This window comes from Embiotoca jacksoni, unplaced genomic scaffold (assembly GCF_022577435.1).
Source record: "Embiotoca jacksoni isolate LCO1_2020_lvr unplaced genomic scaffold, fEmbJac1.0.p SCAF_4, whole genome shotgun sequence".
Taxonomy (NCBI): domain Eukaryota; kingdom Metazoa; phylum Chordata; class Actinopteri; family Embiotocidae; genus Embiotoca; species Embiotoca jacksoni.
The window spans coordinates 13,727,745-14,003,620 of NW_027185392.1; the positions used below are offsets into that span (position 1 = coordinate 13,727,745).

At 39.5% G+C, this 275,876-nt stretch overlaps 4 protein-coding genes across 9 annotated transcripts; 2 read left to right on the plus strand and 2 right to left on the minus strand.

Moving 5' to 3' along the window:
- Positions 1 to 531: 531 nt before the first annotated feature.
- On the minus strand, positions 532 to 21,088 carry rnf150a (ring finger protein 150a). Its single transcript, XM_069167421.1, has 7 exons — positions 20,427 to 21,088; positions 11,232 to 11,482; positions 10,342 to 10,413; positions 10,049 to 10,131; positions 8,588 to 8,684; positions 8,207 to 8,417; positions 532 to 3,979 (listed from the first exon to the last, which is right to left on the minus strand). The coding sequence occupies exons 1-7, from the start codon at positions 20,878 to 20,880 to the stop codon at positions 3,846 to 3,848; spliced, it is 1,302 nt and encodes a 433-aa protein (XP_069023522.1). The 5' UTR covers positions 20,881 to 21,088; the 3' UTR covers positions 532 to 3,845.
- A 1,110-nt stretch (positions 21,089 to 22,198) lies between these two features.
- znf330 (zinc finger protein 330) lies at positions 22,199 to 28,987 on the plus strand. Of its 2 annotated transcripts, XM_069167867.1 has the most exons (10): positions 22,199 to 22,273; positions 22,661 to 22,818; positions 23,522 to 23,541; positions 23,643 to 23,713; positions 24,523 to 24,599; positions 25,398 to 25,524; positions 25,629 to 25,733; positions 25,878 to 25,924; positions 27,448 to 27,565; positions 28,376 to 28,987. In XM_069167867.1, the coding sequence occupies exons 2-10, from the start codon at positions 22,699 to 22,701 to the stop codon at positions 28,657 to 28,659; spliced, it is 969 nt and encodes a 322-aa protein (XP_069023968.1). In that variant the 5' UTR covers positions 22,199 to 22,273; positions 22,661 to 22,698; the 3' UTR covers positions 28,660 to 28,987. The 2 variants fall into 2 exon arrangements, with proteins under 2 accessions (XP_069023968.1, XP_069023970.1); XM_069167869.1 differs by lacking the exons at positions 22,199 to 22,273; positions 22,661 to 22,818 and adding an exon at positions 22,825 to 23,058.
- Positions 28,988 to 40,068: 11,081 nt separating this feature from the next.
- il15 (interleukin 15) lies at positions 40,069 to 45,851 on the plus strand. The gene is made up of 6 exons (XM_069167285.1): positions 40,069 to 40,296; positions 42,140 to 42,222; positions 42,725 to 42,812; positions 43,002 to 43,046; positions 44,823 to 44,954; positions 45,102 to 45,851. Exons 1-6 carry the CDS (start codon positions 40,228 to 40,230, stop codon positions 45,213 to 45,215), a joined length of 531 nt encoding a protein of 176 aa, XP_069023386.1. The 5' UTR covers positions 40,069 to 40,227; the 3' UTR covers positions 45,216 to 45,851.
- Positions 45,852 to 50,872: 5,021 nt separating this feature from the next.
- inpp4b (inositol polyphosphate-4-phosphatase type II B) lies at positions 50,873 to 188,607 on the minus strand. Of its 5 annotated transcripts, none has more exons than XM_069167184.1 (23): positions 188,276 to 188,606; positions 182,214 to 182,258; positions 169,736 to 169,854; positions 162,834 to 162,950; positions 139,277 to 139,356; positions 114,339 to 114,450; positions 109,506 to 109,575; positions 105,834 to 105,981; positions 100,485 to 100,615; positions 91,384 to 91,488; positions 91,117 to 91,170; positions 88,544 to 88,652; positions 77,956 to 78,139; positions 68,921 to 69,247; positions 68,030 to 68,168; positions 64,382 to 64,554; positions 62,908 to 63,031; positions 62,324 to 62,450; positions 60,468 to 60,608; positions 60,061 to 60,158; positions 59,614 to 59,726; positions 58,090 to 58,244; positions 50,873 to 52,066 (listed from the first exon to the last, which is right to left on the minus strand). In XM_069167184.1, exons 1-23 carry the CDS (start codon positions 188,358 to 188,360, stop codon positions 51,934 to 51,936), a joined length of 2,889 nt encoding a protein of 962 aa, XP_069023285.1. In that variant the 5' UTR covers positions 188,361 to 188,606; the 3' UTR covers positions 50,873 to 51,933. The 5 variants fall into 5 exon arrangements, with proteins under 5 accessions (XP_069023285.1, XP_069023288.1, XP_069023284.1 ...); XM_069167183.1 differs by lacking the exon at positions 50,873 to 52,066 and adding an exon at positions 54,606 to 55,016 and having other exon boundaries at positions 188,276 to 188,605; XM_069167187.1 differs by lacking the exon at positions 91,117 to 91,170 and having other exon boundaries at positions 188,276 to 188,605.
- Between the last annotated feature and the right edge of the window lie 87,269 nt (positions 188,608 to 275,876).

Genomic DNA, 275,876 nt, shown 5'->3' on the forward strand with positions numbered 1-275,876 from the left:
TACCTGTGAATTCTCAAACGATCATGCAACCATTTTCCATTTTGTCACAGATGTCTCTTGCAGTATTGATGGTCAGGATAGTAATTTAGTCTACATGCAGGATGTTCATACAACTGATGGTGGAAATGGTTTGGTCTGTCACTAGAGGTTGACTTTATTCCAGTTCTCCTGCCTTTAGACACTCTATAGATAAAATTAGTTGTACTGAAATGGTAATGTTCATTACTAATGTCCCTAATGTAGGACAACATGACTTGTATTGAGTGTATGCAAAAAAAAAAACAGGTTTGTAAAAGTTGGAAAAACCTGATTGAAATTTATTATAACAGCTGAATTGAACTGAAATATCCTCTTACTTTTTGTTTCTCTTACATACTTATTAGAATATATTGTCATTGACTACCATGTATACACATCATCCACCATTCATTGAATGTACTAAGTTATTTAATGTTTTAAAGTTGTTCTATATGAATTTTAAGATATTTTTTGTGTTCAATCTTTTAGGTGCGTTTTGAAACAGATGAAAAATTGTCTTTTAGGCTAACTTGTTTATTTCTGTTGATCAATGCATATTGTCCTGTCAATTTAATACAATCAAACAAGGAAAAGTACAAATAACACATAACAACAACACGGTTTCCATTAATAAATGAATAATGAATTCATATTTACTTAATGGAGCTCCATTTTTATTATTGTTTATATACATATATATATATATACATATATATATATATGTGTGTGTTCATATTTTCCCAAAGATTAGCAGCAATAAAAAATAAAAAATAAAAAAATCCAAAAAGCTTGTTGGAAATGATTAATAAAATACAGACACATACAATATTGTTCAGAAATGTTGCAGGTAGAATTAGGGACACCAGTTTGGTTTTCTTCATGAACACACTAAATGAAGTTGAGCATGAAGTACACTCAGGTCTTTTGTGTTTTCAATTTTGTATCTAAGAGATAGTTTATTTATTTTTTATTTTTATTGAAACAATGTAAACAGACAAAACTGAGAAACCATAATCACATAATCTGAGTTCCTTCGTAAAAGGACAAACTGTTTCTGCGAAATGTGAGATGAAAAATAAGAAAATGAAAATGGACATTTCCATAATGCCACCACACATTTCAGTCATGCTGAAATTGTATGTCGTAATAAATATAAAGTGAGGTCATGTAAATAGCTTTCTCCCATGTATAGGCAGTATATCACAGTGAAACACTGTTCTCACAACCAGAACATTTGAACGTTTTACTGTATGGACGATTGTCATTTATATGTCTCCATCCATCAAGCTGTGACAGCCAAAGACATTCGGCTGTCGCCAGATCTCGGTAAACAAAGCGTTTACAGAGATAAAAAGAGACAACGTGCCCCTCCTAATACTAACACCTTCTGAAACACAAAAATGTTTGCAAGTACACTTAATGACTGACCGAAACAAAGAGGGGGTGTAAACGTGTGTGTTATATAAGAGAGCCCTAGGTGGCTGCAGGACTTCATGGAAACAATGACTGGAAGAGAAAACCACCAGTTAAATCCCGCTGGCTCCCTCAACTGAGTCAGTGGGTGTGTGTGCTTCATCAGTGTGCAAGTCTGCAGGAATGTGACAGGAGACAGACCCAATAGATTCTGATGATCGTACTACAGGAGACATTACTTTAAAAAGCAATTAGTAAGTGATAAAAACAAGGACAATAAGCATAAATAAATAATAAAACAATAAAAGAAACAAGTAGAACAAGGAATACCACCACAAACTGTAATGTGCATCAACAGAATCATCACTGGATGCTACGGATGTCCATGTTAAGTTGGCTACATGTTGTTGTTTTTTTAAACAGTCATTAAAATGTCTTTTAAATGATGACATCAGAGATGTAAGGGAGAGTGGAAAAACCAAGATGCCAACTTTTGAGTAGGAAACAGAAACAAGTGAACGCAACAGAACAAATTTCACTCTTTTAGCTCTATTTTTGGTCTCTACCAACTTCTGGGGGAAATTTCTCCCTCTCGCCGCTGTGTCTGTCTTTTGTTTGGTCCTGACAGGGCAGTTTAGAGTGAGTTACAGATTTCTTGTTGAAAACAAATGATGCTAGTAAAGAAAGTAAAGATAAATTACTGGCTGTTTTATTTAATCTGTGAACCCTCATCTTAAATATCAATAAAGCTGATCACACTGCCGTTGTCGTTAACCTCTATTTTTATGGTTAAGCAAAAAAAAATAAATCATAAAATATTTAGTTCAGTTTTTTGACCATAGAAACAAACAAAACAAATGATTATAAGAATAATGAGGATAAAGTTTGGATGTATCTAAACAGAGCAGGTGATCACAGAGTCGTAGGGGACCAAATGTTGGTTTAACCATCTGAATCTGTCAAACACATTCCTTTGCGCTTGTGGGCTATGATGCATTTTGGTTGTTTGCATTTTAGTGTGTAGATCTTTGCTCAACAAGAAAACACTCGGGCACATCCTTGCCATTTTCCAAAATAAGGTAGCTTCGTGCAGTTGTGCTCCACAAACATGTAAACATTGTCATGCTGTAATCTTTTCATGCCATAAAAAAACATGCTTGGGGCATCAAATTCTTCAAATGAAACCCTAGCAATGTATAGTTCCCTCCTTTTTCACCACACACAGTCCTTCTGCAACAGACATATGTCATTCCTCATCTCATTTCTTAGGTCATCATGAAAATATTTTACTGCCGTTGCAGCCTGACAGCCGAGGGAATCGGTGCTCAGGAAAAATAACAACGTTTGAAATACAACAGATGGGCTTGGCACTAAGATTTGTTGACATATTAATATTGGCGGGTTTGACAAGTGTAGGTTTGTGTAGAGATATGCACACGATGCCAGAAGTTGGTAGTGGCAGCTGCTATGTATTTAGCAGCAGTGTGAACATGAACATTTCCCTCCTTACAGGCAGGGAGTGATCTCTTACTTCATGTGCTGTGATAACGTGTTGTTATAAGTAGCAGCAGTTTCAGTAGGGCAGTGGGTGACATCACTTCAAACTGCTCATGACAAGCTACGATTGTCGAATGTGAGGACAGACATATCTACCTTATGTTTGGTTATTTCCTCTCCACAACAGGAATATTTAGTTGAAGTTAAAAGTTAAGATCCACAAAATAGTAACAGAAACAATTACACTTAGAAATTCAGAATTTACAACATAATGTGTGCTTACATATTCCAACTCCTTAACGTCACGTTTGTTCAAGGGAACTCGAAACGTACGCAAGTCTGAAGTTGAAAAATTGCTGGTGGGAGTTCATACCAACTGTTAGGACTCAGGGGAAATATACTCCCTGTATGTGCTATGCATTTATCCATCACATCAGTAACACTGGGTTTGTTGGCAGTGATCTCATACCAAGAAGTCAAACAATCAGCACACATTTTATGTTAATTAAATATGCAATCTGGTGTTAGGAGGACCTGCTGTTCCGTTGTCCACACTGTGTCCAGCAGCAGGTTTGGTTTGACACACTGACGACAAACAAGTGTTGCCTTCTCCATACCGTAAAGGGCTCCAACGTGTATTTCAGATGCTAGGTTTAAAGATGTGAAAACATTACGTGGACAAAAACTGGGCCACCATGATGTGAGAGCTGAAAATGAGCAAGCAACGTGACCACAGAAGCAGGGACGAGTCCTTTTTTTCAGTCAGTGAAGAAACAACCGGATGTTTTGTGCTGCTATTGGTTGTATTGCTCATTTGCCCATCTGCTGTGAGGTCACTTCCTCTGAATTAGCCAAAGACATGGCTAATCTCCGGGAGTCCTATGATCACTAAGACCTGCTCTCGTACTCCATCTTTCTCAGCTCTGATTGGTTCTGGATTTGGCCTCGTCACATTCCCGATGCCTGGATGGGTTTACTTCAGACACGCTCACCTCCATGCCGAGGATAATTGAAGTGTCTGAATCGCTGCTGAGCGGAAGATGATGCTCACCTGAGGGGTGAGAAAGATAGTAATTCATTACTTGACAGCTCACTGTGACTACAGTTTCTCCACTGACTCTGAACAAGAGAAATATTCTGCAGTTAAGCCCTTTAAACAATGTCTAATTGTTAATGCCAGTGTCACTTACACCTGCAATAACTGACTTTCTGGCCTCTTGCAGGCGGAAGAAACAAGTTTTGAATACATTAACATATCACTTTTTGAAATGCAATAAAAAAAAAATATATATAGTTAAATAAAAACATTGTTAATAATTCAAGTTGTATTTTGGAAGTGACTTCAATATTCAGTCTCTTTTAGCTCTGTTGTGAGGATGATGAAATCCATGGCTCTGTAGATCCACTACGTTCACCAGCTCGTCACTAATTGGGTCTGCCGTTTGGTACTCAGCAGGTAGTGCATTTTTAAAGCTTTTTGAACAGAAACCAGCTGCCTGCTGTGGATGAAAACAACTCTGTGAGAACAGTGCATCAGCCAAAACAGTAAAGTTGCAGCAAAACAAGGAGGCGAAGCTCAGTATTAAGCTTCATAAATGTTTAGAGGAGCTACAGATTTGAGTGATTATTCTCTTTAGTTTCGTCATTTTGAACAACTCCCCTCAAATTGTCACATTGTTCCCACAATTCCATTTCATTTGTTGTTTTTATTTTATTTTTAAAGAAAGTGCATTGCAAAATGTTTAGACTCTTGAAATGTCATCAGGGATGCATCTGTTCAGTTTAAAAAATTACTCTGCAGCATGAAAACTACTCCAAACATAAAGCCAGAGTCATAAAGATGCATCTTTAGCCAAAAGAAGAACAAGGAGTCCCGATCTCAACATCCTGGAGTCAGTTTGGGATTACATGAGAAGACAAGTAACTGAGACAGATTGAAGTAGAACTGAGGAAAGTTCTCCAAGATGCTCTGAACAACCTACCTTCCAAGTACCTTGAAAAACTGTCTGGAAGTCTGCAATTGTGCCTATTAATGTCATTTTAAAGGCAAATGCTGCGGCCACCAAATATTGATTTGATTGAGAGGTTTTTTTTTTCTGTTAGCTGCACATTGAATGTTTTTTAAATAATGTCATGAACAGTTTTTACCTTAATATACATACAATAAGGCAGAGTATTGATGATTTAAAGGAAACATTCACATTTAATTTGATAAAACAGTCACATGCCCATGCAGGTATACACTATATTGAAAGAGAGTGGTTGGCTGCTGTACTTATTCCCACTGACTATGAAGCTACTACACAGTAGATAATAAAATATACAGTGTTTTATATTTTCATTGTTGCTAAGTAATTAATTTGTGTTGCATCTGGCCGGAGGAGACTACACCTCAATAACAAAGTCTGGGAAAACCAAACAACAAATTCCGTGCCTTAAAAAGGATAATATCCACTTAACCGAAGGTGTCTGTGTGGCTCAGTGCATATGTGGTGGTCAAACAGCATCTGTGTCAGGTATGCTAAAGTGAAAACATTGACTGGATTAGTAAAGATCACTCAGGCTCTTATTTCATTTTTTTGCACACTTACTATGTCAAGTATTATTAAGTGCAATGGTTGCATGCCTTTTAAGAAAATTTTTCTCAAACTGTGTTAATTTCTGTATAGAAAATGATTGTTATTCACCTGTCTCCCTTTGGTGTGTTTCCAATCTACATGGTTTTAATGCCTTTCTCGCTTTATACTTCAAAAACCCACAACCGTTTTATAAAAGGAGACATATTACAAGGAAGATTTTACTCTTGACTAAGGTGTTTAAATTATACGAAGCAGACATGGTTGACAAAACATAATACAAACCAATTTGTTTTGACCATAACTGACACCTTCAAACGGCTTCTTTTTTAAAAAAAAAAAAAGTTTTTACATTAAACAAAGGCAGTTTTAGGATTTTGTCCCTCAACTCTTATACTATAAAGAGAACTTTCCTCAGCAAACAAATGATTAAAGCAAGTAATAACTCGTTCAGTGTACATATGGGCATGTGAGGATGTTATTAAGATAGAGGCTAGCAAAAACAAAAGGTAACATACAGACAAAAAGTCCTAAATTACAGCCATTAAGCTCTTTTTTACACTCAATAAATGACTGAGTCTGGAAGGAATGAACACTCATTGTGTGGAGCAGGCTAAAGACTCAACAGCACTTCATCGCTGCCAGCCCACAGCAGCAGAACTCTTGACAGATCGAATTGTTAATCTTGTGCTAACTGCCTGTCAGTGGCATCGTCTCTGCTCACTGGGGCTGCGACACATGACAAATGGTCTCTAATTTAACCCTAATTTACTTTCTGATTAGTCTCAGAAAGCATCATGGTTGTGGTGAGCCAATCGACTGCTTGTCAAGCACACACAAGTAAATCTAAGTCTCTGGTCCACGAGCGTGTGTTCAGTTAGCTGAATAAACACTACAGATATTTTTCTTAGCTCCTTCAAGTAGTAGCAACAAAGAAATGAATCCATTTCTGTGCTCTTGGAAGCAGATATCCAAATGATATCGCAAAAACTGTCAGGTGTTTCTATTACTTGGTCCACCCAATTTATATCAATGAGGGCAAGCCAACTAATATAAGCACCTCCCTGTGTAATGCAAGAGAACAAAAAGTTACATCCTTCAAAATTATTATACAACAGTTTATTCTAAAAGAGTTTCAACTAGCATGAACATTATAAATTCATGGGAGGATTTATTGCTACATATTGTATCATGTGGGAAAAATCTGAAACACTGATATACTTTACATCAAATAATTTTAGTGGAATCTAACTGATGAATAGAAATCTCTTCCCAGTTTATTCGTCCTTCTAACAACAACAGTTTAAGTGTTAGAAACACGTGACTTTACTTTTAAAACCCTTTTAAAACTACATCCCTGTTTGGGGAAATGTTTTGGCTTCAGAGGATAAATGGCCCCCAAAAAAAGAAGTTTAAGAGCATGTGCATGCCCTCACACGCATAAACACACACTATAAAGAGCTGATAGCTTGCAGGTGTTGAACAGTTGTTACGGAAAGCTACAGCCCTTAGCAGAAGGTGCCAAAATGTAAAATGAGATTTTGTGGCTGCAGACCTGCTTCAGGCCTCAGAATAAAACCCCTAAACTTGGACTGACAAAGCTAAACACCCACTGTTGGGAAGTCAAATCCTCTCAACTGATAACTTTGCTTGGATAAGTGCGAATTAACTTTCAAGTTTAAAATCTGTTCTCACAACCCAGTGGTGAAGGAAGTAAAATACAAATCCTACAGTGTAAAAATACTCCGTTAAAAGACAAGTCTGACAGCTGACGGTTAATTATTATGAGATCAAGTCTTTGTTTTCTGGTGAAATACTCAACAATTTTACCTCTATAAGCCTTATAAAGTTATTTCAATTCTCAAGAAAGTAGTTTTTTAAAGTAGTGTAAATATAAAATAGGAAACTAGAAGTGCACTTGGTTAGCGCAGACATAATATGCAAATCTGCAGCTGCGACCACTGAATATGTCTGTATATATTTACAAATGTGGCAATGTTACAATGGTAGAGATTATGGTTCTTCCCTATGAAACCACTGTGCCCGAGAGCTGCACATTGGTGTACTGGAAAATTATGAATCCTGGTGGGCCGCTGCATCAATCAGTCAATAAACTGTCAAAAATGCGTTTTTACTATCCCTGTCTGTGTACCTGTCATTCAGGGTACATGCATGCTGAAGGTTGTCCAGTTTCAATGGAAAAGTCCAGGGCTCCATACGGAGCGCTTGCTGTATTAAGTTTGAGGAAGTATTTTGTGTATCCCAGAGGATTACTGGTACCTGTGTATATAGATTGTGATATGGATTCATCTATATATATCACCTATTTTTGTCACTATTGAACTGTACTGCCCTCTACTGGATTATATAATGTATTGTATTTAGTAGGCCAAAACCCACGATCTCGTGATGTTAATAAAAGGGAAAAAGAATTAGTGGATCTGCCCCATAAATTGGATCTTGTCTAAAATGTAATGGGTTCTTTCTTCCGCTACACCCTTCCACCAAGTTTCATAAAAATGGAGTCACTAGTTTTTCTGAATTACTGCTAACAAACAGACAAACAAACCCAATTGAAAACAGCCTTCTTGCCGGGAGGTAAAAATGGAAATACTGAAGTAATGTACAATTACACTACTTAAGTAAGTATTTAAGCTGAATGCTGTTAGTATATTAATTACACCTTAAAAGTCTGTACATACTGCTGGCGATGATGTGGCTGTCCCCTGCCTGTGACGCTCTCTCTGCATCAGAATGGAGCTGCTGCGGTTCTATCGTTCTTCCTGCCGGATCCAACACGACTGAGCTCTCATTGAATGTGACTTCACTCGCCCCGCTGATGGGGTTGGTGGGTGGACCCCCGACAGACATCTCATAGTCTGAAGGAACCTCATCTGAGCAGTCTGCGTTGAGCTGGAACAAATGAAAGACATGTTTGGAGCTCCTCTAATGTATCCTAGTGTCTTCATGACATTTTTAAGTTGTAGTTTATACAAGTAGTTTGATTAGCCTTAGTTGTATTATATTTTTTATTTTTATATATGTGTGAATGAGACAAAAATGACAATTCAAAAGGAACTTACTGGGATTCCCAGGGCTTTGAGGATGTTCATTTTGCACATTGGACACGTTCGGTGGTCTTGAAGCCACGGGTCTACACAGTGCTTATGGAAGACATGTCTGACCAAACAACATGACACAACACAAATACACATGTTAAAATCAAATGGCTGCTAAAATGTGGTGCACAGTGAAAATTGAGGATACTGGTCCTATGGTGCACGTGTGTACTTTATGTAAACAAGAAATAGAAACACGTAGGGCCTGATTTGCTAAATGTTTGCGTGTGTAAAATCCCGCGCAAACTCCACACAACACGCAAAAAAATATCCAAGCAGATCTACTGACGACGTGCAGTGAGGATTGCGTCTTTCAAATGTGCAATTTAACACACGTTGTCCATTTTGCGTGTTTGCCTGCATGCACATGTAATATTGGGCGTTTCTGCTTGAAGGTGCAAAATACTGAGGAAACGTGCAAATAGAACAATTTAGCACCCGCAACGATATTTATTAAACCTGAAAGTAGAAACAGGAGAAGTGATTGCGTGTTTATTTTAGTACGACTGAAAGCAACGTATTAATCAGATGCGCAAATCTGGAGAGACGACTGCTCTTATTGTGGTGAGAAGGAGACGCAGAGAAACTAAAGAATACGTAGAGAACGAGGTTTTACACCTGTGGAAACATTTCTGAGATGACACAGGAAAAGATTATTCAGACATATCGTCTGTCCAGCGATGACATTTCTGAGTTATTGAATGAACTGAATGATGATTGACAGCCAACAACAAGGAGGAGCCACGAAATACCAGCAATGTCAAAACTATTTACGACTCAGCGTTTTCCTGCCTCTGAGTCATGTCAGCGTATCGCTGCTTGGATGTCCCACCAGTCCCGTTATTCAGGTGTGCTGTCACAGGTCCTTAATGTGTCCCGCAGAATTCACAGGTAGCTTCATGAGGTTCACGAGCACTCGAGAGGCACTGAATGAAACTAATTCACCCGCTCATCACAGAAAGATCTGGACCTGCTGATCAGTTTGTTAGAGGATCTCATCCACCGTCCCTCCTCTTGTATTTGCCGACGTTTTATTATTAAGGCTTTTTTTTCGCCTTTTTGTTTTCGCCACAGTATTTACTTTCTTGCTAATAATCTCCTATATAGCGTTTTGTTCTTATTATATTTATATATTTTTTTTATTTCAATGGGATCAGATTTCCTTTTCCTTTTGTGGTCGCTCTGTTTTCCACTGCTGGAATCATTTTAACACACGCAAACCCCTCATTTAAACACAGCGATTTGCACCTAATTTCAATGATGCAATTACTCTTAGTAAATCACCCGCAAAACGGGTGCAAAAACAATTGCAAGCTTTTGGAAGGAACACGCGATTTAGTCCCCTTTATTTGAGATCTTAGTAAACCAGGCCCCAAATGTTTAAGTTTCAGTCTGTTCAACAACGATTAGGCACACAAACCTTACCTGCATGGTAATATCCTCACAACATCATTAGGCTTATACCCTTCAATGCAAACTGCACAGTTGTCAAAGTCAGACTCAGTTTCCTTAAACATAAACGAGACGGACACAAACATGGCAGACAAATGAATTCTCAAATAAATCTGTACATCAAAAAAAAAAAAGTAAGGAATCATTTAACTGATATAATTCAGATGTGGATAAACATGTTTTTGTAAATGTTTTACTCTGTACAAGTAAATATTCTTGTAATTTATGTGAAATGTATTATTTGCAGTGCGGTGAACTACAGTTACCTTGTCTCCTTTCTTAATGGTGCGTACTTGAAGCTTACTGATGGCCTTTTTGGCAGCATCTCCGAGACGCCTCTGTAGATATATTTAAAAAAAAGTCTTACTTTATTAGTGACATGGTGGGTAGGTTGTTTTTAGCCTGTGTTGGCTTGAAATGATTAAAAGTTGAAAAAATGTCTACTTTTTTAGGTGACGTTTTTCAAGATCAAGCAGTATGTACAAATTTGAATTCATGTTCAGCTCTTAAAGGTTTGGAAAATGCCGCCATCCAACACAGGGGCAAAATGTGCCTGAAAATGTTTTGTTTTGTTTTTTTTACTTTTAAGATATAGATTTCTTCAAAACAAACAAACAAACTGACAAAATGCTCACTCCACGTGTTTCAGACTCGATTTTCCAGTTTCTCTGCATAAAACAGTGAGATGTATTTTTTTTTTTAATGTTTTTTTTTTTATAATAGTGTTCAAACACCATCAATCTTTAACTGTTCGGAGTCCGTTTTAACTTACTGGACTGCCTGGGAAATAAATTAAAACCAGGTTTGTTCAATATGGCTGAAATCAACATAATTGAAGGTGAAAATACAAACAGTGGTTATTGCGGCAACAGCTCCTGTCACTACAGGCATGGTGATGTATCGCCATTACAGATGTCAGAGGAGTCCATTCATTATAAATAGATGGTGAAACCATGTATTTGCTCTGTTGGCTCAGAGGGCCATGAAGCTGATGGTTCACTGCGCTGCCACGTTTCTGTTTAGTCAGCTGGTTCTTACAGCTATCATATGGAAAAATTCACGGGCCGGTGTCAAACGTGAGACCAGAGAACTGCTGCAGTCAGATTCCCTTTTGGACAGAAGTACACCAGCTCCAACAAAGTGCGCACAGCCGTACCTGGTTGCGATCTCGTGCATTAGCGTAGCGGAACCTCTGGATGTAGTAGAAGACGAGCCAGGCGAGGGAGATGATCATGAGAACGATGAAGGAGATGGAGACAAACACTACCGACGTTCTGCTCACGTACTTCTGCAGGTTGCGGGTTCCTATAGTGATGTGCAACAGGACCACGATGTGTTGCTCCAGCAGGGCCACGATCTCTCGACCTTTAGGCTCTGTGATCATGATGGCCACAACATCGCCTGTATCTGCACAAAACATCAAACACCGGAAGTAACAGTTTAGACATTCAGGAGGTGAATTAATGCTGCAGCCCCACACTGAGGATATGGCCGTCACACAGGACTGGGTCTGGATTTTCTACACCCTAAAGTGTTTTATATATTAATATGTATTAAATTAAATTAAGACATTATAATAAAATACGATGAATTTCTCTTCTGCCATACTTATAGCTTCACAATTTGGAGAATGCTTTAAAGCAGCATTTAATTAGATATAATTTATAGAAAATGTACCTGAACTGTTATAGAAATGAGTAAAACAAACGTACAAAACCAATAATACATAATTGTTTTTTGATAAAGTAAGAGCAGCTATGATTTGTTGATTAATTAATTGACGCTTGACACAAAATGAATGACCTAATAAACTATTTTGATTAACAAACAATTGTTTTGTTCATTTTGTAAATGCCAAACATTTGCTTTTAAAATGAGCGTTTGATGCTTTTCTTTGTATGATACTGAGATATACTGAATGGGTTTTGGGACTATTTGGAAAAAATAGACATTTAAAGACATCATCTCAGACTCTGAGGTATTTTAACAGGCCTTTTTTTAAATTAGTTTAATCATCTTTAAAGAAATAAATGATTCAACTAATTAAAAATTAGTTGAAACTGCTAATTGTACAAATTGTGCAAAGATAATTGTACACCTAACAATATAAAAACATTAAGAATGAATAAAAAAAAAACTAAATACTAAAAAAAGAGAAAACAATCAGATGTTTAAGGTAACTATATGAGCACAATCCAGCAAAACAATACTAAGCCAATAAATTCTGGAAAAAAATAAATAAAAATCCAAATACATATATCCCATACACACAATAGACTACAACTTAGGCCAGTTTAAGAAATCTACATTTTACAAAGTAAGTAAACACACATCCAACATTACACCCAGGTATTTATAATAAAAATGCTGTATTGTTGAGGAGGTGTTCAAACCAACTCTATTGTAGACTAATGAAGAATCTTGGGCCGGTTTCTGGGAGTTTAGATAGGACAGATCAACCAAAGCCTCACTCTCAGAGTCAGGAGCTTCCCGCCAGCAACCATCTGTTGGTTTGATTGTCGAGTAAAACGAAGGATTTAAAAAAAAAATTATTTCAGAGTCACCAGCCACCTTTCTTACCCCTGCACCTGAAAAATGCCCCACAGGAACACTGTGTTTACAGTGGAGGATTCCTGTGGGAATTATTATTTGCCAACACTGTGCTTCAGACTCCTGATGTGACAGTTAAGCTTTTGCACCTCCAGAGCTGCTCTTAATACAACTGCAATCACTGTGGCTGTAACCTTTGAAGGAATTAAACTTATTTCTAAACTGAAACACATTCACGTTGTGATACAAACTCACTGATGTAAGATATGATTATACCAATCGCGCCAAGCTCAAGACAGTATGGAAGTCTTAGTCTTTCTGATCCAACACAATTCGATCAAATTATGTTGCGATACTCAAATTATCTGCCAAAAGTGTCATGGGGTTTGGTTGTCAGAGATTTTAAGTTATATCAAATATCTCCATTTTGAACATGCTCTGGTCACAGTTTTTCAATGACCAAATTAAAATGATCCTGATCAAACTTTTTTTCTTCATGTGATGTCAAACAAATATTAATAAATTGTGACCATATTTTTAAGGCCCTGAAAATCTGTTGTCTCAATCAGCTTCTTGTTATGAGTGATGCAGCTGACATGACCACAGAATAATTTTCTATAGTTTGAAGTGTTTTGGTGAAGTTACATACAAAATGTCTGTCCGTTTATTTTTTTTTAGTTTGATGTGGGCAGGGCTGAGTTTTAAATAAGGCGATCGTTTCCTTATGTTCCCAGCAGTATTAATCAAATCTATTAAAAAACAAACACACGAGTCTGATGAAGCTGAGTTTTTGCACATTAAGGGTTTACCTTAAACAATTATACTTTCCTTCAAAGTATAACTCTACTGTTTCTTATTGAATTATGAATATTTTAAAAATGAGCAACAATAATGAATACTAGCTTTTAAATAAAGGTTTTAGGAACTTTAAACTGTCAAACAGTGACATTTTTATTGCTCTCTGCAGCATTATTCTGGCTTTACTCTGTCAAATGTTGTATGCGTTGAGGGAATTGACACATGGGGCAGAAAGCCTTAATAACTCAATAGTTTCTAGATACAATAAGGAAATAACAAGGCTCTTCTCTCACAGCCTGCACAGCTGAAGGTTGCTGATTCTAGGAGGGGTTTCACCAGATTGAACACTGTTACATCATATTCCTGCTGCTGCTTGTTTACGGCTGTTGCTGCCTGGGATCGAGGAGGCTCCCAGTGCTGGTTCACTCCCTCTATCAGTCATAATAAGCAAGGGCTTTATTCAACCTGCCATCATATAAAGATACACGAAAACCCCAAAGCAATGCACCGAGCTATTTTAACTTAACAGACTCAGTGATTCTGTCACAGAGGTACTGATGCTGATAGAAAACATTGTTTTGTGTTAAAGGATTCGAATCCAACAGATATGCAACATTTCCAGTGTGTAGTTATAATGCATTATTACTGCCCTACTCATTAATCCCTTTATGTAACAGGTCTGTTGTAAACTCTGCGAGCTGCTACACTTTATTGTCCTAAACAGTTGTATTTTCATGTTTATGCAAAGATCAGCACAAACAATATAAGAGTTTATAGATTAGAAATAAAAGAAATTAACAGGTTTAAATTCTTCAAGAAACAGACAAAAAGAAAATTCCTTGCATTACAATGGGGACTTCGCACCATTCGGTGCTCGGGACCTAAAAATGAAAAATAGTATTTTAAATACATCAATTAGTGGTAGCAGTGTATGGTCGAAATTAGTCAAATACTCATCCAGCTGGCAGTACCTACACTGTTAACACAAACATAGATCCATATATCAGGAGGCTTCTCCATCAAAAGGAGTTTATGATGGTTAGAGCTTCTAAAGCAAACACTGCTTCAAGCTATGACAGAGACAACAAAGCCTGTGTTTGGACAGCAAACAGATGGTAACACGCTGATGAACACTCCTGTCTACTCAGACTCCACGGCCAGACTTGTTTCTTCAGGCCAGTTTTTGCATACGGCTTTCTTACCAACATAAAAATATTAATAAGCTGAGCATTTGTTCAATTACATTTTTAGAGTTAATGAAATTAATGTTTTGAAATAGGTTAACTAAGCAATAAATTACAGATGTTCCCCAATAATACCAGTTAATTCTCAAGACTCCCTGACAATGTGAATGTATGAATGTTCACTCTTTTGTAAAGCACTCCTGGCCTCCTCATTTATGGTTTTAGTAAGCATGACCAGATGGTACAGGGGGAAATCACTGTGATGCAACTAATACCTTTGTAAACAGAAGAGAAAACCACAGCACCTCATGTCAAAAAGGTAAATGACTTTTAAGAATAGAACTGTTCAAACTCTGCTAGGCTTAAAAGACCCGTGTATGGACAGCTTGATCTTCTTAGCCAACAGAAATAAGGAAAAGGCATATTAAGGCATGTAAGATTTCCCTAAGCCTTGACTCTTATCTCCTTCTCTTCACTGACGCAGTCAGAGCCGACAAAAATAGCTGCTCCTAAAACAGGAGTTCGGAGACTGAGGCTGAACTTGTGAAAAGATCTGTGCTTTGAGACCCACTCTGCCAAAATGTGGAAGCAAGCAGGGATAAATACTGAATGGTGTTAAATTAGTGGCCACCAGTCTGGTCAGGCTGTGCATTTAATTTTTTTTAAAGGATCTCCTGCACAGTGGATAACACTAAGGCACAGATTAACACAGAATTAACTGTTTACTTACTTTATTAACAACCCTGTAGTGAAGTAAGCCGGACTGTTACACAAAGTAGCAAACGCTGCAACTTATTCATGCAAATATGAAGGAATGGGAATATTTGAATAAAGGAATAGCTTAACATTGTGGTAAATATACTTCTTCACTTTCTTGCCAAGAGTAAGATTGATATCACTCATATGTCTGTAAGGAAAAGCCAATAAGCTTACCTTTGTACAAACAGAAGACAGAAAACAGGAAATAAAATCTGTTGAAGCACACAAATTAACATGTTTTATCTCCTTTGATTAATACAGAAACTGAAGAGAAAAAAACCTGATAATATACGACATTTACAGCAACCACATTTTGTTCTAAGAAATATAAAAATATGCTAGAAATATAAATATAAGAAACTATACTATGCAGACATGACAAAATAGGGTGGCATATTGTCACAGTAACACAACACATTTGAGGGCTCGGGAGTGTTTGAGGAGGCATGCTACCAGAAAAGTGATGAGAAGATCTGACATAAGCGCAGTCTGAGACATCTGAACATGAGCCAACAAGCAAAACTAAAAGGGCTAGCGACTTAATGGACAGGTTTTGGCTGCTTGTGGACGACGGATATTTATCACTATCCAAGGTATTTTGCCTTCTCAAGATCATGTATGATCTGACTCTCTTTGCCCTACTAAAGATGAAAAAAGACCTGCTTAAAGTTGGTGTGAAGCTCAAGATGGCCAATTAATTCAAACCAAAGCTTCTGTGTACATACTGTAAATATGTATACTGTATTAGATTAAGCTCAGAATGACAAAGAAGTTTCTTTAATGGGGTGCTGTGGTGATGAAATGTTTTGGAACCATTACTATCGAGAAAAGAAGAGAAACCTCCAGGTTCTTTTCCAGAAGTGAGAAATCCCCAAATTATGGTACAAGCCTTCTTAACTGTTGACTGATGTTACCAATTCTCAGCAAATGAAAGTCAAACCATGTTCAATGACAACCACAGCATATAATCTTTACTACACATACATCACAAACAAACAAGTTAGTCAATTGAAAACCCCTCCTTCAAACCAGATTTAAACTAACAACCGTGAATTGCAGGGGATATTCAAAATGGAACTGACTATAAAAGCATCATATAACTTGCACCTGAATAAAACCAACTACTTACTAAGTGTAGTTACAAATAGGGCTGTAGAAGATTTTAATACAACTAAGTAAATGCTGCAGGTGCATCGGAGTCATTGAAACTCAGAGAACATATAGAGGATGTTTAATGTCCAAATAAGGAAAGGTTCCCTCATCAGACGTGCAGGCAGACCTGTAGGCTAAGTGAAAACTGCAACACCTCAGCTGTCATAACTTCAGCTCTCTATTTCCTGGTGCTGAGTTGTTGCCTCGTGACCAGCGGAGACTCCGTAAAGCTGCTACTCTACGGCCAAGAAGGAGTCCACAACATAACGCAAACCCTCCCCATAAAAATAAAACACCTCAGTTGTAGTATGGATTAAACAAACAAACAAAGGATGCTGGTGGGCATTGTTGTTTTTACCCCCAGGCAGAGCGACGTTAGCTGTTTCTCTGTTTCCAGTCTTTATGAGAAGCAACTCTAATTGGCTGGTGGCTTCAGCCACATGTTTGGCATCTAACTTGCTGCAAGAAAGTGAACGAAAGGCTAGGCAAGTTTATTTGTATAGCACAGTTATTAACAGATGTATTTTAGAAATGTTCAACTGTTATATACAACTCATCTTTAATATTACATGATTATTTAAGTGATACAGGTACAGAGTATGAGCATTGACAGAAAAGGTCTTTAAAATAAGACCGGTATGATAATGTGGAATAAATCCACATCCAGTGTTGAGACAGGTCGAGCTTGGGAAGGAAGAGTTAAATTAAGACATGCCATGAGAGGTTTCTGGCAACTGTAGATTTTACAGCCCAGCTGTGTTGGCTCTGGACAAGGAAGTGCTCTATTCTTTGTTTGGCAGCCTCACATTCAGTCGACACATTAAGACCTGTCTCTTTGTCATAGTACTCTCCTTTACCTACCTCCTCTATACCAGTTTTGTCACTGCACCTCTCCTGGCTGCTTTTTCTGTCTCTTAAAGTGTCTTGGTTTATATTTATGTCATGGCTGGAAGCGGGGCAAGTCTTAAAAATAGGCTGGAGCCTCTATATTTTGCTGCAGGTAAACCAGGGCTGTGCATCGGAGTATATAAAACTCAAATAAGAGAGGACAAATAGAGGATGTTTAATGTCCAAATACTGAAGATCCCCTCTACAGACATGCAGGCAGACCTATTGCTCAAGTAAAAAGAGCATTATCTGAAAACGCTGTTGGACCAAACAGTTGACTGTTGACACATCCAGCAAACATGACACAGCACCAACATTCAGCTGAAGTCATGTTGATGACAAACTGATGAATGCAAGTATGAATATACATTCAACAGTCTGGTGATCACAGTCTCTAAGAACTGCACTTTTCACATTATCCATAAATTGTTGATGTAAAAATGTCAGATACTGCAGCTTTAAGTATCAACTGTTTGAAAACAGAAAGGGTGTGGATGTTTGAACTTATAAGAAGCGTTTTAATGCTGCTACTGTTCCAGGTGGTTCAACCCACTCACCCATCGAGGCCAGTTCGTGACTTCAGACTCTCACACTTACTCTCATAGCAGGTGATTATTTCTATTCACCATCCAACACGAGGCATGACAGAATACTATAAAAAGTTTATAGGAGGTTAAAATTTTATTTGAGTTTTCGGGCCAGTTGCTGAATTTGAGAAAAACCTTGAGAACTTGTGTTGTTGTCTGGAACAGGAGTGTTAGTCAGGTCAGCTGCACCTTTATGAAAATTAGCAACAAGAGCACACTTCCAATGGAAATTCAGTTCAAGTGGAAAAGAAGGTTCGGCTTATGTCAAGGTCATTAATGTTTACTCTTACAGGTCATAAATATCAACAGTTAAAAGCATACTTCAAAATATACTGCTTAGCAAGTTTAAAAGAAACATGTTTATTCCAACTCTAAAAAATGTAACCGTTATTATTGACACTGTATGAAACTATTAAGGTACAGTATAGATGTATACAACAGTCAGCTCTGTGGAGAAACAACCAAATCTAAGAGCTACTGGATTGCAATATGAAAATGGAGGCCACTACAAATCACAGCAGCCTCAATGTCTGAGAACCTGTGATGAAGAGCCAATGAACCAAAAACTAGTTATCTAACATGGAACTAATATAAAACTCCCTGAAGGTTTGAGCAAAGTGGTTATTCTTAACATCTTTCAGTGGAATCGGGTACAGTAAATCATACATCCTTATTTCTTAATAACCCCAACAATTCATCTGAAGGATGAAGGTAAACAAAGCCACGCTCTATTTTGTTTCTTAAGATAACACTTCTAGATGTGGCATGTATTGTGACACGCAGGTGGCAATCAAATTACCCTGCTAGGTGCAATTCAAACAGCCTTGTTCAGTTTTCTGTATATCAGCCTGCACTGCCTCTGGCAAACAACTAGGAAATGTGACTCTTCTTAGAAGAACCTTATAGTTTAGATGTTTTCAGGACATTGTGCATGAATCCTGTCAAAGTGTGTGTTTTTTATACAGTGTTTATTTACACATTTCAGCCCTGGAGTGTATGTTTTCGCTTAGTATTGACTGCTGAAAGTCTAAAGATGGGCTGGATGTTTTTCAGTGTTTACTTGAGGAGCCGTTTAACTTTCAGCCCGTGTTTGTCTGCAAATCTTTAAATCACATGTGATTCAAAAGGCTCATCTCTTCATACAGAAATTAATGTTTGTAGAGAGAACGTGTTCAGCTATGTAGGGGAGACTCTAGTTTTCAAACGGACGATGCTTTTTGGAGCAGATTATGACAAACACATCCCTGTTTGTTTATATTATTATGAGTTCGGATTTTACTTGGCAAAATGATGTATCGAATAGCCATTACCCTTGTAACAGTCAATTACAATACTTATCCCCTTCGATCATTGAAGTAATATATGCTTATCTTCTTCGCCTGTGATTAAGATTCAGTGGAGTTTGTTTTTTTTAGGCAACTGCATCTGGACATCTTCAGGATTGCAGGTAAAACCCTACCAGTAGATACTAAATACATGGTTAGGCCGCCATTAAATGAAAGTTAAATGTTTGATTTATTTATCCGTTACTAAGAAAATCATCAGGTGCATTGATCTGCATGATGTTAAAAATATTCTTTTCAACTGTATTTGCTTCAGGTCATTTGCAGTGATTTTTAATCTTGTTTACTTTTTTGTTGTTGTCTTATATTAAAAAAAAAAATACGTTAGACAAGATTCTTGTAGGGCTGCTGGTGTGTAGACGTTATGTAACTGTTCAATTCAATTTAATTTTGTTTATATAGCGACAAATTGCAACTAAAGTGATCTCAGGGCACTCAACAGAGTAAAGTCCTTACAGCAGAACTTTACAACACTATAAAGCAATTGTATTGAACAATTCAATACCTCCCACATGAGCGGCAGCTTGAAGGAAAAACCACCTCTCAACAGGAAGAAAACTGTGATTTCTTTCACTGAAACAAAACACTTGTTATAGTAATGCCTTTTATATGTCGTCCAAAGTAAGGCATCCAAAACAGTATTGTGTTTATGTGTGCCTCAACTTTGGCATCACACTGAGTGACATCAAATACATCTCAACCTAGTGGCTTATTCTTACACAGATTACAGGTTGCACCTACAGTCACACTTCAGCAAAGATCTACGACCCACCAGTTACCAAGTTCAGCAGATCTATTTAGTGTAAATGAGACCATCTGCATGGGGAGCCAGTACATTGATTGTAAGACCAAGATAATATATTGACAATAGATTTACACTGATGAAGAGGAGCTCTGGGACTTCAGCAGGGAGGATGAAAACCATTAATCTTGGCCAGAGATGCCAAACACTTAATTAGTGGCGTGCAGGCAACACTAAGACGATGCCTGCTCTGCTTGCAGGAGTTCACACAGCGAGTAAACTTTTTATCACGACAATGTCAGGACAGGAGGACTCTGCGTTTGAAGTTGACAGGTGGTGACAGCTTACCAGGATGGGGCATTGTGATGGTGTCGTTGGCGCTGCTGGAGCCCACGTTGTAGATGACCACTGCAGAAGCGTTGAGGTTTGCCACGTTGTGGATTTTCTCTCTGAATGTACAATTGCCTGCAGCCACCAACGCCACCCAGGCGGTGTTTTGGGGGATAGGAGGAAACCTGACGTTTGGGTCGCACGCCTGCCTGTCCTGCAGGAGAGCCGGGACCAGCACCAGACCTCTGGCTTCCCTCTTGGGCGAGTGCTCACCGTACCGCCCGCACTCGGTTTTCTCCGTCTTGACCTCCGAAGTGACGGGGTCCAGATAGGTGATGTTGACGAAAGCTGTGTACCACTCCTCCTTCTCTGCAACCGTGAAGTCCAAGCACAGCAAGTGGACGAAGCAAAACGACAGCAGCCACGTCGAGAGAGCCAGACTGCGGCACGCTCGGATGAGGGACGGGGCCATTGTGCAGCTGCTTCGTGATGAATGGATGACAAGCTCCGGGTGTCCTCCTCACTAGGAAGCTCGCATCACGTCCCTCTGCTGAAAGGAGGTGCTGCTTAAATGTGCAATACTCACACAACAGCCAGGACCAAGTACCAGCCCTCATAGACTAAGAGTCTGAGAGTTTGTGTGCTACGTGCAGGAGTCACTGTGCACCACCACCTGCAGGAGGAAACGCCGTGTTGTTGTTCATCGTCAGCTGTTTGACGTCCTTGCTTCGGATTGGTTCGCTGCTCATTAGCACGTGACCTGGGCGTGGAGGAGGTGCCGCTGACGCCCGATGTCACGTGGAGAAACTCAACGAGATCACAAATAATTAGTGATAACATTTTAGGAAATCGATAAAAGCAAAGAATAGATACTTAACACTTTATTCATTTGAACTCAGGCTACAACTGATAATAATAGTAATAATAATAATAGTAATAATAATAATAATAGTAATAATAATAATAATACATTTTAATACATTAAAACGCATTTACATTTAATAGCCTACATTTAATTCAATGATCGCAGGCTAGATCTTATATTTTAACTGAGGCCTTAAAATACGAATACAATTTTCATTTACCTTGCCAATTCATGTTTTTCTACCTTTTAATAATGAATAAATGCTAGGATTTTAAAATGAAGTTGGAACAAACAAACAAACAAAAGGTGTGTGTGCAATTCGTATGTACATGTGTTCATTTATTATATACTGTGTTAAAGATTGTAAAAATCACATTTAAAACTGTTAAAACAGGTTGATGTGGATATTAATGATAATACGATGTATGCATAGCTGAACTCAGGGCTGTCTTCCTTACTGTGTTAGTACGTTTTGTTTTGTTCGTTATTTTATGCCTGCACAGTGATCTGTCAGTAGCAGCAAAAAAGACAACTTCCCTATAGATTGAGTTTCAACAACTAATTCAACAACAAATTGAATTTTTAATAAAGGAAACAAAATCTCAGCAAAGTAAGCAGTCCTTAACAAGTCCTTCTCCAGATTACTAATAATATGCTAGTGACTTGGTGTACAAATTTTTGATTTGCCATATTGTGAGCTTGCACCAAGTATCCAGCCTGCTGAACAAGTTGTGGTGTTATTGTATAGGCCTATATTACTGGCCGACACAAACGAGTAAACAGAGCAAAACTGATGTGTATTATTACTGAACTATAAACAAATCAACGATCTGTTTATACGGTTTATAAAGTCAGTTGAACCCACATCTGAAACGTAAATTGTAACGATTCTGGGGAGACGCGATTTAAGCATTTGCGGAACAAATAAGCTTTGCAGTGTGTTTCCTGCGAACACATTACCGGGACGGACCCAGCATCAGTCGCCGTGCAGATCATTTTGGTAAAAAAAAAAAAAATCATATTTGTACAGTTTATTTGACAATTGTGTGTCACATATAGTAACAGCGGCGAAGCCGTAAGACAGTCTGAACATTTTATACAACCGGCTCAGCTGGCGTTCAAGGTTAAGAGTTTAATTCTGTCAGCTTGTGTATCTGTCGCTGTCTGTAGCTGCTAACCAGCGTGACCAAGAAACCGTGCAAACTTTTTCAGTCGCGGGTGTTTTGTCCTCTTAAAGCGTCACCTGCGTCAGCGACCTGCTGTGCTAATTATACTCCGCGTGTATCTGTTAAACGACAGAAGAGAAATGGAGAAAAAAAAAAAAAGTAGCTCGAAGCTTCTTTGCTCTGAGATGAACTAGCAGCGCAGCTTGTGCTCCGTGTTGCAGGAGAGCGGACCCGCTGTTCGCCGCGTGGAGGAGCCGACATGCCCAAGAAGAAAACCGGCGCCCGGAAAAAGGCCGAGAGCCGCAAAGAGCGAGAAAAACAGAGCCGGGCCAACCGGGAACATGTTGACGTGGCCAAGCATCCCTGCAACTTCAACATGGTGTGGAAGCTAATGCGGCTGGTTTGAACTACTTTATGTCCAGTTTAATAATCAGGGACAGCCGATAAACGCGAGGCGATCGTCAGATGATTAGTGGGAGAGGAAAGACAAAAATAAATAAACGAAGTTCTGATGGACAAATCTGTTTTCAGTTTTTTGGACTTTTTCCCCTCTAATCTTACATTTTTGGTGAGATATTGGATCATTTGAACTTTAATTGAAATGAAACCACGTGATAAGGTTAGAGGAATTTTTTTTTTTTTTTTTTTTAAATCCCAATTTAGTACAGCTGTTATGAACCTTTAAACATCTGAAATGTGACCCTGACTCCACTGTACTTGTTTGGAAGACGGCAGGACACAAGCAAAGTTGGAAACCACATGTTTCATCTTTAACAATGTGTTTTATTTTAAAAGCTTGTTATATTATCCACTGTGTCAAATCTTCATCTGAATAGTAACTAAAGTTGTCAAATACATGTCGTAAAATTGAAATGACAAGATTTCCCTCTGAAATGTGGAGGAGTGGAAGTATAGATTAGGATAAAGCAACACAAACCTGTGCTGACAGTAGTTGAGTAAATGAATGTGTTGGTTTCCACCGCTGAAAAATACAACAGTAATGCCTAATCAAATAGTATGTTTCTTACGTTGTTTCTTTATTGTGTTTTTTTTTTTTTTTTTTTTTTTTTTTTTTATTATAGGAATGTGACAAATGTCAGAGGTAAGTAAAAAACAAAAACAAAAAAAAGTCTTCTCCAACACACGTTCAGGTGCAGGTAGATGATTACTGGTTTAATGGCTTCTGATTTTGTCACCCGCTAGAAAACAGAAGAACAGAGCTTTCTGCTACTTCTGCAACTCGGTGCAAAAGCTGCCTGTCTGCGCTCAGTGTGGTGAGTAGCCTGCACTGAAATGTGTTGTGTTTACCTGTATGTTATTTGATGAACTATATCTGACTATTGTTATGAATTCCTCAGTGATCAGTTTGAAACCGTTTTGACGGCAGCCCTCCCCCTTAAGCCCATTCATTCTTAGTCCAGACAAAAATCGCTAACAGGCTGTAAATATACAGCACTCACTTTTCAGAAAAGTTGACTTCATCACAGCTGGCAACTGTTCTTTTGAAAAATGTTACACAAACACAAGTAAAACACGTTTTGTCTTAGTATTTATAGCAGAAGGATTGTTACAGTTAGCCTGGTGTTATCATACCTAAATTCACTGTGTGAATATACGGGTATGGCCACGCTCCTCAGGGAATCATTTCCAGGCGTTGCGTCCTGCTCGACTTCGGGTTTATTTTGAAACAACTGTAGCAGCCCTTAAGCATTCATTATGTGCCGAAACTCTCCCACCGCTGCAACTGCATTTAGAAAAAAAATGCTTGACTTCAATTTCATTACATTTAACCACCGACACTGCTTCCTGATTGGTCTGCCCTTCAGAGTGGCTGAACGAATGTAATGCGAACAGGGTTTTCACTCTATAATAACATCATAAATCAGTGGATTGTCCCTTTAAAGTCACTCTTTGAATTAGAAATCTTTTGCGCCCCTCAGAGGCAGTATTCAGAAGTTCATCCCAATCACTGTATGTGCTGTAAAGTCCTTTAAAAGATGTTATAATTACACACGCAGTGGAATTAGAATAGACTTTTAACACTTTATTAATATGTGAAATGTTAAATTTTTTATTTTATCAGGTAAAACAAAGTGCATGAAGTCATCAGATTGTGTCATCAAGCATCCGGGCGTCCACAGCACAGGAATGGCCATGGTGGTGAGTTTAATGCACCAGTTGGAACTGACACACTCGCATCAAAAAAATACATTCACTGATGGAGACATGTCGGCAATTTATGAGGACAAACACTGTTACATATAGTGTTTGTATTTAGATGGACAGATACTTTATTTGTCCCCGTGGGTAAACACACACACACACACACACACACACACACACATATCTTGCACCAAAGATGGATGAAAGGCCAGACAAGCTGGACATCCTGCTTCATTTATGGACACTTTTGGTTTGAAAACTTAATAGCTTGGATTTGTGTTTGGTAAATAAAGGGGAACAATATCGCTGCAATTATCCTACAGGTTTGTGCAGTTGTACAGCATGCAGTGACCAACCATTAAAGTTATAAAACTGTGCAAGTGGTATGTGAAAACACCAACACTGCTGAAATTGTAAAGTCTGTGCTGGTGTCGGGCACTATTTTTTTTAAATATTTTTTATCATTAGAGAGTTTTTAGCCTTTATTACTCTCTGTGAATCTTTGTGCAAGTGTTGCAGTGTTGTACAGTCAGATTACATAATGACTATCAGTTTGTGGAAGTAACATACAGTTGAAGTAGTATATGACGATGCTAAAGGTAGTGCACCAGATAAGGATATATACTAAGTGGTTCGAGGTCCATTTGGTGCTCAGTGCTCAGTTCGTGCATTTTGCTTTCATTCTTCAGCATCAACAACAACAAAAAATACCTACAAGCTTTTAAATGCATCAATATTCATACAGAATTATGTTTTTCTAAATATTGTCCTTTTAATTCTGTACTTCAACTCAAGGGGGCAGTGTGCGACTTCTGTGAAGCATGGGTGTGCCATGGAAGGAAATGTCTGAGCACTCATGCCTGTGTATGTCCCCTGACGGATGCAGACTGCATTGAGTGTGATCGCAGTGTCTGGGATCATGGTGAGACCCCTTGCCCTCCCTGTTTGATTTAGATTCACCTGGTCACCTCAGTCTGACTCTAAAAAAAAAAAAATCGCCACCGACTATTTTAACTTTCTGAACAGGAGGGCGAATCTTCCGCTGTTCCTTCTGCCAAAACTTCTTGTGTGAGGATGATCAGTTTGAGCACCAGGCGAGCTGCCAGGTTCTTCAGGCGGAAACATACAAATGTGAGTTACTCAGTTTCCCTTTCCAAGTGAAGTGTATCTTATCCATTCTAAACAATAATGTCCAGTGGCTATGGGTGCAGCAAAGTGAAATTAAATGTTTACAATTTGTTTGGCATGTTTCCACATTGTTGTTTGTATATATAGGTGTTTCCTGTAACAGGCTGGGACAGCATTCCTGCCTGCGCTGTAAGGTGAGGGAACATTCATCTCCTCAGAAAACACACTGCAGCAACCTGAGTCAAAAGATTTTCTTGCATGTTTATCTGCTCTATAACAGGCACCAGGCATTATTATGTAAAACTACACCCATCTTATCAGCTCACATCACAAATTGTTTCCACAACACCAATGAAGAACGACTCACAGCTCCTGACTGATAAGACAGAGTACAATTATATCTGTGGGCTTTGGTTTCAGTTTACTCCAGCACAGGAAATATTCCTTGTTTATAGGACTCGTTTACTTGAAAGGGAAGTTTAAAAGGCAGCGGTGAGACAGCGCTCCAATCAGAGTAAGCTGGACTTGCTGAAACTGCTACCAGAAGATTATTTTGTCCTTTTTATTTCCTCCATTAGTGGAGGTGCTCAGCTGCACATTTGTTATATGATCTCTGAGCTGTTAAAAATATATTGGTTATGTCATTGGTATGTAAAAGTTACTATAAGGTAAAGTATTCACACTGCACATTTAACGAAGGGCAAAAGTGGCTGAATTTGGCAGATTATGGGAGCATTTGTAGGGAAAGCAATTTTTCTGATATAACACATTCTTTTACACAAAGTCTGTATTGACCTCAAACTTTATATGGTTATGAAAATCAAAAACAAGACATCCTCTGTTTATGTCAGTAATTGATTTGCATTTTATGACATCTTCTCTGAGGAAAACTTATGTAAATCTAATGACATGCTTCAGTAGTCTGAGTAGGATGAATAAAGTTGCTGTCTTCTGGTGTCCTGGCAACCAGCTTACATGTGACAAACAGGAAGTGTCCCTCTGGACATAACTCAGAAAGGAAATGGCTAAAGTCCCAAATACACATTCACTTAATCAGTTGAATCTTGAGTGTGCTGTTGATACACAGTATTCTCCCACAATGCATTTGAATAGAATTGTACAAAAAAAAGTGTTAAATCTTTGGAAAACAGGTCTTTTTGTGAGGTTTAATGTGCAAGTATTCTGATAGTTTGCATACTAACCATACTGTTATAGTATAGTAGTTGGTACAAACTGTGTAGCATTCATATGCTGAACAGATTTGAGACGCAGCTATTGTCAGGTTAAACACAAAGAGGCAATTTTGTACTAAAAATACTGTACCTTTGGAAATGTTCAAATGTTTGAAAACGTTTTCCAGTGACTCACTGAGGCTCCATAAAAATTAAACCGCATCGTCTGATTGACCATATTTACATGAGTGCTGCTGCTGTGGCCGTTCAACCTTTAAAAGAAAACAGTTGGGTTGTCTTTACCCTCGACATGAAAGGGGAAACAGTAATGATTAGAAGAGCTTCATCAGGTGGAGAAAAGACAGTTGGCAGGTGAGGGAGGAGAAAAGGAAGATGAAGAAGTGTATTTGATATGGATAAGAGCCTTACTTGTCTAAACAGGCCTGAACAGTCACTGGATTACATTCTTATGTTTCAAAGCACAGCTCAAACTGTTTGTCAAGGTCATACTTGTGCTGCAACGTTTCTCACTTGTGTCCTCGCAGGCCTGTTACTGTGATGATCACGCCAAGAGTAAAGTCTTCAAACAGGAGAAGGGCAAAGCTCCACCGTGTCCCAAGTGTGGCCACGAGACGCAGGAGACCAAAGACCTCAGCATGTCCAGTGAGTTCCTCTCAATCCTCTTATCAGACAGACTTTGTTCCCGTAAAGCTGCCGTTTCGAGGAAGTTAGAGCAGCCTCGACTCCCCTGCTGAATGTTTTTGAAAATGAAAGAGAAAGCGTGTGAACTCTTGGAAACTCCTGAGAAATTAACTTTCATTTCCTGTAAAAAAAAATATCTCCGAAGGAAACAGTTTGTCCTTTCGGATACAACTATGTTCAAAAATGTTTTGTCATTTGACATCCGCTCACAATCTATTTAGAAGTAGACCCTGTTTGTCTACTTCTGTTAAAACACTGCAATTAAACCAGAGTGTGTGGGGATGTAACTTACTTTACACCAGTTAATCATTGACTTTGGAAGAAGTAGTTTAACAGTTATTGATGCAAAGAAAAGTGTGCTAAATCACAGACCTGTTGGTCACATGATAACACTGATATTCACCAGAGGGTGAGACACAGTTTAAGATAAATAAAAAAGAAGAAAGAGTGCTCCGTGAGTGTGACTTTTGAGCTCTTTATGAGTAACTGCACACTCACAGAGCACTCACTCATAAAGAGCTCAAAAGTCTTTACATTTGTAATATTTGATGTTGTTTATGCTTTTACTGAAAAAAAAAAAAAAAAAAATCTTAAGATTACACACATGAAAGTATCATTTAAAAGCCTCCTCAGCATTGGTTCAAATATTCAGAGTATCAAAAATCTCATCATCCAGATCAGAGGTATGTGGTCTTCTTAACCTCAGTTGTATTCTGTTTAACTTTATAACAAGTACTTGAACAGAACTTCACACCTGTGTGTCCCCCGCAGCTCGCACCCTGAAGTTCGGCCGCCAGGCTGGCACCGATGACTACGACGACTACGACGACGGAGCGTCGGGCTACGACGCATACTGGAAGAACCTAGCGTCAGGAGGGGGAGACCAACGAGACAACTACGGAGAGGACGACGACGACGAGGAAGACGAGGATGAGGAAGATGAGGACGAAGAGGAAGATGAGGAGGAGGAGGAGGAGGAGGAAGAAGAAGAGGGAGAAGAGAAAACAGCTTCTGAGTCGATGGCGGGTCTTAAATTGGACGGGACTGCTGCCTAAACCGGGACAGATTCCGAAGAAGAGCCTCCGCAGGTGGAGTCCTGTGAATCCAAATATCCCTCAGTGTATGGTCACATGTTACACTTCAGGAAGTAATAGGGACACACATGGAAAATTTAAAATACTCCTCGGGAAAGTCAGACTGGGTATTAATAATAGTGCCAACATTTTAATGAACTCTCTGCATTGTTACTTTACACTGGCTCACTCTGAGGGATATAATTATGCTTTTCAGGGACGAGAACAATAAAATAATTGTTTCAAAAATAGTTTCAATTTAAATCAAGAATTGACTGTCTAAAATAAATAAATAACGATGTGAATCTGACTTCATCTGGTGCTTGCTTCCTGAAAAAAATGCATTACTGATCCCGAATTCAAATATGTAAGGGAAGTGAAACAGCTTTAACACTTGAATAAAAACACAAAACGTCTGCTCTGATTTTACAAAAAATGATATTGATATTAGGTTGATCAGCATAATATGGAGAGGTTTTTACAACCAACTCAAAGTTAATAACAGAAAAACACTTGTTTTTGTGGAGTACAGTCTCCAAAATCTGCCCTTCTATTTTTCATTTGTCATAGCAGGACTTTGAAAAAAAAGTTTTTAAAGTTGACAGATAAAACCCAGAGAAGAGCATTGTTTTACATTTATGACCAGGGCCACTGACCTTTGACCTCTTCTTGTTACACACAGACGCATGTTGACCGGCCCAGATTGAGTCGCATCACAATGATCCCGAAACACTCACACACACTGTCACACGTGACACTTTAATGCTGGGGACACGCTGCAGTTGGTATCAAAACTGACCAGTTGTTTTCTCCTCCTGTTGTCAGGGTTTGGATTCAGGTACTCACAGGTATCATTTTAACTAGAGCCTGACTGATAATGTCTTTTTGGGGGGGGATGATGCTGATATATTAAGTAGTAAAACAAATTCTGACATTGTTACAGTGGGTACGGAAAGTATTCAGACCCCTTTAAATTTTTCACTCTTTGTTTCATTGCAGCCTTTTGCTAAAATCAAAAAAGTTCATTTTATTTCTCATTAATGTACACTCAGCACCCCATCTTGACAGAAAAAAACAGAAATGTAGAAATTTGTGCAAATTTATTAAAAAAGAAAAACTGAAATATCACATGGTCATAAGTATTCAGACCCTTTGCTGTGACACTCATATTTAACTCACATGCTGTCCATTTCTTCTGATCCTCCTTGAGATGGTTCTACTCCTTCATTGGAGTCCAACTGTGTTTAATTAAACTGATTGGACTTGATTAGGAAAGGCACACACCTGTCTATATAAGACCTTACAGCTCACAGTGCATGTCAGAGCAAATGAGAATCATGAGGTCGAAGGAACTGTCCAAGGAGCTCAGAGACAGAATTGTGGCAAGGCACAGATCTGGCCATGGTTACAAAATAATTTCTGCAGCATTCAAGGTTCCTAAGAGCACAGTGGCCTCCATAATCCTTAAATGGAAGAAGTTTGGGACGACCAGAACTCTTCCTAGACCTGGCCGTCCAGCCAAACTGAGCAATCGTGGGAGAAGAGCCTTGGTGAGAGAGGTAAAGAAGAACCCAAAGATCACTGTGGCTGAGCTCCAGAGATGCAGTAGGGAGATGGGAGAAAGTTCCACAAAGTCAACTATCACTGCAGCCCTCCACCAGTCGGGGCTTTATGGCAGAGTGGCCCGACGGAAGCCTCTCCTCAGTGCAAGACATATGAAAGCCCGCATAGAGTTTGCCAAAAAACACATGAAGGACTCCCAGACTATGAGAAATAAGATTCTCTGGTCTGATGAGACCAAGATTGAACTTTTTGGCGTTAATTCTAAGCGGTATGTGTGGAGAAAACCAGGCACTGCTCATCACCTGCCCAATACAATCCCAACAGTGAAACGTGGTGACAGCATCATGCTATGGTTTTTTTTTTCAGCTGCAGAGACAGGACGACTGGTTGCAATTGAAGGAAAGATGAATGCGGCCAAGTACAGAGATATCCTGGAAGAAAACCTCTTCCAGAGTGCTCTGGACCTCAGACTGGGCCGAAGGTTCACCTTCCAACAAGACAATGACCCTAAGCACACAGCTAAAATAACAAAGGAGTGACTTCGGAACAACTCTGTGACCATTCTTGACTGGCCCAGCCAGAGCCCTGACCTAAACCCAATTGAACATCTCTGGAGAGACCTGAAAATGGCTGTCCACCAACGTTCACCATCCAACCTGACGGAACTGGAGAGGATCTGCAAGGAAGAATGGCAGAGGATCCCCAAATCCAGGTGTGAAAAGCTTGTCGCATCATTCCCAAGAAGACTCATGGCTGTACTAGCTCAAAAGGGCGCTTCTACTCAATACTGAGCAAAGGGTCTGAATACTTATGACCATGTGATATTTCAGTTTTTCTTTTTTAATAAATTTGCACAAATTTCTACATTTGTTTTTTTCTGTCAAGATGGGGTGCTGAGTGTACATTAATGAGAAATAAAATGAACTTTTTTGATTTTAGCAAATGGCTGCAATGAAACAAAGAGTGAAAAATTTAAAGGGGTCTGAATACTTTCCGTACCCACTGTATATCGGAAAATATTCTTTATACACATTCTCTGTATACAGTTCATATAAACTCACTTTTTGTTATAATCCCTCAACTGTGGTTATCAAACATGAAGATATGTAATGGATGCGGGACATTTTACAGTTGAGTGCCCACACCGATATAAGTGAACTGAAACAGTAAACTTACTGGGACTTTAATAATTATAAATACGATTTAATAAAACAAAACACAAATAGAACAATTTCTAATTCACCACAACTTTTTATGTATTATGTTTTGCAAAAAAATGTTTTTCCTATTGCTCAACATATAAGCTAATACTGCAATATTAGTATATATATATTATATATATTTATATATTTATATGGTTATGTATATATATATATATATATATATATATAAGTGTGGCCCAACATAACACCATGAGGTCAACTGTCAAAATCAATTTATGTTTTCTTAATCAGTCTGAGGAATTTTCCAAAATTGATTCAGAAAGTGCATTTTTTTAACTGCCGATTATATAATACACTGTTTAAAAGTTGTCACCTTTAGCTCGTCTTCTGTGATCGTTTGTTTTTAACAGAACGCAGCTTGAGTCAAATTAACTTCTCTTGTTTTCCTTTTTCTTTTTGACTTTTATTGTGTCCATCCAGTTCTCAAAAAGGTTTTTCATTACACTGTGCAACTGAGTGCTGGACCACCAAAATAACTGCTCCATCTTCCAATGTTGGGCAAGCTACTTGAAAGCGAAAATAAACTACTAATTGCAAGTTAACTCTGCTAATCATTTAGCAGACAAATAGTTTTCTTGGTTCTCCCTTTGCCCTAATGCCAGCATGTCTTTTTCCTTTGAAACTTTTGAAAATAAAGCAACCTAACTGAACTGGTCTAAATGATGGGTCAATAATATTTATTTTGAATAAAACTTGCTTGGAACATTTCAATAAAGACAAATATTGATACATTAAATGGGCTATGACTAAAAATCTTTTAAGTGCACAAGATGGGAAGGTGATATATATATATATACCGATCACAATCGCTTAAGCTTTCGTCTTGGCCAAAATTATATTTCATACGAGTGATGTTTCATGGATTCTTTTGAAGACTGAACCTGTCTGTGCATCAAAGGGACTGCCAAGAAATCCTACATGGGCCCTAAACCAAAGCTTCTAGTTCTTGATGTTTTGCCCCTGGTGCCCTGTCGAAAGTTACCCCACTGATCCATTGCTCTCCCTTACTGCCAACATCACTGCAACGACACGTTCCTGTAGATACATGCTGCACAACATCAGGAGAATACGTCCTCTTCTCACCCAGAAGGCGGCGCAGGTTCTGGTCCAGGTTCTGGTCCAGGTTCTGGTCCAGGATCTGGTCATCTCACGTCTGGACTACTGTAACTCCCTCCTAGCAGGTCTACCTGTTAGTGCCGTCCGACCTTTGCAGCTCATCCAGAATGCCGCAGCTCAACTGGTCTTTAACCTCCCTGTACTGTTCTCTCTATGTGTTTTACTTCTGAAGTGTTAACATAGATAAACAGCCAGCCAAACTCCTTTTCAAGAGCCAGGAATGCGAGCGTGCTTGCTCCTTTTAATGTCTTCATACAAATTAAATCATCTTGACAACGTTGAATCAGATTGAAAAGCCATTGCTTTCTGAGGAATACAGACGAAGGATTAATGTGGATTAGACGTGGGATGCCACACAGCTGCGATCATGCTCTCTGCAGTTTACAGCTCTCAACTTCCTACTTCCTGTTTCTCACTTCCTGCTTCATTGCAGGCGTCAAAATAAAAGCACCACATCCATTTAAGCATGAAACAATAAAAACACATCTCAAAAGTTAACTTAAACATTTCTTCAACATTTAAGGATATTGAGCATGGAACACCCCCCATCTGGCATTTAAATATACCACTTAAGCTTTAATTGTCCTGACCTGACTCCTGACTGTCCTTTGGCAGGAGCAAGACAACATCAGAGATGGGCCTTAAGAATGTCTTTACTTTGCCCTGTGATGTCATCCTGACTTCGATTTTGCGGACCTTCCCATCACTGCTCGGGTGGGTGGAAGTGACCAGTCCCATTGGCAACTCATTGCGAGGAGATTGGCTCTGTTTCAGTAGCACAATATCTCCAACCTGCAGGTTCCGAGATGCTGTGCATCACTCGCGCCTCGGCTGAAGGGTGTGGAGATATTCATTTCTCCATCGGGTCCAAAACTCGTTGGCTAGTGCTTGCACTTGTCTCCGCTGACACTTGAAGAGGTTCTTTTCCTCGAAACTGCCAGCTTGAGCGGTCAGACCTGGTTTTTGAGTTAGAAGCATAGCAGGAGTCAGTAGTACTGGTGAAGATGGATCAGACAAGACAGGGACTAATGGTCTCGCATTGATGATGGCCGAAACCTCTGCCATCAAAGTACAAAGCACTTCATGAGTCAGGGAAGTACGCTTGGTTTGCAGCAACAGGTAGTTGAGAATTCTCCGGGTGACACCAATCATACGTTCCCACATGCCACCCATGTGAGATGCGTGTGGGGGATTGAACTCCCAATGTGCAACCGTTCTCTTGAAGGTACTTTAGCACATTGGTTTGACTTGGATCTTCTTGTCCCATGCCCAGTTCACAACTGGCTCCAACAAAGTTCGTACCTCTATTGGACCTCAGTTGCTTCGCTGGCCCTCTAACAGCAAAAAAACCTTCGCAGGGCATTGATGCAACTGGATGAGTCCATGGACTCTATCACTTCCACATGCACAGCTCTGGTACTCATGCATGTAAAAAGGATAGCCCACCGTTTGCTCTGAGCTGCACCACCTCTGGTGCGTCTGGTGGTCACATTCCAGGGACCAAAAATGTCCAGTCCCACGTATGTGAATGGTGGGGATGAGCTTAGACGTTCTGGGGGGAGGTCTGCCATCTTTTGGACCTCAATCTTTCCTCTCAGTTTGCGGCAGGTGACGCAATGATGAAGGACTGAACTGATCAGCCTCTTGCCAGCAACAACCCGTAGGCCAGCAGCCCTGACCGCCCCTTCAGTGAATTGTCGGCCCTGATGTGCCACCTTTGTGTGGTAGTGACTCACCAGTAGTTTTGGGAGTATGATTGGATTTCTCACCTCAGAATCGATCGGTGCATGTCTCAGACGTCCTCCAGTCCGCAAGAGACCATCACACATGAAAGGATCAAGATCCAGGATTGCACTTGATCTTGAGACTGCTCTATTCTCTTGTAGTGCAACATACTCCTCTGGATAAGCTTCCTTTTGGACAGAGTTGAGTATAACCAGCTTTGCTTTTGCCAACTCTTCTTGAGTACGTGGTTTGTTGCACTGATGCCTTCTTTTGCATGCGTCCGTTAAGTCCGACTTGTGTGAACGAGTTTGATGGATGAAGAAGGAAACTGCTCTCAGCAAAGAGTCCCAAGTGGAGAAGCGTTGGAACCTTTCTGTGGTGAGTTTACCTTCTCTTATGTGAGTAGCAAGGGTGGTCAGTTGAGGTGTCACATCTATATCTGTTTCAGGATCCACCATCTCGAAAGACTCATCTTTCAGCAGAAGTGGTTTGTGACGGAAGTCTGGTCCTGTAAACCACATTGTGTTGATGAGCCGTGATGCAGGCATAGACCTGGTGGCCAGATCAGCTGGATTTTGATCTGTTGGCACATGGTGCCACTGTTTAGGAGAAGTTGTCCGGCGTATACGGTGAACACTTTTGTGTACGTATACAAAGAAATGCTTTGAGTCATTGTGGATGTATCCGAGGACAACTTTGCTGTCACAATAAAACTTCACCGCATCTGGCTTGTGGTCAAGCTCGTCGAGGATCAGTTCAGCCATTTCGACAGCCAGCACAGCTCCACAAAGTTCAAGGCGAGGGATGGTCGGTTCTGGTTGAGGGGCTAGCTTGACTTTTCCAAGCACGAAGCTGACTTTACTCTGCCCATCTGTGGTGACAACCCTCAAATAAGCCACTGCACCTATTGCCCAGTTTGAGGCATCAGAGAAGAGACATAGCTCAGTGTATTTGGCACTGGCGAGGGACTGTTGTATGTATGAGCGGGGAAGATGCAGGTTACTCAAATCATGCAGTGATTTTTTTCCCATGTTTTCCAGCTATTCAACTTGTCTGCTGGAAGTTCAGTGTCCCAGTCGTACACGTCAGCAGAAAGTGCTCTGAGCAGTGCTCGTCCTCTGATTGTCACTGGTGTAGCAAAGCCCAATGGGTCGAAGAAGCTATTGACGGTGGATAGCACTCCCCGGCGGGTGAACGGCTTGTCACTAACTGCTACTCTAAATGTAAAAGTGTCAGAGTCTATGTTCCAGCACAAACCAAGGCTTCTTTGAACAGGCAGAGTTTCTTCACCAAGCCCCAAGTCTTTTAGGCCTGCAGCCAGCTCTTCAGGAGAGAAAGCTTGTATCACTGCAACATTGTTTGAAGCGATTTTGTGCAGTTTACGATTGGATTTTGCAAGTGATGCTTGAGTGTGCTTCAGCAAATCAATGGCCTCCGCCTCAGTCGGGAGGAAGATCAACCCATCGTCTACATAAAAGTGCCTGTCAACGAAGTGGCGTGAGTCAGATCCATACTTTCGTTCACCCTCTTGGGCAGCTCTTCGTAGGCCATATATCGCCACTGCAGGTGAAGGGCTGTTCCCGAAGACGTGGACTCGCAACTGGTACTCAGTTACCTCCTTTGTTACGTCATTATCATTGTGCCAGAGGAATCGCAAGTAGTTTCTGTGGTCTTCTCTCACAAAGAAGCCATAGAACATTTGTTGGATGTCAGTGCAACAAATTCCTTTCTGAACCGCAGCAGTACTCCGAGGAGAGAGTTGTTTAAGTCTGGGCCAGAGAGCAGGACACTGTTGAGAGAGATGCCACGCTCTTGTGCACTTGAGTCAAACACAACCCGAATCTGGCCCGGCTTTTGGGGGTGGTACACACCAAAGATTGGTAAGTACCAGCATTCTGCATATTCAGGGAGAGGATGTGCTTCCTCTGCATGTCCATTTTCAAAGAGCTTTGCCATAAAGGCAACAAACTGTTCTTTCATTTCAGGCTTTTTGTTCAGTGTGCGTTGCAGGGAGTGAAGGCGGGAAAGGGCTTGAGCACGGTTATTTGGAAGGCATGCTCTGGGTGACTTGAATGGCAGGGGAGCAACCCAGCTGTTTTGCTCATCTCTGTGAAACTCTTCCTGCATAGTTTTCAGGAATGTCTCATCTTCAAAGGTCAAGGCAGGTTTGTTATCATTTTCTGTATTAATAAACACGCCTAATCCAAGTTAGTCTTCAGCGGGCAGGCTCTGCTCCCCGCCGTAGCTTGGTTTTTCTTTGACACGGAGTCAGAAAAGATGGCCGTCTATTCTGCAGGACATTAATTTTGAAGACAGCTACCGTGGGCTTGTGCACACTTTCAATGCAAACTTCACCTACTATCACCCACCCTAAATCCAAACGCTGGGCGAAGGGTGCGTCGTGGGGCCCGTTGATTTGTTGTCTAACCTTGTGAACACGAATAAGGTCTCTTCCCAATAACATGAGGATCTGTGCTTCAGAATCAAGCTGGGGAATGTGTGGCGCCACCAATTTCAAGTGAGCATGGAAAAGAGCAACCTCTGGTGTGGGGATTTCTGATCTGATGCTCATGATCTTGTTACATTCAATAAGTGGCGGTAAGTCAAAACACACTTCTCCGTTCGTTGCCTCTACCTGGAAACCGACTGCTTTCCTTCCAACCATTTCAGTGGTTCCAGCACAAGTTCTCATCAGGTACGGAGAAAGTCCACCTTGAATACCAAAAAGCTGGAAAAGCTCAGATCTGGCCAGTGAACGATTGCTCTGGTCGTCAAGGATGGCATACTTCTTGACTGAGTGCTCTCGTTGTCCTTTTGGAAAAACACGTACCAAACTTATCTTTGCGCAAGATCGTGCATGAAGACCCTCTTCGCAGACCTCGGTGCACTTTGACGTCACTTCTGGAGGGTCGCTGCTTCGCTGCTCGATGTCCGACTCTGACTTGTGACCAAATACTTATTTTACCGAGGAATTTACCAATTAATTCATTAAAAATCCTACAATGTGATTTCCTGGATTCTTTCCCCCATTCTGTCTCTCATAGTTGAAGTGTACCTATGATGAAAATTACAGGCGTCTCTCATCTTTTTAAGTGGGAGAACTTGCACAATTGGTGGCTGACTAAATACTTTTTTGCCCCACTGTAGCAGCCTTCGTACCATCTTGCCTGGTTATCAGTCTTTCACTGTAGTAATGAGTGCGGCTGCTCTCTGTTAAGACAAAGCTCGGATCATTTCTGGCCTTGGCTTGACTGTGTACAAAGTCAGTAAAGAAAGAGAATGGTGGAAAGCAAACACTATAGCGTTCTTTGTAGCTCGAACCAGCAGGAAGCCATTTTTCTTGTAGCTTGGGAGGCAACTTTTCTACAATTGGTTTAATGCCACGGGGTGTGTCAAGGTAACTAAGACCAGGTAAGTAACCATCCTCTTTGGCAGAAAGGAGCTCCATGAATAAATCACTAAGTTCTCTTAGTTTGATATTTTCCTTTGACGTGAGACGAGGAAAGCTGTCTAGCCGCTTAAATAGTGCATTCTCGATCACTTCAGGGTTACGTAGCACTCTTGAAGTCTTGTCCAACACAACTGAAGTGCGGCTTGTGGGTTGATAACGTGGATGGCTCAAATTCTTTTAATGTGTTCAGAAGATTCTTTTCCAAGCCATTTTACCAACAGATCTAACTCTTCACTGGCTGTTAGCTCTAAGCCTTGAGTAGCATTGAAAAAGGATGACTGCCATGCTCTGAAGCTCTCGGGGCGATCATCGAATTTACTGAGCCCTGTGGTTACTAACTCTCTGCGGGCCAGATATTTGGAAAAGTCTATCATGTTAGCAGCTGGAGTAATAGTAGAGTCGTGCGTGTTGTTCTTTGGAAAATGGGCTGGATGACTCACGTGCCTGAATGATGAGGAGTCCTGCCCCTGATTGGTCTTGTTGGAGGAGAGAGGGTGTGAGATGGGATGCTCTGGCAAGTGTCTCTGGTATCCTGATGCTGTCAAGTACTCAGTCCGCTGAGTGTGCCTTGGCATTGTGGGCGAAACGTTATGGTTGTATGCAGGATTTAATTCAGCCGCTTTCTGTTTCACTGATGGCAATGACACTTCAACGTGGAGAGGAAGTGATGTATCAGGAGGTGTGGTAGGGTCGAAGTCCTCCTGAGCCTGATGTTGTAGATACGCCTCTGTTTGCTGTCTGATTGTATGTGGTGAAATGCCGCCCCGAGCACTTTACATATCCTCACGTGCTCTTCCTGCAGCAGCCTCTAAAACGTCTGCCTCTGCATTCGCAGCAGCAGCTGCTTTTTCAAGTTCCAGTGCTTCTAAGTCAAAATCTAATTTGGCTCTTTGTATTTTCAGTTCCAGGTCTTTTTGTGAAAATGCGACTCTGGTGCGTGCAGCTTCAGCTGCGGCTCTCGCTTGAGCAGCAGCGCTGGCCACTGAACTCTTAGAAGAGGATCTTGACACAGATGACCCTCTTTCATCCTTTTCTGATGACTGGTCTTCCATAATTTCCACTGATGAATCCCTCTGATAGTCTGGCTTTTCACTGTACTGTTCTCTCTATGTGTTTTACTTCTGAAGTGTTAACATAGATAAACAGCCAGCCAAACTCCTTTTCAAGAGCCAGGAATGCGAGCGTGCTTGCTCCTTTTAATGTCTTCATACAAATTAAATCATCTTGACAATGTTGAATCAGATTGAAAAGCCATTGCTTTCTGAGGAATACAGACGAAGGATTAATGTTGATTAGACATGGGATGCCACACAGCTGCGATCATGCTCTCTGCAGTTTACAGCTCTCAACTTCTTACTTCCTGTTTCTCACTTCCTGCTTCATTACAGGTGTCAAAATAAAAGCACCACACCCATTTAAGCATGAAACAATAAAAACACATCTCAAAAGTTAACTTAAACATTTCTTCAGCATATTGAGGGCAGAACACTCCCTAAATTCACTCACACTACTCTGCTCCTCCTCCGCTCCCTTCACTGGTTACCAGCAGCTGCCCACATCCGTTTCAAAACATTGGTACTTGCATACCGTGCTGTGAACAGATCGGGTCCAGTCTACATCCAGGACATGGTCCAACCTTACATTCCAGCCTGTTTACATCTGCTTCTACCAATCAGCTTGTTGCTCCCTCACTGCGAGTTAAACACTCTACAAAATTATGACTGTTTGCTGTCCTGGCTCCTAAATGGTGGAATGAGCTCCCCAATGACATCAGGACAGCGGAAACTCTGTCGCAGCAAACTAAAAACACACTTCTTCAGACTTTACCTTGAACAGTAGAACTTTAGTAGCGCTTAAAATGACACTTACTGATAGAACTTTGTAGTTTGGCTTTCTTGAAGAAATTGTATTTTCTTGATTCTTGTTGTTCTGGGTTTTGTACCCTCATGGTTGAAATGCACTTATTGTAAGTCGCTTTGGATAAAAGCCTCAGCTAAATGAAATGTAATGTAATGGTCCTCAGTTCCCTAGTGTTTTGTAGAATTCTTCCCAAGAAACCAGTCCTGCAATCTGTCCATTTAAACACATTGTGTGGTTGGAAAATAAGCACTAGTTACAGTGGGGGAAAAAAGATCTCCAAAAACGGTTAAGTTTTCTTCTGCTGAGGAGTTTTTTGTGATGATTGATTGCGTCAGTGCACCTTGTAGGGAGCCTCTGGAAGACTCGGTGCCATTGATCATCTCAGTAGCTGCCCATACTGGTGGTTCACCAAGTGACTAAGCAGAAGGAGGCGTGAACATGACGCGAGCAGGGCGTGATCTCTGGGCAATCGTGTCCGCACTTACGTTCAACACAAGTGGATCAATACAGACCATTGAGACAATCCAGCTTCAGTATTACACATGAAATGCTAAAATGTGATCTTGGCCAGTTGCTCCGCTGGGGAGGAGAGCAACCGCTGCCGCTGCGTAGATGACAGACTTCATGACCTCGTTCCTGGTGATCCTCTTCAATCTCACATGCCACGGGGATCAGCGAGCGGTAAGCAGCTTTTAAGTGGATGAGGCAGAGTTACAACGTGTTGTCAATTTACAGCCTAGGTTAGGGGCTTGCAGGCGGAAAACAAGTCGCGTTTTCATTGCGAGTGTGCCAAAGTTCAGAGGCAGATAACATGGTGCGCTGACCGGAGGTGTGTCAACATGGTTATGCACTTGGGTTTCAGTTTGCTGTCTGCTAACTATGTGTGCCATCAAGGTTATTTGGTGAAAACAAACTCCGGTATCTAATTTAGTTTCACTTTCAGTTAGCACAGTGTCTGCGTTCAACGAACCCCCCCCCCCCCGTCTCTAAACAAGAGCTCCTGTGTATCCAACACCGATGAGTAAAATCTGGACTACTGTTGTTAGAATATATAGAAGGCATGCACTGATCCTCAGGCATTTACAAGCTGCTGCTTTTAAGTTCATCGTCGATGTGGAGACAATCCCCAGACATGACAATAATCATTCTTGTGCATTGACATCAACGTTTTGCTGGGTCATTCACAGCTGTTTTGAACGTCTAATCATGCAGCTGTACAACATAAGCATTATAACCTGACTGTTATCATGTTCAGCTGATTATGCACATGTGATGGGTGTCCAGAAATATAATGCTTTCACTGCATTAGTCTGAGGGGCATTTGCAGCAGAGCAGTGGAGGGTTAGGTTGGATTCAGACGAGCTGCAGCGCTGATGTCCTCCCTGCTGAATAGGCAGTTGTGTCACTCTTTTGCTGCTGTTGCTGCTCCAAGTGCTGTATGCCACAGGTTGATGTGATCCAAGTACTCTAACATCAATATTTAGCTTAAAAGAGAAAGTTGCTGGTTAAAGAGGATGATACATGTTGTTTGGGCCAAACCAGATAAACAATCTTTGGAGGTGGAAGGAGCTTCTTCTTTTAATTGCTATATGGGGTCACTGTGGCTGGAGACGAGTACAAATCAAGTCATCAGCAGATGTGAGTGTCACAATTGTTCATGATTACAATTTAGAAAACAATTTTCCACCTAAAACTACTGCTAAAGTAAGACCATGTCTCACACTTGCTGATGCACAGAAACAGATTCATCTCCTCTTCTCTTGTTTTGACCACGTTATGGCTCAGAGACAATAAGGGAAGTACATGAGAGGGATTCACAAAAAGCTTATCTAACAAATGTATGAAAATGTTGCTGCTATCAAAGCATGCTACCAGGTTGACTAAAATTACAACAAATAAACTATACATATAATGAATAAACTCCAGACATGATGTCACGTTTTGATAGATTTAAAGACAGAGATGGAGTCTCAGCATCCATTTGTAGCACAACTAGCCACAACTTCAGTGTGTGTCCCTCCAATGAAAACAGTCTATGAATGCTGTGTAAAGAGTTGTTGGCACAATTCACAAAGGTGAAAACTTGAACTGTTGTTTCCTTTAGATAACACAGAGCTAAGCTTTCTGCACGCAACACCACAAACTCTTCCCAGCACCCGTCTCGCCTACTCTCGCTTACGTTTCCACCGTTGTCTTTCTTCAACACCTCAGCTCTTTTTAGATTTTAGAGTGCGACTTCAGTCTCAGGTTAGGAATCATCTCCATAATGTTGTTGACAATTATATTAACAACAATTTTAGTGGCAGATGCCCCAAAGTTTTACATTGCAGCCGGTATCGTTGCTGCCAGTTGAAGCGCTCTTGCTAAATATATTACCAGTTTTTTATTAGTCAATAAGGCCCAAAATGATATCAAAATATGGTCCAAGTTAATACATTAATAAGTTTCTCTTTAACAGTCTCATTAAAGGTCCATGCTGTAATATGAAGGCTGATAAATCGACATTTCCTTGTGTAATTTCTAGAAAGGAGCCCAGATCCAGCCGACCTTTTCTCTGTGCCGAGAGAGCCACAAAACTCAGGTGTGGCTTTGTTTCTTAGTTCTGAGGTAGGCATACAGTGTGCTACTTATTTCAAGTTGAATATTGGTAACCAGATTTAAAAGTGACTAAATCATTCTATAATATAAACAAAGCTGGAAAAACACACCACCCAAATACAACAGTCAAGTCATAGAAAAGGTTTGGACCACAAACAACATTTTTTTTTTATAGTTATGTTAAAAGGAAAATGTGTAAAGCAGTTTATAAGATCAATTTGAAATCAAGTCAATCAAGCAAAAAGTCTGTGTTCATACTGGGAAAGGTTCCTCAGACAGTGTAATTTTATATCCACAGATTAGCTGCATAACTTTGAAGGTTGTACTACTAAAAATACAGACAAACATACTGACTGTTGAGTATAGTATAATATCTCTCAGCTGAGTAGGTAGTCATAGTAACAATGGGTCAATCCAATACATCGTAGTTATTGTCCACTTTTACAGCCACTTTTTATAGAACTTAAACAAAATGAATATTTATTATCATTGTTTCTCCATCCTCCTACAGCCTCTTGAGTACGTCTACGTGTGCTATGCCTGAAACCGCAGATCTACAGAGTTGTGTGACGATGCTGGTAAACTCAAGTGATGTGAAGGTATCAAGTAAAATTACATTTTGATTTATCTTTTATTTACAAAAGACAATTGTTCCATTCTTTTTTTGCTCACTTTTCTGTACTGCATCCTTAAAACATGCATGTTGGATAGTTTTTTTTTTGTCTTTTTCTTTTTAAATTATTCCACCACATTAAAACTAATTTAACGTTGTTTTTGCTCCTATTTAGAAATCTGATGCTATGCTGTATGCTCCGTCAAATAATGACATTGAAGTAAGTACAAATTCAGCTTTAATTTTAGTTTGGGAGAAAGATAAAAAAAAAAAAAAAGTGTGACAAGCTACAAGGAAACTTAGGGTTTGAAGAATTAACAAAATAATTTGTTGTTTTTTACTTGCATTGGATGTGGAAGGAGATGTTGGTTTGGTGGAGGAGGGCAGAGGGCTGAGGTGAGCTAGTGGCCGGTAGAGACGAAGGCTGGCTGTGAGCGAGGTTGGAAGGAGGATGGTTGACAGCAGACAAAGCTGGGCAGAGCAGAGAGATTAGCAGGCAATCAGGCAGTATTGCTTTCACCAGGAGACAAGGATTAGTAAACAGCAACATGGAGCACAAAGTTAGAATTAATGTTTCCAAGCAGCAAAGAATGAAACTAGCACACTGGATGAAAGAACAACCTGGTGGTGAATGGGTGAAGAACCGGGGCTGATACACTGCAGGGCTGATGAGATAATAAAAAAAAAACATGCACCTCAGGTCAGGTTACCTGGCGCCGCGCTAGTGGCAGCCTGTTGCAGCAGCTCCCCTGAGAGCCCCCCTGCTGTAGCGAAGAAATTTCCCCTCGGGGATTAATAGAGTACTATAAAATAAAAATTAAAAAAAATAATGGGTCGCAGATGGAGCCAGGGAGTGTGAGAAGAGTGCCACGCATACAACACACACACACGCATGCACGCATGTTAATGGCCAAATCCTGGAGGTCTCATTGAATCTCCGCTGTTCTCTAAAAACTGTTCAAACATAATTAAGCCACAACGTAGCTTCATCCCAGTAAACACAGCAGTGTTATTCATCTTGAGTTAATCCCACAAACACATGCCAGTGGTACCCCGACCCAATTGTTCTCTTTCACCAGCATATGAGGGTGCATCAATCATTTCTGAGACTGGTCCTGTTGCACAGTACCGTGAAGTGCACAGACCACAGAGAAGCTGTAACCTCTGTGAGTAAATACTCCAAGTTTTGTCACTTGATCAAAATCAGCGCTTGAGTTACAAATAGTTTTGTTAGCAGTGCTCCAGCAGTGCAATGTTGTACACACTTGAAACTTGAACAGAGAACGCACATCAAAGTTTGTAACAAATTATTGGGCAACAGAAAGAAGTCACAGGGAGCCGAATCCAGTGAGTAGGGGTGGTGGGGCACATTGTAATGTTGCAGAACCAAAGAGCCATCACGCCATAGTTTGGGTTGATTGCACTGATCGTTTTCATTCAGTCACCTGAGACCATTACAGTTGAACTTGGTGTAGACAGTCTGACACTGGGGGACGAATTCATGGTGCACAAACCCGTGATGGTCAAAGAAAACCCACCTGGTTGCTCCTAACCTATTCAGTATTGGACAGTGACGGTCTTCCCACTTTGGAAATGCAAATGTCCCTCAAAACACCTCTCCAGGCTCATTGCTTCATTGCTCTAGGCCTCCTGAAGCATTTTAAGGGTCTCCGATGCAGATTTCCAGAGTTTGACTCAAAATCTAATGTGCGCCCTGTGGTCATGATCACGTGTAACTCGGGTGCTGATTTTGATCAAGCGAAGAAATTTGTAACTCTTTAAGATCCAATTAGTTTTTTTTTTATCGAATGTAAAAACCTTGCCAACCTTTTGAATTTATTCTGCTGTACTAGTTGATAAAATGCATACATTTGTTATCAAGTTTCAGCTTTTTAGTTATCAATACCTGCATAATGAGGGATTTGTCCTCTGTACCTGTTCATTAACTAAATCTGTAACTTTATGTGTCCAAAATGAGGATTTCTTTTTCTCCTAGGAAAACTGCATAAATATGTTGCTTAAATGTTACATGTTGGAGTTGATGATGGTCATCAATGAGTTGGATATCAAGGGTAACCCAGCACAATGCATCTTTCATTTCAATGAAGCACTGCATCCTGAAGTAAATGTAAGTGTGACATTTTCAATTGTACCTTTCATTCTCACATTGCCACAGAGCTGGAGCTAACAAACCCATCATAACATTACACACAAAACCTTTGTTGTTTTATTAATGTTTAAACATTGGTTTAATTGTATCTCCTTTAAACTTCAGGTTGACTGTCCACCATGTGAAGCATACTCTCTTAATAATATTACAATATTCCTGGATAGACTAAATTACCTTTTGGAAAAAATGAACGTCTTGCAGTATCTTCCTAAAACATAATAAGATGTAAATACTCTAAGCTACAAATGTGTATTTGTGTAAATTTGTAAAGAATTGCGTGCTTTTTGTATATAGATTACACTGTAACTGTAAGAACCAGTGCCACACACCATGCCGTCCTGAAGGATGAATTAATTGTTTTTTCTATATAATAGAACGACTGCATTAATGTGAATGTACAGCAGGATTACATTCATTGTTTGTTTTTAACTTGGCCTCACGATCTGTTGCAAAATTGTACTGAATATACAGAATGTATGTCATTAAGCTAAACACTACCTAATGTAACACCTATTCAACTGTATGCGCCTCATGACCTGCTCATTCCAGTAAATAATACTTTACCTGTAGAGTCTTTTATTTGAATTCTTGTACCTATGATTGTATTATTTGTGGAGTGTCTTTTGTAAATGAGCAAAAGTTATGTTTATGCACATTGTTCAGACTAAAAGCAGCCCCTCTTTAAGATAACAAAGTGTTAGCGTTGGTGTCGCCTCAGGAACTGATGAGGCATACGAAAGACTTGCATACAGTGGTGTGAAAAAGTGTTTGCCCCCTTCCTGATTTCCAATTTTTTTGCATGTCTGTCACACTTAAATGTTTCAGATCATCAAACAAATTTAAATATTAGTCAAAGATAACACAAGTAAACACACACACACACACACAAAAAAAATGCAGTTTTTAAATGAAGGTTTTTATTATTAAGGGAGAAAAAAAAATCCAAACCCACATGGCCCTGTGTGAAAAAGTGTTTGTCCCCTCCTGTTAAAACATAACTTAACTGTTGTTTATCACACCTGAGTTCAATTTCTCTAGCCACACCCAGGCCTGATTACTGCCACACCTGTTCTCAATCAAGAAATCACTTAAATAGGACCTGCCTGACAAAGTGAAGTAGACCAAAAGATCCTCAAAAGATAGACATCGTGCCGAGATCCAAAGAAATTCAGGAACAAAGGAGAAAGAAAGTAATTGAGATTTATCAGTCTGGAAAAGGTTATAAAGCCTAAAGTTTTTAAAGCTTTGGGACTCCAGAGAACCACAGTGAGAGCCATTATCCACAAATGGAGAAAACATGGAACAGTGGTGAACCTTCCCAGGAGTGGCCGGCTGACCAAAATTACCCCAAGAGCGCAGCGACGACTCATCCGAGAGGTCACAAAAGACCCCACAACAACATCCAAAGAACTGCAGGCCTCACTTGCTTCAGTTAAGGTCAGTGTTCATGACTCCACCATAAGAAAGAGACTCGGCAAAAATGGCCCGCATGGCAGAGTTCCAAGACGAAAACCACCGCTGAGCAAAAAGAACATTAAGGCTCGTCTCATTTTTGCCAGAAAACATCTTGATGATGTCCCAAGACTTTTGGGAAAATACTCTGTGGACTGACGAGACAAAAGCTGAACTTTTTGAAAAATGTGTGTCCCATTACATTTGGCGTAAAAGTAACACCGCATTTCAGAAAAAGAACATCATACCAACAGTAAAATATGGTGGTGGTAGTGTGATGGTCTGGGGCTGTTTTGCTGCTTCAGGACCTGGAAGACTTGCTGTGATAAATGGAACCATGAATTCTACTGTCTACCAAACAAACCTGAAGGAGAATGTCCGGCCATCTGTTCGTGACCTCAAGCTGAAGCCAACTTGGGTTCTGCAGCAGGACAATGATCCAAAACACACCAGCAAGTCCACCTCTGAATGGCTGAAGAAAAACAAAATGAAGACTTTGGAGTGGCTTAGTCAAAGTCCTGACCTGAATCCTGTTGAGATGCTGTGGCATGACCTTAAAAAGGTGATTCGTGCTGGAAAACCCTCCAATGTGGCTGAATTACAACAACTCTGCAAAGATGAGTGGGCCAAAATTCCTCCACAGCGCTGTAAAAGACTCATTGCAAGTTATCGCAAACGCTTGATTGCAGTTGTTGCTGCTAAGGGTGGCCCAACCAGTTATTAGGTTTAGGGGGCAAACACTTTTTCACACAGGGCCATGTGGGTTTGGATTTTTTTTTCTCCCTTAATAATAAAAACCTTCATTTAAAAACTACATTTTATGTTTATTTGTGTTATCTTTGACTAATATTTAAATTTGTTTGATGATCTGAAACATGTAAGTGTAACAAACATGCAAAAAAATAAGAAATCAGGAAGGGGGCAAACTGGTTTATAATACTCTGAGGTGGGATTTTATTCTTTTGGATTTTGTCTGATTATGAAGTAAAAATTTTAAATACAGTGTTTATTTTACTAATCAAATGGCTTTAACAGGGATTCAGACCAGAAACAGATAATTAATATACTGTACACACATTATCTAAAGACTGGTTTGCTCACACGCTGCACTTTTTTTTTTGCTGCTTGAGCTACGAAAACTAAGTGGAAATGTGTAAAGTGCATTTATTTTACAAGTAAAACAAGTTTGGCAAAACAGACTTTTTGATTTTCTGAACACTTTTTGTCTGAAAGTTGCATTTCCTCTGACCCATCTAGAACGGCTAAGTTTTATTATGATCATGTTTAAGTGTTGTGTAGGAGGCTGCTGCATACTGAGAAGTGACAGTCCTCAGGCACAAGTCTGTACATTAGCATTAGGAAGGAAAACTAGAGGAGCTGGTTCAGCACCGCTGCGGAGGCAGACTGTATCTGTGATCAGGACTGCAGCCTTGGGATGACACAGCCGTCTCTGTGAGAGAACCCATGGCTGTGCTGTTTTTGCTACGATGATCGCTGTGACACATTTCTTTTTAATGGGTGGAACATTGACTACACCCAGCAGTGGTTTTTTTCTGGCTGAGCATTGTATTGACCCTACTATAGAGAGATAGTTACTTTATTAATCCCACAAGGGTACATTTTTTCACTGAACTCTTGTGGTATTCCAGTGACACATCTGTCATAGAGGGACTGCTGGTTCAAATTGTAACAGCCGGACATCCCCATAGCACTAAATATTCAACCAGAAATATGAGAGAAGTTCAAGTAATAACCATATCCAAAGACAGCTTTGGCCAACGCACAGGCAGAGCAGATGCAGCTATCCGTACGACCAGCTGTCGCTTTTAATCCTGTGTTTTTTTTCTTGAAGTGCTTCTTGTCGACCTTATTCAATAAAATACGTTGGCTTGTGATTTTCCACACAGGGCTAAAGTTAGTCTGAATGCAACCTCACTGCATTGAGGATGGTCATCCTCAAGTAATCCACTTGTAAAAAGGTGCTCCACATCGCAACTACAGATCAAAACTCCCCTAAGTATCTTTATATATAAAAAGTTGCAAATTATTTTGCTCTTCAACTGTAAAGATTTCATTAAGATTTAGGAGAATGTAGTTTAACCGTTTTCTGCTGAACGAGAGAGAAACCGAATGTGGGTACAAGTGGTAAGGAGGGTCCAGGAAATCTAAAGATGGTTATGGTTTCCTTGAACTTCATGACAGACAATCAGTATTTGATTGAAGTGTCAACATCCATTTATTAATGCTGTTTGAGCTCTTCATTGTAAAGCTGTGCTATCAGAGTGGAACTTGGAATATGTTTATGTCTCTTTTCAACGGCTGTTGGGTTGCAATTAGATAACCATTGTTCAGAAGGAAATAGAGCCAATGCATGGCTCACAGCCAACAGTCACTAATGCATCAAATAAAGATAACATAGTCGCAGGTCTTGGATTAGGCCTGGGTTTCAAATTTGGCAATTGGAGTTGCCAAAATCTAAAACATAGATAAGACCTGAAACTGACATGTTTTTTGTGTTTTTTGACACACATTTGACATTAATTCTGTAGTTGCCAGGAGAAAAATTAATCAGTGATGGGAAACACATGGGAACAGACATCTTGCTGCCTCCGTGAATTCTTTCAGCACGAACGAACAACAACCAGCCAAAGTACAGTTTCCAAAGGATTTACTCAAACACAAACAATGTATCAATGACTGTGTGCTCTGCTGCCGAGCATCTGAGAATATGTCACACGTATGTGTCATACATCAGGTCTGCAGCCAGCCTGCTGCTCAGTCTCTCCAGGAGTGCAAGCCCTCTGGTGTCCTGAGACTTGGTTTTTAAAGAGGAAGAGAGGAACAATCAGGGATTCGATTCAGCTGGGCTAATTAAAGTTGCTGTAAAGCAAATTCCAAGATTTGCTTCTCTCAGTACATTATATACGTGTGAAATAAGTCGCTGAAAGCATGTGCAAAGTTTGAAAACTTTGTCGCACTGAAATGTGGAGTTAGACCGTTAAACAGTTTCTCATCCGTCTTCAGCTCAGGTTTTTTTTAGGTGGGGCTAAAAGCTAGCCTATCTACGTCACAAGGCTACCGCACAGACGGTTTAGATATCTCTTTCATATATTTATTTTTGATACCCTTTGTATAAGATATTATTTGTCCTCTTAGATAAGCTTTTAGCATCTCTGGATATCTGTGTGCACTTTTGTGAAATGGCCCGATGAGGTCCATGCCAATCTGCTCAAATGAGACCTCCATTAACAGCAGAGGGCGCAAAGGTGCCCTCGGAATGGCCGGATGGTTTTCCAATTGACACTCCGGGCAGGATGCAGACCAACGGCGCACATCCCCCCAGATACCCGGCCAATAAAATCGGGTTATTATCTGGTACAGTGTTTTTTCATACCCCATGTGGCCATGTGTACGGGACACAGGATCTGTGCTGAAATAAAGTTAATCTCTCCCTGATCTTTTACCATTAAGAATCCCTGACCTATTTCAATAAATTACTCAACACCACACTACACATACACAAATCACAAGTTGCCTCACACATTCCATTGTAATTACATTTCTCATTCCTTTCCTGCCTTCATGTATATCTGTATTATATTTCCATCACAAATTGGCATCAGGAACACACCTTTGTGATGGAAATCGTGGAGATGAGGTGGAGAAAGTAGAGGAGACCGATTTGGGTGTGATGTTTATTGGTCAATCGAGGAGAGAGGCCACAACGTGTGGCAATGCCGGGTTGCTACACCTCTCTGTCTGGACTCAACTATAGGAACACCTTGTGTCCTTGGCTGAATACCGTGAGACCGAGAGTCAGACATGCTCAACATGTAGCAGGAACAGTTAGTTCCTGGGGTCAGGGTGTTCCTTATGTCAGGACTATCCATCCATCCATCCATCCATCCATCCATTATCTATACCCACTTTATCCTGAACAGGGTCAGGGAAGGGCTGGAGCCTATCCCAGCTCACTTAGGGCGAAGGCAGGGTTCACCCTGGACAGGTCGCCAGCCTAACACAGGGCCAACACAGAGACAGACCAGAAACAAAGACCATTCACGCTCTCATTCACACCTAAGGGCAATTTGTAGAACCATCAATTAACCTGAGAGGCACGTTATTGGATGGTTGGAGGAAGCTGGAGTACCTGGAGAGAACCCAGGGAGAACATGCAAACTCCACACAGAACGGCCCAGGCCCGGATTCAAACCTGGAACCTTTTTGCTGTGAGGCGACCATGCTAGCCACTCTACCACTGTGCCGCCATGTTTGGACTAAACAATAGAATTTTCTTGACAATATATATGCTTTGTCTCATATTATAATTTTTTTTCTTGTCTGTTATGTTATATTGCATAGACAAATAATGTTCAATTACATGTACACCTGTAAAAAAACGCATGCAAATCATTACACATATATCTCTATACAATCAATACAAAAATGAAATCATTCTTTAATTTGAAATGGGCATTTGTAAATGTCAAATGTATCACACAACTAATCTTTTCAAACATGCATAGAAGTCCAAGGTATCAACCCCCAGAATATACAACTACTTTAGAGTTAAAAAAAATAAATAATTAATTTGTTTCCAATGATCAAGCTGCACTTAATTTGGTCTCACTGGGCTGTATCAATAGAGATATACAAACATGATAGAACATTTGGTTTGAAACACAAGTAGATGGAAAGTTAAGGGAAAAACAATGATGGGAAGGTTTAGACCTGAACATGTGATATTATAAAAATAAACAGATCTCATTCTTGAGAACAATAGAAGTGCATAAAGTCATCTACACAAGGTCAGGCTTTGAGTGTTGCACTTCTTGTAAAACTTAGAACATTAAAACCCTCCTATTTTGCATTTCATTGTGGAGAGGAGTATTTATTCCACAAAAATCACTGGAGCATGGTCGTCCACTCCTGAACATGGGAACTGTAACTAACAAAAAAAAGTTTAGAGATCCACTTTGTTTTTTTCATCGCCACATAACCAGCAAACAATCCCAACCGGTGAGTATTTTAATCACACAAACACTCACTTTAAAAACAATCTGCAGAAGAGAAATTCCTCACGCATACAAACAAAGGCAGTATAAACTGCTTGAGGTGTTGAAAGACTCATTAACATAAACTGCACACACAGATTGTCTACATCTTTGGCTTGCACTCACAGATGAACAGTTTATTGCTGCTTAAACCATTAAAAAAAAAGCAGGAAAATGCATTTCTTTTACAAGTAACATGTATAATTCAGCTTGGGATTGAATAAGCCCCTTTTTCTTTAGGCTTATGCATGTACACCTCTCCCATACCAGAGCAAACAAAAACAAACAGCAACAACAAAAAAAACATCCAGTAGGTGTTTTCATTCTGAACAATACAACATTTTATATCCTCACTATTATTTATAACCTTTGATATATTTACTACTGGGACAACACTGAGAGAGTACTTTGACAGTATGTGGCTCACGTCCTCATGAGTCAACTTTGCCATAAGTCCCCTCCGGAGGTCGGTAGCACTTGGGGAAGGCCATCAGCTGCAACATGTTGAAGGCATATTTCCTGCATCTAATATTCTTTTGAACGTTCTCAATCCGACATCCTTCTCTGATGATCAAAATAAAGAGGGTGAGGAGGAATGAGGAAAGAAAAGAAAAGAGAACAAACAAAAGTAAACATGAGTGAGATCTAAAAATCATGTTTGTAATGAGAATGACAAATGCAGGCCTGTAAAGGAAGCTTCTCACTAATTTGTGTCATTGAATTTGGTTAATCAATGTGCAACCTGTTTGCATTTTTCTTTTAAAAAAAAAAGAAAGAATAAGCAGCAAAATATATAATGTATACATATTAAACAACTGGAAAGAGCTGAAAGATGCAAGCTGCAGAAGGCCCGTTCAAACCTGAGACAGCTGGAGCAGTTTGCTCTGGAAGAGTGAACCAAATGACCTGTTGACAGGTGCGCAAGTCTCACTGAGAGCTACACAAGTCGTCTGTTTGCAGGTATTCCCTCTAAAGTGCTTCATGTTGCTGTTGTCGTTATTATTTAACAATTAAAAAATATTCTGTTGAATCAAAAATCTGAAGCAAAGTCTGATTTGTATTAAATATGGGATAAACAAGGATGGAGGCTGACCACTTTCCTCAGTTTCAAGTTTTTTCAGAGAAAATGGTGTGCTTTTCCCATTTTCCTGAAACAGTACCAACAAATTATTTCACAACTGTAAAAACCATCAGGAGGATTACAATGGAAACCCATTATGAACCATATTATTGCTGCCAAGATGGTGTGGAATAATGCAGTCACTATGAATATATTTCCAGTCCCATCTCACACAAAGACAGCATTGTCTGCTGTACAATAAATACTTTTGGGCAAGACACTAAATGTCAGTGAAGTTTTAGTTTGAATGTCTTACATAAAACTATCCCTGGATTAACACGTTACTTTAAATACTTTAAATCCAGGTTTTCAAATTGAGCTCAAAGGAAATAATGAAAGAAGTCGCTACAAAGATTATGCAAGGTTCACCATTGGGAGAGAAATGAAAACATCTTTTTTAAATTGTATTTTTCATATTGTGATCTGAATGAAGTAAAAGAAAAAGTGAGCAGTGGAGTACAATTTTTTTTTTTTTTTTAAAAAGGGATCTGATGGGATTCTGTTGCACAACATCTTATAACTTTGTGAGTATTTCATAACATCCTACATGACCATACTCGTACTGTACTCAAAGGTTTTTCTTCACATTGGAATCCACCATTGAGAAAATCTTACCATGAGGGCCATGTAGTTGTTTGATAATTCTTTCATTTTTTTTTCTAACAACAGAATATGCTGTGATGATGATCACAGGATTATATCACAAACTCCTAAAAAGCTACATAATGGAGTTCGGATGTTTGGTGTGGTTTATAATTAAGTTTGAACTGTTGACATATAGCTAAACAGGAAGGGGCTCACTCAGCAGGGAGTCTTACAATCCTGATAAGTTTAGAAAAAGGCTGTTTCAAATTGTGACCTCATACCCACGATGAGCACAGAAGAGCACTGCTCACTGCTACATAATATCATTACAACTGACTTTTTACACATGTAATGTTACAGCAAGGCAGTGAGGAGCTACACCGGGCTATTCTTAACAATGTGTGACTACATGTGCTGACATAGAAGCAAGTTAACTCAGTATTAGGACAGAAATATCTGTGTATCAAAGCAAGTGTTAAAGAGTTGTCAGTAGCAGAAAAGGAAACTCATGCAAACGGACGAAACACAAGCAAGAACAGAAATGCTTCAAATAAATAAAGAAACCCAACTAAATTGACAAATGTGTAAATTAAAAGATATTTACGCTCCACTACAAATACAGAAACACTATCAATCTTACACAGCAGACATTTCCAGACATTTTGTTGAAGTTGGCTACCTGCCAGTGATGTTGAAAAATGAACTCCAACCTGTTTATCTGTTCAGTGTACCGGTACCTTTGAAACTTCTTTTGTGTATGAAAAACATACGTCGCTCCCTTTTGTATTAACTCTCTCTCTCTAAAAAACAAGGTTTTGATTCATCAGATTTTAAATGTAACTTCTGTTACTACTTTAAATACCATATCGTCCGTTTCCTTTAAAGATAATAGTTTTAATATTCTATAGTTTTGTATTATGCTATAAAAAGACCAAAACCAACAATAACTTGATCCCAATAAGAATATCGACACCTTATTTTTGACACAGTAATGAAAAACTATTAAAAACACTTCAATTATTCTGGGTGAAATGTTCCCACATCGCCATGAATGTAGCCGCTATGATGTATTTTAAAGTGAATCCCACACATACCGTTCTCATTAATGCTAACAGTAATGAATGAATTTGTGGCAATGTGATAAAGAGAGCGTAGGGAAATTGGACCGTATTGATACATGGACCTGTGCAGTGTTGTTGTTCGAAGTGAGATAAACACAGAAAAACATCAGGCTTGATCTTTAAGCTATACATTAACATAATCATAGTTTTTGTTTATATTGTTTATACGTTTGGATTTCAGTGAGTCTAAACTTTATGTTTGTATTAGTTTTGAAGTCTTGATCTTGTCAGATAATATGGACTAACTTACCAAAAAAACAACAACTAGTAAATCTGGGGAGAGTAAATGTTTAATAGCTGATTTTGTTACCTAATACCATCTGATGGAAATCAATTTTCCTTGTCCTCCACTACTGCAGAGCGATTAATGCCCCACAGCCTGAGGTCGATAATAAACCACTTGCACTAATTACCCTTACACAAAAAGCCCGTTAGCTCATAATACCCCCACTAATAAAAGAATAATCAGCAAACAGAAAAAAAGCAGTGCGTAGAGATGGCATTGTCAGCACTTTATTGATATTTTGCAAGCAGAAAAACAAGACTTAAAATGAGCCACACAACCAGTAAGTGGGAGCTAACAAGCAGCAGGGCAATGGGATAAAAGTGTCGCGACGCTGGCTTGTTCTCTGTCACGGTGCCAGCCTCGGGATCCTCCCACTGCCCAATGTCTCCCTGGGTCAGCCGACTGCAGGGGTGCCCATCAGAGTGAAACAGAGCGAACAGAGACAGATCAAAACACTGCGATGTTAGTACAATATAGATGCTGTCTAAGTGGATTTCCTAGCACAGATTGACGGCTTGAGAGTCATCACAGGCTCAAACCAGAACGCCCACTTAGACACAGACGGCGGCCACAGATGGAGCAAGAATATGAGAAACGTGCACACCAACAACTGCACTGTCAGCCACAGAATTAAATGATTGGAGAGTGGAGGAAGGAGACATGCAGTTTTTAATGCAAGTTTAATGATAAAAGCATTACCTGGAATTTGTATTCACTACATCTAATCCAGCTGACATGCGTTCACTGAAGTCCAGAGTGAAAGAATTGTGTTACAGCTTAAGTTAAACAGGTTTTTGTAGGATTCGAGACTTCTGTGTTGACTTTATTTGGGATCAGCTTTTCACCACATTAACACCTTGTTTATAACCGATTTAATTCAACGTCTGCAAGTTGAAAATATCTTAATCAAAGCCCGCCTCTACATTAGATAATCAGCACCTTTGGACAAGTACAGACATTTGTTCATTTTACTGTCAGAGACCAGAGGTCCATGTGGGAAACTCATGACAATATATGACCTCTTCAGCCATTGTAGGTAATGAAACTACACAAAAATGCGTCATGGGAAGAACATACATGAAATACCTGACACTACTGACAAGAAGACTCAACGACAGACCAGCTAGATATGTAAATACAAAATGTGGCTACGCAATAAACTTCACGTCTTGTACAATAAAACACAACTGTTAAGTTCACACCCAGTGATTTATTGTATTGACAATATCACTGTTGGGTACATAAATACCTAAGTATATTATAACATTACAACCAACTGACCCAGCATGTCTAATCACCAACATAAAAGTTCCCCACATTTTTACGAATAAATAAACCAATTCTGTCACAGAATTAGTCAAGCTGATTTTCAACATTGTTGTAAAACCTTTACTGACTCACCAGGTTTATAAATGATTTACTAAAGTGATGATGTTCGGTAATGCTGACACTTTCAACCTGATGAACCCAAACAAAAGCAGTGTTCATTATAATAAATGCACTGATTTTAGTGGTGACACTTGACCAAATATAAATAGTAATGTTAATTAATTTAAATCAGTGCCAATATGTTACTAAAATTACGGTAAAAGGATGTCCAACATGACATTGTTTTGTTTGACACACAAACATTAATGTATCAAGATTTTCCTTCATTTTCTAAAGCTGACCAATTTTTGGGATCTCCTCCTTTTACTTCCATTTTAACACAAAATTATCAATAAATAATTTGTATCAAAACATCGTCAAGTACAAAAGTTTGGTTTCAGATGCACGGCCTTTGTTAATTTAGAACCAAATAACTAGTGTTTCAAGAATTGAATGACAACACAGACGGTCAAAGGGGATTACGTCATTGACCTTGAAGGACATCACAGCGAATCACTGGAGTGTCCTGTAACAACTAAAATACAGCGTCCTCTTTATGTGTTCAGATCTCCATCACTGATTGACAGCCTGTATATTTACTTATTATGCCAATATAAGCTAAGCAGACCAGAAGAGTTCTCTATAGAGATCTTACAGGCAGAGCAGTGAGTTCTACTGTGATTGTTTTTCTTTTCATGGCTTTTTTACATTGAACATTAAACATGAGCAGGTTTGAGAAGAGTCATCAGGATTTGTTTTTGCACAAACGACACGTGAGTTAATGCCCATCACATCAGTCGAATTAACTGCATTATTCTGTTGTGCTACTTAATAAAAAACAAGTTATTATTCAGTAGGACTTGTGGTTTGCTTATTCAATTACCAAGCTTAATTTACACTAATTTGTGACCCTGATCAGTTGTACAATTTGTTGAATCATTGATTTGTGGCCAGTAGTTTTGAACCTCATTGATTGTATTTGTGTCTCACTTCTCTTACTCACAACACAGCTGCAATGCATGGGCCTGTACGGCCTCTATATGCCTGCCACAGGCATTTCAGGCATGCACCTCACCAGCATCCTTACAAAATGTCTAAAGTTACACCTTATCAGATTTAAGCAGATGTTTACCCTACTGGCAAACATGGACATTAAAGGCAGCAGCGTCCCTGCAGCAGCGATAGGAACATGCATGGTTGCCTTTAAATGTGAGGGATGGTGTTGGTGGTGGAGGAAGCACATGATGATGTTTACGCAGGCACATCTAATGATGATAGGCTACGAGGGGAAGGTGCAGACAAAATATCTTTGATGTGTGATGGATGCTGTGGGTGCAGGTTATTACTTTAACCAGAGGTTCGTAATAACAAGTCTATTCAGGAGAATATAAGGGAGAACATGCAAACTCCGCACAGAAAGGCCCAGGACCGGATTTGAACCCAGAACCCTTTTTGCTGTGAGGCGACAATGCTAGCCACTGCACCACCGTGCCGCCTGACTTCAGTGCAGGAGACCGCTGTTCGCTTCACTTTTTTAAATCAGCCTTTTTTGTGGACATGATAACATTGCATAACTTTAACATACAACACTTTTGATGTGATTATTTGAACCCAAACCATTATCTTTCCCTAACCCTAATCAAGTGGGGTTTTTTTGCTTAAGGGGCGCTAATATAGGAAACACTCCAGTGGGTCGTATTCGAGGGTAGGAACAAACAAACTGTATGAGGATTTCTTAGAAATTCCTCTAAAATCATATGAAACATCCAACCATGTCTCTCCAGAATTAACATCCTGGTTACACTAAATAAGTCACAGATCCCACTGTCAATTAATGTCACCAAAACCAGGACATTGTCCCTGGAAAGACTGCTAAAGTTTTTAATGTTTTTCATTATTGTGAGCGCCGTTAGATCGTGGTGATGGCAGAAGTCTCAAATGACTGAGATTTTATCAGAGCAAAAAAAAGTTATCTGAATGGCTACATATTGGAGGTCAAAGCAGAACAACATGTCAATATGACATTTTAAGTGCAGTACGTTAAGACTGGCTGGAATAATAACTTGCACCCGTGATAGTTTGATGCCATCTTTAATTTCTATCTTACCTCCGCATGCAGTCCAGAGCTCGAGTGAAGAAGTCCTTGCTGAGCTGGTGTTCATCACGTAGGAGGGCACACTGCTCTAATGTGACAGACATGGATGTTCGGTCTTTGGCACTTTTACAGCTGGTAAATCTGATGCCATTTAACCTTCGGCAGATCTGGAGGGAAGTGGAGAAAAAAACATTAATCATTAATGTGAAATGTTCCTTTTTTTGATCATTTAGTGATTCAACTTTTAAAGAGCCTTGTTATACACGTGCGTTTTATTCTAACAGACTTTAAATCAGATGAAACTATAAAAAAGGAAATTACACATTTGTTGAAATAAAATTTATATATTTTGTGATATACAGTGATATAACACCTAAACAACAGGTACCTGCTATGCAATTATATTATAACATGTAGCTTAGATTTGTGTTTCCCCCAACTTATTACATTTATTGAAAAAAATGCTGCTGCTGATGTCTTTAAATAAAGATCCTGTTAATTTGATCAAGTATAGAAAGGCCATGTGACATGTATTCTAATGTCACTCAGTCTGTCAAACACTTTGAGCCAGACAAAAATATCTCAACAGGTACGAGACAGATTATCATGGTTATTTGTAGTTCCTTGAGGATGAATCCTATTTACTTTGGTGATCGGAGTTAAATGTTTCCACCAATATTGAAAGAAATGTCTCCATTATAACACATTAAATAAAAAATTAAAAAAACATGTACACATCATATCCATGTAAAGGGGACATAATATATATGATTTACAGTGCAAAAACCTCTTTTTTAACTGTTTATCTCACACCCTAAGATAAGCTTGTTACCTTTTAAAATGATTTCCCCTTTGTTCTAATTTATTAATTGAATTTAATGTATTCATAATCTTATTTTTTTTAAATCAGACTAACAGAAGAAGTCAGTGTGGATGGTCTCTGTGCAAATGGATGTTGAATCTTAAGTTGTGTATCTCATACAGGCCCAGTTAGCTAATTAAATACATTCATACAGATTTCAGCTGTGTGAGGGGAAAAAAAAACTTACTGAACAACCTCAGAGACAAAGGCTACGTAACTGATGACTGTTTGTGGGCATGCACAAACAACACTATCCTTTTTTACACAAAAAACATGATATGTCCCCTTTAACATCAGCACAGAGGTGACAGGCACGACTGCAGACTCTTTTTCTTGTTAGAACATATTCGCACAGTGACTTCTGTTAATCACAAGGTCTGTAAGAACATGTATAACAATTCACTGACAGGTACTGAATATAACAAGATAATAAAGATCAGCATGTATTGTCTTTCAAAGTCAACTCATGCTCAGACAGTTGCTTTTTGTTTGGCTCAGTGCTCCCATTAAAGCCCATGAAATATTAATATGCCACAAACATAACATTAAAACACATCAAGTGTTGCGAGATCATAGTTACCTTTGTTATGCAAGATGGAACATTTTGTCATACGGTTGAGAGGAAACAATCTTCCTTGACGAGGACAGAGAGTTACAATAAAAACATCACTCACCGTTCCAGCAATCCACAGTATCTCCACATTCTTCCTCTTCTTTGTGACGACATTCTGTCCCAAGTTTTCAAGTAATTCCTTTATGTCAGTCTGTGTGTGAAAACACGGTAGACCTGTTTGTAGAAAAATATGAACACATTGCCAGCTCAGATGGGAATGAAGTTTATGTTGGATTAATGTCAACAGAAAAAAAGAAAACAGAATTCACCTCATATTTTTTACATTATTAAATTCACACTCTTTTCGTCAAAAATACTACAATTATATATTAAAACTTCTGATGTAATTCTGATAGTCAATACATGTAATGCTTTACCCACATCTTTGTAACTACACTTTGGTACAGCGGTGAGAGAAGGAACATAAGTCGGAGTATTTCTAACAGATTTACAAAGAAGAAGAGTATTTGTCCCTGGTCAAAGAAATTTTAGAAAATTGTGCACTTACATTCTAGTGGCACCTTTTCACTTAACGATTTGTAATAGGCCTCTAATGTCTCAAAGTTCTTCTGGTTTATTCTTTCTTGTAGGGAGATATCTCCAAACCTGAGAGGATAAATACGGGCAGTTATGGAGAACAATCATCAATATGCTTAATGTCTTTCCTCACCTGTTCACAATCTTTCATGTGATGTAACTGCAATGCACATCAGTAAATGCTGCATTCAGAAAATAAAAAACATGATTTTACATGGACTGTTTTTGCTTTTTAAGAAAACTCAAAACAATAATCTGTTATCAGATACTAATTAAAGACCGAATTGCCTCCGGGCAACATGCTCACAGAAAGAGCAATTGCCTTTAAGAGCAGCTGAGTGTAAGTTCTTCAGAGTGAACAAAGAATGTTTGCAGTACCTCTCTGCTATAGTTTGTTGTTCATTGATGCCCACGTTAAACAGCACCGGGAATACTCGTAGAGGCTTGCCCTCCTTGATCTCCTCTGGCAAGGTCTGGAAAACCAATTGTGGTAATGGCACTTCTACAATGAAGTGGTCTCTGAATGCAAGCAGAGAAAATAATGCATTAGAAGGTGAAAGAGAAAAAGCAATTAAAAAGAAATTTGATATATTTTACTGGGCTGCAGAATATGATATGTTTGGGAAGTTGTATAATCTGACACCTAAACCAGGCCGGAGCAAAGTGTGAAAAGAGAAACTGATGGTGTGCGTGCATGAGAGAAAGAGAGCGTGTTAAACAGACTGCCTGATGTGAAGGTTCAATGCACCAGTAACTGGTTCAAGTAAAGTTGAGGGAAATGTCCGACAAATAAACTATTGCTTTACTGCATGTCCAAACAGCTGTAATAAGTAAGTGAACAATTTCTGAACAAACGAGGGAAAATTATCAAGTCCAAAAGTCAGAGCTTCTTCCTCATGACAGTACAGCTGTGGCACATGGTGCACATTCACATACTATTTTGAACATTGAAGGTGGTTTGTGTTTGGGTCAAATTCCAGACATGGAGAGGTTTCAGTAAAAAGATTCTTGTCAAAGAGGAAATGGCTGCAGCTCTGCCCACTTGTAATTACAGAAGGTATTTGTTACACTTTACAGTAAAACTTGAGTGTACAGTCACAGATTTTGTAGAGAATAAACAGTGCACGACTACATTTATTCAGCTGTGTCTATTTACATTGCTGCTGTTATTAGTTAAACTAAACAAAAAATTATACTGGAGTGAAATTGGCAACACTTTATTTTATGGGTCCTGTAATTTGTTGATAGTTTACACTTAAGTTATTTGAGAAGAACTGTGTCATTTAGCAGTAATTATAGTGACAATATCCTGACACCCTTTACAGAGAAAGTACCCACTGCTTTAACCTTCCTGTTATCTTCAGTCAATTGGGGGGAATTAAATGACAAATAAATAAGACATTTATTTTCAAAATGATTTTGAAAACGGGTCACGAAAGACCCGAGGATAACAGGAAGGTTAAGAGAGTCACATTGACAGGTGTGTCACATTAAAACAACTTGCCCTCACTTTTTTTTATTGGGTTAAATGTCGGTGTTTTCTTATGTGCAGGAGTCTTTGTTTTTTCACAGTAAGAAAGAACTAGGAATGTACACAGGTTAACATAGTTAGATTGAATTTTAAAATGGAATTTGACTAAAACACGGTCACTTTCATACAAAGTTATGCTCCCAGTTATATGGAATAATTGAAATCATACCAACTGAACATTGTCATAATTAATACCAAATTACATTGCTATTCTCTAAGGGGTTTTCAAAGAAAGTGCAGGCATTTTAAAGGAAACTGTAAAAATTAAATAAATCAATAAGAAACAAAACCTATAGTACCCATAAAATAAAGACACTCTCAAATCTCAAAACTTTAAAGGTGAAGATTTACTAAACAAGTCCAGACAACAGTCAATAGACAGTTGTCTGGACTTGATTCTCAGAATGTACTCAACTGCGACTGCTATTAGTGGTTGAGTTAGGTTAGGTAGTTACTTTATTAATCCCCAAGGGGACATTTTTTTTCGCTACAGCAGCATACAATGAAAAGCAATAAAATAACAGTACAGAAATATAAAATATAAAATGCACAGTATATACAGTACAGTATATATATATATATTTTATATATAAACAACCAAGAAACACAGACAACCAGTGCAACAGGTTGTAGTAATTAACTGTCTTTAGGGGATGCCATCATCACATAAAGACACAGACTAGAGAGAGGGATGAAGTCTCACCGTCGGCCACACACTAAAGGCTGGAGGTCACTGAAGTCGTCTGTCTTGGCCTCTGTGATCTTAAACACGACTCTCTGTAAGTCTGAGATTCCAACCTCCATGTCCTCCAGCATCCCAATCTCTTCATCTTAAACAGTTAGACAAAACAACAGGATTTACATATCACTTGTCACATTTGATCTTTTTAGTTCCTACACTCAAAATAGGGCAAGGTCTTGCTGTAGCAATCCAGCATGAATGAGAATTTGATCACGATGCTGCAAGTAACTAGAACAGGTCTACTCATATGTTACAAGTGCCTCCTTAAGTTCAGTCACTAGTGCCTGTATTTGTCTGATAAACCGCTCAAAACGCTGTGCGTATCCTTCACCCGGTCCCTGTTGTATAAAATATAAAATGGTAAAAGTTGTTTGGTCAAAAACACTACACCGACTCAACACCTTGATACACGTTGTTACTTGTTAAGGCCTGATCACTCATTCTAGCCAGGTTCACCAAAACCAAACAAGTGTATTTGAGTTTTTTCTTTTAGGAAGCAAACTAAAATCAAAAGCAGCATTGAGTCGAGGTTGTGATTTACTCACTGTAGGTGCTGAGCAGGCTCTCAAACTGGGCCACCAAGCCAACTAGGTGGAGCTGCCTCAGGAAGCCTTTGTCTTGCATTCCTGCATACATCCTCATAACGAAACCGCAGGCCAAGGCTGCCAGCTGTAAAAATGGGGACAGAAACACACACATGCACAATTGAGACCTGTGTCTTGTAAATTGCAAACAGCATGCACATGAATTCGGAAGCTACGCAGTCACAGAGTCTGAAATAATTCGGTTCCAAGTGTGCGATTCTGTGCTAAGCTATGTTTACAACAATACAATATATGTATTCCATATTATATTTCTTATATGCAATCTCGTATTAATCAACTATTAATCCTCAGGCTATGCAAAAAAATTTCCCCTCGGGGATTAATAAAGTATATACCTACCTACCTACCTACCTACCTACCTACCCAACAGGCTGTTTCTGCTGAGGTCAGCGATCCTGTTGGGGTCAGCATGCTGATGCGCATAATAACAAGGCCACAGGCCGTTACCGGGTGGTAACGGTTGATGGCATGACCACTAGTTTGATCTTTTGTCTTTCTTATCTCTTCCAAGTCATAAAACAGGAACAAGTTACTGACCTGAACAAACACGTCCCCACAAGGCAAGACCCCCACCTCGACCAATCAACAAAGGACACATCACCATACATGATTTTTTTTGGTTTTCTGTACTATAAGAAGACTGGGTCAGGGAGAGTCAAGAGGTCAGACTTCAGACTTCGTGAACTGACACATACTTTGTTGTTGTCAGGGAAGCATAGTCTGGACCCAGAGCTCTGTAAACTGATTGTTCTATTGCTGTTAAATAAATATGTTGAAGCCTGACATCTTCTCCTATTGCCTCATTAAAGAACATGCAGGACTGGGGGCTGACACATATGGGCTTTGTACTAGCATGAGCCCGAGTCCAACACAAGAGAAGGTCAAACAGCTTCAGCCATGCAGCTGGCTTCATACCACAACTACTGAGTTATAACATCTCAATAATGAAAATACAGATTTCTACAGATAAAACAGGGTTTACAACCAAACAAATATAATGTTTAAACTGGGGTTTTGACTTGTAAGCCTGAGATTTGGTGGATGTAGATGTGATAATACATGGAACCAACATTGCAGCGTTATTTGGGAAAGGTAGGCTTTAGTTTAAATAATACGCTGCACTTTGGACACGAAATGACAAACAATTATATGACAAACTGCTTCAAAGCTCAGCTGGCTAAAATTGATAGTGTTTGATATTGGCTTTGATCAGATAAAAGATTAGCTAATGTGTAATTGATTTTGTGAACTGAGTGCATATACAAACATTTCAAACATTCATAGCAGTGTTACAAATGACCAAAACCTTCATCTCAAAGGAACTCAGATGAAGAGAAGTAAATCGTATGAACAGACTTCACATCCTCTAGAGGACTTCTAAAGAGTTATTTATCATGTCAGTGCGGCCACCTACTGCCTGACTAAAGACCACATCTCGCCTCTGCTGGAGGAGGAAGCCCTGTGGGATGCTGCAGGCTGCCTCCTGTAGGAGCACAAAGGTCATGGCTCGCTTCGCCTTCTCCATCACCTCCATCACGCACTCCTTTAACCTGGTCACCAGAGGACACAACTGTTCCCTCCAGTCACCTGAGGAGGAAGATGGGACGGGATGCCTCTTAGTCATTAAATATAATTTCATACATTATCATGAAATCATAACTATGTCTCCCACGCTTAAAGTAGAAATAATAACAGAAGTTCCCAAGTTGTTGCTTCTACTTAAATTGTGTTTCATATTTTATTTAATGAGTAAATGAAGGACAGACATGAAGACGAATGGAAGACTTTGGAGAAAATAAAGATAAGTAACTAATCTTTCTAGACTGTCTTATTTCAAGTGATGTTTCTCTTCATAGATTTATTTTATGTCTCCTTTATTTACTATATGGATATTTACTATTTTGATTTTAATTTTTTAGTTCATTCAATTATGTATTTAAAAAAAATTTCTGTCCTTATTTTTTTTTGATACTGTTCCATGTCTCGAATACAATCCTATATCTTCCATATCATCCATTTTATAATTCTTCTAAACAAAAAATAGCATTAACACGACAACAAACTGTATGTAAAATCATATTTGGCTCAATAAAACATTATGAAAAAAAAAAAACTTGACCAAAAAACTTCTGCTTTTAACATTAATTTGTCTGTGGTTTAGTTTTTCATAGAGAATAAATTCAATTAACTTCAACTTTCCACTTCACATATTTGAAAGTTGCCTATTGGACCCTGATTGGCTTCTGAACTAATTGTGATTCTACAAATCCCGCTTTTACGTCCAAACCTCAAACTGAGTACAGAGAAACTTTCCTCTTTCAGCAGAGGAACTCAAAAACAACCTTCAAGTGGCTAAACCTGAACACAGAGAGGGTCAAACATCTGAGAGAAGTGAATCTGACAGAGACACAATTGAGAGTGGAGTGGTTGTTTCAGTGTGATGTAATGACTGTTGAAACAGGGCGTTTAGTGTGAACACAATGCAGAGAAAGATCACTCTCAGGTGAAAGCCCGTGACTGTCGACCATTTCAGAACTTCTTTTCAACTGCAACATGTGGTGCAACTGACTGATGATGACGGGCAGTTTATTGGTTTTTGTAAATTATTAAAGATCAGCATCACACCAATTTGTAAACCTTTTTGAATGTTTTTGACCTCTTAACTAAAACGTATGACAAAAAAAAAAAATCTGAAGTAATGGAGTTATTGTTAGATTTGAGTTCTTTAATTGACCTGGGCTATTCCATCTGGGCATCAAAAACCCTTGATTGTGAGTCACACGTATACACTCCATACTGAGTATTATAATACACTGATTTGATATTTAATTAAGATTAATTAGCTTTTGCTGATTGACTCATTCTGAGTCTCATGCTGATTCATTTCCACTGCTTATCAACAGCAAACGTAAAACCATCTCAGTTTAGTATATTTAGTCATATTACAAACTTAGGACCTGTATAGAAACATTGTGTGGGAATTGGGATACAAGTGTACACAGCTTCATCCATTTCCTCCTTTTAAAAGCGGTTTCTGATGAATCGGTCTATTCTGTGTACAACAGGGGGCAGTGTTGGTTAAGTATTGTCCAAGATGAGGTCTCTGACTGCATTCTGTTCAGCTACAACATATTGAAAAGTTCTTGGGCGGGAATAGCAGATCAGTTTGGACACACACACACACACACACACACACACACACACACACACACACACACCACACACACCACACACACCACACACACACACACACACACACACACACACACACACACACACACACACACACACACACACACACACACACAGTTGGATAGGACTCAGAATGTACAGCACATCAGGCTTGCCCTTGCCTTGTCAGAGAAATCATGTCTTATCTCATTCTGCAAATACTGCCTCTGCACAGAGGAGGAGGAAACAGAACTCCAGCTGTCATCTCCTCACCAGCCTGCCTGTCCAAACATCCAAACCCCCACAACGCCTTGTCATCAAAAGTCCAGGATTCACTAGTCTCCGCGAGGAGATAAAACCTCTCTCATTATTCCGTCTATGTTTGTATTTAGACAAGCAGATGACCACTTGCTCTGAGCCTGTTCAGCGTCTTAATAAAGGTGCTCTGGGGGTTGAGCTTATCTTTCAGACTGAACACCGGGCATGCTCTTACCTGCCAGCTCACTTGGACAGCAAGACACACACACAGGCACAAATGATACAAATGCTCCAACACTTCCACAGATGCCTGAGAACATACACAGAGAGAGAAAGCCTCTCTGTGTCGCCTGGTCAGACTAATGCTGCTGCTCTGTGTGCCAGTTGGCCACTGCAACAGCCTGGGCACTTGTCTGAACACAAGCTTGAGGCAGGATTTCACTGGATGTAAGGGAGGACTGGGCAGCCTGTGGTCAACAGTGAATGACTCTGCATATCAAATACAGCTTTCATCCTTTTTCTGGCAACAATTTAAGTTTTTTGTTTGCTAATGCTTCATCAACAGTGAGTCCCGTGTCCTTCTTTTCAATTCAGGGTGAAGATACTCTTAAAAACACACATTTCAGTTTCATTTTACTTCAAATAGAGGAAATCAATTTAATTTAGGTAATTAATATATGTTTTTTTTGTGTGGCAAAAATCAATTCTTAAGCTTAAACTAACTTCTGTTTGTAAGGGGAGCATGAGAGAGAGTCACAATATGGTACTGTAACCACATGTTTCACCAATTATGCACTTTGCTACATATGAAGTTCACAACTAATGATGCATCATCAAACCTGTTTAACTGAAGACAAAAAAAATAACTAAAACCGGAGGATGTGTTTTCAACAAACAGGACAGGATATTTATTTACTAAAGTCCAAAGTGCATCTAGTTTTGCAGACTTAGATGAAAGTGAATGTTTTTTTTTTTTTTTTTTTTTTTTTTTTTTACACATAATTTAACAACCAAACATTATGACATTTAATACAACTTTTGTACTTGGTCAGTAGTAGCTGTTTGGATTACTCAGGTGTGCAGACCAGCATAAAAAAAGATAGCTAGGTTTATCTACAGAAGGTATTTGCCCAAAAAGCAAGCTGAAGAAATTGACATGGGGATGAAATATTAAATTTACACAATTACACACATTTTAATAAGCTTTTTCTTAATGTATATATGTATTGTATATTTTTGGGCAAATATCTACACAAATGTATGTTTGTAGGTTTTTAAATGGATATACTCTTTATATATATATATATATATATATATATACATATATAGTACATATACATATACACTCTATATGTTTTGATTATGATTAGAAAAGTACCTTAGAAATTAAATCATATAATAAATTATATATTTCTCCCCAGTAACACACGGGATTACCATTGAAAATATGGATGCATGGTGAAAAATAAAATATAGACCACAAAAATCATCATTTGCTGGGCTACAATGGCTATATATATAAAATCAATATCTATACTGCCAAACAAAGTTTTATTTTTCACTGACACAAAAACAATCTGGCTTTAACACTTTACCAAACATTGAGCTAAAGAAACATGAATAAGTCATTTACCAGGATTGTGTGAGGTGATGACATCAGCGAGCTGCTGATCAGGGACCGGCTCCTGCTTGCTGTTGTCTTCTTCCTGCAGTTTATCCACCATGGCGATTACACAGTTGAGACATTTAGCCACGTTCGCCCACACCCTGTCCTAAAAAAGCCCCCCCAAACAATGTGGTTAGTCAGATTAGCCTCACTTAATATATCTGTGTCTCCCTGACACTGTTAGAGATAGAAGGAAACAAAATGTGTGTAAAAAACATATAACAAAGAAAAAAGGTATTTCCCTTTCCAGCAGAAACTGCCGTTGTGTCCAAAAGGCCGAACGGAAATTGCCGTGTAGATATTCTGAGATGACTCTCAAAGTTTTTCTATTGTTCCCAGATTTCTCTTTCTTTTCCTACACTGCAACTGTTCACTGGAGAACAGGCATTTATTTCTGTGCGTGTGTGTTTAAGGGGCGGTGTGTAATTTGCTCTTTGTTTCTTCAAACATATGGTCTGAACATGTTACAACGGTGGGAATATTTTGAGGGATAATTAGGCTTTGGTGTGCAGAAATCATGGTGAACCCCTGCTGTCATAGTGTGGCAGATGCCGTCCTCACACACACAAACAAACAAACAGTTGTACACACTTCAATGAAAAGACGCAGGATGGCTTCGATTCACTGACAGGGATACCATAGAATCTATGTCAGGATGAAACATTTAAACACCTTTGGTTGAAAAATCCACTAAAAAGAAAGAGTAATGTTTGGTATGCAATATAATTTTGTGAGTAATTGAAATTATTTCCCATAACAAAGGTGAATGTGTAATGCAGTAATAGTTTATTTCCCTGCGGTGTGTATGCTCTCCTGTGAGGAACAGCCATAAAAATAACATTATGTTCACATACTAACCCATTCCTCCTCGTCATACTCTTTATGGTGCGGGATGGAGTCTTGGTGCTTTAGAGGCCCACCTTCCCCTCGGGTCATGGTTTGTGATGCTTCCACATTATTACACACTGCCGTGCCCTCTGTGATTGATGTGGCCGGACTGTGGCCTGGAAGCCCCTGCACTGGGCTCTGATTCTGGTCACTGCCCTGACTGATGTGGCCTTGATGTTGACCTTGGACTGCGGTTTGCTTCTGGTTCTTGGAAACGTATCCCGGCCGCGCTGCGTGCAGAGCTAGCAGTGCACTCTTCACCAATTCATCCTTAAGTGTGTGAACAAATTGTTCTGTCTATTGCAAAGAAAAGAAAAAGAGATTAGACACTGAAAGTTACCGGGGGACAGTGCAACAAATAAAAATGTAAGTGCTGAAAAAGCAAAAGAGACAGAGAATGTGAGTGCGACAGAGAGACTGTCACATTGTCGAGGGACAGCGGGTTGAGGAAAATACAGGTGGAAGTGAACTTGGAGGCAGGTAATTATTTGCAGAGGAAGTAAAAAGAAACAAGGAAAATGAACAATCTCCTTCACCACAAAGAAGCTGCTCTCCATTACCGCAGCACAGCCGGTGAACAAAAAAAAAAAAAACAGTGACAAACAACAAACAATTCAATTACTCCTCCTCCAGCCTGCTTCTCCGAGGAGCACAACTCCTTTGATCTGAAATTCACTAGCTACTGTAAGTTGATGATGATCCCGGTACCAAGGCGCCTCGCTCTCGCTTTCGCCACTGCATAAAAAAATGATAAGGGCTCTCAAGAGTAATTGAGTTAGCACTGCAATAAGCAATTCTATTACCACAGAAAATGCAGTCTAACAAAACACATAAGCCTCGTCCTCCATGGAAAGAAACCTGCAAGGTCATGATATACATATATTTGCCACACAAACATCTCCTTCCTGCCCCTACCACTCTGAAAGGGGACTGAACAGTGAGCTTACTGAGACTGCCAGAAATTGTGTAGACTGCTTTGTCAGCAAAGAAGTAGATAACTGTGGAAAAGATCCCGAGGCCAGTCCTGTCCCAGAACCAGAAACGCTTTGTGTGGATGTCAGAATGAACCGTTTCTGAACTTTTTTTTTGTTTATGACCTCTTTAAAATGAAACAATGTCAGTGTGTGACCTTGTGTAACAGGCTGCATGTGGAAATGACCGGTCAGCATTTTAACAAGAGTCGTTTTCAATTCTCTGACTGTGTCATTTATGTGATGATCCATTATTCACCCAACTATCCAATATAACAGGAAAAAGGCCTTCTCAATCTGAGCATTTATTCCTCTTTGGGTCACTTTATGCTCTAATCTTCTGTCACTTCCATTTGTCTGTGCAGTCAAAGCCTCCTATATTTGCAATATCACCATATTTTACCGATGACCTTTCTTCCCGTGTTTCTCAAACCAATTAGGGACATCAAGATGTTTTGGGAGATGAAACTGAGATCCCTGTGTTGATCAAATTGTTTTGTTCAGTTCTGCTGAAAGATTCAGAGCCACTGAGGATGCAGTTCATGCTTTTTCTACAATCACAAGGACCACTGCTCACAAAAGCACGTCTAATTCAGGTGCTGATTTTAATCAACCAGTGAAACTCGGGGGAATTACTCCAGAAGGTTATAGCTTCTCTGTGCTTCATGCATGTCATGTAAACAGTCTCAGAACTTTCTGATCCACCCTCGTACAAATACTGAACACCTCTACTGTCATCAACCTGCTTATTTGGCTCCACTAACACAAACTGAATAAACACTAGGGGGTTATGACCCGTCTCCTGTCCTAAACTGTCAATGGGTTGTACTGCTGTACACTATATTCTGATCCTTCCTCATTAAACTGACCCGTTAGCTCTATTACTTTGGCCACTTTTCACAAAAGTGAAAAAATACAACTGTAGACTTGAAGAGTGAACAGTGTCCCTCTTTTGATGCAGCTCATAGATTGTTTCCGTCATTTAATAGTGATTATAAGAAAAGAAAAAAAATCCATCTGAGCCTGGTTTGACTGTTCTGCTCTTAATTTAAATAAATATGAAGACTGTCATCCAAAGTGAATGAGGCCATTTGATTAATGTTTAAGCAGAGAAAGCAAACAAGGACTACATTTAAAGCACCATTGTGTTTAATTCATACCCATTTTAATTGGCTTGCATGGATCCAAATAAGCTCCATCACTGTAAATCAATGATGCGAGAGCTGAAATCTGTGAAAAAGAAGACTTGTGTAATTATGAGAACAGGCTGTCCTGCTAGAAAGCTGTTCTGTGCACTCAAACTTAAACAAAGAAATAAACATAATTTAAGAGCTGTCCAAATGACAAAAACAATGAGCCGTGCTTGATTCACTAACCAAAACATTTGCAGGAACTGGAGATTCAAAATGTAAATTCAAATTGAACTCTGCTTATCTGACCTCAGTGTTAATTTGCAATCTAGGAAACAATGTATTATTCACTTCCTGAGATGCGTGAACGAAACCACATACTTTATTTAAAACAATCTTGGCTATATTTGCATTTCTTAACCACAAGGTCAGAGAACTCATTTGACTGTGGTCAAGAAGTGATTACATTACGAATCAATAATCAACTGAGCAATCACTGAGTCACATTCCCAGAAAATAGTTCTGAAAACTGAGTTTGTGCCCACTACGATCAGTTCAAGGTAAAATGTCAGAGGTGCACTCCTTTCCACAAAGGAGAAAAGAATTGCAGCTTTATTTTCTTACCAAGTAATACCCAAAACAACTTTGCTCCTACACATGCCAAAACCACTCCTCAGTGTAACTCTTCAACACTTGTCTGCTTCAAAAGATCTAAAATACTTCAACTCCCCAGGGAGAAATTCTGTTACTTGTGTTTCTTCAAAATAGATGCTGATGTGATCTTGATTGAGCAGGAGTGCAACTCTCAAAATGCTTCTGTGCACACACACATTTGATCTAAAAAAGAAGAAAAGTGTGGGACTCTATTCACCCCAAATGATTTCAAATGGTTTTAGCTTGAAGGATGAGCAGATTTTGGCTGTGTTAAAAATAGAACTTAGTCTATGAGACTTCACTTGAGAGGCTGAGTGAATAGAGCTGGTCAGACTCCAACAACACTTGTCGGTGAAAACTCTCACTTATTATTGCGTTTATGACCCCTATACACAGTATAATTTAACAAAATCACACGTAGACGATCAAACCTGCTACCCTCTCCAGGTAACCGTTGTATAACTTGTCCAAGGACACAGCTGGGGGGAGGGGAGATGCAATGGCTTTTTTACTCTGATTATCATCAGAGTGAAATTATTATTACCATCATCATCATCATCATGTATGGAAAAGTAACAGCATATCTGCCATGTCCAAAAGCTAATCAGAACATGCCCAGCAGAAGTATTGGAGTGAAACACTGAAACAAGCCTGGAAACAGTCTGACCAGAGATGGACAAAGTTAGAAGCAGAGCTTTGAAAAAATAAAAATCTTATAATCCCAATTTTCTCTGGAGGTACCTCCAATTTCCAAAATTCTGTTCAGATGTGACTTACTGTTGTTATTCAAGGACCTTCACACTCGCTTCAGACACAGTTTGACAAATGCTTTCAAATATATTCACATGTAATTTTAATGGATAGAAAATATCTGTATATCTTTACTTTTGACTGGATTTTTACAATTTAAAAGCCTAAGGTTAGAGGATGTTTTGTGTGGCACGGCTGCATGTAATAATTTTTTCATTATTAATTGAAATGTCATTTCATTTGTTGATTTTAAACATCAAAGAGTTGCTAATGATTACGAGAGGTCTGAGAGCTTATCACACTGCAACCTGAGAAAACATATGGAAACAGATAAAACACAAGTAAAAAAAACCAACCATCTTCATCAATTTGACACTTACACAGCATTTACACAAATAACGAGATGCATATACAGAAAACACTAGACATCACTTGATGATGAGGATTATGAGTCATAGGGCAATTAGTGCTCATTACCAGTTTACAACAAGGCTAGTTATAAATGAATAACTGATACACCTAATTTGTAGCAACTATAGTCTGCTTATAACATGTAAAAGGTGATCAAAGAAAAATACTCACAAACAAAAATATCCAAGGCAACAAAGGAAGAGGATAAATTACAAAACTAGAGAAATGATCTGTGATCATGTGTACTTTATAATCGGAACATAAATCTAATCATATCATGATGATAATTTAACAGGTGAAGGGCAGTGTTTTCCCGTTGCTCTCTCCTCTCTATCTCTACTATGTGTCGTTGTCTGTGTCTCGCTCTGAACTAGGGTAAACAAAAATCCCGTGACTGCTTTTCGGTTACAACTCATCACTTCTGGCAGTAACAGTGCCACTGAAGACATGCTGCTGGACATACACGCGCAAGCGAGCCACAGCTGTGAGAGGTAACGAACAGCTAACCATCCTGGCTGCAGCTTCATATTTAACGCACTGACATGACAGAGGAATTGATCTTCTTATCTTTTTCTCGGCAAAAAAACAAAACAATGTGAAAACAACTTTCCAAAACTTTCCTTTAAGCCTTTAGTCATAAAATTGTAGTTGTGTTTTATCTAATTATGGCTGACAATGTGTTTGGACAGGTGTGTACATGTGTGAATGAGAAAGCACAAGTCTGTGTGTGCTTGCAAACACATTGGTATCTGCACGTGTCTGTACAAAAAAGGAGCAAAAATTCATATGAATTGTGTGATGTTCATGATTGGAGACTGTGGGATTTGAAGAGAATAATGTCACTAGATAATCAGCTTTTAAACATACAGATACACTTTCACACCTCATTCACCCTCAGCTTCACTCACATACTCACGTACACACACACACACACACACACACACACACACACACACACACACACACACACACACACACACAGCTTGAGATTTTAATCAGAGAGCAACCCTGCTTGTGCTGACCAGGCCAGCGGTTTACTTGGCCAATGTGAGCGTGTCTAATCAAGGATGAGAGGAAGTGGTGACAGAGCGAATGTACCAATTAAGCAGGCTGATTGGGCTCTATTCCACTGTGGCAAAAACAATCTCTCCCACAACAGATTGCAATCTGACAGCACCAGATGTAATTCATTAATTATACTGATAAAAACGCCTCAACTCCATAAACCTCCATGCTGCTACTCACTTTTGTTAGTTTGGCGTTTTTATGATGAGTTATGGATTCTTCCTGAGGTTATCTGTTCGGGGTGTGCATGTGTGTGTGCCACTGTGTTAAAGCCACGGCTGGACTTCAAGTTATTTTGAGAATTTCTCAGTGTTGTAGCTTTTGTTAGCAGTGAGCAAACCAGACAGATATTGCAAGAGCTGGTACAGAGTCACTCTTACGTGTGTCAAGTCCTCTGAGAGGGTAAATATTTAGAGCTTTGCAGTTATTATAGCCACCTGAAGAGTCCTCAGATTGGTTACAAGCTTGAAAGGAGGAAGTAAATGATTACATTTTAAATAAACTTAATGTCTCAGTTAAATATCAATCAAAAGGGCTCCGCTGTTTGAGGTTGTGGTAGTGGGGCACGGTTGTGGGTTAGCTGCAGGAGGGACTGATTGGGGGAGTGGTTCAGGGAATGGTGCCAGGGAGAGAGTTAATTAGCACAGGTGCTTTGTATTACTGATTGGCTCTCTCTCCACATATACCAGCAGTGGCACGCCGGTCTCTCACACCTGGAGTTGCAGAGCAGATGTTGGGCGAGGTTGCGGCCATGCAGTGGGATCACGCCGAATCCAACAGGCAGTTCCTGGGGGTGTTCCAGGCCCAGGCGGAGAGGCAGGCTCGGGTCCTCGAGCAGCTGGCATGTCTACGCCGACGTAAAGAAAGCCATCCTGGAGTGGCTGGGCCTCTCACCGGAGGATCAGAGGTTGTGTGAAACCAGGCTGGGGCCCAAGGACCGGGCCTCACTTATGCCAAGCAGTTCAGGGATGCTGCAACTAGGAGGCTACAACCGGGGAGCTCGGTGGGGAGCAGGCCTTGCTGGAGAAGGTATTTCTTAAGCAGTTTGTGGAGGGTCTGCCAGTCAAAACGTCTGATTGGGTCCGCTGCCACCATCCTACGTTGCTGGAGCCCACCATCACTTTGGCTGAGGACCACCTCTCTGTCCACCCCAGTAGTCAGGAAGATGGCGGGAGTCGGCTGAGCTTGAGCCAGCGGGTGCCCTTGAAGGAGGTTCCAGCAACAGCTCCCGGCTGGGCCCCTACCATCTCCGCGGTCTCACCCTCTCCTTCAGTTCTCGAATCCACAGGTCCCAGCAGCAACAGGCATCCTTCCCAACCTACAGGGGGCCACTCAGACATCAGGGCAGGAATGTTGGAGGTGTGGGCAGCCCGGGCACTTCCGGGAGGAGTGTCCGCTCATGGAGTAACGATGGGGTAAGGATCCAGGGGCTTGTACATGATGTGATGGTGGTTTCATAAGTTAGTGGGGGAGTTTGCGGGGATGCGTTCACGACAGAAAGGTTCATGCGACATGTGTGCTGTGCTCAGCGGTGACACAAGGTTGTCTGACACTGCAGACGGGGAGGGGGAACCTGCTGGTTCCCGAATTACACTCGGGAAGATTTTGCACTTGAGCAGTCTCGTGATGATACTCTATGCTTCCTCTTTGACCAAGCGATAAAAATGTATCATTGCCATGGACCTCATTGGGCCATTTCACCGAAGTGCATGCAGATACCGCTTTGTGTTAGTTCTGGTGGATTACGCAACACGATATCCCGAGACAGTGCCATTGCACAGTATTTCTGCAAAGAATGTTATGCAGGCTCTGTTTAAGGTCATCTCTCGAGTTGGGATTCCGAAAGAGATTCTGATCGACCAGGACACCCAGTTCATGTCACGAACACTGAGGGAACTTTACGGATTACTGGGCGTTAAGTCTATTCGGACCAGTGTGTATCACCCGCAGACCGACGGTTTTGTGGAGGGTCTGAATAAGACTTTAAAGTCCATGATCTGTAAGTTTATTCACGACGATTAACGCAATTGGGATAAATGGCTTGATCCTCTGTTGTTTGCAGTGCGGCAGGTTGCCCAGGCCTCCACGGGATTTTCTCCCTTTGAGCTGCTGTTTGGCAGGAAACCACGTGTAGTGCTTGACCTGCTTAAAGAAAACTGTGAGGAAGGTCCGAGCCCCAGTAAAAATGAAATTCAATACGTCCTGGACCTGCGAGCAAAACTCCACACACTGGGACGGATGTCACGAGAGAATGTACAACAGGGGGGCCAGGCTGAGGTAATTCACACTGGGAGAAAAAGTACTTTCATTGCTTCCTTCTTCCAGCTCTAAACTCCTCGCCAAGTGACAAGAGCCCTTTGTGGTCAAACAGGGAGTGGGGGACGTCGACTATGAGGTGGTGCATTCTGACAGGGGCAGGGCTACACAGATCTGCCACCTCAACCTCCTGAAAGCATGGAGAGAGGCGGAGTCTGTTTCTCTGGTGTCCGCAGTATCTGAGACAGAGGAGTTGGGGACTGAGCTTCGAAATTTCACCAATCCTGCCTCGCTTCCTTGTGAAGACCATCTCTCCCTGGCCAAAAGAGCAGACATTGCCCTGTTACAGAAGCAATTTGCTGATGTGTTCTCCCTCCTGCCAGGACGCACGAACCTCATAGTGCATCAAATTGAGACTCCTTCTGGCGTGACTGTGCGGTCACGACCCTACGGGTTACCTGAACACAAAAGAAAAGTTGTTAAGAGAGAATTGGCTGCTATGCTATAGAGGGGAGTAATAGAAGAGTCCAGCAGTGCCTGGTGTAGCCCCATTGTTCTTGTTGTCAAGAAGGATGGATCTATACGGTTCTGTGTGGACCGTTGCAGGGTGAATGATGTCTCACAGTTTGATGCTTACCCAATGCCCCAGGTCGACGAACTCCTGGACCGACTGGGCACTGCACGCTTTTTTATGACGCTGGATTTGACCAAGGCCTACTGGCAGATTGCCCTGTCTCCAGAGTCCAAGGAAAAATGGCCTTCTCCACTCCGTATGGGTTGTACCAATTCACTGCACTTCCCTTTGGGTTGTTTGGTGCATCAGCCACTTTCCAATGGCTCATGGACCGGGTGCTGCATCCGCACACTGCATATGCTGCCTCCTACCTGAAGGATGTTATCATCCACAGCAACACCTGGACAGAGCATGTGCAGCAGGTGGGTGCGATGCTGGAGTCCCTGAGGGAGGCTGGGCTCACTGGCAACCCAAGGAAGTGTGCAGTTGGACGGAGGGAGGTACGGTATCTGGGGTACCACTTGGGCAGCGGGCAGGTGTGCCCTCAAGCAGACAAGAGTATTGCTGTCGCAGCCTGTCCGCGGCCCAAGACCAAAAAAGAGATGAGGAGGTTTTTGGGGCTAGCAGGTTATTACCGGCGCTTCATCCCGATCGCCGATCTGACCAGTCCCTTGACCGACCTGACCCGAAAAGGTGCCTCAGATGCGGTGCAGTGGACGGAGCAGTGCCAGTTGACGTTTGAGGGGGTGAAACAGGCTCTCTGTGGGGAGCCACTCCTCCACACACCTAACTTCTTTCTCTTCCCTACTATGTGGTAGTAGGGCATGGTTGGCGGTCAGCTGCAGGAGGGACCGATTGCGGAAGTGGTTCAGGGAACGGTGCCAAGGAGAGAGTTAATTAGCACAGGTGCTTTGTATTACTAATTGTCTCTCTCTCCACATATACCTGCAGTAGCACGCAGTACGGCTGCAGAACTGATTGCGGACCGTGTGCTCGGAGGCACAGCAGGAGAGCATGCAGGACTGAGAGATTGTTGTGTTGTGAATATAAACATATTTGTCAGTACTTCCGCTGTTGTATGTGTCCCTGTGCTGTGGGGACCCACGGAAGAAACCGACTTGTGTGACAGAGGTATAACCTGACAATCTTTGATGATATATCCAGGCTTTGTGTGCAGCAGCTGGAGGCAAAAAGGAATAAAGGGATAGCTGAGATGGAAGTGAAGGTAGATGAAAGGTTCAAGTGCTGCCTCACCTTGTCAGAAAGGTTTTTGAGTGCATCTCTCAGTCCAGGTGACGAGTGCTCATGGGCAGCCTGGAGGAGCTGGTCCGCTAAGCTTGTGATGAGGGGCTGGAGGAGGCTCATGGTGCTGAGCACCTCCTGAGCTTTGGCTGTGTGCTCTGGAGAGTAGTAGATACACTGGTAGGCAGTGCTGAAGCTGCGGTAGAGGAAGAAAAAACATGTCAATTCAGATTTTATAGAAACATGGTTGTTGCACGGTAATGGACTGGGAACAGCAAATCACAGTTGAGAGAATTCATATGAGAAAGTGACCCAGATTTAATGTAGGGTGCCTTTAACTGCAGTACTCTGTGCCACACTTGAGTTCTTTTGAACTCAAGATCTGGTACATTTGGTCGGTGCGAATGTTGTGTGACGTACCAAAGCACGGTGCTACAATCCACAGACTGTTTCATCCAAATGGACTCGGATAAGGTGTGAAAGCAAGCTGTCCCGAAATCAGGAAGTGTACCGCTGCTGAAGCTCTTTTCAAACATAAACAAGCAGTTTTCTGCCCCACCTGCAGAATAATCATACCTAATGAGAAAAAAGAACTTGCTTGTAATGATACTGCAGCCAGACTGGACAGAAGCTCATCCCATGTTTGTTTAGAGCTGTGCTGTTGGTTTTCTTAGTGACTATTTGACATTTTGCCAAAAACTCTCAGAGTAGGACGGATCAACATTTGATATCAAACAAGCTATAAGTTACATTGCGACCAGCATTGTTTGACCTGGTCCTTCTGGTAAATAAACAGTAACAAAACAGGATGGACCAGCTGTGAGATGATTTACATATCTTTGACTGGATTCCTAACCATGGACAACTATCTTTTCAGATACTGAAATAAAGATTCTTCTGTTGTTCAAAATAGTGCTACTGTATGTGATAGACTGCATACAGTTACATTGTGATATACTGTAAGCAGTTCCACCTAATTGTATCTATCTTGCATCACAGGTGTCAGTCCCTGACTACATTGATACAATTAATTAAGTTGGATAGTCTTATTTTTACCAAATAATAGAGAAGCTTGATTGTAACTTTGATCAAAAATGTGTGTGGGGTTAGTAAGGTCTAATTTTGTTAAATACAAACATTACGTTATGGTGCACTAATTTTCTGAGTTCATTCTATTATTTGCTGCTGCACACGCAAGGCTTTGCAGGCACTCAGCTTGAACTGTCAAATTGGACCTGCAGTCCAATGTCAACCCATTTTTGTTACATGAATAATTAACCCATTCTTCATTTCAAGGGAGCTATTTAATAGCAGACAAAAACACCTTTTGTCAGTTACTAGATTCAGGGCAAATCACTCCAATCAAACATTCTCCTCGGGTAAAGTTCCAGTGACTTTCAATGAGTTTCTGCTGACTTCCTGCCATCAGATGTAGCGTGGAGCAAGGCAGTCATTTGCAACCCTCCCAGCTAGTTTAGAGTCAGCTCTGCAAACCTCTATGTAGGCCAGACCCCAGAGCCAGATCCTTAGGCATAATTGACACGAGAGAGAGAAAGAGAGAAAGAGAGAAAGAGAGAGAGAGAGAGAGCGAGACAAAGAACTGGCATAATACAGTATTTTCTGCAGTGCTCCTAATATTTTGCAGCGAGGGAAAGAAAAGTGCTTCATTAGAAGTCGCCCTGTGTGGAACAGCACTACCTGATGTATCAATAAGTGTGGAAATCTGAGGGCCTTAAGAAATTAAGCATAGTGGTAGATACAAGCCACTAACTATGTCTTTGACTGGCTAACTTTAAAATCTTGGCTTTGTCATTACAGCTAATGAGCCCCCTGGAGGACTACCACCCACAAGCTCAAAGCTAATCAAAGGAATCACTAAGTGAGAGGGGGACACAGGGCAAACAGTGTGAAGTCCTCAACCGCATAGTGTCACCATTTCTACTTGCAGACTTCTGTTACCCCCTCTCTCACAACCATACCTTCAAATGCTACGATTTCCACCACAGAGAATTCCAGAATAGAATAATCTACTGCAACAAAGTAAAGTCTGTAAAACCCTTTCATCCCCTGTGAGCTTACATTCGTCTTATTACATTATGCAGAACTAAAGAGAAAAAAAAAAAAATCCTACAGGACCGCAACAATAGAGATACTCCAGAAATGAGGCAAAGGAGAAAGTTGTTGGAGGAAGACAATTGCTCCAGAGGCTGAGATTCAATAACAGCCCTGTTGACTCATAAGTACAAATCCAATCCCATTAGGGAGCCTATGCAGGCAATAATGAATGTTGGGACATGCCACCTGATGCTCGAGGACAGAATTGATCCCCTCTAAGGCTGGCTAAGGCAAGGAACTTTAATTGTCTCATCAGCATTGTTGTCAGTCCAAACGGGTCTACCAAGGTGGCAAACCATGCGCATGTGTAACAGCATAAATCTGCGAATGCAAACTTGATGAGAGGCCAAAGGGGATGCAAACGAGGATTTGACTGTCATTTCAAGCCGTGGGTATGTTTTTCTCCCGGACATACTTTGGGAGTGTTGTGTTGCTCTTTTTTCTTTTTTTTGTTAAACTTTTTTTAAAGATGGCAAGAAAGCAAAAGGTGGACATAAAAATGCACAAAATAATCTGGTACTACACCTGCAAAGCTTCAATTATTTGTCCTTTAATGAGGATGTGATAGAGGAGTGGTGATTGAAACCTGGTGTAACATTTGAGGCCATAGTTTGTCTTTGCGTTGGATTGCCAGAAAAGATAATCCTCCCATCTGTTTAAGTTAAACATCGGTGGAATTTAGACTCAAGCTGACTCTTGGCACACCTAAACTTTTAACAATCTCCTTCTTAGTTTTACTTAAAGGAGCCTCCATAAAAACACATTATTTATGGTTTGTGTAAAAGTAGACCTATATACAGTAATTGAAATGTTGAAATCTGCATACATTTCTCATTCTTTTATTTTTACATGCTTTTTAAACCAGAGAAAAGCCTCTGTATACAGTATAAGAATGTAAATGTGTTAATTGAAATTTATAATATGAAAATGAGCCATTTGTCCAGGACTTGTCAGGTTGTAAGTCTGCGTGCTTTCCCTGAATATTAATGTGTATGTATACAGACCTGAGAGACTCATTAGTTTATATTTTCATGTATACTGCACAGAACATTTCAAGTGAATGGGTTTTTCATGTTTCGCACCCTAAATGCCGAGCTACGGTACCATAAAAAAGTACTTTTTTAATGAGCCTACAAACTATATCACAGTTGAGGAACCCAACTTGAAGCTACAGTAGATGAAATAAACTAATTTGTGCAGACTCCATAACAACACACGTAACCTATATAGTGTACTCATTATCTCTTAATAGTGACAAACATAAACACATCCACACACAGTCACCTGCTGGCACGGAGTCATCAGTGCACCCGGGATTCAATAACCCTAAACCTTTCAACACTTAAATTGGTGAATACTTTACAGAATTCTTTAAAATCACACAAACCCTCTGTTGTGCTTGTCGATTTCTAAGTCAGTAAAAAAATCGTACATACATCCAATCGCACAGAAAAATACTTATACTTTGAGTGTGGTGCAAAATTCTTGGATTTTATTTTTATGAGCATACCTAATGCATGACATGCTTTGCTTTTCCTTCATTAACTCCCTATAAATCCATGCGAAGGTGTCATCTAAGGTCTTTACTCTGCGTGACACACTTTGTCAAACTTCCAATTACATGTGCCAGATCTGCCCTGCTTCCCAGTTTATACAGTACAGTGCACAGTGGAGACCAGGCCATCCTCATCAAGACACACATAGCAATGGTGTACTTTGAAGCTGTGAAGAAGAGCAGGATATGGTTGAGCAGAATCACAACTGGTCATATAACTGTGCTGGAAAAAATATATAGTGGTGAGACTGGAAAATAGAATTTGTTATAAAACTCAACAATTATTGTAGTTCAGCTTCATTACAACACTTTGCAGTTTTCACAGCCTGCACAGAAAACTGTTTTGTTTCTTATTTGGCAGCAGTGACATTACTGGTGCATGTAAGATAACCAGGTGCATTCATTTGAAATCCAAATACATTTGTGTATCATAAAAGGAAGCATTGGATGCCGCTGAATAATTCGTATCCAGGGATTCCTCGAAGCATGGAGAGGTGTTTTGAGCCTGAGGGGCGGAACATCACTGTCCATAACCGGAAAAGGTGCATCAGGTCAGGCGGCCAACCAGGTCATTTTTCTTTGACTTTGGGAGGTTGTGCACCCTAAATTGGCCCCAGGGTCAGACTGTTAACACAAAGTTCTACTGTGACTTTCTGAGGCATCTGAGAGAAAACATTCAGTGCAAATAACCTGAACTGTCGCACAATGGCACTTTAGTTCTCCAACATGACAATGTGCCTACTCTCGCTCAAGTTTCTCACACACAACAACACAAATGTTGCTCCCCACCACCCCCACTTGCTGGTTTTGGCTCCCTGCTACTTCTTTCTGCTCCCCAATAATTTGTCACAAACTTTAATGGGAATTCACTGCTCAAGTTTCAGGTGTTGTGTTTTGTCCTGTTTCTTATATACTTTTTGGTTAAGTTGTCAGTAAAGACACGTCTAAAGACGAGCATTGTAAATTAGCTTAAATTGTGGTATGTGGTATCATTTCATGCTACAGTGGTGCCTGAAAGTTTATGAACCCTTTAGACTTTTTCTAAATAAATATCCCCTAAAACATTATTGGATTTTTACACCCAAGTCCTAAAAGTAAATAAAGAGAACCTAATTCTACAAATAGCACAAAAATATTATACTTATTCTTTTATTTATTTGGGAAAATGATATAATAGTACATACTGTATCTATGAGTAGCCTTTGCTTTCAGTATTTGCTGTGACCCCTTCTGTGGCAATAACTGCAACTAAACATTTCCGGTACATCGGCTTGGAGGAATTCAACCTTATTTTTCTGTACACAATAGATTAAACTCTGGGATGTTGGTGGGTTTTCTCACATGAACTGCTCACTTCAGGTCCTTCAACAAAATTTCTACTACACTGAGGTCAGACTTTGACCAGATATATTAGTCATTGTTGGGGGTAACCATTTAGCATAAGTCCCTGTGATATTGGCTAATACCTAAGTTGTAGTTTAGGCCAATAAATATGTTGTTATTATAATTTATTTTCATTTGAAGGGGGATATAATATCAGTCCTATGTTGGAGACAGTACAGAGGCCAGCTGTGATTTCAAAACTGGACTAGCTGAAAATACTTTGTCTGACAGAGAAACTACAGGTATCATCAGAATGGGTAAATTCTGCGGTTTATTTTGAAATACAGTCCGTTATGAGGCGATTGGAACTTAAAAGGGGGCGTGTCAGTCTGCTAATTACACAGCGCGACTTAGAATGATTCTGATTCACTAACATACACAAAGTGGTGAGAACCAAATTGGTTGGTACACATGTGTCATGAATCCCACGGTGATTTTGCATAAGCACTTACTTTGTGCCCAACGTCAGAACATTTCTACGCACATATTAGTGAATGAGGCCCATTGTCTTTTAGCATTTGCTGATATAATTCAGAGTTGATGGTTGCATCAATAATGACAATCGTCCAGATGCAGAAAAAACAGGTCCAAATCATGATACCTCCACCATCATGTTTCACAGATGGGTTACGGTTCTTATACTGAACTGCACTCCTTTCTCTTTAGAAGATGCAAAAAGACCCAAAAAGTTATATTTTTTCTCATCTGCTCACAAAACATTTTTCCTACAGCCTTCTGGCTTGTCTATGAGATCTTTGGCCAACTGCAGACAGGCAACAATGCTCTTTCTTTTGGGAGGGCTTCACTCCGGGTTACCCTGACTACACACCATTTTTGTTCAGTGTTCTCCTGATGGTGGACTTATGAACATTAACGTTAGCCGATGTGAAAGAGGCCTTCAGTTGCTTAGAAGTTAACCTCAGTTCCTTTGAACACAATCTGTCTGGCTGTGGATTGGTGGAGTTAAAACTCTTAAGAGATGGTTTTGTAACCTTTTCCAGCCTAATGAGCATCAACAAGTCTTTTTCTGAGGTCCTAAGAAATCTCCTAGTGTCATGATACACTTCCACAAACCTGTGTAGTGAAGCTCAGACTTTGATAGATCCCTGTGTATAAATAAAAAAAACACCTGATTGTCATCCCTTTGACTGAAAACACAACATTTTACCTTCATAATTACTGTTAATCCTAGAGGTTCACATATGTTTTGCTAGTAAGTTCCCTAGTAACTAAATGGCCAAGAGTAATATTTTAATGTAATTTGTTTCATTGAGTTCACTTTATCTATATTTAGGACTTGTTTACAAATCAAATGATGTTTTAGGTCTATTAGGTCTAGGTATATTTATGCAGAAATATAGAAAATTCTTTTAAGCACCACTGTACTTGTCCTTTAACAAATAAACATCAAAAAGTGGAAAAATGTCAGTGAAAAAAAACACATTTCATCCATCGTCAGAGGCATGTTTGGGCCGCACAATATGTGCACTTGGAACTCTCCATCTCCTGTGAGAGAATATTAGTTTCCTCTTAGGTGAAGCTCCTTCAGACTCCATTAGATGACATCAGTACGTCATTGTGGGAAAAGCAATTCTTCCAGAAGGAATTGCTGCCAGACTCCAACACACTCACTGATAATGTATGATAATGGATTCCTTTTAATCCCACCCCTCACCACCCTGGGTGCGCCACGGACCTCCAGTCATTAAAATACCGAAGGTGTGCCGCCACTCCCTCTGCACAATATGCACAGCACACTTGACTGCGCTTCGCACCTGCACTTTGATTCATTCATGGCATTATCACCATTCATCTTTTTATAATTCCATTTTCACTGACAAACAGGGTTGGATCTCCAGGAAAAAGGAGCCACTCCATATGCTCAGACACCAGTAGCACAACACTTTATCAGGCTACCCTGAGTTTAGGACAAAATTCCGGTCTACTAACAGGTTACTAAAAAGAGCATCGTGTCCAGAGTGAATTCCTTCCTTGATTATAGGAATTGGTTACAACAGTAATGAGTGGGAGAAAACTGCTGGACCCAGCGGCCTAATTAAGCTAACATCTCTGGCGGATGGCTAATTAATAGTGTAAAGAAAATTAATGAAGAGAGTGTGGCCTGCTGCTGACAGCTAGCAGGAGTAAAATGCAGCTACGTCAGCAGAGAGTCCTGCAGCACTTCAGGTGACTGCCAAAGCCTGCTTTGTCATTTAGACAGCATGCTCCAATCATGGCTCTTATACCAGGCCACTGCCACATGGCCACGGTAAAAATATACTGTTTGCTATAGATACATAATAAAAGATCTCATCTCAAATCAGATTTTTTTTTTTTAACAGCCAAACCCTATCTGATGAATCCTCCATTGGGCACTGATCTCACATCAGTTACAGTATGACAGCCAAAGCTTTCCTCGATGATTCAGACACATTCAGAGCCTGATCTGTGACCAGAGAAGCCTCAAGGCTACTGACAGCCTCCTTCTCCATCACCCACAGAACCTGGAGCAGGCTGACTCCAGAGCAGGCAAAGACCTAACAAGCTGCTGTCCATCAGTATGCACTCCCAGCCACTGCCAATGTCCTGTCCCTCAAACCTACACAGTAATCCTGTGAGGAAGTTATTTTGTTGGACAACATGCTGCTAGTCACATTAAATCTGGATATCGGCCCCAAGAGGCTCTATTAAGGGTGTACGATCTAGTTTCAACCACTCGCTGTGTCCCAGAAATGTGTCACTTGGCATTTCTGCTTGACCAGGAGGCCTGGCGAAATGACAGCGGTTCTTCCTCTCTGTTACGGTGAACAGGATTCAAAGACACATGTTGAGAGGGGCTCTACTGCACAGCTTCTGCCCCAGCTAACTACAGCTGACCTTACAAAAGGGGTCTGTGTAACATTTTGAAAATATATATGTCTCTGTCCCCCATGCATGTAATAAAACACATGCAGACGCACGCACGCACGCACGCACGCACGCACGCACGCACGCACGCACACACACACACACACACACACACACACACACACACACACACACACCAGTAGTCCAGGAGGAGAAAACTTGATTTTCAGATTCAATAAAATCTGTGTTGCATCGTTATTCAGATCATTTGAATAATTTAAAAGAGGCTGCTAATGAGAGATTAGACCACCTCAGCAAATTCACAGCTACGTCTACAGGGTTCAATTAAACACGAATAAAAATCCAGCGACTTTTAAAACAGACATTTAAGTGGGACTGCATGCATTAATGAAAGATAAATGCTTTTGCCCTGTGTGTACATGTGCAAGGTTTCTTGAGGAATACTAAGTGTAGCTATTGATTAAACTCTTTGCTGGCCCATCCTGAGAGACAAACTACATTGCATACTCTGACCAATGCCAAGTTTGGCCAATGCAGGTTTTTAATGGATCTGGAAAGAACCCCCCTCCCTCTCTGCTAGTGTCTAGGGAACAAAGACAAATAGCTCTTTTATTGCCCTCCTGGTAACACCTCTGTGCTCAGGTTTCCTTTTTTTACGTCCTCAATCCTTTTCCATCTCCTCTTTGATGAATTAATATCACATTCAATAGCCAAGTCTCACATCTTGCCGATTGTTCCCTTTTTAATCAAATGTGATTACAAAAGACTGCTTCTGAAAAGGCGAGGAGGCATACTGGGAGAAGTACAATGAGTGTCTGTGTGAGTGTGTGTGTGTGTGCACATTAATCTTTGCTCTCCTGAAATAGGCTTGACTTACCGTGCAATTAAGGGACTTTCACCTGAACACAACTGCAGTACTTCACATTAACACACAAAAAAGCCTCATCCGGTCCTTTTAGTTGGTCGGATGTTCACTGCACGCAAAATGAAATCAAATGAATCCATGAAATAATGAATGCCCCTGGTTTTAAGTAAACATGCACCTTCATTATAATGGTTACAGCGATACTCTGTGAAATCAGAGAATCTGAGTTTATTCCTATTTCTGACTGACAATTGACTACATTCCAGGTCAAACATGTATAAGGCTCAGCGCAGGCCGTAGTCGGCTAGCCAGGCGGAAAATTGGAAATTTTAAGCTATAGTGAGTCATTAGCTAAGTCAAATATGAAACAAAAAGCTCCATCTCCCCGGAGAATTATTTCTGAAGTGTAATCTCACATTCAAAGTAAATGATTTCACTTCAGTGGATTCCCGAAAATATGCCAACCTTATCATTGTTCATGGTAGCAGATAAAACTGACCATCTTCAGCAAATTCACTTGTGCACTTTAGCGTAAAAAAAAACCTTTCTTTATTTTTTATTATCAGCACAGGCCTGCAACTATTTTCCCATCAGCTTATCCATTTTATACCCATTCCTCTCCCCTTTTCCATCTTGCCTCTGCCCCTTCTTTCTTGAGCTGCAAACTCTGTAACTAATTGGATCTGGCATGGTCTGTAATGACTTTGCACTCTGTGGGGAGCTATGGGAAAAATCACCCTTCATTTCTTCTGGCATAACTCAAGTGACCACATACTGAACTCCAGTGACATATAGCTCCATCCTGCATCCAAAGGGCAGAGACAGCAAAATTTACAGGATACTGCTGATCACAGGTTTGAGAAAATCCTATGGATATGTTGCCCCAGAGTGCACTTTCAGTCAGTGCAAGTGTGGATATATCTACATATGCATCTCTGCATATATAATACAACAGCACTGTTTCATTTTATTCAGCTAACCTTCAGTGTTTGTGGAGCTGGCGGAGTTAGTCAGAGAAGGAAACACAGAGGACATATTTTCTCCATCAAGCAATCAAGCGGAGAGCTGCTTCGCAGCCACAGGCTGAACTCAATCTAACATAAAACTCAATCTGACTGACTACCTGTGTGTCAGTAGGAATAACTCAAAATATCTGTAGTTCAAACACTCGTCTGAACAAAGCCTCTACATTAAGCTCACTTCTTTTTCAGAATAAGGGCTGTTCTTGGAGATACTTAGGAGTGCCATTGATTGATTGATTACTGGAGTGCTTATTGTAGAGTCATCTCACAATCATTGGTTGTGGATTGTTGCCCATGTGCACTCTAAACATATTTTTGTAGCATCAATGTAGTCACTGGTCGTTGCCTCAGATGAGAATTGTTTCCTATTCTTAAAACCTTACGCATTCAACAGCGAGCTCCTGCAGCTGGGAAGTTGCAGCAAAAAATGTTGCTCTTCAGTGAAAAGTTAATACACAACATCAGGAGGGAGAGAAATGCTTGCAAGGGAAAAGAACAGGTGCAGAGGAACTTCTGACTCAACAAACCTTTTCCATCATGCCTGTTGCCTCCAGTCAAAGTGAGCTGTCAGATCCACTGGAGTTCCAGTCTAATTTCAGCATGGCTTAGCTGTAAGTAACTACATGTTACTTAGAAAATCAAGTCCCTGGGCCAGGGACAAATTTATGTGTCACCAATAATTATGATCAGGTTTAATTCTTTTGTCAATCCAAGCCTGTTTCCTCAGCATGTGTCCTGTATTGAATGGCTCAGTTATAGCACATGACTTCATGGTGTAAGGTTGCTTCATACCTCTTTTTCTCTGCTTCGTATCTGCTGAGTAGACGCTGCAGACCACCACTCTTAAAGCCCTGGAAGTGGGCTGCAGGAGCACCAACAGTGATGATGTCATAGAACGCATCTGTACAGAGAGAAAACAGCATTTATAGCATCTAAAATAAATACAGCAGCTTGGAACCATTGAAGGCACATGAGGACATTTAGGTGAGAAAATTGTGATTTGAGAAAATTAATTATTCCTGTCAAAGTGGGTTTTTCAATTTGAGATAGACTCCAACTTAATTTCAAGTTGGAATGTTACAAAAATCATCTATTGAAATGCCACTAATAAAATGACACCTGACATGAGGATTGGCTCAGAATTGATTAATAATACAAGCAGCTGTTTCAGGGCTTGAGTTCATATTAAAATGTGAAAGTTATGTGATGTGTGCCTGCAAAGTGTTTCCTTCCATAAATTAGGTAACAAACCACACAAACAGTATTTTTGCACCAAACCCCCCCCAAAAAACCAATGTGATCTAAAGCGCTGTGACATTATATCAATGTCTATATATCACTGTACTATCAGTCATCTTTCTCCAGACATGTCTTGGTCTTAGTGTAGCGCTGGTCCCATGTTAAACCGGAAGGACAGCCAATGTCACAGAGCTTCGTTTCAATTTGTACACCAGCGTCAAAAGTAAATAAACAGCTCACAGACAGCTAGGCGGCCACAGAGGTGCTTAGAAGAGGACTCGTTTTGAATGAGTAATGGATGAAGCTGACAATTAAATCAGAAAAACAGGGAGGTGGGAAAAGGAGGTGGATGGAGGGATTATGAGGGTGAATATTTTGGTGTGGTTTCGTGCCAGGTCAGTTAATGAACACCCCTGAGAAAGCCGCAGTCCACAGCTCTGACCGTAGGAAAACAGATTGTTGGAAATATAAATTAATGACAGAACTGTTCCAAGTTTTGCTATAGAGTAAAGTAAATGACAGCACCACAATGGACCAATAGCGGTTTGACGTCGGGGCATTGCTGCTAGTACTACCCACTGTTTCTACCATTAATTACCCCTGTGCTCAGCCAACAGGCTTCCCTGACTGCCATACGTCTGGCCCCTGGAGGTTTCAGATATCCAGGTTCCCTTAATTGGTTCTCTCACAGCAGAAGTATTGCGAAAAAAACAATGGCGGGTTTCAGGACATCAAGCACAATAACCAATTTGTGCATGATTTGCCTGCTCTTCCTCTCACACCATCTATTCCCACTAAATCAACAACAGAACAAGCTGTTTAAGTACTGAGAGGACAATCGCTTTCTTAAAGAGGAAACTGATTGTGGCAGGCAGGATGAGTGCATATAATTCATACTTAACCCATTCAACAATTCTTTTTAACAATAACAAAACATCCTTTTACTTGACCCAAATATATGTTGAACAATGATTTTTAGTTCAGCTCTGCCAAGCTGAGCTTTTTAGGCTGGAAATATTTTTACAGTTGTCATTTCAGAGACAAATGACAGCCATTAACTGCATAACAAATGTTTTAAAGCTCAAAATGTTATTTTTCCCTGATTTCCTTTACCTGTTGAATGATCAATTGACAAAAATGCAGGGTTCAGCATTGTTGAGTAGATTGCAAGGAAATGCATCACTTTAGAACATCAAATGGAACAATGGAGCAATTGATGTGGTTGGAAACTGAAACTCAGCTGCATTAAGCACCAGGTTCCAGTGTTTCCTGGGCCTGACTGATTGCAGCCATTTATCACATTTATCACATGTTTTTCCTTTTTTTAAATCAAGCAAAATGTGAAAATTAAATAGGCATTTCATATTCAACAATGTTGTTAAAGTAAATGAAAACGCGTGCCGTTTTTTGTTTGATTCACATCAGATGACCACTGATGTCATGTTCAGTCTGTTGTAAAGCTGTGTTTTCCCATATTCACACAGGTTCAGCAAATTTCACGGTAACTTTTTTAATACTTGAAACATGCAGTCTGTTGCCAGTTTATCAGGTCCAGATAATTAATGCGGTCTAATATAACAGTCATACTGACAGACTTGATTCATATGATGCATTGAGTCAATAGTTTTGTTACTCAACTATTTTTGTGCTGTTTGGCATCACGGCTTTTCAACATTATTCAAATTTCTTAACTGACATTTTGTAGCCAGTGGGAGAAGTCTGTAACATGCAGGTATGTAGTACGTAGAGTCATATAGTGGTGTGTGCTCACACATCAGCTAAAGCATTGCTGTCTGGAACTGAGTTAAGGTGTAAATTGTGCGCAGAGAGTAATTAACCATGCCTATCAATCAATTGACAAACTTCTCTAAGGCTAGTTTCAATATGGTTTTCCCAATTTTTGTGCCTTGTCAGAACAAAAACGTTGTGGGATAGTATGACGACTTGATTTTACAAATTCTTTCTGCCATTATTAGTTGCTTTAATACACTGAGACAGTTTCAAGGCACTAATAGCCTCCACCAGCCAGAGACCTGGATGAGACAGCCGAGTCTTTCACTCCCCAAAAAACGCAAAGGGCTTAATTAGTGTTTTATCTATTTTTCTCAGGCCAAGTTAATTCTCACCTTTCAGCCTGGGTGATGACCTGGAACCACCCTGTCTGAGTCCTCTGAGTATCTCTGACAGATGGAGAAGTCAAGCATAGAAGGACAACAGTTGGCGACAACCACCACAGCTTATAGAGGTCATATGTTGCAGAAGCTGTGCTTTGCATAACATAAAGGGCTCCTTTCTATAGAGCCAAGCTGTTGACTGAGAGTGGAGGACAATCTGATGTCAGTACGTGAAACGTACGTGATTCGAAGTTTGTCTCTAAGACAGTTGTGTAATACCTGTTTTTTTGGGGCACGTCACCCTCATCCTCTGGGTGTGCAGGTTTATTGGGATGAACTCCAGGGACTTCTGGGCTTTGCAGCAGCTCGGCTTGAATGAATGACCTGAAAAAACAGAGACAACAGTGTGTGTCACATTAGCCAGTTATGAACGGAGGACCTGGAATATTGCCATAAAGAGACAGAATAAAATGGGGATTTATTGCCAAGAAAATTTTTACACACAAAGAATTTGTCTTGGTAAAGTGATGCATGATAATCAACAACTAAAAAGTAAAAGTAAAAGAAAAATACAAGTAACTTTACAGTGAGAAAAATACAACCAACCCAAAAACAGAAGGTAAAATACAATACGAACTGGTGCATATCACAGTGTAAACAGTGTCTGTAATGTTTTATTGTAATAATATTGATAATTGCATTAATATAATATAAAACTCTGTGTTAGATGTAATTTGGTAACAGATGTGTAATACAAGACTATATATTTCATGTTAATGTGATGTGCAGTGTCTGTGAGTAGGATGAACCTTGATGAGGCTAACTGTCATTAGGTCAGCATTTCTTTTTTACACTAAACCAAACCAAGCATCATTATGATGCCCCCGTGTGTGTTTGTAGATAGCATTCCCGGCTTTCGGGAAACAGAGGACACGTCGGTGTCTAGTCCTGCACCATGCCTACCATCCCTTTTACAGGGATGTCATTTCAGCTCTGTGACTACTACTGCTGCCACACTAGTGGCAGAACAACAATGCCCTCACTGCGTGTTTTTACCTTTTACATAGAACGTGAGGTGGAGTAATGGAGCAACATTCATGCACTGAATAGGCTGTATTGTGTTTTCACAAAACACGATTGTGTTGGTAAAGAAATCAAGGACAAAAACATTTCTGTGAAAGCTTCTTGGCGTATTGAAAGCCCCCGCGTTCTGCTACAGCTATAATATGATCATTCCAACATCACTATGTGGCCTTTCTTTTGATCACTGGGTGGCTTAATGTTGTCAGGAAAAAGAGACAGAAACAGGAAATATTATCTAATTGTTCTCTTAAAGGATTTACCAGTGCAACAGCAAATCAGAATCAATTTAAATTAGAAGCTGTGGAAGTAGCTGCAGTAGAGATACAACTTTACCTCAAAGGGTGTAGGGATTTTTACAACTTCATTGTTACAATAACTAAATATCACTTTTTCATTCCTCCTCATTGAGGGGTGTGTTGAGAAGTTTACCTTAAAAAAAAAAAAAGTCCAGCAAAACCAAATTAAAATGTATAACAGTGGGATGCAAAATAACTCCTTGTTGGACATCACGGATGGTGTTTAAATATGTGTTGAAATAATTATTAAATGTTCATGCAAGATCATTTAACACACTTCTGTATACAGCATATTAGATAGAGAATGTATCAATTAGATATCAACAAGCTCGAAAGTAGATACTTTTCAATTAAGTGCTTATAATATCCTCTAATGTTGCAGTGTAACCCATTAAGCACAGGATTGTATCACCTTTGCAGCCACGACTTTACACAAAATGTCCAATAACATTTTTCTGCTAAACAATACTCTTTGTTTGTGGTTTACAGCTAAGATCAAAGTCACACTCTGACGCTGCACATTGGCTGCTCAAATCTCAAATATTTAAATAGAGTTGATGAGACTTTTTAAGAGGGGGCTAAGTTTTTAAGAAAAATCAAGCAACCAAAGTAATTAAAGAAGTGTTGTGATGTCGGCACATAGAGATAATTCACTTGAAATGAAGATATTCAGGGAAGGTGCAGAAGACCAAAAGAGGAACAAACAATCTAATATCACAAAGTTTCATTATCGAGGCATCAAAACTTAATTAACCCTCTTTTAAGGCAGATGACTTTGAATTCCCCGTCGAAAGCATTACGGTGGAGTTAGAAAAAACTATTAAAAAAAACTGCTGTAGAGCAAGTTTGATGTGTTCCAGCTTGTATGTGACAAATTATTTTGTTGTAGAGGGAATGGTTTACCTCATTAATCCAAATTGTGATGTAACAACTAATGAGTTTCACACAAGTGTGTGAAGACATTCATATGCTTGAGAGGTTACATCAGATTGTTTTAATTACAGCAGATTCATTTAGTGTTTCAGTATATTGATTTCTCTCTACCTCGTATTTCATAAGCAAAAATGGCCAAATGATCTTGATGTTATATTTCTATATTATGTTCCTTTTTATAACATTACAGTGTTAATGTGAAAAGGCTTCTGTTCCAGTTTTTGATAATATATGAAATATAATTGGCAGATTACAGAGATGACTTTACAAATTATTTCAGTGCTGCTGTAATGACTTTTCTTTAAGTTTGCCTGTTGATAAAGTTTAAACCTCTGTTGACAAAGGTCTTTAATCATCTGTCTTCCCACAAAGACTGTATCTTAAAAGGATATCCACACAGTTTTTTTGTTCTTCTTTTCAGACAGTCTGCCTTTACTGATGCAGGAAACACATCATCACATTCCTCTGAAAGGAATGGTAGGAGAGGAAGGGATTTTTCTCCCCAGGAAAGAATAAAAACTTTCCTGTGCAGTGGTTTACATCAATCAGCATCAGAGCAATAAAAAGACGAGGCCAACACGGCTGGACCATGTATGCATCACTGGAAGGCTTTTAATTTGAAAAGCATACAGGAAGTTGAAGGCTTTGGATGGCTGATCGTGTAACTTTGATCACTCAGTCAGTGACAGACATTCAAGTTTATAGGGGCCAAACCTGTTTTCCCTATTATTACTTTACCATAACCAATTTGTATATTTATTTACAAACATAAGAGGCAATTCAATTTAACACTCAGGTTTCTCAAAGAAAGTCAATTCTTGTCTACAATGTTTTGTTTCTTATAACCACCATCAAAAAGTCTTCAGTTACTAAAATGTCCAAATGTAAAGAATAGCAACATTGAGAAAACATACTTGCCTGTCAGCAATTATTAACCTTCTTATGATATTATAGTATATTTAATTTGTGTGGTGGTTCAGTGTGTTAAAATGAAGCACAGTGTGTCCCTATAATGTGTGTTAATTGCAGCATAATGACTAAAGTGGCACATTTAAGCTCTTCTTTTTGACATTCGCCATGGCTCACCTTTATGAGAGCTACGAAGCTTTTCTTCCCCTTTTCATTAATTACTCTTGAGGCAACAGTCCAGTATCTACCAATCAGAATCCCCGTACTACAGAATGTGTATGTTGACATAGAAATCGAGATGTGAAAACCTGTTAGCCGCCACAGATTTGTATCATTATCAGGCAGGTAGGCCAAACATGAAAACAAATCCACTGCAGCTCAATTATTGCATATAATGTTGAGACTGCAGACCCACTCAAGCAAAAACGTGTTACCTCAAATATAGATGACACAAATGACTCAGCTGGAGCTGACAGCGATGTGTTTGTTTTTCAAGCACTGAAAATCAATCATGACTTCTTACTAGGTTGCAGCAGATTTGCTGCCCATTATCAAAGTGCAAATATAAACAGATGCCATTTCTAACTACTGAATGTACATCCTGTCTATTGGATACAATAAAAAAAACAAAGCATGAGCTTCACATGTGGCAAAATATGCAGTATAAACACATTCAATATTAGGTACCAGAGAAATATTTCAACTTTCAAGTAAATCATTTGGGTACCAGGACAACCTTTTTGCTGCTAGCACATCTAATGTCCACTAGTTAGTCCCAAGGACAAGACAAGCACTGTGCTCTTTAGGTCAACAGGACAAGCAGATTATAGGCATGCTGGTGGCTCTGTGAGGCTGTAATTTGACAATGAGATGGTTTGTGCTAAATGCTAATACCAGCATGATAGCCCTTCAGTTGTAGTCTTTACCAAGTTCACTATAGCATGCTAACGTTTGCTCATTACCACTGAACACAAGCACAACAAGTAGAGCTGAGACTGAAGTAAATGGCATGAGTCTGGCAGATATCTAGTCCTAAACCAAAGCATCGGGCCTATCGAAATGAGCAAATACCTCAAACGTATCCTCTGGGGGCGAAAATATCTAGATAATTTCAAAGAAAGTCATCAAACGATGAAAAAAATGTCGATGTCATGGTGGTGCTGAAGAGTAAAAGTCACCAGCAGGCTTCAACCCCTGGAGACTACGAGGCTGTTGAAAGATTTCAGTTTACAGACAAACCCCATAACACAACAACATAGCTTTGCCACTGGCTAGATAATGAAACAATTTCTTTATACTGTATACGGTTATAAACTTTTATCCATCCAGATAAACTGATCTCCTCAGTAAACACATTTCTGGACTAGAAAGAATTGCTTCCAAAGAGTAACATTCAAGTCAATGGCTGTGCTGTCATCCCTGCTCAGTGGGCTCTCACTGCCAGCTCCAGAGCTCTGGGGACCAGGCTAATGAAGCTCGTGACCATTGTAGGTTAGATGAATTAGCCATATCAGATTCCCATCTGTTTGCCCAGGTGGGCTGGCTATGTGACAGAAAGACTGGATTCAGGCAGTAGTGACCAACATCCAACCACTATCTCTTCTTTTAATCTTTTCTGTCATTCCTGTTCTCTGAGCCACTTTTCTCTAATTCTTTCATTCCTTTAGAAGACGAGCAAACCAAAATCCTATGCATTGAAAATCTTCTGCGTAGGTGCCTGAGGACAAACTGAACAATAATAAAAAAAAAAAAGATCACAAACTGCAACAATCAGGCATGAAAAAAGCATCCTGTCAGATGAAAGTGGTCCTATGTTGAGGGTTTCATTGTCATGGTCCTAAGGCACTAAGAGCACAGCAGGCTTTTTAATCAATCTACAGTTCTAACATATTGCAGACACAGAGGATGATTGGACACATGCTGTGTGAGCAGTGGATTCAGACTGAGAGGAGTGTGAATTAGACAAGTGAGTTGTGTCTGACAGTACCTCTTTTTTTTCCTTTTAACCAATCTATGTCTTTTAACATTTTGACCATTAAATTTAACCTGCAGAAAAGAATATTTCTGTGCACTCCACAGCTGAACATCTTTACCTGGAGGCAGCAGACTGCAGAGATGACTGTCCTAATACAGATATCAGAGAGAATGTAAGATATGAGCTATCACGTCCACCTGTCCTGCTATCGGTACAATAACTTTACTGCCAGCCACACAGATATATGACGCTGCCTTAAATACTCAGCTCTTGGCTTTAGGCTGTCGTTATCCTATAAGTGAAGTATTGGGGGTCCAGCGCTCCGCTTATGGGATGACTGACAGTTCTGTGCCAACAGTATTGAACAAACAACACACTAACAGGATTATGTCTGTGCCTTTAATTCACCAGCTGGTAAACAATGAAGCGAGGGATTTTTTTTTTTTTTTAATTTATGAATAAAAAACAGTTATTAGAGCATCTGATGTGTTCGTTTAGGTCAGTGCATCATTAAAAGTGGACAAAATAGAATCAGGCAGGGTGCTGAACCTGAACATGGGGACTCCTCGACCTCCCGCAGGGCTGCTTCTCCTTTTCCCCTCATTTTTGTACTAAGTAAAGTTTCTCAACCTCAGTTTTTATTTTCTTTCTTGGAAATAAATAATAAATAGAAGACAAATAAACCTACATCAGGCCTATATTATTCACAGGCCACTGATTCTTCTTTGCACATGAAAATCCTCCTGACTCAGTTCTGACCTTCAATTATGTGTGCATAAGAGGTCCTCTGCTTAATATAAATGCACAAATAATCCTATTTAAGGACAGCAATCCCTAGAGCCATGTGCAAATCTGCAAAACCTAATTATTTTAAAAACATAATTAAAATGTAGGAAATGCAAAAGTCTACCCTGTGGGAGCATTTTACATCTCTCATCCTCCCATCAGTTTTGTTATTTACAAACCTGAAGAGTACCATTAAAATACGACATAATTTAGTGTATATAAGCTTAAAATATATCTTGATTAAATGTAGTAATTACAGATGAGTAATTTGAAAGTAAGAACATATTGATACATCCACTAAAAGGCCTTCATTTGTGTGCACATACAAGTAATAGCAAGCCCCACTAACTTTATTTTAATGAACTTCTTTCTGTTGAATCCTGCTCAGTCCTCATATTGATCACCATTTGATTATCCAGGTAATTATTTTTTCATTCCTTGTCTTCCCTGTCTTTGCTCAGCCACTCAGCCTCCTCCACAGTCTGTCTCTTTTTGTCTTTTCTCTCAACCTTTTTTAATCATATTACTTATCAATAATTAATCTGCAGCAGCTTTCCCACCCAGCTTGTTTAACAATGTCTGTCATCCTATTTAGTTATTACAGGACTGGATTAGAGTGGCAAGACAGGCAGGGGATCTTCCATGTATTGCAACATCTGGGGCACGCTAAAGGACTTGTCAGGAACCATAATGACCAATGCCACATTATCCATTCCCCCCAAACCCCCCTCGTTGGGGCCCAGGCAGGCAGCGCAGAGGCTTAGCCATTTATATTTCTTATCAGCTGCGGGCAAAGAAAAGAGCAGCATAGACAAATATCTCATTATGGGGATGAAAGTAAATCAGTGTAAAATTAATCACCAGCAGAAGTGTTCGTGGATAAAATATGCATAGAGGTAGAGGTGTTTGAAAGAAACAAATTCAGACTGGTCAGTTCATGAGCTTTTGTTATTCGTATTGAGATTTTAATTTGTAATAATTTAATGATCTTTACTGAGGACAGACATGGATAATGTATTATGAACACCTAACATCTGTCGTTTTGAAAAATCAAATGAGAATGCAGTCCTGAACACACTTGGCATTAATATAAGGTGGGTGATTCAACCGTTCAAGCAGACGGCACACGAAGTGCGTCAGTTCACACGCGGCATTAACATGCATCTCCAGTGACCACTTATGATTGGATCTCACTTCCCCTGTTTATGTGCAAATAAACACATACATCATGTAAATAAACTTGTAAACACATACAGAAAAATGAGGAGGAGTTGTAGCAACAGGTATTTAATAAAATTAGATATCTTTGCTCACTGGAGCCTTATTTAATGTGCCATCAACAAGTCTACTTAAGACATATTTTACATTTTGTCTATTATTCTCACAAATTATGATGTCCAAAAAAATTAAAAAAAATTCACTTTGTTGTGATGCACAATGGGTTTTTAACAAATACAGTGTAAATAAAAGCTATTATGTTGATCATGAAGATCTCTGAAATCATTCAGACCCCTACGGTGGCTTTCAAATTATTATTGTAGCCTAGACTCAGCAAGTGCATGCAGCACCAGATAGAGACAAATAATCTGATGAGGAAAATTACCTGAGTATATTCGGAGCTGATTGGTTGCCTTTTTTCACTTTGTGCTCAAAATATCCAGCAAAAGTTGAAACTCATCCTCAACTCACTATGTAGGAAAGTATAAATGTCTGAACACTTGAATTTGTAACTCTCAACCTGAGCCCTGTCAGGCATGACCTGATCACATCGGTTCAGGCTCTGATTATTTAATGATTCCAGCGGGTTTGAGAAAGTCGGAACTGAACTCGGGTGAATAAATGATCCGTGCACACCCTTGAACAGTAGAACTTTAGTAGCACTTAAAATTACACTTACTTATAGCACTTTGTAGTTTGGCTTTCTTGAAGAAATTGTATTTACCTGATTCCTGTTGTTCTGGTTTTTGTACCCTCATGGTTGAAATGCACTTATTGTAAGTCGCTTTGGATAAAAGCGTCAGCTAAATGAAATGTAATGTAATGTGCAAGGGAGTGGGGCTCTTCCACAGTTGTAGGTCTGATTGTCTAAGAAATTGCAGACAACACATATTTAGAAAAACAAAAAACAGAGGGAGCTTTGCTGAAACAAGTGTCAGGTAAACTGTTTGTGTTTTTATTCACTTGCAGCCACTTTGTAAGACACCAGTTGAGTTTGCAAGTCAACTTCTGTTTGCGGTCCTTCAATGTGGCCCAGAACATGTTTGTGTACAAGCTGCTAAAGCAATACAGCCATATGCAGCCCAGAGCTGGTCAGATCTTAATGCGTTGTCTATGCATCTTAGGTGCATTCACACCCATGTTAATACCATGTGCAAACAGGGCCTGTCTTTGAGTACTAGAGTATATATACAAGAACAGCACCTACTGTATACACGGTACAGTAGAAGCTAGCAGTTCACATGTAGCATTAGTTTTCATCTTGCTTTTAGTGTTTAAAGCAAAGACAACACACGCATCACAAACATATTACCAAATGCATTTTAAACACCTCATCATTGCTGGCATGTGGCATAATCACATGTTAATTTTTTTCTTGTTGAATGTCGGGCCAAAAGAGACAGCATAATTATTTCCTGTGTTCACATTAGACCTAACTGGTTGAATTAATTTTATTATGTAAAACATTTGCAAAAAGTGTGGAAATATTTGCATACTAAATAGAACACTGAATATTTGTAAATGAAATGCACCACTTATTGCTTCTGCTTGCATGCATGTGTAGCAGTTTTTATGTACACTGGTCATATTTAGATATATATATATATAAAGAGCATATAGGCACGATACACACATTTCAATTGCCCCTAATGAAACCTGTGTTGCTATGGAAACTCTTTGACAGCAACTTCTCACTAAGCTTGCCATTGACACAAATCACCCCAAATCCATCCTTGAGCTTGGTGAGTCCTGTCTTGATCTAACAACTTTAGGGCTGCTGCAGTGTTTTGAGCTATGACCAGAATCCACAACGGGAAGAAGTTGGACCAGACTACAGTCATTATATACCACACTCCTTCAATTATTCCCAGGATGTTTCTGTATGTAAGGACCACACATAGTAGGAGACAACCTTTACTATAAACTTTTTTTTTACAAATAAACTAATTTAAGTTCCTCTGAAAAGAGAGAGTTGGTCAATAAGCAGTGCCATCAGTTATTCACAGTCATCGTACTATATCATATCTGAATAAAGATACTCAAGCTATGAAACACTTCAAACATCTTGAAATTTCATTGTCACGCTTTTTTATGAGTGAAATACCTTTCAGTGTGTGTATAAGAGAATTAATGCATGTGTGGACTCAGGTATGAATGTAAAGAAGAGTGTACAGTCGTACCAGTAATCTTGTCCAGCTCAGCCAAAGTCTCCTGGTAGGAGCAGATGATTCCGCCATATCTTGCCATCACCTCCTTCCTCAAGTTGTCCCAGTGAGGAGAAAGCTCCCCCAGATCCCTCAGATCCTGCACCCTACAGACAGACACAGATGTATGAGGATCACTTGTGGTTTTGATGGATGTACACAGATCATCACGATAAACTCCATAAATGCCGGCTTGCTTACTGACTTAATACAATCCCATTTTATTGAGAAAAGTACTGAGTAATATTGTAATGCTATAGCTGGTGGTGTTGCATCATACTCATGCTTTTCAAAGTCCTTTTAAATTACCTCAATTTCCCACTGACAAAAAGTGATTAACAATCCTGGTAAAACACAAGCTTGTACTCTAAATCAGACACACACGCACACACCGTGTCCAGAAGCATCCTGTGCTGAGCCAGATAAACACATTTCTGAACCTCAGGCGTGTAGCTGGTGCCCACTTATCTACTCTGCCCTATCAAATTCCTCCCCTGCTCCTGCCGTCTTTCTACCATTAGATATACTGTGTAACAAACTCATGCACTCTTTACTGGTGTCACTGGACCAAGCAGTGGTCTGTCTTTCAGTTAGTTGTGCCTGTAGCCTGAGACCAAAATCACCTGCGCTCCTTCTTGAGAAGATAGTTGTAGTGACGCATGAGTGTGCGCATTTTGTTTGTGTGTGTAGCTGATTTCCAACTGGGAACTGCAGTTTCTTTCACTTGGCCATCATTTGTATATGAAAGGCGACATGAGATGGACAGATATCATTCAGAATCAAGCCCTCCAGCATCCACGGAAAAGTAAATTGGACTGATATAGAAATGAGTGGTTTAAGGAGCTTTTATATGCTATTCAGGATCACAAATACACAGTCATGTGTTTTGCTTTCATGATAGCAAGCTCCATTTTTAGTGATTACACCTCATGCATTTTGTATACTATGTGACCTAAAATGAAAGGCTTCATGTATCATTACTAGTTTGTTCGACTTATTGTTAAGACCAGGTATAATTTCTTGAATGCATAATATGACTTACTTCTTGTAGTTCAACTACTAAAACAAAGCATTAGGTGCAGATACTAAAGCGTCTGAAGACTATTTTCTTGTTTCCTCCATGTAAGTAAGTTATTTTTAGATGACTTTGAAGTATTTCAATACACAGCAGAGAAATTATGCTAGAGAGAGAGAAGCGGGAGAGATGAAGCGAGAGAAAAAAGTCCAGGTCCAACAATATTTTAACCAACCCTGTAACGTTTTAAAGAATTGGTTCCACCAAGAGAACAAAAAAGTATCCATCCATCAATTAGAAATATCTGCATGTGCTTTGGTGTTGCAGGGAACCTAAAGCAGCTGACATTGGGTGAGACTAGTTGTCTGTAACAAAGAGCACACTGCTGTTTATCATCTAAAATGAGGTAGTTGTAGATATGAAAACATCACCGATTTAGAAATAAGAAATTGCTAGTAGAGAAATGTAAAGTAGGGTCATTTAGTAACAGTGTCTCCATTACATACACAAATTAAACTCAAATTATCTGCATGGAATCTGCTTAAGGTAGGTGATGATTTTTATTTTTTTTTAATTCTTAATTGTAAATTGGATAAACTAATTCTTTAATTACACCGCATGCCTTCAGCTCACCATGTATATGTTGGGAACATTTGCAAATGACACAAGACAGTGAGATGTTTTTAGCATAACTAAAAACAACTGAACAGGCTGTAGACAAATGGTAGATCACATGTGAAACACTTTCCTCCTCTCTTGCCTCCTTGTAGCTCCAAACAAACTTGGAGCTTGAAACAAGCTCTAGGCAGAGAGGCGCTACATGCTGGGCGACCCTGCCGACACGCTCTGTAGGTGGTTGTAAGTAAGTCGTGTTTATGGCATAGAAAAATAGGATGCTTTCTGACAAAGTACGTTTATTTCAGATTATCAGGAGGAAAGGAAGCTCATAGCACCACGAGCAGCAGAGACATGCGTTTGGTTTTAGGTCGTTCATTTTCACTCATATAATAAGTGCTTAAAACAATTTTTAATTACAAAGACCATTGATTAATATGTTTATTTAAAAGGAGTGATGTGCAGCAGACCCAGACATGGGATCGTAAATGGTACCAAATTCAAAGAAGGAAATATCTAACATCGGTTTGAAAAAAAATAAATACCAACAAATTATATCAAAAAACAATCACAGGTCGCAGCGTGGTATATGACCCAGCTAACAGGGTCTAAGCAGTGCCACTCCACATCTCTCACTGGTTTCAATCAAATGCATTGTTCCCACTCTATTGAAGTAGCTCCTAATACCATAAATGGACAATTTTATCCAATCAAGAGGGCAATTTACAATTGTTTTTTTGTTTTTAAATAGCAATAGATTTTGTCAATAGTCTTAACCAAATGCAATCATTCACGGTGGCCTATATCCTTAGACTAACCCCTCAGACATTGCTATTTGTTCTTTACAGCTGTAAACCACTCTAATGTCACCTGAGAGATCTGTTTTTTAGTTCTGGAAGGAAGGTCAGGGTGGTTGATCCTGGTAAATAGCAGAGAATAGATAAAATAATAGATAAACATATCTGCTTGCTAAATGAGAGTGATAAGGCAGCGGGATGGTGAATAGAGAGATATAGCTATTATCACCTTCTTTAATCAGCTCACTATTGTCGGGAGAGAGTAAAGGTGTGATTATACTGTGGAACAATTGTAAGTATAGACTGATTATCGATATCAATCTTTTCCTAAACCTAACCACGTGGTTTTGGTGCCTAAACCTCAGGCAACTTATGTGTATCTCAGAGATGACAGCTGGTTTTGACAAAACATGCTGAGGTGAGAACAACATGTCAGATCTGTAAGTACTGAATGAAGGTAATGTTATATTCAAGCCACTTTAAGGCATTAGAAGATTTTATTCTTCTTTGAAAAAAATTCTTGAACTAATGTTTTGACAACTGGAGATGAGGTTTTAGGTTTTTTTTTTTTTTTTTAATGCCAGGAGAGGACATTTAAGTTTGTTGAGGATATTTTGTTACTGTTCGGGTTTTGTTGATAACTCAAAATTCTGATAATTATTGGATAAGTTGTTGGGAATTCATCTAAAGGAGCCTTAAACATGAGGACAGCTAGAAAACTATTTATCCTTTAGTAACTAAAAGTATTATCCCCCCTACAGTACAGTAGGGGGTGATAACTACATCAACTACTACAATAGATGATGTAGTTGGGTATACTTTCCAAACAATCACAAGCTGTATTTTGTTTGTTCTACTTACGGACTTAGAGATGAGAAAACCGAAGATGAAAAGCGTAAACAACAGATACAAATGGATCGACAAAAAACAAAGTATTATAGTACAAAACAAGGACAGAAAGAAACAAAGAAGCACAAAGAATAACACAAATTATATAAGGACCTTTATTTGCATGAAGACGATCAAAAGCTGACGCAGTTTAATCTTTGATTCCTACTGAAACGCAATTTAAATATCAGAAAAATAAACCATTGACAAAAATCAAGGGGGACAATGTGATAAATGGACTCAAGACCGATGACTGGGATAACAGAACACAGTTCCCAAAGAGAAAAGACCTGTCATGTGGGCACCTTTATTTCATGGTGTGTTATAGTGCCTGTTCAATTTAATCACAGCAGGCTTTGTGTGCGTGGTCAATAAAAGCCAATGTGAGGACTGAAAAGCAAACGTTCGTTTCACCATACATTCAGGTGGTTCTGAACTGCTCCATGTAACAAGAACAGTCATTATTACTGATCCTAAATGTACAGAACAAGTAGAAATAAAAAAGCTGGGTGTCAAAATGTCACCTATATAATCTTGACACACAAACACAGTACTTGTTAATTAACACAAAAAGAAGAGAATAACTTGTTTTTTTTCTATTAATGAGAAACCAGACAGCTCAAAAGAATGGAGTTTCATCTACACCCACAGACTTTACTACACACACATTCATTATCTTTACACACACTCAAGGAGACAGACCATCTTCACTGGAGGAATGAGGGAAACACATCTGCCACGTCTGTGTTCATACAGTTAGATTAGAACATGAGTGTAGACATCAAAGCTAACAAATAGAAGGAAGAAATATCCAAGATTATCAGAGAGCGGTGAAGCAAACTAAGCCACCCACCATCGGCTGCTGGGACTCATAACTTTGCAGCACCAATGGAATCATTAAAAACCCTGAGCTAGCACCACTCTGAGCTTGGCTGACAGAATCGGCTAAATGGAGAGGCACCGTGGAGAAAGACAACATTTAAAGAGGATTATAGGAGAGGTGCTTAAGCGACCAAGCTGGAGATACGGTACACATGGCTGTTAATAAACAAGCATTGTATATGGTCGTCATGGTTTGGAGCCTGCTGAGTGCTCATGAGCTGTATTATACAGATAAGACATTTTCATAAATATTCTATAATTGTCTTCTAAATTTAGTTGTGGTTTAAATTACGAGTTGGCAGAGCAGATCACTTTTTATTTAAACAGAAAGTGAGGTTGGAGATACAGAGAGAGGACATGGGAACTACGGTCTGGGGCATTTGAATGGATTCCAGTAGTTTGATGGGTAAACTAATGACAAAGCTCATCTAGTCAATCTGTTAAGAATGTCTCTGTGACTGTTTCAGTGTGGATGAGTGTGGTGGAGGAAGTGAATGCATCCTTAAACTGTATGTGTGTGTGAGAGAGAGATTCCTTTAGTTGCATGCGATGATTACGAATCAAAAACTCCTACTACCAAGTTTATCCAAATGTCTGATTGCATCTTTGTGTACCTTGTCCTCGTAGTGATGTAAGCATAAAGAACTCATGTTCTGCGGCGCGCGTGCGTGTGTATTCGTTCATGTGTTATGTATGAGAAGGGGTTGCTAGGGACAACAGGCTAGTTGAAGAATGATCTGTCTTGACAAACACTGGTCGAGCCTGAGGGAAGGGACTCTTTGATCTACTTACGGATGCACACTCGGAGACTGGTGAAACATCACCTGTCTGTCATTGTCTTCACCTGCCCTGATTCTCACACAGTATTAACCGGACTGGACTTGAACTGCAGTTACATTCTTCGTTTCCATAATGACCTTTTTACATGGATCAAAACCAAGGTTTTTTGGTTTTGACAGTGGGTTTGATTTAGATATTGGAGGAAGTAATTGAACTAGAAGGAGATTCCACAGTGAGCAATTAGATTAACTTCTGATTGTTCTACCTGCACAAAGACTATAAGAACTAACTGATACAATTTTGCCATGACATCCACAGGATTAACAGTATGATTTAAAGGCGTCTTACCTGCTCATGTCCTCCTGGATGTAGAGTGAGAGCAGCTGTTTGGGGATGCTAAACGACAAAGTACACTCCTCCATTTGTTCCCGCACAAGCATCCACTTGTTTTCCACTGTTTGAAATCTGTACACCTTGCATACTGGGTTCCTGAACACTGCGAGAGGGAGACAAAAGGAGGAAAGAACGGGATATTGAGCCATCTGACACTGCAGGAAATATAACATTTTCTCATCAAAAGAAATTCTAAAGATAATCCTTCTTTAATTTTAGAAAAGGTAAGCAGAACATCTAAACCAACTCTGACAGTCACCTGCTTCAAGGACGCCACTGAAGAGAAAGAAAGTCTTCAAAAGTCACATGAGGTATGGAGCACAAATTAAATTCTATAATCAATAACTGTCTGCCGTAGATAAGGCATTTCACATCGTCCAAGGCCTTCTCTCTCTCTCTCTCTCTCTCTCTCTCTCGCTCTCTCTTTCTCTCTCTCTATGTACTTCAGTGGCAGCACAGCAGACTAGAATACAGACCAAAATACGGAGACCTTGTTCTGTTAATCTTTGCCTTATTATTTCCTCCATTTCTATTTTAATTGCTTATGTATTGTACAACAGTGAGGCACAGTAAGTTGAATCATTTTGAAACTTTCCTTGCGAACCCCACTGCCCAGCTCAGCCATTAGAAACGATTCATATTCAGTCTCATCTTCATTTTTGCAGAGAGTGGCTAATAGCAGCAATCGAAGGCTGGAAACGAAAAACAGCTCTAATGCTCTTATCTGCATGCTGGCAGCAGAGGGCAAGAAAAGCTGTGAGCCTTAAACGGTGTTTACTGCTCCTTTTTCGTTTGCAGAGCTGCAGTCAGAAAGAAAGTCCCTCAATAAGTCAGAGCTGAAGCGCCCGGGGTGAAACGTCGACAATCTTGCTTGGGGTAGTCAAACACGCATGGCAGGAAAATGGTTTTGCTTGAATTTCAAAAGTGGGAGCCATACTTCTGCTCCTACTGCCAGTACAGAGACCTGACCCCATAACAAACCCTTCATACTGTACTGTAACAATTAGCTCTAAATTGTTCTTTTTTTTTTAAAGTCGTCCGTCTAATTGTCCAAGCCATTAATTCTGGTGCTGCAACATCTTTTGTTCAGTGATGCCCTTCATGGGCAAAGAAGGCATACCACAGTTGAAGTTCTTGTGTGGTAAGAGTAACTGATTTAGGATGCAGTCTTATGATGTGTGCTGTGCTGTGTGTTTCAATAAAAGCTGGTTTCCACATTTAATTTGGCCGACCATTTGAAACTTAAAAAAATACTGCCTTGCAGAATAATATGGAATTTTTCAACAAGACAAATTTGTCTCGTGTTTTCCATTGACTTTCAGTGGCAAATTGTCTCTTTAGCATCAACCAACATTATTACATGTAGTTCTAATATTATTCTATTGTTTTCTTGTCATCAAAAAAAACCCATTGGACCAAATCCAACAATAAATTGATCCAGAACTGTATATGCATCCAAAGATTTAAATATTATTCCTCGGTGCCATAAACCTTCATTGGTGTCCAAAAACTATTAAAGCCCATCAGTATGGCACATTGTTGCACAGGGTAACAACAACACTGACATTCTTCATTACTATGAAGATGACAACCACGGTCTATTTCAGTTTATTTTCAATCCGACAAACACCATGGTGGGACTTTAAATAATCATTACCTGTGCGTATGTATATTGATCGTGGCTGAAAATGGTCCTGAAGAGATTCAGTGTTTTTTCCTGTTTGGGTACCTTTCATTAACACCCTCAGTGACCAGCTGTTACTGCTACTTGCTTATTAAGAAGAAATTGAACTGCATTTCTGTGATCCAACTGAAGGATTTACATCTTCATTTGGAATTGGATGGGCTGCAGTAAAGTGCCACAGGCAGGAAAAAGAAAAGTACTGAGAAGGCAAGTGGATAATAGTTTGTGTTTTCATGGGATTTCTAGATGATGACAAAAATAAAGAATAATGATACCGTTACATTTATAAGGTGAAAACGATACACATGTACAGACCTAATTGGCCATATGCAGTAAGCATGGTGAACACTTTAGTAATGAAGCTTCATCTGCTATGGCCTTTCTGACATCTAAAGACATGTATAAACCTCTTCACAGAAGGTATTTCTATTAGCGTCTGTTATGCAATTCCTTTTATAAACAAATACATGTTCTGCATCAATGCAGCATATTTTGGAGATATATTCCTGCATACTATTAATAAGGCTGAAGGTCAATTTGTTTTTGAATTTGTCACATCATAATGGGTGTGAATAAAAACCCATGAGCATACAGACACCAGAGAGCCTCTTAAGAAAAATAACTGTAATTAAAATAGAATATAGACAGGCTTGTAATTATTTTTCTATGCTGCTGAAGATGATGTTAAAATTAATGGTAATTAAGGTTAAAACCCCAGAAAGAGTGTATATTTGCATCTAAATTAAATGGGATATTCAGATATTGTTGGCATGGGGATTAGCGAAAGTGAAATGGATGACAAAAATAAATGGGGAGCAAGGGACACATGCAGAGAAGGGGCTGAAGGCACAACCTTAATCGGAAGAGCGACAGTTGCTGACTTCCACCTCCATCGGAGAAGCGGATTAACCCCTGAACTCCCCCCTGCCACCACACTAATCTGACCACCAATCAGAAGCCACGGTTTCCCTTCCTGACACCTCTTAAGAAAATTACTTCCTGAGAAGTGCTGTGCGTGGGCTCAACTATCTCTCCGTTCTCTGCATGCTAATTTTGAAAGGTAATAAAAGTGGAAGACTAAATTGCATTACTCAATCTAGCAGTGTCTGCAGGGAGGGTATTGTTTTGACAGGCTGCAGATGTGCACCTGCAAACATGGTTTCAGTTCGCTAGTTAATCACAGTGGAAACAGTAAGCAACAATGACACCATGACAACAGGCGTGGGGCTGCTGTGGAGCTCGGGGAGGTTTTATCTGGATAAAACAGAACATAGATGTGTGGAACAAATGGATGCATGGGATGAAAAAAGGAAACTAGTTTCCCAAGTCTCCATTGAACAAGGGCTGTGAAGAGTTTGAACACAGCAGGAGTTGTGACCTTTTCAAGTCTATCCCTTTTCAGTCTACACTTCTTTCATTTTCTCTCTACATTTCTCCCTTTCGTTACCAGTGAGAGAGCTATCTTTCTGTGTTGCCACTAAATTAGTCTCGCTCAGCTCTTTTGCTGGTCTTCAGTAAGCCAACAAGGAAGTGAGTAGGTTTACTCCTTGTCAGGTGCCTCCCACTGCCTGCCTAAAAACATCAAGACTTCAATTGAATCAAAGCAAGAAAGTTCATTTATCTTTAATCAAATAGCATACCTCAGAGATGCTTGTTAATGAAAAGGTTATTCAAGGGCAGTTTGATGTTAATTAGTTGCAAGGGACCTTTAGATAAAGATGTTACAAGATGGCCACAAAAGCATTACAGTAGAGTATAGATGAATTACAATATTTCAAGATTTCCTTAGGGGCCATGACAGAGTGAGTTCTTACAATTTTCTCCAGCTAGAAATACCTTGTTGAAAGGGGACAAAGAAAAACTATCAAGTAAGAGGATAGACAAATTAGAGAGCATTGCCACATCTTTCTGCAAATTCCAGGTGTTCAGGGTGTAAATCCTACCTGGCCCTGTCAGAGGGTTATTTTCTCTGTCGACGCAGGAGTGGTGCGCAGACTCACAAACCAGGGGACACTGGAGAGGAGAGAAAGGAAAGGAACAGAGAGAATTGACATCAATGATTTCTGGCGACATATTTTTCTGAGGAGCAAACAGGTTTTGATCACGACTATCGCCAAAATAATTTAGTCGCAGTTTGGGTATGAAAATCCCAGTTTGGCTTTGTCACTCAGAAGCATTGTGAGACAAAGCTGTGGTTGGCGGCTTCTCTTATTAAATACAACTACTTTGATCCAAGTGAGCAGCACAACAACAAACTAAAGTGAAAATTGAAACTCCAAACATGCTCATAATAGTCGATGACAACTACATTCTGATATATCTACAGATATAATGCATGAATACTTGAATGTATGATTTCATATTTTATGTTTTATTTGGGTTTGCATTTGCTATTTCATTTAATTTCCCTAGAACAACAATCTGTGGTGACAAAAATGATAGCTACTACATTTACTTCATGCACATTGCCATTACTACATTTTAAGACTAGTCTCATGAGGAACCACAGAGAGCAAAGAGCTGCTGATGCACAGCTCTCCTTTCAGCTCACATCTTCAAGCATTTGCCCTTCTGCCTTTACTGCAATCAGTGAGGTCACGGCAGGCGTCAGTCGAAGGAAGGCACTTGCTGTGACTCCACTGAATGGGTGGTAAATTGGTAACCCTCACCGCCACTCCAGTCATTATTAACCCACCATAATATAGTTCCTCCTCTGATAGTAAATTCTAAATTACGATCAACTTGCATACAGTACACTACGAAGCTCATACAGAATAACCTTAATGTATATCACCTAATACAAATGAGGGAACTTCACAGTTTTAATCTCTAAATTGTAGTATGTTACTAGGCAACAGATCCATTATTTTCAAGGTTATTTAATTTTTTAAGCAAAACTAACAAGGAGGAAAATTCTGTGAAGAAGAAAATCCTCCCTCATACAACATACAGTATCCTGTAATGTGCTGTTTTAGTTTAGGCGAAACCCATTCGCCTAAACAAATTAGGCACATAAATAATACACATAAATGACAGCCGATTATTTGCAAAGCCCCACGTCCGATCACTTACTGCTGCAAAGCCTGTCTAGTTTTCAGTTGTCACATGGTTGCACAGATGCAGTTGAACTAAAATAACAAGGATGACAGATTTACCGCTCACTCACTTTATTGGGGATTTTTAAAAAAAAAAATGTTTTCGATTTCAAGCAAATTGTACAAAAGCAACCTTCTTTTCGAGCAGCTGCAGACTTTATCATCTGTTACCAGCTGATGTCAGATCCATCAGTCGGTTAAAAACTCTGCCTCTGTGTGGTAAATAATTCCATCTCGCTAGTGTTAAAGGGAGAATCTTTAACACTCCATCTCCTGATGGTGACATTCCTAAAAAAAAGTGAATGATTCATATGCACTAGAATAGATGAGAATAAAAAAAAAACAACAGCATGGTCCTTGTATGATAAGGAAAAACTAAATTTTCCACCTCATGGCTGAATGTCTCTGCCGACCTTCCAAGTTGCAGTTCACATCCATGTCTGTAGAGACTCGTATAACATAGGAGGAAGGAATTTGGTCAATAAAGCTCATTCTGATAGAACATAAAGTTGTAGCCATGACAGTAGACAGTGCTTCAGATGTGAATGTTGCTGCAAAAATAAATACAAATTGTAAAACATGGTATGCTTCACATACATCTTCAACCTGACGGCAGAGAAAATAATCACCACAGTTTCAAGTGGGACAAACCAAAAGAAGTATCGCCAATCACTACCTGACCAAATGAGAAATCTGGTCATAATCTCTGCTTCTGTTCCTGAGTTATGCCGTTGAATAATGGCTGGAAAAGTTTGAAGAAATGTCATCAAGGCACTCTTGAGATATTGTGCTCAGGAGATTTGGGTGGACAGAGGGACAACCCTAAAGCATCACCGTTCCCGGCGTGGCAACATGCCAACCATGTTTTTCTGCCAGCTTGACGAGTTGTTTGTATTTCCAAACAGTATTGCCGTGTTCCAAATGACATATGGCACACTAACAAATAGATCCCTTACATGATAGAACTCTTACTTGTGTTATGCTTGAATTTTAACAGGGTAGTGTAGTCTCAAACTGCATACCGCCGTTCTGCACTGACCGGATATAACCTCAGCATGTGAATGTATCACCCGCCAACATGTCTGCAGCGTTAATTATTTTATCCAGAAAAGAACATGTTTTCATTCCCTATGTTAACACGATCAACACACTGATGGCTTCTGTCCAACAGCAGTATGGTGGTACTTAGTGAAAAATATACACTTTACTGAGGTGTTCAGGAACAGGTGCAGCTTCCTCAGACGCCTTAATATAAAAATTCCTCCATGTAGCCAAGATGGCGACTATTTAGGGGGAAAAGTGTCCAGCGTCTCCTACTTATTTTTTGGAAAGTTTTGAGTGCAACATCCAGGTACTTCTAATACACTGCATGGTTTTGTACTTGACAGTGTAAATGCACTCATGAACTCAAATTAGTGAGTGTCAATACGGAAGTACGTCCTTTGGAACACAGCATATGTCTCACTTTTAATGCTATGAGAGAAAAATACTTTTAGGAAAAGAATCACCTGATTTGTTTATCAAGCGTAATGCTATACAGGCTACAACACAGTAAATACATTATCATGAAAGGGAATTTTGTTTTTTACTGAACGTATGATTGCACAAACAAATCTAGTAAATTAATGATGTGCTTTACTTTGAAATGACAGTGCTGAGCTGGTTAGCCTGACATACAGAACATTGCAGCTCGTTGCAGTTGAGCAAAAAACGTACCAGCAACTTAATCTTTGCACTTTTGCTCGTGTGTTTGGTCATGAAAAGGTTGAATCAAATTAACACAAACCTTGGGGGTTTTACCGCATTAGGTTAAGCATATTACTGTTTTGAAAAAACAAAAAAAAACATAAAACAGTTAAATACATTTTAAAACATTCTGCTTCATAACACACAAATGTGTATTTGCTGAAATAATGTCTGTTGTAGGCCTTTTATAGTGATTCTCGATGCATCAAGTGTGGGTTTTCTTATCAGCAATACTGACAACAAACAATCTTTCTAGCTGGCTGTTTGTCAGTTCTGGCCTGTCTGATGAACCACTTAACACAGCTAGACAACCAAATCTGTCCCCAGAAAAAGGACTTGAATGACTGCTAGGAGCAATCCATCACCTCTCCAAGCTTAGAAACTGATCCTGAATATACCAGACACCAACCAGTGCCCGCACTCACACACAAGCTACAAAGCAAACTGTGTCCATTGAACCGAACAGGCTGAAACAACATTTGGCATTTGGAAAATTCAGTAAGTAAGGTCTCTTATAATGAAAAGTATTAACAATGAGCCAAAGGCCACAGCTGTGAAAGGGGTTCCATTGTAATTGTAGTCAGAGGACAGCAAGTGTTGAACGGCTCTTTGATGACTAAAATATGTAAAGAGATCAGATCAAAGGTGACTGGAGGCTCTTTCTTGTCACAGCTGACTGTTTTTGCAGGGTCAGTAAGATATTCATGATCAGCAGCCACCCAAGCAATGACAGCGAATGATCAAACAAGCGCCTCCAAACCCCCCCTACAGACACAAACATACACAAATATGTTAATTCAGGCAGCCAAACATATGCACGACTAAGGTAGCTTGAACAAGAACTTCCCCACAAGTGAGTCATGAGTCTCAAGTGAGCCGCCCCTAATGCTTGTCATATCCCTTCCCTCCTTCCTCCCCTCATCTTCAACAACAGACAAGACACACAAGGGGAAATGTGCTGTGACACACACACACACACACACACACACACACACACACACACACACACACACACACACACACACATACACACACACACGGTACACGGTACACATTCATCAAGGCGACATGGGCAGATTTTCAGTGACACTCTGGAGCCCAGCAGGGAACCTCCCTGCACCAGCGACAGCGGTGGGCAGAACCGAAAGTCAGTCAACCATGTAGAAGCCCTTGGTCAATTATATAAGACAGTGATTATCAAACATATGTGCATGCAAACATACAAATACGCACATTTAGCCACACATACAACAGCAGATCAACAGCAGGAAAGGCCGACAAGTCTCTCGGTTGCCTTGCAGAGCAGTGCTGTAAAAGAAAATCTGACTGTTCCTCATTAAAGATCAAAAATATCTTTAAAGTTCCTTCTTTACTTTTTAATATCCAACTAGTGGCTCCACAGCTTGTATTCACTTAACAAATCTCTCTCTATTAGCAATCTACAGAAAGTTAAGTGAAATCAGAGTACATACAACTTCATTTCTGCTGTGGTGGCATCCCATTTGACAGACACAATCTTCTGTTTACTGTCGAGCACTAAAAGAGAAAGCTCCTTCTTCTTCTTCTTTCTCTTCTCAGTTTATGTAAGTCACTTCACAGCCCAGTTAAGCAGCATGTATTGAATGAGATTAGGGTGGAGGCAGGCGAGCCACATCTAGGAAGTATTTTGGTCGAACAATTAAGAGAAAATTCAACACAGAGTTGTATGTTTCAGTTTGATCAGTTACTTTAAAATCTTTTCTGTATCGACAGAGAAACAACACATGTACTCATGGACAGAGCCACTGCACGCACACACCTCCTGTAAATCCCCATTGGAGATTATTACTTAATCTCATTGGAGAGCTTGAGCAGTGCAGTCTAATCCTAGCGGCAGGCACAAGGCATCTGGTGAAGGGAGACTCCTGCAGTCGTGGAACCACCCTGCTATTTTACCTTCTGTGATGGTATGTCGGTGGTGATGTGGTCCACGTCAACCTCCTCCATCTCCCCCATCTTCAGACGACTCACCACCACTGTTCCTGCTGCGCACACACCATCAGATGACCTAAAGGGAGACAGGAAGAGAGAGAAAAAAAAAGATACATTCATTGTTAGCCTCTTTATTTAATCTGTTAAATAAAAAGTCTTCTCAGTTAAATGATCTTTTCCTCCAGCTAATACCCCTCTAAAGGCCTCAGAAATATTAATCTTCATGTTGGACCCCCCCAACTCTCCAAACCTAATAAGATTATTTCCAGCCTTGAACAGGTTGTGAAATCATAAAGCTTTTGGAATAAAAAGTGGAATCAGGACATGGATGCTTGCACTGCGGCGATTTCTCTCCCTTTTTTTTTTTTTTTTCATGACAGATTTTGCAGATGACTCTGCATGCGGAATAAAGCCAAGCCTGCTCCAGTGGGAAGTTGATAGGGATGAAGGAAGGAACATTTCGTCTAACTGTTCAAATGGTGGTCTAATAACCCGGGCCATGTGCCCTGACAGAGATAAAATTGATACTAGAGTTTTCATATCAGAGAGCCCGACCAATCACTTTCCCAATCATGGAGCCATGATTAAGGAGCTGATAGAAAATCTATAGTATTGGCAGCCAGACAGAGGCTCTCAAATGAAGAGAAATGGTCCCTGGGCATCACGGGAGCAAGTCTGATCACCTTAACAGACCCATCCCTAATGTGCTCAGTTCCACTCCAGCTGGAGAAAATATTGGATGCTGCGTGCCAGCCAATATTCTGGGGAGGCAGAGGGGGAGGGTGACACACCCCTGCCTGAGGAGGAGAGAATGCAAGGAGGGTGATGGCAGGAGAAAGGATTCTGTTAAGGCCAATCCATCTTTGTCGCATATAAGGAAAAAAAAAATATAAATGCACCCAAGAGAAGAGAGGGAAGAAGAGACGCTGAGGACAGGAAGCAGTGTGAGGGAATACAGGATAGGAGGCCTTGGAGCTCGAGGAGGGAACAGTGTCTCTGCAGAGGGACACTGGGAGCCTCAGTTAGTGCTTAATGCCTTACAGCAGTCTCCAAGCAGAGAAAATAACATTGGCTGGTTTATAAATCTAATCATTGTCCATTGCCAGACACCTGTCTCAGTGTTTACTCCTCTGCTCATCTTCCTGTTTCCTCCCGATCCTCATCACACCCCCTCCCTCCCTTTTTCTCTGTGAAACAGAGGACAGAAGCACGGTAAAAGAAAGTCACCCTGACTTTGAACAAACAGTATGTACTGACAGTGTCCCTCACATAATCGTGGAAATGGAGATTAACATGAATCACATTCAGTGATAGTCCTCCCAAGGCAAACCATAGGGGTTAGAGTGGCCCTCTACTTTTTGGATTGCTCCACCGCAATCCACTAATGAAACTCTCCATTTAAACAGACAGGGAGACCCTGTTAGAATTGCTTTGAGATAATTGACTTACAGTATGCCTGAGAGATATATTGTGATTTTGTTTGATTTGTAGCCAAACATGAACTCAGCGCCTGCTCAAATACAATCTATATTATTGTCTGTGAGTAGAAGGACTCTTACAGATGATTTGATTTAGCTCAATAACTGCACTGCCTGTTTACAGAACAAATTGTCCTAAACTCACGCACAAAAAAAGGCGGAGACTTCCTGACAGAGTGAGTGCTCTGTGCTCTGCAGAGACACACCTTTTCTTTTTTGAACCACAGTCTTTCAGCATGCACACTAACTGACCTCAATTTGACTTTGAAGGTTTTGATGAGAGCTATAGTTAAAAAAAAAAACAAAAAAAAAACTTCTGCTACTCCTCTTCCCTCCATTATTCCCTCCTATTCTACCTCTCTTTCCGTCTGTCTGAGCTGGCAGGGAAACAAATCTGCAGATTGTTCTTTGCTCACAAGCCCATCTTTTTTTTTTTTATCTAATTGGCCCAGGATTTCTTTTATGACAACACTTAATCAGACAGCTTTGTTCAAGTGACAAAATAATGAGCTTAAAATGTCCGCTGTGAATTTGGCACGATTCAAAAAATAATTAGTTATCAGGGAAGTGCCTTACATTTAACAGTTATTTTCTTTTGAAAGCCTGTCCTGCAATTTACAAATACATTTCTCTTCGTAGGAACATACACTGCAATTTGTTTTAAATAACTGATTTGTACAAAGAGGCTTGTGATGTATGAGCCATAAACTGTAAATTAAGTACATATACATGCCATCAACTATCTGCAGTAAACTATCTGCATAAAATAGACGTTATCTGCTGAATCAAACTTTTACTGAAATATAGCAGGAATGCTCCGTTTCATGGTAGACACAATCATATGAAATATAGTGTTATCCACAAATATACCCAAAATAAAAATGTAATGTTAGGGCGGACTTACTGGTTACTTACTTCCTGCTGAGATTCAATGAATTAGTCCTTACTGTAGAAACTGCTATATCATGCTTTTGAGATCATCATGGTTGCACTGTCTGTTCAAAACATGACCACAGAGAAATTAACACTGAATGTGACAGCCCTTAAACATCCAAAAGTAACAGATAACACCAGGGCAATGTTGCACATTTTAGCCTGAAATTAAACCAGAAAGACAGTGGAGATGGTGCTGAATGAAGGGTCTTTGAGACAAACATGTCAAACTTCAAAAAAACACATTTAGCAACCAAGAAAGAAACTTACTTTGCCAGTTTGGTTAGTTTGAGTAAATATGTCCAGCCTGGGGGCTTAGCTGGATTTATGTGTGTGGTGCTCTGTAGCAGAACCTGAGCACCATTATGTGTTGTGTTATCCACTGTAACACATTTACTGTTATTGTTTCCCCCCCATTGTTGTAAATACTATTATTACTATTATCATTATGTGCTGCTTTGGTGGTTCGATGGCAGCTGGTAAAGGTTGCTATTAGTGATTTTTTTGTTTTTGGTTTGGTGAAATGAGCAGTGGTGTGACAGGCTTGCACTGCAAGTGGTGCCCCGCACAAAATATGGAGACCCAGCACATTTAAAAGGATTGCTTTGTCCTGGTCTCTAAATTGAATCTGAAACCAGTTTGTATGCAACCTGTTGTTTCTCTAAAGAAGGTCTCTCCAACTTTTTTCCTCAGAGACCTACTTTGACAAAATCAAAGTGTCCAAGAGCTACTCGTGTTTGATAACATGCCTACTGCATTGCACACAACTCTTGTGTGGCCAAACTGGTTTTAAAAGTGTCAAATAAAGCTGATATAAGATTTAACCAGGAAAACCTAGTATGTCCCTTTCAATTGGGCCCCCCTGCCCCTCCTGAAAGCAACATCTGTCCAGGTCAAATCCTACTATATGACTGGGCCCTGTGTCAAACTACAGGCCTTTTATTTTGAAAAGACACAGCATTCAGCTAACCTGCTAGTTAATTTTGGTCTCTCACTCCCTCAGTGACTTACCCGCTTTATAGCTATGGCCCCGCTGTTGTGATCCAGTTCAAAACATAGTATTTATGTTATTTACCTAATACTTATGAGCACCCATTTCTTTCCAGCTCAGTGTGAGAGTCTCCGCTATGTGTTGCAGGCACGTTGCAGGTTGCAGTTTCTGTCTTCTGATCTCTGTGAGTTTCATGAATGGCGGAGCTCAACCTCTGCTGCACTGACGTGCATACAGGTAAAAAGCCACAGGTAGCTCGTGAGCGATGGGTTGGAGAGCCCTGCCTTCAATCGAGTAGAACAGGTGAAGGTTGTAAATGTCGACTCACAACAAGGATGATGCTGTGAAACCTTTTCAGAAAACTTGAGGAGTGAAAGTAATGAAGTGAATGCACTGCTTCTGCTGTTTGGTATACCAAAAGAAGGAGAGATTTGCAGAGGGACGCCAAGGGAGGGACAATTGTACTTAATTTTCAAAGGTCTGAATTTAACAGCCCATGGGTGGGGAAAGTTCATCAAAAAACTTCAAAGCAGCCATACTTCTGCGGTCGTCAGGCTCTTTTCTCTGTGGGAACCCACACAGAGGAAAACACCTGACAGCCATAGAAATGAAGAAAAACACCATTGGCTTTTCCCCTCACAAGGGCTTTTGCTTCAACTGAAAGAAACTAAAAATACCCAGCAGAACCCTTAAAAAAAACCATTCTGCTTTCCGCTCCGGATTTTGCCAACAGAAGATTGTCCTTCCGGACACCTTGCAGCTGTATGCTGCCTGTGGAATGGGAGTGGTTCGAGAAAACTAATTGCCACGATCCTACACAGGCAACAAGAATACTACAGCCTTCAAGTGCAGCAGTGGAACTGTGGATGGGAATCTTGACCTATATAAAGCTGGACGGGTGCGCTAATTATAGCACTGGCTAGTTTTCACTGAGGACAGATGTTAGAACACGGGACAGCAATAATGGAGAATGCCAGCTTTCGAAGTGATATTGCTGCTCCTGATTTTCATTGGTGATGAATGACACTATCATGTGATTCAGCAGTAATTGTACATTTTGCAACCAGATAACTGACTCAATCAATAAGACTGCAAAGCAGGCATTGTTCATAGAGCTGACCATAATCACCGGGAGACCCTATACTGAGCACTCTCTCTGGTTTGTCTGGACCACTTGAAGTGTATTACCAAAGAAAAAACTGCCCTGGTTTCCACTTGATGAAAGAGACAAAAACTACATATTCAGTCTGAATCAAAAATGTATGTAAAATAGTCATGTATTGATTGAAGGTTTGTAAAAATGTGATCTGAATTCAGATTAAGTATGCTTTAATGGCATTGGCATTCTCAGGACTTTTTACGCTTGAAGGTCGAGCAAGCAACACATTTTCAACCAAAACAAGCTGATATTACATCAGTGTGATCATCATGTAAATGTATTCAATGTTAAAATCTGTTTGTCTGCTGCAATATATCTGTCGTAAGCAGAATAGGAGCTATGTCAGTGCAAGATGCATACTTGTATATGATTTGGGAGTTTTAACATCCTATTTGTTCCACTTCCATCACTCACACTACTGTACTGTTGCGTGACGAGAACTATCTTTACACTACATTTACTTTTATGTCAGTGCTTAAACACTGTCAGAATCCGTCTGGGATAAGCATTTTTCACAGAAGAAAAAATAACTAGAAAGAATGCTGCTTCTTCAACCAATCACATCAATCCATACCACAGCTCGAATGTAAGCAGCCGAAAATTCTCATGCGACAATGTCTATACATTTCATGGAATTTTAAGAAAGTCAGATTGGGGAGAAAAAGCTGTAGATGCAGCTAAAGAGCACAGACAAATTAATGAAAACAATCCATTGTTCTATGTTAAAGGTCCCATATTTTACACTTTTCCCAGTGTTTTAGTTACAGTCTTGATATCCATAAAAAATATTTTTGTAGTTTTAAGCACCAAAACCATCTCAGGTAGTTTTACATCTCCACTCTGTAGCTTCTCTCTGGAGCTCTACTAAAAAAAGGCTGTTGTTTGTCTGTCTTTAAGGCCCTTTGATGTCAATGAACCTTTCTTATGATTGGCTGACTCATTTCTGAGAGACACCCAGGTCTACCACAGTTTTTTGTCGCTCTTGAACATCACCAGTTTAGCTACAGAATGAGCCGTTGGTGTTGTCTTTCACAAAAAAGGTTGTGCTGAGCCCTCAGCACAACCTTTTGACATATGACATGAGTTTGAGTTTGTGACATCACAAACTAACAGATGTCAATAAATCTTTTCACACTAGTTACTTCGGTGTTGTTAGCGAGAGTCGCTCCTTCTTATTAGTTTCATGACGGTCCATCTAAAAATAATCCCGTCATAAATTTGAAAAATAAGCTGAAAAAATTCCGCTTGGAATTAGCAAGACGGCTGCGGCCAAAAGCCAAACTCGAAGCTTCATAACGGCTGTTCAACAAACCAGTGGGTGACATCAGTGTTGGTTTCTGTTTGAATCAAACTAAACTGTTCAGCATAATTTTGTCACTCGCGAATGGAAAAGAGAACTAATGGGAAAGTCTTAATTTAACACTGCAAAACACATCAAATGTCAGGAAGTGGTTTTGGTGAGAATACGTCAAGAAACGGGACTTTCACCATCTGTGGTGTTTAACAGATCTACAGAAACCTAAAAAAACCCACACAAAAAACACTATAAGAACTGAGAGGATCCCTTTGATTTAAAGGATAGGCTCACATCTTTTTCAAGTCTATCTAAAAACAATATGGCTACGCCAATACGTACATTTAAAGGGTTGCTGAAATTGCTGATCGTGTAACACACACACACACACAAATTCTCTCTTCAATCAAAGTGATGGGGGATGGTCCGCAGTGTACGGAAGGTGCATTGAAATGTAATTTAAAGTTACAGGCTTTATGAAATTCCTTCTTTGTACTTTGATGAATAGTGTTTTCTCGCAGCAGAACAACAGAAAGGATGAATCTTGTACTAAGTACAAGGTTGGAACGTACGCTCATAACCTTTACAATTCAGACTGCATTAGTTTCCTATTAGCTTTAAAAATGCATTTTTGAACAGAAAAAGGACAGAATTTTGTTCACTATCACTTAAACTGAAATTGCTTTGGGACGAGACCATAAGGCAACCAATAGCTCAACTTCAAAATGCAATGTCAATCTGAGGACTGCCTTTAAATAGGCTTGGAAAAATGTGAACCTGTCCTTTATTATACATGGCAGCTGTGCCAAATAGTTAAAGTTGGATTTAAGAACCGTGTAAGAGCAAGCAGTACGAGTCAGTCTAATGGCAGAAATATCTTCCTTACTTACACTCTGAACAACATACAACAATGCTCATCATTTCTGTATCACAATTCAATGTAAAGCTATTTTGTGAATGTGTATAGTGTCACAAATAAGATGTGAGCGACCTAAAGGTGTCTGTGTTGTTCTTGTTCCTGCGTGCATACATTTCTGACAATGAAGATGGCTGGCATACATTGAGTGTGAAGTCGCTGAAAAGCTAAGTGCAGATCAATGACAATTGGATGAGCGTGGGTGGGGAAGACGCTTGAGTGGGAGAGGGCAGGGAGAGCAGCGACACTGAATGTACTGTATGCTCAGATGATGACCTTCATCACCACTCACTCAATAAATACTACATGATCAACTCCAAAGTGAGAAGGGGTCAAACAAAGTCAGCAGGCTGCACTGCAAAAAAACCACAAAAAAAAAACATCCTCACATATGCATCACATTCTGAGAAACCGAGGAGAAAATCACAGCCTGTTTAACGTGTAATGGCTTAGAGAGAGAGAGAGTAGATGCCCCGACAGAGTGACTGAAGCTTCACACTTATTTTCCAACAAACTGTGAGAGTGCTGACAAAATAGAGACTCCTTTCATCTCTCAAGCAGATGTTGATGTCCTTTAATTGCTCCTGAAAAAGAAGCCAATCAAAGACATATATCATCTGACAAACATACACATGCACTCAACAGGAGGCTGACAAGAAAGTGTTAGTGTTTGTATGATTTGTGCCTTCAATTTTATTGTATTTTCTCTGTTGAAAGCAAAGCAACCTTTGCTTGATGAGGAAATGTTAAGTAATAAAGGAATAGTGTGACATTTGAGAAATACTCTTACTGCTTTCTAGCTGAGATTTAAAAGGAAAATTGATACTTCTATCCTTCAGGCAATGTAAAAACAGAGCCTGAAGAGAGACAGCTTAGTTTAGCTTAGCATAAAGCTATGTCCAAGAGCAACAAAATCATTTACTAGAACCTGTAAAGCGCACTAATCAATATGTTTTATCTTGTTTGATTAATGTGTACAAAAATCAAAGTGTAGAAACAAGTTTGTGGTTTTAAGTGGATTACTTGCGGGACAATTTTTTTGTCTAGGTGTGAGGACTTATTGGAGTCTTTGCAGAAATACTTCTAATGGTCCTTGGCTACTAGCTATATATGCATGTATATACTTATCAAAGCCTACCAGAGAATGTTCTTGTGTTTTGTATGTTTTTGTAAACTACTTATGGGACATACTTATGGGACATGGAATGGTAAATGGTCTGTACTTGTATAGTGCTTTATCACCTTTCGGTCTCAAAGCGCTTTAACATGGTTTTCCCATTCACACACTAATGAGACAGATCACCATGCAAGGTGCTGCCATCAGGAGAACATTCACACACCGATGGTACACCATCGGGAGCAACTTAAGGTTCAGTGTCTTGCTCAAGGACACTTAGGCATATGGACAGGAGGAGCTGGGGATTAAACCACCAACCTTCCGATTAGTGTTCAACCCACTCTACTGTCTGAGCCACAGCCTCCCTTGGAGGAAAGGAAAGGATCAGAATGCTTTTTGTGAACAAAATCACAAGGGAAAAAAGTCTGAGGCTCTTGACTGCATTTAGCAAAAGAAAAAATATATTCCTGGCAGTGTATCAGCTAAACATATGGCTATTACAGCTGCCTTAATACGGAGGCCACAGTGTTTAATTAAGAGAACCTGACACATCTGCAATTTTCTGTATATGCTGCCTAATTTGATACTGAAGCTCGTTAAAAGAGTCCTGATAGCTTCAAAACCACCACGCCCTTGGTTTAATTCCAGCTGAGGACAATGCCTCTTCATCTCTTGTTGACTTCTACAGTGTGCTGTCCTATTTATTTATAAGAAAAGGTAATCACTATTAGCACTGCCTCCCTGTGATAATATCTGGGGCCGTATTAACAAAGAATCTTCAAATCCTCTCCGAGAGCTACTAACTTAGCCTAACATTGTTTGGCAAGGAGTCTTAGCTTAGGAGTGATTTAGGAAACTTCTCGGAGCAACTCTGAGCAAGGAAAGAGCAGAAACCCTTATCTTAGTGATGAGGTGTGGTTGACCCTGTTGCTAGGGATGACACATCTAGTGGAAACAAAATAAACTGCGTGCCAATACAAGGCTGTATCATTCTTAAGCCTCTTAGAAGTCCTCCTCCCTGCACATAACAGTTTTTCTCCTTAGGAGCTCTCTTAATGGCTAAGATGTTTTGTGAATACCTTTTATCTTTACAAGGATCTACTTCTAACTTTTAGAGGACATTCTTAGAAAATGTCACAACTCTAAGAATCCTCTTAGAATTTCGCCACTAGCCACAACTTTAAGTCCTCAGAATCTTTGTGAATACTTCCCCTGATTCACATAGAAAACACTTTACAAAAACAATGTCACAAACAGAATCACGAATATCATCTTTTTAACGCCTTCCACATACATTATCCACAAAGCAACTTGGCCACTGCCATATCTGCCGGACATCTGGTTGTGTTATGCAACTAGCGGCTCACGTAGCCTCAAGCAGATACCCGGAGTCAGAGATGAGGAGCAGGTTACAAAAGTCTGGTAAAATTATTTCTCTCCACACTCCGTTTTTTTTTTTTATGTTCAAACGGTAATCTTCTGCTCCAACTAATGCTGACTCAAGCAACATCACTTCAGGCAATTTCACAGATTTGTTGAAGCTCCCTCTTCAGCCACAAAAAGCTTTAAACAATTAGTTTTAGTTGTTTTTTTTACCCATGCAGTAAAGTTCAAGACTTTGAAAATCTTTTAAGATTTTGTTCCCCTTTAAAGTCTAAATTCTATTGATGTCTAAAAGAAGAAATGATAACACTCATTAACTCTTTTGTTTACTCACTCACGATGCAACAGTGGACTGTTTTCCATTTATCTGCTGGTATCTTTGAATGATGTGGCTTAATTGCTGTTTAACTTAATTTTATGAATTGAAAACTTTGATTACATTCTGATATTGTGCATTTAATTTCCTGCTTTCTGTCTTAAACCTTTGACAAAGCAACAGACTCTTTGCAACTGTATGTCCTTCAGGAGCCAGAAAGCACTTACACAACAGCACCTTTTAGCCTGATAAATACACTATGCAAGTCCTTTGATCAACATATCTATTGCTTGTGACCTTTGTGACACATTTAAAGGCGTCAAAACATCTACATTGGACAGCAATACAGCCAGGAACACATGCACACGAACTGTGCACACAGAGAGGGAAAGAACAAGAGAGCAATCTCTTGCTCTATGTGGCATGGAATAGTTTCTTTATACATCAACAACAAGCCTTCATTTGTGTCCAACTTTAATTTTGGGACTGTAGGGGAGTCCACATGAAAACAACACTGTGCATGTATGCGTGTCGTGACAGTGAGAGAGAGAGAGAGAGAGCGTGTGAGCTGCAGGAAAGCAGATGGAGTGTGAGAGCTACTGTTGCTAGTGGTGATTGCAGTGGCTTATTGACACAGGTAGGCAGTAAATGATAGGTGTGCTGTGCTCCATTGATTCTTACTGGCAGGGGAATTGAATGGGGACATAGTAGGAAGGCCTTAGCTCTGCACAGTGTTTTAGATGGTAAAACAACACACATACACCTGCACGCCCACAGTCTCCTTCACACAGACACACACACAAAGAATGACAGATGGGATTGGGTGAGTGAGCGTGTGCAGAGAAGCAGGCAGGGATGTTGGTTAACACACTCGGCAGACCCATAATCCATGGGGACTTTCTGGAGATGAAGGTAAAGAAACAAAAACAGAGCAGAGAGTTGAGAGTCTGTTACTTGAGAATGTTAATGAGTTGGAAGCAAAGTGCCATGTCTTGGCATTTGTCTCTTCAATCTTCAGCAAAGCTTTATGTTTTCCAACAGCCATATGTTAGTAATGTAATAACCAACAATAACATGCAGCAGATTTTATGCTCTCTTTTACCGGCTTCATTTTACCTTGAAGATTATTTAAAACTTTACTTTAGACAATGCAATGGTTTGTCACACACTATAGCATTAGTGTTGGCTGTATCACATCACATTATTATCCATTTAAAAACTTTAGGTAAAAACCTTTTACAAAATCCCAGAGAAGCCCTTCGGTCCAAATATTTTACAAGCATCTTAAAGTGCACTTATCATCTTTTAAATAATAAGGATTGTTTTTAATAAACAACCCAACTCAATGTAAACTTTAATGTTTAATACGCTGCATGCCACAATTATTTTCATTATTGATCTTCATCAATAAAAGTTTCAGAAAAGGCCAATCGGTGGGTCAAGAATTATCTTTGATGCAAGGGTAAGAAGTCGTAAGTATGACTAGTGAAATGTTAACAGCTTGTGAACTCATGTAAACACATCAACCTCTGTGAAATTTGACCAAACTCCATCTGCTGATTGTTTGATACAGTTAATATCTCTGGAAAAAAACAAACAGGTGAAACTGTTTATCGTGGTCACAGGTCAAGAATGACATTATATTCTAAAAAAATGTATGAAGGTTTTAGATTTAGTTAGATCTATTGTTTTATGCATTACTGGAGTAAAGCCTACTGAAGAGGTAGAAACACTAAGTCAGTACACAGTACTCCAGTTATGGTGTGCTGAGCTAGTTGGCGATTACAGTCGAGAAGCAAAATAATAATTAAAATAATAAAACTTGTAATCGTAATTGACTTGTTACGACTGAAATCAGGAACCAAAACTATTTGGGTCAGGTTAAAAAAAAAAGATCATAGTTTGGGTTAAAATAAGTATTATATTTATGTAGGATAGGTCTCGTCTGTGACATTAGTTGCATTACCTATATTACATAAATGGAACATGTTAAATTATCTTACCTGCGTTGCTTAAAAAAGGTTAACCTTGACTTTTGTTTTGACACGGGACACAAACAGTGGCCTCCTTAGTAAAACTGGTGTGTTTGAACCATCCAACCACCCTGACAAACTCCCTACGGAGACGTTGTCACTCTTTAACTACTCTATCTGACCTCTTCCTTTGATACTATGGCCACTAGAGGTTGCATTAAATGTAACTATGAGCTGCATTAAGCTGCTTGTACAGACGACCTATTCAGACACATTTTAAGGGAGTACGTTGTTTATTCATGTTCTCACTGGATTTAGGAGGTTGCTTGGCAACACAACTCTAATTGCGTTCTACCACTAATCAATCTATTGTTCGTTATATTCTCTCAGTTTTTAAATATGTCCAACTATCAGACTGTAAAGAGTAGAACATCTGTGTACAGTATGTTGGGGAAGTCTGTGTATGTGTTTTGTTTAATATTTATATCCTTCTGAAAAATGCCTCTGTGTGTTTGCTGAAAGTCTCTCAGATCCTATTTGCAAAGAGCTCAACAGGTAGTAAATACCCTTGCTCAGAAAACGCCTTCTCATAACTATATGAATACTGGAAAAGCGTGCTGTGCCAAATAAATAGCTTCTCCAAAATACTGACCACCAGGTAGTAGTTAATCTGAAATACATAATGGACAGTTTTCTCTGGTGTTGGTGCAGGATGAAAGGCCCTGTTATTACCTTTATCATAAAAAAGATGATCTTCTGCATAGTGAACATTTTTGGCACATAGACCGTCAGCCTCTTTGTGTAGCAGTATAAGCTGTTCTTTGTCTGCCATGTACTTAGACTGAGCAGCTATGTTCTGGGTTGAATGTTAAAATTAGCATGCTAATGCATAATCTTGGATATGGACAAATTTTACTCAACTGACGGCATGTGGCGGAAAGTTAGTGGAACATCAATGACATTAGGATCCAAAAGTCCAAATAACACATCTATTGGTGATCTAAACCAATCAAATGTTGACATATATTTTACTCTAGACCACTTTTCAATGCCTTAAGTGTAACCTACAATCCCTTTCAGCCAAATGTATTTTATTTTAGACCGCCAGAAGGTCACTGATCCACCAGAATGCCTAATATGTATATATATAGTTGATGCCTTTTTTTAATTTAATTTTACAAATCATTTTTCAGTTTAAAGCTCATAAAAGTCACGTGTAAAGATGGTATAAAAGCTACATCTACAGTCAAAAACTGAAACAAAAATATTTGCAGTGAGCAGACTGAGATCATAACAACAAGGTGAGTCTCAGGCCAACTCTCCCCAAGGTGCTTCGAGTCACTTTGAAAAAACACGATAAGAAAGGTCAGCCGTAACTGCTATCAAAACTTGCCTTTCAAATCCGGTTATGGCAGTCGGCACTGAGCTCACTTCCCATTCCCAGTAAATAAAAGGGATTTATAAGCCACATTTTATATATATTGACACAGGTCATTGGTATTGGAAAGTCAGGTAGTTAGCATTCTGCATAGGCTCCTTCTGAGGGTGTTAAAAAGACAGGGATCTGGTTCTGAAAAGTGATTTACGTCTCCCAGAAATATATGACCTAATGTGAAATGTATGCAAATAGTGGGCTATATATACAGTAATAATACCAGAACCTCTCTGCTTCTCTCTTTTATGTACACAAAAAGGGCAAAGAAGCCAAAATTTAAAGCAGAAATCTTTTTGTTTCTTTACTGTTGAGCAGTCGTCTCTCACTCTCACCCACTGTCTCTCAAATAAAAAAACAAATCAAATACAGTGCCATGGTGCAGTTTACTATTACTGCGCTAAAGAAACAAGATAAAGACTTGACCTTCACCTGAAATGAAGGCAATCTTAGTTTAGACATTACTAAACCATAAAGACTATTAAAAGAGGATTTAGCCACATCAATAAGCCCCTGTAGTGTGTGTCTGTGTGTTGTATTTCTATACCTCTACGTGTCTGTGTTAACACATAGCAATGTCTGAAACAACAAATTCATGCTCACATCCCATCTCCTTCTGCTCCCACACACATTTGAGTGTCCAGACCTGAGTGACCATTTATGCAAAATGCAGCTGAACTAAATAATAGAAAAGCACCCGTGCAGCACAACCCCACAGCGTCGCCTCGCTCACAGTTTACTACAAACAGTGTCAACATTATGAGTCAACATGAGCTTCTTGTTATGCTAATGGAGATACATGTCACCGAGGATATGCAGCATGCATGACTGGAGAAACACAAGTCCAATAGATGTGAGTAATTCTTGTTTGTTGAGATGCTTGAATTGGCGATGAGCTGGGAACTCCGGAGATATCCCAAGGTTAGGAGAATCAAGACACCAAAACAAATACAGCAACACAATGAGAATTAACCTCCTCTCGGTGGCGACACATTGTTCAACACATTTCAAACTAGATACAATTAAACACAAATTTGGGCAGTGCAGAAAAAAGGTTGAAACGTATTAACTTGGCAAGAAAAGTAATTTCTCACTTTTATAACCTAACTTAAAAGCTTTAAAAAAACAACAACTTTGTGGTTGGTGAAATATTTGTCATAGTTGAAAGCTGGCTTATAAAGATTTCTACTACGGGTTTATCCTGCATGCACATTTCAAAAAGACGAAAATAAAAAATACACTACACATACTGTATTTGCTTGTCAGTCCGATAAGCATACTGTTATTATGTGTATACTTGCAATCCTCGTACTTTACTTTACATAAGATTGATAGACTGTAGTGTCACATTCAAGAGCAGTGTGAGGACAGACTTTCAAAACATGAAAGGATCTGAAGAGTGTATCATGCAACCGCACTTGAAGAAAGTGTTTGTGCATACAGTAGTATGTGAAAGTGTTTGTGTATGTGTACTTACTATCTTTTACAATGTTTGCAAAATGCACATTAGTTACTCTACAGCATGAATAAATTAGGATAATTAGGAAACAAAGAAACAACACAATACTATTACAGTGCAGCCTGCAAGACAGACAAACATTTGATCATTTAAAGCTATTATATGCCTACAAATGAAAACTGAATTTCATCATTGAAGATTATATTAAAAAGCAAGGCACACGGGATATTATGCATGACCTCTCCTTAGAGCACACATTGGAGATGGAGCAAAAGGAAAGATTGCATTGCGCTCTGTTCACTGTCCCAGCAGGATGCTTGAATGATGGAACGTCACAATTTAATCTCAGGGCAAAAAATAGAGGAAGGCATACAAAAAAACAAAAAACAAACAAATGTGATTTTATACACTTACTCGCTTCCCCTCTTCTGTTTTGCCCTCATTATTATCCTCTGATTTCGTAGACAAGGGCTTGACATGAGCTGTGTCCTTAGCATGCCTCAGCATCACATTGGGCCATATTAAATCTCTCTTCTCCATCTTTGGCCTTTAACACCACATTTCATTTCGCATCTCTATGACCTATATGTGTTATGTTGTAAGGAGATGACCCACAGGAGGAACCTTTGAATGATTGATTTGGACTTAAAGATCTTAACGCAGCTCTGTTACCTGTTTAATTTGAAAGTTATGTTAACCGCTCTATACAATGATTGAGGCTTAGCCCTGATGTTCAGGCTCAGTTTATTGGAATTGGAATTACCCATGGCAGATAATTAAGCATCTTGTCAATAATTAAAAAAAAAAAATGTTCACAGTTTTTCTCTCAGTTCCATTTTGATGCCATGAAGCAGCACTGGCTGAAATAGTTATTTTCATATTCTGCCCATGAACCCTAATGCCTGGGGGATCTCACAGATTATGCAGAAGAACTGCGCAGAAAAGAAGCAGTTTTAGTATTGAAGGGAGAAAAATGAGAAAGCCATAGGTGCATTTATTTTAGCCCAACTGAGTGTATCCCCCCCTCACCCCCATTTTACATATGTGGTGTGTGCGTAAATAATAATACTCTGTATATACACGTAAGGGAAACAACTGTTTGGATTATGTAATGTGATGTAAGTAAACTCATTCCACCTGCATTAGATGCATTTTACGCACACACAAAAAAACACACAAAAACTTGCTTCCAACAGCCCTCTCCATGTGCAGACCACTGATAAAACATTTCCCACCAGCCGTATACTCAAAGGCCACGGCCTTAAGTGTCCTTTTGTCTCCCCCAAGTGCCTCAGTACATATGTTCTTCGATTCACTACTGCACTGATAAAACAAAGAGGCTGTAAATAAAGACATTTATACGGTTAATAATTATCCTCCTCCTTTCATTACCATTTTCTTCAGACTGAATATTCCTCTGGTTTAAACTGAGCATCTCACGGCTGCACAAAGAAAATTATAACATATGTGTGACTGTCACAAGGGAGGGAAGAAGAATCACCGCAGTGTAGTGAAAATAGCCCCACTGCTTTATATTTGGGGCACTTGCTGACCTATACAAAACAACAGTAGATGAGTTAATACTAAAAACTTACATTTCTTCATAGCTAAATCAGCATTTTGTGTGCATTTTATGGCAATGACGTGTCAAATCATTGTATCACGTAATATGATGTAATGAAAAATTTCCCTGGAGCATGAAGGACTCCCAAAGAAACGTTGTGCTTATGACAGCATCATTTAACCACACATGAATAACCTCAAACCCAAACACTAACGTTAGTCGAATCTTTACGTGACTGGAAGCAGCTCTAAAATATAACGGTTTATCTGGTGGGGACCAGCTTTTTGTCTCCAAATAGGAGGAGAGTCTGTGTGTGTGAAAAGATAAATGTCCCCACAGTCAGATAAATACAAGTACACACAACCATACACATGGTCACAGCCACAATCATTCTCCTGTATAACTGGATCAGATTGTTGATCTTTAGGCTTTTAGGTCAGGCTCAGATAGAATCAGTCACAGGGGATAGTGTGTAAGGGAGAGTTGGCTGTCTGAGGATAAGTGTAAGAATTGGGACGGGGCGATACTAAGGGGATACTCTGGGGTGGTAAAATGATATTATCATGATAGCAGGCTAAACTGTTACTGGTGGGAGAATAGAGAAAGGCTCTATTCAAAGGGAATGGATGAATAAGCCATGAAGCCAGGCAGCCGAAGCACTGGTCTGTGATAATGTAGTTTTGCCATGGATAAATCTTGGATGCACACGCATGTACATGTAGACACACACGCACACTAGCACAAGCATACAAATTAATATCAGAGTCAAATCTCAAACTGTGCTGTAGAACTGGGTCATAGAGTGCCTCTCCAAATGTGTGCATGAAGTTTCATAGATAACAAGATGTGCAAAACGGGATCTACAGAGAAGCCAACAGAAGGAGTGCGTGGGACAAAACAGAGCTGAAGTAGCAACATTTAAACTGGAGAGTGTGTCACTAATCTGGAATACACATGCTCATACTGTATATTTTTAAATACACCTGCATCCACTTCTTTTTATGGTGTAGGCACATAGACAACACTATTCAGTGATGGGGTGGGGTGGGGTGAAGGAGGCACATGTCTCTTTGTGGAGATAATAATCCTTCTCTCCATGTGTATACATAACATGCATTATTGAGAGAACTCTGCAGTGCTGTTTTCTTTGCTGCTCCTGTAGTACACTGGTTGTGTTGCTCGTCCTGGGTTCCCATTTAAACCATGCTAGATTTAGAATGTGCGTGCCTGCAGACTGAGCCAAACCCCATACTGCAGGGAGAAACAAGTACAATCCCTCTCAAGTTATTTAGTACGAAAATGTCTGCAGGGCTAGCAGATAAAAACTTGCAAATGTATGTCAATGGATTTCCTAATTGAGTATGAAATAAAAAATGTGACAAAATCCAATGACAATGAAATTTTATGAACAAACTTAGTTAAAAGTTAAACAGCTCATCATTAAATGACTTGTTATATAGCTTCAGTAAATATTCAGGTATGTATTGTTTAGCCAATTATGATAGTGATTAGCTTTTACAGTAGCTCCTTCATTCTGTGTGAGTAACTGTCACAACGAAAAACAGCAGGGAGTCCAAGTCCATATAACACACAACCAGAGAGGTGTGCAGGTACCAGGGCAAACGGCAGCATGGAGATCACTGCTCAAAGCCCTATATTGGGGCAGCATATTTAGTGTGGAGCAGGGTTAACAGAGACTTCAGATATAATGACTGCTCCATTAATCAAGAGTAATGCGGGACTAAGCTAAAAGCTGCAGTAATTACGTTTTAATTCATCATGAGTAGAACAATTATATGGAATGTGAAAAGTGACAACCTCACAGATAGCAGCAGTTTCTCAGCCCTTCACACCGTTTTAGCCTCTTTCAGTTCACTGTTTCTTACCACTCCAATCAACTTTGGGCCTCATTCACCAATATCTTTTTATCGAAGATTTTTCTTAAATTTGTTCTCAAGAAATGTCCTAAGAACGTCAGATTCATGACGTGTTCTTAAAACCCCGATTTGTTCACACCTGTGTTCTTAGACTGATGAATCCCGTGGTCCTCCTAAGTTGAAAGCACGTGCCAGTTGTTCTTAATTAGCATAAGTAAACACCCTGCCAATGCCCATAAAAGGGCATGAGACTGCAGGGCTGTGTGCACATGGAGACAGAAAGAGAGGGAGAAGAGAAAAGTTGAGAGAAACGTAAATAATGCTGAAAGACGGTGGAGCAGCGGACTCCCAAGAGGAAGACCAACTACAGCTGTTCTGAAGCAGGGGTTCTGCTGCAGGAAGTGAAGAGAAAAAGCGTTGTCATATTTAATAGCATAGCATAAGTACTGGATGTAAAATTTTGAAAACAAAATAAGATGCATGTGATTGGATTTCTCATTCAGTGAACGCTGTCAGGAGAACGCCGCAAAACCGATTATGTAAAATTAACCAGCAGCCCGCAGACTGTACACTCCTGCAGCAACACCTACATACCTGTCCTACATACCTGCACCCAGATCCAGTTCACCTGCCCCACGTCTGATCTCAGATCCTGGACATTCAGGAGCAAACAGCCCAAACACTGACAGTCTCAACACTGGGTACAATCCCAGAAACACTTCAAGAAAATCATTTAAAAAATTTAAATACACTAAAACGTCTTCGATTTTTTGTTTTTGTTTGTTTGTTTCTTTAATTGTATTATATAAAGTATCACACCGTAAAAGTTAAATTAATTTTAATTTACTAACAAGCAAATCACTGCTGTCAAACTTGGACAGCAAGTCTGCTGACCGGGCCTCAGATTGTTAGTGTAGTGTTTCTTCTAAACCATGATGGTTTGTAAAGTAATGAAAATAATTATAAAAATTATGAATTATGAAGAAATATAATTGGAGATGAAATACTATATTATTATACACCTGTTGAATTAAATTAAACACACTTAACAAATTATTTTGCACAAACATGTCAGCAGTCATTTGTGCTTAAGTGTGCTCTTGAGTGTGCACAGATTTTGTTCTTACCCAAGAAAAAAATCTCCAACAATTGTTCAGTATCCTCTACATACATTCAATTTATGTCATAAAACACTGGGCATAATGCAGCTCTTGTGTCACAGTGAAATTACAACAAGCACACTGTTGTTGTTGATGTATCTGGGTTTTCAGAGGCATAACTGCAGGCAAGAGAACACGGGAGATGCTGCAAAGTACATCTTCAAAACACAAATGCACAGACATGCGGCCAGGCAGACATGTATACACAACTGCATACAGAAGCACATATTCTCAAAATCATTCCAGCTATCTAAAACTTATTAATTTCCTTGTAGATTCCTCTGGTATTGAGTATTTACACTATTCCCTGTTTAGTTTTCATCTCAATCAGGAGACAAAATCTCACACAATAAGGCCATTCACCTTTCAGATTCCAGTCTTGATTATGTTTATTCCTATCTCTACACACAAACTGAGACTGCAGCTTTAAATCAAGACATTCAACAGTTTTTGTTTGTTTTTTCAGGCAAACTTTGCAGTGACCATCGGACAAACTTGTGCTAAATTTGTGTGCTTTGCAACCATATCATCAATAATTCTCTTAAAATTAGAAATTTGCTCGTTTCTGGTGGTTTTTTTTTTATGTAGCCATGCGTGTAGGCTGGTGAGTAACTGATATACCTCTGTGTTTTTTAGTTGTGTGAAAGCAGCAGGAAAGTATGATTTTCTCATCATCGCTTAAATGGCTTCTGGTACCAACAAAAGAGGCCGATCTACACATGAGCTGAGTTTATGTGTCCAGAACCCAGAACCCCACCCCCCTTCCTCCCACACACACACGCACGCACGCACGCACGCACGCACGCACGCACGCACGCACGCACGCACGCACGCACGCACGCACGCACGCACACACACACACACACCTACACCTTCAAAAAAAAAAAATGCACCAAATCCAATTTGTCGTGCCTTACAGGAAAACAAAAACAATCCGTGACGAACATCCAAACCAGGCACACATGAAAGTGAGCATGCAACATAAGAGAGGAGCTGAAATGCAAAGAATTCATGTGAATAAGGACTGAGCTTTGAGGCGGACAGCCTGGCAGCAGAGTCAACTTTACTGAAGGGCCGAAGTAAAAGCAAAAATCACATACACACAGTAGAGCTGGTCAAATACCAATTTCCTCTCCACATATGCTCAGCACCAATGTAAATCTAGAGCTTGAAGAGAAGTTGGTCAAAGTCATATTGGTTTTGAGATTCACTGAAAGGAATCCATCCTTGCCTCATGGAGATAAAGTAGTCCCACTTCCCGTTCTGCTGAGCGAAACTGCTCAAATTAACAGACTTTCTGCAACAACTGACAGACAGAGGATTAGAACATTGTATTAAAATGAAGCATTTGTTTCCATATTGGGCAGAATGAATTGCATTTCTGCCCATGTCAGTGCCGCAGCATCTGGGCTGCTTGGCCAGCAGAGCTAATTTGAACTGTGAATCACAGACTCTTCCACAGGTCAAACAGCCCAGAATGAATCATACATACTTATGAAAAGCTGCTCATCTTTGAAATGTTTTCTCACTGGATGAACCAACGAGCAAACGGCATATCAAATCAAGACAGTTTCCGTGGTCTGTCGATATGTGTTATGCATGCATCACTGACTGTCTATGTAGCCCATTCAAGCTCCAACACCACACCAGAAACAGATCCTCAGGTCACAAGAACTTTGTTTGAGTTTGTGGAGGAAAGATTTTAAATGTGGTACCTCTCATTGTTTAGTGCAGTACAAGTAACTCCAGGGTCTCCAACCAGTCGCGTATTAATTAGTTATTGTTCACATAAAAGAAGCTTATTCAGCTGGTTTGGTGAAGTTGAAGCTTTTGTTGTCAAGTAGACCACTATGTTACAGTACATAGCAATATACTGTTTATTGTGACCACAACAATAAACTTAAATAAACTTAAATAAAATTAAAGCTAATTAAATAAATCTCTACAATATTTACCGGCCCTTGCAATTTTGCAAAAATTCTTGCAATATTTCTGCAATAAACATCCGTAAAAGAAAAACTTTCAATTTGTATTGCAATTTTATTGTACTTTTTTACCCCCTTTAAAATCCCTCTGTTTACGTCGACAACGTGATTTTCAATAATCCCCCCCAAAAAATAATTTTGAACTTTTTCAGGGGCCTAGAGGTAAGATTAACCAGTAATTCTCAAGAAAAGAAAAAATATTAAAAAAGATAGCACAGTAACGGCAATCTCTTAATATTGAGGCAATTGTTGATTCTAGAAAACTGTTGTTTTTTTCAGTTATTAAAAAGCATCGTGCCAGTGCTGTGAGTACCAAGGGAGGACTTTATGTTATCCTCAGGAACAAATAAAACACACTCCACCAAACAACAAAATGAATGAGAAACACAACAGTGCAGTTTGATTTCAGGGGAGTAAAATGACAATTCTGTGCTGTTCAATAGTACAAACATACCCTGCACATAAAAGTGTACATGCACACACACACAAATGTGAAAACACACACAGGGGGGAGGGGGGGGCTGCAACCTCTATTCTTACTGCAGCTCGTATAGTCAATCGTGCAAGACACAATTATACCCAGTGACCTGGGATCACCTCCAGGAAATGAAAAGCATAACAAAAGAGAGTAGAAAAAGAAGGGAATAAAGAGAGAAGATTGCCAAAGGGGGCATATTTTCAGATACAACTATGAGTGTGAAGGAAAAAGGAAATTCAGCCTGACAATACAAACAGGAGTGACAGACAGTTTCATTTCAACAGTTTACAGGTGTAGAAAAAAACATCCTGACCATTGAATCACAAGCGCTACTTGCATAAGAAGCCTTGAGGCATTATGCATATTTAAATACATCAACAGCACAACGTCAGATCCGTAAAATTGAATCACAGACATGAGGAAGAAATACAAAAGGCTATTTTCCACCAGTTCTGTTTGCGTTGCGTTCCGTCTACGACACGGCCACTGGAGCTGATCACCGCCATTTAAGTCAAAGCTTCATATCCCACCGGTTGCACCGTGGTACGTGTGGACAGTGTCAGAGAACTGGGTCGGCGCTTAGTGGCACGAAAGTTAGGCTCAAGTCTATTTTTTATGAAAGCCACACTGAGATCACGACAAGCTGAACAGAGCAGATTGGCCAAGCAGGAAGTCAGAAAGAGGACAAAAATAGAATCTGTTCACTTTTCAAAAATAAAACACCCATGTGCAGAACTAATTAGAAGGATTGATGTTTTTGAATAACTAAAACAGCAAGCTGTATTTACTTTGTCTGTTGGCTACAGCATAATGTAGGCACTAACAACAATAAACACAATACAAACAAATAAGAAACCATTTAACAACATTTACCAATGCTAAAAGTACAAAAATCAAGGAGCAGTTAAGAAAAAACAGGCAGACAAAACACTTTGCCTATGAAAAGCTGCAGTGGGGTATGAAGCTGTGCAGAGGATGGAACAAAATAGAGGCGAGCACGCGACGTGACCAGACCATGCCCGGTGGAAAATGCATGTAAGAACAGCATACACTTATACAGTAGCAGACTTATCTTCAGGCGAATGCTTGAAAAACACACGTTCTACCATACACAACATTTACATAACCTACTGTGTACCAGCAGATAGGATCTTGTCCCTGGTCCCCATGGTAACCCTTCTGTTCTTTACCTTTCTTCATGTGGCCTTTGCAACATGCGTTATCACTCAAGACCACCAATTATGATGAGTCTGCCTGTCACAAAACCCTCTTTGTGGGCTTCAAGATATTCGATACCTTCAAGCTCGCCAGAGTCATACACATCCTCATCATGATTACATATTCATCTGAGGTGAGCATTTGGTGTCCAAACAGACGACATTTCATATCAGGCGCAGCAAAGACTAGAAAATCCCAGTAGGATAATAATCAATCTATTGAAGACACGAGACTTAAGCTGTGGCTCAAAAAGTAGAATGGGTCATTTATGAACTACTCGAGAAGCTCCTCTTATCCACATCTTGAACTGTCCTTGTGAATTAAATTCTTCAACACTGAAGATGAAAAAATAGCTAGTGTATATAAAGGCAGCCATTAAAGACTTATTTCAACTCCACAACAACAAAGCAAAGTATGTGATATATGTTAACATGTTTGGTCTTGTTCAATATTAGCAAAAGCCTAAATCTGCTTCAGCTCTGACCAGATTCAGCATCAATGATGGGTGTGTTTGGGTGTGGTCATACACTAGCTCCGCTGCACCTGTAACCACATCCAACAATGATTTCACTGGGCTATGTCAATCAGCAAGTATACAAGTTAAACAATTGAAAGTCAGCAAAACTTTCAGCAAAGTCTGTGACATGTGGGTTAAGATACGGTAGTTGGTGGTGTGTTTTTGGCAGTGGCAGCAAAAAAAAAAAATAGCAAAAAAATAATTTGCATCAGCAATGGGAGATAGATGACTAAAGACAGATCAATGAGAAGTTGTTTTATGGTGATTATATGAATGCACTGTGTTGTACATGTGCAGTCAATGATGACCTGATCTGAGCGGCATTAATGACTACACATTGCTGTTCACTATAAACAATGACTCATTTCACATTGAAAGAAACACAAGAATTACAGTCAGTTTTCATGACAGGCCAGAGGTTTCCTTTTTCTCTATTGTAACTATAAGCAGATGTACATTAATGCACTTTTGTGCTGTTTCAGCCATCAATCTTCAAACCAACATTAGATTTAAGCTCACTTTGTGTAAAATTAATAAACCTACCAGGAAAATAACATTTCATGCCTGTCAAACCCTGCCAGCCATATATTTACAAACCTGCATTGTGGTCCTTAGCAATCATGTCCGGCACTTCGTAAGAAGGGTGCAGCATTAATCATGTTCAGGACCACAGCTTATCTGTTGTTTGTGACGTGAAAATGTGTCCTCCAAAAGGCAAACAAACAATCTTCTCTGTGGCAACATTACTGATCCTTATATCCTTATAGTCGCTGTCTTTGAGGAAGTATGTGCCCTATGATGTGCATCTGCTTTCTGAATACAAAGCTCAAAATCTCCTTTTTCTCTGTTGTTTGCTTGATTTTATCGAGCAGTTATCTTACTTTGACTTTAATCACTAAAGATACAGAGCACATCCATGGTCTTGACCTTTATACGGCATGCTCACATGCAGAGTAAACTCCATATTGCTTTATGGTGGTCAGTTTTTGGCTCCATGTGCATTGCAAATTACATTAAAGAAGTACTTTATCGATCCACATGATGACATTGATCCTCTGCATTTGATACATCCCACAAACTAGAAGCAGTGGGCAGCAGCAGTGCAGCACCCAGGGACCAACTCCAGTTTTCTTGCCAGGGCCACAGACAAGAGTAAACTGGGAGGAAATCAAAGCACCGGCAGGAACCTACAGAAACATGTGGAGAACATGCAAACTCCACACAGAAAGGACCTGACAGGGCAACTCAGAAGCTTCTTGGTGTGAGACAACAGCGCAAACCACCGAGCCGCTTCTACAATTGTCATTGGCCTATCTCTGTAAAGAAACACAGGTATTTCTTTTCATTCCACTCATTTAAAAGCCTCTCAGAAATACCCTTATTCCCATTCCTATTTAGCACAAAAAACAAAGAGCAAATCAGAGTACTGGGTTCCCACAACATCCCTGAAACAAACAACTGGGGCAGCTGCTGCAGCATTCCTGAAGCTGCTGCTGCAACATCTGTGGATATGGTGTCTTTTCCCAACTCAGTTTTAGGTTTAAGATGATCTGTCATTTCTTGTGTAAAGACACATAATCTTTGGGCTCAGAAGTCTCAGTTCTGTTTAGCCTGGAGTGGACACAATAACTATGACAGAAACATGCACTTACCTGAGACTCAAGGTCAGTCGTTCATCTTTAGCCCTCAGCAGATCCCCTACTGAAAATGTGGCACTACCCAGGAAGCTGCTCTGTAGAGAGGACAGAGAGGAAACAAGCTGGTTAAATTAAGTATTTCAGAGGCAAGTACAGAGTTGAATAATAAAACTACAGAAAGAGTACTGAACTCTTTCCTTTGGCAGCACACAGGTGTTAGAAACAGATAAGTCATGTGTCGTGTCAGATATCACTCTGACCACTGTGATCTGAAGAAGCAAAAATGTGCGATCATGTCGTCACAAAGCACAGAGACGTACAATCCATCTCTGTGTCTCTTTAACCATTCTCCCCTTTCTCACTGCTCTGACAACATGTTTTTGCTGTAGGCGTGATATGAACAGGGGGTGTCAGCACACCAGAACTGGGTCACAGTGAGAGAAGTACGGGACGAACCCATCAATAACGAAGAGGGATGATCCACATTTGTGGAGGACACATGCTCACACGCTCCCTCATTGTGTATATTGTGCCCAGATACGTGCACATCTACACACACACAGTACAAGCCCTGCAACTGCAAACAACACCATTAACATGGTAACTTATACTGCAGGAGGGGAGGGCTGCGACCGTGCCAAGGACACACACTGCTGCGAACAAAGCTACAACACAATGTAGGAAAAATAACAAGGGACAAAGGTGATTCCAAGTATTTCATCACAATGCTAGGAAAGACTTTAATTAAAGCATCTGCAGCCTGTTGACACAATCGAAATGCTACAGCGCTGTTTCCAGTGCATTCATTCAACAAATATTCAGCGTTTTCATTCCTAGACTCTTATAAAAGTGCTGCTGATGGTTCCTTGAACACTGCAATGACAATGCAAAACAACAATTTGTGCCTTGCCCTTTTTTTTTTTTTTTTGCATAGCTGTCAAAGGCTTCACCGTGCCTCTCAAGATGAAAACAGAGTTGTGTTTTTCTAATGAATGCAAGTGAGTTTCAGGTATTGTCACCAAGCATTCAACAGATTTTTTAAACTTCCCCTTAAAGAGAAGAGAGCGCAAACAATGTCAGCCTGTGAAAATGGAATGCATTGATCCAATAAGCCAGATGAGTACTGTATCATACTTACTTCATTAACAGATTTGGCATCTGTCACGACTGAAGCTGCAGTTAATCGTTTTTTTCCAATCCATTCCACATTTGTCAATAAAGATAATAATAAAAGTAAATCAATAACAATTTCCACAAATGTTCATTTTCATTTTTCAGAACTCAAAAAGGCCTCTAAAAATTGTTGCTTTTATCTGACTTATCAGTCCAAACAACTAATTTCTCTCATAAATGAACCAAGAAAATCAACAAAACTTTGTATTTTAGAAACCAGAATGTTTTGTAGTAATTTGAAAAATCATTTACATGATTTATAAATTATCCAAATAATTGCCAATTATTTTCTGTGAACTGATCTATTAATTGACTCATTATTTCAGCTCTAGTTATGCTATGACAAATCCACATTAAATACAGTTTCTTATGTTTTTAGTTGCATTTATTCAGTGACAGAAGGCAGCTAACTCATTCCTAATGAATAAAAAATGATTCTCATGAGTTCCACTCAGTGAGAAGTAAAGAGATTTTATTTGGGGAAATGAAGGTGAAAACATTTGGTCTTGGTATGAGACAGCCCTGGTTCAGTTACCAGGAGACCATGTTGGATTGGTGAATCTCTATTGTAAAAAGCATCACAAAGGACATGTTACAGAATCATAGAGCTCAGGTCAAATGGCAACTGTGGTTAAGTGGGAATGACTGCAGTGAGCTACTCTAGCACCCCGAAACTCAGCAAAGCTGACAGGTCACATGACTCCTACATTTCCTATTAGAAGTCAGTCATCAGAGACGTGACTCACTGAGCTTTAGTTTCATGACTTTCAATTATGTCACTGGCTAAAAATATTTTGCGACTGTTTTTCTTTGCCTTTCTTTCATTTTCTAGAATTATTTGGTCATTTGGCTCCACTTTTACCTCTAATATTGCTTCCTCCCTTTTCCTAACACTGCACTGCTTTTTCTCTCCCTCCCCTTCTGGGTTTCTCTGCAGTCTCGGGTATCAGAATTGTTTTAAAAAAGGGCATCCTGTCTAGTGACCTTTTCTCTCAATCATTTCCTCCCCAGCATTTTTCTGCTACCCCATACAAATCCCCATACGCTTACAGCAAAACTCAGCCTAGAACACACTCTCCTGTCCAAATCCATTCACAAGTAGGCAAACACACGCATGCATGCACACACAGAAAAAGAAAGAGAAACAGACCAAAACACAAGGTCAGTGCGAGGAGAAAAAGAGCCATGACAATAAATAATACTGAAACACATGTGAAAGGTCTAAAAAAAAACATGCAAACAAAGTTCAAATTTACAAAGACACACAAACCCTAGTATCACATTCACTCACAAGTTTATGCAGCAGAGTGCCATTTCCTTATGAATTAAACAGACTCAGGATCCCCAGCAGGCACTACTTCGTATGCACAACGTCATATTCCTCAGCGCTGACGTACCGCAGCCAATCCCAGTTTGCCCTGATAACCCAGAGCACAAGTCACAGAGGACCATTACACCCTGTGGAGGAACATTATATCCCCATGTAGCCATTACTTGCAAGTCAGTACAGAACATCTGGTAAATGGTCTTAGAAATCCATTCCTTAGCATCTTTTTATGGCCCCTCACGATGAAGGCTTTAAAAGTAATGAAGCTCTGGAGACCCGTCTTCTTACGCAAGATCAAAGTAGCTATACCACAGAAAATGAGAGGAAGATGAGGGCAAGAAGAGGAGTGGAGTGAGAAAAGAAGACAAATGATGCTCTTCCAGGATCATGAAGGATTGATTATGATGGTCTCCCTCTTACATGCTCTGTTTTTTTTTTGTTTTTTTTTTCTATCTATCTCTTCGCCTGCTCTGACTCATTCCCCTGACTGCTTCTATTGGTCATACCGGCTGAGAGCAGCAAGGGAAACTTTTGATCTATGATCTCCTTCCACTGTTTTCAAAAAGAAAAAAAGAAAAAAAAGGTACAGCTTTAACTGACGTTTTACACAAACCTAACACAAAGGAGCTCTCAAAAACACACACGCAAAAGATCAATCATAGACACAAAGTGATAGACACCCGTGCAGGAGCTGACAGACCTCACATCTGCGGGCCATCCCAAGCACCTGTCTGGACCCCTGAAGGCCACAGTGTCTGCTCATCACTTGGCAGAGGTAAACGGTCCAACTCGAGCTGTAGATCTATTGATTTTCTCCACGCCCTGGGTGACAGTGACACGCACGTAGACACACACTAACACTCTCGATCATTCCCGCTCTCCCTATCTGTTGCTCACTCACACACCCACCAACTGCACAGAATACCTGCAGGTGAGGGCATCCATTCACATGCTACGCCAACAAATGACATTTTACAGAAATGGCAGCAGTGACAGTTTGAATAATATGCATCTGCCGTATTATGAACATTTATGAACATGAACAGATTTATGCCGGGGAGGGTCAGTAGTGTCTACATGAATATACTACAAATAGAGCTCTACAAATTGGCCTGATTAAGTCATTAGAGATGTCATGACATGCCATTTATTCTGGCATGCAAATATGTGCACTCAGGCATAAATGATGGCTATAGTAAGTTAAATTTTACAAAGCGCAAGATCATAGACAGAAACACATACAGTAGTAGAACACACACACACACACACACACACACACACACACACACACACACACACACACACACACACACACACAAGGAAGTCCACTTACAGTTATGTTTCACAGAATCGCAGCAGCAGCAGAGAAAGAGCCAGAGAAAGAGAGAGACTAAGATAACAGAGGGAGAGAGAGAGAGAGAGAGAGAGAGAGAGAGAGAGAGAGAGAGAGAGAGAGAGAGAGAGAGAGAGGAAAAAGTGATGTTATGTCTTCCTTCTTCCTCTTAATGAGCTCCAGGATGGTCTTCCTCAAGATCTTCCTCCCGTCCTTGGTTAGAATAACTCCATGTATATACACACTGACACACGCACACACCACACTGCAGCCTGTCACAGAGGAGGACGGGCTGGAGTGAGCCACTGGCACTACTGCTGTTGCTGCTGTGGCTGGCTTGATGGTAAGCCAGACCAGTGAGAGAGAGAGAGAGAGAGAGAGAGAGAGAGAGAGAGAGAGAGAGAGAGAGAGAGAGAGAGAGAGAGAGAGGCGGGAGTCACAAGAGTCAGAGGGAGGGAGTCGACAAATACAAGCAGTCAGGCAGGGGGGCGGGGGGTAGAACAACACAGAAGAGGAAGAGACTGAGAGGAAGGAAGACAGACAATTAATGGGCAGAAAACCAAGATAGCAACACAGAAAAGGGGAGAGAGGTATAGAAGATATATAGGAAGGTGGAGAGAGAGAAAGAGAGAAGAGAGAGAGAGAGAGAGAGAGAGAGAGAGAGAGAGAGAGAGAGAGAGAGAGAGACACACACACAGACTTGTGTGTCACACCTCCTTTGCAGCCTGTGACTCAGATGGCCAAAAGGAAAAGAAGCACTTGTTATGGCTACTTGAATTAACATAAATTCCAACCACAAGGTGCAAGGTACATATGTAGGCGTGCATGTTTGCACACAAAGACTTCAAAACACAGGCTGACATATTTGAGGCTCAAACAAGAGGCTTGTTGAGATACTCACATCCTCTATACATTTTAAATCAGATATTTACTGACAAGAGGCAGCAGCAACAAGGAACAAACCCGCACAGCAGCGCCAGTGACACCGAGCTTAGGTTTTAACTATCTGGGCTCGAACCTTAGGTTAAGAAGGGTTTAATTTACCCATGCTGACACAGGGGGATGAGTAATTGTGGCAGAACAAAGGACACGCTCCACACTGGCCCTTATCACCCCGAACAGGTACACAACCAAACACAATGAGAGACACACACAAAGCAGTTCAGCACACACTCACCTACCCAAACACCTAACGTGGAAGCACACACAACCTGCTACAAATTCACTCAGGACTGGAGGTCATGGTGATGAGGGGTCAACCTTTCTGTATATAGGAGACGAGGTGTGTATTCTTGCTGCTTTTATCACCACAAGTATTGATGACCTGGGTGCTAAGTGGAAGTCAGAGACTGACGCATGCACTCATACCTGCCAAAATATTACCCAAGATGCCTCCCAGTGTGCTAACAAACTGCTTTCTCTGACTATGCCACAGTGTTTATGTACACGGGTGCTGTTGCCAAATCCATTTGAACATTTTAGTTGGTTACTGCTCATATTTTCTAAGTGATTACTGATGTGTTTTGTGGCTTTTCTTGTGTGCACTCCCACTCTAAATTTCAGCTTACAATAGGAATTAGTTGGATTCTTGCAGAAACAGAGATGTATTTTGAATAGCGGCATTCATGGGCAATCGGAGATCAAAGCTTGTTCAAAATATGAATCAAGCACAGAGCAAGAGGAAATGTTTATTGCCACACTTTGAAGTCCAAAATGTTTGACATATTTTAAGCATTGAAAATCTGAGTTCCTAAAAAGCAGTTTAGTGGGTACTGGTCTAACCTTCAACACGGAGAGCACGGGCTACTTAATTAAAACGTGAGAAGCTCCTGGCTGTAAAATGAGAACCCTTCAAAATATACTCATTAATTTCCACTTTTTAGCATTTTTAACCAGCCCTCACAGCTGAACATGAACACAGCGCCGCACTGAACACACATTATTCATTGACCTTACATGAATCTGTGAGCAGATGTGTCAGATGTCTGTGTAAAGATGACAGAACAAATGCAACTGGCTGCTGAAGGGATCTCCGACCAACCAGTCAACCCAAACCCAGATGAGCACAGACAAAAGCACTGGGCTGTGTTTTCCCTGGTTGAGCTGATGTTCTTATTCTTAGCTGTCTATCCGCGACATTGTCCTTGCATTCCTCCCTGGTTCTCTACCTTGACCTCATTCATCTGCTTTTGATCTGGGAAAAAAAAAGGAAAGTCTGCAGACGGACCTGAGCTCACCTCTTTTTGCCCTTCTCATCTATTTTTTCATTGTGTTACCACCAGCTTACATGACAAGGGCAACCAAGCAGGACTGATATTTCCCCTGTATTGGCTTGAATGTAATAAAATATATAACACGCCATGCCATTATTTAGTGAATTATTGTAGGTTTATTGTTGCTAGGTCTGTTTATAGTGTCAGTCAAGCCTACAAGTGTTTTAGAAGCTCCTTTGCTGTAATGCAAAGTATTTCATAGTTTTGTTTTCACTTGGAAAAAAGGTTTAAAAATAGTTCATATCTTCCAAAAGTCTCCCCCAACACAAACATGAATCATCAAAAGAGGGTCATATTACAGCCAGGCTTGTCTTACTGTGGCCAACATAAGGGGGTTTGTTTGTGGGTTTTGATGTAATGGTCTGTTGGATATAATCAGTTGTAACAAGATTTTCAACGGTCCCAGTCTGACCTGTAGGGAAAGTATCGCAGGCTGCAGGTTCTGTGTACTTCCTGTTATGTTACTTTAGTCCTGAGGCAGTGTGTGTGTGTGTGTGTGTGTGTGTGTGTGTGTGTGTGTGTGTGTGTGTGTGTGTGTGTGCGCGCGTGTGTGTGTGTGTGTGTGTGTTCTAAACAGGAATATGGCAGACTTATCTAAATGTAATAACACTGATTTGTACTAAGATACAAAATACTTTGAAGTGTTCTTCTACTTAGTTTTTTTTTTTTGCCATTACATGCCTTATTAATCGTTTGTACTATTTTTTGACTCTTTTATGAATACCTTTTGAAATTGATCAAAGGCACCAAAACACACCTACTGTAAAACAAGTCCAGTATTGTTGTGCAAACATGAAGCTGAAACAGGAGAGACGAATGCCTTCTGGGTCTGGCTTTGATAAAAGAAAGCAAAACTTTAATCTTTTTCAACTATAGTAAGATTATCGAGTGTAAAATTGTGGAAGTGGGCTCTTAATTGGCATAGCTTTCCATGACTTCACTTCTGTTCTCACACAAATCAGTGATAATTCTTATCTAACTTGGGAGTCAGACGAGTGTATATTACCATGATGACATGAAGTTTAAAAAAAAAAACATTCTTAAAGTATATTGTGAAGTGGAGTACAAGGACCAAACACAAAGGGTGCATTACAGTGCATTAAGGACTGAATCAATACCTTAATATCTGAGTGATGTGAAAAGTGAAGCTACAATGGTATACTTAAATTAGTACTCAATGCATTTGGTAGTTTAATTAGCCAGCTGTCTGAGGACCACAGCTCACTGTGCTGAAATATGGGCTATAATGACAAACAAACTCAATCATTATCACAGCTTATTATGCCATCTTTGATAGCATAGCAATGAAGTCTCCATATTTTGGGGGTTGGAGATTTTTCACTGAATGTATTCACCAGTCTTTCGTGTGCTATTTCTACCATTGTGTATCTGCAGTAAGCCAGAGTGGGATTTTTTTTTCTGGGACTGTGAAATTGGCTTTTCCAATCAGATAATGACCCAAATTCATGTGTGCAAAAACAGACAATTCAACATAAATCATACATCATACAAACACTGTGACCTGAAGGAGCGAAAATTAAAAGCAGTTCTCGTTCAGTGCTTGTCTTTTCAGGACACTAAAAGCGCTTAACATACTGAAAATACAACGCTTGTGATGCAATACCTCCCGCTTTTCAAAAACATTTAAACTGACACACTTCCTGTGCTAAAACTATGGAATCCAAGAGGATATTTTTGCACCTAATTCAAAGACTTCATGAGCACTCGAAAGGGCGCTTGAGTTTTCGAGCCTGAGAGGTAAATACTCACTGAAAGCTGACTGCTGAGAGAGAATGATTCCCTCCAGGGGAAGCTCCTTTTAGGATCCCGTCTCCTGCAGTTACTGTAAGTACAGAGAGATCTATAGAGTCGCGTATGATAAATGCTGCACAACAGCAGACAAGTTAATATCGCTCTTACTCACAAAACAGTTTAAGGTTCCTGAGGATCTGTGATTCTCTGTCGCAGAAGGAAAAAATAGCAACAGAGGCTCATACCTGCTCACACACATTCTTCAACCTGTCAATGCGTGCCCCCAAACAAGAATCCCTTCCTACCACTGTTAGTTTTCACATTTTCCTCCCTCTATCCCCGCTCTTGCTTACTTCATCAGGTTTCGGCTATGTCCTTTTTGGGGCACGACCAACTGTCGGGCGTCCCAGGTTTTCTGACAGAAGCATCCAACAATAATAATAGGGAAAAGAATAATAGGGATGTGCCTGAGCGTCATTAAAACAGAAAATTTGATTCCAATGTTCATGTCTATCTATCTTTCAGGCAAAAGCTGCAAGTAGGAGAGACACAAACTCAAGTTGCGGCAGCTGCAACTTGCCCTTCGTACACTGGAAGCATATTACCAAAGCCTTCCCCCACACTCTCAGCTTTGCTTCATAAACTTTAATAGCTAACCCCAATGCAGACTAGGTGATAAAAATCAAGGCTCCCTTCACTCACAGTCTGTAAACATGACTTGGTAGCAGGTCCAGAGACTGTACCACCTCATTCAAATCCCCTCTCTATTGACTTAAGCACCACATTTAAATTACAGCACAGCAAACGTAAAGCTGTTTTGAAAGAGTTGCATTTTAATGGGCTCTTTTTGTCTCTGTCAGCACATGAGGCAGATCCATATGATCATACACTTACTGCATTGCAAGTGTTTAAAAGCAGCTACTTACTGCACGCTGCTATCAGCTCGAGCTGATGCAGGCTGTGGATAGGAACTTCCTCTTTTCTGTCTCTGCAGTTCAGAGGCCCACAAATGTAGCAAAAGTTGCATACAAAGTAAAGGGAAAAAACCTCTTTTTATCACCCACAAAACATGTTGCTAAAACCAACTTCCTGTTTGTCACATCATATATTATCTTGTGGCATGAGTACGAAGCTCCACAGACAAACAATAGCTGAATATAGCCTGCAATTTTGTGTACAGCAGAGTCACAACATGTGGTTCTGTGTACTAATTTCCTTACATACCTGTGGCTAGATGGCAGGGAATATCCAGCTTGCAGTTCCCTGCCCTTATGTAACAGCAAGAAACTGCTAGCTCACCCCGAGGCTACAGGCTTGGCTAGGTCTCTCTCTCTTTTTCTCCTTCACATGCACTCACATGCACAGGCACACAATAATGGTGCCATAATATGCTAGCTCATGCCTGAAGTAGTTGATAGCTCTCTTCTTCAGAGAGCAGGGCTACAGGGGCTGTGAAAGTAAACAGCTCGGATCAAACCAACTCTTAGCTCCCTTTGAAGAGTGAGAGACAATTACAGAGATCAATGGTGCAGCCCAGAGGTGGTTAACGGCCTAGACAGGCAGAAAGACAGAGATTGATGCCCCATAAGATCTGGAGAGAGTCTGCTCCTCAACGGCTGCCCCGTTCAGTCAAATCCAGCGTTCAAGTGCATCCTCACTCAACACACATGTCGGAAAACAATGAACGTAACCGTAGGCTGCGATACATGCGCTGTACCTTGGGAGCGTTCACCCCTCAGTGGGCAAGATTCATACACTACTGTGTGGGTTTCACCGCAGTACATTTGAAGTTGTAGCAAATGGGGGTCAAAGCTTTGTGTGGGTGGACAGGTCTTCCAGCAATACTCTTCAAGTGTTATCCCCTGTCTTAACTACATATAAATACAGCACAGTACAAACTCACAAGGAGATAATGATAGCCTTGTGACCACTGAGCTTCTGTAAGACTGTGTGCATGCTCTTCTGTGAGTTATAACTTGCATGTTGCATGTTACTTCCACCTACAGTACCTCGGACAGCATTTGAACAGCTATAAAGATGGCAAAAACAGACTTAGAAAACTGCACTGCCAAGTGTCAAGTGAAAGTTTGTTTGTGTGTGTGTGTGTGTGTGTGTGTGTGTGTGTGCGCGTGTGCGTGTGCGCGTGTGTCACTCACTCCTGGTGCAAGAGGTGAGCCGTGAACTCTAACTTTAAAAGCTCTGGCAGCACACTTGCTCTCACTGTGTAGGAGTTTCAGAACAAGCTCTCCTGGACCTTCCTTTTCTAGTGTGATAACATAAAACTAAGTCCATATAGAAGCTGCCATTTCAGGTGGCTCGCTGTACCTCGACGTCGTAAACAACAAGTTGCAGGAAGGAGTGGGAGAAGTGCGACCGCAGGTAGCTATTTTTGTTTTCCCAGCACGCCACAGCTGTATTAGTGGCCTAAATGACATATTTGAGAGCTGATGTGGAACAACACCAACAAAAGAGCCTTTTGAACTGAATATACTGCTTATGTGAAAGTGGAATTTGTCCTTCGTGGCTCGGAGATAGAATATGAATAGATTCAGAAAGTGTGTTTTTTTTCCAATCATGAATAGCAAATAAGATTCTTAAAAACGAGGGAAAGATTAGATCAAAACAAATATATTTATATTTCCTGGGTAGGGAAAAAAAATAGCCTCTGAGGTTTTTAATGTCTTCCCGCCCTCTTTGGGTGTACAGAGGGGAAACAATGTTGGCTGATTTCTGATAATCTTATAATTCCATCTGAGCGAACAGAACAAAACAAAAAAAACAAGGCAGGGACAAAAGAACGCTCTGCCCCACAATCGTTTACTCCTCTGTCCTCCTGGGTGAGGGAAGGTGGAGAAAAGTAGAATGCCATTATCTCCATCAACAAGCTTAAAACGCAGACTGCTGTAAGAGAGGTGATACACTTTAATGTCTGCACACGCCGATGCTTGGACAGGCAGGTGCAGAACTACTGTCCAAAAATTCGGTATTACATCTATCTTAACTGAACAATTGAGCCTGGCTTTAATTGTACGCACCCAGCATGACTGCACAGTACATTGACACCCACACACGATTACAAATGCTGCTTGCCCAGAGGCTGACTCACGCACTGTGCGAGAGACCCTGGCCGGGCCAGCAAGCTCATCAGTGGCTCAGTTAGCCATGGAAAATAGCTCCCTTTCTGCAAAAGAAAACACACACACACACACACACACACACACACACACACACACACACACACACACACACACACACACACACACACACAGCCAACAAGCATCAGCACTTTCCACCAGTGTCTCTCTCAAAGGAAACCATTACACTGCAGAAACCCACGGGAAGCCAAGCAGAAGGGGATTTTCTCAAGCACTTCTCTTTACCCGTCTCTCTCAGAAAAAAATGAGAGAGAAAAAAAAAAAGCCTAACTTACAATAAGCTACTTTTCCCTGAGAAAAAAAGATAACAGTCAGCCGAGCGTCTAATTCACCTGTGACCCAGTAATTTATTTGTCTGATAATCTGCTATTGCAGGCGACGCTAACAATCGCCGATAAAATAGGTAGAAAGACGAGGGAGGGTTACAAGGGGTATGGGCTGGGCTGATTGGTGAAGGCGATATTTGATTAAATTCTCAAATGAATAATGCATTATGAAGTTGATCCAGACAAATCCCACCTTGAGGAGATTGTTGTGGGATTATATGGGGAAAGGTTTGGGAGAGGTTATGACAAAGAGAAGGTCTCCTGGAAAAGTGCACTTCAGCATCAAGTGGTTACCTGGTGCTTGATAAGGCAATTTGCCGTACCCGCATTTATATGCATGCCAGCTGCGTGAAGAAAGAACACATTGTAAGGTGCATGTACAGGAGTTGATCGTGTAAAATATAGCCCTAACAGTATGTCGCACAAGTCTATTACATATTATATCTGATGGCCTCATTTATTTCTTTTTACAGTTATTTCATCCTGATATTCACTAATATACAGCTGAGTTTAAATTATGAGAATATCATCTATACAGATTTAGCTTTATATCTCTTCGCTTCACTTACCGTCAAATACGTTTATTCACTTTCTTGCTGAGAGTTAGAAGATTAATACTGCTCTTGTGTTTGTATGGGTTAGGGTGAAACAGGAGTCAGCAGTTAGTGAGCTAAGCATAAAGAAAACCACACTGTCTTGTTTTTTTGCACTTCATTTTTTTAAAAGTTTTAGTTAGCTTAATTAATTCGGTAAAAAGGTGCTGGTAGGAGGTTTCCAGTATTAGCGACAAGCTCAGCGAACCGATTGCTGGCAACGACTTAATATTGGTCAGACAAATATGAACGCAATAATGACCTTCACATCGAACTCTTCGGTAATTAAAAAAAAAATGGTTAAGTATTCCTTTAAAGTTGTTGTTTTATTTTGTTTTCACATTTTATTATGCACTTCATGCAATGAACAGATAAAAAAAAAAAATCAAAACAATATTCGGTGTGACCGCTATTTGCCTTCAAAACAGATTCTCCTGAATATTTTTTTTTATGTTTCTAGGCAGATGCAATTTGCAACAGTTCTTCTGTTAATTCAGTCTCGTCCCTGACTGACTCCATGTTTTGAGATCTGTTGCAGGACTCCAACGTCTTCTTGTCACTGAATATTGTTCTTTATGACTCTGGTTGTATGTTTGGGGTACTTCTCAAGCTGCAGAATGAACTTAACACCAAGATGACTCCCTGATGGTATCTGAATACCCAAAATATGCCTGAAAGTCTTAAATGCAGTGCATTTTCCACAGTGTTACAAAATGAACCACTCAAAGATTGAACCAAATACTGACAGAAACCACTTAGTTTATTGGCACCAACCCCCTGCTTGTGCCGCTTGTGTATCAACCATAGACCTTTTGCTGGTGTATTTTACACGTGTTAACTTGTGGCTTTACCCTTTAAAAGAAAGGGCGTCTCCTTGTGGCAACAGCACCAGACATCTGTTCGCAGTTTTTATAAGTAATTAGCTTCTCTGCTTAAATTTAATTGGTTGCTTTTAATGAGCGTGCACTATTTCGACAACTATTTTCACGAATGACTGCAGACACCCTGACAACAAAACGTGGAGTACACTTAATTTCTAACAACTGTAAATATTCATTGGCACGATGAGTCACTTTATTGAAGAGCATGTCAATATAGTGGAGGGGAACAATGTGGGGAGGACAGATTAATTATCTGGTGGCTTCCTAAATACAGTAAACAGGAGTATGAAGTATTGTCAGCCATTGGAAATAATTTCATTAATGTGAAGCACTTCAGAGGCTCAGGCTTTGGAAATGTTTTCTTAACACATCGCTCCGGTGTGACATGTTTTGCTGCTAACAGTCTGTCCATAGGGCTTTTCACATGCCGTGTGAGACATACAGTATGTAGTGTTAATCCAACATGACAGAGCAAGTGCTCAGTTGTCAATAAAAATGCTTTAGTGTGTTTAAACTTTCTATTCTCCGGGGTCAGGGGCCATTTATTCCCTCTCAACTGTCATCCGTCGAGCTCCAATACTTTTACAAGTGTGCTAAAGCTAACAGGATTTTCTTTTAATAAGAAAAGGTAGAGAGCGGTGCGTTCAAAGCTGGCATATCACGCCTTATCTGCATAGTACCTCAGGTTCAGGCTTCGGGCTTTAATTCATTACTATGTCAAATTTATCTGTCTTATGAAAGGCAAATCCCATTCAGGTTTGGAGGCTTGCCATAAAGTATATAATCTGAATCCATAATATTAAAAGCTGCCATGGTTTCTTTAATGATGAGGTTGATTTGCAGACTGTGTGTCTACAAACAAGCCTGACTTTACCCCGCTAATAAAAGTCATACATTTTCCATGCCTCTATTAATCCATAAACAGTACTTTGCTTTAATGTAATGCAAGCGTTTAAGCAAAAAGGTGTTTTATGCCTGCCAAAGTGGAAGCTTAACCAATTAGCATTCAGTACCAGGCAAAACTGGTTACTCTCTCCTATCTTGCTTTATGTTTTATCCTCCAACTTTAGCTGGTAATGGAGCACAAAACTAAGAGGCCATCGGTTGCTGTAATGGGAGCAGTGTTTAAAACGAATTCAAACACTCAGTAATCAAGTGAATTATTAGCAAGGCTGCCAGAACACAGGAGTTTTAACTTAAATTAAATTGAAATTAGGTAGAATTTAGGAAAGAGCATTTCAGTGATGCCTGATTAAAGAGAGGTATTTCCTAGGTTGGGCGAGGCAACGGAAAGTAATTGTGCGATCTATCAAATGCCGTCTTTGTTGCCTTCATGGGTGGAATGTGAAATTAAATGCACATAAATGAGCACAATTCAGGACGTTGGAATGAGCAGAATGTAAGACTACAGTCTGTGTACAGTATGTGATGTCTCAATCAATGGAACTGGTTCTGTGGCATCGTGAGGATGCTATTACATACTCAAAAGTGACACAGCTAGGCCTCACGTTCTCACTGTTGGTTTACTAGTCATTTATATGACTGACAGATATCAATACCAAGACAGTCCGACACAAATGTCTTACCTCTGCTAATGTTTCAGAGCAGGTATCACGGGTTTCTGATGGACTTAAAGATCATACAACAAACAGCATTCTACTAAAAGCCCAGGCAGAATCTAATATTACACAGTTTGATTAACATATTCAACCGGAAGCCGTCTTTGACTCACTTTATCTGTAGGATTATAGCAAAGCCCCTTCTTGTCTCAATCTACAGTATCATGCCGTGGATTGTTTTCCATATAACTTTTACGCTTTGTCAACAGAGATGGTGTTTGAGCTGCATTTCTCACTTGTATGAAGGTACAGGTATGATCCACTGTATCCATAGCAACATTATACTTTCTATAAGTGAAGACTTTTTATTCCGAATAACATTGTCTGTCTCTGTCTCTCTCTCAGACACACACACACACACACACACACACACACACACACACACACACACACACAGAGAGAAAAGTGGTTTGAGGTGTAAGAGAGGAGTCCCAAAGCCTGTGTAAGATGACACACACTTAAAGCTCATATTCATTATAGTAAATCAGGTTGCACCAAACACCCCAATTTATATGCCGCAAGCATATTGAGTGCAACACAACAAGACGTGAGCACCTTCAACATAAATCAGACAGATTAAATATCAAAATCTAATTCGGTGTCAGGCCTGTTTTTTCACTTAAGCATAAATTACAAAGGTTGAAAAACAAGCTGTTTTTTAATGTTGAATTCATAAAGAAAAAATGAAATAATATATTGTATTTCCATTATTTGTTTTTTTGACTTTCAATTAAATAATACAAATATATATAATGATACTCGGATTCTGTCTGCAGTCTACAGTACACTGGTAGCGGTAATGAAATGCTTTAAAAATGCTATACATCTGTAAATGTAACCTCAAGCACATGTTTTCCTTCACGTCTGTTTTGCTGCATTTTCATCACGTAACTACATTGATTGTGAATGAAGCTGAGCGCGTCCAAAAGGCAGGTGACCTACTCCATATTATGCTATTCTGTGTGGGCACAGACGAAGCACTGAAGCTGCTGCTGCTCTGCTAATGTGCTGCTCACACTACGCCTTCTATGTAGACGGTCTCAAGGAAGGTCACCAGTTTGATCCTTGAACCCAATGGTATAAATCTGCAGGATATTTAAAGAGCAACGCTTCACTCATTTTTCACCCCCCATGGTGCTCTTGGGGAAGTTTCTTAACCCCATTAGCACCGGTGGAGCCTTTCACTGGTCTACAGATCACACTATCACACATGACGTATAACGGGTTGTCCTTTAATCACAGGATTGGTGGTTCAATCGCCTTCAGTGACACAATGAATCCCAGCGCTGCTGGCAGCTGACGAGCTGATAGGCGTTTTTTATAAACACAAGACATCAGTGTGTGAATGAATGGTGTGCATGAGAAGCCATTGGAAAGGTGATGTGTCCATTAAGGTATTAAAGTGTTATACAAGTGCCATTTACTGTGGTTGTACTGGGCAGCTTCCAGGTGTGGACGTGTGTCACTGTAGGCAGGACATTATTTACAGAAAGAACTGCTTTCAGTGATGGCAGTCAATAAATAATGGTTCAAGTTAATATACATGTTTTATGACACAATATTTTAATTAAGTAAGGATTCAAAATAATATTACAAGAAGTTATATTGCATAATGTATGAGGAAATCCTCAGGGATATACGAAGCTGTATTTTGTAGGAAAAAAAATTACAACACATAATTTAATTTAATAGGGAAGGACAAACTGTTGTGTATTGATTATAGCCGTGACATTTTAATATGCTGCATTGACACAACACTAATTGGACATTGGCATGCCATGCATCCATTACAGAAAATGGTTTGGGCAAATGGTACAGAAGCAATACTATTAATCTTAAATTTTGTGCACAGCGGGACAAGCGCACAGGAAAGAGAGAGAGGTTTCCAGTTTAACTAATTTTAGTATTGCAGACTTGAACAGCAGTACTTTTCAGCACTTGTGACATTGGCTGACATTGCCACAATGATGGTGAGGGAAGCAAAGTGGCATTCAGACAAGAGACAGTCCTTATCTGTGGACTCTTACTCTGGTAGGTTATCACCGCTGAGCTGTCCACCCAATCACTACCAAGGCCTTTCTTGGATATCTCTGAGATTGGTTCTTGTATGGTGTGTCCCTGTCTGTCTGTCTGTCTGTCTGTCTGTCTGTCTGTCTGTCTGTCTGTGTCTGTGTGTGTGTGTGTGTGTGTGTGTGTGTGTGTGTGTGTGTGTGTGTGTGTGTGTGTGTGTGTGTGTGTGTGTGTCCGTCCCCTCTAGCTCTCTCTCACTGTCTGCTCTGTTCCCCTGCCTGCTTCCATTTCTCTGCCCCCTCTCTTTTTCTGGCAGTAAACACTTGCACTTACAGAAAATTCCCACCACATTGACACTCATCCAGCTAAAAGCAAGTGGCTATGCCAAAAATATGTCAAGTCACCGTCTTTTACACATCATGATTATTGGCAGGGCAGGATTAACTGAGGCTGGGATTCTCCATACTTCAGCAATTCATAATTGGAGTGACAATTCAGCATGGGACAGTGGCTGTTCGAACAGCCTCCTGAGATGTGGCTAATATCTGCCAGTCAAACAGTCCTCAAATCAGGTAGACAACACAATAACAGAATCTGCATGAATCACCACAATGAAACACAATGGGATATGGAGTCACTGAGAGATGGTACGCAATGTCAAATCAGTTGATATATGAGTTATTTGTTGTACTTTGGCATTTAATTTTATGTTGAAGGATAAAAAAAACAATATATTTCAGAAAATATACCAGAAAAATATTTTAATGGTTTGTTCTGTTAAATTAGTCATCTATAGATTTTCTCTGAAAACTTGGCAAAGTCAAAACTAACCGGATTTTCAGCTCAGCAATTTTTCAAGGTCTTAGATCTAAAAACTGTGATGAACTGGGACTTAAAGTCACAATTTAAAACACACAGTGAAAATATGTACGCACAACACGAACACTGAATCATGGTTAGACATCATCTTGAATTTTATGTTTATCAGATAAAATCATCATAACTCTTGAACTTAAAAGTTATCAGCAAATTTACTCTCACAAGGCAGAAAGGGAGTTGCTCAAATAGACTAATGAAAACAGTTCAACTCACAGGTACCAGATATGAACATGTGTTTTTAACAGTGAACATAATATCATAAAATCGTTCTCAAGCAAAATTATCCCTACACTAGTCAGGCCCAAGCAGCAACCAACAGTGACGTCAACCATTGGTTTGTGAACTGCTGTCATGAAGCCTCAACTTTGTTATTTTGTCCGTCACCAACTCGCTAGCTCGAAACGGTTTGGAGCCAGAAGTGAGCATATTTGGACAAGCTGGGGATCTGATTGGAAAGCCCCAGACACTATGCCCTGCCCACGATAGCGCAGACCTGATTTCACTAAAGGCCTGTCAATTAAACAGATATGCCTCCAAAAACAAAGCTTTTTGAGGCCTAATATTTAATTAAGGGTGGGACTAGTTTCAGATGGACCAACAGAAAACTAATAAGAAGGAAAGACTAACAACACCACATGTCATGAGACAAGTAAATGGGAGAATCTGGAGACTTATTGCAGGCAAACCCAAGCGGATTCTGTGGTGTTGCACTTCTGCATCAGCCTAATTTTTCAGACCTGGAAGCCACATCCACTTTTATACACACTCTATGGTCAAAGCATTTTTTTTGTATGGATTGATCTGCCTTATAGAAATGCAGCGTTACTAACGATTCAAAATATTTGGAAATATATGGTATGAAATAGTGTTGGAAAAATGACGGGTGTTTGAGTGTTAAAACAATGTCATATTCCAGCACGGAGAACCTGAATTGTACAAAACATGAACTGAAAATGGTCTAATTTAATTCCAACAATAAAATAAAAATAAAAAAGTTGAAACGTGTTTTACCCACAAAGGGGAATGTAAGAAAGCCATGTTTAAACAATTATGCAAAGTTCAAGCCACTGAAATAAATCCAACAATACCTCATAATGCACAAGCTCTGGGACTCCTCTCATACGCCTATAACCAATTTTCTCAGTATGTGTGTGTGTGTGTGTGTGTGTGTGTGTGTGTGTGTGTGTGTGTGTGTGTGTGTGTGTGTGTGTGTGTGTGTGTGTGTGTGTGTGTGTGTGTGTGTTGCACACGGACCAGCCGTTTGAGATGGAGCTTTGATCGGTTATTTCTGCATTGCCCTCTGAATCAAAGATATCTTGCTGTATGCTTTTAGCGCAGCTGGTGTGTGCGAGTGTTCATCAGGCTGCTTGTGGCAGCCAGAGGAAGAAAAGGCCATTACAGTATCACAGTAAAAAAAAAAAAAACTCTGCTTGTGTTTTATTTGATTGAATACATTTTATGGCTGCTTTATGGAAATGACCAGACATGTTCCATTTCCCTGTTTTACTCAAATGAGGTCTTTTGTTTGTCACACCGTGGTGCACATCACAGAAACCAATCAAAATTCCTCGCCATGGTCAGTTACAGGAATACAAGCTGAAAACTGCATTAAACATTCATTCCAGATTGCAGAGAGTAAAAGCAGGATAAATGAGGTTGTGATTAGAGAGAAGAGCTTCTCCAGATGCAGCTGCCCTGTCCCTTTATACCACAAGAACACTCAGTAATAGGTTTGCACTGACAACAAACCACAGGTCTGTCATTAGCAGGCAGAATTTGAGCCTCTTCACAGAGGTAAGTGAGCACAAATGTGATGCACCAAACACACAAATAATCTTATTTGCCTCGTTTTAACTGAAGGCTCTCTATCCTACGTCTTTCAGAAAAGCCTTGCTAAGATTTTTGGTAAACCTTAAAGATAATGATTGGCTACTGAAATACCCTCTTTCTCTTGCAGGTAATGCAGGTAAAAGCTGCTTTATACTTGAAACTTTCTAAAAAAAAAAAAAAAAAAAAAAAGAGGAATCCAATGTCCTCTTTGCTACTCTGTATTCAAAATGCAATTATAGTTTTGTGCTTTATCATGACAGCCAGAGATGGTTTTCTCTCTTCAAACTATATTCAAACAAGATGCAGCACATTAGTTCGACGTTGGATGGTTTTAACGTTGCTCTGCGTAAATATCCAGATGAGCCTGTGATCAAATTGATTTGAATGAAGCGGTATTTGTAAAGTAAAACTGTTCTCAACCACAAAGAATATTTCTTGATTGAGTGATCCGGATGTGAGCTGAAAGACAATTTACTGTCCCCAGGAGGCATTCAAAGTGGAGTTGCAGGTAAGACAACAGTGACAATGTAAGCCTGTCACCATTTGACAACCAGGCTTGAGGGTGGGATCACATACACCTGAGAGACATTTAACCCGGTCATACTCTCCCCTCACACCTCCACTCCCTCACTTATCGCTCCCTCAGCCCTGTGTGCATGCTCAAATATTCATGAACATGCAACCAGTGTCATCTTAGAATATCTGCCCAAGGCAGACAAAAATCATCCTACTATGAAATTCTTCGGAGCACTACGAATGTTCAAGCAGTCATCTATAAACCTCACTCCACCAGTTTCCTCCCCCTCACTCTTTCAATTTCAACCCCCTCTTATTTACACTCCAAAACCTTTATGGTAGATATGGTAACAAACAACGTGGCGTATCATAGAAAATGGCCAAAACGTTTGTTTTATTTATTTGTTTATTTTTATCGTGTGTTATTTTGCTTTCCACTACAGTGAATCAGCTTGTGGCACAACATCTGCTACCAAAGCTGAAAGTGATATGTACAACTTTTAAAAGCTGATTTGTAAAACACAGACAAACATATATATATATATATATATACACACACACACACACACACACACACACACACACACAAACACTGTGATTTTCAATTCGCCACTTAAGCAACTGGGAGCTGACGCATTGTGCCAGCTCATGTTCAGGGTCATGCTTGTGTCACTCGAAGACTCTCTAATGAGACCCAGACAAACATGCTGTGCCTAGCCGAGTGGAGACGAAAATCGAACAGCCAAACGCCGCACAATAAAGCTCATACCAGAAGAAAAGAGGGAACGAGGATCTTTAAGTATTGCAGAGGGACGACACAAGGAAAAAAAAATTAAATGGTCACAAAACATTTTTTTTTTTTTTTTTAAATCTAATGGAGCTCATAATTCACTACTAAATATTTTTTGAAGGATGAGGAGGGAAGGGAATGAGGACATGAGAGAAGAGTATGACACAGGCCCTATTCTAGGAGCCAAAACAAACAAGCAAACCAGACGCTCCTATTATTTTCTGTGTAGACCCTCACATCAGCGGCAGCTAAACGCAACGCCCATCGACACTTCACGTACCTGTCCTATTTCCAGTGTCGCCACGCCTGAAATAAAATGTCTTCCCCCAGAGAAATGGCTATGCTATGAGCTGTAGCTCCACGTGACGCGCCGCGGCACCTGTGTGTTTTCAGCTTAAGGCTGTTGGTCTAGCCATCAGTTCACTCTATAACCCAAGTTTGAGTGAAATGTCACGGTTCTGTCTCTCTTTTTTTCATTAACTATTATTTCAGTCTAATCACTTGCTGGACCACAACAGCAGGGTCACCCCTATAAAGGTGAATGTCTGTCACTGATTGATTGATAGTTACGCCATCGTTCGGCCCAATGCCACAACTTCAAAATAAAGCCCTTGTTTCAAATGAAAAGCCCTCTAGCAATTCAAGCCCACATACTAGGTTTTTATCTTGTATATTTCCTTGCACTCAATATTGTCATTTCAGACACTGTCGCTCCCGCCTGCGTACCTTTCCTGGCAGCAGGGTCACATGACCTGCTTCTCCTCTCCAACCCATTCACCTGTCCCCACTCAGCCAATCAACACCGCTGTACAATGTGTATACTGTACCTCTGCCGGATCGTCTTTGTGCCTCGTGTTGTTGCTTTCCAGGGTTCAGTTCCTGTCTCATCCTTGTTTGTTTTTGAAACTTGATTATGTTTTGGGATTCTGCCTCAACCTGCTCTGTGTGATTTGCTTCCTGCCTGTTTGTATTTGTCCAAGGTTTGTAACTGCCCTTCTTGCAAGTAAAGCTCTTTTGGTGTCAATAGTCATGCTATTTGGTCCTAATTTATGTCTATGATAGTGTTTTTTTAAGGATTTAGAAATACCACTCACAAAGACAGAGTGAAGGACAGTGTGAAAGACTGAAAAACCTAAATTCTAACCCAGTCAATAACATCTAATATTTTATCCAGCGCCTGTACATGAAAGCACCCATAGCATATAAAAAAATGGTCCGATTTTTACCAAAGCTTTTCATATAAGCTTGAATTTAGGTGGTATTGTTACAAACATCAGGAAAGTATCTTTATATCCAGACATTAGATAGCTTGGCCAGGTATTTGGTAAAACCTCTGGTGACAGCACACTAAAACAACAGAAATACTCCTAGGAAGGAGGTGGGAAATGAATGGGGAGTTTATACATTGTTGAGCTCACATGGGAATTGTACAACATGAATATTCAATGCACACCTTAGAATAAACTATTGTGTTCCCATTTCAAGCCCATTTCAGCCGGGATTGTTTTTCAAGTCTGAATTCAAAGAGGCAAATGACTATACAGTCAGACACACAAGCTAATGCTGTTACATAAAAATACAAGTAGATGGAGTGATGCATGATGAAATTCAAATTAAACTTAAAAGAAACTGATCTACAGATTTTATTTTTCAGAATTTAATGTTTGAAAAGTACATTACATGTAAGAATAGACGTTTTAACAGAGTGCTGTAACGTGATGTGACTAGAGCAGGGGGAAGCATTAACCTTTATAAGGAAGTATTCCAAGTTATAATGCTTTATCAACATCAGTATCTGCGTTACACACATGTATAAATATTATAAATTAATGTATTATTGATTAATATTGTTTTTACTAAAATAATTAGAAATTTGAAAATAGGCAGTCAAAGAAGCTTAACATGCATTTAATAATACCACCACGGCATATGCTGTACTTAATGAAATTGTCTAGATGTTTACTTGACTGTGTGAATAGTATTACCATACCCCATTTACACAAATTAAAATATTATTTCAGTTATCCAGAAAAAAATGGTGTTTCAGAAGTAAAATAAAAGTCAGGATTTTTTAAGGAGCTCAGTATGAATCCTGAAGATTGTTTCTACCGCTACAACTGGTATATCACTCAAATAATGGCCTGCATTAATTATTCTAATCGCATTAAAGGGGGCTGTTGGTTCCCAGGGATGACATTAAGAAATGGTCTCCACAGGCGGAAATACAAGACATTTTGTGCCAATACAAGTAGCAGACTGCACAATCCACCCAGCTTGGAGGAAGTAGATTAATTTAAAGCAACACAACTACTACCCAACCAGCCACAAAGTGACCGTAGAAATAAAACCTGACTCATGCCAAAGAAAAGTGATACGCCAACTGTGTTTGTGCTACTGCTGGCTGTGTGCCAGCGCACAATCAGAGGCCTTAATGTGATACATTTGCGAATAGTAACTACTGCTACAATGGAGTCCTAACTGATCATAAAGCTCATGAATGTTTCATACTAAGATATGCCAAATTAAGATCCTGGCACCCAGGGTTGAGTGGGGTGCTTGATTAAGATCAAGCAGAGACCCACACTGAAGAGCCTGTTATAAAGTCTGTTTTAAATGTCTAAATCAGAGGGCCTGGCCCAGTCAGGATTCTATGTCTGGCTCTCTTTCCAATTCCCACTGATGTGCCGGCTGGTTTTCCCAGAGGGATCAGGGCCAAAGGATGATCTGCCATGCTCAGATGCTCATCGAAGACTGCAAACCCCTTTCCTTCAAAATGCGAGGCAAAGGTCTTGGTTTAAGACCAACTCAAATGAATAATCACTAATATAGTACCATAAATCACTGCTTTAATTCAGCACACATCTCTTTGTAACTCCGAATATGTGGGATAAACTTAACATAATGACATTCTGAAGCGGATTCCTCACAGCTTTTCATGTTCATCCCCTGTAAAGTTTAAAGCTCAATGCTGCACAACCGACATTTGAAAGGTGGCTGCATCACAAGTGGCTCTGAACACGTTGTTATCATTATCGCCATCTTTTTTCACACACTGGATTTTTAACGTGCAAATTTAAAACACACATTCAGAGGAAATCAACAACTGTTTACTCACTGATTCCTGGCTCTTGTCCTTTGCATCATACACAGTTAGCTTGACTAGTGTCTCTGGGCTAGCAGGATACTCTGAAGGGAAGGTCACCCCTGTCAGAAACAGCGGGTCTTTGTTGGCCTGTCAGAGAGGGGGACAACACAGAAGCGTGAGATACATTGTGTGTGTGTGTGTGTGTGTGTGTGTGTGTGTGTGTGTATGTGTGTGTGTGTGTGTGTGTGTGTGTGTGTGTACGTGTGACAGTGTCCTGCCACACATGTTCATGAAAAAGCAGGAAGCCAAAGGGAAAAAAGGAGGGGAAGGGGGAATTGGGTGGTTAAATTCAGCCAGCAGCTGGTCTCAGTCTGTCCTCTTCTTCCTTCTCCAGGCGTTTCACCCCTTTCCTCTTGCCTCCCCTGCTTCCTCTCCTGGGCATGAAGAAAGAAGAAGATAGACCTCTCCCTGGTGGGTCTACCTGGAGCCCTGGCATAACTACAGTCTCCCAACTGAAACAGCTGGTCGGGAGCAACAAATGTTGACAGTTAAACTGGCACAGTGGCAGGCTGGAAATGGGATTAAACCAAATACAGCAGCCAGTGTTGGACTTTCAAACATACCAGAGGGCCAAAATGGCATGAGCTAACGTTTGCTCACCACCTCCCAGAAATCACAATACCCAGTTACCACCTTTAACTTCAGGCTTGTTTAGCCATGGCCTTAAGAGGCCCTGATTGCATTCCGCTGTCAACATCTCCACCCAACGAGGGTTTTACTGGCATTTGATTTATATTTAAAAGCTCTCTGAAACCACTGCAGTGACAGCAGAGTGAAAAACTGTATGTCAACTGGTGGAACTGCAGTGCTTATTGTTTAGATTACAGATAAGTAAAATCAGGAAATAAGGCAGGTCTCTGTAGTAATACACAGATGATATGACTGATTTTAACATCATTTTGAAAAAAGGGACATTTTCTGACAGTATCATAGTGATATGCCATGTGTCCACACTGTCTCTTTAAGAGACTTGTTTAAACAAAACTCAAACTGTTGAAAAAGTCCTGTTTGAAGTAGTTTATTTATTCTACTATATAATTTCTAGATTTGACAAGATCTTGATCAAGATATTAGGGTGTGGCATCCTGAGAGTTTCAGCCAGCTACATAGTTCATGAGTTCTAGCCCATAAATATTTTAGGTCATCTATCTTGCCACAGTCCCGCTCTTTGAATTTAACCTGGAATGGGGCAAAAATTCTTAGTCTGCAATAAACTCCAACCCAAAGACTGTTTAATGTGTTGCACCAGGAGCTGATGGGCTTTCCTGAAAATACTTAAGAATTGTTGAGCCACTTGTTATTGTCAATTTGAACCAATTCAAAAGCTTTTAGTGTTTACACTGGGGGCTTCCTCTGCTTTTTGCTCTGCTCTGATGGGCGTCTCTAGAATGGAGGCCTTTGGGACCATGTGGGGACAGACTGGGAGTGGTAATGAGACAGACATAGACAGACTGGCAGACTGGCAGACATGCTTGAATGTATAGCCACACCCCTGAGTTAAAAACAAAACAAACAAACAAAACAAAAACAAAAAACATCAGCAAAGAAACTTAGACTGGGCGGTATAATTGAAACAAGTATGATGACATTGTAAAATCCTGATGTTTTAAATGTCAGCAAAATCACATGAAATATTCAGACTGTGTTTCATTGAACAAAACTCACAAAACCACATGTAAGACAACATTTTTGTTGGAAGCTAGGTTTGCTTGAACTTTTTAAAACTACTGACTGACTTATTACTTAGTCATAAACATTACAAGGATCGTGGTAAGTGCAAGGCTTCTGGAAAACAGCACAGATAAAAAGAGTTACTCCTGCACAGTGACTCCACATCACGAATGTATTCATATAGGCAATATTAAAATCCCAATTGTATCTTCATCATGACAGTCGACAGCGTAAAGAGACAGGAAACCAGTGCAGAGAGCGAAAGGGTGACATGTAACAAACGCCCCTCAGCTGAGAATCAAACCATCTTCAACCAGACACCCCGCTGCCGCCTGTGTAACTCTACTGAAACAAATATATAGTTTAGAGTCAGTGTGCAGGCGTTTTCATCAACAGGACAACATTACGGCTGATTATTTCGTCGAAATAAGTTGAAAGATTAGCATGAACTGAATGCGTCATCAGCAGCAGAGCCTCAAGACTACAATCAGAGGTTTTAGAATGTTGAGAGCTGAAACATTAAGTTTCCCTACAAACAGCAGCGTGCTTACACACAAAGACAGACTTTTGTGTTCCACTGCACGCACGCGCACACGCGCACACGCACACACACACACACACACACACACACACACACACACACACACACACACACACACACACACCTCCTTACTGCACCACTAAACCACTGATCCTTCAGAAATCTTCCATGGGCTGACAGAGGGGAAATAAAAGGATTCTATCGCCTCTGATTTGAGCCTCTCTAGACATGGTAATGCTAGTCTCGATGCTGGGTTCCATTTTGCTGCCCAGCCATGAAGCTGTGTGGTTTGTGTACACTAACATCCTAAACACACAGCCTGATTCAGCACAGTGTGTACAGACACAGTGGAACCAATGCACTGCTTTGAGCTCGCTACAAATCGGGATATCATCGGCACTGTACACTGACAAAAAGACAGACAGCACCATTATACTCAAGAATGTGCAGGTACACACACACACACACACACACACACACACACACACACACACACACACACACACACACACACACACACACACACACACACACACACACACACACACACACACACACACACACAGCCCTTTACACCTCCCTCACTCACAGGCTGAATAGGTCTCATTCAGACTTACCAGCATGCTTGGCAGCCTCAGCTGCAGCTGAATCTTCTTAAGGCTGCTGATGAGCTGAGATGAGCTAAAGTGGTAAGCCTGTCTCCATTTACACAGAGAAGTAAGCCAGTCTGTCATACAAGTGGTCAACATATGCTGAGGGGGACAGCTGCCCCTCTCTTGTGTTTTTGTCCATTTGGTTGCAATCCTCAGTGGAACAGGCAATTTAGGCCATTAAGAGGGTGTGTTTGTGTGTGATTGGGTTGAGGGGAAAGTACATGTATTCTGCCTTGAATCTCCCGACACTGGAGGTTTTTCTCTCTCCCTTGACCACTTATAATTACATATAAACACACTGTGACTAGACTTTTTGGACTGCCTCCAGGCAGGGGGGGGGAGGGGGTTCTCTGCTTCCATGACATCAAAAGCTGTTTTATCCCCTGGCTTTGCATGACGTCAAATCCTCTCGAGTACTGCCACTCCTGGACCCATTGCCTATGTTTTAGGAATGGGATTTTCCTACACAGACATATTAAGGTTTGGCACAGGATGCAGCTCTTTCCATCCCAATTCCTCATCTCTTGTGTCCTGCTAAACATACAGGAGAAAGCATGCACATGTGGAAAACAGTGAACTTACCATTTCTACTGAATTTTTCTCTCTCTACACACTTAATAAAAGATACGAGACAGAATTTTTGTGTCTGCAGCTTCAAATACAATTTGTCCAAGATGTTTCCTTTTGCACTTTAAAGTGATTTAGAGGGCTTTAGATCTTCAACTTAAGCTGTCACTGGTCTTTCCTGTTTTACCAACAGCAGATTAAGATACAGTACCAGCACTGAGACATACACTTGCTTTGTGAAGATAAAAAGGGTCTGCCTATTGTGGAAATATGGCACAGTGTCCCAGTTTAATATTATATTAATTTCTATTAAGTATAAATTATGTACTATTGTTAACAGTATGCTGTTTGAACAATTAGTAAACAAGACATTTGTCTACTTGACTGTTGTGTACTCAAAGGAACTTAAACAAGTGCTTCACCAGTGGATTTGGCTTTTTACTTTTTTTTTTACCCCAGTTACCTTCTTTTCTATTTTTGATACAAACAAATACACACTGTCAATTTCACATTTCAAAACACCAAGCAAATATTTTCCCAAGGATTGACTATTTTATGTCATGCTCTTGTTTTCTCTGTGCACCAGAGGCTGTCGCACCACAATGCTTGTCTTTTTCTTCAAACTGCAAGAAGCTAATTCATGTCTGTTGTTTTTATAGTTGTAAACTCTCAAGTGACACCACCTACATATAAAAAAATGATATCATAATCTACTATTCACTCTGATGTTTTGAGGTATTCACTCACCTATCACTTTGGTGAGAACACCTGAATACCTACTTAGTCATGCATTCACCTATAATGTGGCAGCTGCTGATGAAGATGGAGGGTCAGATGCTTCAGTTAATGATCAAATAAAACATCAGAATGACCTCCGGGTTTTCACGCACAACTGTCTCCAGAGTTTACTCAGAATGGCACCAAAGACAAACCTATCCAGAGAGCAGCAGTTCTGCAGACACCTACAACTTACAACCTACAACAGACAAAGGCCAAACTGGTTGGAGCTGACAGAAAGGCTACGCTAACTCCGACAACAACTCTTTACAACAGCGGTGATCAGAAAAGCATCTTTGAATGCACAACACGTCCAACCGGGATGCACTACAACAGCAGAAAACCACGTCAGGTTCCACTCCTGTCAACCAAGGCCATAAATGTGAGAATGCCGTGGGCACAGGCTCACCAAAACACAACAGTTGAAAATATAAAAAAAAAAAAATTTGCCTGGTGCAACTAATCTCAATTTTTTTGCTGAGGCAGCAGCTGGCTGACTCCAGCATGACTCCATGAACCCAACCTGCCTTGTGTCAACAGTCCAGACTGTTGCTGGAGCACTGGTGTGGGGAATGTTTTCTCGCACACTTTGGACCCCTTAATACCAAACGATAAAGGCTTAAATCGCATTGCTTAAGTATTGTTGCCAACCACATGAACCCCTTTAAGGCCACAGTGTACCATCTTCTAATGGCTGTTTTCAGCAGGGTAATGCTCATGCATTATAAACATGGACCAGAATGCTTCTTGTTGAATTAATGCCACAAAGAATTGAGGCTGTTTTGAGGGCAAACAGGGGCCCTACCCATCGCTATGAAGTACCTGTGTATCATTTTATTTTACTGTACTGTAACAGTTGGTATCTTTAGGCACTCTATAAAATAAATATGTGCTAAACACAGTTCTGTGCTATTTTCTGTACTGTTTCAGTAACCAACTACTGATGCGTACATTGGTTTCAACTAGAAAAGTGAAATACTCAGACCTAAAAGGATTTAATGCTATTTAGTTATTTTCTCCGACTTGTGTCTGGTAATTCATGTCCAAGACTATAGAGCAGCTGACATGTTCCATCATTTATCTTCTGAATCTAACTCATATCACACACAGCGGATTCTTGGTAACACACCTATCACATGATTAGGACTAATGCTGGAGCTTTTCAAGCTGCCAAGCCAACCAGCGTCCAGCAATGCCGATAGCAGCTGTTGAGAGCAGGCATCCTGGGAATGTGACAACAGGAGAAACACAAGTGGCAGTTGTTGTGCCGTCTTCAGATACTGAGACTCCGCAGCACACACAAAGACACAAACACTCTCACACACATCCACAGGTCCTCCTTTGGCCACACAGGTTAATGAACATCTGTTACTGTGCATGTTGGATGGCAATGTTTTAGTGGGAAACCTGACTGGTTATCTGTGTCCTATCAAGTAACCTGTGTTCTTGTGAATGTACTAAAACTTTATTCAAAGAGGAGTTTAATGACACAGATTTGTTTCAAAGTTGTTCTACGTCTCAGTCAAAATACCACAAATATTGGTAAACTGATTGATCTAATTATTATTATTGGAAGTGCTAAAAATACTCGTTTATGTAATAGAAATGATGTTCACTTACATTACATTATCCAGAATAATAAAATAAATATATGGCACAGCAAATTCCTCAGACTATCTTCGAGTCTCTTATAAGGTTGCAAACCTCTCTTTTTAAAACAGACTTATAAAATCCTACTGAATGTTCACATACCCTGTTTTTGTGAAGTCGAAAGCAGTCCATATCTTCAGATCCTTCTCCAAATCCTGAACATTACTGCCATGAAATCAAAACTCCAGCGGAACTCCAGAGTGTCTGCAGAGCTGGCTGAGCCAGCACACAGTATCCTACCACATCCTGTGTTTCCACACACACATGCACTTACACACATACGCGGCTGTTCCCTTCACTGAGGGGAAAAGCAGTTGAAATCAGTCTTTCAAAGAGACAGTTATGCTAATTTAGCTTTACTGGATTAGGAGGAAAATAGTGTCTCTTTTTTATGCGTCTGGAAACTTTGCCCTCATACGAGGAAGAAAAAGGAGAAGAAGAAAAGAAAAGAAAAACTGTGTGTGTTGGTCTATTCACATGTGTGTAAGTGTGTGTTCTATGGTGCGGCGGGGGGCAGCTGTTGCTGCCCAAAAAACACTTGTGTGCTGTTGCCTTAGCAACACACTGTCACACTGCAGGTAAAAAGAAGAATTTAAAGAGGTGAAAGAGCACAAAAACCATTTCATTATATGTAACCTCCACACAATTAAACCCACAAACATGTACTGTATATTCCCTGATTAAGAGCTTCACACCAACTCACGGGGGTGTCTGAACTCAACTGTCACAGGAAATACAAGTTTAACGTTCATTGTCTGTTCCACTTCGGTGAGTCAGATGGGAAAAAAGTTTGAGAAAAAAAAAGAGGGCAGATAGAAAGGGAGAGAACACCAACCAAGACCCAGTGACCCAGAGACACAGCAAAACAACAAACATCAAGGGTCACAGAGAGCCAGAGAGAGGATGGCACACTGTGTGTGTGTGTGTGTGTGTGTGTGTGTGTGTGTGTGTGTGTGTGTGTGTGTGTGTGTGTGTGTGTGTGTGTGTGTGCGTGCATGCGTGCGATGCCTTACCTCAACTATCTCAGTGCACACGTGAGACACAAGGTGCTGCTTGTGGCGATCTATGACAGCCACCTGGACCAAAGCATTGGGCTTCCTGTCTCTGCCTGAGGCCTCCAGATCATTACAGGCTGCACAGAGGAAGAGAGGGAGGAAGGGAGAAACGATAGAGAGAGGAGAGGATGGAGAGAAAATGGGAGACGAGAAGAGGATGAAATATGAGAACGGAAGATAATACTTTAGGATACACAAATCACACGACACTGGGTCACAAATGGTGAAAATGACAGTAGATGGCAGGGAATCACAGTAAATAAACATACAGCAGGAGGAGAAAGAAGAAAACAGCCAAAGTAGATTTAAAAACATCTCCTGTTGGATTAGGAGCTCTATATTACACCAGTTGTAAAGTGGCGTCGAGCGCCATGCAAGTGTCTTTGCAAGTTTCCGGCTGACGCAGTTACGATTCTCCTGTCCGGCACCCTGGTTTTGTACTTGCGCCCATCTGAGCACCCATGGACCTGCTGGTCTTAAGGCACACTGTGGGTGCAGTACTTGCTCAAAGTAGCAGAAAGTGATTGGCCAACAAAAACCTGGTTTTATGTCAATGGTGCAGTATTTTATTGTTTTTTAATGAGTGCATTATGAGGATAGTAATGTGGGACTAGATAGGCAGGTGCACAACACGCACAACATGCATAACCTTTGCTTGTTACACAAACAGGGACCTGCAGCAGCGCACCAATATGTGTAAAGATTACAAATAAAAAGATTATAATGTGAAAGATTATTATTCAGTTCAATAATCTGCCCAATCTGCACACTAACAGATCTGTTTCCCCGGTGGAGAGGTGTTCTTTCCGACTACTCAGCAAATCTGTCAACGTAATAGCAATCCGCCAAGGTGAAAGTACACCCGCTCTTAAAGCAGTTGGGAGACGACTCTGATTGGTTTATTTCCTGTTACGTACAAAACACAACAATGATTAATTAAGAGACTAAGTACCAACCTTTTAAACCATGTGCCTTACTTTGGACTCAGGTTATCCGTTTAAACCAGCAAAAGTGGATTTAGACACACCATAAATGCACTTGCATCATGCGCTTTAGACCGTGCCCATAGATCTGTAAAATATAGATCTTAAGACCTGCATCACCACAACGAGACAAAATAATTAAATGCGCAGTATGCCCTGAGGCCTCAACTCCAAAACACAATCAAACTTTTGGGGGATTAAATAAAATATACACTGAAATATAAAATTGATGCCTCAGCAGTTGATTAAAATGACAGCCAGGTAAGTAGAACTGCCCCTGGTAGTGAGAGATCAGTTTTATTAGGGCTTTCATTTTAGACGTCAAAAGGAGCTTGTCACTCGGCCCCCCTGGTTTCCAAGGACACAACGAGTTTGAATCCCTAAATTCCTGTTTAGGAAACTTGTATTGTAATGAACAGAAACTCCCTCTGACAAAATGATAATCCACCATCATAACCAAACCAATGCATCTTGCATCTTGTGAAAAACACAACTGTACTAAGACATCCTTGTAATGTCTTTGGTAAAGTCAGAGATATAGTAGTACAAACATGTGTGCAGCCTTGAGCAAGAAAAATGCAAATTTCTGTAGCTAAGAGTTTTTTTAAAACCTTGAATAAATGACAGAAGACGTGACTCTTGTGTTCACATCTGCTTCACGTGAAAGGATTATAAAAACATCCACACTCATACTGAGTAAATGACACCATATGGCTCTGAATTCATGTATTAATTAGCATACACTTGAGTACAGTGATGAAAAAATTTTGTTCACAAGACTCCTTGGATATTGTCCAAAAGCTGCATTTTTATCTATCCAGCACAATTCTGGCATGTAAACAGCCATTGATCTGCTCTCAATGCCCAGCCAGTTTCACACATCACTCTGCAAAAAAATAGTCCAGATAATACCACTTACAGGGTGAAATTTCATTAAATAGACAGACGAGGCAGAGGAATCTTTCTTCCAATAGTATCTTCATGGGCGCAAATTTAATGTTTAAGGCAACTAAGCAGAAAGTGGAGATGAAAGGGATTCTTATGGGGAGAGATGGGGGGGGGGGCATTTTAAAAGAAGGAGGGAAGCAACAACAGAGTTACCAAAATAAATGAAAGGTAGCTGTAGCAGTTTAAAAAAACGCATGTGGACCTTTATTTATGTCTGGTACTAAGGAGGTTTATCTGATTCTCTCCCTGATGTGTTGGGTAAGATGTGGAAAAAAAGGTATGGTAAAACGTTTCTTTTCCAAAGAGCAACTGTTCGAGCCAATTATTTTACACAGAAACATACGGAACATAAAATAAAGCTTACTCTATGAACACAAACTTACACACAGCCACAGTGATCTGCATTTAAGTTAAAACCAGACATTTTCCGGTAGCACTGGAAAGCTTAAGCTGGTAAGGGTAAACTATTCTTTTTTTTTCTTCTTAAGAATAGCACCACAAGAAAAGCGAGCATTTAATGAGCATTTGACACACATTTATTTGACTGCAAGAAAGGCAAGGAGTGAAGAAAAAAAAAAAAGGATCGCTTTCAGCATGGAAAACCCTATGCTTTTGTTGTAATCTGTGACTTTATTATTCCTTTTCAGCATAACTCATGTGAAATTGAACACACTTCTTCTATTCCAGCAGAGAACTATTTGCTTGAAGGTTGACTGACAGTGTCAAATATTAAAAAGGATTCAGTTGTAGAAAGGGTTAGTACCTTTATTCACAAAACATATTGACAGCTGTTTGAAAGTCTTATCCTTGACAGAGGTAAAACATCTTTAAAAAAAATAATTATGAAACTCTAGCCACTTTGATTTCTGTCTGAGTGTTGTGAACATCTGCTCCATAACAATCACAATATTATTTTCATACCGGGTTCACGGACAGAGTTGGAAAAAGCTTTCATCTTAAAGGAGTTTCTGATTAATGGCAGAATACATAAATTTAGATTTTTGCTCTGGCCCTGAACACATATCAAATATACCCATAGTAGCAAGTAAAGATGTTAACAATGGAAATAAAATAACTGTAGAGTGACTGAATATTGTACAATCTTTTTTCAAAATAGCTAAATGTATATAATCTGGATAACTATCAAAGTCTACTGATAAAGACAGCCCATCTATTACATTGAAACCCCGTGACATCAATTCTGAAACTTCCGTTTAATTTCATTACACTAAATCTCATTTGCTAATTTCTTCAGTTCTGCACGGTATGTTTCATCATGAGACTCACTGTAAAGTATTCAAACAGAAACATCGCATTTTGTGATATTAAACTGAAAAGTGTTTCCCTGACATCTATAAAAACTCTGTATTTACATTCTTAAGCTCACACACTTTGTCTGAGTTTTGCCTGAGAATTGGTAAAACAGTCTGGGAGTTGAAGATGTGCCACAGCAGGGGAGCGTAGAGTTAATCATAAGAGGAATAACTTGATCTAAAAGGACAGCATGCAGCCATTACAAGGCAAACCTAAAACCAGACATTGTAGCTGTTCTGCTACAAATGGAAATAAAATGGAAATAACCAGACAATAGATATTGTAATTTTATATACATTATGGATATATTGTTTGTATAAGCAGCAATTATAAATGCATTATTCATTCATTGTTTTTCCATAAACAAGTGAACAAAAACTGAGGCTTAAATGAGGACCCCCAGTTTATATGAGAGCTAAAGAGGTGAACATGCAAGAGAAGATGTGAACAATGAGGTTAAAAACAAGCAGAAAGCTTTCAGAGCAATAGTAAAGGGTTTGGAAAATTCTGCAGTTGAATTCATTAAAAAAAAAAAAGCCTGTGCAAACAGGAAAACTAGGAAACGGTAAACAACCTGGTATAGTATTTTGTTGCATTTATACTTTGTATAATTGAAGTAGGACGTCATTTTGTATTTATTCTTTATTGTGAAGTTTTACTTCTACCACGTGCCTTTGGTGCTAGCTGTATTTTTCTTACTGTAATTCATATTTTTCTCTTATTTTTTTGTTTTTGATGGTCATGCAGCACTACACCAAGGCAAATACCTTGTATGTGAAGACATACTTGGCAATAAATTTGATTCATATTTGGATACTGAGGATCACAGGTGGATGAACAGAAAATGATTTATATGGTGAGGAAAAAACCCTTTACATCTGCACAGCAACTCAACCTTCTTGTAAGCATACATGTATGATTGGAAGAAGACTTCAAGGCCAGAACCTCAGCGGATTCACCACAAGATGCAAAAGGGACTTAAAAGCAGAAAGGCAGGATGTAGTTTTTAAAAGGAAACCGGTCAAACTTTGGCATAAATGTTCTACAGGTAGATAAAAGACAAATAAACCTATACAGTATGAAAATTATGCAAAGAAAAAAAGCCAAGAAAAAAAAGTAAAAGGTTATGACTCAAAGCACCTCACCAGTAAAACATGGTAGTGGCTCCGTTATCGCTTGGTGCACTGGTATTTATTGGTTTCACAGCTGATGGAAGCAACAGGATGAATAAAAAGATGCAAAGGAGCCTTTGTGTGCTCAGATTCAGCCAAATCTATCCAAACTCACTGGAGGACATTTCATCATTTAGGTAAATTCAGAGTCTTTATGGGTACTCAAGTGACCAGCTAGCTCTAATATTACTCTCTTACAGTCATGTACTGAAGAGCCCAAATAATTTTCTCAAAGTTCCTTGAAACTGTAGAAGTCTTGATAGTACATGGTCGAACTCGTTGTTAGTTTGAAATAATTTTGTTTCTTAGAAACTTCTCTCTTAAAGGGGTAGGCAGACAGACCCTGCAGGCTCACTAAAAATTAAAATGTTGCCAGGAGATATCAAAATGACTGGCCGCCAAGTAAATCAATCTTCATCTTAAAATAATGTAAGGTCATCAGAATGTTTTTTCTTTATTAGGTTTCCAACTACATTAATCTGTTTTGCCCCCAAATGTTAAAGGTTATGGGTAGAAGGCCAGGTGGAAATTCAGAATACCAAAATAAAGGTAAGAGCGAAGAGTCCTCACCACAGTATTTCTCAAGCTCCCTCGCTACTCTCCATACTTTGAGAGCATTTTCCAACAAGAAAACGCCTTTAACCAAGGCTATGGTCGTATTTCAGGTCATATATAAACAATGACCAAGAGGTGGAGGAGATACTGAAGCAGACTCGACATCCATTCAAGAATAATATGGGTCCTCCTCTGAGCTACTCCCAAATATAGGAACACAAACATGCAACCTGGTACCGTTTAGAATTTGGGAATACTAGTCCACTTTGTTTTAAGGCTATCTGAAGATGCAATGGTCTCATTTTGCCCATCTACCTTTCTAAATGAAACAAGTTGGTTAATATCAGTTAAAGATTGAATTTACAGAAACTTAAGAATAATTTGGAAAGGTTACAGCAACCATGGTAAAATATTCATGCTGATTAAGTGAACTCTTCATAATAAAGACAAAGGAGGACGGACTCATGCCACAATCTATTAACGATCTGAATTATTTTGGTGACAGATCTTTCCAGGTTACATACATACAGCCTTTTATCATCCACATCCAATCATAGAAAAATCTAAACGTTGCCATGGTCGGAGGGTGTGACCTTCCCTTAAACAGCAGACATCTGTTACATCTGGTAGACTTTTGATCCCAATTGGGGATTACCAAATTAGTAGTATTGGGCTTCATCCTGACAATGTTTGAAAAGCCTGAATTACTGACTTGAGTAAAAAGAAGACATTAAAGATTTGGATACCAGCATGAAAGACAGTAACATTCAGTATTTGATTCTCTTAGCTGTTGTTTTTGATTTAAAAAAAAAAGGCTACAAGACAAGGTTGTAGAGTATCATGTAGCACAGCAGTGCTCATCCATGCATTATCTCTTCAGGGGTTATTCTAATTCCACATTCCCCTTCTCTCGTCAAGATCTTGGTGCCAGGTCTTTTGGACTCACATTAAAGGAGGTCTCACATTTGCTCATGAGGGAGGAAAGCTGAAAGCATAGGAGTTTATGTGCGGAAAAAACACACATTACTTTGTTAGTCATGCAAAAATATGTTCGCATGTACTGATATTCAAACAGCATCTGTGATTTCGGCTGTGTTGTGTCAAAACTGTCAGTGTGAAATGTGTTTAACTCTTTAAACACCTGTGCAGACACACATTATCGCTAAAGGGCACATCAGCCTCTTCGTTTTTCTTTCAGCCTGTTTCATCACATCGCCAACTCTCTTTCTGTTTCTCTCTCCTCTAAACAACACCGGCTAAATTTTATTGTTCCTTGATATCAAAGTTTTCTATTTTTTGTATTTTTATCTTTCTCATACAATCGCCTCAGAAAGTATTCAGACCCTTTCCCTCTTTGTGCACTTTAACTTGTCGTAAATTTCATTCAAAATAAATAAACTTAGCATTTTCCCTGTCAATCTACACTTAATATATAAATGTATTGAATTTTTTTTTTTTTTTTTTTTTTTTTTTTTTTTTTTTTTTTTTTTTTTTTAAATAAAGTCACTCTAGCCATTACAGCTTTGAGGCTTTTTGGGAAGGTTTCTACAGAATTTGGAAACCTGGGTTTAGTTTATCCCAGTGCTACAGGCACTGTCTTTGGTTTTATTCAGTCTCCCTTTGATTCTGACCAGTCACCCTATGCCAGCTGTGAAGAGGCACCCCATGGCATGATACTACCACTACCGTGCTTCACTGTAGGTAGTTGCAGTTGATGAGAAATTCCCGGTGTTTGAAGTTCTTTCTAAGTGGTTCAGTCTTGACTCATAGGGTCGGGGAATGTTTTTCCACAAGCTATCAGAGTCCTTTAAATACAGTTTTACAAACTCCAAACAAGCTGTCATCTGCCTTTTACTAAGACCTGTAATCACTGTGCTCTGGGAATAGTCATGGCTTTAGAAATGATTTCATACCCATGCCGTGATCAATGCCTTGCCACAGTTTTATTGTGAGTTCCTAAACATGTTTTAACTTTGCCAATATGAGTGTACATATTGAAAAAAAGGCACATTTTATACATTTAAAATACATTTCTAATAAACTGTACAAAAAGTGACACAGGCAGAACGCTTTCTGTAGCAACTGTACACACAAGACCTGTGATGGGGTACTGCAGATAGCTTGCTGACTGTCCCCATCAGCCACCTCTGGGGATGTATGTTTGACTGGTCAGAGGGATCTTCCCTATCCTACTGCACAGTCAACCACAGACAGTTTGGTGATTGAAATGGGAATAGATGCGCAACCATGCATCACCAGACTGGCTTTCTTACAGGTATATGACACTTTTACTGACCCTCTAAGGTCATTGCTATTATGAAGCAGGGTGGTGGTGGCAGGAAAGGGAAACGGAGATGGTGATAGAGGGAAAGGACAAAAGAGTCCCTTAGAGAGACATTTACAGTTCGAGGAAGGAAGTGGGGAGCAGTGCCGGAAGTAGACTCGGGTGGGCCCGAGGCAATTAAGACTATCAGGGCTTCCCCCATTATAGCACCAGCACCAGTACCACCACCACACAGTCCCATAGAAATGCATTCAGTAAATACAGTTAAAAAATGCTTTTGACCAATTGTATTTGATCAAAATAAATTATAAGAATACACCTAAAGATACTCAGATGCACACACATCTGAGTATTTGAACAACAAAAGAGGAGGAACATGTAAATATTTAACATTAAATATTAACTCTCAATCATACTTTATTAAAACTGTATAACACACATATGATTTATGCACATCTGCATATACCTACACACATACCCCTCTGTATTATATGGTAGCTACAGGGGGTTCCATTTAGAGGTTTTTGGGGCAGTAGTGGTGCACTGCGGCCTTTATATGAAGTTTAAAGAGGTTTATAGTTGTGACAAATGTGACAATATGGAGGGCCATCAGAGGCCCCATATCCCCATTATTTGGGAGGGTTCCAAACATTTGCCTGGTTTGCCTTTACTGACTGTGCACCTCTGGAGGGGAGATAATGCGTGACATGGATAGAAGAAAGAGAACTACAGTCTATAACAGTGATAGACATTCTAATAAAGAATTGAACAGGAGGAAAAACAAGTGAACAAATTAAGAGTTCTTGGAGATTTTTTGTCATTTATTAGTGGATTACCTGCCTTAGCTTGAGTGAAAATAATTCAACAATGACTTGGCTGGCAATTTTAGTCAAGCAACTAAACTACTAAAGTGTACTGGGACTGATTCCTAAATAACCATAACAATTGAACAACTGGAGTGATAATGTTTGCCCAGCCTTGGAGGCTTCAATTACTATGCTGTAATTATGTTGTGTAATTAGGATATGCAGAGCTCTTTCAAGATGAATTTGCTGGAAATGAGTTTTAAAACAGCCGGCCTCTATGACCCTATAATGAATCTAAATTCCATTTAATCGAGAGGGGAGCACTGGGAGTTGCCACATGAGACAAATATATGCTCATCTCCAGAAGACGCTTATTCATCACGATAATTACTTCAACGCTTCAATTAATTTGACAACATTATTTGCATGTGCCACGGTTTTGCACACCTGTTTACCAGTGGGTCTGGGGAAAATGGAGGGAAAATTAGAGTGGTCATGTTTCAATAAATATGTTCAGTCACATAGTGCACTGATCACTGATGAAAAACAAAAGGATATTGTTAAGCAAATAAGGTTAAATCAGTAAAAAACTTAAATATTATTTCTGTAATTTGTCATTTCATATGTGAATGGCACCTTATGTGTAAATTGAATCATGTATATTGTAAAGTGCATTTGTCAAGCTGCCATTCACAGTAACTATGTGCCTGCTACATCTGGATATTTATGCAAAAAATAAGATTTCAAGGAGAATATTTTTATTTGAGTAAGGATGTAAATGTATTTTTTAAACGCTGCGTCTTGTAACACTTCTGTTCCAATGCTGTTGAAGAGTATTAGAAATTCACTTTGAGAAAAAGTATTTACAATTTTCTATTGTCTCTGCTATAGAGAACCAGGAGCATGACTTAGAAAATGAACAAAAGGATTTTTAGAATAAAAAGTCAGCTTTTGCTTTTAATGTGGTTAAATCACAGCACAGAATTGACCTGATATTGAATCTATTGAGGCAACCACTTACCTTGAAACTCTGACAAAATAAGTTTTTTTTAGATATTCAGTTATAACAGACTGCTGTAAAGGCCATGTGCGTTGGAATAGGTGTATTAATTTGTACATAACTGCATGAACATTGCTAACATCTGTATTAGGCACTATTTACTTGATTCCAGAGTTTTACTGGCAACAAACTGATTACTTGCTCCTAAAATGGACGGAATTGTTAAAGACTTAACACTGCTCTTACTTTGTTTGTATCAAAGCACTAATGCATCTAATTCATTATGTAAACTCAGTCCGTGTTCAAAGGGAGGGACTTGCATTCCCAAAAAGAGACCTCTGTTCTCCCGAAAGCAATCTTAAGTTTTTGAGGTGGGGCGGTGGTTGTGGGTCACCACAAGATAAATAATTAACGGTTCATAAAAGAGATATAAATAGAATGATTATGTGGCCAACTAAACCACTAAACCACAGAAGTCACAGTCTTAAATTGGCTGGCATTTTAAGAGACAGAAATGTGCAAACCATTTAAATCTCTTCTGTGAACTTGTTTATTTCTTACACTGTGGGTAGAGATGACTCTTCACATAAGATTTTATGGTACGGTGTCAAAACAAAACCTTTAAAATAAATGAGTCCAAAGCTGAAGCGTTAAAATCCATCCGGAAGATAAGCCTGACATATAGTTGATTATTGTATTCTACTGAATCTGTACAAAAGTAAAAACAAAATGTTTCCTCAGTTTAGGTTTATATGTCGTCCATTTAAGCTGAGGTCTCATTCAGTTAATCATCCGATATATCATTAGGCTTTAACTGCAAATTTTTAATTTAATTTGTCAAATTTATAAAACTGTTGGAGTGCCCCTTTAATCATTACCATGTGAGGGAAGAGTACTGCCCTAAATATCATGTTTGTCGACAGGTAATCATTAAATGTTAATTGGCAGCAAAATTACTTGGGAGCTTCAGCGCCACTCCTACACACACACAAACATGCACACGCACGCACACGCACACGCACACGCACACACACACACACACACACACACACACACACCTACACCTCCAAAAAAATAGTTAAAGTCTATTACACTAAACATATGTTTTTCACCTCTGTAGAATATGAAACAGATGCAGCTCATTTACAAAACTGTAACCACAGTTTTAACAGGAACTACAACAGGAAGTGCATTTCACCTTACCGCTTCAAATCTCAAGTACACAGTTGGATTTATTACAGTCGCTTATCTATGGACTGAATAACCTTGGTCCAGCATGTGTTCAACATGCTTAAAAGATAAGGGCCATTCAGACCACTCCAGTCATCTTGTCACTGCTGTTCACTGAGGGTCAGTTTTAACTCTGCTGAAGCTACCTTTTAATTTTGTGTTCTAGTTGCTGGAACAACCTGCTTGGGAGCTTGAGATGTACTCTGACTGTCACTTCCTTTAGAAATAGCCTTCTTCTGCTGTCTTTCAATAATTTGTCTAGTATAGGACTGAGATACTTTCTTGTCTGCTTGCTGTGAAAGAGCAGTTTGTGAATGGTTCTTTTCTTTCTGTGTCATCTGTAATTTTCTTTCAAACCATGCTGTTTCCTCTTGTGTATAAAATATGCTATATGGTTTAGCTTGTGTTGCCTTGCTGGTTTGCTAGATGTACTATCGCAATCTGGAGGCAACTATAATGTATATTTCCATTGCCTTAATTTAATAAAGTCAACAATATAATCCTGCTATTTTTAACAGGTGTTTTTGATTCCTCATCTAAAATGTTATTGTCTGATTTCACTCACAACAGGTTACTGCAAAAAAAAAAAAAAAAAGCCTTGACGAAAATAGAGGACTCTGTGTATTAAAATGCTAGATGTCTTTTAATTTGAAAGAGATATAGGACGCTTTGAGGTTGTATTAACGCGGAATGAAGTAACTTTAACAGGGCAAACTGCAGCGGATCTAAACGTGGGTTTGAGTTGACACTGTGAATCAATCAATACACCTCAAATGTCAATACGACAACTTATTGGCTCTCCTGCATCACAGAGAGATAATTGGATCTTCAAGCACTTAAACAATGCAAATAAATTTCAGCCGGATCAAGAGAAGTGTGAACCTGTTATTTCCTCTCTTGAAGAAAAAAGTGGCAACACTACACTTACGGTTGGATAGATGGAGTGTGCATTGGGCACGCAGTCAACTGAGGCATTTAAAGAAGGGACATGGCACTTCTCTGTCAGCTCTCAGCTGTATTTTCCACCATGACAGTTAATTTACATTCAAATAGTTTTCCTACGCAACTGCTAACCCTCAACCTGCAGCACTATTTGAGTATCAAATGCACAATTAGAAACCAAAGCAAGCATTACAACGTCTTTCACTGATTGTCTGCTGAATATATTGGTCTGACTGTGTGTACTACATGTGCACATACACTCAGTCGTTTGTATTTGTGAAATGTCACATTTCTTCCTGAGCATATTTCTTCCACAATCTCTCTGTGCAGATAATTTTTTGCCTTAAGCAATGAAAATGGTACGATTAGGAGCGGTAAGAATTATGAGGTATCAACATGTAGTTGCAGTTAATGGTCATAAGACATCAAGGTAATCAAGAGACATCCAGGAGGATATGTGTGTGAAATTCTTTTCTCACATTGAGATTTCTGAAACAGAAACTCTGTTCACATTCATCCTGTCATCTATGGCGAACAGAACAGTGGGGTGCCTTTGTTGCAGTCAAAAGACAGAGACAAGGGAGCCAACACGACAGCGTTTGATGACATCAATCTTAACTGTCAAAGACCACAAGAATAATATTTCACTTTGGATTACTGCTTTAGGAAACATGACCTGAGCCACAATGAATTGTCTAGAAATAGAATTTGAACGTCTTAGTTCCATAAAAAATTAATGAGGCCATCTCGATGAAAAGTTCAAAAGGGCCTTCTCACCATTCTTTCTAATGTTTTCTCTGTGCCGAGCTTCTGTTTTCATTTCTAACAATATGTGGGGTCCCCGTGTGTCACGATTGAGAGAGGCTTGAGGATGTTGCCACTAACTCTGACTGACTTCTGCATTAGTGTAACTGTCAGCATGTAAGTGTTGGTTTAACAACAGTTAAATCAGGAAATATTTTAGCCAGGAGCGCTGATAGCCCATCGACTTCTGTTGTGCTTCTGGACCAGGCAAGAGGGATCTAACATTACTGAGAGGGTGCAACCCAACAAGTCAGTCCATATGTTTGTTTAATATGTCTGTTGTTTAATATGTTTGCAGAGATGCCGAGAAAGTGTGGTATCTCCATTCTCAGTGCTTCCTCATGAAGTAAAATGATCCTCGAATTATTACTAAGTAATAATGAGTAAAGACAACTTACCTAGGCTGAACTCCACCTGAGGCAGCTTGGGTGTTAGAATAACACCTGCAAGACAGAGAAAGCAAGAAAGATAGCGGAGTGGAGTTGAGATAGAAGTAGAGGAAGAGTGGGAGATAAAGGAAAGGAAGAGGAAAACAGAACAATGGAAGAGACAAAGGAGATAACACAGAATGAGAACATTAACTGCTGCAGTTTGATTTCACTGAAGATGTGTATAGCTGCAAATGTATGTTTGTCATTAATGATAAATCTGTAATCTTTTGAAGAAATTAATCTTCCAGTCTAGAAAAGGTTAGACAACAGTTACAATATTCCAGAACCTAATTTGATATGACTTGTACAAATCACTTGTTTTGTATTCAGAAGCTGAAGACATTCAATTTAAAATGACAGAAAATGAAGAAGCATCAACTCACATTTTGCTTGAATGATTAGCATATTTTCCTTCCTCAAATGATTATTTATCAAAACTGCTGATGATTGTTTTACAGTTGACACTTCATTAATCATTTCAACCCCTAAAAAAGGCCCCCTTACTGTGAATCAATGAGGTTAATCACAGACAAATGATAATAAGTGGACTAAGGGGGTATGCTAGGCCAGCAGAGACGGAGGCTATTTTAATCAGCAAAAGAAGATATAGTAGAGAGATAGCGTTTGAACATGCTAGGAGCATGAGAGGCTCCCAAAATGCCACAGTGATTAGTGTAACTGTTCATTTTGATTATGCAAACACACAGCCAACTTTGTGAGTGTCAAAACAAGAGTTCCTGGGTATCCATTGTCCTAGAGCAGTGACTTCTTCTATCATCTGTCACCAGAGCTGCAATTCATTCATCACTTCCCCAGTCTGTCACAACCATTCAAACACATGAAACACCTGCAAGATGGTGCAACACTTCGAGGGGCATAAATGGCAGTTTCCTCATCCTGAGGTGCTTGGACACAATTGGCCTCTCTATGGCTCATCAACTCCACTAATGGGCCATGCATTCTGGTCACTGATGTATAGGAGTCATGTGGTTTTAGGTTATAGACATTTTATATAATGAGGATCCTTCACAAAGACAAAAAAATATTTACTTAGGTTTTACAATTACTTCAGTCATTTTGCTTTATTAGCAGCTTGAACCGTATGTCATGTTGGGTCAGTTTGTTTGTAAAGGCCTTTCATCACAAAGCTAGTCCTCAAGGCCTTCATATGCAGCAGCTGTCAGGGAATGGTGTTCCTAAAGAACATCACAGGTTTATTTGTATGCACACAAAAAGGATAGAACTGCCAAAGATCATGGGGATGGCATGAATAACATTCATGGTGGTTGAATTATTTGACTGAGGTATTTTTTCTTTTAGTCTTTTAATTGCATTCACTGAAATTTTCATTTAAATTCATGCAAAATAAAAGAAAAACTGGTTCAGTTTACAAATGAAAAACAAAATGTACTACATTATGGAAATTATAAGCATTATCTGGTGCCCTGTTAAGAGTCACTTGAAAACTGAGACTAAGAAAGCAGAAAGCACAGAAACCTGATAAAACAATTTTTTTTTTAAAAAAACAAGCAATTTGCAGCGAATTCTATGATTTAACAAATATGTTAATAACCTAGTGAATTAAACTTGAATTTGCTTGTGTTTTCTCGCGGTGTAATGAATTGGGCTGTGTCAGCCACCATACTTGTCAGAATAGGCTACATATGAATAAACAGGCTTATGCAAACTTAGCGCAATGTCTGTTAAGAATACAAATATAGTAAACACCTAATTAGCCAAGTGCGCAAATCACTGAAGCAGACGGGCGAGTAAACACACACACATGGTTACCCAAATAGGTCAATTATGTATGTAAATAATGTTTGTTGCTATCTGGTTTTCACGTTACTCTCATCATCATGCCGCTCCTCAGGGGTCATGTCTGCTCATGTTGTCACCACTACGGCTTCCTTGTGAGTGCTGATGAAACTTTAATAAGGCTGGATGACACGTTGTGTGGTGGCAACAGAGAGGCCTTCAGCTAGGTGGGCTGAGACAGTGCCAGCTGTTGGGTCCTGTCGCTGGTGCCACATTATCATAAGGGACTGTCACTTGGACAGCCCAGTTACTTTGGAGGAGTCCATCTGCACTAGACACCAACTTATCTCAAGTAGTAGGAAGCAGTGGAAAATGCTTGCCATTGCGGAAATAATTAAAGATAAGGTGCAGAGATACGTCTGGGTCTGATATGGGTTGGGGGATACTGATCATGAGACACTCGTGGCAAAGGAATGGGATGTTTTTGATAGTGAGGCAGGAGGAGGACTGGAATTCAAAGATGTCTGAATTTTAAAGCGCAGGTTGTAGGTAAAGTGTCAAGTATTTATAGAAGGATGGTGCCAGATGCTTTGATTGGAAGACAGGTTATGTTGCATCTTTGACAACGAAGACAGATTACAAGATTTTTAGCGGTGTTTCAGTACAGCTCTGGAAACTGCCGCGTGCTCGCAAAGCTTCAATATCCATGGTTACTAAATTCATGAACAAATTATGCAACCTGAGGACAGAACACCTGTTATGTACACCGTGACCCCACTCTTGTCCTGGAGCATTAAACATATTCAATGTCATTAACCCCTTGGTGAGAATCAGGCTGACCAAAACAAAGTCTAATCACAATAATTACCCATGACACAGAGAGAGGTAAACCACCCTCACTCATATTTCCCACAGCGTATGAGGCTCACAGCTCCAACGTGTAGATAAGTGTGTGGAGAAAAGTGGCACAGGTGTCGTATTTATAATCGATATCCGCTGGCATTATGAATATGGTAATAAGCTCAGCAAGGCGGCAGGCAGGCAGGCAGCGCATGCAGATGTAACTCCCAGAGGGGCCCAAAGCAAATGAGGTGTGCCCGCCTGCTATACTGCAGTTTCATCTGGCTCTAGAAATAACAGCACAGCCCCACTGTGCCTCCAATCTATCAGCCCCCTGTCTGCGGGTGGTATCAGTGGGGGAAAAGGCACGCCGAAAGGAGAGGAGAGGGTAATTCATAAGGATGTGAGCGGACTAGGTGATTTCTCTGCAATGACAAAGTTAATTAATGTACAGGGACGTAAATTGTCCGTCTTGCAGATGATCATTTAACCCTCTTCCCTTCTTGTTGCCCTGTTTCTTCATCCACACTGTACAGTGTGATAACCGCTCACATGCGTGTGTAAGACACTAAGAATGAGGGTGGGAGTGGGGGTGGAAAATGTGGGGGTGTAGATTTTACATTGCATTGCTGCTTATTCCTGACGCCACAAAAAATAATTGACGAAATATCCAAAACACTGCCTGCCACTGCTCTGGTCGCAATCGTATGCAACCAGCTCGACTAAGAAATTCAAGCAATTTCCAAAGAGAGCTTCGATAAACCCCCTTGCAGTGGGTATAGTGCACATTTCTAATCACTTCTGCTTATCCTCTTCATGAATAGATATTACATATAAAAACCCACGCCTAAGAACAAATCCTGCTCATATTTAGAATATTATCTTCTTTCGGATTTTGAGGTGGTATTAATAATTCACTTATGTGTCTGACTCACCGGGGGCTTTGATATTTCGGGGATAAAACTGGCCATCTCGCATCAAACCCTCCAATCCGGAACAACGTCTCTACTCATCCACAACACCTGCGCGCGCGCGCGCGCACACACACACACACACACACACACACACACACACACACACACACACACACACACACACACTAATTGCAACATTACTTTCTCCGAACTCCTTTTGTCCCACCTCACTTTTTCGTAGTTTAAATTGCCCAGAAAACACCTGCACATCCTTTCTGATGATTCCGCCATCAGCTGGGCTAACACACCTCTAACTCAATTGATGTTTGCACAGACAGGCGTCCCATTAGGACAAGTGGTACTGAATGGGAGAGTGAGTTATCGTCACATTACTCCAGTGGGGGATTGAGAGGGGACAGATGGTTTTGTTGCCAGCGTTTAATGAAGTGTTGTGAATCAGTTGGATGTGCAGAGGAGGTCTTGACTGTCACGCCGATGAGAGATGTAGAGGGGATGGTTAACAAGGGTTACTTACTGAGACATTTCGCTTCACAATAGCGTTGTCATGTCAAGCACTATCAAATGACAATTCCATCGATTGTGTTGCAGCTTCTTTAAAAACTGACCTTCCTGCATGCTAATTCTGGCATGATTAGTTAATCGCTAAAATAACATACGGTAATTTTACCCACTGTGTTGGGGAGTTTGTAAAATGTCAATTCAGCACCACCTTAATAACCACTCAGCAGTACCCAATTTGGTCCCACTTTTGTCTCCTGTCGTGAAAAAAGTGAAAAAAACAAAATAATAAACGAGTTCACCTTGCGACTGCTAATGCAGGGTTGTCAAGCTGTCTTTCCTGCCAAACACAGTAATTATGTGCTTTGCTCTTCCCTTCTGTCTTCCGGGATGCTTAAGGAAAAGAAAATAGAGGTACAGTGAGGTGTTTGTCATTACTGTTACACTCCCACACCTGTCAGATGTCATCTCTGAACTGTGCATGTGATTTTATAATAGTGCCTCTCCAGGGTTTATCATCAGGTCATGACTGTTAGTGAGGCCGTGCGTGTGGCTCTGCGTGACTGTGAATGTGTGTATTTGCGTGTGTGACTGCGCCTGTGTGTACATGCTTTCATGTTTCTACAGGCGTGTGCGTTTGCAGGTGCGTAATTGTACATGTAAGCTGCTTCAGCGATGTATCTGGTTCGAGGAAAAGGAGACAAGGCGTCATGAATTGCGCTTTCATTCCTCTTTGTATTGCTCCATTTGCTTATTCCCATGGGGAGGATGAGCTTGCATGCCAATGCAAATGCTCGGCAGCTCCGCATGCAGTGTCTGTCCTTTGACAAGGCAAAGGTATTAAACTTGGAGAGCAGGCATTGTAGCATCACTAATATGGATAATCTCTTAGCATTCTTTTGTAGTGATGGGCACTAAGACAGAGTTTGCCTCTGCCAGTGCTCATTAGTGACAACATTCAGGCTATATGGAATATGACTGCAGTAGAAATGCAAATGACAGTCACAAACACACAGGAACACACACACACACACACACACACACACACACACACACACACACACACACACACGCACACACACATGCACAAACAAATGAGAATTTCTAGATATAAACAGTGATATTCAAACTTCTCTGCAGAGCCACAAAACCTATGCAATTTTGCCCAAAACTAGATAAGACCGATATTTGTGACATGGTTTACTAGATTTGTGCGTTCTCATGAATAGCAGAAAACTGACAAACAATTTGTGATTTTAATTCAACCACTCTGCAAGAACCCTTAAATGGAAACCTGCAGTGAGGCAGGCAGTAAGTTTTAAAGTCAATTCTGTGGCATCATTTGTGGAGATACTTGATTAAGATACCACCATGATGTTGCTTAAAAAAAAAAAAAAGTCCTGAAAACATGAACTCCACTATGAACTGTCAAATAGGAGATTTTGGACTGATTGCTTTTCAAATCTGTTTCAGCAATCATATGAAAACACTGACGTCCTGTATTGTTAATAGTATTTTGTAATATTTGCAACAACAGAACTCAGTCACTTTGTTATGGATCATTTAAAATTATTTTCCTCGCACTTTCACTGGTTCCTCTACCCTTTGATTTTCCTCTCTCTCTCAAACACTCTCTCACACACACACACACACACACGCGCACACACACACACACACACACACACACACACACACACACACACACACACACACACACGCACGCACGCACGCACGCACACACACACACACACACACACACGCACACTCTGCATGTGTGTTAGCAAGAGTGAGAACCTCTGCAAACACATACACATGGACAACACACAAAAACTAGACGTCGCCTTGACAAGTATTTATAGAAGCAGTAGGAAATAGGAGAGAATCGATTCTTACAGCAGAAAAGGCGTTTCAGAGTTTCACTGTAGAAGGAAGGACAGAGGGGAGAAGTAGAGGAGACAGATGAAGAGACAGACAGACGACACAGTGCAGTCAGCTCACCGGCAGCGCTCAGTCCTTCAGGGTTGGCACTCAGCTCCTTCATGTCAACCATGCAGTGTCCCAGGTGCTGGGTGCCGTCCTCCATCTGTCCAGCTTGCCCCTCACTTCTCCCTCCTGGTCCTCCACCTCCTCTCCCACCTCCTCCACGAAACACCACAGTCCAGTCCAGTTCCCCGGCTTACACGCAGCCTGCCAGGCAGAAAAGCTGTCACAAAGATAGCAATCCTCTCGCCTCGCTTTCTTGCCGCCTCACAGTGCGCTCTCTGTCGGCATTAAAGATGCCTTTTGGAAACTAATGTGGAAGAGAGGGACCGGCGAGGGACCTGGAGCAGCAACGGGAAAGGCAGGGAGGGAGGGAGAGGTGAGCAGGAGAGAGAGAGAGAGAGAGAGAGAGAGAGAGAGGGGATGGGATGGGAGGAGTGATGAGGGAGTGAGACTCAGAATGAAAGAGAAAGGAGGACAGAATTGATGTTATGTGCGATACACAGCTCTATCCATCAATCTTGGGCTGTCAGTAGCACACCTAGACCAAACTGCACAGTGCACCACAGCCAGGAAGACACAACTCTGCCCTCTCCCTCCCCATCTCTCCTTTCTCCCATCTTACTCACTGCGCAGCCACTGCTGCATCCAGACATGGCAGCAGGGTTCCCTTTGATATCTGACATGTATCTACCTTCCGTTCTCCAGCCTGCTCTCGCCACTCCATCACCCTTTGCCTTTTCTAGCAGCGAAACAATTAACAAGCATCCGACTGCTGAGCTTCACACAGTGGAGCCAGCATGCTGCTGCATGAGATTTTGTAAGTTACACGGCAGAAAAAGGCTGAGGGGGCATTCATAGTGCAATAAGAGTTTTGTGCAGTGTATTGAAATAGCCAAGTATAACTTAAAATGACAATTTCACCACAGTGTTCAAACAACAGGTTAGAAAGAGGCACAGTTAGTAGATGTATATGCCTCAAAGTACATCTGGACTGGACATCAGCAAATAGAATAACAAAACGAGGCAACAAAAGATTGTGTTTTAATCATGTGCATAGAAGAAAAAGAAAAAGCAGCTCTTTTCCTCTCAGTTTGTCTCTGTCTATTTATGTTGCCCTCCTTACCTCTCCTCCGATTCATAGTCAGAAGGTTATTGTTAGTTATTTGGCCACCAAGGCCAAGATGCTATAGTAAGACCATAGCTAAGATCAATGTTAATTTATACCCCGCTGAATAGAGAGGATGTTGTGATCTCAACTAAAGCTCAATAAAGCGACAGTGAACTCCTTAAGGAGGTAAACACCTACAGAATATGTTATGGAGCACTAAGATATGTCGCATCACTGAAATGTCAGACGATAAACAAAAAATGTGATCGATAGTAACTTTTTATTTGTAAAAAACATTGAATACAACAATATTTTACGTCTTGAATCTCTGTAATGTATTTTTTTTTTTTTTAAACTGGTAACACCCCTTGTTTTTTTTCACCCTCTCCGAACTACAAAGAAACATTGCCCAAATCTTTAATAGAGAAGACCAATCCATTTATTATCATGGGCATCGATCTATTAATTTCAAGAATGGAAATTAGGAATTTTTTCTAGGTACTATTCTTCTGATGTTAGAAAACCCACGTAAGAGACTCACACCATAAACTCTGGATCAAAAAAGGCTAGTAAATGTTAAAATACATCAACTTAGACAAAGCTGATGAGAAGCATGTGTTTAACGATCATCTTTGATGTTAGACGGGCAGAGCAGGCGACAGCTTCATCTCAAGCTTATTTCATCTGGTGACAAGGCGAACCATTGATTATTAATCTGTAGATGGACCGTCTGCTCTGTGCTTTGCTCTCAAATTACTGTGCATAGTTGTGATAGACGTATCATATGCTAGCTTTGATCTGCACAGTCTGCACTACATCTCATTTTTGTTTATTCTTTGAAGCAAAGGAACTTTTTGATGGCTCTGGTATTCATAGAACGTTCCTCCTATTTGCAAGGTTTTTTTTGCCTGGTAGCTACAAATTCTTCGTATGATGTTTCATGGAAGCTGGCAGACAGCTTTTCGGTGCATTACTGCCACCCTCTGGCTGCATTACAGATGGCCGACGGTAAAAAAACAAACAACAACAAAAAAACAACAAGGTAAAAAGGGAAGGACAAAAGTGGCAAAAATTATTTGACTTTTTATTCTTTAATGACTATTAGGAAATTGGAAAAGCATGACCCATCGAGTGGAAATACAATACAATAATTTATTGTAAAAATCTAAATAACCATACTATTCTGACATTGTTGGTCATTGACTATAAAATACTTTCATTTCACATTTCTGTCAGCAATTTTACAACAGTTTAATATTTTTAGACTAACAGATTATGAAACAGTGGGCTCCTGAATACAGACATCTAAAAGGGTGTCCACCTGCATAGGCACCAAAACTGAAAGCAGACAAGACCATATCATTTGTATTCATTGTTTTTTTGTTTTTTGTTTTTTTTTATCATTTTGTGTCTGCCTGAGGTAATCTCAAAGTTGTTTTATATGTCATTTCAAATCTGTTTTTCGCAGGTCTTTGTTTTTTTCTATATTGAAGAGGCTTTGGGTCATTGGCCCCCAGACTACCTGGGCCCTTAGGCCTGAGTTTTGTATCCATTTATTAAAGTATGCATTAAGTAATGTGAAGGAACTGTAAAGCAGGAAAAATAGATTCATGGTGTAGAGGGTCTGGGCTCACAATCTTATACCCTAAATGTTGTTTTATGAATTATGTGTTACATTACACTTATATTGTAATATTACATCTTTAATAGTAATAAAACCTTCATAGTTATCATCAAATTGTATCTGGACCTCTTAACATTTTTCTGAATTTCTTGAGTGTCATGTAAGTGTCTCATGTAAGAACATCTTGTTCTTACACGGTATTTTCTTACGAAACTTGTTCAGACTTTTCCAAGTGGTTAAAATCTAATAAATCTCACAATATGATCACCCTTATAAAAACAACACTAGTAAAACCGTAGATAATGCCCACGGGGTCTAAAGAGCCATGTGGAGTTCATGTGCTTTCCTGAGGCGGCTGGTTTGGGTTGGGGCTGGTGCCAAAAACCTAAATGAAGATAAATTGGTCCCTGCAGGAGCAATAAGACAGAAGATGAATCCACTCTGCACAAGGAGGTTTCTTCTTCACTTTCTACAACCCTCTCCATCCTTATCCCTTCATCCCTCTATTGCCACGTTCTCCTTGTTTTCCACCCTCTTTACTCTGTAAAACCATCAAGATGAATGTTATCTTCTTCTGCTTTAATGAAAATGTTGTCACACACACATATACATAAGCACCATCGTGTGCGTGTCTGCGCACACATGCACACACAACACAGCAGAGAGTCCACCAGGTCTGCGGAGTGATCCATTAACATTCTAATACGTTTCTTTTAAAGGCGACATGTGTTGTCTTATTAAAGCCTGACTGATAGAGGGGGTTGGAGAAAATCAATAGACAATGCACTGGAGATGGTGAATAGTGCAAGTACAATGAGGAGAGGAGAAGAAAATAAATATGCCCTTTTTAGCTATTTGGCCCCAAAGCCTGGAAAATAGATCCGCACATTTACCCATTCCAATAGCACTTGAGGCCCATTCGAATTTGAAAAACACTCCTTCACAGTATTAACTGAAGAAAGCCAATAGCTTGATTCACAGTTGAGGTTTGGGGTGCACGTTGCCACTGCCAGGGCTACACTGTTTTAGTGGAGTAAAGGCTCCAGTGGAAGACATCTCATTCCCATGATACAAGTACACACTGTAGCCAAAATGAGCAGGGACAATAATTACCGGGGCCGCTCTCTGGCCTCACTTAAACCAGTGTCCTTAATCCCAACGCATGAAATAATACATCTGTTAATTGACACAGAGTGCAGTTTGTTTTGTTATATTTTTTACATTTATTGAGCGTTAATGTTTGTATTCGTGGATACAGAAATCAGCACATTGGCCGTGGCACCCACAAGAACAATAACAGCATCAGTGTATTCACCTTCCAGACAGCCACCCTTGCTGTGTGCTCTTAGACAAGTTTGTGCAGTAAATTTATGACAGAGCATAGAAAGAAGCCCCTGCACACATCAGGTGACAGCCCACAATAAACACTGAGAATCAATTTAAAGCTGCCAGCTTTCTTAGTTTAAAGCCAGCAGTGTCAACAGTCTAATGCAGGGTTACGCGTGTTGTGCTTTGAATTCTTTCTCGTGGTAAATGTTTGTTAAATAATGAAACAGTGCTGCTTTTGCAGGCAGCAGATCTCTTCCTCACAATGTTCAATGCCCTATTGAAAATCCAGTCTCTTTACTCATTGAACACAACAGGCTGAATCAAAGTGGACATGTACAGAAAAAAACAGAACCACACTGTAATGATTACTGCTAATAAATCATTAAAGTGGCAGAATGAACAACCCCAGGAGATCAAATGGATCAATTAAAAGGAAAAGAGAGAGAAAATAGAGAAAAAGTTCAAATTTTTTCAAGGCCAACTTAAAACAACACTGACCTGCCTATACTGTATGTACACTGAACAGGTTTTTAGTTACTCATTGTTCCTGCTGTCAATTCTGACCATCTGAAAGCAATTTAAATAGAGGTCATTTGGGAGGACTTCCACAGTTTTTGTTCTGTAAATAACATTTTCTTTGAACATAATAATTGTCATCCACATATGGGTACTGAAGCACTGTACTAAAGTAGACAAACAAATAATGTTATCCTATCCTTCAACACAAGGAGCAGCTTGTTGACCAAGCAAGATTACTGGTATGCGTAGAGCAGTGGTCCTTGGGTCACGACTCAAAAGTCAGTTGTGGGACTATATTGAGTGGGTCGCCAAAGTGTAATGAAAAAAAGGGTAAAAAAAAAAGTGGGGGAAAAAAGTAAAAGTTTTATCTTGAAGTCTAAAGATTTTCTGAGGCTATGCTTTTATTTTGAAGGAGATATATTTCCCAAAGGGTTGCCTGTGACAGCATGTGTGCAGTAGCCATTTTCTCTCAGCGTTGTCATGACCGTAATGACTAAAACTAAAGTTGTCACATCAGTAGTTAGCTCTCGTTTGAATATTTGTTTAGGCTTAGGTTTAGGATTAGATAAAGTATTTTTATTTAGTTAAAGAGCAGCCAGCCATTTTCTTTCATATTTCATACAGCTCAGTTTAGATTTTTGAAACTTGATGAGCATCACCATTTGAAATTTGTTTGAAAAGCATATTTGCATCTAGTTCAAGGCAAGTCTGCCTTTTATTTTCCTAGGATTTTTTTGCCATAGATTAACTCGTTACACTTTTTTTTGGTTGATTTCATGTTTTTGACAGAGCATAAAGACATTTGTCTGTGAAATAAATGTGAATGTTTCAAAAACAACAAAAAAAAGGGTCATGATTTAATGACCAAGGACAAATGTTGAGAACCACTGGTGAGCAGAAAATCTACTATCTGTAAGTTATATATTAAACTGGAGGCTGTACGTTTTTAAAATATTCAGTATACGGTAAATATATCATGCGGTGGTTTCTGCCCATAGATTGTTCCTATCCAGCTGTCATTTTGTCTGATGGGACCACAACCAGTGGCTGTCAGGGTCCACATGAATGCTCTTCACGTTAAAAATGAACCATCCCCCCACATTTTCCTTTTCACTCCTTCACCCTTTCAAAGAATATGGAGAGATGAGGCAATTGATTTCTCATCATATGTTGTCATGTCAGGTTACAATAAGCTCTTTCGCTGCACCACGACTGACATCCCAGTTGGATTTCAGTATCTCGTAAAAGGTATCCACTCAGTTCCACAGAGGGTTTTTTTCGTTAAGAGGAGAGGGATCTGACACATTTTGTAATCTAGAATTTGACCAAACAAACCATGAGACGTAGAGCAACTACACTCTGAGTAACTATGCGTATGTTAGAGGACAGCTTCATATTTTTTAACTCACATTCCCATTTGTACAAGTTGTTTTCTGAAATTATTTCCCCTGTCCATATTGGCTGTGAAGACATCTCTTCCAAGTGCAAGTCTAGGTGATGTAAGTGAGGATGGAAAAAATTGACAGTCTTCGTCCCGTGCAAAAATGTAAAGTGCAAGTCCATCGCAAATTCAGCTGAAACGAACCTGAGGTTTAAACACACTGAAAACCAGATCAAGTGGGTATCTTCCAGAGTTAAACACTTGAATCCAGTATTCCCTCTTTATTTTTCCTGTCTGTTTCACACCTCCCTCAGAGGAAATTTAGTACTGAAACAAGTGTAACTTTATTATTAGCCTCTTGATTTGACATATCATCATGACCACAACATACTGTAAGAATGCTTTTGCACGCAACAAGAACTAACACGTCTCTTATATTAAAGCTGGAATTATTCAAGCATTCGATAAATCTGTAAATGTACTATACATACAGCTATGCCAGTAACGTATGAAGACAGACTTGAAAAAAAAAAAAAAAAAGGTTAACAATGATCACTTCATGACTGAAGTTGCATGTTCTCTTTTGGTTTGGATTTACCTTGTAAAAAAACGACACATTTGTCAGGTTTTCATACAAATGTGCACATTTTTACAGTTTCCAAATAAGGCTAAATGAGAATTTAGTTTACATCCATATCAAAATGAATATCTAGTGTTATCAATTCTGCTGCTGGGTACCATTAAACCACTCCAGAACAAGAGCTTACAAGAAGAAGACAGAATTAAAGGAACAACATTTAAACCTCGAATGTTTAAAACAACATAGAAAACATGATAGAAATAGCACTTTTATTTGTTTTATTTATTTGAGAAACATTAAAATCTCCTCACCAGTGGTTTAAGTGATACTCAAAAGATTCAGTGTAAACTTTTTACACTTAATGATTTATTCACTGTGTCTGTTTCCACTGCATTTTGTCACATTTTCCTTTTGTTGATACTAGGGAAGAGCATTTCAAGCAAGAATACTATTGGAAATTCACTGGGAACTTTTGGATCATTAATCAAATATTCGTTCCCTTTTCCATTATTTCACTTTTCTTACCTCAAATTTTTGGTGTTTTAATTCTAATTTTTAAATTGAAAAGACCCATAAAAACAGGTGGATGGAAATGCATGTATTGCCTCTTCATTGGTACTGTGTGTATGTCACTTAGAAGTTAGTGTGTGCTGAAAATGTGTATTAGTAAACCTTCACAAAACTATTTCATTTGCTGTTGCCCATTAAGGTCTGTACAGTGTATCAAATTCTTAACATTGCATGTCGTTGTAGGTGAATCCCTTATAGACAGCTGTGGTTTGAATCCAAATAAGAATCTAAGACTTTACAACTTTCTTTTTTAAACTGAGTCCGTCTGACAAAGAGGAAAAAGAAGGACACCAGCAGATGCTCTGACACAGTGGAAACAAAATGGTTTTGGGCACTCAACCTCGCTGAGAGGACCAGCAATGTTGAAAGTACAGGATAGATATGGATTAGCTGTTTCAACTATGTTTCTGAATTACTCGGCTGCCAGAGATCCACACATCACCGTGCCAACATCCATGTATCATTCTCACTGAAGAAGAGGATTTTCATTACATAGGGTTGATTCTCTCGACATTCCTTTATCAAGGCTGTTCCTCTGTAAGTCACATTATGTCCATCTTTAGAGGTCAATACTGAACTAACCTGAAACTGCTGCACAACTCTTTGTAAAGCCAGATGTTCCATGTGCTTGAATTACTTTTTTCATCTTCTCTTTGACTTGTGCAGCAAAAACAACAACAATCCACAAACACAGAAAAGCAACAGTGATGCTGCTCCTCTGATTTAACCAGCAAAGTAATGTAGCCTTAAATGACTTCTGCTGTGGGTGAACCATTTTAAAGACAACCTTATTTGTGATGGACTGAAATATTACCCACAGAATATATTGACTATAATTTGTGTTTGGTGTTGGAAATGAAGATTAGTAATAAGTCAGAGAAAAACAAACAATGCCCTTTGGAAAGAACGATGGAGTAAAAAGTGTAAAAAAAATTAGCTTAGGCTTAGTCAACTTAGAATGTTTTAGTGCATATAAATACTTGTTTTTTGGTTTAAAAAAATGTATTACTTGTGAAGCTGCAATTGGGTCCTTTATTGACTCTGCTGGGGGAGCTTGGATCACTCTTTAATAAATAGAAACGATGTAATACATTTAGCTATTCATTGTATCCTCAACTTTAGGATGCTTGTGTCTTCCTACACTGAACTATGGTGCAGGGATATGGGCTTTAACATAAAATTGCAGACTCTGTGCAAAGCAAGAGCTATAGTATGCTTTCTAGGGGTTAACAGAGTTGCAATATCGGCAAAATCTCTACAATGAAAATGTGAAACGATCAATCTGTGGAATCGTCCAATCAAAAATGCAGAGAGGCAAAGAGCAAAAGAGCTGTATTCAGTTTTTGAGAAGGTAGATCTGCTGTATATACACAGGAATCATTTTTACTGTAACAAATTGTATTATGCTGTCTTTTATTGATGTTTAAAGACAAATTGTTTAAAAAGATTTTGTCAAAGCCAAGTTAAGGAAATCTGTGGATATTTGCCATATCAAACTTTCAGCTTGGGTTATACAGTGAGCTACATCTCATTTATCTAGAAGCCAAAGATCTTAGGATGCAGCACAGAGAGGTGACATTCTTCCTCTGGCCCGGGAGATTGGTCAATTCCATAACACTGAAGAGGAAAATAGATTGTGTGACCTCTGTGATCAATGTAGAAAGTGAGTCCCATTTTCTATGGACTCAACAAATTATGCTGATTTAAGAGAATGAAGTACCTCCACAGAGAAGGTGAGGTTTTCTGTGCGATTTGAATGTTTGTTTTTTCAACAGTATTACAGAAAAACCACCGGCCCAATTTTCAAGACACTCAGTGAAAGGGTCGACAAATTATTTTACTGCAAAACGGGCATTTGGCTTACTAAATGCTATACATCTTAAAATCCCGTAGATGGCAGTAAAGTTCAATAGTGCCAAAAAATAGGCCATTCAATAAATATGACTCCATATTAGGAATGGGTAAGAAGAACATGTTACTACCCTTAATAAAACATGGGGGGCTGCGAGATTAGATGCTACTGTACAAACTGGAGAAACATGCAGAGACTACTATGGCCATGTAAACTCCTTCGAAGAAATCAACGCAAATGAGGTGCAGCGTAAAGCTAGCATATCAGAGGTCTACCACGGCTAAGCAGTCATTTGACGAAAAATAGTCGAATAGTTCCCAGTAAATATAGAAAATTATTACTGTTTGAAATGTCCATATCTACTCCATACTATAATCCACATTCAAAACTACCAGTAATCCCCAAACATACACATGTACCTGCTTCAGATTTAACAGAGCAAATCTTCATCATGGAGTACTCGGGAAAGTGGTTTTATAGGGGAATGGGTGCAACTATAACATCACCAGAATTGAAATAATAAATGAATTGTAAACGATGCTTACATCGCTACACGTACAGTATCATGCAACTTTAGTCTTTCATATTAAACATTCAATTAAACATTGAAATACATTCAAATGTAAATGTTCAGCAATAAATGCCAGAAGAGATATTCAGGAAAAAAAACATACCAAATTTACTCTTCACAAGATGAAATGCTTCTGGTAAACACAAGTGTAGTTTTACATCATTCAGCTTTGGAAGTATATCAAGACATATTGTGTATATTGATTGCAGTTGTAGATTTGCACCGAGTGTTGGCCTTGATTGAAGTCAGCAAGCTCTGAGTGCGCTTCTAGTAATAAAATGTTATGAAGTGAGATGTAATATTTGAGATGCTGGTGACACCATATTAACTTCAGGGGATAACTGAAGCTATTCGTATTTGTTATCTGCAGGCAATAAATTACTGCTCACAATTTTTTGATAATTCATTCAATAGTCATTAAGATACTTTATTCTCTGCTAAAATGTGTAGCTCATTGCCAACTGTAGAGTCAATAGTTTTTTGATGTATAAAAGTTTTGAAATGTCATTGCTGGCGTCTTACATTATTACAACTTAATTTTTTTAAACACATTTTATAAACTACAGATTCATTTTCACGGACATTGATTAGATGTAACAATTTTCTTTCCACCCATAAAATCAATATCTGCGTCTTCAGCTCACAAGGTTCAGGATCCAGAATCAGAGGATTAAATCTTAAGAGCAATGCCATTGTTAAATCTCCCAGTAGAGTTACTGAAGTATAAATCATGCATTATACAACATATATACTGACACCTGGTAAAGTGCACAGTGTTAAGACAGCCACAAATCATAAACCCCACACCTGCTCCCTGAAATCTCCTCCCCGTCTACACACCACCGGCTCACGTGTCAACTAGCTCAAAGGAGCTAGCAAAGGAAATGTTAAAATAGCCCAACCTCAGTTTTTAGGCTTCAAACAGCCTCTCTGAGAATTTACCAATGGAAGTGTTGGGCTAAAAAGCCAAGCAGCTTAGAGGATCGACCCATCAACAACAACAAAAATTCCTACAGACAACAGACAACCGATGAAACACGGCTAGTCTTTTGTCATTGTGTGTCAAATGAACGAGCAGCATCGCGACACAAAGACGGTTTCTGAGAAGGGATCAGCTGAAACATGAGTCTTATTTGAAAAGGCCAGGCTTCCTGCAGCTCTGGGAGGAAGGTGAGGATGAGAGGGGAAGCAGAGATACTGCAGGTAGAAACGGGTTTATTCCAATTCGTAGCCGTCATTCAGCATCTGAGGCACAGCGGTGAGGATGCAATGCGAGCGCCTCATACCAGGCCAGCAGGATGTCTCCCAAACACACGCAAACATAAATACACTCAAAAATAAAAAAGGCAGGTGTCAGTGCAGTCTATTTTTTACCGCATTCCTTCACAAATTCTTAGGAAATTTAAATGCATGGCACCAATTCAGGAGGGATCTGCCAACTCTAAGTTTGTGCCAGCCCGGTGCTGAGGGTAGGGCACAGAGACAGCTGAGAGGAGTCGCCTCCTGATCCTGCACTCTGTCAGCTGTGTATGCCTGCTGTCAGAGAATGACAGCAGGCATACACAGCTCCATGTGCTCCTGTTGTTCGTCTGGCCCGTTCTCAGGGTAGGGCACGTCTCTCACTGTAGCCAGCTCACAGAAGCATACACACTGCAATCCAGATTAGTTAGGCCACTCATGGGTAATCACTGTCTGGCGGCATGCAGGTTCACTTCACATGGGGATAAAGCTGTTAGTTCATCATGCTGGATTCCTTCGTATCCTACAAATGGACTAAATTATGAATGCCAATGGTATTTTACTGGTGGCAGATGGTTTGCTGATGCCTGTTAGTGTTTTCTTCTTATTTGCATTGGTAAAAGGGCACACACATGCAGACAAACAAACCCAGAAGAATCTCTGGGATCAAAACTGAAACCGTTTTTTTCTGAATTGAAATATTTATTCAAGTAATCACTATTAAATTTGGTACCTCATCCTTGGTTTTGACATTTGTTTATACACACATAATCCATTCTGCTGAACAACTTGGTGATGAAAACGAGAGAACAAAATTGGACTCAAACAATGTGAGACGCCATAATTAACCTTTACGACCCTTTGCCAGTGCTGGCCAGATATGCATTTGCACTGTGCCCTTCATTCAATTTGCGCTCATAATCTGCGTGTAATTAGCATCTGATTTGAAAAGGCTGCAGCTAATTATGCTATCAGTGAAGATGACAGCCTTGTGGGATTCGTCAAAATTAACGAGATCACAGAGAAATCAAACTGAGCGCAGTTATGCAGAAAGAGCTACTCATTACATTAAATAAGACAATTTCAAAACATTTGTTAAGGCTGTAATTAAACTGTATTTGAAAAAGTCATTTGTTGGTGTCTATTTAAAATAAAACATTTTATGGAAAGGTGTATAAACATGAGTAATTGAAGAAACATTGAAAAAATATTACTCAGTATTTTTTGTATTTATCTTTTATTAAATAATATCATCCTCTAATCCTCCTTTTAATATGTCATACCTGTGCAAGTTTACATCTACCTTTTAGAGAAGGAACACCACACACTCATTGTTCCATTATTCAGGAAATCATTCCTGAGAAGAACATTTCCCAGCTTTGCTGGGTGTTCAAGGATCAGAGACCTTTGTCAGCGTGGAGGGGGCAGACAGACGTTTTCCTTTGGGACACTGGCAAGCCATGCAAAACAGCTTTTTTTTGTGATTTAGATGGTTTGACATTGTAAATATGGTCGCCATTTGTTAACTTCGGGGGGGTCTGATCTTTGACTAATAATATATCGGGGCTGAGAAGTAAGGCATTTTTATTTTATTCAGTAATGATTAACAGTTGCTGGATTGTTTTAGGATCAGCTTGATCAAAAAAGGAGAGTTTGCCAACGTGTGTGTAACGGTTGTCCAACTAAGGCTTTGTGAGATCTTTGTTATTCACGGTATTATGACTATATAATGTAATATTATGAGTTCAGAAACTTGAATAAGCAAGATGAAGAGAAATCAGGATATTGTGACGAGGAAGATGATCAAGGTTTTCTGATGATGCTGGTCAGTGCATCCTCAGATAGTGTCTTGAGACCAAATCGCTTGTGATTTAGCAAGGTTACTACCTTAACACTAAAATCACAGTGATAACATGCTAATAGCAATATAAAGGAAACTTTTCTTAATGTCATAACTGACTGATAATCAGATGGAGAGGCAGAATGCAATCCGATTAGACCATCAGAGTGGTAATTATGGTAGTAAAATGCAGTCAGTCAGACACTAAACTGAGTTAATCTTCAACTGCTGAGATCGATCAGTTGGTTCAGAAGTGAGCAGGATGTTGGATAATCTGGAATACGTACAAAACTAAATAACCAGGTGCATCTATGTTCATGTAAACATAATTTCCTGAATATAATAAAAGCCTTGATCAGACTTAGAGTGAACGTGAATATACTTATTGTAATTTTACAATCTCTGCGGAGCTCTCTACTGAGTTGTGCTGCCATACAACACGTTACAATTAAAAACTAGTGGCCTTTCTTCTGCCATTTTCTCTTTATATTCATTTTCATAATACTATTTGTAAATGTGTCCCTCAAATGCATGACTTTTTAACTTGTCTAGCAAGAAGCAGAAGATTAGAAGAGGCCTGGGCTGCTGTGTCTCTGCTGGTGACTGGTAATATTGCTCAAACACTCAGTCTTCAGTCGTTAGATTTCAAAGTAACAGAACTTTCGGTGCACCACAGGAGCCTGGTATGAGCACTCAAAAGGCCGGCCAACTGCTTTCTCACTGCAAAAGAAAAGTAATGAGAAAAGTTAATGAGAAAGCGAAATGTAAATTTTCTTAACAAAAAGCTAATGCAGAGTTTCTGATGCTGCAGCTGCGTAAATGAGGCACTGTAGGTATACAGTGCATCCAGAAAGTATTCACAGCGCTTCACTTTTTCCACATTTTGTTATGTTACAACCTTATTCCAAAATGGATTCAATTAATTTTTTCCCTCAAAATTCGACACACAATACTCCATAATGACAACGTGAAAAACGTTTGTTTAAAATTTTTGCAAATCTATTAACAATAAAGAACGAAAATATAACGCGTACATATATATTGCACTGTATGTTCATGGTGGGATAGTCAAGCTTTTCCTTTCATTTAACCCAGGTAACAATAATATATCTTATAAAGCAAATGGGATTATTTCTAAATGGAATAAATCATGTCAATTTGGACAAGTGCTGGACAAGTGTGGAGTCTCAGCTGAATTTTGGTCCCAGACACTGTCCCTGCCGCTCAGGAAATGAAGCAATTATTTGGCTCAGAAATACATAGTAGCATCCATGTAATTTTATAAAATGAGTCCCAAAATAAAATCCTAACCGTGCATACACAGATGCCCAATGAAAACACTTTTTCTTTCCATGCACAGTTCATGTTATTTAAAAAAAACTGGTAATTTCAGAACAGTTTTGTCAGTGCCAATTCTCTACATTTTTAATGATATGTTCCAGCAGCATTTTAACTCATTTTGTTGGATACATTTATTTTCTGCCTTCTTCATTCTCGAACATGACATTATAACAAGCATCTATTTTTAAAATACAGTAATTATTCAATCTGAGCCTAACTTTAAGCAAGCGAAGAAAAATGAATGATGAAGATGTTCTGGTGTGACACTCCCTTGGAGATAAGAAGATATTTAATTTAATGTTTCTGTTTCAGATGGTGCTGTTTGCAGTGTTGTCTTGGGGTGCAGACGTCTCCTTCTTGAAACCTTCTGCTGAGTAGGAAGTATAGTATTTATGACTAAGCTCTTTTACTACTGTCAATTAAGCCACAACATGACATCACTTTCATTATGTTATATTCATACACAATGACAAGCAGTGCTTCTGATAAAAGAAAATGACAGGCAGCATTAGAAAGATAGTCTTTCCTCTGTGTGCACTCTTCAAAACCTTCCCTTTTAAAAGTAATACTCCAGCCAAAATCAATATTTTAAGTATACAATGGCCTCAAGAGTATAGCTGGATAAAAAAGGTATTTTCTACATATGTAGACAATTCTTAATTTTTAATACAGTGGGAGACGTGACCAGCCTAATATTATTTAATTAAGGTCTCTTTAAAGAGAATTATGCCTGTTGTAAAGAAATGTCAGGATATCAGTATCCTTTCTAATAAGTTCTTCTTTCAGCTATTATTGCAGGACAACATTGAATGTTTAGTAAACCTATATGCACAACAATGACCAATCTGTGGACCTCATTTTACTTGACAGATATATTTCTTTACCTACATTTCTTATTTTTATCTGATGAAATATAAGCAAACAACACCATTGTTTACACTCAAAAAGTCTGTTGATATCAATATATATACTCAAATCTTACTGAAAGAAGAGGCAAGCAGGAATCCCACAAGGAAATTATTTCCACCATATTTACACGTGTAAACCCAAAGATATCTAAACTGATTAGAACAATCCAGAACATTTTAAGCAAGGAACATTTCACATGCAAGAAACTAGATATCTGTTTTTGTTACATGGTTATGTAACTGAATGAACATTAAGAAGTTGCTTCTGACAGAATTAATATTTCTGTACAGGACAATAATAATCATATTTAAGTATATCTAAACATGATACTCACAATGGGAAACACAAGTGTAAGTGTGAGAGCTGACAGATACAAGACCGGATTGTTAAAAACTTTGTATGTGCAGTTTGTCTTGACATATGCAGACAATTTGGGATTCATTTCAGTTTTCAGTTTTTTTTTACGTAAAGGCATATTTTTGCTTGACCCCGGAGTAGACCTGGAACATATATTATACATATATCTCATTTGGCCTGGGAATGCCTTGGGAACCCCCTGGAGGAGCTGGAAAACATTGTTGGGGAGACAAACATCTTGGACTATCAGGCTTAGCCTGCTGCTACTGTACTGTGACTCCAAGGCAGAAAACTGATGGATGAATAAAAGGTGTTTAAAAGACTGATATGTAAGTGAAAAGGGAATTTTAGTAGTGTACGAATGGGTTGGACACGTGTGCGTTTTTAACCTCGGTTTAGCAGAGACCTGGAGGTACACTAAAGAGTCTACCTAAGAATTTACTAAGACCACAGCAGAAAAGGAGATTTAATCTCTAGTGTATTACAGGGTAATATTATAGACTGTGTGAAGTAAAGTTATGGAAAAGTGCACAAGACATCCAACTGCTACAACTGCTTTTTCCGCTACTTCATATCATAAATTGAATCCAAGAGAATGACCCAAATCAAGTCTACTTGTATTTAATTTTATGCATTGTATCTGTTTCTTATGCATTTTATCTGTTCTTATGCATTTTATCTGTTTCATCTCATTTCTTTTCTAAATTTTTAAATGTTCCTTTATATCTATTTTTATGTGAAACACTGCATGCAGTTGTCTTGCTGTGAAGAACTGTGAGCTGCATTTCTTGTGGGAAAGGTGCTCTACAAATAACGTTTTTTATTATTATTATTATTATTATTATTATTGTTATTAAGAAGAAGACATTATCTGGTTACACCATTGTGTAAACTTACATTAATATGTTCTTACCTACTAACTAGACTCAACTGCTCAGTTTGTCTACACACAAACAAACATCCTGCTGTTTGCTCTTTGATAGCATTTTGTTGCAGCTTTCTGAAGAAAGCAACATTTGGCCCATTGTTAGACCAGAGTGCTGAGATGCACCGTGCACCTTTCTCCCCTATCATTCCTTGCTCTACATTGCCAGCTCCGGCTCTGAACCTTTGGCTCTCCCTGATAAAATATTTAAGATCTGCCATGATTAAAGTGCATCCTCCTCACCTTGGCAGCAAAATCCATTAACCCCAGGAGAATCAATCCCATTGATTTCAATGATAGAGGCTGGAAATGTGCATGTGGAGGGATGAGCATGAGGTCACGGTGGAGGGTGTGCGGAGGTGAAAGATACAGTATGTTGGTGAGAAGATGGGAGGGAGCAAGTGGGGAGGAAAAAACTTTTTACTCACTGCTCACACAGTCAAGCTCCGGTATGAAAAATGCATGGGACATCAGTCAGGAACACAATTATTTGCATGGCTCAGAGGATTGAAGCAATGCATGCGAGCATCCTTGTCACGGGCACTCAGGATGCTCCAGCAGTACAATACAGCTTAACACAGCATAGCTTAACACAAAAGGAAGGAGGACAGCCAGGCAAGCACAGGGTTAGAAAACAAGGACACTCGAGCTTGAACATACTCTGAGGAAGGCCACGTGAGCCCATGTGCCGAATAATTTATGTAACTGTCATCTTTGCCATCGTCACAATCATCACATTACTGTCGAACATGCAATTTCCTCACACATCGTGCCACACAAAATTGTGACTGTGAGCGTCCTCAAGCACCCTGGTTCACCTGCAGAGCTCATAATTTCCATTGCAACCAATAATTTTTCCTTTAATGCACTTGATTACATGCACGGAAGCATTTCAGTCTGTAGTGAGTGGGGATAATTGCATTGGCAGAACTGGTCAGGTTTTTTTCAGCAATGACAGTTGTGTGTACTGTGAAAACTACATGAAATGAAGCGGTCTGGGTGTGCTGCTAAATTGCCATTCCCCTACTCAGAGGCAGGGGGTAGAAACTTTTGAAATGTTTTAATCCACAGCTGTCAAACCAAATAATAAGAGGCAGGTCCATGTGGGCTTTCACTGCTCCTATTTAATTAACCCTGAAGAAGCTGAGGGCAGATCATCAAGTTGAATTTAGTTTAACAGACACCAGACTCAGTTACGAGACTTAACCATTCAATTGCATGCACATGTTTTGCATAAGGCACTGTGTAGTCATGTCTTGTACGATTAAGAGAAAGTCACAAAATTACTATCATAGCAGTACAACACAGAACCTCTTATAAGCTAACCACACTTTAAGAAAGCAGAGACATATACAGATGCGGAATCACGTGAGGTCTAAAAAGATGACATATACCTGATTACTGCCACATGGTTGTATGCCTTTGCCAACCAGCCAAGTTCTAGTTTACATCTATGTCTATCCAGACTTATATATGTATCTAAGACATTAAAGGAATTTGGCCAATAAAGCTGATTCTAATAGAACACAGAGTTGTAGCCATGACAGCTGACAATGCTTAAAATATGGATGTTGCTGCAAAGAAGCTACAAATTGTGAAATGTGGATGCTTCTCACACATATTCAACCCAACGGCACAGAAGATCTATACAATCACCACAGTTTCATCAATTTAGTATTGACTAAATGTGAAATATTGTCACAATCTACCCTTCTATTCCTGAGGTATGGCATCACATTTACAAGAATGGTGGAGGGCTGAAGGATGGATGGGAGGTCACGGTGACTTTTGACCAACGAAAGTAAATCACACATACTTGTGAAGATTTTTGCTAAATTTGAAGAAATTCAGGGTGTTGCTGAGATGTCGTATTCACAAGAAAGGGCCGACCGGAGGTAATAGTGACCGTCTGACGCCCAAAATGTAAACAGCTCATCCTCAGGACCAAGTGAATGTTGGTACCAAATTTGAAGAACTTCCTGTCTATGTTCTTGGGATATCGTCTTCATGAGACTCGAATTAACTGAGGGATGAGCATGAGGTCACGGTGGAGGGTGTTTTACATGCCAACCCGAGTGAATAATTTTCATTTTATTGTTTACTTCTGTTTGTTTGATTTAATTTAACTAGGCTTTTAAAATCCAACCAATTAAAAGTTGTTGAATGTATCTATTGTTATCTTGCTTTTTTGTACAACTGTGACTTACTTGTTGCTCTGACCTTACATTGCCTTTACTTTTATACATTTAAAATTATCAAGGAGCACTAAATAGTTTTGGTAAACTGGCACTTCAAGACAAATCAGAAAAACATCAAATAAATTTAATCCATTCCCATGTGTAATTGTCTGAAGGTCACTTCACATTTTAAAAGCCATCTATATGTATGTTAACCACATTGAGGTTCACAAAGACTCTGGTGCATCAGTCATTCATTATATATTGCTTTTATCCTTAATGATACAAACAAATAATAAACTGTCGGGTTTATCTGATGAATGAGGAAGACGAAATAAATAACCTTGGGCCCATTGGCTAATTTCAGATAAGAAAACAGCCTATCACGGTAATGATCTCTTAAAACCAACATCTAGTTGTTCAAAGTGTGTGTGTGTGTGTGTGTGTGTGTGTGTGTGTGTGTGTGTGTGTGTGGTGTGTGCAAACTCTGGATAATGGCACAACATTACTTCCTGACATCAATTTCTTCTAATGCTAAGAAGCAAATCAAGGCAAATTTAAGACAAAACTGTCCTGACTTCTCAGAAGGCAGCAGCTAATACTGCTGAAAAAATAATTAACATTATTTCTTTAAGACAAGAAACAAAGAAAATGCAACGAAATCTACACATTTACAGAATTTTAACTGTCAAATAATACATGTTTTTTTCCAGTGCTAATATTTCATTCAGTTTCCATACTAGTCACTCATAGCCCAGATCATAAGTATTTGGACAGTTTGTTTCTTCAGGCTTTGTGCTTCAGCAAATCCACTTTGAAATGAAATAATAGGCACAACATTTACGTACCAATTTGTAGCTTTGAGTAAACTTACATTTAAGAACATTGCATTTTAAGAACTTTCTTACACTTTCTTTAACACAAACATCCCAAATTGAAAGGTTTTAAAAGTCAAAAGTAACTGAACTCTGGGCTACTAAATGTCTCTTGAGCGGCTGTGTGTTGTTGAAAAATTAGTTTGTGAACAAATAAGCTCCAACAAGGCTCCAAGTTAATTGATCGTAGTCATTTAGGTTGAGGCAGAGTGGTTTTGCGTGTAAGAAGCAAAAAGGCAAGCATGCAAGTGAAGAAAATAAAACTGCGAGTCAAAAAAGTAAAAATCCATTAGTAAGATGTCAAAAGTAGTTTACCAGAGTGAACTGTCAGTAAACTCCAACAAAAAAAAAAAAAGCAGATGCACAGGAAAAACTACGAAATCACCTGGCAAACAGAGGAGCACTAATATGGTGAAAAGAAATCTGTGATGGAGAAAACGGCATTAATAACTGGAATCTGAAGTAACCTGTGAATCAGTGAGCTGAACAAGCTTCTCATTCAACTGAAACATCAACATAAATAAGAAGCAACTTATTAATTTCAACATTTTTAAATCATTTGCACTGTATATCAATAAATACATCTGCTTTTGTATGGACAGATATGTAGTATTATAGATGCACATTAATACTCTCTCCCTCCCTACCACCATCTTCATATGAAAGAAGCATATTCAATGCATTGCTCCACACTAGTATAAGGAGGGAAAAAGTCAGCTACCATTTCTTTACAAAATCTTTTTCAATGCCAGAGAAACATGGGGGCAGTTAGCCACAGCAGGGGTCTTTTTCCAAGCTGCAAACTCTCCTTCCAATTTGTTGACTTGCTCTTCTAATTAGATGTGGCCACAGGGTTCCCCGGTTCACCAGAGAATAAGCTGCTCCTTCCATGAAGGAGCTCAGCTGTGGCTTACCAGACCTCGACCACAGCCTTAACTGCATAATTCGTTTGAGGAGCAATGTAACAACTGAAAAAGGTTGGTTAAGGTCATCTCTCTCTTGCAATTTTATTCTTTCAATATATTATTATTATTATATCATGAAGTTATTTCTTTAAAAAAAAAAAAAAAAAAAAAATCTATCACTAAGGCCCTAATAGCAACAAAATTAGATTATATGAAAGGAGAAGGCACATAATGTGTCTAAAATTAAAAAAAAGATGTTCATCCTCACAGGCTGCATGTATTTGATTAGTAAATACTGCAGAAGTCTGTTAATGATATTTTGCCATTTTCTTTCAAAAAATGTAGGCCCGACGATGGTGCCAGAATAAAAGACAAGAGCAGCAAAAAAATGGTCTAATACTAAAATAATTCTAAAAATGTCAGTCAAACCTGACCTCTAAATTACAATGAATCGATAAAGCTTTACTTTGTATCACCATATTTATCCAGACAAAGATAAATATGACAATTTGGAAAGTAAATGTCACAATGTCTTGGTCCAGAATACATGTAGATGCAGGTGTTGGATAGACAAACCTACTGCCTCACTGGTGACAAGAAGAAAAGATTAACCCTTGGTTGTACAACTTTAAAAGATTTAAAAAAAAAAAAAAAAACAGCAAAGGCCGGAAATGCAGTACAGCATCTCAAATATTCTGAATTGAAGTCACAGTATTTTCTCATTTATGTTGCACAGAAGATCACAGCTATCCGTAAATGTATTTCAGCATCAATAAATGCAAGTCTGTCAGAAGATGCTTAACTGTGACCTGAGAAACTGTAATTCATTAGATTAAAGTACAGTGTAGAACCATCACACATTTTATAAGTAAGAGCTGCCGTAATTGACAGATGAAGGATATCAAAGTCAATTAGCATCTGTTGGGACCTGACAACCTGCAGTAAAGTATACAGAGTGCCGATTAAGCTACCCAGTCTTTTTAATTAGGGCTATGATTAGTTAAGCAACTTTGTTCCACATAAGCTGTTTGTGATTCTCTGGCTTTCATTCATTAAAAAGAACAAGTAAAATAAACACACTGCTTATCTCTCAGATTCCTCTCTTTCGTGAGTACTGCCAATTCAATTACTTGATGTTCGCAGCATCCCTGGTTTATTTCAAGCAACATAAACAGTTTATGTGAGTAAAACACTAAAGTATTTTGTGAAGAAATACAACCCAACTTGAGAGCACATGGAGGGACTTTGACCATGGCTTTTCTGATCACTGCAGTGGAATCCAAAAACATTTTGGTGTTCCATTTTTTTAAATTTTAGCTTAGCCTATCTATTTTTAAGTAAAACATGTCTGATTGTTACTCTAAGACACTTGTTCCTTGCATATCACATAATAACAGTGGTCCTCTGATGATGTGGTAAAAGGGAGGCTTTCAGCAAGTTGCCCTAATGCTGTATTATGTAACTTGTAATAAGTTGAATTAATTTCTAGCTTACCTGTAAAGGCTCAGCTACAAATCTACGGTCCTCTCATTGGCCGTTGAAGTTTTGTAGAGAGAATCTAGACAGCCAGTTCTCACTAGTTTTTACTGTTTTGGATGTGTTTCTGCACATCCATGCCATTTGTTTTATATGATAACGTTTGTTTTGTTTCATCTGTGAGAAAGAGACATTCACTTCCATGTTGTACGGTCCATCTAGCCCTGTTGTTAGTGTTGTAGTCTTGGCAATGTGTCCATAAATTTAAGGGGCTGAGCTTCTGAAGGCGCCCTAAATGATGGGATGTATTTGTTTGGCTGTTGAGTTTAAATATCAATAATTTTTCTCCTGAATCGCAGACTTCGCTTTTAATGTAAATAGTAAAGAAATAAAAGTACGTTTTCCATAAGTATGACTATCTATAAAAAGATGCAAAACAAGTCAACATGTAGCATTTTATATATGCTGCATATACTGCACTATTTATTTTTAATCAGGGCTAGTGTTCAGCGGTGTACTTAAAAATCCCACTCACAGAAATCCATCACCAATACGGCCTTTACCCCTTAATTGTCTGCTAAGCAACAACAATGAGGAATCAAAGCCTTTGAAGATAAAAAAAAAGAAGCCATTAAGCTTACACTGCTGCACCAATCATTATCAGCCAAATCCCAGCGACAAGGCTCATCACAGGAGTAAAATAAAGAGTAGATAAGGCGGGAGCTAATGATGATTTTTCTCCCAACATCCAGAATGAAAGGCAACAAATGGGCAATAAAAATCCCGGAGAGGTGTCACTGAAAGACTTGAGGGAGTTGACAGAGGCTAATCACCGGGGTTAAAAGCTTTCTGAAAAGACAAGACTGAAACAGTCTAATCACTTTTATGACTTGTTCTGAATGCTGGTATGTGGATTATATTTTTCTCATGGTTATAACTGCAATGAGAAATATCTGCTGTGCTCTGCAACACCTAACAGTGTGGAAATGTTGAAGTTATCTTTCTAAAAGAAGCGACGCAAATGAAACAATTTGTTTCCTGCCATCATTTTTGCTTTTCAGAGCATTGTAATAACTAGACAGCTGTTGCCCTAGCACTCTGAGGCAGTTCAAATAAGGGCAATTTTTCAAAGGAGTTGAAATCTATTTTTTTCAACTCAATTCAACTTTATTTATATAGCGCCAAATCACAACATAGGTTATTTCATGGCACTTAACACATTAAAGTCCTTACAGCAAGACTTTACAATATTATACAGAGAAACCCAACAATTCAACATCTAAAGACATAACTCTTCTAACCTTGATTTAATTAGCCACATTGATTTATAAAGCTTTCAGCCTCCACCACAACAGACATACTTCTGTGATATTGTACACAGCTCTCATTTATCAGGCCTATTTAGAGCTTTTTTTAATGAGTTTTCCCTGCCTATTGTCTTTATTTGTGTTAAATTCAATCTGCAGCCTCAAAGTGAATTCAATATAAAGCTTTGGGACTCCCTCAACACAATACATAATTATGCTCTAACAAAGGATCTATCATCAAAGATTTACAATGGAATCAGGCAACTCAAGCAACTGAGTTCAAGCAGTCCAATAATATTTGCCAATATGCATCACAGTACGCAAGCTTAACTGAAGCCACTAACGTCTTGGAACACGTAGATATCCAGCAAAGCATGCACACAAACATTATACTTACATATACGTCTATTTCTGGCTCAATTACTTTGTATTTTAACAGTGGATCAGTGCCCAGCTCATTAATGTCTGTACAGCATGTGCGCGCTGATAAGATTATGTTTGTTTCATATAACAGCCTATTTATTTATTAGAGAATAATTGTGACTGCCAAGTTATTTCCTCTCATTCCTGCTTTGTTATAAGCAGTGAGAGAAGCTTAGGCTCTGATGTGTTGAACCTTATTCTGCTCAAGCTTTGATCAGGAAGTTCACAGAGGCGACAGAATATACCACCTAACAGAGGAAGTACGGCAGTGCTTGCACAGCAGGTGGGGGTTGATGCAGGGGCTTGCCACGGTAAGAAAACTCTGCAACCTCAGAAAAATAGTTCTACCTTGTGTATTTTCCCTCTCCGTGAATATTTGTGAAGCCACTTCTTAAGAAAGTCTTTTGACAGAAGACGTCTGATCTTATTATTGAACACAACTTCAGATCGAGGCACAATTAAAATTCTTAGAAAAACGTATTTTTCACTTTAAGCAGACCAACGGCTTTACCATTACTGGTTTTCAGCCACAGCAGCGGCTTTTAGCCCAAAAGATTTAAATTCAAAGTTAGCATATGACTGAAATAAAGTGGAGCATTTTGCAGATAAAGATCCAGATAATTCACTCAGGAGTTGATGGAGATGATAAACAGAACTAAAAGAGAGACGGTTCAAGTAAATGTGAAAATAGACGGTTTCTTGCTAAAAAAAAGTCCTCTATAAATAAAATGTCCAAATCATGTTGATTACTAACATCTCTGGTCAATGATGTAGGGGTATTCACACACCAGCTGTGCCACATGCTTCTCCTTACTACAAATCTAATTGATTCTCAGTGACATTCTTTCACAGCATTGAACAAACTCCACTACTACTGCGGTGTCACAGTAGACTGCATTTATTGAATAATAATGGCTCGTGTTGTTGTTTTGCTGGTTAACCTTCATGGCTTCTGATAATGGTAGCAGTGGGCTGTGGGAAGATGGGAGAGCTGTCTCCTGTTTCTCTTCTTTCTTCTTCACTGCATGCTACAACCTCAAAAAGCAGCAGCTCCCTCCATAATTGATGAAGCACTTGGGAGGTAGGACCCTGCTCTCAAAGATATTCCAAATTATTAAAAAAAAAATTCTGTGGACTTTTCATTCTACATGAAAGTCAATACACAGATGATTGATGGCTGGTTTGTGTTTGTCCTGATCCCAAACAAAAGAAATTACTTGAGTAAAGCTCTTTTAAGATGAACTCTTAAAGGTTAAGTGTCCACAATGTCCTTTTAAAACAAAGAAATGTCTCCATCCATGTGGATGTTTAAGCACCGTTTCAACACTGATCTCCAATAACACTAATGCCTGAAAACACACATCATATGACCATTCATTTTCACTGAGCATTACACCCAAAAACATATTTTAGAATACACACAAAATTCCATAATAATGTAGAATAACACCGCAAGGGTCGACTGACTCAGTATTACTACCTGTCTTTCCCTAGCAAACACCTCACTAACTTAAAATATGCTATGCTAAGAATATGCATGCTATGCTCATACACCAAGGTAAGACACGACCAAGTACAAAGCCTTCGCAATAAAATGAGATTGTGCAGTATCTCAATGAGGTTTTACAGTGGACACCTCCCTTTAATGGGGTTTTGTCGAGATAGGTTCATGACACCTTGACGAGGCTCAACAGCAGTCCTGGTGTCCCAGAACTACTTCCCTCAGTACTCACACCCACCACCAATGCTCCACCTGGTTTACAACTAATCTAGTATGACTTGTGCCTACATAATTTGGCAACGCTATCTTTGCTCAAAGCCACAACATCATACCTGCTACGCATGACCACTACAACTATTCCTTCCCCACCAAATCCAGAATCTACCCTGCTAATATGACTTGTGTTTATATACTTTGACAACGTTATCTTTGCTCAAAGACATGCGACACTTGACCACACTGTATTTGGTGACCCATCAGATTCTGTGAGTGCGTGCATTTGCAAATGCATGTGAATGATATCTTCATACAATATCATCACATAACATCCTGAGACTAGTTGCAGCTTTTGAGGCTGTTCTATTATTATCACTTGACAGTCTTGCAGAAAAGAGTAGATGAAAGCGGATGGGGGAAGAAAAAGCTGTTCAAAGGCATCAACACATTTTAAAGTAACTGCAGGTAGAAGTGCAGAACAAGTAGCTCCATAACAATAATAACTTCTGGGATACACGGATGACATGCCCTAGTGCTTCACAAGGCACAGAACGCTGAGTTTCAGAGAGCTGTTAATGTTAAGAGTAACTCACAGCAGTGGGATGAACTGCAATACCGTCTAAGAAACCACTTTATTATTATATCCAGAAGTGGCTCTATGATAGGTGATATAGGGCCTTTACGTTTGCAGATGTTCCACGCCATTTCCCCCAGTCTGCACCTTTTGTGGCACCATTTACAGCTCAACTGTCTATCTAACTGTCTGAGGGGGATTTCTGTTCACAAGAAACTGGATCGAGGAACATCTTCAGTGGTTCAAGCAAAACTCGCAAAGCAGATAATCTGTCCATCCATCTATTTATCCATCCAATGCAATCACAGCTAATTTTACACTTATAATCACACACATAACAGTGATCTACTACACTGCCACATGGAAAGAATTATGCTGGAGATGCTCTATACATTTCTTATTGTCAACTGTGAATATTTGTCCTTTCATGGCATTTGTTGACAAAAACAAAAATAGAAAACAATTCCTGGCTTGTTCTTTAGTTGTTCTTCAGCCTTACAAAATAGCTACAAGAAATGAGGACTAAAAACCAAACATTTCTTGGTCTGGAAGTTATTGCACCATAAAAATCAATATTTAAATTTTTATCAAAGACTTCCTCTTCTTCACTCTCAGTTCTGCCTTTCGTTACACATGAGATCATGCAGCAGGTGTTCTGGGGTCCAGGGATGAATTTCTGTACATAGGACACCTCTGTATAACAATACGGACACTGTTCATGTGTTTAGTTTATGGCTACCCAGTTCAAAGCAGTCAGAATTACTTTGTGACTCGCTCAATTAGTTAATCTTCCATCTATGTAGCAAACTGAAGCCCCTTTATGGAGCAAACAAACCAGGCAAACTGACCACAGTGAGGACAGCTTTTATTTATTTTTTTATCTATCCACTACTGGGTGCATACAATCGAATTTACCAATTCTCAAACTGACCAACACTGTTAGTCACAAAACCTCATGGGTCACAGATTTCAGTGTGACACCAAACTGAGGACAGACTGCCTGGACGCTACAGTGACTCTCTATCGCCTCCTAATGCAGAAAGTGGTATTTCAAGACAGGATATAATTCTTACAAATTACACCTTTAAAGAATAGAAACTACTAAAGTTTTCCCCTCAGTCTGTGGATTGCCACAATGGGGCATAATACAACATTTCCATTTACAGCCATGAAAGGCAAGCAGGCCGAGAAACCGAACTAAGGGACGTGTTCTCTCCATCGATCTCCTTGAAGAGGTGACACATCTGTTCTGTTTCAGGACCCTCACAACTCAGCACCTACACAAAACAAATACCTCTTCAATAGAAATGACTTCAGACAGCTTAATGTCTGACTGACCTATTGCTTTGAAGAAATTCAACAAATTTGATTTTCTTTTGACATTTTACCAGTTTCCTCTGTTGATGCAGTCAAAATCACAGTAACATGTGTTGAGCTCGAATAGTCACACGATTCAGACGTCATGCTTGACCCAAATTATTGACATTTTTTTTAATTTATTTTAAATCAGTATTAAATCCAAAAAAGGCAAACAATCAATTTACAAGTACTTTCGATGGGAAAAGACAATAACAGAACAGATTCTTTTCTGGGCAATATGGTCACTATCAAATGCCACAACATTTTTGACCAAATATCTCAATATTGATCTTGTAACAATACTGTAGGGATGAATGTTGGTGCTTTCATAAAGAATTTATGCAATAAGATTCTTGATAAATTATCATCAGTAATGTGGATATAATGTCAAAGTGGGTAAAGACAAATAGTCAAATAGATACAACAATCTGTTTAGTTCAGAAAATTACCCTGATTGTATTTGGTCATAAGCTACAAGCAAAACAACATGTCTGCAGTTGAGAATGCTGTGGAAAACACCAGCATACCTGAAAAATCAGCAACATGGAAAGCTACAAGCCCCATCTTGAGAGGTCCTGAACCCTCAGGAAGTAATACCCTCTGAGCAGTGATGTTACAGGAGGTAAAATGAGCTCTCCAGAGCTTTCCTCCCATTGAACATCAGGTGGGAAACTGGGGAAAATTCCTGCATTGGAAATGAACCTATTGATGTTGTGTTTTCCTCAAATATTGAGTCAAATCTCACGCCTCCTGCATACTGCAGAGGGATAGAGTTTTCATGATCCAACTACAAAGCAACAAACTGTGTTCATCTAAGCTCACTTAACAGCATTATAAATCCACCAACATGGCTTGTTTCTAACCTTCCAAATCCAGACTCATAGGAACAATAAATCCTCTGTGGTCAGACTCCCACTTATGTGGGACCACTAAATAGTGAACCATCATTTAAGTTTTTATCAAGGGTCTATTTTTACAAACTTCCTTTTTATTGCTCTTTTATTTAACATATTTACTTATCTAGTTCTATACCATTTTATTGATTTTTGCACAGGCCACATCCAAAGTTTTGTTGACTCTAATTGTTTTTAAATGGTTCTCAGTTTGTTTTTTCCCTGCTGCTTTACTGTCTCTGTTTAGCTGTTAAGTACATTACTGTCTGTAAAACACTTTGCAGTGTATTTTTAGAGATTTGTGCAATAAAACTAAAACATATTTTTACTAGAAACAAGGAACATCAGTCGACATCAACATCTATGAACATCGGTCTTATGAACTCAGCACCTCATCACGATACATTTTTTAAAACTATATATTTAATTGAGGCAAACAAACATCCCAAAAAACATCACATCGAACAGACACATTTTCTAAATCAAAACAAGGTCAGGAAGTCACTATATTACAGTTCACAGAAAATTTAAATTTACTGTTGTTTTTGGTGTCTACAGCACCAATCAAGCACTCTATGACAACATGAAAATAATCCTTTGTCGTGACAAAGCTCATACTTTTTCTTTTTTTTGCTAGAGGCTTTACCATAACCAGGATTTTCAAGACATATTGTAAAAATCCAAACGTCTATACATATAACTCAAATAACTACCATTACGACAGGAAGCTTATAAATAAGTCCTGCAATTTCAAGACGTTCCCTTCTGAGACGCTGTTGGAGCCTACCAGACTTACAGTATATTCACTTAGAAGTTGTACTCTGCAGCTAGAATTTTTTAAAGTTCAGTATATAGTATTAGTGACCTGAATTTCAATGGAGGAAGCAAATGTTTTAAGTGAGGAAGGATTGAACTCCAATTGAAGGCTTTATTGGCTTAGGCTTCATTAAGAATGGCTGGCTTTTCAAAAACAACCGTTAAAATCAGCATGTAATTATTAGGCCAGTGAGATGAATTCCTAATCTGGAAAGCTGAAGGGCTTCCAGTGCCTATGGCCAAAAAGCCACAGCAGTCCAGTTATACAGGATGGCTCACTTGAACGTAATCAGGATGTCTGCTCAAGAGCGCGCGCACATATCCAGATGGTGTTGAGTTAAGAAGCACAGCAAAAAGTAAAAATGATCCACATCAACCTTTCTTAGTACTTCATAAGGTGGTTGTTATTGTCAGGAGGTGATGCTTATGGGAACACTGTTGTGTTTAAATTTTTAGATCAACAAATCAATATATATATAAAAAAAATAAAAAAAATAAAAAAAAGGCTTTATTGAGTGGGAACGTAAATCCTCTTGTTGGTGACTCAGTTCATCTTCATGAAAAAACAATAAATAAAACACATCCCTCAAGGTCATTCTTCAGTCAAATTGGCATATGCTTAATTTGGCATTATACCTCACACTAAGCACAAAGCACCTCTTTACTATATGTATAAAATACAGTTTATATATATACACACACTATACTATACAATTTTCAATCAACCCTGACAAGCTAAAATTAAGATGGCTGGCTTCCAGCCAGGCTGACAAGCACAGCCAAGTGAAGGATGTGTTTGTCAAAGCAGAGATCTACAGTCAGTACATGTTCACTCAGATGTCAAATACTCTATGTTTAAAGCCCAAACTGGCATCCTCCCTCCACCCCCAAAACCTCATGCTTACTGCATTATTCATAAAACTTCCACAGACAACTGGATGGGAAGGACAGCTTCACTTTTCCCTGTTTTGCTGTGTACCCAACAGGAGTTTTTCATCCTTGGATTGCATAATGGCAATTGTTTGTATTCAAATGGAGTATAGGCGGGAGGTCATAACAAATAACACAAAACAGCCTGACTGTAATCTGCATACATCCGCCTTAAAAATTAGCCAATCATCCGCATCAGTTTATGGCATTTGTTCTCACAAAGGAGCTGGTGTCAGTTCAGCTTGCCATAACCAAGACTCAGGGGCATACTTCTCACTAAAAACCAGTAACACTGAATTCCTAACAAGTAGCACTGAATTATTGAAGACAAATCCCAGTTGGAGGGGGAAATACACAACCATGCCTCAACTGTGGTGGCATTTCAATTTTAACTTTTAAACAACATAGCGTTTCATTTCGTTAAACTTTTTAAGCATTTTTGCCGAGATATATTATTAATGAGCAAAATCTGAGGCGCTCTATGGATTTGACCTAACACCAGGCAAAAAGTGGTAACAAGCACAATGCATGTGTCTTTGCAAGTTTCAGACTGACAAAGTTGTAATTTTCCCAATTGGCCACCCACGTCATTTTAAATGTACTTTTGCCCATCTGAGCACGCATGGTGTATTGGTCTAAAAATGAGGGGTATTCAGGTGCATTGTTGCACATTGCTATCCCGAGGCAGCAGGAAGTGATTGCACAATTGACCAACAAAAATCTGGTTTTAAGTAAATTGTGCAGAATTTTACTCATTTAAAGGTGCATGAAAAGTACTATGCGTTTACATAGGCAGGTGCAAAAAAACATGTATACACGTAGCACACAAACATGTAAAAGACTGATTACAACGATTACAACATGAATGATTGGCATGCAAAAATTATCATTACGTTTTACAGAATCCAGCATGATTCCGTCAATCGCAGTAAAACAGTTCAGAAAGTAAGAGAGATTTAGTTGCAAACTGAACTGATTAGCTGTAAACCAGCTCTTTAGTGAAGATAAACACTGGCTGTCTACTGAGGCCTATTTTACCAAAGCCTCCTCTGGGTGAAGTTTATTATTTTGTTTTGGGTATTTTTGAGTTCAGCATATCTTTAACTTCTGACACAATTCAGACACACAGCTGTGGAAGACCAGATGCTCCCTCGCACAGTTCATTTATACACCGCAGCACAGAGCCCGACCCTCTCTAAACACTAAACCGAATTACAAACTCTAACTCAAACTCTGTTCAAAGATATCACATCTTCGAACCATTCACATTTAAACTTTCTGAAGGTGTTTGGCCATATGGCTGCTTTCATAGCTGAATTTGGAAAACATAGGCAGCAAATAACAAGCAAGAGAGGGGTTATTGTTTTTGTAGTCTGTAATAAAATCAGAAAATGATTGAATTAAAACAGTCAATAAGATGCCTCCCTCTCGTAAGGCGTTAAATGGTTTTCCAGTGTCTCTTTAAAGCTGTCAGAAAGTCACCTACACTGGCTCTCCAAACATCTCCCACATCCAGGTTTTAAAATTTGATTCTACAACTTAGCCACAGCTTTTCTGGGCTCCCAATACCTTTTAGCTGATTCTGAATTCACCCAATGCAACCACATTTAGGGACCATTAATGTAATCCAGAAACATTAAAGCTAAAATGGAACAGAGTGAAATGCCGGAGATGTTTCAACATCTACTTTATCTCTCCTTCATTTACCGAACCCCTCTTTCAGACTAGGTGGTTGTGGATTAAAAGGAGATAAAACCAGGGCTCAGGGCAAGTCAATATTGCACTTGCACATGTGTGAGGCTGATAGAGCCCATAAATACTCAGAGGTCCCAAAAGAATCCCAGCTTGAGCAGCACAAAGACAGTAGAAGTGTGGCTGGCATTTAGGGATATCAAAGAGCACAGCATACATTTTATCATATAAAAGAGAGACAGCAAGTGCATCTTGTACAAAAAGAAAGGGGTTTGAAAAGAGGCCCATTTTCATCAAAAATTCAGGAAACTTTTTATGTGGACAAATGTCAAGGTCAGTGTGCACAACCCCATTCCCTGAATAAATGTCATGTGTTTAGGATTTCTGCATCTTGCACCATGAACACAAACAACAATAAGAACAGTAAAATAAATACTGTCAGGACAGAATCCAGTAAACTACAGGAGCCGTTATGTTCTTATTTACTGGCTTTAGGTATTTAAAAGCCGTGTTAAATATTGTAAATAGACACGTCCAGAAGTACAACTATGCATGGGCATACATACGGTGGAAATGCTTGTTTATAGGCAATAACAGACAGGCCAGGGGCTCCTGAAATATCTTTCCTTGCCTCTAAGGAAGACTAATTCCAATGAGAGATAGACATTTTTATTGCCCTTATACAGATGGCTGTTATTTGCAGTGCAAAGCAATGTGGAAGAGCCATATGTCTGGCATCTTTGTGCCCCAACTAGGTGTCTAGTCTCGTGCATATAATTGGCATCATAGTCTTAACACAAAAAAGGTGATTGTTGTGAAAAGCTGTGAATTAATTTAATGAGGACAATACGTTTCCAGCATTTATCATTTAAATAAAAAAACAGTACCATTAACTCCAGCAATTCTTTCCACCCTTTGAGCATTGATTTTATTTCACAGCGGACACATTGCTCTGAGTAATTTCACTCAAGGATTTAGTGCACGTTACACTGTAGCTCAAATAAATGTTATTTAATCAATAGGGAAGTATAGTGCCATAATAAAAATCTTGAGGTCCTCACATATGTAGGGCCCTAAATAATTTTTCAATTTGCTGTGTTCATCAAGGTTTTCCGCCAGCTGAAATACCGCATTTAAAAAGTGTGTGATTCAAGTTTGAGTGAACTTGCTCATAGTCCAAGCTTTTTTTCTGAGCAGTTGTCTAACAAAGTTTTAGTGGCATCTACATCTAGTCATTTGTTCAATTAGTCCATTACATACAAGCATCTGTGTGTGACAAGTGGTAAAAATGTGAGTGATTTTAGAGCTGACTTGCTGACTTTATTCTAAAGGACAGACTAAGTGTCAGGAGAAAACTCTGTGTGTGTGTGTGTGTGTGTGTGTGTGTGTGTGTGTGTGTGTGTGTGTGTGTGTGTGTGTGTGTGTGTGTGTGTGTGTGTGTGTGTGTGTCAGTCTTCAGTATAGCCAGGTGCAGCCTTCTCTGCTGGACAGACAATGATTGATGGGCAACTTTGAATGTTTGAAAAATGTGATTTCGACCTGGCAATCCCTCAGCTCACAGACTCAACCTGCAAAAGAAGCTCTGTTTAGGATTTGGTGCAGCTTAGGTGCATTTTTGCCTAAGCTTGCCCTGTCTGTGACCTTCCCTGAAGATTCGGTCAATACAACCAGCTTGCTATTGCCTCATTGACTTCCCTGCTCTACATGAAAACCTATACACTCTCTCGGGGTGGTAGAAATCTTACTGTTTTGAATTATTAGGCTTACTGAAACACAGCATCCTGGGACACAGTTGCCAAAAGCATTTGCATTATTTCTCATCATGCCACAGCAGGAAGACAACATACACCGGCTGTGCATTGTCGCTGCCACAGAGCGAGCAGATTCCCTATGAGGAACACTGCCTGCTGGCAGCAATTTCGCTTGTTATTATCCCTCTCCAACCTGAAGACAGACAGGACCAGCTGCAACCAAGTCACCTGACCACGCATCATTTTCACTGCTTCGCTTTTTCCACAGACAGGAATTGTGCAGTCCAGTAAAAAGTGTGAAGCATCTCCATATTCAGACAGGCGAGGGATTATCCCTGCATACCTCTGCAGCCTGACACCCTCTCCACTCTTCCTTTTCAAGGCAAGATCTGTCTCTCTTCTGTCTCAATCTAAATTTGTTGGCTCAAATGATGATAGAGTTGTGAATACTGTAATCAGATCAGAGTAATATGAACCAACCAATGCAGTGATTTCTGGATTGATGTCTGACGGTCACTGTAGTAGCTGGTGAGAGTTTGAAGCAATACTTTAAAAAAAATTCAGAAAAAAATTCAGATTTTACATAATTATACTAACACAGAAGTAAATTCTGTCATGTTTACTTCTCTTTAATTACCAAAGTACATTAAAACACTCAGGCGTTGAGCAGGAAAGTACAGTATGTAAGTTATTTATAACGTCTCTGATAAGGAGTAGTTTGAGGTTTTTTTTTTCCTGCAACTAAACAACTAATGAAAATTTGGTTAACAATTACTTTTCTCATTAACTAACTTTAATTTCACATCACATTATACAGCTTTGATTATCCAGCAAATATCAAACAGAGATGAAGATGACCTTCCGACAAAAAACAGACTGCTTATTTAAACCTGGAAGATACAGTTGTAATATTTTCCTTATTGGAGCCAAAACAAAAAAGTTGCATAGTCACAGCTCAATGATGTCACACAATATTTATGTTCATTGTATTGTTTTGCAATGCTTGTTCCTCTTTTAATTTTAACAATGTAAATGCAATTAGACAAATCTCCAGTGGAGTGACTTAACACGGCCAGATTTTTAAATTAAAAAAACAGTAAGTGCTTTTCCCAAATCAATTTCTTGTATAACAAACAACAAAAAAAGAAAAAGACACTCATTTTTCTGAAGTGATGTGGAGAGAGACTGTTGGAAAATATTGAATCACTATGACAACTTCTTTATGGTCTTTATGTCCCAACAATGTCGAAGCAGTGGTGGCCTGAAGATTGGCGACATGCAGCTGGTGATAGATTGTTTTCCAAACAGGCAGGACACATCCGGGGGATGAAAGTTAAAAAGCTTTGCTGTAATCTCACTCATGACTGCAGGAGCCCTCGATTTGCAACACAGATGTGGTAACCTTTTTGGATTTTATTATTTAGCCTGACTCTGCCCACCCTTGTTAGGGATACCACTGGTACTCGTGTAATGTCCATTTTAATCAACACAAAAAAAACGCAGTTAGTAAAGGTTAATTAAAAGTTCACAGATTGTCTATATAAATTGAGAAAGTGTTTTTGTTAATCCAAAAACAAGACAAATAGGCTAAGTGGGCTACCTAGCTGGCTAATCAACCCTCAGGGTGCTAAAATTACTTTTATGTAAATACAATTTCTGATTATTGAAGAGCGAGTATTGCAGATCAGTAATGCAAACTGTAGCATGTGATTCCTTCTTGAATTCCACAAAAACTATCAATGACAGAAACATGAAGAAAAAAAACACAAAGTTCACCACACAGCCAAAGAAACCCTAAGAAGGCCAGAGGCCCTAAGAAAGAAAAAACAAACACCATCAGATATATGCAGAACTTTCCTACTGGTTCTATAGATGGATGTTTGAGCAAAGAAAAAGCCAGCGAAATCCAAATTCAGTTTCAAAACTAAACTAAATAAGTGCCCGAGTACCTCTGAGGGCAAAGAGTATGAAGACTAAATGGGAGATAATGGAATAAACCATGGGTCACATAAAATATCGGAGCTAACCATCATCTAGGCCAGGAGCAGGATTTATATGCAGTGATTTATTTGATACTGAATAAAAATGTGCCATAGGTGATATTCCTCCAGAATCCGTGTCCATGATCTGCTGCTCATCCAAGAACTGGACTTTACCAGATTGCAGTATAGCACTACATAGCATTTCAGCAATCATGTTTTTCAATTTGAAAGGAGAGTAGGGTGGCAGAATTTGAAAGAGATAAATTATCTAAATTATCTAACCTGTTTTGTAGAAAGCATGAAGATTTGTGAGACCTGGTGACATGAAACTAAGGAGTGTCAACACCGTGGGCAGGCAGAAATTGCAGGGCTGGAAAATTTATGAGCCTGGAAATTTATGAATGAAGACTAGGACAAGATAGTAAGAATTCACCATGAAGGGGGAAAATGACAAGAAAAACAACTACCTTAAAAAGTTCACATATTGGAGCCTTTAAAAGTGAAAAGTGTAAATGAAGAGCAACATGGGACGTACATGTTTGAGGGTCAAGTTATCCAAGTCACACTGCCAATGTGTGAACAACTGGCAAAGATCACAACACACACACACACACATACGCACAAGCACGCGCATGCACACGCACACAAACTCAAGGGTGATTTATGAGGGTCCAAAGAACAATTGAAAATGAGGCACTGAACCATGTACGACAAGTCTATGGGGATAAGTCTATGGCTGCTCCAGAAGGCACAGTGTAGCTACCATAACTCTGACTGATGGAGAGTATGACCAGAGGGACAGAACGTCGATGTGTGTGTCCACGTTTGTCTATGAACCCGTGTCGTGAATGTACAGCATGGGTTTTCACACATTAGTGTTTGAGAACATTATTGTCTCTGGGTTCTTGTAAAACACATTAAGCACAATAAATATATATGATTTAAAAATATCTGAATTCTATAGAATCAAAAAGACGTCACACAGCACAGCTCAGTGTGGCCAAAGCGTTTATTGTGAAGCAGCTGAAGCTTCATGTAGCTTTCTTTTCATTACCTAGTAAGAAAAGAGCGAGCAAATTCTAGCTCACTCGAAACACCAGTTGTTATTAACCATTAGCACATCATTAGTCAGACAGGAACTGCTGAAATCACAGCTGTTGTTTTGACAAGCAAACAAATCTTTCTTGCTTTCTATAAGAAGTTGGAGACTACAGTTGAAGAGTAGTCCAAGACCTGCAGCTGGTCCAGGATACTGTGATTAAGACACAAGGGGAGGAAAAAGGAAGTACATCAATTTATTCATGAGCAAAAGCCCCCCGGTCTCTCATACCCAGCCATGACTTCTAAATTAACAGCTTGGTAGAGCAAACAAGAGAACTAGATTTTTTTTTTATTTGAAGATTTAATCACTTGACTAATTTTGAGTTGAGGAGAGTCGAACCTGCAGCCCTATTACCTGGAAGAGATGGATGACACCCAGACGAAGCACAGCAATTCAAGTCTGTTTAGTTGCTTTCTAATACATTCAGGTGAAGGAGAATTAAAGACCTTTACAGCATTGCTGCTTCCCCTCAAGCTATGTCTTATCGGTCCTCTCTGATCAAACATTAAGGCTGGCTTACTATTAAGCACAACATAGTACAGTATAAAGCTCAGAAGAAGTGGTGGTTGCAGGTGTTTGCCGACATGCATGTTCTCCAATAGCCTTACATTTTCCTGCAGAAACAGTCATCCCTCTGTCATATTCTTTATCAAGGAAAAAATGGACTACAAGGAGTCTCTGTGACATGCCTGGCATCCGATATTGAACAATACACCCACAGGTTTAAGTTAACAATGTGCCTCGTGTCCAAGGCATCCTTTTAGGGCCCCAACACAACCATTGGCCCCATGGGCCGGGGTCAGTAAAAATTTACAAATTTGAATCTGCGTTTGAGACACGTGATGAATAAAATGCATCGGATTGGCTGATTGACACTGGGGGAGGGTGAAGAGCATTATGAGATCCGCTCTCAGTCTCTTACCAGTGCTTGAAAAAAAATATCAGCTGAAGAAAGATACAAGGCTGCGAGAATCAAGAGCAGCTTTCTACTTTTGTGGAAGCAACAACACTCCTGGATTATTCACTTTATATGGATCTGGCAACACTCCACTGGGGATGGTTTCCGGTATTTGCATCCTAATAGAGGTAGACCTCAAGTTATGAGCTGTTTCAATAGTTTCAAAATTAACCCACCACCATTGACCACCGTATACCATGCGGTGTGCGTCAAAACTCTACTACTGCTGCCTTTGGTGGAACAACTTCAACGTCAATCACACCTACAAGTCCCGCTCGTCACTGATTGGTCCACACTTTATAGTGGCTGAGCAAACGCTAATGCCAACAGGATTTCTAGACTATAATCAAAGCAAATACTGAAGCTGTGAGCAATAGTTGGGCACAGTCAGTCTAATGAAAATATACACAAGGCCAGTAAACTAATGTTGGCCAGTGGGTGAAAATGTTTCACTGGACATTGGTTTTATTTCATGAGTATAAAATAGTCCATAAGCACAGTGAACAGAATAACACCATAGTATGTAAGGCATCACTCTCAGTCAGATTTATTATAGAAAAGGGAATTTTTGTTACGACCAGGGGATCTTTGGTAAACACGTAAATGACCATTGGAAATTATGTTGCCAAAAGAACATGTCATGGCTGTGTAACAAATAGGGTTTAGAACAACACAATGTTACAGTGTTTTGAGTTTTTTAGGTAGAGGAGTTGAATCAGGCATGGCAAATAAATCACCAATTTCCCTTCATTTTCAAAGCATAATGCTGGAACAATTTTGTGATATGGGCCCTGAGTTCATCCACCACAACAACTTCTCCCCAGAGGACACTATCATCTTTGTTTTGGAGACTGAGCAGAATCACTGCAAGTCAAAATCTGGCACCTTTCAATTAAATTAGATTAGGAGAGAAAACCGACACTCACAATGTTACTGCGGTCCTGGGAGATCTATTGTCCCGTGTAAGGAATGCTTCAATGATATTAGGTGAGGAGCCTAAAACTACCGGAATAGTGGACCACTGGGACATTTTGGCAGTCAGTCCCTGACATCTATAAAATGTGTGGCGTGCCTTCACAGTTTTTGCACTGCACACTGCCACGCATGCTGATGGCTTTATATTGGCTGGCAATCCTTTACACCACTGCCAGTTATTTACTGCTTCTGAAGTCAAACTGGATAAATACAAAACAAAACAAAAAAAAAACATCATAGAGAAAGGGTGTGCAATTCTAAACAACTTTCGTGCAGCTGCGTTCATGGTTATTCATCAGCAAAACAAAAACATGGCCGTTAGATGGAGCCCCACCAGTCAACACGGACCATAACAAAAACAGCCCATTGATTTATACATTAACAGCAACCAATAAATATTCAATACCATTAAATATGGGAAATACTTATATTGAAACGTTATAGTAGAAAAAAAAGTTAAAAAGAAAATGTAATGCATAATGAGTGAGCATCGTAAAAAGCCACAATGCCCTGAGAGTTTAAGCACTTTGAATTGACTTGTTGTTAAAATGTGCTATATGTCAGGGTTCCTGTCTGCTCCTACTGTTTGCTCCTGCTTTGTCCCCAATCCCCTCTCCTCATGTTTTCTGTCTTTCCCCTGTCTGTTTGTTATTGTGTCACCGTGTGTTCTGTGTCCTCCTGTCACCTCCTATGGCCACACCCCTCACTGGTCTCAGCAACTGCTACCACTGCAGGTGGCTGATTCCACTGATCACCTCCCCGGACTATATGTACCCTGCCCCTGCAGTCATTGGGTGTTGGTCCATACTGCGAGTTCCTGCTAGTCACTGCCAGATACTGCCAGTCACCCGTCCATCTGTTCCCGTTCCTCCTGCTCCTGCTCCTGTACCGTTTCTGCTTCCAGTCAATGCGATCAGGCAGTGCTCCCAATCTCGGCTGATCGCTGAAGCTGAGCAGGGTCGGGCCTGGTTAGTACTTGGATGGGAGACCACCTGGGAGTACCAGGTGCTGCAGAGCTACCAGTCGGAGCCAGTGAGTCTGACCGTCTGTCCCCGGTCCTGCTCCAGTACCAGCCAGCGCTACCGGACAACGCTCCCACCAGCCGTCGGGTCAGCTGTCCGTCCAGCTGTCCTACCAGCTGTCCTGCCAGCTTTGCCTCCCCGGTGTGAGTCGGTTGAGTTGCCCTCCCGACTCGGGAGGAAATAGACTCGGTCCTACCAGCGGTCCTGCCAGCTTCATCTCCCCGGTGCAAGTCGGTTGAGTTGCCCTCCCGACTCGGGAGGAAATAGACTCTGTCCTGTCCGCTGTCCTACCAGCGGCCCTGCCAGCTTCGCCTCACCGGTGCGAGTCGGTAGAGTTGCCCTCCCGACTCGGGAGGAAATGGACTGTAGGTACCACCTGTGTTTCAATAAAGACCGTGTTTTGAACTGATACCCCAGTCTGTGTGCCTGCGTTTGGGTGTCTCGCATCATAACACTATACAAATAAACTTGCCTTGTCTTACACTTCATATAAATATATTTCTTTGAAAAGGTTCCTAGAATCATGTGGTATCTCTGCTGACGTTTGTATTTTGCCCATTAACCTAATTTAAACACAGCTTCTTTTGTTTACTCCCATCTTATATCATTCTTGTTTATATAATTGAGAATATTTTAAAGGTGGAAATTTCCAAGTCATCCTTGTTCTGTCTTCTCAGTCTGTACTTTTTTTCTTCTTTCTATTTGAAGAAGAGGAACACCACTTCAGGGAAAACAATGCACTTAAAGGCCTCAGCATGTTGCATTGTGTGTTTGTTTATTTACCTGTATTTGTTTTTATTGTGAGGAACATGAAAATCCTCCTTTCTTCCTTTTTTCCAAGAAGAAATTAAAATTTGATGACTTAATGTCTGTAGGATTTGATGATCAATAGGTTGTGAATGTAGCTGGCTTGATGAGGACAGGTCAGCACACTGTATTAGCCCTAGTGTGACTAAAAACACTTTGCAGACCCAGTTTCTGCACTTGTGCCTGTTGGATCAGTAAGTGCTTTGAATGGTATAGAAGCCTTCCCTCCCTCTATGGACATATTCATGTCAAGTACACTGTATTCCCCTTATTCCTGCTCAGTATTCTACCAAACCCTCCTACTAGCTATGAAATGGACCAGCTATTGTTGTTACCCTCACCTCCTTTTAGAGAGCTGCAGTTATATTTATAACCTAACATTTCATTTGACAGTACAGAAACTACAACATATCATGCTGTGCAGCATAGAATAATTCTCCTTCTGGGTTTCATTACCTGTGACCTGTAAGAGGTCTTGAAAATGGGCTCCAGGATATGAGTGAGTACAAGGGTTCCAATACAGTGGATGGCTTGTGTATAAGTAGATGTGGCCTTTCCTGAGGAACAATGTTCCTGTGCAACATCACTGCAGTCCAAGTGATACTAATAGGTAACCAGTGCATTTCCTTGCATGGAATGTGTCCATGTGTCCCTTTTTGAAAAATTTTCTTTCACTGCAACTGGTCTCAGCCCACTCAGCAGAATTGCCAATTTCCCACTGGGACAGCCTCATATTACCAGACTCAAATCCACTGCCTGAATATCTGAGACTAGCCATGCTCCATTCAGGATTGTTTCCAGTCGTTGCATCCCAGGCGCAGACCTCAGATAATTTTTTTTAACTATTGACGCAGACTTTAACCAATCGGCGTTGATCACCATATACCACATGTTGTGCTCCAAAACTACCATCACCACCATTCTTGGAACTACTCTAACATTGTTGCACTTAGCCAACCCACTGCTCCCTGGTTGGTCCTGATTCAGAGTGACTGAGCAAACTTTAATGCAAACAGGATTTCCAGATTATAATCACATTAAAAACTGAAGGTGAAAGTAATACTGTGGGTCTTTTAACTGAACTCAGATCTGGTTGGCCTGATGAAACTTTGGGGATGTCAGCCATCGACCTGTCCAGAAGTAAAGTGAATCCATATTGTTACAGGCATACTTACAAACAAGGAGGTGGATTTTTGGATTTCTAAATGTCCTACCACAGAATTATAATATAACAATAGATAGATATAGAAATAAATAAATAAAACAATTGATAAAGCAAACCAGACTGGCCAAGCATGGAACAATAATGCTTTGTGAACATTTTGTAACAGAGTTGTTGTCTTTATAGACATACAAGAACTTTTCCCTAACGATAATAAAAGAAAATACTTAAATCAATTTAAAGCAAACCGTGTTCATAACTATAAAGAGATAAAGAGAAAAAGAGATGTGGGTGGGTCATCCCATTTAAAAACAAAGTTCAGGTAACCAACAGTTGCTTTGCTGTTAGGTCAACTATATTAACATCATAAAATGAGTGATGCCGGCTAATCCCTCCCATCGTTCCAATACAGACAATTCGATTTTCTACCTGTGATCTCTGGTATTGAAAATATGACAATACAAAAATACAGATAATTGCCCAAACCTAAAATATGCTATTTTGTTAAATTAATTAGATGTAAATGCTTTACAAAATTAGCTTTTGAAAATGCAAAAGCTACACTTCTGATGTTCTGTTAGGTGTGCTTATTAGTTTCATTAAGCCTTTGCCAATATCCTGCCAACAGCTTGCTGTTATCAGCAAACAACATACAGATGAGACAGTGACTTTCCTATGAGCAATATGAGCCAATTCTCTGTGTACTGCTGCCTCTGCTTAGAAATGACTGTGATGAAAAAGGAAGCCGACTGGAAATATTACTGACTATAATGAATGTAAATCGACCCACCACCAGTGGGAATGCGGTCTATGGAGAGGAAGACTCATTTCGTGTAAGACATGGGGTATTACAAGAGCAAGTCATCAAATTTCACAATCCACTTATATATTATTGTTTTTCAAAGGACAGATGGGCAATGAATCCAAGCAGCAGTGGTGGACACTCAGGAAAATAGGACTGACACACAAAAATGCATGTGCTTCGTGCAAGGCTTTCCTAATAGAGCATAAAACTGCTGAGGCATGAGTGACTTAGCATGAACTAGTGTGAATGCAGCACAATGGAGACCGTTCAGTGTTGGCGTGGCCATGAGGAACCGCGATGGAGAAAAAACACATTTAATAGCTTACATGTCATCGAGGTGAAAAAGTTACAAGCGACAATAAATCACCATCCTGATTCCAATGAGGCTCAAAGATGAGAGTCTGTCACCTGGCAGACACTTTTTTCAAATGAGGCCAGATCATACGAGAAATGTCATGAATGAACTGAAATACAAATTGAGGAAAAAGCAGCAGCAGATTGTCTGCGTCTTGTCTTATTTCATCTCCTGAAGCCCCCTATGTTATACCTAACATGCATTCAAGCAGAAAATAGATAAGTCGTCTCTCAACAGAGCAATGGTCAGCACTATTGGGCTCATCATGAAATGTCATCCTGGCTACAGCAGACAAGTTTATAATTAGATGTGGGACATCTGAGATATTGTACCATCCATCTATTCATTTATCTTTTGTCCCTTACACAGTTCAGAGTTGGATAAGGGTTATGGTAGTTTATTCTGACAGTAAAAAAAAATAAAAAATAAAAAAAAAAAAAAAAGACTCCAATTAATGCTCCTTTACTTTATTGAATACTCTTTTGGTTATGTTTTCCAATTCATTGATTAATCTTTACAAATGTGGAGTCTGACCAAGAGTTTAAAATTCATGGACATTAAATTTAAAACAATGGAAAAGCAGCAAATCCTGATATGTATGAAATTGAAACATGTGAATGTAGATTACTTTTCCATATTAATAACACAATTCATTATGTAGTTTCATCAAAATCGATTGACTTACTAATATTGTAACATTCCAAAATTATCTTGTTGATTAAATACACTCAACATTAGCAGCACAACATAAAATATAAATGTTCTCATACTGCAGTAACATTGACGAAGACAGAAGTGAATGTCAGAATGTTAATGAGTGTTGTGAATGCTGCAGGTACAAGAGCATTACGACTCGGCCCTTCGCCCTTCACTCAGTCTAGAGTGGTCTGCGACAGATGATTCGACTCATCGACTTTCAGGGGGCACCTGGGGAAGGAAGAGACATGCTGCTCTGCACACCCTCTTTTTCTCTCCACAGCTACCTCCCATGAAGGCCCCTGGCCAGCACAATAAAGTCCCCTGCAGAAAGTTGTCGGTTTATTTCCCAGTATATGTCAAAGTAGGCATCCATACTGGGTTTGTTCCCATCTCAAATGGCTCCTGTTGATGTACAAGAGAAGTAGCATGACTGAATTTTAGATCTAAGTTTAGGATCAATGAGCTACTTCACGGATAGTGAGTTCCCCCACCCAGTGGACAATGGGAAGTGATCGTTATACATATCGCATGTCAACAGCAGTCAATTATCCCTGTTCAGCGATTGAGCTTCACACATGATCAACTTGTGACCCTTTCTGGAGGCAATGCTGACCAATGCTGAGTTCACTAAGTCTTCATTTCCCAATGTGCACCATATCATACTGTCCAGGATAAAGCTTTACCCTTCTAACATCATAAGAAATCATTATGTGAATATGCAACCTGGTAATAGGCACACAGGAAAGGCCATCTATGAAATAATGATGCATCTATTTACAGCATCATGGTTTGATGAGATACATTAGGATATGTGATGATTGATCACACAGCATTATCACTGCGTAGTAGGTCACATTCATCGCCACATCACACAACATCCACAATTGTTTGTTATATACCAAACTGGTGCTTTGTGTCATACCAGGTCTTCTATTGAGCTGTAATTTTTCAACAGATGTCAATTACGCTGGCTCTTATTATGCATTGTGGTGTTAATAAATTGCATTTCCCAAAGCATGAACATACAATTTATTTGCGTTGAGCAAAGCCAAGAGCATGTGGTTGTGTGTTGTTGTGTGTGTCCATGTTGTGATAATGTTAAGATGTCTTTTAAACAGATTATGAAAAGGACAAGGAAGACACACCCATACCAGCACTTACATCGAATTTTAGTTTGGTCTTGTCACACTTCTTATCAATGTAACAAAGAATGCCAGCTGAGAAAAAAATGAGGTTGACACCACACGGAAAAAAGGCAATAAAAAATGATTTTGAAAGTAAAACTGTTTCTGCCTGAGGGGTAACAATGAGTTTGTTTTCAATCAGGAGAAATCACGGCATTGTCCTGGACTTCCTTTCCGTATACCTCTCCATTCTTCTTGGTCAAACACACAGAAGGACTAGTCTGTTTCTGGAGGGCAAGAAATGCTATTACTTTTGAAACCACCTCAGTGGCACCAAATAATAGTCCAGCTGGGTGCTTGATTGCTCTGACAACTGGCACTGATACAGAGGCAACAAGTCATTCTACTGTAGGTGTTATTGAAAGTTTCCCTTGGGGTAAAAGAACGTTTTTGTGTATTAGCTCATGCAATTTCTATGATGCATTTATGCTTATCGTGCCCAAGGCACAACTAGCATTTACATACTATGAGGCAACAATAGCTTGACTTTGATGTTTATAAACAACTCAGATTGAACATAAAAATGGTACAGTGTGTAACAATTTTTTTCTGCGATAGAATTGATAAGAAAAAAAAGTCTGCAGCAAAGTAAAGCAAATTTGTTGTTAAAAAAAAAAACAGAAATCAACAATGCATAATAGTCTGTAAGATAACCAGAGTCTGACAATTTGTTTCAATAAAGGCAAAACGTATCCGTCACTAAGTGATTTGATTGATGCAAACTCCACCTGCATTGATCAAATTATAGACAAGTCAAATCACAGACCTGACCCACAACTCAAATAGTTTTGACTGCATCCATCCATCCCTCTATTTCCTGTGGTTTTTCTCCCATTACTTCTGTATCTATTTCTCTGATTCCACTTTTCCCTCTGGCCTCCACTTTAAGATTGTCTCATCCCTTGTTCGACATTTGCTTTCCTGTCAACACAGGAGTGTACAAAGGGCAATCAATAAGTTTAGAGACGGCAACTGTTGCATGCAAAGGAAGGAAGGAGGAAGCTCCATGCGTAAAGATACTAAGCTTCTTCATTTGATCAACATCAGCAGTTGAACATGTTTTTGTGAGCAGTGGTACAGGCACATCTGCCATTTCACACAACATCACTTTCCAAGACAGAAGAAGGCACATCAGGTCAAGAGCACAACCAGGTGGGGTTTCTTTCACATTCGTGTGGTTGTTCATTGTGAATTTTGTCCCGCAGGGTCAGACTGCCAACACAGAGATCGACTGTGAAGTTCTGCAGCATCTGTGGGAAAACACTCAGAGCAAACGACCTACGCTGTGGCACGATAGCAGTTGGGTTCTCCAACATGACAACGCACCTGCTCACAGTGCATTGAAAAGCTCTTCTTCCGTAACACCAAAATCTTCACTCCCTCTGCTCCTGCTCACCTGATTTGGCTCTGCGACTTGATTCTGTTCCCCCAAAAAATTTACAAAATCTTATCCATGCTCTCTGCTCAAGTTTCAGGTCCATGTTCAAAAACGATGTCGATGTTGATAAAGCAACGCAACTTGGAAACAAAGGGAATAGCTTCCCCCTGCTCTGTGCGCATCCCGATGCTGTGTCCCATTCGCATGCAAAAGAAACAGTCTCAAAACCTTTTGATTGTCCCTAATTTTTTGTTGCGTCCAGCTCAGCCAGACTCTTTTGACAAAGTGAGCCTGCCCTTTCTAATGACTGCTTCACCACAAGGAGAGAAAAGATGAGAAGGGAAAAGGAATGGAGAGGAAGCACCTGTACGTTTTATTGTACTGGACAGTATGTTTGACAAACTGTGTGCAGTTGTTTCTATGCATGTCAGTATAAGTGATCTGGCTGAGAACAGAAAACCAAGTAGTACAGGCCCTTTGAGGGCCTCTATATACAGTGTTGAATCAGATAGAGATTGTAGTTTTTTCTGCCCTTTCCTAGTAACTCTCCCTTTCTTTCTCTGTCTCACACATGGAGACACTCCAGTGTTTCCCCTGTAGGCTTTCAACAAAAGAAATACAAGTGGAAACACTGCACTCCACAATGAGTACTAAGAATGGTGACTAAGCCACTTCTTTAGCATTCCCCTATCAGTGCTTTTCCCTGCACAGTTCATCACTCAGGTCTATTTACATATGGGGAAGGTGTGTCAAAACTACAGCTTCTCAGGAACAGGGGGAGGTGGGAAGCTTCGGACTGCATCTGATTCATTCCATCTCATATCATAACATTGATCGAGAATCCAGATTGCCCCTAAGGAAGCCTTTCCTGCTCAATAGCATGTCTACTTCCATGTGAGTCTCCACAACATTTTGTCAATACTTTTCCAGTTCCTTCACTTTGTGAGAAGCTCTCTCACTGCAGGCAATCTCAGTGAGGATCAATTAGGCGTCCGAACACAGAATGGCAACTGCCACATGCAGTGAATCCTGACAGGTCGGTTAAACAGCCTGTGTGGCTCGTGGTCTTATCGTGATGGAGCCCAGAAACAAGCTCGGTCCATTCATTTCCCCTTGGCTGGTTTTAATGATTTAGGAGCTTTGCACTGAATACTGTAAATTAACACATACAGACACACACACACACACACACACACACACACACACACTGAAATCTACAGCAGCTGGAAAATTATTTCCCCAATTAAACTATTGTTTGCTGAGTAAACATATCCCAGTGCACCAATGCCAAATAGTTCCTCCTCAGCATTGTTTGATATGCAAACTGGTCACCAATCTCTAATTTGCTACCACTGTAATTGTAAACATTAGCTGAGAGGAGTTTACATATGGTAACACTCCTGATCTACCCAGCTGCCACAATTCTTGTCAGGCTCATAATAAATTCGTATCCTTGCTTGGTGGTCTATAATGAAACTTAAAATACATTTCAGTGACTTTGCACCAATGTCTCTCGTTTGGTCTACCTTTGTATCATTTAACTGGAACAGGGTTTTGTAACAAGCACTCTTATCAGCAAATCCTAGTCATTCGACAAATTGTAGCCTCGGACCTCTGCCTAACAGCCAGCTACCGTTGGCTGGACACAGGCTGAGTAACATCCTAGGCTGTAAAATCTGCTCTGATCATCAAAGAGAATTTGGCTCTGCAGAAATCTGCAGGCATCGGGCCCCTAACCGAAGAGAGGTGTCCTGCCTCTCTCTCTCCAGGCAAAGAGTTCCTGTCAACAATCTTTGATTTCTACTCAAATATATTCACTTCAGCGCAGCTGATGAGCTGCACCTATGGATCAAAGAATAACACATAGTTGACCCAAGCTTTTCACAAGGCAGAATTAGTGGTCCTACTATACCGTTTTGCAAAGTGACTATACGAACAACATATTTATTTTCTATTGTAACATTTCTTCAATTGTCAACCACATTTCCGTGCATTAGTTGGAAGGTGTCAAATTCTGAACACATCCTCTGTTTTTCTATCGCTTTTCCCAGATTGTCTGTTCTTCTGCCATCATTTGACATATTCTGAGATCAGTAGATGGATGAAGAACTATAGCAGAAGTTTAATTGAATAAATAGAATTTTCTTCTCACCATCTAAGGAAAGGCATGAACAACTCTACATATTGTTTGGAAAATCATATTTTAATCAGCTACAATCACTTCCAAAAGTGTCACTGGAGAATTACACTGTCAAATCACAGTGATCTTAGATGCGGGAATACAACAAAACGAGGCAGTGGGTGAGGCATTTGCTGCTTCCATGGGCAGCACAGTTTTTTTTCTCATAATAAACGTCTTTTTCTGTTTCTTAATGCACAAGCAGAAATCTAGGCCTGGCCTGAGGTGTCTCGTAAATCAGGAATCAAAAGAGATTACATAATATAACTATAAAGCAGTAACACTACTTTTGGTTTTTCTTATTTGGTTATACCTCATGTTAGCCAGGAGCTAACTGCAAACTAATTAATCCACATCAGTGCCTGTATTAAAAGAGAAGAGAAACTTGTATTTTTGCAAAAAGATTGTGTATTGCCAGATGCAGGGAAATCTCTTGCAAAGACCAAATGATAAAACCGCTAACTTCAAGTATATCAATCAGATTGACACCCCTGTGGACCTGAAGGTTTTTTTTTTATTGTTTTAGCAACAACATTTTTCAAAACTACCTGTCCTCTGCAATCTGAAACAGCAAAGACCATTGTTAATATTTGACAGAGATAATGTATCGAGACGTTTTCGCTCAAAAGAAAGTGATGGGTTTCGGCTTCAATCAAGGTCTTGTAGGGATGCCTCAAAGCAGAAAGGGGTCTCAGTCATTTTAATGGGACTCAGGTCTGTGGAAAGTATGACTAATGGGACAAAAGATGAACTACAGACAGAGGCCAGGGAAAGCCATACATCATGTGTCATTATGGATCTAAATAGGCTTTTGAATTCAAACAATGCAAAGTACAACCAATTTCAAGAAGAGGATTGATCAGGCATAGCATGAAAATGTATCCTCTGTTAATCTCCATATACCTTATCATGTGTGGATTTTACTGCATGCAAACTTTACATACATTTAACATGATAAATAATCCTTGAGTTGCTCAGTGTGAGAGTTACACGGCAGCAATAGTACAGATACAAATGCGCAGAAGCTGGATCCAGGTCTTCCACATCACAGTGACTTATTGTTCCCCTGGGAAATAAAGTCTAATTGATAATTACAAAAAGAGCACACAGGACCAAGAATCGGCCCACGCGCTGTTTCACTGCGACATAAAGCATGCACAGCATGCTAAATATTTGTGCATATTGCAAAAGAAATGTCTAGTGTATCCGCTCAAATTACACTTCAATCGATGGCAGATGGAAAACAATATTGGCAAGATCTGCAAAACCATTATTGAGAGAGCACTTGAGGAAGATATGAATGCTGCATGGTAATAAGGAATTATTGTAGTGTGTGCTAAGAATAATGGGCTTTTCACACAATGGGTGAGTTTCCAGGTTCACTGATTTCTATTATTTGACATTCAATTGATGGCTCTTTTCTCGTGGCACTCTGCCGGCCACATCTTTTCAGTGATTGTTTGCAAGTGACCAGCTGCTTCACTTAAATGTGGCTGAAAGATCGCAGTGGTGGCACTGAAAAATTCAATTAACAGAATATCATCAGGATTTACACCAAACATTCAACTACTGATCATACTACTGGAGATGCAAAGTGGCTTTAAAAGTACATATCCAAATGCAGCATTAAGAAAAATGTCACTCTCTGTTAATTGTTTAAGAAATGACTATGAATAATAATAAATTCAATACATTCACATCATAAGAGTGGAATTCAATATCCAACTATAACATATTCTTTATGTTCAAATTCACAAAAGATTGCTCTAATTAAGTCACACTGTATAAGTTACACCCATAAATAAATATGTGGCATCCACAGATCTTTCCCTCATCACACAATGAATGTAAACAAACATGACAGTCCTTCATTTATGAGCGATAAGACACAGTTTAAAAAAAAAAAAAAAGTAGATGAAAACAGTAGGAAAAGACACAGAAGGAGAAGATGACTCATCACCACTAACATCCTAACTCGTGTGTATTCATTTCAGCTTGTATATCATTTGACACACAAGCTATGAAGTCATGCTAAGCATACAGTGTTAACGGGTACTAAACTTTCTGACTGGTGAAGTCAGGAAATATCACTTAGGTAGAAGGTCTGCATTATCCTCTGAGCAAAAAAAAAATCTATCAATTCTCAATTGAAAAAGTACACGATTAAAACCAATTTATAGCCACAAGGAAACAAATGTACACCGACAGAGCCACTATTTTATCAGCTTATCTAGTGTGTGTATGTTGGTAAGCAATTTCCTTCTTTTAAATCCAGCAGAAGCATAGTGATACTAACATCTGAACATCAATATTATTGACCATAGCAGCAAACTTTCTTAATTGGTTCTTACACTTATCAGGTAAAATGTACATCAGGTTTTCGTGTACATTTAAGTAAGGTGGGAGCAGCTGTTGTGAGCTGTTAGAACTACATAGAACAACAAACCAAAAGCTACAGCATTTTAAAATTTCAGTTTTGTGGATTTTTGTGCTAAATGAAAATAAAAAGGGGTTCTTGTTAAAATTACATTGCATTTTGAAGTCTCTGCTACCAGCAGCACCAACTATCAGCAGGTAACAGCTTAACCTGTAATAAATATTCCAATACTGCAGGTGGTCCAACTGTTCCACATTTTCCTGCTACTTTGTACTCAAACAGAGCACTGGGACTCCAGAATGCACAATTCACAGACAGATGGTCGATGCAGTTAGAAGCAGTCTAAGACTTGGTCCTATAGATGCTTTCCTAAAGGGCCTTTGCTTTTCTGTAGGGAGACTGCAGCTATCGGATTAACTGTACTATTTATATTTCTGGTGTATATTTGTAGAATGTTTATTCATTTTTCGTGGTGCTGTTGCATTATAAGCATATCATGCTCTGAGTATTAATGCTCTATGGTCAGAAGAAAGTTGACATAGTTGCAGGAATGTGATGGTGTTGTATGTAGAAGTGAGTGAGGGGATACTCGTGTGAATAAGGATTCATGTATGTATCAATCAATGTATATATATATATATATATATATATATATATATATATATATATATATATATATATATATATATATATATAAATGAATATAAATGAATATATGTGTGTATATATATTATATATATGATATAATATATGATATAATAAATATATATATTGTATATATTATATAATATATATATTATTTTATATATATATCTTTTGTATCAATTTAATGACTGCAGTATATTTTTCCACTTTGAGCCCTCAGTTCAGCTCAAGATCAACTAAATTATTTCTAGCTACTTGTGATATGCAGTATGCTGCTTATCTATTTATTACTATACTATTTATTTATGACTCTTTCTGGGGTATTAGTTTAAAAGAATATATTTTTTTTGTTTGTTTCTCAACTTGTGCACACTGGTGCAGTGGTCAGCGCTGCCAGCTTAGAATGAGAAGGGTGGGTTCAAAACTGGTGGTCAGCTGGAGCCTTTCTGTGTGGAGTTTGAATATTCTCTTTTTACCTGTTTTTTTTTTTCAGAAGATACTCCCTCCAGCAGTCCAAAGACATGTTTGTAAGATCAATTGGTGATTCTAAATTGACTATAGGTGTTAATATGAGTGTGAGTGGATGTCTATCTTTCCGTGCTAGCTCTGTGATGGACTGTCGACCTGTCCAGTTGTACAATGCCTTCACCCAAAGTAAACTGGGATAGACTTTCGTGTCCCTGTATCGGGTAATGCTGTAGATAATAGATGGATAGATTAATGTCCTTGACTTTCAATCTTTACCAGACCCCTCCATTTTCCCACAAAAAAAGTAAAGAAAAACCAAAACTCTGCGAATAGTATCACAACTTTTTCGTAAAGATTTTTGATTGAAAACTCAGTGGAATCCTGGAGGAATTTTATTACTGACAAAAGCAGTACTGTAATTAACAAAAGTCATTCATCTTTTTAACCCAAATTTTCTAAAAATATAATAGAGTACCTCAGATTTAAAAATAAATCTTAAAAAAATTAAAAAGTAATCTAACAAAATCTGTGATTTTGCAATAAATTAATATTTTAATGCCGAAATGGGGGAAATAATCTCAAAATGGCTCATCTCAGTCTTTCCTTTCAAGTGCGGGTGGTCAGTGTAGTTTCGAATGAACTGCTAGGAACTCTCCAACGTTCTCCTTTGAAGGTGACAGCTGTGTGCGTTTTAAACCTGAACTCTCCTTTGCTCTCTGACTGACTGTCTGCGACACTTACAAGAAGATTTCTCATGAAAGAAAATGGCATCATCTCTACGGGCTTTCTAAGCCCTTGAATAATCATTTCCACTGAGTTAGATATGTCAGTGGTGCAGACATCCCACTGAGTTGAAAAAGAGGGTAAAAGCCCATTGGGTGCCATGCATCAAGGTGAGGACAGAGACAGGGATGTGGTGAGGCAACTTCAACCAACTATGTCACATTCGCGTGGAAACAGGTCTCTAACGTATGTGCCTGGGGCTGCTGTGGGAAACAGAGAGTCAGCATCAAGACTACAAAAGGCCCTGTGACGGGTCCGGTGTGGCTGTGATGAGAGCGCAGAGGTGGCCTGGAGCGCTATCATGAGACAAAATTGATTAATCCATGCTGGGAAAGTCAAACACGGGAGTTGCTATGGAATAGCATGTCTCGAAAGCCGGCTAGTGATGACAGGTGGGCAGGTCAATGTAGGAGTTATATGCCCCAGACATCAGAGGAAAAAGCACAAGCTGCAGAGAGTGACATGAAAAAAAAAAGGAGAGGAGTAAATTTGTGGGTTAGACAGCCACATGAGTCACCTGGTGTCACGTCCTCAGCTCACTGGCTGTCTAACCCACAAATTTGCTCCTGAAAATAAGAGTGGGACAGAAAGAGATAAGGAAGTGCAGAGCTAATATAGACAACAATGCAAATGTGTTGTTGAGAAACTGACTATGGAGCAAAAAAACGAAATAAAAAGACAGGAAGAAATTGTGCAAAGGTGGACTAAGAATCAAAAAAATGTTGTCAATCTAAAAAGAATGACATTATCAAATCAATGATTTGGTAAAATATCATTCAAGTACAGTGTCTTAACAAAAGCTCTGAGTCTATATTGCAATTAAAATGAATATCAATGTCGCATTTGACTGAGATAACACTGAAAATGCCGAACCTACCTCTGCCTGCCAAAATTCAGGTTACATTTTTGTAAGTAGTTTCAATTGATGTTTCTCATGTCTGAAAAGACTGCAGACACAAGGTCCAACATTTTGTACCTTAACTAAAAATGTACCTGTTTGAATTTATTTCTTAAATTAAATAAAAACCCTACACTTAAACCAAATAAAACACTGAAGCTGACCGGATGATTTTCCTCACAGTTCCCACACTATCTTGCTTAAAAGAAAATAAATTCTCGCCCCATGTTAGCAGTCCACACAGTGATAGTTCGGGATGAGACTAAAGGGGACAGTTCTAAAGACCTCTCCACCAGACCCAAGAATCATGCCACATATTGGACAAGACGCATGCTTGTGCTTCTGTATGCTGCTGTAGCGAAAAAATTTCCCCTCGGGGATTAATAAAGTAAATACCTACCTACCTACCTACCTATGATCTGGTTCTCCATCGCACTTTTCTGCTCATTTTTGGCACTACGTGCAGAAAATGAATGCCACATCAAGATAGCTTCTTGAACCATCTATTTGATTCTGTTGACTTGGCAATCCTGATCAGCAAAACCCAACTAGAAATAATAACATATCTCACACTTATTCACACTCACTGTTCTCTTTCAATCGGCTGTACTGCAACATTTCTTCTCAGAATGTATGCACATACATCTAATATTATTGAGTTTAAGAAACTGATGCTGAAAGTCTCTCACTCTAGTTTTTTTTCTTCCCAGCAAACCTTTTGTCAGCCTCAAATTGATATTGTGTGGGTGGCAACAGCAGTGTACTAGCTGATGGCCTGTATTTTTCTTTCACACTTCAAGGGCTTACATCAAGATGAGCATCGCTCGGGAGACAGACAATAGAAACTAAAGGATATGGCTCCGAGCACAAACAGCAGGCTGCATATGTTTCAGTTAGTTTGAAATTCACTTTTCAAAATATACAAAAAGTGAAAGAAAAAAAGATATTTACATAATTCTCATTATGAAATACTGTTTTTCTTGAATTTGTAACTTTTCATGTAAAAGCAAAGCTTTCTTATTGCGAAACACCTTCAACAAATTGCTGCAATTAGGCTTTTGAAATGAAATTTGATTATGTGGAATTAAAGCTGCACCTAGAAAAAAAAAATTTCTCAAAATAGAAATGTATAATCAATATAAAAAACGGTTAACTGCACAGTGAGAGGAGTACGTTTTGTGTGCCTCACACGTGTCTATAAAATATTTACAAATCATAAGTTACAGGTGAAGTGACAGATATTTAATGGAATAATGTGATAGCACATTTAACTTTACATGTGTGGTTTTTGATCACAGCACAGACACGGGACAGATTACTCTTCCACAAATGATAAGCTATCATTGCTGCAGTGATTCTCTGCAGGGGCTTCAGGGCATTCGCTCCACAGAGATATTACAGGGAGACGTAGAGCCAAGAAGCAAAGACAACGCATCGACAGAAAAGAAAATGGAATTGGAATGAAAACAATCATGTTTATAAAACACTCTAAGTATGTGGAGAGCGCTTCAATTCAATTTCATGGATCATTTCAAAATGATGGTTAAAAATAATATTTTAATATTAGCCATGATGAAAACAAGCATTTTTCTAACCAAAATAATTTGGGCTAACAAGTCTAATACATCCACCGCCCAGTAAATCTGTTAAATAAATAAACATTTAACATTTCAGTTTCGAAGACAAATTATAATTTTAATATGATCTTAAAATCTAAACAATTGGGTTATTCGTTAAATGATATAGCACAGCAACATATTGAAAACTATGTTAATGATCATCACTTTTGTCCATTCAAAGTATGCAAATGTAGGTCTGTATTTATAAATAAATAAATACAGAATCTAGCTTCCATATTGTTATGGTGTGCAAAATTACTACACATCAGCTACTATTGGATATTTATTGAACAATAAGGAAATATAAAATAAATTAAAAAAAAAAATTAAAAAAAAAAACTCTTATTGGTAGTCAACAAACATAAGAAATACAATTTGTTGAAAAGGTTGAGGATTATCTTTACTATTTTGTAACAGCTAACCAAAGTTTAGGATCGTCACATAAACGACAAAATATCAAAGTTCAACAGCCTGGCTCTTAAGTGAGTGAAGGCAACTCTAATGGCATCATAATTTCACTTGACTTGGAAAACAGAAACGTGAAAATAAATCCCTTGAAAGTGGTGAAGTATATTTATTTATTTTGAGCCAATTTAGAAATCATTGGATTTTAAGTCAAATTTCTGAAGAGTTTTGCAAGAGCTCAAGAATATTTTCTGGATTGTAGTGACTCGGTTTGGCTGGAGTTTTAAGAGTAGCTGGGGGTGAACCCCAGCTGCCTGACTGGTTTTTAAGTTTTGTTGAGAGAAGACAGCGATGTGTCAGCTTTTTTCTCAGCTGTCTTCAATATCAGAGATGCTGCGCACTCACAGTTCACACACAATTCTCCCCTCTCTCCTTCCCTTTTCTCCCCAGCAGGATTTTCTTTTACACAATCTCCATCTCCTTGTGGTACTGTACTATATTTTAGGAACTTTTTGAGTGTTCAAAAACACTGAAGTGGATGCTGGTAGCAAGCTATGAATTATGATAAATAGCTGTAAAATCAGCTATGATTCTGGTCATTTTAAAAGCCTTCTTGTACACCCTAGAAAGGGCTACAGAGGCTATTTAACTGGTACCTGAAAATGTCAGAACTGTGAGACCAACAAGCCCAGTAGCATCCAGTATTTAAATGTCACTTACTCTGTTAACGATTTTCATTTGCCTCCTATTAAATGTGACCTGTAGTGTTGCATGACTACATCATTGTTTTATTTGCATAATCATGACAGTAGCTACACTGGACAGGTTTATATGTAATACTCATGCACTTGCAAGCTTGACATGACACATCCAACAAAATCCCAGCAGTTTGACAGCAAATTATTGCTGTGCTGACGCATCAGCTCCCCAGTCAATGATTTCTTCAGTTTTAGCAATATCTTCTCTTTAATTTTACACATGTATTTCCTCTAAATGCTTATTATTGAACAAATATTTTGGGATCATGAAACTAAAAGCAAATTCCAGCAATAGACTGCTTCTTTTAGTTCCATTTTGTTATAATGTAAGCTTCAAGAGGTAATAAATTGACATTTTAATTTCAGTCTATCATTCTCATCTCAAAGTCTTGGTTCTGTGCAATACTACAAAGAACCACTCCAATATTAGTATGCATTACATTTCAAATGTCATTCAAAGAGCAATAATCTGCACAAAGATGGAGCCAATACTCCATAAATAATTACCCTATTATGATTAAACTGTCAAAAAGGATCTAAAAAAAAAGTTTGTAAAACAGATACAATTTCCAAAACGGCAAAGTTAATGCATGTTGCGTCATTAAGGGTATTTACCTTGTAGGTTGGACATTTGAAGACAAGTTTTGGAGTGGTTACTTGCTTAAAGTGTGGGGGTGAAATCTGGTCAACACTGTGGACTGTGGAGGATCATAAAGCAGCAGAAGCCAATATGGGCTGTAAAACTAGTGTGGAGTTCAATTTGAATAAAAAACACTGAATGTGTGTTGGGTTGATTGTTGTTAGCTGACAGACCCAAAACAAGAGTTGTGTTGGATAAGCTTAAATTATTCAGAAAAATTAAATGTTAATTTTTGGAAAAGACACTTTTTCCTCATCTCGCAACCTGGGTTGAATTGAGCTGAACTGAATTTTTTTCAAATATTTTATTTACTTAAAGTTTTTGTTCAATTAATCTTCCACTGTTAAATCATTGATGTTTTTCTGGATTTCTCACTTGCGGCTCATTTTTGTAATTGCTATTTTTCCAACTACATCTGCCACTGCAGGCCCGATCATTAACAAATGTTGGGCATCTCTTTCATATTTCCCCTCCTGAGGTTTCTTCTAATTCCCCCCGTCATGTGTCCTCAGGTATTAGGTTGTTTTTTTTTAGGTCAATATGGATTTTGTTACTTTGATCTGTTTGCAGTTTCTATTAACTGCACCTTTTTTTGCTCTTTTGAGACATCCATGCATGTCTACTCCTTTCAGATGCCAAGTCAAACCCGTCGAGCTCTTTCATACCATGACTCCCTCCTGGTGACCTTGGGCTCATTTTGCAGGTGTTTATTCTTGTGTTTTTCTGGCACATTTACATTGTCACATCTGTGCTCTCCCGCTGTGTTTGTTTTAATATTCGCACTGTTTTTGGATTAAAAGACACCTCTCAGTGTTTGTGCGTTTTCTTTTTTTTCTGCTTTTTGATATTTGCACAGTTTATGGGTTTGGAGCGCGTTCGCCTAAATATTTGTTTGTTCTTGATTGTCCTTGGGGGATGTGGTAAGATGCTGACATGCTGCTGGCTGTCACCCAGATTAAAGGCATTGCTTCATCGTGGTTGCACACAGACTTTGTTGGTTTAGTGCAGCAGAATACTTGCTAATAATATTATTATAAATATTTCAATTAAAATGCAACCTCTACTGCAGGGCTATTCAACTTCAATAGCAAGAGGGACTCAGGGAAATCATGTGGTGCTCGAGGGCCACACAGAATATTTTGCCAATTATTGGCTTAAAATAAATTTGCAGTATAATGTTAATGGCTATATTAGTAAATTGAATAAACTAGTCACGTGTATCCTTTTTCTTTCACTCTCATGGTATCAATTTCAAACAGCAAATTGGAAGATGAACAACAGTGTGGGCCTGTTTCTGATACAATCAGTTACATTTCCAAGCAGGCATAAGGTGCTTTTAGCAGCGCCATATCAACATTTCTTAAAGGTAAAAACAATTAAACAGTTTCCAGACTGACAGTAAATTGGCCTGTTTGAATCATTCCAAAATTTATCTTTATCATCACATTATCCCTAAGACAGCATTACATACCATAACCTGGTTATTTACCGCAATAAAACTATCACACATCTCACTACTGTCTTTTGAGCCTGTTTGAGTCTGAGAGACTTCAACATGGTTTTGTTTACAAGTAATGAGGGAATCCTTGAGACAGTCGTGGAACTTTTCTTAGTCATGGAACAACGCACCCTTGTTTTTATACTATTCATAAGAGAAAAGCTAGACTCACATGTGTAAAGGGATCCAAACATTGTCATGATTAGGTCTTTTGTGAAAATTGTTAGTTTTGGCTTGAGGGCAGAAAACTTCTCAACCAAATAAGCAACAGAGTTTTCCTGCCCCGGCACTTCAGGGGTCCAAAAATGTCACACAGAAAGTTGAGTTATTGGAATAAAAAGTTCGTCCAACATATGCTCCAAGAGGTTAGTTGCCCGTTTGTGTTTACCCGTGCGAAGAAAAGACACAACATCCTGGTGGAGTTCACAGAAAGGGTCCAGAACCTTTCCTGAGCCAAGCCATTTGACATCGTTATGGACAAGTTAGTCAGTGTGTTCTGCAAATGTTTCAGCAAGCAGCAGACGGAAAAGGCGATGTTGTAGGCTGGAGTTTGATCCAATGACATTTTTTTCAATCATTACTGAGCTGTGCACACAATACTGATTGATGAATCTCAACAAGACAATCTTTTCAAAATGCACTTTTCCTGTTGTGTGTCCCTCCAGTGGAATAAGCCCAAGAAGTTCTTCCTAAAAGGACACTCCATTAAAAACCTGGCAACCCCTGAATGTTTCTTCTCCTTTCCTTGAGCCCTCAGGAAAATGCCAGAAATCTGAATCGGACTGGAAAACCATGCTTATTGATCACCTGGTCCGCTGTAAGATGTAAAACTGTAACATTGCTGTCTCTTTACTTGAGGCACATTCAATAATTGTGTCGGGAGCAGTGTGTAGGAATAAGTGGCATCACGCAGTTAACCTCACACTTCCCTTCCAAACATGTGTGGGAATATATGATGGCTGCAACCGTTCTTTGTTTCATGTGATTACACAGTTATGCAAATATAATTCTTAATATTTTATTCCATTTCTGCAAATAAACCCCTTTACAGGTCATTTAATATGTAGTTCCTGCTTTATCATCTTGTCTAATTTTTTTTTATTAGGTAGGGGGTTATAGAGGCATCAGGCTTGAAGAGTCCATGCCTTAAATGAGAGTCCTGCAGCATTGCTGCTTCCCTTTCTCTGTACATTCACGGCAGGGTATTCCTAGGTATAGACAACAGTGTTTAAATAAGACATGAGAACATGTTTATTTCTTCACATAAGGTGAGTACCTGTATATTACGAGGACAGCCCAGCTGTCTTGTGTTTATTTTCAACTGTTCTGGGTTTTCCCACTGTATTTGCATCGTGGCCTCAAGACTGAAGAGGAGATTATTTGAAGATTTTCTTTACACTCCTTATATGTTTTCCATGCTTTAGTAATTGATTTGGAGTGCATTATCAAGAGCAGTCTCTTCTGCTAAATTCTACAATCATTTGTTCTTATAAATCATCCAGAAACCAAGTTTTTTTCCTGAAACAAAAATCTTAATAAAATTAAGACCAATGATTCTAGGTAAAACAATAAATAAAAATCTAGCAAGTGTTCCTAAAACAGTTAGTATTTTTTAAATAGTTATAATCTGGAGTGATACTGAGTGATAGTGGTCAGTTAATCAGTCAATCACTTCGATCCAGACACATCTCAATAAATATTTGATAGATTGCCATAAAAGGTTGATATTTCTGTTCTGGAAAACTACTGGATAGTTTGGCAGGAGCTCTGGTACAGTTATCCATGGTGCTCAAAGGATGAATCTTTACGCAATTTAATGACTTAACACAAAGACCTCATCAAAAGTCTACAACATTTTCTTTTTAAGAATTGTGAATATTATTGTCATTATGGTCACTGTTTACTGCTTAAGAATAATGATGAATTGTCTTCCAGGAGGGTAATTGACCGCAGGCCAAAAAGAAAGCAGCACCTCCTCTAAGCACTATTAAAGAAAATGTGTTAATCACTCCTGTTTAAGAGAGAGCTGATGAGGAGTATGTTCCCACAAGGCTAATGCATCTCATTTGGTGGAATGGCATTTTATGGGGGCCTGACAATATAGTGGTGAAAGGAGAGAACCTGCAGCAATAGGATTGACACTCATCGAAACAGATAAACTGCAGCCCAGCAGTTTACAATCAAAAGAGGCTACTATTTAATGTAGAGCAGTCCTCATAAACAGTTGATTCAGTCTATGTCAGAGATCTGCAAATTGCCCCATTCACCCCTTTTTTTAATCAAAAAGGTCCAATGTCTTGGATGAAAATATTTAATCTATACAAATATGTGATGGCAGTGTTAGATGACTGCTTTACTTATCAGAGGTGACGATGGCAAACAAAAGAGGCCTTGAACGTCAGGGTGCAAGAGTGTTGCCATTTCTCTCTATTGCTCCGAGTCTTTCTGGAAGCCAAAAGGGCAAAGAAGCTGTTCAAATCACTGTCAACCAAAACGTTGCTCAAAACAGCTCTTCCACAGTGAGTGGGCTTTCAGAGACAAAAGTCATTATTATTTGATCATTGACAGTATTTTGGTATTTTTGGGGCTAAAAGAAGGTAAAATTATATAAGTATTGTGATTGAAGCACAAATACACTAAAAGCTTATGGTTGCAATTTAGTCACACATGTATTTGAAGTGCTGCATGCTGGATTTTCAATTGTACATCTCAATAATGTGCATACATTATTTAGGCCCTTCATTACACGTCTATTTTGTATTCACTCCCCCGTGGCTGAGTTGTGATCAGGAACAAATTGTTCTGAAAATGTCATATAATGGTCACATGATTGCATTAAGTGCAAATTAAAATAAGGTCACAGTCAACTTGATTCCACTTGGAGCTCCAATAAGTGCAATAACTCAAGTGTTACCTATTTAGAAAAATTCAAGTGCCAGTTAACAAAATCAGGACAGCAAAAAACTAGTAAATCCACAGAGATTGAACAGCCAAAAGGAATTTAGGTTTATGCTTTTTTCAAAACAATATAACTAATGAAGAAATGTAGGACACGGGTGCAACACCGAGTCAATCTTTATAATAAGATAGACAGTAGCTACGTGTGGTTCATAGTTCACATGCAGCACCACAGGCTATAGAAACGACACCTAAACAACAGAGAAATTAAGATGCCTTTATTAAATGTTAATGCTGGTGCGAGCACGGTGGTCTATGGGGAGTTATTTACAATTCTGACAGAAGGTTTTTGATGAAAAAATGTGACTCCCTACTTTGAAAGATACAATTTTCTCGAGAGCAACAAACTCAACATTATGTGACACAATACCTGAACCAACCGACAGAGAAAGGTGCAGCAGTTAATATTAGCTGTTAATCTCGTGTGATGCCTCACTTACATGGGCTCAAATTAGGGTCAATACTATCTTTACCTTCTAAAGTGTTGCTGACAAATAATTTGTAGTTGTAGTTTTTAGTTGTAATTCATTCTTTATAATGACAGGGTCAAAATTGGTACTTGTAACTTCAACAGCAAACACTGAGAAATTTAAGCGCTGAGATTTACATGGAGTTTTATGTCTTTGCAAAGATGTTGAAAAAAGCACTTCTATTATCACAATGCCTAAACTCACCACTGATGTGTTTACAGATTTTATTCAGTTCTGTCTTTACTTTACAAAACTACACCTTTTATTTACAAGTTAATACCATTCTGTCCTTTTGCTTTACAGTTAATGGATTTAAAAATTTTCTCAGAATTTCATGAATCCACAAAATGAGAAGTTTCGGTTATACACAATTGAACCAGTCCAGACGAGAGCCGCAACAAAGGATAAGTTCTAAATATCAATTAATCTGTTAGATATTCACTTCTTGGTTTTATGCTGTTATGAGTCATTTAACAGATATGAGGTCAGATGATGGTAAAAACTGAATGCATGATAACGAAGACAAGCAGCAAATGATTTTATTTTGAACGAGCTTAAACTAGCTCATGTTTGTCATTTTTGTTTAATTAATTACTTTCATTGTACATCCATCATTTAAACTGTCAATTATTTCAGTCTTACTATTGACTACTTTAACCAGCTTCCTATGGATACAAATTTGATTTGCAGTTACTTGAATTATAAATCAAAATAACAAATAATAAAATAGAAACTTCATTTTAAACTGAAGTATTAAACAGAAAACCGTTCCACAACTTTAAGGCTTCACCGGAGAAAATAAATTAGATCAAACTGTGTGGGACATATCTAACCATTCATTGGAAGGGCTACAACCTTTATCAGTATCATCTTAAGGCAAACTTTATATTAAAGGTTTGAACTGTTAGATAAAATAACAAAAATATCTTATCTACATGATGGTGATCTTTGCTTTGTTTACTGTCGTAAACTTTAGTCCACAAATACTGTTACAACAACTTGTAATATCTACTGCCACTGCTAAAATGAAATTATAGTGAAAGCAGTGTTATAGTTCATACGTTTTGTTTTAAATTTGGTGAAAGCATGTGTAATTGGTGTCCTGCGGGCTCCAAACGTTAGCAGCTACAGCGGTGCTCTTTGTAGTCGGACACGCTGCTTGTATTAACTGAGCAGGTTCTGGCTGCTTCTGTTCAACATGCTGCTCTGAAACTAGCATGGGCCACAGCTAAAGTAGGTAAACAGCCGCCAGACGATGATCCAGAATAATTTCCATACCTTAATGCTCCAGTGTTCATTACGTGACTGCAAAGGTTAGCAAAGCGGGGCAAGCGGCAACTTTGTTCTTCCTTAGAGAGCACAGAGGTGAGCTTATTTTAAAGTTCGCAGTCAGGAAACACTCCATCTTTTTACACAGCAAGAAGTTTAGTCACGTGGCACAATACATTTTTTTAAATTTACACTGCACTTCCTTCATCTTCTGCATTATCTGTTTATATATTTTGAGCCGAATTAAATTGATCGCTTAGATCAATAAATTATCAACCAATTAATTATAATAATAATTAAGCAATTAACGATTATTCACTTACATCCCTACACCCTTCTAAAGCATGTGACCAGACAGTAATGCCGTAATTCTGTTCTCGCTGAATCTCAAAAACGCCAATATAAATGGCTTGAAATTATGATGTCAATATAACCCTGTTCAGATTACCAGCCTAAATCTGTTTTTTTGTCATATCCAGATTGATTTTTGAAAGTCTGGAGAGCAGAAAACCACATGAAGTGCGTTTTTTGCAATCTGGATCCAAACCACATTTGGTGGTTTGAAATGCGATTTAATCAGGTTTCTACAGATGCGTCTGAGTCCGCACGTTCTGCTGGCTCAGATTTCTTGGTTCACTCACAACAGGACACATGGTGACAATGTCATTTTGACACAGACTGAATGAGCAGAACTTATATTAGCACTAGCAGAGCGCTATCAAAAAGTGTAGATTTTGGCGCTGTGGCGGACGACGAATACAGTTCACAAAAAGAAGCCGAAATAAGCTGTCTGCTGCCACTTCTGTGCCGGCAGCGTCCGTGGTGGAAAGCTGCGTCACCAGTGGAGCTGCTCGTATGTAGGTACCACAGCAACTCATGCAGATAGTCCTACAGATCTGATTTGAGAAAACAATTCTGATTTGCCTGCAGTCTGAACAAAGCCTAAATACATCTCTAGTAGTTTTGTCCAAATGCACAACAAAATACTTTGAGATTTTAAACTTATAGGAGATACTTGATTTTGACCGTTCGTCTCTTCTACAGAATTTGCAAAGAAAGCTTAAAAGAGAGCTGAAATCCTTCATCCAGCCTCAAATTTCATGTGGTAGTTAGAGAAGCTGAGTGCAAGCTAATCAAACCATCTTCATTTGAAGAGCATCCTGACTCTGGCAAAGCTTTAATCCATGGCTTGTTCTGAACATTATCTAATAATTGGCACATTCCCCTGGTGAGAATGGGTCTGCAATCTCTCTCCCCACCATGACAGTGTAATGCATTGCTATGCACATTCCACGTGGCTTTGAACTTATCTTTACTCCCCCCCAAACTAAATTCTGAGTTGCCTCCCACCTCACTCTGAATGGAAATGTGGTACATCACATTACTTCAACCCCACTGCTTATTACTTCAGGCTATGTACAGTAATGTTAAAGATTAATTTCATGGTCAGCTATTTAAATTATGTTTACCCTGAAATAACACAGTCAAAAGGGGATCATTATCATATAAATTGTAGCATAGTTCTCACTAAGTATATGTTTCATTTTAATTCAAAACTACGTTGCACATTTCCTCTCATGGACCTAATTGTAAAGTATCAAACATGTACGCGGTGAACTACCACACTCTGGATGCACAGACAACCCGAGCTCAGAGGCAGTGAAGACAGACATGTGTCTCTTGAACTCTTTATGTCACACACTGGCCTGCAATACATGCCAGCAGACCGGCAGATGGGCAGCTCTGCACACTGGGTTTTCAGGTGAGTGGGGAAACAGTAGACGCAGCAGGTTATACAGAGCAATGTTTGGAGGCAGCGAGAGGTAAACATCAGCCTTTTTCCCTGCTTAGTAAACTAACAGCTCCGAGCATCAACACTGCCTCAATAGACTATGTTTGAGACCTGCTGATTGCAGGAAGCACCACGGGCTCTTTTCAGTGGATAATATTTTTGCTCCTTGATTACTTTTGCTTTGAGCCTTCAGACGTTTTTAAGCATCACACACACGCACACACTGTAAATGAAAACTTAGAGGTGAAAATCCCCTCAAAGTATATTATTGTAAGTAAATGTGAAAATTCAATATTTCTACTGAGAGGAAGGAAAGAGCTTGTTCATGGTTGAACACGCGACTGTCAGGGTTCCTGTTTGCTCCTCTGTTTTGTCCCCAATCACCTCTCCTCGTGTTTTCTGTCTTTCCCCTGTCTGTTTGTTATTGTGTCCCTGTGTGTTCTGTGTCCTCCTCTCCCTGCCTCCTGTCACCTCCCATGGCCACACCCCTCACCGGTCTCAGCAGCTGCCACCACTCTCCCCAATCACCACCTGCAGGTGGCTCATTTCCCCAATCACCTCCCCAGACTATATGTACTCTGTCCCTGCAGTCATCGGGTGTCGGTCCATACTGCGAATTCCTGCTAGTCACTGCCAGTGACTGGCAGTCACCCGTCCGTCTGCTCCCGCTCCAGTACCCTGTTTCTGCTTCCAGTCCGTGCGATCAGTCAGTGCTCCCAATCTCAGCTGATTGCCAAAGCTAAGCAGGGTCAGGCCTGGTTAGTACTTGGATGGGAGACCACCTGGGAGTACCAGGTGCTGCATAGCTACCAGTCAGAGCCACCAGTCAGAGCTGCCCGGTCACTCCAGTACCAGAGTCTGTTGCCGCTTGCTGTGGAGGACCTCGGGATTCCCCCGGTAAGAGTCAGTGGAGTTTCCCTCCCGACTCAGGACTCAGACATTGACTTTAGGTACCGGCCTTTGTTGAACAATAAAGACTGTTTTTGAACTATATCCTGCCTGTCACCTGAGTCTGTGTGCCTGCGTTTGGGTCCAGAAACCCCTCACCTCATAACAGCGACACTGTTGCCATGTTCCAAATGTCGTACTTTTGTACTAACAGTCAATATTTTGAAGGCATAAGTGCTTTCACATTCACAAGTATGGAAACGAGCAGTTACGAGTACCTGGATGATGCACTTAAAATGGTCCATAAAATGAGTGTGAAACTCTGGACGCTTTCTGTACTCAATGGTTGCCATCTTGGCTACGAAGAAAAAAGGGAGACAACACTATTGTAAAGAATTTCAAATTAAGGTGTTTGAGGAAGCTGCAGCCTTTGCAGAACACGGCAAAAACATGTTTATTTTTCACTAAGTACCGCCATTCTGCTATTGGACAGAAGCAATCAGTGTGTTTAGTTTTTGTGTGAAACTGAGGGCACAAAAACCCATTCAAAGTAATTAAAGGCAACAAATACGTTGACGTTCACGTTCTCCGGTTATTTGCGGCTGTCGAAATTCAAATACTGCACAAGTAAGAGTACTAATATGAAAGAGTTGTATATTTGAGTGCACGAGGGGCCATTGCCTGCGTGTGCCTTGCGTTCAAATAATGCCTCACATGTGTTGTTCTTCATCTGGAAAATAGACGCCACACCAATTTTTCCCACATGCCGCGTAAGGTTCCCAGCATAAATGGATGGGGGGGGGGGAATTAGCACTTCGGCCATTATTATAGAAGATATTTTGACAAATCAGTAAGAAAGCACACGTGTAATTAACAAAAATTAATGATGACTGAAATCCATTTTACTGCTTCAGTGTCAGTGTTCGAGTTTTTTTGTCTGCTGATTAAATCTCATTGCTTGTAATGTATAATTTGTAACAAGTTAAAGGTAAATCATTGATGTCTCTACTTCAAAAACGGGCTACGTAGCCATCAAAACCACCCCACAATTCAAACTCCCTTCAGGGAAAAATATGAGACCATACCTCAACTCATCGGGCCACTTGGTTTTACTTTCACAGTTAACCTAATTTAGCTCCCAACCGGCCAGATCTGGTCCAAACCTAACAAATAACTTGAGGATATAATCAATCTGAATGTCACCAGTATTGCGTCGTTTCACTGATGCGGGGATTGGCTGGCTAATCCACTCATGATAAAGAGAAGTCCAAATCAACCTGAGGGAGTCAAGGAGCCCAGAAGACATCAGTTAACCTGAGATAAGGCTTCTCCTCCACGTGCCCACTTATAGCATCCCCCATTCCCCTGGCACATACCCTCATCTTGCCTCTGAATCAAACACTGCAGTTTTTTATTAATAGCCTGTCAGCAGAGTTAACATTTATTTCATGTGTATTCATCTGAAAAGGTTTTACAAATGGCCTGGTGCTTGTAAACCTGCTTTTGAGAAATTGCCCGTTTTTTTACCCCTCTCCTCATGAATTTCAATGACTAACTGAATGTATGGCTATGTGTCTGCTAGATGCTGTTGTCTGCCTTAGGGTGAAAATGAAAAACTGCTTTATTTAGAGTGCTCAGAAATATCACAGCATGTGGTAGTTTGTGGAAAAACTGAGGGAATATCATGGGATGTTGTGATGGTCGATCAGCGCTGAGAAGGAAATGCTTATTAAACCACAGCTAAAATTGAAGATTATTAAAAGAGCATCAATGAGTAATGAAGAAATATCTGAAGAAATATGCTTTAAAATAGTAATATTGAATTAGAAAGCAGATATGTATTGTTGACAGACCACCAGAGAAAAGAAAACTGAGGCAGCACTGGTGCCAGGATAAAAGAGGCTATCAAGAGTTATCTAGTGGTGATCTCCCAAAACTTAAGTGAAACAGACAGCCTCTCTACAGAATTCATGGTGCCCTATTATTTCATTTTGTGAATACCATGTGTTCTCAGGGCATTGGCACTTCCAGAGAGAAACCTGGTGTGCTGACACAAATTGATTACGGGAGCGAGGAGACAATCTATTTCTTCCTCTAAACTGATAGCAAAGCAGGACAGGATGACAAAACTGGGCTGTTCATAGACAAAGAAAGAGAAAGAGAGTGACAAATAATGAAGTGGGAAATTAGTCTTGAGAGAAACGATGCTGAGCAAAGTTTTCCAACAACTTCCCATTTTCAAAGGCAAACATGCCAATGAAATTGTTTTGCATTGCAGATCCGCTCGGTGATAGTGCCGGACCCGACAAAATTCCAATCTTAAACACATTCCCACACTTTTCTGTTTAAAAAACTGCTGGCACAAAACAATGTGAGTCAATGCAATGAGTTAATTAACTTTGAGGAAAAGCCTCTTTTTGTCTTTATTAACCACATTTTTATTGGTTTACCTTTTTCTCCCTATTTAATATTTATCATGGAGGAGACATTTGTTGACATTGCATAACACATCAATTCACATGTGCACAATAAATATACATTTTCATAGTGGAATAGAATAGATATATAAAAGAGAATAAGATCAATGGTGTAAATAATATATAACAACATTTTATACTCTAGTGCAGCAACATTGGGTTACTTCCAAATAAATAAATATCAACCAACTGAAACTTATAAATCATTTTTTCTATTTAAACCTCCTATAATCCTAAATGTAATGTAACCCACTTTATTTCCATCTGTAATTTTTTTTTTTTTTTTTTTTTTTTTTTAATGGCTCGGTTAAGCAAGAGAAGAAACTGTTGCTATACCTGAACAAAGAGTTATACTACTTTGTGCCTTATTACCTCAGCAGAGCTTCTATTGACATTTTTTTGAAGGCATATATTTTGCAAAAATGTAAAGCTCCTGTGAATATTGCAGAGATTGCTTGAATTTGCATTAATTTTGCAATTACAAGATCGCAAATTCTCAGAGGGACTAAATTAAAGCCCATAGTTAAATTATAAATGGTCAAACCTTGAATCTCACACAATCAGACCAAAATGTCTGCATTACTTTAAACGCACCCTAAGTAGCAAGGATGCTAACGTTGGCATAAACCTGGCAGTCCAACCCAGAGCACCAGTGTCGATTGTCACAACCACCTCTCTATCCCTCTTCTATAAAAAAAAATTAAAAAAATAAAAAGATGTGACAGCCTTCAGGGCTACATGTACGTAATATAGTTTGTACAAGGTATTTCTAAACTCATTTTTGGAGTTAAAGTGAATAAACATATAGATCTCCTCAAATAAGTAAAGAGCAACACTGGACCATAGAGAACCATGCAAGTTCAACAACACAAACACGGCCGGTTAAATTGAGGGTAAACAGTCTGATCATTTCATACTTCTGTTCATTGACCCTGACCCACAGCCCATGTCTCCCTTAACTGATAGTATAGAGGCAATTTTATGAACTCCAAGGAAACATCATACGGTTATGTATTCTTTAAAGCCTTATACGCAATGGCATAAATCAAAATTATGAGACATCATATATATATATATATATATATATATATATATATATATATATATGTATGTATATATACATCATACGGTTAGTTTATGTCAAATAATCAAGGTCATTACATGTGTTTTTGAGTGTGCATTTTTCTCTCTGCCTGACTTGAAGCTTCGGAGCCCCAAAAGCTTTCAGTGTGGATGAATGCTAAATGTTTATGCAGGGATCAAAGCACTGCCAGTTCAAAACAGCAGCCTGAAAGACGCCTTTGACATCACTGTCAAAAGCAATTTCTAAATTAATGTCAAAAGAGAATTAAAATCTCCTCAATGCATCACTTCACTGGTTTCAGAGCTAACCGGCTTTTGGAGCTGTACAGACGACACTTATCTCCGCTCTCCATACTCTACGTATATGACAGCGGAGGTAAAGCTGCAGAGCCAATACATTTGTCCTTCAGTACATGACACCTTAGCCTTACTAATGAGCCATTTAACATCACTGTGAAGGGAACAGCAGTTAAACGAAAGGCCCCTTGTGGATTTGGTAAGAGCGTGTCAAGGCTGGAAGAGACAGTAATACTTCACATTGACAGGAGGAAGAATGAATAATGACAAGTTTTGCAGTTCTTTACGCATACGGCTAACCGCTGGACTACTTCCCATGCCCAATCTCTCCGTGGAGGGGTAGTACAACCTGTGCACCATGTCACAAGCCCAAATCAAACCTCTGTCCATCAGGACTCATCATGTGCTTCACATTGTCTTAACACTGTTGAATGGCGACAATATACATGATTCATTTATTATCTGACTTGCTGTGAAGCCAACACACAAGCCTGTTTCTGAAGAATATTTTACACTTTAATCGACACTGGATATTTAAACACACTCAGCACAGCACATTTCGTCTTCCTACACGAGCTATTTTTAAACATTCCCCCAAGATGCACCTGGAGGTTTATGAACCAGAGCATCAGTTCTTATGGGTATCTGCATTAAAGCTTATTGTATTCATGAGCTGGAGGAGGTATTACTCTCCAAAGGGACTCAAGTCTGTGATCAACAGAAACAGTCTGTCAGTCAGTGTCAATGTGAGCTGAGAACTCTGGGACACTGTTAGGTCTCCGTTACAACACTTACACTTAGGCTCCCAACCAATTGCCTTCGGAGTACCACAGATGGTCACGTACATTGAAAGTCAGACATCATTTCATTTTTGACAGCTTCATGCAACAGGTTAGTTTTCAGGTTTGAGAGGAAAAAAAAAAAAGAATATTCAAATTATATCCAAAATATTTCTCTCTGACACAGTTACTGCTGAAAAGTTAGAGGGGGGAAAAAAACAACATTTAAAACTACTGTTACAATGTAAATGGATTGTTTAGAACAGCATTGTAAAAAACAGTAAAAAGACATAAAACATGTTGACTACAAGAATCAACTTTTCATTTATGCTCACGTCATATATCCCTGATCTTGATGTGCCCCGTTGTTACGAGATAATCAACATTATTCACTTAATCTGTGAGTGGTCATGACGTTCAGTGTATTGTTTTCTGGTTTGCAGACGTACAGATTGAAACTGTGTTGGAGTGACCGAGTTGCCATTATCCATTTTCTCATAATTGTTTCCACAGTCATCAACCTGCCCCCCTCACCAACACTGCTGCTCATCTGTTGTCTGTCCTGATCTGCATGTAAAGCGCTTCAGCTTTTATGTTACTATACATACAGTATATCTACTACTACTGATATGGCGGAAAAATATTTTCAGTCTTATGAACAATTTACAACAGATTATTTTTCAACATAAATGTTAAACAAATATAGATTTCTTCTTAAAGCTACATGCTTTTCCCCGCTAATTAAAGCTACATGTGCGAGAAAAGGACCCCTAAAGAAGGCTGCTATCCTTTTCTAAACAAAAAACATTATTAAAAAAAAATCACGAGCACGAGGAGCAGTTGTGCAAAAGAAACAATTAACACACAATCAGGGTGACACTACTAATACTAACTCAAATTTTCAAGTGACAATCCATGAATAAAAATAATAATTAATCTTACTTTTGTCCGTACAGTGATAATCAAATGTCTAATTTCAGGTAATTAGGCCGTGAACATGAGGAAGATAATAACAATAAAATACTGCATGCGTGATGTCAGAATTAACCTCTAGCTTAACTGCCTGGAAAACCTAGTCACATGGTCAATTCATTAGCCACAACCCAATGTTTTATTTGCATGGCTTACTTGTCCTCTTCACTACAGTCACCACTTAAAGGGGAAGAAATTAAAGACCATTGCCAGTCAAGTGTGATTAATACGTTGGACATCATGGCCTTCCCCTAACTACTCGTAATTTATGTCGTACTCCCTTTTGTAAAATGCAAAGAAGTAAGACAGCCCAAAAAGAAATTAAGGAAGAAGGAGGTCTGGCAGTGGCAAAACTGACAGCCCGGCATGCAAATGTGCCCATCGATCTTACTGGGAAACACTGAGTGTGCTTTATCTCATCCAGAAGGAGCTGTTCGTCTCAGCCGGACAGCCGTTTAGACGCATTAGACCTAAAAAGCAGCGCTCTAAATTGGATAGCGATTGTGAAACTGTACAAATGCTCTGGGTTTGCTCACCTCAGATAGCCTTAGATAGAGCATGTCAGTGTGGCCTGGTCCTGAGCTGCACGGTTGGTTGAGCTTCAGTTCAAGCCACATAGGCCCATTTGCTTTAACAGAGTGTATTTTAAAGGATATGTAACTGTTTATATGTGGGTGGATGGGTGAGTGTACTTTGGTGAGACCATGATCAAAATAATAACTACAGCTCTTTCACTCTTCAGTGCTTTTGGGTGCTCAGTGGAAAGCAGGTTAGTGGCAAAAAGCATATTGGCGAAAATGACAAAACAAATTACACTCATCTGTTTATAGAGCGGAGGCTGAAACTCAAGCAGATTGCATCAAATATGCTTGAAATATGAAGCCTTGGGTTGTGTACCAAGGTTTGTGATCAACTATTCTTCAATGCACCTTTCATCTGTTAAATACACACAAGGATTACACAAATACACATGCACAGATGGTCACGAGCATATGTACAAATACAGATACTTTCTGTTTGCAAACTCTAACAAATTTATCAGAGAGTAGCAGTAAATGCACAGATGTGCTCACTAAGCTTGAGCATCACTCAGGGCTCAGTTCTCAGTGATTTTTCCATCCAAGAAAGTCACCTGGCTATCTTTCTTCAAGCACATAGAAAATAGGCAGAAAATGTATATGTATTTACATACGAATTCATTTAATAAAAATCAAAAGAAAAATTTGATTTTAATTATCTGGATGGAGAAGTAATCTGTAAATTCATTTGTGGGCCTACTGCTGACTTTCTTGGCCAGTTTTGCAGTTGACTACTACATGATGAACTATGAAATGCCTCTCAAAAATGGTTCCAGGTTGTTTAAATATGTTTTTACATTTTTATGCATGTTTAAATGTATCTTTGCAAATGGTAACTATCGTATGGAAAGAAAAAAAAAACTGCAACGGCACTCAAGTAATTCCCCCCAAAAAAACTGTCAGTACTTTTGTCTTACCGTGAATAAAAGAGAGACGTCAGATGAAGCCTTAGTCACTTCTGTCAGCATCCCAGCTCAACCTCCGTGTTTGTCTGTACACATAAGGAAGAAAAGAAGACAGACGTGAAGAGACAACAGTGCCACAGCGCAGCCAAAAACAGCTCTGGGAAAGCTTCTGCGCAGCCTCTCTGATGTGTTTACTGGAGCTTCATCAAGAGATTCTGCAAACAGTTGCAGTCCTTGCAGCACAGCAGCCTGAGACACCCTCCCTGCTTGACATCTTAAGAGGAAAAAAAGAAGAAAAAAAAAACAAAAACTCTAGAAAAGGCCACTGTAGAAAGGGCGAAGTCAGGGAACAAGGTTGGACAGCAAGAGAGGCAGTTTTAAAAGGTCTGAGCTGTTGGAACAAGTCCGCAGGGCTGTTTGAACAAGCTGTAAGATTCCTGGTAAGGTACCACAAGGCACTGTGAGCACCAGACAGCACGAACAAAGTAGCATACTGTCGCATTAAAACATTACAAAATAAGCAAGCAAGACTGCTTGTTTAAGCCATACCTACCAACCTGATGAGTTAAAACACTCAGCTATGGCCTGATTCTCCCCTCTGCGTGTTCATAACAGGGACACATAAAAGTCCTGTTTTACATCCTTGTTATCAAACGCTACATGAGCATGTACTTACTCCTTTATAAACTATGAATAGCTTGATGCATATTTTGGCAGAAGGATGCACTGGATGATTAGTGAGAATGTCCTGTACTTATGTCACATTGATTTTTATAGTCTTTCAAACACACTTAAATCGAAGAGCAGGTTATGAGATGCTAAAGTGAGATTGCACTGATTTACAGATGTTTGGCAGCACAGCATACACACAATGTAAAACAAGTTTCAGTAAAGTGTTGGCAACATAATGACAGTGGCACTTTACTGCCGTACTGATTTGTACTTGTTGTACCGTGATGTCCTCTAAATGCATCTCAACAGGCAGAAGATAGTCCTCGTAGCATCCAGTCTGCCCTCCGTCCAACATGAAAGGAAGAGAAAGAAGTGTTTTTGAACTTTTTGTTACGATGAATGAGACCGTAAACTCAACAATGGCTGAAACTCTTTGCACATAAGAAGCATGTTATTGCTGTTAATGCGAACGGTGGCTAGGTAGCTAACCTTATAACATTTGGCCAGGGATTTGCTGGCCATCGGTCAGAAATCCTGGAGGGCCGTGGGAATAAAAGAATCAACAACATTTTTACCATCCCCGTTTCTTTACCGACCCTCTCTCTGTGTGCGCTTGTCATTGTCAATATGTGTCAATACGTTAAGTTAGCTTGTTTGCTGATACTCTGTCAAGACCAGTTAGAATAACTTAATGTAACGAGATCAACCAGCTCATAATCAAACCATCTACCAAACTGAGGCAATTTATGTGGCAGACAAACCAGGCATACTGAGCTGGTTTGGATAATTCAAAACTTTCTTTTCTTACTTTACTGAAATCAATGACAGCACAAACTGTATTCAAACAAACTATTCAAATAGCATCAATACATGGTTATGCTGTGGCTGTTTTCTTGCTAAAAGAAAAAAAAAAAAAAAAAAGAAAAAAAACAGAGATAAGCAAGTTATACTTTAAACTACAGGCTTAAACTACTAACTAACGGACGGACAAGAGCAAACAAAATCTGAGCAAACTGCCGAATTTCTGAGAGCTCGACTGAGAGCAGACTGGGCACCACAATGTCTCACTATCGCCTCCAAATGAATAAAGTGGTATGACAAGACAGGACTACACACTGCATCTTTTTAAATTAACTGATAAAAATGGTATGTTTGGGGGAAAAAAAAGACAAAGTAATGAACTATCCTGAGCAACTGAGAGAAGTCCTGCATTGAGAATTCATGGGTTATCTTTTTACTTTCCCCTTTGCCCCTATGAGAAACAATAAGAATAGCAAAACACAAGGATGTGCTTACACAAAGCATTGGTATTTTCTGTGGTTAAAGTGAAGGCAGAAAAGCAATTAGACTTTGTATTTTTAAAACTATTTAAAAAAAAAACATTTAGTATGAAGCGCATAATGAAGGCATCTGACTTCTTATTGGAGGATTTCACCATTAAATATCACAAAAAATGAATTCATAAGGGAAAAAAAAGTACAAATACACTTTTGCTGAAACATTTGAATAAATAATAATCAGCATTTAAATGCTAATTGCAGCCTATTATTCTGTCACTGAAGTCCTGTAAAACTCAATTTGACCAAGTTAATACAGCAATATCTGTGCAGAATAATAACCACAGAAGGACCAGGAAACGGTCTATTTGGAATGAGATAGATAACAAAATGGGTAACTTATGCAATTCTCTGATCATAATTTGCTCATTTATTTTTGCTTTTTCTCTGAATCATACTCCTAATTTCACCATGAGATCAGCTGTTTATCAAGAAGTGCATAATTATGTGCTAAAGCAGCAGACTGTGTGAAATAATTTGTATGTGGGCAAAAATGTCATGTTATCTACTCTGCACTAGAGCAGATGCCACCGTGCTTCAGGCCCATGTCAAGAGAGAAAAGTGAACACCTAAGCTTCATTTACCAAATGGAAAGCTTTAGAGAGAAACACAGCCTCTGTCCTGCTTCTCTTCCCTCAGCTCAAATAAATCAGCATCATTTTCACTGACAACTGGACAGACTCCAGTTTCAAAAAGGCATTTCAGCATGCCAATCCAGGGACACATAAAACAAAGCCCTGAACATATTCCTGTCTTGATGGTTCACCTCTATTCATATTGGCCAAGTGTTAAACTGCTTTTGTTGTGGGAGCCTATAACTTCAGAATACACCCGGCAGTGTATAATGCAATTTATTTGCACACCATAAACTAATGTAGTCCTTTATTTCTGCCCCCTCTCTTCTGATAAGCTCAAATGGCTGGAAACTGGGATTAAATGCTTATGTAAATGGACCGCATCTACAAATACATGGATCCACCACAACATTAAATCCACTGGTCTAGTATTGTGCTCAATAAAGAAGGTGTCCTGTCGTTTTAGGCATCAAGGTGTTAGCAGCAGATATTTTTTTTTAAGCAGTCCCTGCAAGACACTTGCAATCACAATTTTAATGTGAATTCAAGCACTCTCTATAGTGTTTGTGGATGCTTGCATTTTTGCAAAATTCCCACAAAAAATGTCCTGAACAGCTCTGCTGAAAAATATTACAGCTTAAAGCCGTGAATTTCACTTTCCAAACTGGAGTGGGGGGGAATTTCCCCCTTAAATACTTATAGGGGGGATTTATACACTTTGGGGCGACACTTACTTGTGAGCTTAACTACAGGTCTTACTCATCCTACTCCTACCTTTGATTTTATTTCATTGTACTTCACCAACTAAAGTTCTCTAAACTATATACATTTCTGTAATCTGTTGTCTTTCTTCTTCATTAGTGGTCATCTTTTTTAGCTGCCTCAGTGTTGTTATTCTTTATGAGTAATAAGTCACTTCCTGTTACTTACAGTAAGTCTGTGGACTCATCCAGCAGTAAGAAACACAGCATCCTCCTGGAGACTACCTGAAATAGCTTGATGCATATCTGACAGACCTTTCCCATAGCTTCCATAATTTGATGTGTCCGTGTTCTGCTTTTTGAAAGAAGGGCAATCCATATCTGTCATGAATTTAACCAGAAGACCAAATTTATAATTGGCTTTTTAGTTTTCTGCTATAAAGTAGGTGGCGTTGAGAAGCCCCTTCGTTTCCTCCTCACGCTGCAACTGAGCAACTTCAATAGCGTTAGCCATCGCATTCTTTGCACAATCTGCCTCACGTTTCCTTTTAAAGGCTGCTGTTTGAGAAACACCATCTAAGTGGCGACTTAAAGTTGACTTTTTGTAACGTAGGCTGGTGAACGGCGCAGCACCACACATTTTACAACAGCTCATTTGACTGTTTAGTTGGAGCCACGGAGCCTGAAACTTATCTATGGACTGCTGCTTCTGAGTAACCTGCCAGTTACTTGTCTGAGTATCCATAGGATTAACTTTAACATCACTGACACTGTTGCTTGCGCTGACACTAGTTCTTTTGGGTTCCTTTTTTTTTTGTCTGAGCGGGTTCCACTTTAGATGGTTTAGCTTTACGTTTTAGCCAGTGATCCATGTTGGCATGTTTTCAAGTTTACATGACTGAAACGTGTGTGTAAATGCTAGCCAGAAATACTGCAACAGCAGAGGGTGCTCATAGCCTTGTAGGGAGGGACACACAGCATGGTGAGTCAGGTCGGTCGGAAGTCGTCCCGTCTGATACAGCGTTCCAGGCAGCTGCCCCCCATTCTGCACTTTAAATTAGCTGAACCTAGTGTGGCATCGCTGCAGATGTGTGTGGGAATTTCCTGCATTATAAATGCTAAATTTGCAGGAATCAATTAAATTATGCTCTATACCCGCAATCTCGCAGCAAAATTCTGGCCCTGATAAAGTAGTCTTTTTAAACAAAACCTAAATAATTAATAAAAATCAGCAAGGCTGTGCGCCTCTCGTCAGGAAAACAAACTTCATGCGCCGGAGGATACCGTAACAAACTAAAAAAACAGAAGTGACAGGGTTTGTGGGAAATGTGGTCTTCTTGTTAAAATGAGGAATACTGTATGTTATATTAGTTTTAAACTAATTTAAACTTTGACAGAATTTGAACACAAATTACACCAAAAGTTTGAGAAAATCCACCAAAATCCACCATTTTTGATTGCAACAATCCAAAAAAAAACTCCTGGAGGGACTGCTTAAACCCTGGACGTTGTCAGGGTGGGTCTATACAAATTGGACTTGCAAATCCCACAGATGCTCATTCAGACTGAGATCTGGGGAATTTCAGCAGCTGGGTCAACAGCATGAACTCTTTATGTTCCTGCAACTATTACTGAATTCTTGCAGTGTGGCAGGAGGGTATTAATCTGCTGAAAGAGGCCACCGCCATCAGGGAATACTGTTGCCATGAAGGGGTGTGTGATCTGAAACAATATTCAGATCCATGGGATTAGCATGGGCACACTCTGACCGGACTGCAGCAACACACCAAGCTGTCATGCACTGTGTTCTGACTTCTTTCGATCCTAACCAGTACTCAGATTTTTTTTGCCACTTGTGCTACAGTAGCTCTGCTGTGGGATTGAACCACACGTGCCAGTGTTGGACCATGTCGTAGGTACTAACCACTGAATACTTGGAAAAAGACCTGCCGTTTTGACTATTCTCTGACCCAGTTGTCTAGACGTCACAGTTTAACGTTTTTAAAGTCACTCGTATGACAAGACTTGCCCGTTTTTCCTGCTGTCAACAACACATCAACTTCAAGAACTGACTGTTCTCTTGTTGGCTAATGTATCTCACTCCTTGATTGATGCCATTGTAATGAGATAGCCAATGGTATTCACTCCATCTGTCAGTGGTCAAATGTGTCTGATTAAACTCGTATACACATATTCACTGAACAAGTGTAATACAAATACAGTTGCAAAGTAATTCAACCCCCTTAACCTGCAAAACACTTCATGATGTGAATGAAACGTAATGAAAACATGCCAACTAAGGTCTTGGTTAACAGTCAAAGAAGGTTTGATAATGCATACTCGAGCAGTCTATTAAAAGTAAAAGATAAATAACATTTGAAATTATTCAACCCGTAATAAGATCTTTTGACCTTCTATAAAGGTTTCATGTAGTTTATCACAAACGTCTTAGACATCTGGGAGTCTGCCAGGGCTTTCTCTGAATCCCACCACAGATTTTCAGTTTAAATCTAATCCGGAGAGATGGCCGCAAAAGGACATTTCCTGAACAATTCCTGAATCAAGTTTTGGTTGACTATGTTTATGATTGTTGTCTTGCTTCAAAGTCTAGTGATAACAGAGCTTATACAGCAAATCGTTGTATTTAAATGAGGGGTTTGTGTGTGTTAAAGGGATTCCAGCAAAAGAAAACAGAGCGACTGCAAAAGGAAAAGGAAATCTGATCCCACTGAAATTAAGAAATACAAATATAACAACAGCAAAACGCTATACAAGAGATTATCAGCAAGAAAGTCAATACTGTGGGAAAAACAAAAAGGGAAAAAAAAGACTTAATAATAAAAAGTCGGCAAAAAAAGAGGAGGGATGGTGGATGAGATCCTCTAACAAATTATCATTATTCATATTTGTCTTTTTCAACTGGGACATGTTGAAGCAGTGCTCTTTTTAAGGAAAAGAAAAAACACATTGTGAGGCAGTTAATTCAGTGTATTGCGAATATTTGTATCAGAGTGGTTCCTATCCAGTCAGCACAGAGACTTCACAGAAGGTTTAAGGTCACAGCCTTTTTATTATGTGTAAAATATGCCAACAAGAGCTGCACTCAATTCAAACACAGATTATCATTAAACTATTAAACCCATACCACACACAGTGATAATATACCGTCTTCACTTCCCCCGGTTCTGACCTGCAACTTTGCAACTCTGCTGACAATTCACCAAAGTGCACAAGAGGTCAAAAGCTTTTGTTAACTGAAGCCTGTTTTCACCTTCAATGGGGCATAATGATGAGTGAAACTATTCACCAGATGGATGCCACTGTCAGCTATGTGTTCATCTTTGTTGAAAAACCAAAAAGTTCAAAAGTATAAAAGAAGCAATCCTACATACCTCAAATACCATGTGCATACAATTGTTTGTGTTTATTGCCTTTTTCAAAGATATATATAAAAAAAAAAAAAATTAAAAATCGTGAACATTTTTGTATCCATAGACTGAAGTGAACAGCTGGAGAAAAACATAAAAGCACAGTTTTTCAATGTAATCTGGCCCATTCTTCTTTTCAATGTACAGCACAGTGCAGACACACTGATCACACAACAGTGTTACGCCCCTGAAAACGGGGAGAAATAATCACACAAGAGTGACATGGTGATGTTTCCTCAATGAACGCATTTACTGGAAGGAGGAGAACACCCTGAATTCCCCGGGTTTGCAGGCGAAGACAAAAGCAATCGATCTCGGGATAGCTGATCAGGCTACTTAGCGGATGATTGACAAAACAATAATGAATGAATTTTGAACACAAAAATAGATTAAATAAACAATGAATAAATCACTCAATATTTCAACGTATTTATGAATATGAATGGACTCTTTTTAAAATGATAACAGGTCATCAATATTTATAATTGTCACAACAGCACATTAAGGACTTAATCAACTGATTGCCAGCACTGCACCTTCAAAATGAACTACTTAATGAACTAAAAAAAACAAATAATTAAGTTACAACTGCATCTCTGATTTGTAAATCTCAAGTAAAGAGGAAGAATGTGTGCAGATACCATAAAGTGAAGGATTTAATGTCTTCACAAAGGAGAGTCAATGAGAAGGAGACAACAACTGTCAAGATATCATGATGCATCAAAGCCTGCTTACTTACTCAATGGGCTTTTACAGTTTATCAGAGTTCCTTTCAATGGCTAATGCAGCTCAGTCTCAAAGTTATTGCTGATTGTCAGTAACTTTTGACATGGCCTATTACACAGACGGATGGCTGTTTTCACTGGAAAAACAGACGCCAGACACACTGAGCCGTGTCAAGTGTCAAGTGTCCCTCACCAGCAAACCTCTGATTAAAAAAAAAAAAAAAAAACACTTCAAGCAACTCATATCTGATGAGGTGCATGCTTTTCAGCAGAAACCGGCATGTCACAAAGTGCTGTTACCTAATCACAGCACTGATGATCTCTAATGTAAAACAATAAGTGGTGGAATGCTGCAGCGCAATGCTGTCCAAACCATAATGGGGAGCATCTTAAGAGACATTCAAGGAGCAAGGCTCAACAACTTTACAGCTTTTCACAATCACTGATTTTTCCAGAAATCTGCAGAGCTAAGATCTAAAATATCAATTCATAGTCTAACAAATTGCCCTCAAGACCACACAACGGTATGTTACTGATGAAACCAGAAGGGTACAACAAGGTGAGAACTAAAGTATTTTTCGGTTCACTGCAAGATTCATAGGTGCTAGGTCATTTAGACATGGCTTTCAAAATAGAGGTGCCGATTGGACATTTTATAAACCATCAAAATGGGCAGAACTTGGCCCCGATAGTGACCGATGACTGCGAAACATCACCGTTTTGCATGGAGACGTGCAAGTCAGCGTGAGATCATTTATATTTAAATGAAAGATAACTTTATACAAGAGATTTATTCGTAAATTATGAGCCTGATAAGGTTGTTCATTAAAGTGTGGCATTATTAATTAGGATTTTATGAGATTGGGAGAGAGGAGGGAGCAATGGCTCAGTTAAATTTATTTTTTTCAATGCAGACTACATCAGAGATTTTTTTTTTTTTCACTAAGCAATTCTCCACGATAAAAAAAGAAGATGTCAACAGATTATTCTGGTGACACGATCAGAAAATGTGGGAGAAACTTTAGCGAATGTGGCATTTTAGGCTGATGTTACTTTTTCTTTTGAGGTTTTAAAGAATTCTCAAACCTTCTGTAAAAGGTGCAAACTGCCACCTGCTGTATTGGAGTGTGTAGTTTTATGGCATTAGATCATCTAAATACTTTGCAAAAGTTTCCAGGGGAAGTAAAGCACGTCATGCATGACCACACAGCAAACGCAGACAGAAGGGGTAATTCACATTTTAAGATTATTACGGTAGCTTCTTTTATGCTAATTGAGTTGCGTCGCCTCAATTATATAGGGTTTATGCATTTTTTAGATTTTCCTTGGTAATGATGTGGTAAAGTCCTGCTGACACTCTTGTCAGACTGCCAAGCAACCAGCTCTGCAGATGAACAGCTGACAAACCATAAAACCAAAAGTGAAGACGGAGGCAGAAACATATCCAGATACAGTCAGGACTAGACTCAAGAATCTATATTTGTGTTTATGGACTCCCACAGTGAGAAAATACCATCATCAGACAGCTGCATAATCAGTGATCGATATCTTAGTATGCAAGATCCCCTTCTCTGAGGGTTGAGGGGATAAGTAAAACCTTTTCATAAATCTCTGAACTGTTGGGCAGAATTTAGTCCGACGGTGCATTTAGTGACTGATGTTAGCCTAAGCATAAAAGTGCATTATCAAAAGGGATAAATTTAGTATTATCTTCAGGCAAACTCCTTCAGCTATTAAAAATTAATAGTGCCTCATTATGCAGTGCAAAGTTAGTATCTGGAGCAATAGAAATGTGCAGTTATATCCATGGTAATATAATAATCATCAGCTTAGTTAATGGACCTGTGCCAGTGTGCAATAAATGCAGTGAAACTGTAGAGTGGAAAATGACGCGAATCATAAGCTGAATTACGATTTCCTGTTGAATCCTGCTTTCTAAATACAATTACCAGTCTTTCCAATACTGTAATGGTTTTACTGCTCCAAATCTTTGCTGATGACATTGCAGTCGCACACAAAAACTCAAGCCTTTGCAAAATCTGATTAGAGCCGGCTTTGGTGAGAGTGAGCGAGCAAAGGGAAAGAGGCAGGGTTTCTAAATCACTCACTTTTCTCTCCTCTGGCGCGCTGCCAGGATGTGGGATCCACAGTATAATGTCAAAGACGGGGCACAGGCAGGCAGGTGAGGCCAAGTTGTTGCTGAGTGATCGGGACTTGACAGGGGAGATGAGGGTTGCTTTGATCTAGAAATACACAGAGAAATGAACTAAAAAACATGCTTTCTTCTTCATGTACATTCCAATCATTATATGCACAAACAAGTTAGAGCACCGAGTATTCAAGATTTAAGCAGATTTACACAAAAAAAACCTTCACTTGACTTTTTTTTTTTTTTTTTTACTTTTCAAGTAATCATGCATGCACTGATAAACAATCTCTTCATTTTTATTTTGTTAAATCACTGGTTATTTATAGCGCCCATCCACTTCTATGGATCTTATAAGGATGCTTTAGGAAGGTAAGTGTCGAGAGGATACTGCTGGATGGCTGGCTAAAGAGTTGATTTTTAAGAAAATTGATTTTGTCTGGACGTAATAAAAAAAAAAATAGATGTTCGTGGACTCAGCCATTAGATGGTATGTTGTGGGTTGTTTCAGATTCACTCTAGCATTGGCTCGGCCGTAATGTGATTAGAGGTTTGAAACGGAGATGAAAGACAAAAAGCTAGAGAGGCAGTGAGACAAAGAAAAGTGGCATGAGGACGAGATGAGAGGTTGACAGAGTGGGTTGAGGGTTAGGAGAATGACAGACCGGCTGCCAAGATTGGAAGATGAGGGAGTGTGACAGATGTGGTAAACAGCCCTATAGATGGCTCAATACCAGCCTGCCAGGAAGTACTGTAATCAGATGCATTTGATTAGAAGTACATCCAAGATTCAGGATATTTATTCAGAGAGACAGGTAAGTTGAACTGGAGTTCAAACAACAGTCACACTCAAACATTGGCAGGATAAAAAAATTTTTTTTAAAGTTTCTACTGGCTAACTGTGTAACATTCCTTAGAAGAAATAAAACCACTACAGACAACAAGCCAACACTTACTAATCGTTACATTGTCTGAGGTCTTGTAGACATGATGGGATTTCTATTTGCGATGAGGTGACAACCAGATTCATTCATTCGTCAACATTATCATTTGATAAATAGTTTATTGTAAATAAGTCTATCATCACACACACATTCACTTGTTCTGCTGGGTAGAGACGTGCCAATACTGATACTTCAGTACCAAGTCGATGCCAAAACTCTTGTGGCGAAAGTCCAAAGGTACCTTAGATTCTGTGGGTACTGGTGATACTGCACAATAACAACCACGTGCGGAAAGATCGTACCAAGTAGAGGTGCAGCAACAAAAAGCAACAACCCCCCCCTCCCAAAAAACAACAACAACAAAAAAAAAACACAGAAATACACAGACCAGAAGGCGGGTATGGAGACATTCTGCATTTTAGTCAGATGATCCGAGACAAGTTAGACAACCAAAAGCCAGAATGCAAATGGTGTCACAGAGCATTTTTACCAAAAGGAGGAAACCCGTCAAAGACAAGCATCCGGATCTGTTTTTGCTCTGTTGAATTGTGCTCCTATACTGATAGGTTAAATCCAGCCCCATGGTTAAAGAGACTAAAGCCTCTGAATTAACCATAAAGTTAAATCAAGACTTCTCCAAAGTTTTAACAAAACCTGAACATCAGTTGCTAAAAATGTATGCCAGCTATTATTTCACAAGAAATCGAAGTACAGAAATGCCAAAGGCATGTTTGAAGTAATCTATTAACAGTATCAGACCGCAGATCGAAATGTATTATTCCTTAAAGTTTAATGTCTCATTTATTACATATAATGTTCAATTCATTTATCCAAAATGTGATTATTTTTTTTTTGTTTTCATACATAACAAAATATCTTTGTTTAATCTGTTGTAACATCTTGCATACTGTTGAATATCAATACGGCTATTGGCTGCACACGAGCTGCAAGTGTAACCAGCAGAGGACACATGCAGCTGCCTGTATCCCATCAATTAATTGCACTGCCAGCTCAATAATGGCTACTAGGTCAAGCATGTCTCTTGAGGAATATTCATTTTCAACACTCATAGTGTGTTCCCCATTAACATGACATGCAACTGCATAATTTACTGAAGTCTATAGTGCTGACTTTTCACTTATACTGATGGTGTTAATTAACCAGGATTTTGTTGACAAGAGCAACACTGCAAATTCTCATTAAAATCTCCACGGTTACAGCATGTTCATGATCACCTGCACAGTTCTCTACCGGTCTGAAAATGTAACTCGACTCTGTCACTGCTCTCTCACACACACACACACACACACACACACACACACACACACACACAGTGTACCTCTGTAACTAGCCCTATAAGACAGCACCTCAGGCCACCTCAGACACTGCTCCCATCAGTCCAGGCAGAGGTCCAGGAGGACCAGCTCGACCCAATAAAGCTCACAGGCTCCCTGCTGCCCAGAAACAGCCTCTCAGCTCGCCTCATAATTATTCTGCTGGCCCTGTTAAGAAGCCAGAGACTCTTTCCCTGCCCCATTATTCACACAGTGCCAAAGATACTGCATAGAGGCTCCCCAGGCTGCAGCATCACACAGATTCAACTGTGTAGGTAGACGCATACATATAAACAAACAGAGCAGGCACAGGTTGCATTTCAATGATAAACATTCCCTCATTATGACGTGCAGAGTGATTAAGATGCTTTTTCCACAACCAAACAGCTTGAAGCTTTGAACTGAATAAAAAAGGATAAAACACTTGAAAACACTCAAAAGAGTCCAATCTGCATTTGCTTAACAATAAATATAAACGAAGATGAGGCTTTAATAGCACATTGTTTGGGAGAAATTTGGTCTTTACCATTGACAAGGTGAGTGTGAATTACAGTGTTTACCACACATAGGCTGATCTCCATAAAGGAGAAGTAGTCTATGAATAGTCTACATGAATTGTCTAAGGGACATGTACATTTTTGCGACAGGTCAAAACTGGATTACACTCTCAGCTGCATGAGTCTCTGTAGGTACATCGGTCAAAACACCGCACCACCCACCACAGCAAGTACATTCTCAGCCTGTGGGAAACCTTGAATTACAATACATTTCAATCTCTTGTAATGTTGTCAAGGTGGTTGATTCAGAAGAAGAAAAGAGAAATTAGAAGCTGAAATAACTGTAAGACACAGAATACTTTTAAACATGTAGTTGATAAAATGTTAATTGATGGAGGGGGCGGGAGGAGGGAGGGTGTAGACTATAAAGTGAAAATAAACCATGTGTGGGCTTAGATGATGACACTATCAGTAATCTAGTTCTCACGTATTAAGAATACAAACAGCCACTCATACGAACACTGAAAGAAAAGAAGAGTGAAAACCTATCAAACATCAATGTCATGCTTTAACCTGTCATCCTCTCAGCCTCACTGGGCAGCATGACATGGACATTTGGAAAATACCATTTGGACAAAGCATGAAGCAAAGAGCAAATGGCAACATTTTACAACCTGCTGCATGTACTAGTGGCAGTTATAATGATATGCCAATATGCCAATGACTTGCTTTAATTGGGTTATTTGCACACTGATTAAAAGGGTTCATACAACCAGACTTATAGGGGATGGAATACATGTCACGATGTCTAGTGCTACAGATTTATGGGATTAGGTGTGACTGTGAAGCCAATCAGTCCATATGTTGGATTACAATAAACTGGCGGCCTCTACTGAATCCATAAATCTATGATAATTAGCCAGCAGAGAGAGTTATATGTCGGTGCTGTTACATATCTTATCAAGCAGAAGGAGAAAACAAGCTTACATCATCAATATCAGTTAAAATGGGATCGACTTTAAACAGATAACACTACAAAAGCTCATGCACACCAGCACAGGTCCTACTGCAAAAGGGGTTCTTTTTCCCTATTTGTTTTTAGTAATTTGTGATCAAATCTTGATTTAATTTGATTTAGTAAATCAGGAGCAGTGATTCGAATAAACAAGTTTATTCACAGGTCTCTGTTGCTGACCCACATTTACAAAGAAAAAAATAACTGAAATCCACAGAAATCTTTAATGATGTCTGGACCTCACAATAAGAACCTCCACTTTGAGAAGATAACCAACGGATCCTTTTATTTATATGAAGGACAGCAGCACATTGTGGGACATTAGTAGAAATGTGTTTTGAAACGTAATCCTTCGAGCTGTGGTTTGAACAAAAAAAATAATTATAATGTTTGTTGGGACCCCTTGAAGAAATCCTTCCAAGGTGTTACGGAAACAATAGTGAATTTGCTATCTGTAAATAGTGTATTTTAAACAGACATACAGAGACACATGACTTCAAAAAGAAGGCATCTGAATAACAACCTCGTGGATTTCAGAGGCCTTTACAGCACTCCATAAAACCAGCCATTTGGTCTGTAATGTTTATGGAGAAGAAACTACAAATGTGATTTTGACTGAAACAGCACCGCAGAGCCTCGGACAGGAAGACGTCAGGAGAAGCGACGGCACTGGAGGGGTGTGGGCCAAAGGAAAGCACACAGGCAAAGTGGAGCCACACAGTCCTTCAAGCAACAGCTCCATCTAGTGGCCTTCTGTGGTGACTCTAAATTGCAAATTTCCCATATTGGAACCTTCAGGTGAGATTTTTGGTTTGGAGATACTTTTTAAAATAACATGAGCTCCACGAAGATATATGGTGTAAACTAACAAAAGGTAAAGATAGTAAAAAAAAAAAAAAAAACAGAATTATCCTTAAGAGCAGATTTGCACAAATGTGCATTAAAATAAGGATATTTTGTTGACACTTTGAAACAGTTTTACATCTCTGTCAGCCTTAAACCAATATTTACTATGAATGTCCAGATATTTCTGACAAAACAGAGTTTCTCAGTGCAAGACTCAAATAGCTTTTTGTTTGTGATCTTCCGATGTGAACGAGTTGCTCATTGGTCATAGAAATGTTTTCGTAGTGATGTTGTTTACAAGTGATGAACTCGGGTCCTAAAACAACATGCAAGTCCGATCCTGTGTTGATTTATTGTTCTGTCATTTGAATGTTTCTGGAGGAAACGTCATATTTGCACTAATTATCTCAGAGGAAATATTTACCGAGTTAATGCCTTTTGAGTGTAGAAGAAAGACACGGCGTATTACTTTCCTTTAGTTGGACATAAATTGGTTACTTGACAGAACAAAGTTATACTTGAAGTTAATACTTCTTGTTAAACTGTTAGGTGCAATACCAACAAATCCAAGATCGCACACCTACTTGTAACACTTTGAAGACATTTCCCGCACTTTCAAATGACGTGCTTGTCCCAGCGGAATACGAAACCGTCTTCTTAATCCATCATCAAACTTTACTCTGACGCTAAACCGCACGTGGCGTTTCAGCATACCAAATAAGGAACCCGGAAGTGACGTTATCTGTTGATTGGGTCGCGTAAAAGGTATAAAAACATGCAAAATAAAGTTATAAAAGATATGCACGTTTAACTTGACTAAAATGAATTTCCAAAATAACATATTTTGTACGGTTTTTTTTTTTTGTCAAACCATGGCTCATTTCACGCTGCGACAATTACTCAGTTTTAGTTCTTTTTAAAATGGTTAAAAGTCAAAAGTTGTGCAGCTGTTACATTTTTTTTTTTGCTGTAGCGGCTGGATAGACAGCTGAAAGAAAACTAGAAATGCACAAAATCAGGCCGTGTCAAGGTCGATTGTAGGAAATTAGGCGACTGAAAACGTGGACATTGCCAGGTTGGAAGGAGAAGTATGATTACAATGGGATTGTTTCATGTTATATCTAGAAAGCTTTCAAGAAAGAAAATTCACAGGCTGCCCATTTGAACTGGCAGAGAGGAAGAAATTTAG

What these genes read in the sequence shown, in the direction of transcription:
- rnf150a (XM_069167421.1), bottom strand. Translation starts at nt 20,880, where the DNA reads ATGGCCCCGTCCCTCATCCGAGCGTGCCGCAGTCTGGCTCTCTCGACG. An exon ending in ATGCACGAGATCGCAACCAG is followed by an intron (nt 10,414 to 11,231) that starts GTACGGCTGTGC and finishes ATATATCTACAG; the next exon opens with AGGCGTCTCGGAGATGCTGC. An exon ending in CAGCCACATCATCGCCAGCA is followed by an intron (nt 3,980 to 8,206) that starts GTATGTACAGAC and finishes CTCACCCCTCAG; the next exon opens with GTGAGCATCATCTTCCGCTC.
- znf330 (XM_069167867.1), top strand. Translation starts at nt 22,699, where the DNA reads ATGCCCAAGAAGAAAACCGGCGCCCGGAAAAAGGCCGAGAGCCGCAAA. An exon ending in GAATGTGACAAATGTCAGAG is followed by an intron (nt 23,542 to 23,642) that starts GTAAGTAAAAAA and finishes GTCACCCGCTAG; the next exon opens with AAAACAGAAGAACAGAGCTT. An exon ending in TCGCAGTGTCTGGGATCATG is followed by an intron (nt 25,525 to 25,628) that starts GTGAGACCCCTT and finishes CTTTCTGAACAG; the next exon opens with GAGGGCGAATCTTCCGCTGT.
- il15 (XM_069167285.1), top strand. Translation starts at nt 40,228, where the DNA reads ATGACAGACTTCATGACCTCGTTCCTGGTGATCCTCTTCAATCTCACA. An exon ending in GCCACGGGGATCAGCGAGCG is followed by an intron (nt 40,297 to 42,139) that starts GTAAGCAGCTTT and finishes TGTAATTTCTAG; the next exon opens with AAAGGAGCCCAGATCCAGCC. An exon ending in CACTGCATCCTGAAGTAAAT is followed by an intron (nt 44,955 to 45,101) that starts GTAAGTGTGACA and finishes TTTAAACTTCAG; the next exon opens with GTTGACTGTCCACCATGTGA.
- inpp4b (XM_069167183.1), bottom strand. Translation starts at nt 188,360, where the DNA reads ATGGAGGACGGCACCCAGCACCTGGGACACTGCATGGTTGACATGAAG. An exon ending in AGGACAAGAGCCAGGAATCA is followed by an intron (nt 139,357 to 162,833) that starts GTGAGTAAACAG and finishes TCCTCTCTACAG; the next exon opens with AGCAGCTTCCTGGGTAGTGC. An exon ending in CATCACCTCACACAATCCTG is followed by an intron (nt 64,555 to 68,029) that starts GTAAATGACTTA and finishes CTTCCTCCTCAG; the next exon opens with GTGACTGGAGGGAACAGTTG.